At 42.6% G+C, this 265,978-nt stretch overlaps 1 protein-coding gene and 1 long non-coding RNA gene across 4 annotated transcripts in view; both read left to right on the top strand.

Annotated features, from left to right (window-relative positions):
* The window catches only part of LOC148152549 (uncharacterized), a 55,664-nt gene extending 28,089 nt beyond the window's left edge, over nucleotides 1–27,575 (top strand). Inside the window, exon 3 of the long non-coding RNA XR_015762128.1 lies at nucleotides 27,499–27,575. This is a non-coding gene — a long non-coding RNA (uncharacterized LOC148152549). The remainder of the gene's footprint in view (nucleotides 1–27,498) is intronic.
* A 21,123-nt stretch (nucleotides 27,576–48,698) lies between these two features.
* celf2 (cugbp, Elav-like family member 2) lies at nucleotides 48,699–260,277 on the top strand. Of its 3 annotated transcripts, XM_088003065.1 has the most exons (16): nucleotides 48,699–49,057; nucleotides 96,433–96,468; nucleotides 176,432–176,628; nucleotides 193,641–193,723; nucleotides 212,984–213,032; nucleotides 217,844–217,978; nucleotides 223,852–223,931; nucleotides 233,252–233,500; nucleotides 235,686–235,749; nucleotides 242,444–242,578; nucleotides 243,538–243,579; nucleotides 246,206–246,334; nucleotides 249,684–249,863; nucleotides 251,606–251,749; nucleotides 252,980–253,151; nucleotides 254,898–260,277. In XM_088003065.1, the coding sequence occupies exons 1-15, from the start codon at nucleotides 49,005–49,007 to the stop codon at nucleotides 253,105–253,107; spliced, it is 1,704 nt and encodes a 567-aa protein (XP_087859191.1). In that variant the 5' UTR covers nucleotides 48,699–49,004; the 3' UTR covers nucleotides 253,108–253,151; nucleotides 254,898–260,277. The 3 variants fall into 3 exon arrangements, with proteins under 3 accessions (XP_087859191.1, XP_014857958.1, XP_087859190.1); XM_015002472.2 differs by lacking the exons at nucleotides 242,444–242,578; nucleotides 243,538–243,579 and having other exon boundaries at nucleotides 233,252–233,413; nucleotides 246,209–246,334; XM_088003064.1 differs by lacking the exons at nucleotides 242,444–242,578; nucleotides 243,538–243,579 and having other exon boundaries at nucleotides 246,209–246,334.
* The last annotated feature ends 5,701 nt before the right edge of the window (nucleotides 260,278–265,978 follow it).

Genomic DNA, 265,978 nt, shown 5'->3' with positions numbered 1-265,978 from the left:
GTTGTTTGTGAAGTTGCGCATCTACTGGTAGCCATTTTCATGTGTAAATGTAGAGTTGGGGGCGTGGCCAGCAGAAGATTATTTGGATTTAAAGTGACAGGAGGCCCTTAAACAGCTGAGCTGATTATCTAAGAAGAAAATACGAGGAACATGTTTTGTATGAGTAAAATATCAACAAGCAAAAGCCGACCTCAGAAAAGTCCCACAAACCTCCAGCACTTAAAAAAAAAACACTTTTATTTTCTGTATTTCTGGCTTTCAAATCGTTTTTTCCTCCCAGACTGTTTTTATTTCCACTTCATCCGTTTCCAGGTTCTGTTCAGGTTCTTTTTGCTCTCCTGCAGCTTTCAGGTGGGTAGGAATCTGGACTCTCAGGCTTCAAACCGCCTTTTATCTGACGGATGCTCGTCTTTAAGACAATCAGCAGATGCTCTGGTCGCCTGCGGCTCCATGCTGCAGCGCCGAGCAAACGGCCTGCGGCGCATCGCCCATCACTGGGAGCCACAGTCTGTTAGTCCAGCTCTACGGTTTATTAGACGGGTTGGTCTTAAGATATACATGAAGACATTCATACTAGGAAGCATTTTAAACGTGATTATCTGAGTCTCCGTCCCTTTCTTGTCCTCTGAGAGGTTGGAGTCGTGTTTTCGTGTGAAGTTTTGTTTTTTGGTCTCGGTAGTCAGCAACATGTAAGCGCTGGTGTAGGTGGGGCGCACATGCTTGATTGTCACATTTGTTGAACAGCCAGGCTGCTCATGACTAATCCCAGATGGAGACTGAGGGATGAAAGCTGAGCGCATATGCCTGACAGTCTGTGTGTCGCTAACAACGCCGTCCCGCTAAAGAACAAACGACGGAGCAGCTCGTCTGACTTCTGCTTCCAAAATGTTCTGCGAACCGATTCAGACCAAAACCTGAGCAGATGAGGATGGCACCCAACTGGATTTATGAGCTTTGTTGACCCGACGTCACATTTGGTGGATTATCTTAGATGGGAGAGGTCAGGGGTCAGGAGTTTGTTTCCAACAGAATGGAGGGGAGGAGCTGCATCATCTGTTCTGGAGTTCTATGTAGAGTGAAGGAGAATAGGTGCAAAACAATTAAAACAAAAATCACGAATGGAAAGTTGGTAAAAATTTAAGCACAAAAAAATCATTCTTAATGGTGATTCAATGAAACAAAGATTCTTCCATATTTTATTCTTATATTTCCAAAGTTTCACTGACGACAGTACAATTCAGAGTGAAGATTTTGGGCCTGTTCTGTCTTTGGGTCTTATTAAAACGCCAACTTATTATCTTAGGAGCATCGCTAAAATTATAACAGTTAATCACCCAAACTGAGAGGTCATAATTATTCATACATGGACTAATTTAACGCTGCTTTCTGCTTTACCAAGGAAAAGTTTTAGAAAGGTCTGCTGACGGTTCCAAATACCAGCTTTTTTCTTCGTCTCTCATCAGTGAGCCATCATGTTTGCTCTCTTATATGTATTAATTTTATAGCTGTAGTTTTATTGCTTTTATTTGTTTTGAATCTGTTGTTCCGGTTCAGCCTTGTGTTGGAAAACTCTTCGATAGTTATCATCTCCGCTGAGCTTCGTAGCTTCATCAGCTTTCTTTGACATTGTTTTTTGTGAAGGACGGCAGTCGCTTGGTTGATGTTAGCTTTTCCTTTTCTTACGTTGAATCTGGAGGCTATTTCTCTCAAAACTAGTTTTCCTCCCAGTTGGCTCTCGTTGTTTGGAGCATTTTGGGTCGGGATGCTTGTGGCTAAACAGGAAGCCGTTCATGTTTCACATCAACGAACGGTTTGCACAGCGCTCTGCATCAACAGGGTGGATTTGGGATTCAAGGTAATTTATTTTTACTCCTCTGAAGCGACCCTGACCATCAACCCCTAAATTCACAGTTTGAGTTTCCAGGAAGCTTTAATTAGATCTTCTGTTCCCTTTTCTCAAACCTTGGTAACATTTCCTTTCAAAATGTCTCAAATTGCCAAACATACTTACAGACATTTCTCTAAATGTGTCTATTGTTGCAGAGCTTCCTCCCATTTCAACTTTAATTAACTCCACCACTCACGTTTGCATTGCACTGAAATATCACTCAGAGCATTTTGGTTGAATTCGAGTATTTACTTCCAAACCAGTGGCACAGTTAATTGTCTAACCTCATGCAGTCTGTTAAGATGCTGTCTTGGGGTGTTGCTGCAGTCTTAAATGTAGGAATATTGTCAAATGTAATCGGAAAGGAAAAGCTCAACTTCTTTAAAAGTAACTTCTCCCCCAGCTGATCAGGGAGACATTATGTGAACAAAGAGAACAGGAAGCAGGAGGTGTAATTTTATTTCTATAGCTGTGGACGACGTAATAACAGCTTCAGCGCCACTGAACTTTCTAATTATTCTTCCATGTTCGTTTGGTGTAATAATAAAATCCTTCAGAAGGCAAATCAAAATCTAAAGAGCCGTTTATTTTCCTGGGTGCTGATTGGCTGAACCCCCAGGAGCAGAGATAACGAAGACGGTAAATTTTATCTTTAGCGGTGTGAGTAAGACCGTTTCCACTGCGGATATTAATGCACAGTAAAGTATATTTGATGTTTGATCTATTAAAATAGGAGTTGTTAGAGTAGGTATAAGGTATTGGTGGATTTTGCTGGTTTCTAGCAGCTGTGACCTGAACACCAGCGTTATTATTGTCAGCTCATTACAACTTAACGATTTGTGTTGTTAAAGCAGGAACGACTTCTCTCTCAACTTTTAGGCTGTTTTCCCTCCTGACAGTCCGATCGACTCTGACTGGAACCAAAACTGCAGCATTTCCAGCTGCTGTGGTTTTCTTTCTCAAACCAACCTGTTCCCCTCCTGGCCTGTTGCTGCACCAACAACCAAGAACTAACTTTGGCCAATAAAGGCCAAATACTTTCAAATTCCCAGGGATAGTTAGTGATGGTATGACAGAGCAACCCAGTCTTCAGGATGATTGGTTAATCCACGTCTCTTGGTTTCTAAAAGCATTTTTGTTCCTTTGAAAACAGAAGAACTTTATTCCCTTACATCTCAGAACAATAGAGAAATTGTTTGTAGTTTTTAACATAAGTGCTAGAACTCATTGTTTTTGGCGCTGAGCATTCTGGGTAAATGCAATCTAAACAAACTCACTAGCTTAGCGCTAGCAAGAGAAATGGTCAGACCTCCAACCACTAAAGTCCTCCTCATGGACAACAAATCCTGTAGAACATTTGCTCTTTATCTGCCAGAGTTACCTGGAGGGAACTAAATATTTGATCCGTCTGAAATGATCTGTTCCCTCCGTATCGTGGGAACAGATCATTTCTCAAACACTCCTCAAGTTTTCTGTATGTGTTGATGGAGCCAAAAGTCACTAACATGGAAACAAAGGCTATAAATATCTGGGAAAAGAGATTATCTGTTAAAATGACTGAAGATGAATACTTGAACTAAAAACTGGAGCATAGACATGTTTTATAAGTACCATTAACTTACAACGTGAGTTATTACGTTTACATTTTTGAAGCTATAGGAAAGTAATTACGGGTTCAGCAACGTGAATTTGGGCTGATGATGATATCTGGTATTAATACTGCTGCCATTACAGTATTTTCCAATATTTTACTTCATCACTTCTGTTATTTGACTAATTGATTAATCGTCAGAATAATCAATAGATTATAGATAGATAATCGTTTACGACAGACTGGGAGCTGCACCAACCGTCTCCCATCCAGCTGTGATGTCAGACCTGCCTGCACCTTTAAGTGTGAGAACCACGACACATTCATGTATTCATTTAATATGTTTGGAGGTGACGGGTGAAGATGATCTGCGTTGGATGAATCGGAGGTCGAGGGCTTTGAGATCGCTGCTCTGTTTACCACATAATCAGGATTGGGAATCTTTAATGCCGTCAATTAAAAACTAATTAGAGGTTGTAGGCTCAGCCAGATCAGATATCAGTCCATTTATCACGCAGATATGCCCAAACGTTCATACATGCTCAGAAACATGGACTCTGTGTTCATGCAGACAGGAGCTGCTGCAGGCCCGCCTGCTCACCCTCTGACAGTGAAAACATTCGGCGCCCGTTCAGCAGAGGAGCTGCAGTGATGGACACGTCTCCTTCATTACTGACAGAATTGACTCTGAACTCGGAGCAAATGGTGGAATTTGGCTCCAGTGTGTTTCTGTAAATAGTCGTGAAAACGACCTGATGAAATTTCAGTTCAATAAATGACTTTTCCACTGATGGCCAAATAATATCAGACAGTCTTCATGTCCACCTGACTTCAACGGTGCATATTTTACTAAAATCAAATGCACTGCTGCAGTCTTAAATGTAGGAATATTGTCAAATGTAATCAGAAAGGAAAAGCTCAACTTCTTTAAAAGTAACTTCTCCCCCAGCTGATCAGGGAGACATTATGTGAACAAAGAGAACAGGAAGCAGGAGGTGTAATTTTATTTCTATAGCTGTGGACGACGTAATAACAGCTTCAGCGCCACTGAACTTTCTAATTATTCTCCCATGTTCGTTTGGTGTTTGGGCCAAAGTTAGTTCTACCTCCAGATTATTTCATCGCTGCAGACCTCGACTTCATGTAATTCAGCACTTTAGTCACTTTAGTTAGTTTAGAAAGTGTTGGATCTTCTTGCACAGTGAAGTTTGTAAATGTAGCTTAGCTTCAGCTTGAAAACCTTTTGTTTTTTTTGTCCTCGTTGTTCCTGCCATTCCACCAGCTAAAGGCTAAAGAGGTGATGCATCTTTCAAAACACAAAACTGCCAATGAGGGAAGAAAAGGAAATGAGTTAAGAGGTGAAAGATGAAACTTGGGGTTTAGGATTTATTCGATATAGGACGCTATGTAAGGATGTGTTTTAGCTAAAGACATCAGATTAGTGAAATTATTTTCAGGGTTGGTTTTATTTTTATTGTAAAGTCAGTCTGACTGTCAGATTTTACAACTATAAACACAAAAACATTTTTTACTTACAAATATTTCCAACATTTATTTACATATAATGAAAACCCCAAATTAGAATGTTTGGAAAAAGATAAATTTTGGAAAATCTGAAGTGACAAAAACCAAATTTTTTGATTATTTTGAGACGTTCTTGTATAAACAAAAACACACCATGGTTTGAAAATAATTTAATTCACTTTATCTCAGAGAAAATGAGTCTAAAATCACTAAACCTATCAGAAACATCCAGACTTTTATTACTGCATTTCCTGATTGTTTCAAAAAGCAGATACATTTATACAATGCCTTTAAAATGTATCCTTCAATGTTTTATTCTCCTTAAACCACAATTAGCTGGACTTCTGTTGAATTTGATAAGTTATTTTAAAGGCGGTGACATTTTATGCAGTTAGTTTGTTACATATGTTTCTGAACACAAGTTTACCCACAACAAGCCTTAAAACCAGGATAAAGACATGCATCCAGATAAACTCAAGATAATATTCCACCTTGTCTGAAGGAATAACATTAATATAGTTTGATGTCGAAGAAACAGAAAACTTCTGATTGACACAAATATGGTCAAATTAACTCGCATTTTTCTCTCTGAGGCTCGGAGTCAATATAAAATAAAATCCACCTTAAAATAAACATTTCTGCCTGTTATTCGGAGTGACTGAATGCCACTTGGTATAAATTAACCCCAGCATTCTTTGACAATAGCAGCTACGGCGACAACCGATGCTTATTGTTTCTCATTTCTCTTTAGATGCAGGTATGCTTGTAAAAATAAGCCAATGTCTTTTTATAACGGAACATCAACATTGCAATGATATTGAAAATCCTGCAATTAAAAATGTGGTGACAGAGCCACATTGAAATGTTTATACGTGAGTTTCAGCTGTTCTACTGGGAGCTCAGGGAACGATGTGACGACAGGAAATGGGAGAACATACAAAACAAGACTTTAAAATGCTGTTGGAAAGAAAATTCATAAGATTTGATGTAATTGTACAGCATTACCTACTGATGTAACACATTTTAAGTGAATTAAGCAAATTAAAAACTGAAGTATGGACTAGAATTCAGAGATCTTCTGCTTTACCAGCGTTTCTGTTATTCAGTAAAAATTCTTTTTCATATTTTTTTACTTATGTGTCCAAAGATGGTACAAAAATTCAGATACCACAGTTTTTTAGAAATACATAACTATGATAATTAGCTCCAGACTCAGTTTGTTGTTTTCCTCTGTGTGTGAGCCAAATGAAGGAGTGTTTCTGATTGATTGTTGGTAGTTCAGCATTTTTTCTGGCCTTCATGTGACATGACCCGAACAGATTTTAATGAAGTACAGATGATGCGTAGAGTCAGTGATGACGGTGTCCTTTAAGCAACGTTTTGACTGTAACGTCGTTGAGCTCTGATCAGGTGGAGAACAGAGAGATTTCCAGCTGTTTCCATGTTTCAACCTGCATCATATTGAAGGATCTGGTGCATCAGCAGAGATCGACCTCACTGCTTCATTCTGTGGGTTTATTTCTGTACTTCCTTTAACAGCAGATGATTTAGTGCTGCGGTGCAGAACTGGACCTCTTGTTTCTCAGACCTCTCATCTAAAAGGCTTCTGCTGTTCATAACTGTCCTATTAATGATTTTAACATTCATGATCTGATTGACCCCATTAGTGACATTGATGTTCCTATAGTGACTCTAATGAGCCAATTGATGATCTTGGGGCTCCAGTTCGTGACATTATGGCCATTTAATTGCTCTGTTAATGACATTATGGTCATATTGGTGACCTTTATGGGCTATGAAAGACCTAAGCTTAGGGTCTTTCATAACCCCACAGGTCAGTTAGGGTCTTAACTGACCTGTGAATGACCTTAATGACCCTAATAATGACCTGAACAGACCTGTTGGTGACTTTGATGGCCCTTTACTGTTACTGTTCCTATTAGTGACATTTGACCTTGTTACTGCCCTTAATGACCTTAACCTTTTATTGGCCTATAAAATGAACTAAATGTTATCTGAGAATATCCTGTGAACATGAATTGACTTTCACATCCTGACAGTTTGCAGCTTGTACAGTTTCCAAACTCAGAGAAACCAGAACTTTTCTGAAATTCCTTCATTTGTTGTTTATTTCAGAGAAATGATGAAACATTAGTTGGATATGATCATCTGTATGAACTCTGTTAAGCTCTGGCTCAGTGTTCAGATCAAACTGGTGCTCTGCTGAAACACCTGAGGTTGAGCTCCAGGTTGACGAATGCTGATGGGGACGTTGGACCAGAACCGTCACTGCAGGCTTTGTTTTTCCTGTTTTGCTGCTTTTATTGGTTTTGGATCATTTGAGCAAGCTGTGTGTTTAAGAACCGGCCGCCTCATTCAGAATTCATGAAACCGCTCCACCTTTAAATTGGGTATTTTCAGCCATACTTTGTCATCTGCCTTGTCAACATTTGTCACCGTGTGAGTGGGTATTACAGTTTGTATGTGTGTGGCGTCTAGACAGGAGCAACCTAATCTGCTTTCCATGTCCCATCCGGCCCGTTTGGAGCCTTTGAATGGCAGATAAACAGAGCGCTGGGGCTCCGGCTTCATCAAGAGGATTAAGTCTCCAAGTGTTATCTCCAGAGGAGACTCTTCCTCCTCTTCCTCTTTCCTCCCCAAAGGCAGGAGGACTCAGACGCTGCAGTTCGCTCTCACTTCACACTCTTTGCTGTACAAACGGCCGCTGGAAACCAGCAGTCCCACTGGGATCTGTGCTGAAGGATGGGGTCAAATTCATCCAGATTCATTATGAAAACAGAAAAATCTGCCATGTCTGTAGAGGCTTCAGACAGAGAAACTGTTACAAGATAATGAACAGATTTAAATGTTTCAGCTTCTCTTTGAAACGACTGAGGAGTAAAGAGACACAAAAAATCAAAGAATAAAACTTTCAGTGTTTGAACTGAAAGTTTATCACAACTATAAACTTTTGTCGTTTATTGAGATGACATGTGGCAGAGCAGAAGAAAGAAGGTAAAATACACCAGGTTTATAGCAGTTTTTTCACAATAAAAGCCTGAAACCTGCATTCTCACAAATGAATTATTTAACGAATCAGAACCAAGAGTCCAGCTGAGTGTAGTTCAATCTAACTGGAGAAAAAAACAGCAGCATGAAGACCAGAGAGCCCAGCAGAACCCATCAGAACCAACAAAACCATCAGAACCCAACAGAACCAGGCTTTAGCTTGTATTTTATTTGATGAACCATTTAACAGATTCAACTCTTTGTTCATTCAGTGTAAAAAGCTGCAGATCGTCAGAGTTCAGTTTCTCCTGTTAGTTGTGGAAGGTGTGTGTGTGTGTGTGTGTGTGTGTGTGTGTGTGTGTGTGTGTGTGTGTGTGTGTGTGTGTGTGTGTGTGTGTGTGGTTATGAAGCACCAGCGCTAGCTGACGATAATCTCTCGGAGGGGTCCGTGTCGTGGTTGTCACGGCGATCTTCCCGGGGCTGATGTCGGCTGACAGCTGGTGTCAGCACCGCTCTCCATCAGCCGCCTTCTGATTCATTTCACTCCTTATGAGGGTGTGTGTGTGTGTTTGGGCCGGAGGTTCTGGTACTGAGACCACTGTGTTTTACAAACTTTCCAAAGGAACCAGTTGCATGTTGACCAGTTAGTTTATTTTTCACCAATTCACAAAACATGTTGAATAAATTCAGTTTAATCAATCACACTGATTGATCCGGTTCATCAAGTTCAGTTTATTGAAATGATTGAAAATTTTTCCATTTGATGGATGATGAGGAGAATCAGGTATTTAACTTATTTTTCAAATTACAGATTTCTCATTTCAAGCACAAAAAATAAATCATATTAACTTAATTTAAACATTTCAGGTAATTAAAACAGATTTCATCCAAACGAATCCATTTTGGTTTTGTTAATGAAACAACAGGAAACAAACTTATTTACTTTTACTGGCTTTTTGTAACTCTTTGCTGGTTTAAGAAATATAATGCTGAACATGACAAGCAGCATTTTCTTAATTTAAGAATATTTTTCTACATATTCTGAAAAAATGCTTTGTACATCTTATGTGTTTAAGTAAAAATGATTTTGTTATAAGTGAAAATACAATAACTTGATATTTTTAGTTATTTTGGAAAGTTTTAACAAGCCTGATTTTGTGGTTCTGTTGGCAGATAATTTTCCTTATTTTACATAATATTTCTCCTATTTTTGTACTTCTTGGTTTTGAAATGTGACTTTTTGCAGTGTATTATTAGTTTATTATATTATCAGGTTGCTGCTCTTTTGTTTACTCTGTGCAGCATTTTGATGCTTAAAGTGATGAATAGATGAAGCCGATTTAATCATTTTAAGATAATATTTAATGTCCACTTTCCTCCTTATAATTCATATTTACTGTAAAACTGAGTCTGATGACTTGATGAGTGCAGCTCGTTTCTGGTTAGTTTGTCTCCTGGTTGTATTTGTTTAGCAGATTGTGTTGCATGTCGGTAATGCTCTCTCTCTCTGTTCAGCAGCCGACCATCACTCCAACTTTTCTCTCTTTTTACCGTTACTCTTGTAGCTGTTGCTTGTGATATATATTAATATTTCCATGTTAAAAGTGACACACCATAATGTGAGGGAAAAAGTCGATAAACGCGGCTGTCATCCTCCTCGCCTTTAATTTGTCTCAAAGCTGAAATCTGAGTCTAATTTTGAGCCTCTGACTGTTATGCAGCTTGTCAGCATCAACAATGATCTGTCATCTCATAACTAAGTTCATGTAACACTGCTCTGGAGGAACCATATGGGTTTTAGTTTCAGATTCCTCTCTGTTATTCCTCCTGACAGCAGTAAACAGCTGCTGTCTGCTGCAGGCCTCGTCACGTGCATCACATCGGGGTTTTTCTACCTTTCTCAGTGTGTGTGCGTGTGTGTGTGTGTGTGTGTGTGCGTGTGTGTGTGTGGATGTGCATCAAATCTGAATGCATTCCATCAGTGCAGGGCAAGGCGTGTGTGTGTGTGTGCAGCCATGTCCAATTGAAATAGATTGGAGCCATGGAGTGAGGGTACCGTCCTCCTGCAGCCCCGCCTCGCCGCCACCGCTTGCTTTCTTACACTTTTTCTACATAATGTAATCAATAAGTTTGCTGGCTGCTGCAGAAACCAAAAGCACAGAATGAAAGAAAATAACATCAGCTGTTTTTTTTTTTTTTCATTTCACACTCAGGGTCTTCATAATGTTTTTGTCAGCAGATATTATTCCTTCAGAGGCAGACTGGGTCTGAGTGAGGCGGAAAATCCTCCACATATCAGAGCAGCAGCTCTTCACTCTGAATTTTCCTTCAATTTCCTCTGTTAAGGCAGCAGCTAATGACTATTTTACTAGTTAATTATTCTGCAGATTTTTTTACTCTACCACTAAAGTTTAGTTTATACAATATTAGAAATGAATAAATCACTTCCTGCTTTTGGTCAGCTTTCTTTTGTTTGAGTGAAAGTTTGATGCTGAAAATGTTTCTGTTGCTGATTTAAGGTTTTCATGTTGCAGCGCAGCAGCAGATGAAATGTTTGTCTTCCTCTCTGACTGACGGCTGGCGGGGAAACGGCTCCCTCTTCCTCCTCTTCCTCTTTCCTCTCTTTTCTTCTGTTTGTGTCTGGAAGGACAAACGTTTCAGGAATAGAAACAGAAATTATGCAAAAAAACAAAAAAAACAAACCTCAGTTCATGTTTATTCATAATATCATTAGATTCTGCAGTCACAGCAAGTTTGTTTTCTGACACAAAACAAACTTGCTGGTTTTTCTGAAACTTTTAGAAAAGGACAAACATTTTTCTTTAACTCTGTCAGTGGGGAAGGTTTTCATGTTTGCTCCAGTTTTCAAACAAAGCACCTGTGCCACAACTATATTACTAAAAAAAACATATTAATCAGCATATGGAGCTTTGAAATGTGAATAATCATCCATTCCTCCGGTGCGTTATGAGTCGAATTCCTCAGACAGTGTTATAAAGGTGAGTTTTCAGTGTTGGACTCCAAACACACAGGTGTGACCCAGACTTCCATTTATCTGTTTGCTCGGCTCGCTGTCGCCGTTTGAGCTGCAGGTCTGCTCTTTATGAGTCCTGAGTGATTTGGCCCTGAGTGCTCTCAGAGCGGGCCGCACTCAGCGCCACCAAACAGGACGGGACAGCCAGCAGCTTAACGCTGAAAACCTTCAGCTCCTAATAGACGACTTAGGTTTCTGAAACGCTCTGAACACCAAACATCTGGACTGAAAGCACAAACACTCAGAAAAACAGTTAATTTAAAACATGTTCAACTGTGGCGCCTGAAAGCCTGAGACATGCAGGATTCATTCTGAGTAAATTTGATCTAAAACACGAGAAACGGAAAGAAAAATACAGCAAATGTTGAATTAATTTAGTTTTTTCATTTGGGGGTTAGCTGGTTAAAAATGTATGAAAATCAGAGTTTTTGGATCTCTAAACATCAGAAGTATTTAATGCTTTCAACTCGACCCGCTCAAGTTTTTAAGTGTAGCAACAACAACCAACCAAATATCTGAAAAACCTTTTTAAAATCCTGAAACCATAAACTGAACTCACTGGCAGCATTATGCTTTCTGATCAGGTTTATTATTGCTGTGGTGGATTCTTTCCAGCATTTTGATTAGTCTAGGCAGGATGACGTTTGAACTGGCTCTCAAATTATCGTTTAAATATCATTTTCAAAACTAGTCTGATGAAGAAAAATGAGTCGAATATTTAGGTTACATAAAACATTCACAGTAAGGAACTTTTAATAGTGTTTTTGGAATTCATTTTGCATATAAAATAGTATCTTAATTTTGTTAAATCTCATATTTTAAAAACAGTTACAGATGTGGTTTTACCATTTTGTGGTTTCGTTTTAAGACCAGGCTGAAGCTAAGTGATTAGCTTCTTTAAATATAATGTTATTTTATGTTGAACAATTCAACCCAGAAGCTCAGACCTTTCATTGTGCAGCAGGGATTATTAATCTGAATATTTCTGGTAAATTCAAGCCCAGTTTCTTATGTTTCTGGGTTTTAAGCTGCAGAACCAGAACCGCTGTCATGTTAGTAAAAACCTGGTTCTGACAGAAGAAGTGGTGAAACTTAGCAGCAGCATGACGATGCTAACCCTTCAGCTAATGGCCTGCAGGTCAGCAGCGAGATGCTCTCACGTCTCCACGGCGACCTTTCTCTGTGACCTCATCTCATGCTGGTCGGGGGTAATGCTTAGTGACCCCAGAGCCATTAATTCTGCACACAGTTGTTTCTGCGGCTCTGCTCAGAGACGCTGGTTATGCAGAAAGACGCGTGAAGCTTCCAGTCAGGATGCAGCCGCCTGACGGAGGATGAACCTCAGAGGTTAATCATCCTTTTAATGTCAAACAGCCCAGGAAGAGAAACTGTGATCTTCTCTTCCCGGCTTCAGGGCCACCATCGTCCTGGAAACGGGTCCAGAACCGCCTGACTGCAGGAAGCTTTGAGTTCAGGTCTGAAACGGACCTGAATGTCTGCTGAGGAAAGTTCATCCAGAGTTTTCTCAGCTTCACAAAACGTTTAAAAGTTTCAGTTTCCAACTGAGCAACGGTGAATACATAATATTTAAGAAAACAAAAGTAAATAAAAATCTCTTGGAGAAGTACATTAATTGATCAATATTCATCACATAAAATCTTAACTGTTACATATTTTAAAAACAGTTACACGTGTAGTTTTATCATTTTGTAATTTAGTTTTTATTAAGGTCAGGCTGAAGCAAAGTGATTTTATAATACATGAAAATCACCATAAATCCTCTTGTCAGATTTAAAGTTTGCCTTGTTTAGATTGAGACCAGAAATGTAAAAACAAACAAAAAAATCCTGAATAATCTTAATAAATTTGAACTGCGTTATTGCTGAAATGCTAAATGATAAACTGGACTGATTGACAGACAATGGATGCAATATTTTACAGAAACAAAGTAAAAACGAATCCGTTGCTCACTTTATCTGTTTGGGTCGGATGTTATGATTGAATGGCAAATTCCCTCAGAGCAGCGATACAGTGCAGATGATTTAAACAGCGTTAAATGTTCGTGTGTGTGTGTTGAATGATTGGCTGGCCTGTGAGCGGGTTAATCCCTCCCACACACACACACACACACTCTGAGACGCCGCGCCGTCACACGCGGGACGCGCCCACTAACACAGGTGTTTCCTCTGCATGGCCGCCACATTGTCTGAATGTTAATTACATGCAGAAGGCATCTGGGCCCGGCCAATGCTAATCCTCTTTTAATTATACGTGTCCTCACAATGACACCAGGTTTACAATGGTGATTACAGCTGCATCGGACGAGCTGGAAACATGTGGGGGAGGGGCGAGTAATGGCAGTCAGGATAAAGAAAATGCCACTTCCTGTCGGTCCGTACCTGAGATGACGCTTTGTTCTAGTTTGGTTTTAATACAATGAAACATTTTCACACATTTTCCAACATTAAAGTTGCATCTGGTTCATACAATAAGAAAACTGGAAATAAAATAATAATTCTGTCATAATAACCTTGTTGCATAAGTTTGCAAAGTGACAATTTGTAGAAACATTTCAATTTAATCCCAGCATCAGTTTTAAACTCGGCTGTATTCACAGCTGCAGCTGCAGGACAGAAACTCCCAACTTTCACCAGATCCCAACATGTCAGACATTCTCAAACTAAACTCTCCAACTTTAAGCACCGTATTTATAATATTAAGTCCTGAAAGTGCATAAAATATATTTTCATTGTCTACTGTTTGAATCCTGGTTGAGATATTCCACTTCTCTGGCCCCACTCCCACACACAACATGCACACAGGCATCGTTTACACACACACTGAACATAACAAGGCAACACGTCTCACGCGTGTTTATTCACATGAAGCTGCTGATTATAACTCAACGATTTCAGTTCAACAAGCTGAGAAACCAAACGCTGTCAGGAAGAACTTCAAACGCAGAAAAATACACCAACATCATGTCCATTTTAATGTGAGCTGATATGTCAGTAATAAAAAACAAATATATCCTGCTGAAGGTTTTTATTGAAACTAGAATATTCCTGTCAGTCTTCAGCTGAATCAGTCTCAGCATTTTGTCTTATTCCTTTGAGTCGTGACCTCCAGACATTATTCATCTCCTGTCCTGGTGTCAGCTCTCTGCTGCAGGTTGATTTTAATCTTTTTATCCTCGGTTTGCTTAGTTTTGTTTTCCAAACCATGGTGAGATTCCAAATATGTGTTTTAAAGTAGTTTGTAGTCCAGGTTGTTGTTGTAAACTGTATTTTGTTTGCTTATTATCTTTATGTTTTGTTTGGAGATATTTCTGACAGGATGATGATGTCCGTGAGTCTCAGGCCAAAACATGAACAATATTCACATTCCTCAGATTAAATATAAAGATGTTTTAAAAATGATCTCAAAGAGAAATCTTGACACGTTAAAGTGAGGCTGCAGGAATAAGTCAGAGATCACTGAAGTGACAGAAATGAATCCACATCTAAAGAAACCATGGTGGAAAAGTGTTGCTTTAAATCTGGAACAAGATTTACAGTTTTAACCCTTCGTTCCAATAAATAATTTTATGGTGGTTTAATATGAAGAGACCAAAAACAGCTACGAATAACAGCTGATGTTAAATATTATTTTTAACGTGTGAACAAGCAACCAGGCAGTAAAAGAGCCAAAGTGGTGAAGTTTCACAGAATTTGGCCTTCAGTTCTGGAATATTCTTCTGGATCCGTCTCTGCAGCTCCGGCCACGTGGCGTCCATGCGCCTCTGGCCCTACGTTACCATAGCAACGCTCCTGTCTCCGGCCGTCCTCCCACTCCGTCTCCACGCCGGTCTGCACACAGAGCACAGCGTTAGTCCGGCTGGGTGCCGGTGAATCCGGACGCGGCGCTGGTTCTGTCATGAGCCGCACAGGAACGCGCCTGCTGCTGCTGCACTGCAAACATCTGGAGCTCAGCCCGGTTCGGTCCGATCTACGGTCAGTGACGGACAGCAGAGCGTCAGAACTGATTACTGATCACTTCACCAAGAAAGTAATCCAGTTACTTTACTGATTACTTTAAATAAACACACACAATAAGCTACACAGCAGTGTAGCTCCTCTGTCTAACTCGAAACAACCAATCAGAGCCAAGAGGCGGGTCTTAGCGCTGTCAATCACTCCCCACTTTTTCTCCCTGCTGTGCTTTAGCTAGTATAGCAGGTTGTGAATTCTAAGGCTAGTTAGCATGGCCACTGATGACAGCGGATAAACAGCCTTCCAGTAACGGAAATTAGCATATTTATTAGCATATTTAGCATTGAGTACATGAGGATGAATGACGGTGCTAAACCCCGCCTCCTGGCTCTGATTGGTTGTTTTGGTGCATTTCTTCAGACAGTATTAGTAGCTGGAGGAGATAAATGATTTCACAGATTGTCTCATAAACTGTTATAACAGGATCATTTTAAATATAAAGTCCATATTTTTTATAAAGTTGACATTCTGAATCTTTAAATTCAACGCTTTGCTACGGTCCACCAAATGTTTTCCCATGATGGGAGAAGTTCTTCCCCCCAAACATGCGCGCCTCCTCAGAGTGGAGGAGGAACCGTGAATAAAACGCCGTTTGACCCTCGTTGTCATGAAGCGATTCTTTGTTTCCTCACAGACTCTCTTTATCCTCCGTCTCAGATCAAATCTTCCCCGTTGTTTCCCTCCATGCCGCCGCAGCTGCAGCGCTCTCATGCAGCATTCATGAGCCTTCATCTTCAGCAGGCGTACAGTGGACAGCACAGTGGCGCCCTGACCTCAAGACCCAATCAGAGCTGACCTCTGACCCCAGCCTGAGCTGGCTAACGTCCCCCATGCAGCCTGTGAGTGACTGCGTCCTCCATGAAGAAAGCGTGCAGTGTGGGACGAGCCGGGTTGGGGGTGGAGCCTCTTCGTCCGGGTCCCATCGCAGGACAATGGGCTCATTTTGGAGATGTGTTTGTGGTGGAAGCGCTGGTATGCGAGTCTGTCTGAGAAGGCTGCATGAACGCTGCGTCGGTATGCGTCAGCTGCTCTGCCGTCATGCGCCAAAACCCTCGGATCACATGCTGCTGGGACGGGAAAACCCAAACAACCCGAAACATTCTGGTGGTACTTCACCCCGACTGGTCGCTTTATGAAGTCAGGGTTCCTACACCGTCTGGAGTTTTATGTCCCAGCTTCAGCTGTGGAGAGGAAAGCTTTGCAAAAGGCATGACTTGATTAGTAGGCCTGTCCATCAGAAACATCCAGCCTGAGGCCAACTTCAGGCTGTGAATACCATCACAAACATCCAGTCTGAGGCCAACTTCAGACTGTAAACACCATCACAAACATCCTGTCATGAGGCCAACTTCAGACTGTAAACACCATAAGAAACATCCAACCTGAGGCCAACTTCAGACTGTAAACACCATAAGAAACATCCAACCTGAGGCCAACTTCAGACTGTAAACACCATAAGAAACATCCAGTCTGAGGCCAACTTCAGGCTGTGAATACCATCACAAACATCCAGTCTGAGGCCAACTTCACGCTGTCAACGCCATCACAAACATCCAGTCTGAGGCCAACTTCAGACTAAACACCATAAGAAACATCCAGTCTGAGGCCAACTTCAGGCTGTGAATACCATCACAAACATCCAGTCTGAGGCCAACTTCAGACTGTAAACACCATAAGAAACATCCAACCTGAGGCCAACTTCAGACTGTAAACACCATAAGAAACATCCAGTCATGAGGCCAACTTCGGGCTGTAAACACCATAAGAAACAGCCAGTCTGAGGCCAACTTCAGACTGTCAACCCATCACAAACATCCAGTCTGAGGCCACCTTCACGCTGTCAACGCCATCACAAACATCCAGTCTGAGGCCACCTTCACGCTGTCAACGCCATCACAAACATCCAGTCTGAGGCCAACTTCAGACTGTAAACACCATAAGAAACATACAATCTGAGGCCAACTTCAGACTGTCAACCCATCACAAACATCCAGTCTGAGGCCACCTTCACGCTGTCAACCCATCACAAACATCCAGTCTGAGGCCAACTTCAGACTGTAAACACCATAAGAAACATACGATCTGAGGCCAACTTCAGACTGTCAACCCATCACAAACATCCAGTCTGAGGCCAACTTCAGACTGTCAACCCATCACAAACATCCAGTCTGAGGCCAACTTCAGACTGTCAACCCATCACAAACACCCAGTCTGAGGCCAACTTCACGCTGTAAACACCGTCACAAACATCCAGTCTGACATAACATCTGTTATCTGTGGAGGGTGGAGGGAATCTCCCTGTTTGACTCTGGTTCCACTTTATTCCGTCTCCTATACATTCATCACCTCTCCACTCCCACATGAAGCTGCTCTCTCACAGAAACACGTTCTGCATGGAGACATGAGCCGACATGCATACCATTCCTCTGTGTGGAGCAGGATGCTTTGTTCTGCACAGGGCTTTTGTTGGCCGTCTTGCTTCAGGATTTTAACCCCAAACCCAGCTGAATGTGTTTAGCATGCATGTGGAAATGAAGATGTGTTTCCTGCAGAATGATTTATGCAGCAGCTCTGAGTTCCTAGCGCTGCTTGTTAGCTGTTCTAGTTAAAGTAACATTAGCATGAAGAGAATTAAACCAATGAGGCGATGAAGTAAAACTCTTTTTTACAACAACACGATGATGATGATGATGATGATGACAGCTTCTGGAACCAACCAACCCCACTCCGAAACACATAAAACACCAGACTGACTTGTAACTTTTTATTTAACACAATCTCACTAACTTTATTGAAAGCTATAAAAATAATAATTTCATGCTTGAAAAGCAGTGAAGTTCTGGATCTGTTCCAGTTTCCTAGTTGTTTGAAACCTTTTATTCCTGATTTCAGCTCTTTATTTTGAATTTTAAATAATGTTTTTAGCATAGTGCTACATTTTGAGTAGCTCTCCAGCCATGCTGCAGGACACGATCAGGGCATTAAAAGGTGATGCTGTGGGCCGTCCGTCAGCAGATCTGTTACGTTTCTCCTCTAAATAATACTGAGGACTTTAATTAGAATTTGTCTGGATAAACTTTTAAAAGTTGAACATTTATACCTTCCATCCTGTGACAGGACCTTTACAGTCAAACATTCTCCCAGCTGGAGAGACTCAAACTGCGACTGTCATAACTGTGAAGTGAGTCAACAATCAAAAGGCACTTAAACTGTCTGCTGAACCCGAGACTGAAATACATTCAGATGATGAATTAATTACCTAAAGGCTCTGAGGACAAAGGAAAGTGTCAGGAAAACACGGCTTCTCCTCAGCTGAAGGAACGTTTGCGTTATATTAAGCATGTAAAGTTTGGGAGTCAGCCGAATCCTTAAACAGGTGAAGCGTCTCCACCTGCCTCTCCTCCCTCACGCTGGCAGCTCAGCGACCCGACGGCGCTGTTTACTCCGGTTTCCTGTCCGTCTCTGTCAGACTCCACATCCACAGTGACGTAAGGAAAGGAGGAAAAGCTGCTGGTTGTTCTGGAATCAGATTAAAGTTTAAACATTATAAATAATCTGGAAAAGGTTTAATTTCTACAAATTACAACATTTAATTCATTTTGATAAAAAAAAAGGATTTCCTGTAGCAGTCTGTCTCTCATTGACTTTGAAGTGGCCTCTGACTGAAGACTGACTGTGCAACAGACTATCATGATGTTGTTAGGAGTTTTTTTTACATATTGCTACTAATGATCAAATCTTCAGTGAAGCAATTTTGTCGCCTTTAGGCATCAAAATGTTTATTTTGATATTAGTTGAAAGGAACTGGAAATAAAAGTTGATCTACTTCAACATATTTTTACTCAATAGTAAAAAAATATACAAAGGTACAAAGTCTACCTGAGTAACTGATCAAATTATCAATCATTTAATATTTAAAAATTACATCATCAGACGGACCAAAATATAAGGTTAAGTGGCAATTTTTCTACTTTAAGGACCAAAATGACAATAATTTATATAAATAACAAAAAAATAACAATCAGGCTAAGTAAATTTTTTTCTAAATCAGTTTCTTTCAATAAAAAACTGATTAAACTTTTGATTTTCATTCAGTGAGTGAAGAATCCAGAAACTTTACTCAAGTAAGAGTAGAAATACTTCATAATAAAACGACTAATTTTATTTATTACTATTTAATTATCTAGTAAAAGTAAAACGGACAGCATGGTAAAGATACCGTTACTAAAGTAGATGTAACTATAGTCACTAGGCAACTGGTGAAGAATAAAAGTTTCTCTGCAGAACTTGTAGTTTGACGCATCGATCAGATTCTCTACATTTAGAGGTTTTATTTATTCTAAATCTGGGCAGAAAAGTGAGTGAGATACTTCAACCTGTACAGAGATTAAAAACGAGCAGCATGTGTGGTGTAACATGGCGTAGTTAAAGCCCGGGTGTGTGTTTGGGATTGCAGGCAGAAATCCCTCCTCACTTCGCTCTGCTGGGTTTAAGTGCTGTTGAGCAATAAGCCGTTCCTGCCTGTGGCTTGGATTTGATCCTGCGGTCTTGTGTAAACTCCCTCACAAAGCATCTGTTTCCTCTCGCCCGCAGGGTCAGCGGACTGCCTCTCTCTCTCACGCACACACACACACACACACACACACACACACACACACACACACACACACACACACACACACACACACACACACACACACACACACACACACAGGCTGCAGCAGGCTCTCGCTGTGTTTTCAGTCTGAACTCCTGCAGGTTCTGGGGCAGGGCGGGTACTGATGATGTCATCGGCGTCAGGGTTGTTGAACGCCGCTCATCCGAAGGTTTGCTGCAAATGCGACCCTCTGGGTAACCAGATCTCCTTTAAAGCAGCTCTGGAGCCGCCCATGTGGGACTGATAGAGCCGTAATGAAGAGCAGACGCGGCCTCGTTCTGGCGGAGGGGGTTCAGGTTCTGATCCAGAGATTGGGAAACATCTTTTCTCCGTCAGCGAGGCTGAAAGTGATGAACGCAGCTGGATGGAGAAACCTGAGTCAGTCATAAGTTTGGTTTTCTCCACTAGCTGGGTTGTTACAAAAGGTTTTGTAACTGACAGAGGATGAATACAGACATCTTTAGTTCCATAAACAGTTGTTTTTACTTTTTCTTCATATTGAATCCAGATTTTAAATGGTAAACGAGCATGAATGTTCCTTTTTTTGTGATTTTGCTAATCCTGTGAACTGATTGGTGCATTCAAGTTCAGAAAGATCTGATACAAAATCAAACGGTGGGTCTAGGAGTGTTTTCTATGTTAAAGAAAACTAAAAACAGGGAAAGTTTCATCTGGGGAGAAACGGCAAGCAGAGAAACTCTGAGCTGGTTTTTAAAAAATACAAGAAGACAGAGATAATTTTCAGATGGTGCCTTCCCACCGTTTTAAACCAGCTCCTGTCCGTTTGTCTAGAAAGTCCGGTTTGGTTGCTGAGGTGTGAAAGCTAAGCGACCTCTGACCTCTGGTCCTCCAGACCTCGGTCTTGGTTCAGTTGAAGTGAACTCTGGTTCATTTTAGTTTCCATCTGGTGAAGAAGGAAGTTGTTCTCAGTGTCTTCAGAGGTTTTTGTGTCGTTTCCTTCAGTGGTTCTTGGTGCAGCGCCCCCACAGGCTAGGAGGGGAACAGGTTGGTTTGACTCAGAGCCACAGCAGCTGGAGGAGGAGCAGATGATGGAGTTCTGGTTCCAGTAGAACCGACCCCTCTGGACTATCTGCTCGGAACACATCCTTTGCTGCAACAAAGCTCAGCCGGTATCTTTGACTAGGACATAGACAGGGTTAAACCCAGAGATGATGCCAGGCTCATTGTTTATAGAGGGAGAACGTTGAGTTGTTGTCAGCAGCAGCTCAGCTGATTTTCCCCTACAGGAAAATATCTCCGCTAAACGCCAGACGATGTTTTTATGAAGCTCATTTGTCCTCCAGAAGCAGCAGCGTTTTTAGGTTGGATGTTAATTGTTTAATCCTGGTTGCTTTGGACGGCTTCGTTTCCTTGATGAATGAAATCTTATTTTCAATGTCTGAAGCATTTAATTGGGACCAAAAAGGTAAAACTGAATAAAGTGCTGTGTTTTTAAACGGCTGTGAACTAACGATGTGTTCAGGTATGAAGCTTCATGAACCGGTGCTGCTTCTGTTTCCCTTCTTCTGTTCTGAGCAGGATTATGAGAGGATCATAACTGCGTCTGTTTGTGCAGCCTGACGTGTTTCTGCTGTGCAGCTGCTAATCGCTGCGCTGGCTGTGTGCAGCTGGAACCCTGAACCTGAACTGATTCTAATGTGTCGTTTTAATCAGATTCCACAGCGTTCTGCTCCGGCGCCTCGTCATTGTCATTAATATTATAATTCCATGTTTTAGCAGCAGACTTCTTATTTCTCATAATTGCCTTTTTTCCACTTTGCCAAGAACACAATCGAGGACTGAACTGTGGCTTTTTGTTTTTAGCATGAAATTGATGAAATGTAGAAATGTGGATATTGGCAGAGGCAGCGGCTTTTGGCAGGTCTTTAACTGCAGATATCAGTTAAATCGTAGTTTCACAGCTGCTTCCTGGACGCGCTGTGTGCAGACAGATGGAGGGTCCTGGGGTCTTTAACAGACAATGGTATGGCCGTAAGTCATTCCCCTGTCTAACAAGAGGAAAATCAGAACCCTCTGCTGCACACACGCGCTCCGGCTCGCTGTCACACACACATCAGAGAGCCGCAGCAGCATCTCCCTGCCTGGCCGTGTGAGTTTCCTCCCCTGCATGCTGCTGCTGGGTTCTGCTCTAATGAGGCAGGTGACAGTGCAGGTCTGAGCGACGGGAACCGGGAGGCAGGGCTAGCGGTGGGGTTAGCTTCGCCCAGACGCCGCCCTGAAAACACAGGTTAGCCTCCTCTGGCTCCTGCTGGCATCTGCTCTATTTGCATTTGAGTTATTTCATGCCAAAGAATTTCAAGAAAGTTCTGGCAAGTTGGAAAACATGAATGGAGGAAAAATCTATCAGTTCTGTGGCTGAGGGGAAGTTTTGCATTTTCTCGCCCAACTTTTGGAGCTGTTGAACCGAAGCGTGAGGAAGCAGCGCCGCCGCCTGCAGCTCTGGTTAATGTTCTGCTCTGGACTTAATGACTGAGTTAAAACTTGGTGTTGAAATCAATGTCAGCTTCTGCCAGGTGAAAACAAACTGACCTTATCGACGTTAACACTCCTACTGGCATGTAGGCAAAGCTAATCAATGATCATCGCTGCAGGTAGAGCTGCTGATGCAGATTTTGTTTAAATGTTTTTAGCTCATAACTGATGCAGGTTATTGCGTAGAGTCGTCCTGCTGGAAAATAAATAGTTTAGTTTGAGTTCAGAATAAACATTTAACTTCTCAATGTGTTTTATTGAACTAAAGTATAAATTTAAAGAAAGCTAAATGTTCGTCAGGTGTTTTTGGTGCTTGTTGAACTGAAGTCCTCCTCACCAAACGAACCAGGATCCCAGCTGATACCTGCATCCTCGTTTCACTCAGCACCGAGTCTCAGGCCAGAGTCTGTAGCTCGTTTACTGTTTATATAGATTCTCATTGCTTTGCTTGTGATTTTAAAAACATCTTATATTTTTAATCTGTTGGATAAAAGAATCAAAAATCACCAGAGTCACATTTATCAGGAAGTCAGTCCTGTAAAATACCTCTACATTACATTTTTCCATATAACTTGTGTTTTTCGGTTGCAGTAGTGACCAGTAATCACTCCCTTCCTGTTTGCTTGTTCTCGTCAGTCTTTGTCAGATCCTCCTGCTTTTGTCTCACTGAGGCCAATAAATTCACCTCTATTTCCACTTAATAACCTAAAGTCATCATGTAATATCACTAGAGCTGAAACATTTGATATTTTCCAGATTTTAAAACCTTTTCCTGTTTTTAGGCTTTAGGAGCTGCATCCAGGTTTATATCATGCAGCTAAATTGAGAAGTGAATCTTTTCTCAGCCTTCTTACGTTTTTATCGATGTTGTAAATAAATGTGGGTGTTGTGTGAGGAAATGATGGTTTAAAAACCGTCTGTCGGTGAATCATGGATCTTTAGAGCCGCTCTGACCTCGGCGTTCTGGTGTTAAACACTTCCTGTTATCTGGAAGCAGGAAGTTGGATAAAATGCCGCCTGGCTGTGGAAACGGGGCCCACTGGTGATGTTCTGCTCTTATCTGCGGCGGCAGGTCTTAGTGCTGCCATGTATTCTCTCTCATCATTATCCTCATATCTATAGATATCAGCCTCTTTGCCTCCATTTTTATTTTTTATTCTATTTTCTGGGTCACCTGCGCGGCTCCGGTCCGACTGAGTTACATTCAGATTCATGTATGGAGAAAAATCACACATTATCACAGCTAATAACAGATGGCAGGAAGATTAAACTGACTGCAGCTTCACTTCGCTGCTCAAACTGCATGAACATGCAGATGATGCTCGGCTCAAACAGTGAACAGATTCGTAGATCAGATCAGGACGTGGAATGACTTCCTGCAGCTGAACAGAAACAAACCTGACGTTTTTATTCTTCAACCTAAAACTTCTCCTTCACTGTCGACTCTCCCTGTAGCCTGGCTAGCCGGGTTTCTTTTCCTGATTTGTAAAAGCTAAAAGGAGGTAAATACTTTTTGTGGGCTCCATGTTCTGTCAAACATGGAAAATATGTGACGTCTCAGTTCCAAAGGTCCATCTAGTCCTGCAGGGTGCATGAAGCCTGGCTGCCTGGTGCCAAATGAAACGATTCCTGCAGAGCTCACCTGGAGAGCTTCCTGGCCACGGAGCGGAAAGCTGCATCTCCAGAGGTGTGACGGCGAAGATCACCAGATAAAGGCCCAACCACAGGATTAGCACTTCAAACAACTAGAAATAAAAACACACAGGCTAAAAAAAAAGCACCAGATAATATAAACACACACTTCACATCCGTCCAGGTCGGAGTAAACACAGCCTGCAGAGTCAGTTCGGTTCTAATGGGAGATTAGAGAGAGGACAAACACACAGACACTTGTAGCAGAGAGAGTGTGTGTGTGTGTGTGTGTGTGTGTGTGTGTGTGTGTGTGTGTGTGTGTGTGTGTGTGTGTGTGTGTGTGTGTGTGTGTGTGTGTGTGCTGACCCACTTGATTGCTTGTCTCTGGGACTCGGAGGATAATAGCAGCAGGCAGAAACTAGAATACTTTATTTGTCCTGTTTTTATTTCATGAGAACACAAGAGGAAACGTCTGATGATGTCACCAGCTGACGGATCCTCCCAACTCCTGGAAATATGTTCAGAAATCAGGTTTGATTCAGCGACACTGAAAAATTAAAGACAAATCCCACATTTAATCTGGGAATGTTGAACTAAATCTGGAGTATTTATGCCCAAGTAAAAAGAATAAAAACATAACCGTCCAAGAAACGACTACAGAGCAAAGACGTATTTACTATAACAGACGACTCATATCTGCCAATACTCTGTAGTGCAGTACTACTACAATACTACAATACAGTAGTAGTACTGTAGCTGCTCTTATTGCTACAATAAAAGTAGCAATAAGAGCAGTGATACTTTGTGATGTCATTTAAGTTAAATAAATCTTTTACTTAAATGCAAGTTTTTAAGTTTCTTTAACTGAGTAAATCTAACTAGTTTCTTTGAATCTCAGCTCTGAACCTTTTAAACTTCAGTAATACCACAGATTTCATCTGTAACCCTCTGGAGTTTTTGTCTCTATTTTAATAGAAATGTGAGCTCTGCTCAAATGAGAGCATTTTTATTTTGTGTTCTGTCATGCTGTGGGCCGGTTTCTCTTCCAAACGTACAGCTTGAATTAATAACAGCTGAGGTGCAAACAGCAGGTTCAGTTTTTCCCCTGCAGTAAATTTATCTGAGGAGGTTTCACACGTCGGCACCAGGAGGTCCAGTAAGTCGTTTCTTCAGTGGAGGAACGCTGAAGGTCTTATGTAAGCCGATCTGAGTCATTGTCACTGGTTCTCCCTTAAGGCGAGACTGGGAACGGGTCCAACCATTGACATCCTCCCAGCGCTACGCTACACCTGTTCACCAGATCCTTCATTATCCGTCTCTTCATAACAGCCTGTCGTCTTTAAGGAGGCGCAGCAGAAAACCGGTTTCCAGCGCCGGGCAGGGAGTTTCCTGGCTGCGTGCCGCGATCCGGGTTTGGATCGGGATTTACGGCCCGGCAGATCTCTGCCTCTGAGGATGAGGGCCGGCTGGGAGGAAAGCTGATCCAATAAAAGTAGCTCTAGTTGGAGATGGACTGGAAACGTTCCAGTTTGAGCTCGGATGGACCCAGTTCTCCTTCCAGCAGGAGATGAAAGCCGACCAGCGGAGGAGAAAACGGGTCGCATGTCTCAGTCAGCAGACTTTCAGAAATCCTTCAGACGCTGAACATGAACCTGGAACATTTCCTCCAAACTGCTTCATCCACTTCATGGTGGAGGCAGCATCATGCTGAGGGACAGGGCAGCAGGTCAGAGTCGTTGGGAGACCCTGAACATACAGCGGCCTAGTCAAAGTCCACACCTGAATCCAACTGAAAATCAATGAAAAGACCTTTTCATTGGAAAGGAGCTGGATTTTCTCCGTCCAGTTTGAGTTTTTCATTTTAACAAACGATCAAAAATGTTTTTATTAAAATAATCCAACTTAACGGTTAAAGTAATAAACACAATGCAAGCGCACAGCAGTGTTTAAAAGAGAAAAAAAATGTTTTTAGGTCGTCTATAAACACGACTCAAAACAAAATTAAGCAAAGAAGTGCAAACTGACAACATCTATAACTAATAAAACAATCTTGGGGCGGGGCTGCAGTGGGGGCGGGGCTACAATGGAGGTGGGGCTGCAGTGGAGGTGGTGCTACAGTGGAGGTGGGGCTGCAGTGGGGGCGGGGCTACGGTGGAGGCGGGGCTGCAGTGGAGGCGGGGCTGCAGTGGGGGCGGGGCTGCAGTGGGGGCGGGGCTACGGTGGAGGCGGGGCTGCAGTGGAGGTGGGGCTGCAGTGGGGGCGGGGCTGCAGTGGAGGTGGGGCTGCAGTGGGGGCGGGGCTACAATGGAGGTGGGGCTGCAGTGGAGGTGGTGCTACAGTGGAGGTGGGGCTGCAGTGGGGGCGGGGCTACGGTGGAGGCGGGGCTGCAGTGGGGGCGGGGCTGCAGTGGGGGCGGGGCTACGGTGGAGGCGGGGCTGCAGTGGAGGCGGGGCTGCAGTGGGGGCGGGGCTGCAGTGGAGGTGGGGCTGCAGTGGGGGCGGGGCTGCAGTGGGGGCGGGGCTGCAGTGGAGGTGGGGCTGCAGTGGGGGCGGGGCTGCAGTGGGGGCGGGGCTGCAGTGGAGGTGGGGCTACGGTGGGGGCGGGTCTGCAGTGGAGGCGGGGCTGCGGTGGGGGCGGGGCTGCGGTGGGGGCGGGGCTGCAGTGGGGGCGGGGCTACGGTGGGGGCGGGGCTACGGTGGGGGCGGGTCTTTGCTGCCACAGTGCGTTTCCTTACTTTAACCAGCCATCACCTTCATTAAACATTGACGCCTCCAGGAAGCGAAGCCTAGAACGAGCTGCTGGTTTTCACCTGGAAAACTTTGACCAAATACCTGTTTTCACCTCTAAAATGCAGCTTCTGCTTCTCTTAGCGTTAGCTTAGCATTAGCTCCGTCAGTCTTGTTGATGTCGTTTTGTTCCTGATGACATGTTCTGGTCTGAGAGCGGGCCGGTCCCAGTGGGTTCTGTTGAAGCGGGCCGGTCCCAGTGGGTTCTGTTGAAGCGGGCCGGTCCCAGTGGGTTCTGTTGAAGCGGGCCGGTCCCAGTGGGTTCTGTTGAAGCGGGCCGGTCCCAGTGGGTTCTGTTGAAGCGGGCCGGTCCCAGTGGGTTCTGTTGAAGCGGGCCGGTCCCAGTGGGTTCTGTTGAAGCGGGTTTTCTGCTCTGGACGCTGCAGGTTGGATCGTCGCCTTTCTTCTGTTTCTCTGGAAACTTCCACAATAATCTGACATGAAACAGTTTTTTTGTTAGAATATTAAAGAAATTATTTTAACTTTTAACTTACTGAGGTAGTTTTTTGTTTCAACTAGTATCACTGTGTATTTGGACCATTGCAGATAAAAAAATTTCCCTGAAAAAAAAAAAAAAACAATTTTGAAATTTTCTAGAAAAATTGTGGAGATTTCTGGGTTTGAAAAGTAAAAATAAAATTTTATTTTTCCAACTTTTGAACAATTAAAATTTCAGTTTTTTTCTAGAAAATTTCTGAGATTTTGTTTGTTGAAATCTCCTTTGTTTCTGAAATCCGCGGCCCTAACGAACCGTCATAATGGGGATATTTTGCACTGGGAACCAGTCAGACATGCTGTAAGGGTTTGGATGTCTGCAGTGCAGAGAAAACATTTCTTCCTCCTTCCTCTGCAGGAACCTTCGAAGTCGAGACGCAGGAGGAAATTTCACCAAGCTGGAAATCCAGGAGTCTGTGAGGAGCCAAATGAAAAGAGGTAATATAAAAAAATCAACATAATCATGTGCATAATCAGAACGCTGGCTGTGTTCTGGGCTCGGCTCATAACAGCGATATGAGATTGGAGTTTATTGCATTAATCATGTAAACGTTGCTCTTGTGATTAAAGCAGAGCTTTTGTTTATTGCTGGTAATTGTATTGGGGTCGGGCTGCGCTCCCAGGAACGCCACATACAGCATTAATATTAGATGAACTGACTCCGGATCAGGCGCCCGGAGCCGCTTCCTGCTTCATGCTGCTCTGGGTCTGACCTCTGACCTCACACCAGAACACACCATGTCACAACTGTCAGCTGGCAGTGTTCCTCCTGCTGTCTTTATTTTCATCTGTAAATCCAGTAAGGGGGGTTATGCATGCACATGCATAAGGAAAAACAGCACAGGGAACAGGAAGTGGTGAGGAAGAGGGAACAGGAAGTGGTGAGGAAGAGCAGATTGAAGAGCTGCAGCTCTCAGGAAGAACTGGGGCTGGAGAAGCTTTCTTTGAAGAAACAGACAGATGTACTCTTCACCTCTTCGTCATGACCTCCTCGCTCAGCGGAGCGGCGACAGGCCTGAACATCCAGAAACATGTCCGCCCCTCTCCCTCCGCCTGCCTGTGAACTTTAAATGCAACACGAGCCTCTTCGCCGCGCTGGAAATGTTGAGAAATCTCCTGCAGATCCCTGAGAGTGTGTGGAGGATATGAAGTTAAAAAGGTTTGAACGGATCGCTGCTCTTCCTCTCGTCTTTGATGTCGGATCAGATCCGCCTGCTGCTGGACTGGAGGAAGAGGAGGAAGAGGAGGAAGAGGCTTTGCTGCCCAGATTTAAATGCTGGGTAAACACATGTATCAGCTTAGAGGAAGAGGCTCCAGATGATCCGGCCGCGCCGCCATTCAGAGAAATTTACGCGACTCTCCGATTCCCCAGAACCAGCTGGACACGTTGCTGATTTATTCACACACACACTCCTCGTTTAGGAGCAACCTGGTGTGTGTGTGTGTGTTATCGAGAGAAGAATGCTGCCAATGTGAGCAGAATTAAAGAGCTGTTGATGCATGTATGCAGCGTTGGCTGGAGCGCAGTCAGTTCTGACCCAGAGGTTCTGACAGATCTTCGTCTTCCTCCTCCTCCTCCCAGATGCTCAGATTTAGATCCACCAAGAAACTCTGACATTTTTTAATTGATGTCAGAAATTATCTACAAAAATCTTGGAAAATTCTGGGTTTTCTAAAGTCTAAGAATTTGCTAGAAAAAACTGAGAATTTTTCTCAGAAGTTTTTCCTTTTTTTTCCTCCATAGCAAATTTCTAATATAAATTTAAAAATTTCCAATTTTTCTGGAAAATTTCAGAAATTTCTTTGGCTGAAATTTACTCCTATTGTCCGATCTACAAACACGGTAAACCAGGCGTGATGGAGCTCCAACACGTCGCCGTTCTGCCTCAAAACTTTGTCCGTATTCTGATGTGGAATTGCAGTTTCCATTAAATAAGAAGCTTAATTAAAATGGCATGAATAAGTTTATTCATGCGATCAGTTCTTAGAAAACATGCAGCGCTGCCACCATCCAGCCACTTCCTGTCGTCGTCTTCCTGGTTTTTGCCAGTAGGAATATCTTGCTGTTGATTGTGAGTCATTTCATGTGAAATAAATATTTCTAATTCAGTTTTTTAAAATAAATTACTTGATCCTAGAGCCAAAACTTCATCAAAAATGTTTTTTCTAAATTGTGTTTTTTGTGTAAGGTGTAATAATTGAGTGTAAACGTTGAGTTTGGGGATTTTGTGTAAAAAATGTCATGAATTCAGCCAGTAACTAAATAAACGGCTGGATTTAATCCAGCAGGTTTACTGTATAAACTCCAGGAGAATCTGAACCAAAGAACTGTTTAAAATTCAACACATCCATCCAGATTGTTTTCCTTCCCAACCCGTTTCTGGAAAATCTTCCAGGCATTTGTTGCACAATCATGTGAAGAGACAAGTTGAGAGAGAAACCCCAGAGAGCACAGGAAAACCGCAGCTTGGGTTCATTTTATCTCCACTTTTAAATCAGTTTGCGTTGAAGTCGGAGTGTGTTGGTCGTAAACGGAGAGTCATTTTCACACCCGACATGCAGGAGCGGGGCCGTGTGGAAACCCGAGCCTCCAGGAGAATACACGTCCATGCAGAAAGAACTGAGTGTAATTTGTGATGTTGCCTGTTTGTTTTCGATCCGGTTTGTTTGTTTTAGGAGGCTGAGCAGAGAGGGGGGGCGGGGGGCAGAGGATTCCTCTGCAATGAGAACCAGATGATGGCTTCGCTCTCAGGGCGTCGCTCAAACTTCACTGCTAACATGTTTGGATGATCTGATGGGATGAAGCCGGCCTCCCTGCTGCTCCGCCCCGCCCGGCTGCCTGCAGCAGGTGTGTGTGCGTGTGTGTGTGTGTGTGGAAGCGGCTCACACTCGTCCACGGTGGTGATGAGTGTTGGCAGGAAGTTCCCCTCGCGTCGCCGCGTTTGTTTGCTGCTGCGTTTATTTCATCAGCTCCTCTCTGATGGACGTAATAAATCTGTTAGATTGATAACAGAACATAAAGTCAGGATCAGTTTGAGCAGTTATGGTGTTTCTATTAGATCTAAAAATGTTTCTTCAAAGAGGAGGGAGGATTTCCAGTAGCAGTCAGTGTTGAAGTGAACATGTTGAGGCCTCTGACTGAAGACTGTTGCTGTGTGACAGTGTGATGACTGACATGACTTGCTAACAGCTCCATGTCCAAACATCATAGATGATGTCATCATGTCCAGGATGACATCAGCAGCTGTTAGCTGCTCTGCTAATCCTCCTCCTTTGCTTTTGCCTTTCCCTTTTAAACCTCTGGATTTCCATCAGATTTTTATGCGTGTTCCTCCTGAACTCTGTGCAGAGTTTGGTTTGACTTTGTGTTCAGCTCCTGGTGGAACCTCCTCTGTCTGGGTTTGTCTCTGTTTGAACGTCTCCAGCTCAGACTGGATGGAAAACATCAGGTTTAAAACGTTTAGTTCATCCTGACTGGATTTCTGTGAGTATTCTGAAAGGCAGACATGACAGCAGGTCCGGCGGTTTGAACAGCATCGTCAGGGTCGGTTTGTCTTCCTGGACAAACACACACTTCCTGTCCACATCATGAGACGGATCCGTCTGTCGCTTCGCTGCAGACGTTGCTGAGCCTTTGACTTGTCAGCCAGTCGTCCTGAGCTGGAGAAAACATAACACACTCTGATACACACACACACACACACACATCCATCTCTGACCCGCCACCTCTCCCACAGGGAACACACACACACACACTCAGCGCGAGGCGGACCTGTTTCATCAAGCCGGTGAACAACATAGCGCCGTGCCCTCGCCCAGCCCCACGGCAGCCTGGGAAATGAAGTGTGCCGGCTCGCGGTGACCTTTGCCCCCGCTGCAAAGCGAGGGCTGCGTGTGTGAAGCGGCGCCTCCGCAGCTGCGGCTGACATCCAGACATGTCGGTCGCCGTATATTCAAGCAACAACCTGGATAAAAAAGCAGAGCGCAGCGACAAGTAAACAACATCCAGGCGTAGCTCGGCTGGAAGCTAACGGCCCCCAGCGGCCCCCGGAGCCATGCGCCCAGATGAGCCTGAGATCGTTTCCTCTTTGTGTCAAATCTGCAGAGTTTAATTGGCTGCTGCTCCACCTGACCTCTGACCTTTCGGTACAAATGACCAGGGCATCCGAGGCAGAGAGAAATTTCCTGTCAGAAGTTTAGCGGCAGGATTCCCCAGACCGGCGATGGCTGCCGGATCAATGCAGGGCCACAGGGTGCAAACACTTCTGCAGCCGAGACACGTTGGGCTTTGAGTCGCATTTCCTCAAGCTTTATACTGAAGCTGTGAGTCATACGAGCTCTGCAGGTTATCTGATGAGATTTACGTCAAAACAAACTAACATGAGAAATATTCCAGGGTCAGAGGATGAAGTGATTATTTTAGTTAATGAGGCTGAATATTAAAGGAGACATTAAGTTTTAATATTTAAAGGTGGCTAACAGAGGCTAACAGGTGCTAACAGATGCTCACTGACGCTAACAGATGCTCACTGACGCTAACAGATGCTCACTGACGCTAACAGATGCTAACTGACGCTAACTGATGCTAACTGACGCTAACTGATGCTAACAGGTGCTAACAGAGGCTAACAGATGCTCACTGACGCTAACTGATGCTAACAGAGGCTGACAGAGGCTAACAGACGCTAACAGAGGCTAACAGACACTGACAGAGCCTAACAGACGCTAACAGATGCTTACTGACGCTAACAGATGCTCACTGACGCTAACAGATGCTCACTGACGCTAACTGATGCTAACAGAGGCTGACAGAGGCTAACAGACGCTGACAGAGGCTAACAGACACTGACAGAGGCTAACAGACGCTAACAGATGCTCACTGATGCTAACTGATGCTAACAGAGGCTGACAGAGGCTAACAGACACTGACAGAGGCTAACAGACGCTAACAGATGCTCACTGACGCTAACTGATGCTAACAGAGGCTGACAGAGGCTAACAGACACTGACAGAGGCTAACAGACACTGACAGAGGCTAACAGACGCTAACAGATGCTCACTGACGCTGACTGATGCTAACAGACGCTGACTGATGCTAACAGACGCTGACAGAGGCTAACAGACACTGACAGAGGCTAACAGACGCTAACAGATGCTCACTGACGCTAACAGATGCTCACTGACGCTGACTGATGCTAACAGACGCTGACTGATGCTAACAGACGCTGACTGATGCTAACAGACGCTAACAGAGGCTAATGGGCGTCTGGTCAGAAGTTTTATGTTTTATGTGAATATCAACAGCATCGCTGCCGTTTCGATTCCAGTATCTGATTTTTGTATCTGCAAGAATAATTTTAAGGATTATTCAGCATATTTATGTTGAATGAATGTGAGAAATTAATTGCTTTTGTACAAAACGGTTCTTATTTCATGAAGAATCGTTTTGTACGACTCTTCATGAAATAATTGTTTTGAATCGAATCATGGCCCAAAACTGGAATCTGAGTGAGAGATGGTAAAATATTTCCACTTGTACTCAGAATGCTTTCTTGCCTGTTTCCAGGGAAAACATGCCGACAATCTAATGCCAAGAAACATCTCCACAACAATACACATTTTTGTCCTTTTTTCCTGATCGGTACTTTTCTGCTGTTTTTCAGATGATGAAAAGATTCTTTAGAAACGGTTGGAACTAAAATCCCAGTTTCCTGTCAGATTGTCTTTGGTTTTTACTTAAATAGAAAATGAAAAAAAATAATAATTCTGATATTCTGCTGGTGATTAAGATTCTATTTATCAACACATTAATTTATCCTACTAGTTTAGTAGCTTTTTTATATGTTTGGTTTGCAGTGTTGGTTCAGTATTACTTATCAGACACTCAAACATTTTTCTCTGTTATTGAACAGCAGAGCAGATTAAATCCCAGAACCAGGAAAGTATTTCGATGTTTCCGAAGTTTCCGGACGCAGTGTTGTGGTACTCGAGATCGGTCTTGGTCTCGAGTCCGGTCTTAAGACCGTTTTCTGATGGTCTCGGTCTCGTCTCGGACTCGACCGCATTTGGTCTCGGTCTTGTCTCGGTCTCGGGCGCTGAGGACTCGGCATTTTATTTCAAGACCAGTCGAGACCGCAACTGTGAAAATACCACTAAACGTGCAGCATACTGTCCAGTTTATTTGTTAACATTTTTGTTTTCAGTGGATGCAAAACGCACCAATTAAAATCCAAGCAACTACGTGTTTCTCCTCCTCCCCTCCCCACCTTTCACTCACACGCGGCGCTCCAGGACATGCGCAGTGGTTTTCTCTCAGCGGCAGAAAATGTTTGTCTAATCGTCAGTAATGGAATATTGCTGCATAAATCATAACAAATCCGATGGCCACAGCTAACTCAGCAGCGCTTCGCTTTCACAGACGGTGGAGACAACGTCTAACTATTTTCGTCACTTAGAAAAGTAGCTCAAAGAAGGTAAGATCCGTTGACGTGATGTTAGCAAAGCTAGCTGTATAGACACACATAAGCATTGTGATGAAAAAAAGTTGTCACTGACTGCGCTGAATTATTGTGCGGAGATGTTGACTGACTTGTCGCATATATGGGACAACGGCGCTGTGTCCAAAAGTCTGCAATATAGTGATGTGACATTCAGGAACAGTACGATTCATCTGCTCGTCTCTTTACTTATTAGATAGGACTGGAGTGTCGCTGAGAGCCGTTGTTCTATCAGATAGCCATACGCTGTCAGAATAGCATACATGCAGTGAGTACCATGCCTGCGCATGCGCATTAAGAAGTCCGACCGTCAGAGGAGTTGTCAGTTCACCATATGCAGCAACTTATGACGAAAATAAGTCATTAAATTGTTTTCAATGATAACTATATAGATATACATGTGTTGTCATGGTTGTAAAGTGTATTTAAAGCAGGTCTGGCTGCAGCTGGAGTCAGCTACAACACACGCCCGTGTAAAACTCACTTAACCGCTAAGTCAGGATGCCATACAACTGTTAATAACAAAGTGTATGACTATCTACGTCATGATTCTGTGTTGCTGATTAAATGAAATCTTATGGTAATGACGTGTCTGACAGATATAGCCGGTGTTCTATCACATTACCATACGCTGTCAGGATAGCATACATGCAGTGAGTACCATGCCAGCGCATGCGCATTAAGTCCGACCGTCAGTGGAGTTGTCAGTATACGCAACAAGTTATGACGAAAATAAGTCATTAAATTGTTTATAATATGACATAATGTGATAACTAGATAGATATACATGCGTTGTCATGGTTTCAAAGTGTATTTAAAGTAGGTCTGGCTGCAGTTGGATGCCATACAACTGTTAATAACCAAGTGTATGATGATCTACGTCATGATTCTATGTTGCTGATTAAATAAAATCATATGGTAATGACAGCGTATGCATGTCTGAGCTAAGCGTATGACTATCTGACAACGTATGCTGATCTGACAGAACACCGTGAGTTTTGCTAAGCGTATGACGATCTGACCTGACAGAACACCCGTTCTTTTTTCTAGTAATGCTCTGTGTACACTGCATCATTATTTTATTTTATTATGTACGTTAATATTTAAATTAACAAATAACTAAAACACAAGAACGAAAGAGCACGCAGAGCATGCACATTGCTCTTTGATTGTTTTTGTTCAAAGTGGCAGCTGTAATGTCTGCCATGGTGTCAGACTACCTGGCTTCATGTACTGGGATAGAGAGTGAAAACAGTCACAATGAGCGCCTTCTGTTTGGTTACTTCTTGCTTGTTGCTCCTTGGTCAGTGTTCATAGTTGAGCGTTATTTACCGTCAGGGCATTGCCTCAATTGCTATGTTTAATGGTGCAACAGTGGTGGTTTCTTATATGAGCAATATGGGCAAATGTCCAGGGCGTTATGTTTTTAGGGATGGCACGAGACCATCACACATTTTAGCACAGAAATTGAATATTTAATATTGGTAAAATGTATTAAGTATTTAATATCTAGGTGTTTTTATGGGAATATGGATCTTTCAGATTATTCTGAGAAGCAATTTCGATCATATTTTACATTTTATTGTGTCATGTAGCGCGGGCCGCTGGTCTTGGTCTTGACTCGGTCTCGACTTCCCTGGGTCTTGGTCTTGACTTGGTCTCGGACCCTAAAAGTCTTGGTCTTGTCTCGGTCTCGATACACTCTGGTCTTGGTCTTGTCTTGGTCTCGGGTTAGGTGGTCTTGAACACAACACTGTCCGGACGTTTCCGACGTTTTCAGACGTTTCCTGAAGTTTCCAGACGTTTTCTAACATTTTCGACGTTTCCTGACGTTTGACGTTTTTGACATTTCCTGACGTTTTTGATGTTTCAGGACGCTTCGGGACGTTTCCTGACGTTTCCGGACGTGTTGGTTTCTCCAGATTTAAGGACTTTTCATCTGGATCCAGACGATAGTTGAGATGAAGGGAATGTCCTGAAGTAAACGAGCTTCTCTAAAACCGTATATCAGCTGCTTTTCCTCCCAGAACAACAGATTAAAAACCACAAACGGCTCGATCTGTTGCTCTCCCTGTGCATGTGTGTGTTTTCTCCAGGTACTCCTCGCTCTTCAGCATGTTCGATAACAATAGATTAATTTCTGCATCAGAAGCTTTGGACTTGAGTATTTCAAACCGGTTTAAGCAGTTTAGTCGAGGTCTTGGACAATCAGATGTTTTCTTTCCGGGTAAATCAAATGAGTTTGTAATCATGACCATCAGAAGGAGCATGTGGAACATCTTTATGGGAACCATCATCTTCCCAGCTGCACATGTTGTTAAATTTCCCTCTAATCACAATCTCTGTAGTTTGGGGAGAGGATATTTCTCCCTCCACAGGCTGGCAAAGCGCTTGAATAAATTTCCCTGTTGAATGAGTCGAATGCAGAAACTTCTGGCAGACTCTGAACATATGGAAACGGTCAACTGGTTATTGTCTACATTAGTTCCAGTTGTCAGTTTTATGGAGGAATCTCTAAAACCAGTTTGGCATCAATGAACTGAACTTTACGGCGCACTTTGGACCGGAGCGAGGCATTTCTGGCCCCTTTAGCTAAAAGTGGATGGCAGCCAAAGCTTTCAATGTTGGACTTTGAGATTTACTGACTCAATAAGCCAAGACATCCTTAGTTGGATTGGATTTAGATTTCCATGTCCGAACACATGAATGTTTGGTTAACCGGTCAGGTTAATGGGAGGACTGGGAGCAGCAGCATCAGGAGGATTTACAGCCAGAAAGCCGCGGCTAAGACGTTAGCCGGTCGGTTTTTACTTTACTCTGAGAAATCTGTGCACACTGAACCGCGAACAAACAGATTTCTACTGTACCTTACATTTCTTCTTTAACACGTTGGGAACGTTTTTTGTCTGAGCTGCTGTTGCACCTGAACTTTAGTCCTGCAAAATATTTCTGATTATTTAGTTTTAAAGAAATGAAATCATGTAAATCTGCAGTTCTTAGTTCTCCACTGAGTTTCTTCATCTTATTGTTTTCAGTATTTGTAGGATTATAAATTGTCATAAAAAGGTAACTAATAATGCTTTTCAGTAGAACTTGGTACTGTAGGTGTTTTCTATCTTGACACAGAAGGAAATCTGAAGAGCTTTAATGCTGTTTTTAGGAGCTGATCAGGTCATTATTGTAGATTTAACTCATCTCCCTTTGAGCATGTCGGTGTCAGTGGATCAAATCCTGTTTGGCAAATTAAAATGTTGTGATATTTTGTGTCTTTTGTTGCTTCACGTCGTCATGGAGTCCCACAGGGTTCAGTGATCGGCCCCCTTCCTTCTTTATATCTGCTACTTCATTCTCAGGAAAATTGAGTTTCTTTCCATCGTTTGTTTACGACTCCCAGATTTTTTCCCTTTTAGAAACACAAATGCTTCTCGGTAGACTCAGTTCTACGTTTCAGCCGGTTAATTCTGTGATATCCACTGGAAACATGTTTGTTTTATGATCATTTTCACTTCTGGAACCGTGATTAAATATTCGGACCGGTTTTAAGGAGTCTCCAACAGAGTTATACACAATTCTTCACAGCAGTAATGGGATCTGTGTACATTTTGTGAGAAAGATTAATTTAAAATGTGGTTAATGCCGTTTGGAGGGAAGGATCTGCAGGCGGTTTTTAAAATCCAGAAAAATGAGTCAGTGGTGGCTCGGTTCTGAAAACTACTGATACCTGCCTTTATAAAAACATGTCAATGCCTGTTTTAGACCCTTTGCGAGTGGCACCATTATTTTATTCATGATATGAGTGAATCAGTGTGGTGCATAATGCTTTTTATGCTATTCACACAGAGAAAAGAGATGGAGAGGAAATTGGGCGAAGTGCATGAAATGGAGACGCTGGGACAGAGAAGGGTTAGAGAGAGTGGGAGTGAGACACAATGAAACGCAGAGAAAGAAACCAGAGAAGAGGAGCGGGGATAAATATACCGGATTCACGCAGGCAGCACTGAGGCCACCTCTCTCTGCTGCGCCAGAAAGGAAGTGAAAGTGCGGGTACTTCCTGCTAAAGTATGTCCAAAACTTTCATAACCTCCTGCACAAAATGCAACATTTAACTCTGGAACCAACGAACACGCAGAGAAGAAACACTTTTCATGTTTCACCACAAAAATGTCCCGACTTTCTGTCTTTAAAGCTGCTTTCAGCGACAGACTAATGGAAAAAATCACCTCCCACACGCCTCTTTTTTAGTTAATTCACCGACAACGCGGCTTTCAATAACAGCTGATTCCTGCAGTTTTATGAAATGCTTACAGCTGAACACACTTAATAAATGAGGAAAAGTGTCACAAGTTCATCCTCTGACCTTTAAATGGACATTTCAGTCTACATGGCAATCAATTATGAGGAAAATTAGAGCTAAAGAGACATCGGGCCATGCTTTAGGTTATTACTTTATGTAGTTAACAAATGCCAAAGCCAACAGCAGCAGGTACTAAAGGTGAGGCATGAAGCAGGAGTGAAACACACTAATTACATCCTCTGAAGACTAAAGATGTTTGCTCAGGTTTAAGCTTCTCCTTAAACGCTTCACTAAAAAACATTTCACTGGTTTCAGGAATCAGACCAGTTTAATTACCTGCAGCCAGAAGCAACACCTGAAGGGAAATGGGTTGAACTGCAGAGGTGTTAATGTCCTGAAAGAGGCAAAAATCACCAGGATAACAGGCAGGAGGAAGAACGGGCTGGATAAAATCTGATTTATATTAGCTTCAGTTCTTCCAGCTGGAAACTAGAGATCATAATGACCTCTGACCTGAACCTTCAGCATCACATAAAGACGGTTATAAAGTCGGCCTTCTGCCACATGGAGAACGTTTTCAGGATTTAATGAATGTTTCAGCGAGATCCATAGAAACTCAGCTTCTATGCAGAAAACTGCAAAACAACCGAAACACTGAGTTCCTTTAAATCCCAGATTACGGGAACATAATTCACTTTGTTTGTTCAATGTTTCTGGCTTGTTCGCTGTTTCTCTTTTCTTTCTAATCTAAAGACACTAAACAAATAAAACATTTTAAATGTCAACACAGGAATGTTGGTATTTTAAATAAATTTAAAACACCATCTGCAGCTGAAAGGAGCCAGGCTGCAGAACCGATCATGACTGGAAATGTTCATATTTACTGTTAGTAATATTAAAATAGTTACAGTTTATTGGGATTGATCCCTGAGGGACACCATCTGCTGTGCTGCAGGAGAGAAACCTGAAGCAGATCTACAGTGAAGCTGGAAAATAAATGTATTCCTGCTTTTTACTCCGACTTCAGGAAACCTAGAAAAGTTTTGTAACTTGGAGTTAAATTCCTTCTTTATTTGATTCTTTCTGATTGTTTTAAAGCAACATGGACGCCCAGGTTTCCTCCTCCAACCCTCTCCTGCTTCTCCTCTCGTTTATTTGGTTTTGTCCTCAGCGCGGTTTCACCCCAAACTCACCCCGACCCTCCTGTCCTTCTCAGGTGATGATTACCTATCGATCAGCGGTTCACACAATCATTTGCTCAGTGCTCTAATTGCCTTTTCTCTCCGTGTGGGCTACACAGAGCCGGATCGATGGTGGGCTAATGAGAGGTGTAGTGCAGGAATTGGGCCGGTGGAAGAAGCTAACGCAGGGCTACTGTATGCTAGCTGGAGCCCCTGTGATGCCAGTAGCTTAGCTTCATTACCGCCCGCGCAGATTTGACCTTTCGTCATATCCATCGATATCTCAGAGAATTATGCATCACAGTAAAGCTGCAATTTACAATCCATTAAAACTCAAAGATTTCCCCTCGATTTCATGTGAGAATCTGATGTTGGCATCAAAAGAGACCGTAATGAGTTTCACTGAAACCATCTGCACACGCTGCATGCAAACGTTTTTACATCCATCCATTAATTTCATCTTCTTTTTCAGCCAAACTTTTCTCAGCTCTTCTTCTACCAGCAGAAATCTGAGATTTCTTCATGTATTTCTTCATGTTTTTCACAAAAACAAGCAGCTGGATGTGTCCGTGCTGCAGTTTCCACGGGACGTAAATGTTGGACCAGAGGAGAAACTTTAAAACCGAATCCCAGTGGAAACCTGGGCCAGGACGCAGCTAGCATCCTGTCACGGCCGGTTCTTCCTTCAAAAGGGGAAAAACAAGAGAGCATTTAAGAGATGCAAGTTTAAAACAGCCTGGATGAAGGCGAGGAAGGCAAAAGTGACATCATAGTCGTCATGGAAACCAGAGAAGGCCATCAACCCGCCCACTCTGTATTTGGGAGGGAAAGGCCTTTTTTCTGTTCCTGAAACTGAAAACCATCTCATGTTCCCTGCAGGGTACGGTGGAGGATCTGTGGTGCTCTGGGCCTGTTGATGCTCTAATCTGATGCCTGTCAGTCAATCAGGTTTATTAGTGAAGAACATTTCAGCAGCAAGACAGTTCAAGGAGCTTTACACAAAAACAAACACAAAATGATAAAGAAAGCAGCAGACAGTCAACAACTGAACCAAAATGAAACATTTTGATGAGTCGTCACCAAATATGGTCAGAGAAAAATGTAAAAATGAAATGTTGGGTTTTTAAGCAGAAGATGTGTCCAAAATAAAAAGATATCAACATAAAGTGTTTAAAACATTTTTAATCTCCATTTATATCCAACAGCGTCTCCTGGTTTTCTAACCATCTGGTCATGTGACCAGTCTAAACTCAGCTGATTGCCAGATTTATTTGTTGTTGCTTCAGTTTCTGGATGCAGAGCTTCAGTGATGCCCTGCACATCAACCAGAGTTACAATCTCAGAGGAACATTTTCTGTTGGCGTCTGAAGCTGCTGGTTTCAGTCTGGGTTTAAAGGAACTCAGGGTTTCGGATGTTTTTCAGTTTTCTGGAAGTTTGTCCCAGATCTGTGGTTCATAGAAGCTGAATGCTGCTTCTCCATGTTTGGTTCTGGATGCAGAACCAGAACCAGCAGGTTGATCCAGCAGCAGATCTTTAATCCGTTCAGTGAATCATAAACTAACAGTATTTATAAAATTCATCCTGAAAAAATCACATTTGCATCGGCACCCATCGGGGCCACACAAAGTTATTCCAAGGGTCACCAACGGCCCGCAGGCCGCTCTTTGGACCCCTCTGCTGTAATGTGTAAAGTTGCTGATGAATCAGCTGAAGTGATGAAGAGTAGATGTAGAGTAGGAACCGTCTCTCTGCTCTCAGTGAGTGGGCTCATATTGATTTCCACCGCTGAACTTCACTCTCTCCTCCACAGACACAAACCGACGGAGAAGTTGATTAGGAGCGGCTCTAAATATATCCTCCTCCTCCTCCGCCTCCTCCTCTTCCTCTTTTCTCTCTCCACAGCCCACTCGCTCTCCCACTCTGGTTCAGTCGCTCATTCTCTGCGTTTTCTCTCGGACTTTTCGCTGCCAAGCGTTTCTCCGGCTTCCCGTTCGCTCTGAGCGCTCCGTTCGTCAGGCTCCCAAAAAACACGCAGACGGAGCTGCCAAGTTTGGCTGAGAGGCCGAGGATAATTTCACTCGCTTTACGGACGGAGAGGAAGATGTTTGGGTCTGATTAGTTTCTGATTGTTTAGGGAGGAAAGTTTAGTTTGTTCACTGAGAGAAGCACAGATAAAAACTCTGACTTTATTTCTGTCTGCATGACTCAGTTCACCTGAAAACACCTCAGGAACACACACACACACCACACACACACACACACACCACACACACACACACGCACACACACACACACACACACTGAACAGGAACACACACACACACACACACACACACTGAACAGGAACACACACACACTGAACAGGAACACACACACACACACACACACTGAACAGGAACACACACACACTGAACAGGAACACACACACACACACACACACTGAACAGGAACACACACTGAACAGGAACACACACACACACACACACTGAACAGGAACACACACACACACACACACCACACACACACACACACACACACACACGCACACACTGAACAAGAACACACACACACACACTGAACAGGAACACACACACACACACTCTGAACAGGAACACACACACACTGAACAAGAACACACACACACACACACACACACACTGAACAAGAACACACACACACACACACACACGCACACACACACACTGAACAAGAACACACACACACACACTGAACAGGAACACACACACACACACTGAACAGGAACACAGACACACACACTCTGAACAGGAACACACACACACTGAACAGGAACACACACACACTGAACAGGAACACACACACACACACACACACACACACACACACACACTGAACAGGAACACACACACACACACACACACACACACACACACACTGAACAGGAACACACACACACACACTCTGAACAGGAACACACACACACACTCTGAACAGGAACCCACACACACACACACACACACACTCTCTCTCTCTCTCTCTCTCTCTCTCTCTCTCAGGAAACAGCCCACACTGATTTCTTCACACCAGGAATAAATAAACCGAGTTTCATGGTTTGGTCACTAATAAACAAAAGTCAGAACAGGAAGTCATCGCTCAGATATTCAAATCAAAAAGTTGCATCTAGTTTTCTTTCCTGGATTACATCTGGACTTTGACTAGGACTCTCCAAGGTTCAGGTTTGTTTTGAACCAGTTAGATGTTTTCCTTCTGGATCGTCCTGGTTCCATCAGTTCCATCAGCAGCCCTTACCATCATGCTGCCACCACCATGTTTGACTGCAGCTACCATGTTCATATTTACAGGGACACACATTGGGAACTGTTTTAGCTTTGTCTCATCAGTCCACGTATGGCTCATATCAAACTGTTGAGGTTATCTTCAGAACTTATTTTCACAATCCTCTGATGGCCAGACATTTTCCTTCCACTCAACTTTCCATTTTTATGCTGGGATGTAAAAGCTGTAAACAAAAAGCAACACGTTTTTGAGATTTTCTGCCTGGGAGCTATAGTTATTGAAATGAAGAGAAAAAAGACTTGAAATAGACCATTTTGTATTTAGCAAAGCTAAAATATGAATTTAACTTTTTAAATAAATTTACTGAAATAAAATAAGTTGTTGTGGATGTAGACATTTAAAAAACACATTTGGATCAGACACCAGTAAAAGTTGGATAAAATCTATTTCCAGACACAAAGTTAATATTAAGGACATGTCAACTAATGATTGGCTAAAATACAATGTCCAAAAGCTAAAATATGTCTGAGTTTTAGGTACAAAAGGAATGAATTGATTTTATTTGATGATAAAGAAGCCTAAAATTAAACCATCAGAAAGTTTAAATCAGTTTCTGGTTTGAATGGAGATGATTTGTGGATTTCTTGAGTGTCCAGAGGAGAGTTTTGGCTGCATCCATGACGGCTGGAGACGGATGAAGGCCATCAGTCTGCGGCGGACCAGGTGACCAACAGCACAACTGAACAATCAAACAACCAACCGACCGAACAACAAACCAACAGAACCAACAACCAACCAACCAAACAAATGATCAACCAACCGAACAAATGATCAACCAATCAACCAACAGAACATCCAACCAGCCAAACGAACAACCAACCAAACCAATGACCAACCAACCGAACAAATGATCAACCAACAAACCAACGGAACCACCAACCGAACAAATGACCAACCAACCAACCAACCAACAGAACAACCAACCAACCAATCAACCAACAGAACATCCAACTAACCAACCAACCAACCAACCAACCAACCAACCAACCAGCCAAACGAACAACCAACCAAACAAATGACCAACCAACCAGCCTACCAACCAACCAACAGAACAACCAACCAACCAGCCAAACGAACAACCAACCAACCAACCAACCAACCAGCCAAACGAACAAACAACCAACCAACCAGCCTACCAACCAACCAACCAACCAACAGAACAACCAACCAACCAGCCAAACGAACAACCAACCAACCAACCAACCAGCCAAACGAACAACCAACCAAACAAATGACCAACCAACCAACCAACCAACCAGCCAAACGAACAACCAACCAACCAAACAACCAACCAACCAACCAACCAACCATCCAACCAAACAACCAACCAACCAACCAACCAACCAAACGAACAACCAACCAAACAAATGACCAACCAACCAACCAACCAACCATCCAACCAACCAACCAACCATCCAACCAACCAACCAACAGAACAACCAACCAGCCAAACGAACAACCAACCAACCAACCAACCAACCAGCCAAACGAACAACCAACCAAACAAATGACCAACCAACCAACCAACCAACCATCCAACCAAACAACCAACCAACCAACCAACCAACCAACCAACCAACCAACCAACCAACCAACCAACCAACCAACCAACCAACCAACCAACCAACCAACCAACCAACCAGCCAAACGAACAACCAACCAAACAAATGACCAACCAACCAACCAACCAACCAACCAACCAAACGAACAAACAACCAACCAACCATCCAACCAAACAACCAACCAACCAACCAGCCAAACGAACAACCAACCAAACAAATGACCAACCAACCAGCCTACCAACCAACCAACCAACCAACAGAACAACCAACCAACCAGCCAAACGAACAACCAACCAACCAACCAACCAACCAACCAGCCAAACGAACAACCAACCAAACAAATGACCAACCAACCAACCAATCAACCAACAGAACATCCAACTAACCAACCAACCAGCCAAACGAACAACAAACCAAATAAATGACCAACCAACCAGCCTACCAACCAACCAACCAACCAACCAACCAGCCAGGCAAACGAACAAACAACCAACCAACCAACCAACTGACCCGTGGCCATCCGGTCCTCCTGGGCGTTTCTGCCTCTTAAATCTCATCTTCCCTTTCCTCATCCAGCCGTTGGGCTCATTGTTTGAAACTGGAGCGATTCTCCTAAACGGAGCGTTTTTCAGACAATGAGCGCGGGGGCGAATGGCTTTAGGCATATTTGACAGGATCAAATGACTTACAAAGAAAAGAAAATTCTGTCGTTTATGAAATAATCCCTCCATACTCATTTCATCCACATCCTTTCTGCGCCTGTTTTGCTCCTTCCTCTCATCTCCAGCAGCAGCTTTCTAAACGGATGGAGGTAAAATGAGAATCTGTATTCAGTGGGAGGTTTGAAGATAAACTGACTTTGTTTAAAATTGAAATACATATCGCATATGCATGATGACATAAACCTCAAGGTCTGTCCTCAGATGTGCCTGATTTAGTGAAATAAAGACACTGGGGGATGTACAAGGTGTTTATCATGCTGATATTGTTTGGCTGTGTGTGTGTGTGTGTGTGTGTGTGTGTGTGTGTGTCGGGCTCTGTGATGGTGAATGCGGCTCACTGTGTTCTGCTTTTAATCTTTAATAATTGGTTTAGTGGTTTTAAACAGCAGGCTACAGATTTAAAGCGTTTACAGGAAAATTGGTTTCATTGCTGGTGAAAATTTAAAAAAAAAACTATTTTTTTCTTTTTATTTTGTAAATCATAAAATCAGTTTATTGTGAAAGCGCCCTCTACTGGTGGTTGCAAAGATGTTTAGCCTCCAACCTGCTAGACTGTTTAAATCTCTCCATGTCACTTTGTCTTGTTTGTTGCTCTTATTTAGATTTTAACTGGATTCCAAGTTGAGCATAAAAACCGTTTACCAAAGGAAGACATTTTACATCAAATACATTTTTTATTCCAGGATTCTTTCAGAGTCACTCAGATCTTTTCCAACATGCAAGATGGCAAACATTGGAGCAAATGTTTCAGAGTGATGGAGAACATGCAGATCTGTTAAGGTTTAATAAATAAACTTTAACTTTAACTGAACTATAATGAGTTTAGTGAGAATCAGCTCTTTGGTGTTTATGCTCAGATTTCAGATTCACCATCAGATTTACAGAAATGACACCAAAATAAAATAATTTATCTTAATTCAGAATTGAATTAAGTTCGCAGCTCTGCCTAACAGCTCAACGGTGCGATAAAGTGTCATCTGCAAAGAGTGAAATTCTGAGGTTCCCAAACCAGAAACGACGAGGTTTCCATGTCCAACCTAACGGGGAGGAAGTTTAAGAATGTTTTCCCTCGATAGCCTGGTAGAACCAGTTTGGTTGGAAATAAAAACTCCATCATCTGCTCCACCTCCAGCTGCTGTGGCTCTGAGTCAAACCAACCTGTTCCCCTCCTGGCCTGTGGGGGCGCTGCACAAAGAACCACTGAAGGAAATGACACAAAAACCTCTGAAGACACTGAGAGCAACTTCCTTCTTCACCAGATGGAAACAAGATGGAGGCGTCAGATTTTAGCGGTTGGAGGATTTCTCTTTAGGCTAAAGACCAGGAGCCATTTCTGCTGCTAGCGCTAGTCTAACACGTTAGCTTTGGTTGGATTTACTCAAAATGCCCTGCGCTGTAGTCCACTTCCTGCTTTTGGAGCGGTCTCCGGTCCACTTGTCGTTCACATTCAAACCGAACCAGAGTTCACTTTAACCGAACCCAGGCTGATGTTTGTAGATGAACCAGTTTGATTTTTTCTCCTCAGCTCTTACCTCTGGACTTTTAAGACGAGTTGAATAAGAATCTTTGCATAAAGTGAGGAAGTAAGGAAAGAACAGAAGGAAAATCCACAGACAGCGAGGTGAAAACAGGTTCCTCTATTAGTGGGGATTATAAATAAACTTCCCCTTAGAGCTCTCACCTGCCGGCTCTTCCAGGCACGCAGACATTTTCATGCATTGCTAACCTGTAAGTGTGCAGCAACACCTCCAGCTCGGAAGCGACAGACCTGCCGTTGAGATTATCACACAAATTACAACTGCTGAGACGAGAGCTGAGCTCGCATTGATCTGTGGGTGTGTGCACGTTCAATTCCTGTTTGAGCACAGACAGAGGAGGAGGAGTGAGAGATGCTGTCAGCCATCGCCTTCCTCCTCCTCCTCTGTGAAGCAGATGTCCTATCGGGTCTATTTAAAGCCCGTGCAGGATGGCTGCTGATGCTGAGCACCAGGCTGTAGCGTTGGATTACTGTTACGTCTCCAGCAAACAACGCTGAGCTCAAACTCTCAGCTCCTTTCCTGGCCCATGAATGACCTCTGAGCTCATCGTTTCCTTAAAAAAATAATTTTCTACTGATAAACTTCAGATTGTGGATCTTTTGGTTCAACAAACTGCAGCAGTTTTCCAACAATCCGACTCTGACGATTATGAGAAACAGACACGACTCTGACACTTTTCTTCTTTCCCCAAAGAGCGAAACGAGAGGAGCGGAGAGAAGGTGGGACTTGGCTGTTTGCTTGTCATTCTTCAGCAGAGATGATGCATCTGCTGCCACGTCGAGGAGAGAGAGAGGAAGAGGGAAGAAAGGCAGTTATCAACAGGATGTGGCGGTGTCAGACAGGAAGTGAGCGCTGACGGCTCTGCAGGACTCGGCTCAGTTGGTCACTCTGACACTTCTGTCATTTTCAGCTCAACTAAGCAAAAGTTTGGGAAAAATAAGATTCATTAATTGCTTTGCAGCGAGGAAATAAGTTTAAGGAGGTCGGATGTTGATTTGGAGATGCACCAATCAGGCGCTGGATGGTTTTTTCCAGATACTGAAAAATCTTTTTTCCCACCTAATTAAATGCAGCAAAACTGAAACATTTCAGGTCCATCAATGCATCAGTATTAGTTAGATTCACTTTTATCAGTCTAATAAAACCAAGAAATTAAAGAAATTACACAAAGTTAATGGACGTGTGTCCCAATCCCAGATACTATCATTTATTTTATTCTATTGGTTAAAAATGTTTATTTTTGCTTTTGTGTTATAATTTTTCAAATACAAAAATCCAAAATGGCCGATCAGACTTTAAAGAAAACTAGAAATTGATATCGACAAGAAAAACCTGATCGGTTCATGTCAGTTTCATCTTCCAGCAGAAAGTCTCAACTTTTTGTTTAACTGGAGTCACAATGTCCAAAAACTTTATTAAAATGCAACCAGATATTATCTAAATGATCATAAAAACAGATCAGTCCATGAAAGAGCTGCCAGAAAGCTGCAGACTCATCATTTACACACAAACGCCACAGAGATGGAAAAAATCTTTCATGTCATATGGAGACGATATCGATCAATCGATCTGCCTCGTTTCAGGAATCGGTTCAGCCAGATGAAATCCTGATGGTTTCGTCTTCCTGCTGATTTCTGGAGACTAAATGGATCATAACTCAAAAATTACCAATTGATACGTAATAGAAAAAAGGTTTAGCTTACACTTTAGGAGCGGCTTCATCCCCATGATGTCATATGGTAACAGTTCTGATTTTATTCTGAGCTCAGAATAGAAATTCCTACTTTTTCTGGTCAAAGTTTTTCAAAATTGTAAATATTTTTGATTTTTCAAGCAGAAACATTTTTAAGCTAATCATATTTATAATATTTACATATAGGTAATCTACTGCAATAGTTGTTTTTTTCACTTGGTCCACTTTAGTTACAAATCTAAAAAAAATTGATCAACAGATTTTCAGATTTATGAAGAAATCAGCATTTTATTGTTTCTTTGCTTTAGATCCCATAATAATATAAAGACTGAAATATTCTTGAGGGATTTCTAAGAAAGTCTGAGATTATTTAAACCTTCATCTGGAAACACAGCGGGGGGCCGATATCCGCCCAGGGCAACATTCACACAAGAACCGCCTCTGTTGGTCATCATAAAAACTAAACTGAGTTCTAGTTTTCCTCGAAAAATGTGCTTTAGTTTCATATAATGAAACTGATTAGAACAGGCTACGAAGTTTGAAATGGGAACATTTTGTTAGTGAACGGAGCGGATGATCTGCCCGTTTGCTCTTCATAGCGCGACCCGAACCGAAGCAACAGAAAACCAAACGGCACAGAAACAGTTTTCTGGTTCTATTCTGGAACATCAGACTGATGCCGCTCAGGGCTGCAGTGCATGGCTGCGTTTCCTGCAACGGCTGCCAGCTACTGGAGGACGGAGCAGAGGAAGCTCTGAGCCGCGGCTGCTGCGCGCAGGCTGGGATCAGGAGGGGGCGGAGAGAGAGAGATAGAGAGAGAGAGAGAGCAAAGAGAGAGAGAGGCAGAGTGAGAGAGAGCAAAGAGAGAGAGCGGTGACAGCGCTCATCACCCTCTGAACAACCAGGACGGTTCGCATCCCTTCCTTCTCTGTCATTCGCAGACGGACTTTACAGCCTTTGCGCCGCTTTTTTCTTTCGGTGGTTTTTCTGCTGCTCCTCCTCCCGCCCTCTCCCGGTGCTGCCAGCCCCGCCAGCCGACCATGGTTTCTATAATTTCAGACCTGGATCCTCTGAAAAGCTGGAACGTGTTAAGGTAAGCGGCCGGGAGTCTCTCCACACCGCAGCCGCGGAGCGGAGCGTTGCGCGGCAGCAGCGGGCGGCGCGGCGCGGCGCTCCGAGGAATGAAGGGTGGGACGCGGGGCGCAGGCGGTGAGGTCGCGGCTGCGCTGCGTAATTACGCACAGTTTGCGCTGCTTTCCGCTCTGTCCATCTCATTAACCCTCACCTCCATCGTTCCCAAACTTCTCCCATTTCAGCCTAAAAGTGGGAACAGCAGTGCCCCCCCCCTCGCTCTGCCTCCCCCTTTCCCCCCCAGCGCGCTCCCAGAAACAGTCCGCCCCTCCAGGAATTTGTCCTGAAACATTTCCTCATGGCTGGCTGCCTGCAGCAGCGGCTGCTGCTGAACAACATTACATCTCCAGCGTTTAGTCAACACACACACACACACACACACACACACACACACACACACACACGCACACACGCACACACGCGAACAGAGCTGATCCTCTGTGAAATGCATGAGGTCAAAGGTGAAACATGTCTGTCAAACAGCTATTAAAGTCAAAGTGAGGGAGCTGCCGCCGTCATTAAGCATCTCAGCCTATGAATTTAAAAACGGCCGTCTGAATATTTCAGCCCGTTTGATAAATAAGTCATTTTCCCCCGACTCGCTCAGCGGGGGGAGAGAGAGCGAACCCCCAAAGAGCCTCCCATTACTCCTTCAACACTTCCTCTCCTCTTTTGTCATCCCACCATCATCATCCTCCAGTCCAAAATAGAAACGAGTCTGAGGGGAGAATAGGGAGGTTGTGATGTCATTCCCAAACATCCGACCCCAAACTCCTGGATAATCACTGATTGATGATCAGATTCAGACGTCAACAGGTGGAAGGTGAGCGAGGAGCCAGAGGTTTGAGTCCAGATCTGACTCGTTTCCCTCCGCTGCTCTGAAGACGCTGCGCTTTAATAACGAGCCGCTCGCTGCAGGTCGACGCTCAGGAACAGCTTCTGATCTCAGATGGTGGCATCCAGAACCAGGAACCATTATCTGACGGCCATGATGGGAGGAAGATCAGCAGGGCGTGTCTGCTCCTCTTCCTCAGTCAGGAGAAACAGGCGAACATGAACTCCACATTCCTACACACACACACACACCCCGCCTCCTGCTGCTCCACTCTGAATGGACGGTGCACACGGCTGGGGCTTGAACTTTGACCCCACCATGCTGGATGGAAGTCAACGTAAAGTCCCCATTAAAACACGACTGTGTGTGTGTGTGTGTGTGCGTGTGTGTGTGTGTGTCGTCTCCCAGGTTTATCTCAGGGTCAGTTTTTAGTTCAGCTCCAGTGAAATCTGAGTTTATTTTGATTCAGATTTTCAGCCGAACGTCTTTAAACCTCCTGCTGCTCCTGGTGGAGTTCGGTTCCGGTCCAGGGAGGCGAGGACAGCGTGTCCTCCACACCTCTCGCCCCGGCTGGCGATGCCTGCATCAGAATTTGACGCAGGATGGGATAATGATGAAGTTCAGTCATGTGATGAGCTATTTCTGTCGTGTTTTTGTGTTGGTAGATCATAAACCGGTTGGTGTCGTCGTCCATGTTCGATCCCTGAATCATCCACAGCTTTAGTTGTTTGCCTCCTGAGCCGCCGGGTTCGGCCCGTAGATGTCAGTCCAACACGGGAGGCGTGTTCGTTAGTCGCTTGCCGTCAGGCCAGCCTTTGTAGCGGCGGAGGAACAATCCGGCATTGAGCGTCTGAGTGACGGAGGCGGACAGGGCGGCCCGACGGAGAAGAGTTCTGATCTCCTCTGAACTCTGGAGTCAGAGACGATTTCACAGCTCAGACAGGAAACGTAGACACCAAAACTCTAACGGTCCTTACAGGAATATTATTTTAAAATACAAACGATAAATTATTTTAAGAAGTAAAAATAGTTTTAAGATTTTCTGATCTGCATCCTGGAGGGTTTCTGCGTTTCAGCTCGTCTGCTTCAGGTGTAAATAAACAGAAATATTCCCGTCTCCGTGCTGACTCACTCCCAGTCCGCCACAGCGCTGCGTTCGCAGGTTTCACTCTGCACTGCGTGTGTGTGTCTGTGTGTGTGTGAGAGGTTTCTGTGTTCTCGGACTCTTTGTTCTCGTCCCCTTGTCTGCGTTCGCTGCCTGTTCCAGCGTTAGTCTGGTTTGATTTCCTCCAAAAGTGAGATTGCCCTCCGCAGGCTTTCAGATCACACACACACACACACACACACAGATGGGGGACATTTTCTGTCTCTTTAATGTTATTTCTGACTAAAACAAGTGTTGTTTCCTGTCGCTGCAGATGCAGAAACTCAGAAACTGCGTTTTTATTTCTTTATTTTTCTCAGTCAACAGCAGCCGCAGGGATTTCTAACACAACTGTAACACACTCAGCGGTGTGTGTGTGGGTGTGTGTGTGTGTCAAGGTGTTGCTCATGTTGTGAGGACACAAGTCAACATTAAGTGCTTTAATTCTGGCCTTAAACTGTGTTTAATGGCTGCCCTCGGAGTCGGGTTGATTAGTGAAAATTAATCTTTTGTGAAGATGTTAATTGTTTTTTTATTTTTGTTTTTCCTGTTTTCATCATTTGATTTCTCTGCTTGCAGCTTTTATTGTCTTCCTCTCTGCGTGGTTTCTGGCCTTTCTGTCCCCCAGTGCCGTAACCAACTGCTGGGGGCCGCGGGCTCAAAGGCCCCCACTGCACAGTTTCATTTACTTTAAACATTTTTATTAATTGTACTTATTCATACAGTTTTTTAGACATTAATGTATATTTATACTTAAAGAATCCATCTTTTCACAGAATAATTTTTATTTCAATATTTATCAATTGATTGAAATGTTTTAAAATCATTTTCATCTTGCAGAAAAGCTCCTAAAGTATTGCTTTTAGTTTTGCACCTCAGTGTCATCATTACAATCCAGTTTATTCCATATAAATGTATCTTTTCCACTATTTATCTATAATTTGCTTTCATTTTTTTACTTGTCTTTTTGCCAGACTAAAACCACCAGTGCCCCCCACCTGGGGTGTTGGTCACATGTATGCATATATTTTATTAATGTATTTATTCATTTTAATAACCTTTGACCCACCAACCTTCCTCTTCCAAGTAGAAAAACCTCCAGAAATGTAACTTACTGTGGCCCCCTGCTGCCCCCTCTACCTGCCCCTCTGTGTTTCCCCCCCTGTCTTCTCCCCCCCCTCTCTCTCTTTATCACTATTTTTCCACCTGTTTTTTTTTCATCTCCATCTCATTTTCAGTTATTTCCCAGCGTTACTTTCTCCCCAGATCTTCCACTGGAGGTTCGTCGAGCGTTCCTAACGCCGCCAGTCCAAAGTGACAAATCTGTTTAATAATGCACCGCCTGGAGCGTGGCTCCCTCACACTCTGCTGTACACACACACACACACACACATTCACACTAATCACTCCCTCCGGCTGTGTTTTAGTGCGTTACTTTGTTATAGTCTGGTTCTCAGAGGTATTGCACGAGGCAGCTCTGAACCTGAGTGTTTCCCCCAGCGACCAACCAACCCGCTTTATGTTGTTTGGCTTAACAGACACAAGTGCAGATTTCTTCCTCCTCCTCTTTTTATTTCATTCTCAGCTCCTCACTGCAATCATCTTCATGCAGATCTGACCTAAAGGTGGGAAAATGAATCTTCTTTGACTAAAAAAATCTTTTCTTTGCGACCAAATGGAGTTGAGAAATCGGGATGAGGATGGAGAGGAAGCGAAACCCTGGCTGTCTGCCCGGGGAAAAGAAAAGAGGGGGAATAATCTCTTTGTGTGTGTGAGTGAGTGATGGATGCTGGAAGTGAAGCCAAAAACCAGAAAGAAACGGGCTGGAACATCGTAGTGAGTGTTTGGCAGGGGTCACGGCGACAGGTCAGAGCGAGGCTGAGCAGCGCCAAATCGCACAAACTCGTCTTCATCGCTGTCTCTTCCACATATGCTGCTGCTTTTTGTTTAAATGTAAAAACCTCTGCAGTGCGAAGCAGGTTTTTATCGTCCTGCACTCTGAGTCGTTTTCTGAAGATTCAGATGCAGAACTAAATGAGCGTCATCAGAGAGCTGATGGATGATGGGAGGCCTGTGAGCGCCGCGCCGCTCCGCCCGCCTCGCTCTCTGGTGACGGACGTGTCACACTGCGAGTGTTGCCATGCAGACTGCGACCCGAAAGAGAGGAAACAAAGGGGGGGGATTCAAAAACAGAAACGTCTGGGTTTACGTTTGAGCAGGATGAGGCGGAACAGGAAGTGGGTCTGACAGGTTCCAGGTAGAAACGCCTCCATGTTGGGTTCTGGCAGCCAGAGCAGGAGTTATCCTGGACTTGGTGTCTTTTTTTACTGCTCTCCATTAAATAGATGCACATGCTGCTGAAAGTGGAACAGCGCTGCAGGGTGGAGTCCTTCTAGCAGGAATATTTGTGTGATGTAATAGACAGAGCTGATTTTCTCCAGACCCAGCTGGTTGTGCAGAGAAACCCCCGTTAAGTCGCCGCTGCAGAACCGCTCATGTTCTCAAGCTTCCAGTTTAAAAAACAAAATCACAGTCAGCAGAAGAAACATGTTTATTTCTGCATTTCCACAGTTTGACCTCAAAGTTAGCGTCTTGTCTCTGCAGCCCAGGTTCAGTTTTCTGGAAACAACAATGTTATCCTAAAGTGTTGCTAAATCCTTCAGAGACCTTCCTTCCATAGATCTGCTTTTAGATGATTGAAACTCTTCCTGTTGGAACCAGAAGTCCAGAACCTGAAGAACCAAAGACATGATAGAAAGAGAGTCGTTGCTTCTCTTCAAGCCAAAATTCAAGTGAAACCTGCATTCTTTGTTACGCCCAGCAGGGGGCAACACATAAATGATCAAAGTTATTATTTAAATAATACAAAAAATGAAATCAGTCATAATCTTTAAGTTTAGGACAGCGATCTGATTTCCTTTTTAACACCAAAAAGCCTGAATTCATTTAGTTCTAATTCAGCAACTAAGAAATATTTGCATTAGAGGAGAAATGCGCTCCTGATTGGCTGTTGAGCTAAAATGTGTGAAACATTTCAGTTCTGATGCATTTAAGGAACATAGAAAAATATTTTTTCAGTAGTTGAAATGATTTAGGAATCACAAACTGTTAATATCTAAAATCTTCCTTTAAAACGTTGATGACTGCCTGTATTGGTTCAAACACCAAACATACCTGAATGTGCATCAATACACACAGTGGAGGCCATTTTGGCTCAGTTACAAGCTAACGTCTTTATCTGGAGCTTCAGCCAATCAAGGTTCAGATAGATGAATGGCAGCCAATAGCAGGTCAGCTAGCATTGGTTCAAGCTGCATTTTATTTGGAATATTTTAAATGAGATCTACAAAAAAATCCAGGAATTGGTGACTATGCAGGGATCCAGCAGCTATACTTTCAATAATTTACAAACTTAATTTTCAATTAATTGATCACTGATTTGATAAAGAATATCCAGAAAGCTGAACACGATTAAACTGAAACAAAGTTTTCATCCATGAGGGGAAGATAAACTGTTCAGTTCTCACTTGAAATCCTTTTCAGCTTTTATTACTTTCAGAAATGGTTATAATCCCTCTGATCCTTATCGGCCATCTTTGTTTTGGACTGAAGGAAAACCTCTGCAGACTGCAGCCAGGGGGCGCTCTGCACACGCTGCAACTCAGAGGAAAACATCTACTACTGTTAAAAAAACTAAAATCTCTTCAGGTTGCATCTTATGTCTGATTAATTTATTCCCATCAGGTTTGCTTGTTTTCTCTTCCAGAATCACTAACGTCTAATTTAGTCGGAGAACTTCACCTTCATTAGCTGCAGCCTTATTGTTCTGCTTCATGTTTAAGTTGGATTAGAGCGCTGCCGCCAGAACCAATGGGAAGCTTTGCAAAGAGATCCTGATTTAACAGGCGATGAGGTGAAACGTTTATGTGACCAAAGTTAAAACGTTGTGGCTGAAACCAGTGGATGAGCCTTCAGCTTCATGGTTTCCAGCTTTCAGTTGGTTGAAATTGATTTTGGTTGCTTTTATGATGTAAAGCTCTTTGAACTGCCTTGTTTCTGAATTGATTGATTGATTGATTGATTGAAGGTTCCAGCGTCAGGCGGAGGAGCTCCAGTATAACCAGTGGTGGTCCAGTAAAGGTCAACAGATTAGGGTTTTGTCTGTTGCCATGACTACCACCTGGTCTGTTGTGGTGAAGACAGACCATCATTTACCCGTTAGTCGATGTTTCAACACAAACTGTGAGACTTTTGGGGAAAAAAGACTGTAAAATAAGTTATTGTAGATGAGGTTTATGTTTCAAAGCTGGACAGAAACATAAACCATCCTGATGTCAGCTGTGAAGCACGGCGGCGGACGCCTGAGGCTGTGGGCCTGTGGAGGCTTCTTCAGAATCGGTCTATTCCAAGTTTTTTCTGCCAACAGTGTCCGTACACAAATACAGAAGAATGGGATGTTTTTGATTTGTGCCATAGATAATGATGTTGTGACTTTTCTAAGCCTGGAGGCTGACGGGGTGTACTTACTTTCAGCATGGCTGTTGTTGGTGTTTTGAGTTTTGTTTTCCACGACCTGCCAACAGAGCGACAACTTCTCTCCAGCCTTTCTTCATCAGGGCTCGTTTCCCCGGCAACACATAAAATACTGCTGTCATCTGCCACTAATAATTCATAATCCTAAAAACATTTCTTCACTCGGTGAGAGCATGATGTAACCTGAGAGGGCGGCCATCTTTTTATAGCTGCAGCGTTGTTTCTGTAAAACCTGGAAACAAGCAGGATTTGAGCGTTTAGTGGCTGTTCTGCTTTCACTTTTACATAAAATGATCAACTTCTCTGTCACTGCAGACTGGACGGCTCAGCTTTTCAGTTTCTGGTTGGATTTCCAGGAAATTCAGAATCATCAGCCGAAACAAAGACGTAAAAGCTGCAGCTCGTTTCTGTGTCCTCATGGTTACTCAGTGATTTTTGATTCTATTTATTTATTTCAAACAAGTTTTTAAAAACAAACAGTAGGACAGAAAAACATGGACACACAAAATGATTAGCTTAGCTCGACTTTCAGTTTGAAAACCGTTGGAAGTTCAAACAGCAGAACATCTTTAACTATTGTCTTCTTTATTGCATTGAAACCTCATCTCTGCTTCACCTGGATTCAGTTACTAAAACCTGGATAAACGATCAAACAGCACTAAGGATGATCCGTTCAGCTGAATAAAGGGACATTTCACTGTTTTAAGGAGTTTACCCCGCATCGTCTCCAGCCAAGGAATACTTGAACTGATTGATCATTTTAAAAACATTTAAACCTTAATGAGTGTTCAGCTCAGATCGAGACGTTTAAACGGTCCGAACCAAAACCACATTATGAAACGTTTAACTAAACTGTTTCTTAACTTGATATTTTTGTACAGATGAAATTAAAGGCTGGATTTAGAGTTAAAGGTGGATCAGTTTTATAATACCTGATGTTTGATTCTAATTTGAACCACTTTTGTCCAAATGTTCCCTTCTCGGTAAAAGCATCTGTTTTAAACAAAGACATGTTTTCCTGCGTGATGCGGCGCGGGTTGCTGTTGCTGTGGTTACGGGCCGCTGAAAGCCCCCGCTGCCTGCCAGAGAAAAACTTTAAACATGTTCGTCTGCCGCTGCAGCCGTGTTTTCTTTGTGTCAGGAAGCAGAAGAGCACTTGTCTGTGCCACTTTGTCATTGAGAGGATTTACCTGATAGCAGGTTATTTTTGGATTGCCACTGATACTCATATCTTGTACTACAACTCTCTATCTTTGAAATGAAATTGCTTTCATGTCAGGATGTCTTTTGTGTTTTTTTCACTCCGAGGAAACATTTGAGAACTTATTTTGGAATCATGTCTGACTAAAACTCTGAATTAAAAGGAAAAGAGGAAATAAGTCGATGTTTATGTGAATAAATATGAATCTAATGGAAGCATCAGACTGGGATATATCATATCAGTTACATTAATACGCAGAAAAACCTGCCTGGAAAACAAACTTAGTCATGATACGCTAATATGCTAATGCTCACAAACATTTAAATAAATCAGTGCAAGTTTTTATGAGCATTTTTAAAAGGATAAATATTAAACAAGACTCTTAGTTATATATGTAGGCCTGAACCCCCTCAGCCAAATCATCAACAAGACTGGCTACGGATACCGACTCAAGAATGGGGCCACAATCAGTCACCTCCTCTACATGGATGACATCAAGCTGTACGCCAAGAGCGAGCGAGACATCGACTCACTGATCCACACCACCAGGATCTACAGCACTGACATTGGGATGTCATTCGGACTAGAGAAGTGTGGCCGGATGGTTACAAAGAGAGGGAAGGTCGTCCGCACAGAAGGGGTCTCACTCCCAGAAGGAACAATAGCAGACATAGAGCACAGCTACAAGTACCTGGGAATAAAGCAAGCAAATGGCAACCTCGATGAGGTCACAAGGAAAGGAGCCACAGCCAAATACCTCCAACGAATAAAGCAAGTCCTGAGAAGCCAGCTCAATGGCAAGAACAAGATCCGTGCAATAAACAGCTATGCCTTACCAGTAATCAGATACCCTGCCGGAATAATTAGCTGGCCAATGGAAGAGATGAAGGCCACGGACGTTAAGACTCGGAAGCTACTAACCATGCATGGAGGGTTCCACCCCAAATCCAGCACCCTGAGACTGTACACAAGCCGTAAGGAAGGAGGCAGAGGACTAGTGAGTGTGAGAGCCACTGTCCAGGATGAAACATCCAAGATCCATAAATACATCAAGGACAAAGCCTCAATGGACGATGTGCTCAGCGAATGTCTCAGGCAATGGGGAACAGAGGACGAGGTGCTGGAGGAACCATCATGGGAGGACAAGCCCCTACATGGGATGTACCACCGACAAATAACTGAAGTGGCTGATATCAGGAAATCCTACCAATGGCTGGAGAAAGCTGGACTCAAGGACAGCACAGAGGCCCTCATCCTGGCCGCCCAGGAACAGGCCCTAAACACCAGAGCAATAGAGGCTCAGATCTACCACACCAGACAAGACCCAAGGTGTAGGTTGTGCAAGGAGGCCTCTGAGACAGTCCAGCACATAACAGCAGGGTGCAAGATGCTGGCAGGGAAAGCGTACATGGAACGACATAACCAAGTGGCGGGCATAGTGTACAGGAACATCTGTGCAGAATATGGACTGGAAGCCCCGAGGTCAAAGTGGGGAACACCCCCAAAGGTGGTGGAGAATGACCGAGCTAAGATCCTGTGGGACTCCCAGATCCAGACAGACAAGATGGTAATGGCGAACCAACCGGACATTGTGGTGGTGGATAAAGAACAGAGGAAAGCCATTGTGGTGGATGTAGCAATACCAAGTGACCACAACATCAGGAAAAAGGAGAAACTGGAGAAATACCAGGGCCTCAGAGAGGAACTGGAGAAGGCCTGGAAGGTGAAGACCACAGTGGTGCCTGTGGTCATCGGGGCCCTCGGGGCAGTCACCCCCAAACTGGAGCAGTGGCTCAAACAGATCCCAGGAACAACATCAGACATCTCAGTCCAGAAATGTGCAGTTCTAGGCACAGCCAAGATACTGGAGGAACCCTCAAGCTCCCAGACCTCTGGTAGAGGACCCGAGCTCAGAGGATGAAAGAGAGAGAGAGACCACCCGCGGAGAGTGAGAAGGGAATTTTTTTGGTAGTGACTATAAAGAAGATTAAAAATGTAAACATATTTTTAAACAATCCAGAATATGCTGAATGTTGTCATTATAAATACGTCGTTAAACTTTTTTTTGCCAATAATAAATTTACACTAGATGTGTCTATCTGCATCAAAATGCTCATATATTTATTTATGCGTAATAAGAAAACTGTGATGACAAACATCAGATTTCTTTCTTTGTGAAGGTTTATGTAGATCCTGATAAACTGATCAGATTCAGACCTGCTGCTCTTCTGCAGCTGCTTTCGTTTCATTTCATGAAAGTTTCCATCATTGCAGCTGATTTTCCTTCGTCAGTGGAGTCTTTTCCTGCTGGATTCAGGTCTGTGAAGTTCTGACTGGTTCTGATCTGTGATCAGCTTAAGACCTGTAAGGTTTTAACTAGGCCATTGATGTTAGTTCCTCTCTAACTACTGACAGATTCCAGCTCGGTTTTTATTTCTAAACATTGTGTAACACGTTTCTCATGTTTTTGTAAATATAACTTGTATATATCTTCAGATCATATTTTCTGCCTCAGGTTTGGTGAAGTCAGACACGTTGTGATAACCTCTGCTGGTTCTGGTGTCAGACATGCTGAATGTGCAGCTGAGCTTCACCAGCAGCATAATGACATCATTTCCTGTGCGCTGCCACGCGGCGTTTGGATGTTTCAGGCCTTTGGGCTCCTGCTTCTCTGCAACATTAAAGCCAGACTGAAGCGTGAACGTATGGCCGGCTATTAAATAGTAATCACACACAGAAGAGCTCTTTTATAGACGAACACATTTCTGCGTAATGGCTCTCAGAGTGGAGTCGTCCAAATATGACATTTTAAATGAAATCCCTCGGAGCAACGGCGTCTATTAAGACCTTCACTGAAATCTCTCCATTTGTCACTTTTTCATGTGATGAGGATGAAATTTGGATTGTAACCTGAAATTCTCAGCTTAGTTATGGGATCAGGGTAATGGTGTCATGCACGGTTAACCTGCTGCAGCGCCTGCCGGACCCGACATCATTACAACCGTTTAATGGCGGCCTGAGGGTGGAGTCGGTCCTCAGCGGGTCCCCCACCACCCTGACACATTAACGTGGAGTGCTACTCATATCCGCTGCTCTTAGCTCCCCATCTCCAGCCCCGCCGCCTCCCTCCTTCATCACCTTTGTGCTCCAGCCCAATCTCCACGTTCCTTCGGCTCATTTTGAGCCGTAATTGGACAGGAGTCCCAGGAGACGTCCGTCGGCACGCCCCGGCGCCCGGCGCGGCGGAAACACTCAGAGTCATGGTGGATGAGCCCCGATCGCTGTCCAACATCCTCTGGCCGCCGGAGACCGGCTCCAACGGCAGGGCAGCTGGACCCGGCTGGTCAGGCCAGACGACGGTTCAACCGCCGGAAATGTCTCAGTGCTGGAGATTTGACTTATTGTCACGATAAATTACAATTAATGACGATTAAAACCCCCAGGATCAAAAATTATATCATGTAAAGGTAAAAGGTATTTGGTAAAAAGGCGACTCAAATACAAACTGATCAAATTTAATATTTAAAAATTACATCATTAAAATATAAAGTTGACGAAAATAAGTTATAAAAAATTATCAAATCAGACAAAATCTTTAAAACTGCAGGTCTGAGTTTTTGGTTAAAACATTTTTGTTTTTCATTGAGTGGGAAGAAAATCCAGAAGTTAGAGTAAAAATACTTTATAATAAAATTACTCAAGTAAAAATCAAGATTGACAGCGCCGTGTTTGGATCTCTCCCCCAGCAGCTTTGGTTCTGGTAATCTGTCCAATGAGCCCGTCTCATCGGAGGCCGGGAACATTTGGAGCAGCAAACAGAGGATAACATCCTAAAAGCTGCTCTCTTATTGCCCACAGCTCAATCCCAGCTATCTCCAATCTCTCCTTATCTGCTCTGCTTTATTGCTGATTCTTGACAAGCACTTGACAGCCGAGGGGAGGGGATCGGCCCGAACGGGCCGGCCCCCAGCGCACACCTGCAGCTCCCCCCAGAGGCCGCTTCCTCCACGCAGGAAGCAGAGACGGCTCCCTGAGCGCGGACCGGGTCGTTCAGTTCTTGGTGAAAAGCTCCCAGATGGTCTGAATGTTTGGTTTTATGGAGCCGTTCTCAGCTCTGACCTGCTGCCCCAGCAGTCACTGCTCAACACCTCAGGTGTGTGTGTGTGTGTGTGTGTGTGTGTGTGTGTGTTTGCATGCAGGAAGGCCGAGGAGGCCATCAGTGAAACGGTTCTGCCGGCGGATAAAAGCGGCGGCTTCGTTAATAATTGAAAGACTACTTAACGACAGGAGCGCTGCCCTCGTAAGACGCTTTTAATAACCAGGAAGGTTTCATATTTCTCCTCTTTTCCGTTTCCTCTTCTCTCACCGTTTCGCCTCCTCTTCTTCTTCTTTAGACGCTCTCGGCGCTCTCTTCATCAGCAGAGGAATGCTGCTGCAGAAGGCTTTCAGAGACGCAGCAGAGGGAAGGTGTTTGTGTGTTTCCACTGTTAGAGTGGCTGCATTGTGGTGGAGCAGAGAGCTGAGCGTCGGCGCTGACGGCCGTCCCTCTGTCTCTGCTGTCTGTTTGTTTATGGAGACGCTTCGTCTCTACTCTTAATGCGCTCACCGCTCACCCTCATTAATTCGCTTGATGGTCTTTGATTTGCCGGGCATCACTAAGTCGCATTAAGAAATGTATTTCTCAGCTCTTACTTAACGACGCTTCCAGAACCGACGCAATTAAATGCACATTTAAATGCTGGAGGTTTCCCTCTAAATTCATGAGCAGAGACAAGCGCTTGATTAGCGCCCCACAGAAAATTAGGCAGCGAGGGAAAGGTGAATGCTGATGTTTTTTGGCGCCGTCTTCACTGAGCTTTCTACTTGAAAGCACACTCTTCATCCTGTTATACCAAGCTAATAAAGCATCTGCAATTATGCTGTATTTGGAAAATGGGACTAATTGTTCTGCAAAATAACCCAAGTGGAAAATATTCACATTTTGTTTCACTTTTGCTTGAAGAGAGAAGTTTGCAGGAAGAGGAGGAAGATGTTTTCACATTTTACTGGAAAACTCCCCAGAAACATTTCATCATTAAAGGCTTTTTATATTTGAACATTTAGAGTAAACAGCAGCTCATCTGCTCTGTTTCCTCTTCTTAACCTTCCTGTTAAAGTGTGTTGGATGAGTTAACTCTGCAGGTCGTTCTTCTGGAACCAAAAACAATCCTCAGATTTCAGATTAAACTCTGTCTGAAGGTTTTCTCCTTTAGCATCGATTGTTTTAGCTTTTTCTGTTTTTGCAAACAAAATCAATGCCTTTATGGTGCTATTTTAGGAATATTTTAACCCCTTGTAACAGTTCCCTGCTACTCCCCTGGAGTGTTGCAGCGCCACACGGTGGTCTGAGTACTTACTGAAGCCTTTGGTTGTTTTTAAGTGTTTTTCTGATAATGAAGATATTTAATTTGCTGCAGGTCGTGTTGCATCGACCATGTCTCAGTTCATTCCCCTTTGAAACTTTTCTGTGGTAATCTACTCATAAGTTACTGTAAGGAAATGATTTTATCTGATTCCAGTAAATATCAGTTTGGTTCATGATGAAAACAGAACCTACAAGACTAAATGTGCAGGTAAATTATACTTAATAAGAGCACTTCATGATAATATCATAACTTTATAAAAGCACATAAATACCAACAGAAATAAACTGATTTATTTCAGTACAAGGCCATTAAATTAGGAGAAACGGTTGTAGATGCATTAATAAGACGCATTAATACACTGAGAACGGCTGCAGAACCCGCTAACAGACTTCCTCACTTCCTCATTGGTTCAGCCAATCAGCACCAAACAAAATGAAACTCTGGATCATTTGCAGACAAATCCACAAATACTGAACTGCAGTCTGGTGAGGCTCCACTGGAGCACCAATAAATATGTTTTATGTTTAGTTGTTGAAAATAATTTGAGGTCAGATCGATTGAATAGCCTGATCAGTTCATCTATTGATCTGTAAGATCTTGGATCAATTCAATGAGCTTCAACCTGCCTTTTCTTCAGCAGTGGAGTCTTGTGCGGTGAGGCTTGGTGTTTGAATGAACCCTCGTCGTTTTTCTGTTCAGTTTTTCTGAGGAAAGTAAACGGTATCAGTTTAACATATATTCTTAAATACAGTTTTACTTTAAATTTTAGTGTCAGCAATAACTGCACCTTCTTCTTAACCGTTTATTCCTTCTTTCTGCAGTGAGGAAACGGATAATTTGTCTCGGTGAATAAAAACATAAATTCAAGGTTTCGGTTATCTCACTCTTGCATCAACAGAAGGTTACGTTCATCATATTTCCAGTTTTTTTCGTCAAACCGAGCTTTTGTTCATCTTTATTAGATTTATATCAGAAACATTAAAACTAAAAGTACAGCATGTGCTGTTTCAGGGTCAGGGACGCTACGGCAGGTGTTGAGGCTCAAATCTTCACCTCCGTCCAGCTTCGTAGATCTACAGTTTACAGTCAAACGGCCGTCCGTGTGCAGGCAGCAGCTGTAGCTCAGGCGGAGGCGTTTCAGGAGACGTCCAGCTCAGCCGGTGACCTTCTCTTGACCTCCATTAGAGCAGAGCAGGGTCTCTTCTTCTCCGTTCATGTCGCTTGTTATGCATCTGCGTTAGCTTAATGCCTTCACACTGAGAGTTCTTCCTGCTGTTTAAGTCTGTGAAAAAATCCAGCGACACGCTCACCACCGCAGGACTAACGCGCCTCCTCACATTCTCTTTATGCGTCGCCGAGCAGAAGCATCTCTCTGCATTTTATGCTTTTACTTTAATTCTTCAGACTCTGCCAAGGCACCAGGATCCATCATGGCTGCTATAGTTGGATGTTCTTTTAATGCCAGCTCAGTGCTGCCTCTTTGCTAGCTGTTAGCTGGCTAAAGGAACAATATGACGTTTTACCTTGCTTCAAAAAATGTAGATATTTTTTGCATTTTTTGGTGATATTATGTGTTTAAAAACAGGGTTTGTGGTCTATGGACCTCTTGCATGTTATTGTTTATATCTGGAGATTTTGCGCATGTGAACAACGCTGGAGGGCAAAAAGACTAAAGTTTCACATGCCAGGCCAAGATATTTATAGTTTAATCTGTTCTTCAACCATCAGATTGGAGCAAAGTTTTATTCTATCTATTCTGCTTTCTGTGTTCCAGGATACCCTGAGAATTCATGCTAACATTAGCATTAGCTGCATGTTTAGCATAGAGATGCTATTTTAGCCGTGAATAGCTTAGCTGGTAGGCTAACTCCTTTTAGCTCAAGTTGAACACAACAACAGATCAGACCAGTTTGAAGCAGAAGTTAAAACCCAGTGAGACCAGAGAGACTTTATCTACTAGTTTGTGCATCAGATCTATGGCTGTACCAGAAACAAGCTAATACAAAGGTTCCAGCTAGGAACTTTGTTTCTAATTGTGCTAGGATGACATGTATATACATATACATATATATATATTTTTTAATGTGTATGTTTCTGTTTTCCACTCCAAAGACTTTCAGGTTGTCACATGTTATGTGTTTGCTGCAGTAGCTTGTGTGTTGGTTTTATGGATGTACCAGGAACGATGGAGTACAAAGGTTCCACTCTGAACTTTTGTATGTAAAAATAAATCTGTGAAACTAATTAATCAAAATATTTCCAACTATTGAGAGTAATGTTGTTTCTCGTAGCTTTAAGCTAAGATTGTTGTCGAACTGCAACAATAAAAGCCCCAGGTGTGAGGCGGTGGTGTGACTTGTTTGGACCGGTGTGTGTTGGTGGTCAGAAGCTGAGCTCAGCAGGCCCGTTCTCACGGTTACCCCCAGCTCAGAGCCGTCCAGGCTGAACTCAGAGGGCCCAGCGCCGCTCATGTGTCACCAGATTCTTGTTTTGGGCTTACATAACGCCTTAATTCCTCCCCGAACATCACAGCAGCTCGTTGCTGCGGCTCTCGCAGCGTTTTGTCATAAAGCTGGAGTGAGTTGAGATGTCTTTGTTGTTTCCATGGAGAAAACCAAACAGCGATGGTGGAGCCGCGAGGCCAGGTTCAGGAATTCAGCTCAGCGCTGATTAAGGCCATTACTTCATAACAAGACACGGCTGTTTTCTAGGAAAACTGAGAGCATGTCATGGACGTAAAATAAATCTCTACCAGAGCTAATGGTTGAGCGGATTGCTTTGCTACATTTATTACCTTGTTGGGCAACCAGGCGCTATCAATCCAAGAATTCACTTCTTTATTTAATTCTGTCATAATTGCAATGAGGCTTTTAAACCCTGCAGTCCCGTTTACGCCGGCCTTTCTTCAGACCATTAGTTTCTCTACCTGTAGTCAAAACAGCTGCAGTTTCACAAATACCCACACAGGAGAAGAAACGTCTTTAAATGGACGCCTGGAGATCAGGAAAGTTTCACTAAATGTGCTGAAAATGAGCGGCGCTTGTGGCAGGCAGGGCTCTTATCAATAACAGAGTTATGGGATAAACGCCGAGGGAAGTGCATTTGTCAAAGGAGTGACGATTAGCGCCGGGAGCTTTGTGGATCCCCAGCAGCCTCCCAGAAATGTCACTTCTGGTTGTGGATCGTCTGACTTCAAGATGACAGAGAAGAGATGCAGCCAGAGATCTGCATGAGAATCCAATTTTTCTTTCTGGGGCGATTTAACCAGCAGATATGATCAGACGTAATGAACACTGACTCCTCTTCACATCCTTCTTCCTTTCCAACACATTTGATGTTTGTTGTCAAAGTTTTTGTGTTTCTTCCTCCTGACTGGTTCTCAGTCGAGCTTTTAGTAGAAACGTTGCATCAGCCTAATAAAACCGCGCTGCGAGAAGAACGACCTGAAATGAACTTTAGCAGCTTCCTGCAGGAGGGGAAGTTAGTGGATTATTTAGCTTTTTGTTCCAAATATGAACTTTATTCTGTTAAGGTTTGATTATGTGTCATGTTTTAGGTTTTCATTGGAGCTGCTTCTTCCAACCATTCTGTAAAAGTAAATCTACTTGACATATTTGAAAGCAGAATAGTTTTGTTCAGGTTCTTTGTGTTATTGATTATTGCTCAGTGAATATTGTAAACATTCCCTAAGCGACTTCACACCTCATGAAACCTGTTATTGTTTTCTCTGTTTTTCTTTAATTCGACATAAAGTTGAGTTAATTTTTTTCTTCAATAACGAGACGAGAGGAAAAAGCAGGAATGAAAAGATCTCCTCAGATTTAATAAAAATGTATCAAGGTTAGCTCTTTGAGCTCAGCTTTCTGTGTTCATCAGATGTCTGCTTTTAAATTGTTCCCTCTGCTGGTTTAATCAAAGCTTTTCATTCACACTATTTCTGCTCTTCCTCCTTGAATTTCCGTATTTAATCCGCCGAGCCGCAGGGCGCCGTGAGGACGAACCTCTGCTCTTCCAGCTGCAGCTCATCAGAGCGCCGGCGTCAACTTTTATTACAAATATACATTAAATTCACACTTTTCTGATGGAATGTTCAGCTTCTCTGAACATTCCAACCAGGTTATTTAAAAAAATCATTTTTAAGGAGGTAATGAACAACAAGACACTATATCCATTCATGGTCATTGAAAGTTTAGTGGAAGGAAAAAGTGCACAAGCATCAACCTTTTCTCAACCTTGAGAAAATGTGACTCAAACCATCCTGGAGTTCTGGACCAAAACCAGCTGATCTGTTTGCAAAAGGAGCCACAACCGAGTCCAGACCGCAGACGGATGGAAATACTTTGTTTGGGCCGTTTTTACTGGATAATGTAATCCTTTAACTTCCTGATAAACTGGCTGTAATTATAATCTATAGAGATTATTTCAGATTAATCAAAATGACTCTCAAAAGGTGGGATTTATTAAAAACGTTGCAGCTTGAGATGTTTGTAGTGAGTTAAAGTGCCGACTCCCTGCTGGGGTCAGTTCTGATGGTACTGATGAGTCGGATCAGAACCGGGCCGCACGGGTTCTGACTTGGTTCTGCTGCTGTTCCTGGCTCCAGCCTCCAGAGGAACCAGAACCTGCAGACAGGAAGTCATGAATTTAAATCAATCCAAACTGGAAATGAGGTCAAAACGCCCCAATTTAGGATTTCCTGATGAATTAATGACCCAGCAGAACTTTTGGGTCCAAAAGTTCTGATGAAGCAAAAGGATAAAAACTTTTCCAGCTCTGAGCGACTTCTTCCTTCAGCTACATTTTGATTTAATAAACAGTCTCAATTTAAACACTTTATAAAAGTTTCTGTATTCAGATTTGTCTTTGAGACCTGAAGGTCCAAGTTCTGCAGAAAAGCTTTGTTCTCATAGATGCTTTGACTAGGACAGAACTGACCTGAGGATGGATGAACCGCTGGAGTCTAGACAGCATTCAGTTCCCGTCTAACATTCATGCTAATCAGAACTGAAGAATGATTCTTTCAAAAAAGGAGAAACCTTGATGCTTTCGTCTGTTTTAAATCAGAAGCTGAAGTTCAGACCTGAGAATGATCTGCAGCCCTGCAGAAGTTATGAAGCTTTAATGATCTTTAACTTCTGATCTTTGATGGAGGAACTGAGCCAAAACTTTACGGCTTTTCTGGATGTTTTCATGGAGAACGGTTTAGTCCGGAGGTTTTAGATTCAGGAGGAACATTTTCTTAAACTCGGTTCATCCTCATCACAGCAGCTTCAGCTCCACTCACCTTCCATTGCACAAACTGGAAGTGCAAAAATGAATTTGCTTAATGCCAGTTTCTAAAAACCTTCTGTTTTTGATGAAACATTTATGCATTTTCTGCTGGAGCAAAACTGCAATGGAAACATTAACTTCACATCCCACAAGCCGCATCATCAACAACCAGATGTTACTACTGGCAGAAACTACAAAGAAGACAACAGGAAGAAAATAAATTCACATTTTTTCTCAAAATTCAAACATTTTTTTCTCAGTATTCTGACTTTTTGGACAAAATTTTGAGGAAGAAGTTGATTCTGAGGAAGAGGCCTGAATTTGTAATTTTTTTTCAACGTCCGTCTTTCTTTCCCGTCATTGGATGTTTTCTAATAACTTTCTGTGTGGACAATTTTCTTTTTTAATAAAAACTTTGGTGGTGTTGGTGGAATGTGCAGAAAGTTTTGCGGGGCCACCGTTCCTCTCGGACACGTCGCCTCTGTGCGGTTGCCATGGAAACCTGGATGTTTCGGTCTCTGCTTGGGCCTCAGATCTGCTTGTTCACACGCGGTTGAACATGTCAGCAGATGTTGGGTCGTCTCTAATTACCCGGCTCTCTGAAGCTTCGGGACGCTTTATCTGGTTTAGCCGGTCGGGATCGAATCTCCGAGCCGCAGCTGCTGAAACCGGACCTGCAGAGCGAAACCGAGCCAGAGCCAGAATCCTCCCGCGCTCCGTCCCTTTGTGTGGTTCCTTTCCCCCAGCATGAGGCGTTCACGGTTAATTGAATTTTCCCCGGCGCGGCTCACATGGGACAGCATTGGAATCCCGGTTTGTCATGATAAAGTGATTACACGGCGTTGTGTTTCTGCGGCGCCTCCCAGCACATTTATTAGAATCTGTCAGAGTCGATGTAGATCGGCCAACCAAAGTGCCCGTCTCCGCTTCCCCTTCCCGCTCCCAAACTGGTTATTCCTTATGAAATACGTCGCTCCTGGCAGACGCATAATCTGATTACATCCGCTAGATTAAAAATATATTGAATTTTTCTCTCCTCTCCTCACGTCTTCATCGTCCTCACCACTTCTCCGCCCGCTGTCCTCCACGAGACGCTTCATCCTCACTCACTTTAGCTGCTTCACTCTTTAATCTGAGGAACTACATGTGAGCGTGATGCGTTCAGGTGAAACCGAAAACAGATGATTTAATCTCTTTGTAATATTTATTTCTGCTCTGCTGAACTTCTGCAGCTCATTAGTTTTTTTAAGTTGGATGTAAAGAACGAACATCAGTTTATACCTGAACACAGGATGATTATGTGACCAAGAAATAAACTTTTCTCATCTGAATTAAAGGAACTTTAAACATCGACGGTTCTGATCCACATTGTGTCGATCAGAGAGGTTAACCTGAATGTTGCACGTCGTGGTGCGTTCAAGTACATCTGGACCAAACTTTACAGTGACGCTGCCGGTTCAAAGAAACGTTTTCTGACCACAATCAGAAGCTCTGATTAGATATTTGAGACATATTTGCTGAATTTAATGAATACTAAGAGGAAAAAGCATAAATATTCTTTTTAACATCGATGATTTCTCCTTTCAAAACTCCCTTCTAGTAGAGGTTTGAAGGGACTCAAAGCTGCAAAGATCAGAAGTTTATGGTGGAGTGTTGGGGCCAGAAAAAACACAAAACAAAATAAAATTATGAGAATAAAATCAAGAATAAAGTCGAATGTTGAGCATCTTGTCAATTTATTTGTAAAACCAATACCAAAGTATAACAAATTAATTCACATCAGAATCAGATTTTTATCAATATCAGGACTTTGAAACGATCTGATAATATTTTCACTTTATTTGTGCAATTTTATCTCTTTATTTTTAGTGTATTTTACACAACTTTATTCTCGTACGAATAATCGTAATGTTACGATTTTATTCTCATAATTTAATTTTTTTAACATGGTCTTTATTCTGTTGATTTTAATAAACTCAAATATTGAAATGAAGCTGCAGAGGAAAAAGGGACAGTTTTGTTTCTGAGCACAGAGTGAAATGTGACCACACACACACACACACACACACACACACACACACACACACACACACACACACACACACACACACACAAACACCCCTCCCATCTGGGTAATATCTCAGCTTATTATTTTTCATATTTCCCTCCTCCTCGGTTCGGACCCACCTGCCAGTCAAGCTGTCGCCTGTGATTTGGAGCTGTCACTCCGGGTGTGTGTGTGCGCATGTGTGTGTGTGTGTTTACGGCGGTGTCACACTGAATAAGTCGCCCCCCCAGTCCAGCTGAAAGCCCCTGCTGCCGCTGCCAGGAGACCCTGTGGCTGACTCGGACCAGGTGCTTTGTGGCTTTTCAGCCTCACTGTCAGTCTGGAGATTGTGTTGAGCTAAAGGTGTGTGGACATGAGCGTGTGTGTGTGTGTGTGTGTGTGGTATATTCTCTCAGCCAGCCAATTACGGTCCTGAGGAGCTGGCAGCTGTCGCCCCCCCCCCCGTACAGCAGGAGGGAGGCTCAGCCTGGGGTCCTGCTCCCTTGGGGGGTCATTACACCGCTCTGGGACTCTCTCTCTCTAACACACACTCACACACACACACTGTAAGCCAAACACAACGTGTCTGCTGCGTCTCTTCCCATCTATCAGCATGCCTCTGCTGCCTGCAGCCGTTGCTTTGGACATTTGATGCATATTTATAAGAAGCCAGGCGCTGCCTCTCGTCTGATCCTGACGCTCTACATGCTTTTCATTACCGGGCCGTCTGATGGGACTCGGGTCCGCTGGGTTCTGGGTGGAACAGAGTGTAGATTTATAGGGAGGTTTTGTGTAATCTGTAAAAGCAGCGGTGCTGGAAAAGTTTCAGAAGCTTTTTTACTGGTTTTCTGTCCAGTTCTTCCATCTGACAGCATTTTGTGCTCAAAATGAGGAGCAGGAACAAAAAGGGAGTTAAAGCTGCTATCAGGGCTGAAACCATTTACCATGCTCAATCAGTTTCTGAAATAATCAACTAATTTGATAAGAGCAGCAATCAAGACGAAACTTTTGCACTTAAGATGAAAACCTTTTTTCTGTAAATCAGTCAGTTCAGATTCTGTAAAATAAATCTATTAAACACATTTTTCTGTAAATAATTAACCAGTTAAAGCAACAATTAATCACAGATCATCTCTGTGTAGCATTACCTTTTCTATCTGCATGTTTTATGTATTTATAATATTTTATAAAATATTTAAATGAAAACCTGAACAATATTTCAATTTCTGATCCAATAATCGATTATTAAAATATTCAGATTTTTGACTTATTTTCCCAAACTTTGTGATATTTTAGGATGTTTTGTAGATTTGACTGAAAATCCAAATTTTCCAGGTTCCTGCCTTTAGTTTCCTCCGGATCATCGACAGCAAACCGTTTAGTTCTGATGCAACTTTTTATTCTCCTTAATGGATCAATACTTTGATGAATTATGAAGATAAATAACCATAAAATGTTCAGATCCATCCATCGGTTTCTCCTGTCAGCCATAATCCAGATCTCAACCTCGATGGATAAAAAATAGATTCTCTTCATTTTAATCAACATGTCAGCAATAAATTCTCTATATTTCTTGTTCTTATAAGTTTCACATATTAATAAGTTGCATTTCCTTTACAAATGTCAGTTAAACACACAATCTTCAACTGCAGCGATTCCATTAAATAAGAAATGAAACTAAAATCACATGAACCGTCTTGTTGACTTCCTGGGTGTAAATGTTGATGGTTTATTGAAGCGTTGGAGCAAAAAGTTCCTCATTGTCTCAGATTTTAGAGTTTAAGAGTTTTGGATTCAACTCTTTGGAAAAACAAACTGAACTTTTGATGAACTGAGGTGGAGGCCGGTCCCAGTCGTCCCAGTACAGATGAGCTGCTGGCTGCAAACTGGTGTGACACCAGAGAGGAAAGAAAATAAAGTGAAATATCTCAATATCAGCCCAGCTGAAGGGCCAACTCATCCCAGATGGAAGTGGAAACCAGATGGTTCTGACCCGAATGAGTCCGATTAGGAACAGCAGACAAACTGTTTACTCTCCTCCAAAGTTTCTGGACTCATGGTGTGTGTGTGTCATCAGTTAGTCAGTCCATCAGCAGGACTTTTATTAATAGAATAATGTTTAAAGAGCCGGTCAGACATCACAAAGGAAGTCCGGCGCTTTGAACCCAGAATACGTGGAGATAACGGCTGACTCAAGTCTTTTGCACAGTTCTGTCCGTCCCTCCACGGCGCTCTGCTATCGCTCCTCCTCCAATCTCTGTCTTTATCCGTCACTGTAACACAAACCAGCTCTGCCTTATCTCACCACGCAGCCTCACCACACACACACACACACACACACACACGGCGAGCGCTATCAGCCCATCGGTGAGTGGATACGCCAGCTGTTTCACTTAACGCTCAGGGTGAGGATGTTTGCGGTTGGTGGGGGGAGAAAAGGAATTTGGAAGAGCGGCGCAGTATTTCACTCGAGCCCCGAATGCTGTGTAGATAAGCGCGCCCGGAGTGTGTGTGCAGCCGTTTGGATGTACAGGCTCACGAGTGTGTGTCAGTCTAGTGCAGGTTTACCTGCGACACACTCGTTAATCACGTAATTCATTAGTCACCGAGTCTCTAATTGTTTACTTTCCCCTCCGGCGGTACAACACAAGGTTGCCGGCCCTCCCTGTTACCATTTCAGAAGAACATAACAGTAAATTAATTTTGCAGGTAGCTTCAGTTCCATTAGTCATTTGTGAGTTCACTGTTCGCTGGGAAATGTGCATCTGGAAACCAGTCTGGGGTTTGATCTGCTGGGAGAAAGAAACAAGGAAAACCTGAAGGAGATCCTGATCAGGAAACCTCCTGCAGTCTGGAGGTTTGGAAAACATCCTGGTGAAAAGGCTTCAGGATAACTTAGCTCATATTGAACATGTCATTAGGGGAAGAGTTTCTGATGAGATTCCAGGTGTTTCCAGGTGATTGGAGCTGGAAATGGATCAGATCCAGAAGGATGGATGATCAGATCCTGGATCTGGATCAGGTTTCTGATCAGGAGACGTCTCTTCTTCCCTCTGATCAACTCAAAACCTGAATAAGGAAACTGTTGACCTTTTGACCCCGCCTGAAAACACAGTGAGGGCCATGATGAGGTTCAAGGATGGATGGATGGATGGATGGGCATGTAGCAGCGTGTAGCATCATATAGCATTGTGTAGCATCATGTAGCAGCGTGTAGCATCATATAGCAGCGTGTAGCAGCATATAGCATTGTGTAGCATCATGTAGCAGCGTGTAGCATCATATAGCATTGTGTAGCATCATGTAGCAGCGTGTAGCATCATATAGCAGCGTGTAGCAGCATATAGCAGTGTGTAGCATCCTATAACAGGGTGTAGCATCCTATAACAGGGTGTAGCAGCATATAGCATTGTGTAGCATCATGTAGCAGCGTGTAGCATCATATAGCACTATCTAGCATCATGTAGCAGTGTGTAGCATCATATAGCATCGTGTAGCATCATATGGCATTGTGTAGCATCATATAGCATTGTGTAGCAGCATATAGCATTGTGTAGCATCATGTAGCAGCATATAGCATCGTGTAGCATCATATAGCATCGTGTAGCATCATATAGCATTGTGTAGCATCATATAGCATTGTGTAGCAGCATATAGCATTGTGTAGCATCATGTAGCAGCGTGTAGCATCATATAGCATTGTGTAGCAGCATATAGCATTGTGTAGCATCATGTAGCAGCGTGTAGCATCATATAGCATTGTGTAGCATCATATAGCATCGTGTAGCATCATATAGCATTGTGTAGCAGCATATAGCATCGTGTAGCATCATATAGCATTGTGTAGCATCATGTAGCAGCGTGTAGCATCATATAACAGGGTGTAGCATCATGTAGCAGCGTGTAGCATCATATAGCATTGTGTAGCATCATATAGCATCGTGTAGCATCATATAGCATTGTGTAGCAGCATATAGCATCGTGTAGCATCATATAGCATTGTGTAGCATCATATAGCATTGTGTAGCAGCATATAGCATTGTGTAGCATCATGTAGCAGCGTGTAGCATCATATAGCAGGGTGTAGCATCATATAGCAGTGTGTAGCATCATATAGCAGTGTGTAGCATCATATAGCAGGGTGTAGCATCATATAGCATTGTGTAGCATCATGTAGCAGCGTGTAGCATCATATAGCAGGGTGTAGCATCATATAGCAGGGTGTAGCATCATATAGCAGTGTGTAGCATCATATAGCAGGGTGTAGCATCATATAGCAGTGTGTAGCATCATATAGCAGGGTGTAGCATCATATAGCAGGGTGTAGCATCATATAGCAGTGTGTAGCATCATATAGCAGGGTGTAGCATCATATAGCAGTGTGTAGCATCATATAGCAGGGTGTAGCATCATATAGCAGGGTGTAGCATCATATAGCAGGGTGTAGCATCATATAGCAGGGTGTAGCATCATATAGCAGGGTGTAGCATCATATAGCAGGGTGTAGCAGCATATAGCGTTATGTACAGTACGCCTCCATTGTTTGGCCGTTATGCTACGTCACAGCCTGCACTGCATATGGATGAGCTAACATGCTAATCTGAGCCTCAAGGTGCTCAGCTCCCTTCATAATGCTGAAATACAGATGCAATAGACTATATCACAAGTGAACTTACTGAAACTATGCATTATAGATCAACACACACTCTCACACACACATCTCACCCTCCTTCTCCCTCATTTCAGCGGATCTCCACGCACGCTCACGCACCACATCGCAAATGATGGGATTTAAACATCAACAGTATGAAATATTCATGTGTCAGTGCCAGGCGCTCGAGCAGAACTAACACCGAGGGGGATTTGCCTTCAGATCTGAGGATACCACTGCATTCATCCCTCTCTTTTCCTCTAACTCCCCTCCGCCCCCCGCACACCGTTATGTTGCGGCTTCCCAGCCGTTGTCGCGGCGCTGTGCTCCAGTGTCCCTGTGTGTTGTTCCGGTTGTCTCTGATATCGCCTTTTCTCTCTGAACTGTTATGTTTTGGATCTTAAGTCGGGCTGAAGAGCGACGCGGCTTCTTGTCCTCCTTCACTCTCTGAACTCTTCTTTCCTGAACATGAAACAGACGTTTGCCGTGTTGTTTGTGCTTCCAGCAGGTTAAGTCACAGAGCTCAGATGATCTCAAACTGCTTCTTGAACATAACAACGAATAAACAAGATGAAGTCAAATCTGAGGAATATTTTTTACTGCTCGTCACTTTTCCCTCAGAGCTGCCTTTACTCTTCATGGCAAAGTGAAGCTAATAAAGTTTAACCTGTCGCTTTAATTATTAATTATTAGCTTCTTCAGATCTGTACAAAATATTCATGAAACTGAGTTCAAGTTTTTAATAGTGCAGGCTCTGAAATTTATTAACAATTAATTAAAAATCTTACCAAAATAAACATTTTCAATTCAAAAAACATTTTTGCTGCTAAATTATTGAATAAACATGAACAACAATAATATTTATAGTTTTTAATCTTAACCTGTTGTTCACAGGTTGTCATTCACAATGACAGGGGTCTCAAACTCCAGTCCTCAAGGGCCGCTGTCCTGCAGTGTTTAGGTAAAAAACAGTGGAATGAAATGGCTTAATTACCTCCTCCCTGTGTAGATCAGTTCTCCTGAGCCTTGCTAATGACCTAATTATTCTTTTCAGGTGTGGTGCAGCAGAGGCACATCTAAAAGTTGCAGGACAGCGGCCCTTGAGGACTGGAGTTTGACACCCCTGACCCAAATTTAGGTCCTCTCGTGAATGACGGGTTAAGGTTTTTCAATCTGATCCCTCATGTGGACTGTGGATGCTAATGTTAGCATTAGCAACATGTTTAGCATTGAGATGCTAGGCTTGAATAGCTTCACTGAAATGCTAACTCCTTTTAGCACAACTTGAACACAACAGTAGTGTTTCTCAGCGTCCAATCAGATCGTTTAAAGCAGAAATTAACCCTCAGTCGGCCTGAGAAGTGAATTCGTCGTCTATCGCTGTTAGCGGATGTAGCTTGTGCGTCACAGTTATGGACGTACCAGAAACAAGTGGAACACAAACATTCCAGCCAGGAACTTTTTAATTTGACAGATTTTTTTTATGTATGTTCACTTTAAAAACTTTCAGTATTTCCTGTGTGTCACGTTATATTGATCCCCAGAGAAAAACAGAAAGTTGTTGATTATTAAATAAGTTCCTAAACTTTTTTTTATCAACAGAAGTATAATAAAGTTTTCATTTACATGTATTTGTTGTCAGCTCAGTTCAGCCTGGTAATGGGACTAAATCATGGCTTTTAACATTTTTTTGTGTCTGCAGTAAATGTGAAGGCAGCTGTGCTGAAATGCCAATACTGATAAGAAAATGATTGGATCAACTGATTTAGACAAAGTCGGGACAAACATTGGCCTCAGTGTGGCTTTCCGGCTGTCCACCGAAAATAATCTGATAAAAAGTCACCATTAACTCCGACTCCTTGAGCCAAAAATACTGTTTTTAGGGGAAACAGCCCACCACTTATTGGAAAGCTTGTAATGATGCCAGTGAATCTCCTGCGCTCTTATTTTAGAGACGAAGCGTAACAGTGATGACAAATGGCTCAGAAGTAAGAGGTAGCTATTGAAAACACCAGGAAGTGGCTCATTTTCTGTGTAATTCCTGCAAAACCTTTATTTTCTGGGCAGGATGCAACGCTGCTTCAGAGAAATCCAATAACGTATCGGCTGAACCGGCTGAAGACGGGCTTTCACAGAACAAGGAGCAGGCTGTGATTATTTAATTTGGGATCGTTTTATTGCTTTTAAATGAGGTTTCTCCAGAGGCCTTGGAAGACCTCAGCATTAAAGATTAACTGATCTGCAGGAGGTTACAGTGATCACCACTTTAGCTCAAAATTACATTACACACACATATTGAAAATGTTAAACTCAAACGTTGTACAATTTGGGGGGAATTTTAATGTTTTATTGAGGTTACACAATTTAAACCAAAAGTATTCTCTCATAAAGCAGCTTATTGGAAAATGTATAAGTTCACTGCATAAATATAAAATAAGTCTTGTTTTAGCTTCCAGCATTAAAAAAGTCAAATGAGTGCTTGTAATGCTCATTGCGGTTATTTTTGCATCATAATTATCGTGTTAAAAATATCCAGAAAATGTTGCTTAATAAAACTGCAGAAAAGTTTGGACTGAAAGTTGTGGAGGAGAATTAGACGGAGGATCTGAGGGAAGAAAAGTTTTCAGGACTCTTAGATTGCCTGGTGAAAGCAAATGTGATGGAGTATCCTGAAATACAAAGACTGCCAATAGGAGCTGTGGGGACTGGGGGGACTGGGGCTCAGGAGTCAGATATGGGCCCAGTGGTCATCGTTTCTCCTGAGATTCATCCCCTTTTTCCATTTAAAAGATGTGATTACACCGCAACAATGTGCACACACACTCCTGCACACGCTCCGCTGGCAGCGCTGATCCAATTTAGGAGGTTAGAAGAGAGGATAAGGAGACGCAGGGAGGAGAGCGAGGGTCGGAGGGTGGAAGGAGGCGCGGGGCGAGCGCTCCCTCTCTCTCTCGTTTGTCATTCTGTCTGTGCCGTATGCAGATGAGGAGCTAATATGATATCTGCTGAGCTGATGGATGTTTAAAATGATACGGCAACCCAGAGGAGCCTCGCTGCACGCCGCCCGCCTCGGATGGTGTGTGTGTGTGTGTGTGTGTGTGTGTGTGTGTTTTCACTCTGCAACAGCTGAATCCAGATGATTGTAGCAACATAAGTTTTAACAACTTGCATTCATTTAGAGTTCTTACTGTTTGTTCACATCAGCCGAGTTTTTCTCCCGTTTCAAAATGAGGCAGAAACGCATCAAGTTTATACTTTTTAAAATAAATGATAAAAAGATTAATTTACATATTTTGATGCTAGAAAAATGGCATTTAGAGCTGCAGCGTGATAAGAATACTTAAGATATTTTCTCATTTGTAGTTAATAGTTTTTAAACGAGGGATTGAAAAGTATATAGAAAAACTGAACAGTTTTAATTCTGCTCAGCCTTCCATGTATCTGCTGAAAGTCTTGCTCTCTCTCACCATCCTGCAGTCACTGTTTTAAGCATAATCCTTCATCGCCTCTGAAGATCTTAAAAACCTTTTCAATACAAATGCAAGGACAAGTTTTCAATTTTGCAAACTTTCTTAATTTTAATTTGTGCAACTTTATGGTTAATGGAAACGCGGCTAAAGAAGCAAACTGAGTGACCTTCACTCGGTCTCTTCATTCACTCTGAAGAGTGTTGTTGTTGCTGGTCGTGTTCAGCAGATGAACTGTAATCATTTCTGATCGTTTGCTCAGCTAAAAACTGCAAGTTTCCTCTCACTTCTGGATCTTTCTTTGTATCTTTAATAAAAATACAAATTTATGTTCATATTTTGATGCTGTTGGACACAGACAGCCCTGTGTAGTTCTAGTTTTTATTTCTGTAATATTTTAAGTTGCGATTTATGAAATCCACCAAAATGTCAAACATCAGAGTCCACCACACACACACACACACACACACACACACACTGCTCTCAGCTGTTTATGATCCGGTTCGGTTCTTCATGTTAAATCACTCCTGAAGTCCAACAGAAACACGAGTTTTCTCAGTATCAGAACGTTTTCCTGGTATTTCAGTGTAAATCAAATATTTTCTACAGTTTTACTACATAGATAAACATAAATGGTTTGTTGAGCTCAGTGGTCCAAATAATCCTAAAGTTTACCCAAAAGATCAGAGAAATTTATCCACCCATTTGAATCCCCAACATTTTAAATCTCATCATGGAGCAACGGACGAGTTTCAGGACGTCTGAGTGTTTTCCAAACTGTCATGGTTGGTAATGAGGAGTGTGTGTGTGTGTGTGTGTGTGTGTGTGTGGTGGGGAACCAGGACAGATAGGATTCTCCACAGACTTCATTAGTTAAAACAAAGCCAGTTGTCCGTTCGGCTCTGCAGCCTAATTGATATTGATTCAGTGATTTTCTCAGGGCTGATTTAAAGCATGTTTGCTCTTATCATCAATGTTACTTTTCCTCTGCCTGTGTCTCTGCAGACGTCCCTAAAACAAATCAAACTTATCATCCACGCTTCTCCCTTTAAGTCCCTTCAACCATCGTCTTCATCCATTTTCACTTTTCATTATTTTCTGACATAATTGAGAGAAATTGAGTGAAATTATTCTCTTTTCTAGCTAATTTCCCTCCGTGATTTGAGCTCGTCAGTGCAACAAATTAGCAAGGGTTATCTTTTCATTGTGGCCTGCAGAGCTATGATAGATCGTCAGCGTCCTCATAACTGCATAATGATAGTTATCATAAATGGTTAGTGGCTGGCGACGTGAAGCATTGAGATCAATGGCGGCGGGTTGTGTTGGAGTGAAGGAGGCCTTTTATCATGTTGATGGATGGCAGGCCTGTCTTTAATGTGACGTGTTGTGATCATATCAATTTGTCCTCACTCCTCATCCACATCACTTTACTGCCTCCGCGTCTCGCAGTCAATCACTGCGCCGCGTCGACGCTCCGTAACCCGGCCCTTCCTCACCCTCTGCTCCTCCTCCTCCTCTCTGGCTTAATTACCAGCTCTGTTTTGATAGCGATCTCTGTATTTACCTTCTTCCTGCGCCTCGCTCCTCCACGGCGTCTGCAGGTGGCCTTAATGAAGAGAGCCACGGAATCAGACTGGGATTAAAATGTAATATCCCGCTATTAAAGAGATTAGAGGATGACATTTCACTGTCTAAGCCACCGCCCCAAATCTGATGAACAGACGGTGGTCATATTGATTTATCCCGGGCTTCATTCATCGGATCTGATGGCCGCCTTTCGTCACCGATCGACTCACCGGGACTGATCAGAAATTTATGAAACGATCTGGAGTTCTGATTTCTGCAACAGCTTAGGGCAAAAATGAAAAAGAAGGAAATTTCCACTAAAAACAAGCAAATTTCTGAGCTCCAAAAACATTTGCTACATAAAACTCAGAAAATTTAAACAATAATCTCATAAATTTTCTAGAAAAAAAGGACATTTGAGTTTGAAACTTTTTGTCATATGAAACTCTGAAAATGTTCATTTTTTAGAAGATTTCTGAGTTTAACTGAGATTTTATTCTGAACTTTTCTCCTTTTTGTATCTGCGATGTCTCTAATGTGTTATAGATTTCATTTCTCCAACGGAGGAAATGAAAGCTGTTAGCATGTAGCTTTAGCAACAAAATGGCTCTTTTGAGTCAAATTCTGATGCAGCATCATAATTATTTACTTCTTATGGCTCTAAAAGCATAAAATCCTTGATAATATATAGATTTTGGTTTGGATTTATTCTCAGGAAAACCGTTAAGTGTCTCTTTAGTTAAAATAAAAAAATCCTGTTATGCTCTGATTTATGTCTTTTTATTTGATTCAGTGTGTTTGTTAATCCACGCACGCCTTTACCTGTTTATTTATGTTGGGTGAAATTGTATTTTTGGAGCTGAGAGCAGAATTAGCACAATCAACACTTGACTAATCAAGCCGATTACTGCCAATATACAACTACAGCATTTTAATGAACTTCCTGACATCAGGGCTTTAATTGCAGCAGCAAACAGCAGAAGGTTTCTGAGGATCTAATTGTGTTTAAAAACACAAAAGATAAATGAGAGTAAAACGCAGCTACATGCATGTTAGCCCAGATTCAGCGTTTCAGGTGCATGGATCTTAAATCTTAGTCTAAAGAGCTTTATCAAGTGTTGATTGCCTAAGAAAAGTGCTTCTTTTCATTGCTTGTGGCTTTAAACTGCAATTTGGCTTTAACTGTAATAAATGAAGTCATTAAATGAACAGAAAAGACATTTAGATGGATAATTACAGTAATTTGTGTGACAGTTCTTCAAGGCTGTGAAAGCTACAGTGTACAAAGAAAGGACCTTCCTCATGGGCTGCACAGCAGCAAATTGTCAGTAATGGTTTCGCTGCATACGTCTCTGTGGTATAATCATTCCATCGGAGGAGGTCGCTCTCAGGAAGAGATTTAACGACCAGAACAGGAAAACCTGCTTCCTGCTGTTCCTACCGATGGATGAGCTGCTGCAGACGAAGCTTCAGCTGTCGAAACTCAATGGACCGACTGTCCGGTCCACCGACCTTCAACCGGCGGTGACCTTGGAGAGAAGGCGAGGGCGTCGCCTTCCAGGAGCAGCGGAGAGTCGAGCTGTAGGACTTTGTCTATACATTATAGTCGGTTTGCAAAAACTGCACCAAACAGGAAAAATATAGCCAATAGATCAATACTGCTATAGAAACTTCATCGATATCAATAAATTATATGCTTGATAGACTGATCAATAATTTAACTGAACTCTGATCCAGAACCGCACAGCATTCTGGGGGATGTAGGCAGAGGAAAAGCGTTTTGGTGGCATCAACTATCTTGCTCGCCCTCTGGTTGCCTAGCAACTCATTTGGTTGCCTAGCAACAACCACTGTGACTCATGACTGCTTAAGGTGTGAAGCTGCAGCAGGAAGAATGACAGCAGTTTGGAAACATTTCAGACATTAAAACATAAAACGAGTCGATAGTTATGGACACGTTACTGTGTGGAAACACCTGGAGCTTCTGTGGGAGGCAGAACCAGAACCAGAACCGGTCCGGGTGTCTGGGCTCCTCTGCTGCCTGATTTAACTGATCAGAACCAGCAGAGATTCATGGTGAAAACGACCAGAGTCCAAACCCGCCATGACCTTTACAATGTTTGGCCAGTCGTCATGGTAACTCCTCTAACTTCCTGTCGTCCAGTCTCACGGCACTGGCCTCTCTCTCCCCTCCTCGCTCGCTCACCGTCTCCACATCCCGGTCCAATCAGAACCCTGATGCATCTCCATTTGTGTCGGCCGTGAACCGGGCCCTCCCTGCCCGCCCTGCCCTCCTGCTGGAACCGTGGCGGGTCGAGGAGCGGCGGCGGCGCCTGACGCACGCCTCCATGATGGCGCTTCATTTGCATGTGTGAGGAGGTCTGAGCTAATGGAGCCGATCTCTGCTGCTGCTGTTAGAGGAGGAAGAGGAGGAAGAGGAGGCTTGATGGATGACTCAGGAATCTTTTAGGTTGTTGCATTTCTTAGCATGACTGTGTGTGTGTGTGTGTGTGTGTGCGTGCGTGCGTGCGTGCGTGCGTGTGTGTCTGCAGTAGGACTGTAACGATTCCTCGATCATTAAAATTCCTCAAAGTTTTGTTTTGTTTTTCTGTTTAGTGCGTCGTGTTCCAGCCGGTGATTATTTGTGATGCGTAACTTTCTCACTTCCACCTGTGAGTAAAAAAAGAGTATTATATCACATTTATTTTTAAATGTGATATAATTTCAGATTTTTGTATAAGTTTTGTCCAGGTCAACATAAAAAATTAGTGATTATTGTTACAGGTTAATTTTTTTAACTAATTCTTTGAAATGCTCAAATATGAAAATGTATGCTGCTGTTGATAATCTGATATTAATACTGACGTTACAGCAAAATCTCCCAATATTTAATTTCATCAAATGTTTATTTTTAGTTGATTGATTAATCATCAGAATAACCAATAAGTTACATTCAGCCGTCAAACTGTTGAACTGAAGCTGCACCTCACTTTTGAAATTATTTACACACACTTTAGTTTATCCTCTTTACAGCCTTGTCCCTTTGTGGGATCGGGAAGGTTGCTGTTCTCCAGCTAACGTTCCGGCAGAAAGACTGGGGCCGGGAATCAAACCCAGAACCTTCTTGCTGCAAGGCAACAGCTTTACCAACTGCGCCACTGTGCAGCCCACACTTTAGTTTATATGTATTATAAATTACTTTATTTATTTATCAGTCTATTGTCTATTTGATTTCTTAATCTGGGACCATAAACAAGCAAAGCTGGTATGACAATAAAAAATACTTGAATACTAAAATAATCGTTTACCTCAGCTCTAGTCTGCAGCCTGTGTGTGTGTGTGTGTGTGTGTGTGTGTGTGTGTGTGTGTGTGTGTGTGTGTGTGTGTGTGTGTGTGTGTAGCCTGCATGGCCCTCGAATATGACAAAGTAAATGAGGCCTAACACTCTGCTGCCACGTCTCCCTTTGTTCACCCTTTAACACGCAGGTCGTTTCTCTCGGCGCATTTAAATGCCCTCAATATGTCACACGTGCATGCATGAGTGCATGCATGCCGCTAACACACTCCAGGCCACACGCGAAGGGAAATGGCCCATTGAGGCTCCTGTTGTAGCTTTACAGCTTAATGGCCCACTTCTCGCTCCGGAGCCGGTCGCTTTTACACCCCGACTGTTCCGCTGCGGAAAGGTTTGTTAGCTCGTATAGTTTCCACAACAAAACCAACGACTGTGAGTGCAACGTTTGTGTCATTCAGCTCTACAAGGAACATTCGTTACACTTCCTGGCCTTGAAAACAAAATCACAAAATGATGCAGCTAATCCAGAAACGGCTGAAAATCTGAGCTGCTCAGGAAGATTTCTGATCCAGCTGCATAGAAACTGAACTACACCTGACCTGTAAAAGCATGAAAACCTGTAAAAGCATGAAAACCTGTAAAAATATGAAAACCTGTAAAACATGAAAACCTGTAAAAGCATGAAAACCTGTAAAAATATGAAAACCTGTATAAACATGAAAACCTGTATAAACATGAAAACCTGTATCAACATGAAAACCTGTATAAACATGAAAACCTGTATAAACATGAAAACCTGTAAAACTATGAAAACCTGTAAAACACGAAAACCTGTAAAACACGAAAACCTGTAAAACACGAAAACCTGTAAAAGCATGAAAACCTGTAAAAACATGAAAACCCATAAAAGCATGAAAACCTGTAAAAGCATGAAAACCTGTAAAACGTGAAAACCTGTAAAACGTGAAAACCTGTATAAACATGTAAAACATGTAAAACATGAAAACCTGTAAAACCGTGAAAACCTGTAAAACGTGAAAACCTGTAAACATGAAAACCTGTAAAAGCATGAAAACCTGTAAAACGTGAAAACCTGTAAAACGTGAAAACCTGTATAAACATGTAAAACATGTAAAACATGAAAACCTGTAAAACCGTGAAAACCTGTAAAACGTGAAAACCTGTAAACATGAAAACCTGTAAAAGCATGAAAACCTGTAAAACGTGAAAACCTGTAAAACGTGAAAACCTGTATAAACATGTAAAACATGAAAACCTGTAAAACATGAAAACCTGTAAAACGTGAAAACCTGTAAAACGTGAAAACCTGCTCTAGCGACAACTGGTGTGATCCTAATATCAAAAGAAGCTGACATAGTTCTTTGTTTCGAATAAAACACTGGATCAAGATGTTCATTTTATGGAAATTATAAAGTCATATGACCAACATGGAGGCAGGAATAGATCCATCAGAGGCTTCCTGACGTAGCTCAACAACACTGGACCTTGCGTACCTTTGATGCAAATAAGGATAAAATCCATAATTCGGGCTAAAACGGGACAAAACACAGACTAGCATTGAAGCAATGGACCTGGCAAACTTTCTACAAGAAAAAACAAAAAACCTTCATAACGTTGTTGGTGCTATTAACTGAATTCTTCAGGAAAAAGAGACAATCAAACACAGACGCTCTGCATCACTTTCTATGGAAAAGTAGATCAACAGCCCAGAAACTGATGAAGCTAAAAACACAGAAAGATAACGGCAGCAAAACATGTTCAGAAATGGAGAGTAGCAGGAGAAAGTGGTCAGTAAATCCTCCAATCAGAACAATCGATAGGGATCAGAGAAACCTAAAAGTTGTGCTAAAAAGGAAAACATGACAGGTTTAGAGGTTTTCTGTTCTCACCATCACATTTTAATGATGTGAACAGATAAAAACGACAGTGATAAATGTTTTTCATGGATCTGCTTGTGTTTTTCTGTTTTCTCCTGTTTTTACCGTCTGATCTCACCGTGCGTCATGACGTCGATATTCGGTACTTTGTAGAGTCGTTGGCATCGTGTTGCAAAAGTTTTACTCTCGTTCTTCTAACTCTGTGATTTTAAATCTTCATCAAAAGTTCAAGTGTATCTTTTTGTTGGAAATCTAAATGCTTTGCAGGAATGTAAGCATTTATTTTCCAGCTCTGATCTGAGGTTCTTCATCTTTACAGATCAGAGGAGCAGTTATGCAATAAGGAGCATCTTTTTAGCTGAATGTGAAATCGTCATAACCTGCAGTTCAGACTCGCTCAGCTGGCCTGTAGCAGCTGAACTGCTCCATGTCCATGTTAACACAGTTTTCAGTTCGATGTTCGCCGTGTCCTCAGGTTGTTTTGCACTTTAAAAATGTTCCTGTTGCTCCGACATAAGTACCGTTTAGGAGGCTGTTAAAATGTTTGAGCCGGCTGCTCCTGACGGACGTTTACTGGTTTCACTGCAGCCGGTGGTCCGCTGCAGACCGTCCACAAAATATACAATAAAAAACCAAAAAGCTTTTGATTCGACTCAGTTTGCATGATTCACCAAAACATGGATTTATCCAAAACTGATTTACCTGAAATATTTTTAGTTATAGAACACACCCCATTAAAAACATTCATATGTTAAAGTTTAATCTGATTTTGAAACAATGGTGAGGAAAAAGGAAACAATTTACCTAAAATTTGCCCTTTAGCAGGAGAAACATTCATGTTTTTCTAATGGGTTAGCAGCGTTAGCTTTAAATAAAACATAATGCAACATAATGCTGCCATAAACAAACATAACAAACTAAAGCATGGCCAACTATAGAAATACGTGGCAAATAAATGCAAATCTAAATACCTTGTCACATCATGTTGATGTTTTTGGTCAGTTTTACTTTCATAAAAGTGTTTCTAAATGAAGTTAGCCTGAAGTTAGTTGGCTAACCCTAACCCTAGCTAACTTCAAGCTAACTTCAGGCTAACTTCAGGCTGACCTTCATTCTGACCTTCACAGAAGTTCCTGTTCCTGATGTCTTCAGCATCAGGAACGTTCAGGAAGGTTTCAGGGTCATGTTGTGGTCCAGAACCACAACATGGTTCTGGACCATGTTGTGGTCCAGAACCGGACGTGTTCTGGAAGTAGACTGTTTCTCAGATCTGATTATTCTGAGACGTTTTAAATCCTTCACCAAACCCAGAAGCCGCTGGAATCATCTCTCAAGTTTATGTGTAGAAAACATTTCAGCGATAAGTCAGTTCAAAGTGCTTTACATCATAAAAACATCAATAAACGTTACATTTATCAGATCCATCATCAAACAAATATCAAACGTGTTGATCAATGTTCCACTTACCACAAATCAAAGGCAAATCTCAGTCAGATCTCACTGCAGCAGAAGATTAAACAAGGTTTAAATCTTCAAAATGCTGAGAAATATTGTTCTCATTATGAGCTTCTGTTTGTGATTTTTAATCTAAACTGATATTATACCTTCTGTCCAATCATGTAGGTTTTCCAGTTTTTCACACGTCAGGAGAAATAAATACGGTGGCTCGTTAGGGCCATTTCAGATTAAATTCAGCAAATTTTTACATTTCAGTTTTTTCCTTCTGCTCAGGAATTTTGGAGAAAAAAACTTGGAAATTTTTGTTTCAAAACTCAAACATTTTGAACTTTCAAACCTCAAATATTTCCCAGTGTTTTTATCAAATTTGTGACTTTTCAAATGCAGAAATTTCTACTTTTTTCCTAGAACATTTGAGATTGATCTCAAAATTTAAATGTAGAAATTTTTTCTACTAAATTTGAGTTTTTTTCTGTAAATTTGCTGTTTTTCCTTTAGAATACTCCTTAGACGCCAAATGAAGGATAGATGTGTTTCTAGACTCTGTAAGTGAAGATAGATGTTTGTTTCTAGACTCTGTAAGTGAAGATAGATGTTTGTTTCTAGACTGTAAGTGAAAATAGATGTTTGTTTCTAGACTCTGTAAGTGAAGATAGATGTTTGTTTCTAGACTCTGTAAGTGAAGATAGATGTTTGTTTCTAGACTGTAAGTGAAAATAGATGTTTGTTTCTAGACTCTGTAAGTGAAGATAGATGTATGTTTCTAGACTCTGTAAGTGAAGATAGATGTTTGTTTCTAGACTCTGTAAGTGAAGATAGATGTATGTTTCTAGACTCTGTAAGTGAAGATAGATGTTTGTTTCTAGACTCTGTAAGTGAAGATAGATGTTTGTTTCTAGACTCTGTAAGTGAAGATAGATGTTTGTTTCTAGACTCTGTAAGTGAAGATAGATGTATGTTTCTAGACTCTGTAAGTGAAAATAGATGTTTGTTTCTAGACTCTGTAAGTGAAAATAGATGTTTGTTTCTAGACTCTGTAAGTGAAGATAGATGTTTGTTTCTAGACTCTGTAAGTGAAGATAGATGTTTGTTTCTAGACTCTGTAAGTGAAGATAGATGTTTGTTTCTAGACTCTGTAAGTGAAGATAGATGTTTGTTTCTAGACTCTGTAAGTGAAAATAGATGTTTGTTTCTAGACTCTGTAAGTGAAAATAGATGTTTGTTTCTAGACTCTGTAAGTGAAGATAGATGTTTGTTTCTAGACTCTGTAAGTGAAGATAGATGTTTGTTTCTAGACTCTGTAAGTGAAGATAGATGTTTGTTTCTAGACTCTGTAAGTGAAAATAGATGTTTGTTTCCAGACTCTGTAAGTGAAGGACAGATGTGTGTTCCTGGACTTTGACTGGACCCTCGGTCTCTCCGTCTTGCACGAGTCTCTGAGTCACTCGGATCGTCGTCTGATCAAACCGCTGCTCGGCGCCGACGGCGCGGCGGCAGCTTGTCGTGTCGCTCAGGTCCAAACGTACAGAACCATCTGGAGGCGGGCCAGCAATCTGGGTCTGACAGCATCTGAAAGAGCCGTTACCACGACAACAGGCATCCGGGCAGCAGTCCTCACATGTCTACCTGTGTGAAGGTGTGAATGTCGGGTTTGGGAGGAATTTAGCAGCGCTTATGGAGGTGTGATGGGCGGCGCTGATTGGCCGGGGAGCGAGGGACGCTTGGTGGAACGGATGTGTGAGATGTGAGGAGGAGCGAAGCGATAAAAACATGAAGTATTTGCTTCTCGCAGATGGGCTGCTGACACCAGCTGGAAAAATAAACAGGAAGTGGAAAAATGATCTGAATCTGGTGATAAAATGATTTTCTGCTGGTTCAGGTCCAAACGACACCCAGGATTCAGACTCTATTTAAAGGCTTTTATTTTGTAATGACCCGGATCAGTCTGAATGAATCACACCTGGCTCCGGCTGACCAATCAGCAGCTGCTCTGCATCGACCCGTTCGGCTCAGAACCGATCTGCTTCTGGAGATTTATCGGCTCTTCGTTTCTCTTGGCTCGTGGTTCTGGACATTCTGTTCTGCAGAACCGTCCGTCTGCGTCGCTCACACATCCGTGGAAATGTTTCTGTTTGCTCCAGAATCCAGAACCTTCACCGGGTTCAGCAGACAAAGTCCAAACGAAAGCATCTAAACGTTTCTCAGCAGCAGAAACATATTAAATATGGCACCAATATTGACTTTTTAATTCCTGCTGTTAGTTTATTTTTATTGAGTATTAATGGAAAGCTTATGAGTGAAGTTTATAAATTAAAAATATTGTCCATGTACTGGTTTATCCTTCATGTTGCTCTGGGAAACTTTAGAAACAAAAAAGACATATTTAAATATCAAAATGGACCAAATTAATAAATGTTATTTGAAATATTTTTTTTAATCATATGTAAATCGTCTCAGAAAGTTGAAAAGTTGGATTAAAGCTGATTAAATCAGAAACATGCAAAAAATTAAAACGAAAAGTTAAACATGGAAAACTTCTGAGTAAACTCAAAACAATAACAGCTGAAGTTAAAATCAGAGATGAGTAGATTTAACTAAAAGGCTTTGAGGCATTACAGAGAGCCTGGAGTCGGGTCCCGGCCCGCAGCACCACAGGCCTCCACCGTGCCTCATAGTGAACTTCATGATCAACTCCAGGAAGCAAAACCGTCACATTAAATCCTGAGGAGTGAACTCCTTATGGTGGGACTGGAGAAGCTCTTCCTGTTGTGGAGAGAGCATCTGATGGTTGTCATGGAAACCCAGTGACCCCAAAACGCCGCTCTTTGTTTTTATTCTTCATGTAGAAGGAAGATAAAAATGGTTCAACTGATAAAATAAAGTCAGTGCAGTGATTGTTTCATGAAAATGTCAAATTTTTCTTCCAGTAATAAATGATGAGACTTAATGTCCCAGTTAAAGCCCAGTCCTCTGTGTGTAGTCAGTAATAGCGCCCCCAGGAGGCTCCAGCACGCCACCTCTCTTCAGAGTTCGGAGCCTCTAAACCAGGGGTGTCAAACTCAATTTCACCGAGGGCCACTTCAGCATATTGGCCCCCCTCAACGGGCCACATTGACGGTACAGATCAGGAGGGCATCCCTGCTAAAACACCCCAGACAAAAGGTTGACTTCCCTCATTCAGAGGCTTATAATGAGTCAATGGTCCAGGTGTGTTAGAGAAGGAACCATCTAAAGCTGCAGATGGTAGCTCTGGAAAACTAGACTTGGGCAGCCCCAGCATAAATGTATGAAAATACAATGTTAAAAATAAATTAAACACCTCATATTGTTAAATAACTGATTTTATGTATTGGAAGTTTTAAATATTACATTTGAGTTTCCATGGATGCAAAATTACTGCTCAGTTTAAAAATTACAATATTTAAATCAGTGTTTAAAGGTGAGCAAGCAAATAATAAAAACAAGTCACATGGGCAGACATTATAGACTTTACGCAAAGATTTAGTCTCAGAGGCAACTGAAACCAATTAATTAGAAAAATCCTTTCTGAATATCATCTCATGGTCTCTGAACTAAATGCGTCTTTCTGACCGGAGCTGACAGCGTGGTGAAGAGTTATGGACCGGACGCTTTGGAGCGTCTGGTTAGGAAGCGCATTACAAACCTTTGGTTGAAATGGCGCGTTAAATTCAAGTCTCCATTCCAGACCAGAGAAAACTAAAGAGAATGCAACGTTGTATTAATTCATTTGAGGAGCCGGCAGTTTATCTGGAGGAAATAAATGACGATGCAGAAGTTAATTAGACTGTAACATGCGCAGTCCGCTGCTCGACCACTGCGGAAGTAACTCATCCAGCGGATTTAACAAATGGAGCCTCCTGGGTTCACGTTACCCAGGAGGAGCTGCAGACGTAACATCTGTCCGTTTCGGAGAACCGAAACCACGCAAAACATAAAAAATCCTGGTAGAAGCGCACACCGGACCGCGCAGGGTAAAACACTCAGAGTTGAGTTGATCTGTTTGGATCAGACAGATCCAACTGACTGATGAATTAGCGCAGATTTTTCTGCAGATGGGAACCAGGATTTAGGTTTTCGCATCCACCTGAATAATGTGTAGTTGCGCCACTGAACCGCATAAAATGCGACTAAATAGCCGATGTTAATATGATTGTAATTTCACGGATAAAAATAGTACATGACCGATTTTTTTATGTTGTCATTCAAGATAAAGTCTAGCGCCACCTGCCGCCCTGACACCAACTCACACATCTTCATTCACAGTTTTACTTGTAAATCAATTTTTCTTTTCTTGGACATTTTGATGTTAGCTTGTCGATGTCTCAGTTTTATTCGCTGGGAAAATCAATAAGCAGCTTGAGGTGACTCTGCTGCTCTCTAGTGGCGAGAAGCCGTAATGTTGGCTGGTAACTATCGGAATGCATTATGGGAGATGTAGTTTGTAGTCAATTTGTGCTCAAAACCCACTGCACCCCAAGAGATGCATAAGCTACAAAAACTGTTTCTGCCTGGTTTTGAACCAGAGACCTTTTGCATGTAAAGCAAACGTGATAACCACTACACTACAGGGACTCATGCTCTTTGCAGTGTTCCTGGTAGATGATCCACATTGTGTTAGTGACTAATGTCAACGATGGGCATGGAACAATGTCAAATACTTAAACCACAGATCGTCTCAGAGAGCACAGTAACTTGGTGAACAAACTGTCAGACTTATACTTGTGCCTAATTTCACATTACCGTCCATAAACTAAGCCTGGGATCAAAAAATTGTATTGAAGCAGAGACCAATGGTTCTACAGAGACTTGGCTAAATGGCTATAAAATAAAATCAATACTTACAAATAAAAGATGGTTCAAAAATAAAATTAAGACATTAAAATAAAAAATATCTCTGAAATGCAATCAACACTTGAAAATTAAAAATGGTTCAAACATAAAATCAACACTTTACAATAAATAAAGTTTCAAAAATACAATCAACACTTCAAAATACAAAATCTCTGGAAAATAAAATATTATGTATGTTGTTTGGAAAAACATTAGAATATAAGCACTTTTATCAAATCTTCATTGTGGTAAGATCATGTCAGTTCTTCTTAAATCCATGGAAAAGGTAGGTGAGTTAGCTCAGCAGGTTAGAGCACCATGCTGGTAATCCTGAGGTCGTCAGTTCAAACCCCATATGGGGCAATTCATGTGTAAGGTCTTTCAGACAATCAACACCTCAAAATAAATAAGGGTTCAAAAATAAAATCACCACTTCACAATAAAATAATAGTTCAAAAATAAAATCAATTCTTTACAATAAATAAGGGTACAAAAATAAAATCACCACTTCACAATAAAATAATAGTTCAAAAATAAAATCAATTCTTTACAATAAATAAGGGTACAAAAATAAAATCACCACTTCACAATAAAATAAGGGTTCAAAAATAAAAACACTTTACAATAAACAAGATTTCAAAAATAAAATCAACACTTCACAAATAAAAAATGGTTCAAAAATAAAATCAACACTTTACAATTAAAAAATATATTTTTGAACCATTAAAAAATGGTTCAAAAAATAAAATCAACAGTTTAAAATGTATAATGGTAACTGTTTCTGTCTGTTCAGTCCATAAACTAAGCCTGGGATCAAAAAATGTATTGCAGATGTCATTAGTAGAGACAAATGGTTCTATAGAGTCTTGGCTAAATGGCTAAAAAAATAAAATCAATACTTACAAATAAAAAATGGTTAGGAAGCGCATTACAAACCTTTGGTCGAAATAGCGCGTTAAATTCAAGTCTCCATTACAGACCAGAGAAAACTAAAGAGAATGCAACGTTGTGTTAAACCATTTGAGGAGCCGGTAGTTTATCTGGAGGAAATAAATGACGATGCAAAAGTTAGACTGTAACATGCGCAGTCCGCTGCTCAACCACTGAAATTACAATATGATTGTAATTTCACGGATAAAAATAGTACATGACCGATTTTTTTATGTTGTCGGTCAAGATAAAGTCTAGCGCCACCTGCAGCCCTGACACCAACTCACACATCTTCATTCACAGTCTTACTTGTAAATCGATTTTTCTTTTCTTGGACGTTTTGATGTTAGCTTGTCGATGTCTCAGTTTTATTCGCTGGTAAAACCAATCAGCAGCTTGAGGTGACTCTGCTGCTCTCTAGTGGCGAGAAGCCGCAATGTTGGCTGGTAACAATCGGAATGCATTATGGGAGATGTAGTTTGTAGTCAATTTGTGCTCAAAACCTATTTTAAGTCAATCATTGGCCTATAAAATGCTGTGGGGCCACATGTGGTCCGCGGGCCTTGAGTTTGACACGTGCTCTAAACGATCCAGACGGAGTCGGAGCTACAGAATCGCTCCGACGTGGGAAACGCTCGCCGCCTTTGCCGTGGCAGCTGGCTGGTTGTGGCGCTCCTGCCTGCGCGTCCTCATGTCACATATTTTGTTGATCACGACGTCTGGAATGCGCCCGTGGTGCTGGCCGGTCCCGCCACCTGCTCCGTCTCCGTGGCGACCGTGGCGCCGCCGCCCCGAGAGCCCGTCGCGTTTCAGCTCCGCTCTTCGTCTCCGACAGGCCCGCGGTGGCGTGTGTGTCTGTCTGTCACTAAGCATAAGTCTGGCTGCTCTCCACCTGGACGCCGCTCTCCCATCTGTGATCAACGCTGACCCAGATCTGGCCCACCTGGGCGACCAGAATCGGACCTGAAAGCTTCTGGTTTTGGAGCGATTCGTCCCTCTGAAGAGCCACGTTTCTGTTTTAAGTAGCTCTGCAGATTCTGCTCTGACTCAGGCGCCGTAATAGAAAACCTTAAAAGGGTGAGACGCTGGAGAGGTTGAAAGGGTCAGCGGTGGCGGCAGAAACTCCTGCAGCGACGGTGAAATTTAAAAAGCCTTTTTAAACACTAATCTGACATTTCCATGTTAACAAAGGTGCAACACTTCAGTTTCCATTTAAAGGGCTCCTATTATGCTCAGTGCAGCTGCTTGTCTTTTGTCTGAGTCACTTTGTTTGAGCTGCTGCGTGTTTAAGAATCACATTTAAAGGTCCAACTTTCTCCCATTGATTATCTGATCGATTCCTCAGTTTGATCCGAAGCAAACGAGACGTAAAGAGGCAGCGGTCCAACCTCTTCACCTCATGGGATGAAACTTCAAAGTTACTGAATGCCACAAAAAAACTTGAGTTTTTAATAGTTTTAATTAAAAAGCATATTTATTTAAAAGAAGCTAATTATTTAATTTTTTTCTGCACAACTAACACAACGTAATATTTTAATAAAATAAAGTCTGAGGGACATGAAACTTAAAATCTAGGTTTAATAAATTTACCTACCAATCTAGTCATTTAACTGTTTAAGTATTTAGACCTCATTTAGACAAAAACAAACATATAAACTCAAAATGTCCTGAATATTTTTTCTGTTGTCTTCGGACTTTTTGTTTATTTTCAGGATGTTTTTCATTCTTGACAAACTTTTGCTTTATTTAGTGGAGTTTAGTGTATGTTTCTATTTACTCTTAAATTTTACTAAATTACAACTTTGTGTTTTGTTTTCCATATTTTGGAGACTTTAATTTGTGTATTTTTGAAAGATGGGGAAAATTTCACAAAGATTTGTTTGACTGCATCGACCTTCAACCTTTAGCTGGAAAATGTTTGTGCCGTTTTTGTTATGAGGGCCACTCAAAATCACTTTGAGGGCCACAGACGGCCCCTGCACCGCTCTTTGGACACCCTGTCAGCTTGCTGAGGGTTTCCTGACTTGCTCTCCAGCCCTTCATGTGTGAAATGTTTTGTTCCAGCACAACCTGCCTGTTTCCTTCTCATCTCCACAAACAAGAGTCATAATTATCAGGGCTTCCCGACGGTTTGGTCCCTGAAGCTCCCGACCGTCTCCAGAACCGCAGAGCAGCGGCGGCGCCGTTTGACTGACAGGTCAACCCTGGGAACGCCGGCGCCAAAACAAACCCTGCTAATGAGCGCTGGGTACCAGACACTCAGCACAGTTTTACTTTCAAAAACAAATCCTGAATATTCGGTGGAGAAATAAGCGGCTGTTTTTGTTTGGGGAGTTTTGATCCATTATTGTCTCAGAGCGTTGAGACCAGGACGGTTCTGAAACGTCCTGAGGTTCATTTAACTCCAGGAAGTAAAGACCGGGATGTGGAGAGACATTTTACACATAAACATTATTATTGATATTTCAAACTGTAAATAATGTAAAGTAAAATCTGAGATGATTTCAGGAATGTCACAGAGCCGGTCCAAAGCTTTCTGGGGCCTCCAGCAGATGGTCACTTTGGGGCCCAGTCCAATCTCTGCTTCATACCAACCATGTCAGAGCTCCATTTATAATGATTTCATAGTAATGAGCATCTTTTTGATAATGATGCTTTATGACTGATGAAGCAACTCAGAATTCAGTTTTTCTGAAACTTTGAGTATTTATCAAAAAATCAGTTGTCATCTAGAAATCTGGATTTTCTATTAGCTGTTTGCCACAATTGTCAACATTAACAGAAATTCTTGATATAATAACATTTCATGTCATAAATAATTTTCTTGTTGAACTGAACTAGTGAATTGAAGCTTGGATTTAACAGAGGGTGTACTTACTTTCCCATCATGGCTGAACATGTTGCTGCTGTTTTCATTAATCCTGTTGAACCAAATCTGACTCAGTTCTGCTGCTTCATCATCCAGATGTAACATAAGTGACTGAGAGTGTTAGGAAAGTGTTGCATGCAGACCAAGAAATGCAGGTTTGGTGTGTGTGTGTGTGTGTGTGTGTGTGTGTGTGTGTGTGTGTGTGTGTGTGTGTGTGTGTGAGTGTGTGTCGCGGTGTAAACGTCGAAGAGCAAGCAGAGTGTGTTTGATGTTCCATTTTCCCTTTTTCATAATTCATGGTGGAGGAAAATGGACTGAAGCGGAGGTGGCTGTAGCGTGTGTGTGTGTGTGTGTGTGTGTGTGTGTGCGTGTGTGTGTGTGTGTGTGTGTGTGTGTGTTGCAGGATAACAGGACAATCGTCTCTGCTGGTTTTTGGGGAGATGAAACAGACAAGAGTGCGTCTTTGAAATGCAAAGAGCGGCGCTGCCGGTGATTGGCCGCCGTGTTGAGGAGGAGCTGCGAGTTTTTTCGCCGCATTTCATCATCATAATACTCACTTGCACTTCCCCCCCCCCAGTCCACCCGTTCGCCCCCATCACCTTCCACCCCGCCTCCCAGCCTCAGCTCTCAGCGCTCCAACTCATTCTTTACTTTATTTACCTCTGTGACAAAAAAACTCTGGCTAATTAGGGGCTGCTCTGAGATTGGGAGGGTTGTGTGTGTGTGTGTGTCTGCACTGAGTGCTATGCTTGCATTCACACACACACGTTGTGTAGTGGTGGGCCTGGGGACCAATTTATTTACATGCAGTGGAAGAGGAACAGAGAATTGGAAGAAGGGCTGAAAGAAAAAGAGAAGGAGGGAGAAAGAGGAAACAGCAGGGAATTCTGGAGAAAACCCAGAGGAAGGAAGAAGTTTCTCAACTGTTCCCAAGGACACACACGACCAGTTTACCATTTAGATCGCCTGGTTTGTGTGTGTGTGTGTGTTTGCCAATATCCTATGTGATTTCCACCTTCATCAGCATCCAACTGTTTCCTTTTTGATTTAAAGTAGCTTAAATTCAAACGGAGGCTGAACTGTTTCACCGTTTTTGGAATGAGGGAATTATTGTTTCTGCTGCTGCAACGATTTTTATTAAAGTTAAAATATTTTCTAGGTTTATTGTTGTTTTGATAGACAGACTAAAGCAGAAATGTAGAATAACCAGCTGGTATTAATCATAGATAGTGAAGTGCTGATATTCTCACTTTTCTGTAATTTTGCTACTTTTGACTTTTCTAATGAGCTGATTGGTGGTTAGTCAGGCTATCTGCTGCTGCAAAATCTGCAGTCAGCCATGCAACAGCCTGCATTACATAGAGTTCAATTCAGTCTGGAATTTCATATCAGTATTATTCAGTCCTGGAGAGTTTAGAGGATTTTTTCTGTAAGGAAGGAAAAATGTTGACGCCTTCTTTCAGCCAGCTGACCGGCAGAGCAGCTGTAGAAAAATCCATCCCAACTTTAAACTGAAGGAAGCGTTTAGCTGCCTTAAAAGAAGACAGAAGTTGCTCTCAGTGTCTTCAGAGGTTTTTGTGTCGTTTCCTTCAGTGGTTCTTGGTGCAGCGCCCCCACAGGCCAGGAGGGGAACAGGCTGGTTTGACTCAGAGCCACAGCAGCTGCAGGTGGAGCAGATGATGGAGTTCTGGTTCCAGTAGAACCGGGTCGACTGGACTATCAGGGGGAAAAACAGCCTGGATGTTCTGAATGCAAAATGTTAAAAATGTTTTATCAATAATTGCCATAATTTTGAAGAAAAATTTAAATGGTTTGGACTTTTCTATGGGGAAGTTATGAAACTGATATCTCCGATTTTGGTTTTGTGGTTTTCTTCAAGACGTTTTCTCTCATCATTTCTCTGTCTTGTCTTGCAGGCAGGACGCCGGCGACCTCTCTGGACCGATACAAAGGTAGGAAAACTTTTCTCCTCTTCCTGCGCCACATGCAGCGCCGCATGCATCCTGCAGGGCGGCATCAGAGCTGCAGCGGTTTGTGGGTTTGTTGGTCTGGAAGGACAGAATGATGAGTTGAACTCCTGGACAGGAGAGGAGGAAATTGGAGAGGTGTGACGCGGCGGAGGGTCATTACACCGAAGCCGTCAGCGCCGGACCCCAGAGGGCCGGGGAGCTTTAAATAAGGCCCGGGTAAAAATAGCTCCACCTATTCCTCATCTGAGGCGTCGTTAACGGGACAGATGAGGATCTTTCCTGAGCGCCGTCAGTGAGGCGAACGGAGGCGTCTGATTGGTCGATCCTGTTCCAAACTCCAGCAAACAGAGGGATGAGCGCTGTGATGGATTTCCTCTCTTATGACATTTTAAGTCTTTATGAACTGATTTCTGCAGCAGGGAAATGGAGCAGAAAGGAGAAGATCCATTTAGGAGTCAGGATTGTTTGGGGAATAGTTAAAGAATATGCGGTTTTAATGACATGAAAGATTCACAAAGTTTTGCTTCTAAGTTTTTTAGAAAAGCATTTTGGTCAGTTTGAATGTTGGCTGCAACTTTTCCTGCAGGATGGATTCATATTTCATCCCAGAGGTTGTTAGAGAATGAGGATCATTTCCTGCTGGTTTTAGTTTGGCCTGGTGTGACCTTTGCTCTCTGTGGTAAAACATCTTTATAATGAAATATTTAACTTTTATAAACTTGTCTGTAATTAAAACATGCGTCTTAAACTGCAACTTTTAGACATTTTCAGGTATTTATTGTCATATTTAAGATATCCAACATAAGATTTAATAAAACTCATATTTTAACACTCAAAAGAGACTTTATAATGAAGAACTGAATGCAAAATCTTGAACCTGGTTCATGTTCAGACCAAATGTTCTGCACAGATCCACAGTTCATGTCCTGCTGGTCCAGAAGGAATATTTATGTTTCAGTTTCCATTTGTCCTAAATTTAGTTTGTTTTCTGCTGATAAACCTTCTTCTTGTCTTTTTTTAAAGAAAGTTTAAAATTATTTTTGGCGATATTTGTAGTAGAATTATCCTTAAAGATCATTAGTAGATTCTTTTGGGGTTAAATCTGTAGTGATGGTTAACAGCCCAGTTATTCATGTCAAAAGGAAATTATCGGAAAACTGAAAGTTTTGAATGGAGAAACTCACATTTCCAGTGATATCTAATTAAAACATATATTTATGTAAGAATTAGTAATTATAATGTTGTATATTGTAATATGGATAAATGATTTTCCCAAATATAGTTTTTAAATATTCCAGATTTTGTTTGTGAAACCTGGGAAAGTTTTGCTTTGCTTCAAGTTTAGCTGAAATTAATTTGTTCTGCTTATAATTTACTTTTTTTCTCTTTTTATTACGAGCTACTCAAACAATATTTATGTCATATTTCTATTATATATTTGTAACTTTTAATGCTGATTTCTAGTCATGACTGATTTTCAGCATTAAGAATGTTTTCAAACGGAGTTTCAGCCAGCTGGCTGGCAGTGCTCAGCAACAGGTGGGGGAGGAGCAGTGTTACTTCAGGCTTTAAGCTGTAAAATCAGTTTAATGTTACGTTTTTGTGTTTTCATGGAAACGTAGCAAAATTTCAGATTTTAATTCTGGCTTTGCGCCCCCTGGTGGAGAATCTGTGTTTTATTCAAAACTTAAGGATGGCTGTTCTATTACTTCACCGTTTAGTTTTTTATTTTTAGGTTTACAGGAAGTGAAGCATACATTTTTACTTGATTATCTTTTTATCAGTTGTGATATTTTTGTGGTAAATATTTCAACACTTGACTTTTCTAAGGAACCAAAGTTCTTTTAATGTTGAGATAAAAAGTGCAGCGTTGGCACGGCAACATTTGGGCTTCAATAAATCTAGTTTGATCGGAGTAAAGTAGAAATATTGGTATTCACATTTTTAGTACCTTTTATGCAGAATTATCTAATCTTTCTCACACTGAGCTCATATATTCATGAGTTCGGACCTGGATCTGCTCCAGTGGGTCCAGAAGCTCAGAACCGAGCCTGGATCCGGCCGGATGCGGCTAAAACCGGAACGTAGAAGAAAAGGAGGAGAATATGAGAATAATTCAGCTTTTGTTTTTCTGCCTGATTGGAGAAAATGGGCGAGGCAGCGACTGTCAGACACAAACAAACAGACGCAGCTCTAATCCGACACACAGCTGCGTCATTCTGCAGCGCGTTCGCTTCCTCTCTGTCTCCACCGCCGCCGTCCAATCGCCTCACACACACGTTCACACACACGCTCACACAAAGCAGAACTGGGCGTATAATTTGATCCTGTGTGCTCTCCTCCTCTAATGAAGCTCTCTGGCGGTTTGACTGACACCCGGCTTGTTATTTAAGTGTCTGTTTTGGGCCAGGAGGAAGAGGAGCGAGGAGGAGGAGTAAGGCAGGAATTGGGAGGTTGGGGATAAATAAAAGAGAGACAGGAAATGAAAAAATGGAGGAAAAGAGGGTCGTGGGACTCATAGGGAGCAAATGAAAGAGGGTGGAGAGGAGAGGAAGACAGTTTGGGAGGAGGAAGAGTTGACGGCGGAAATGGGGGTGATGAAGGCTGCGAGGGGATTGTGTGGGTGAGAGTGTCTAATTGCAGGTCTTTGTCCTGATAATGTTCTTTGAAGGCACACAGCTGATAATTAGCCGCCGCGGCTCCTCGGATGCCTTTCAGCTTCGGTCATTATGAGCCGCAAACCCTCCATTGGCTCTGACATGACCTCCCCACACACACACACACACACACACACACACACACCGCAGCAAACAAGTGTTGATTAGAGGATGAATAGCATCATGCACGACACGACGGCTCTCCAAAGGCCCGGCTTCCTCTCTGCAGGTGTGTGAGGGACGCACTTCCTGTTTACAGAGCAGAGCCACTCAGCAGACGGCAGCGGCTGTAATTACAGCGACTCACACAACGCGGCGTCCCGGTCCCCCTGGCTACGCCGCTCCAGGCCCCACCCCCCGGTTATTCCCTCATCTGAATATTTATGAGACAGGAAGTGGCTGAGTGCAGCGGCAGGCAGACTGGAGCGGCGGCTCTGTGAAAACTCACCCAGGTTATTACTGGAACCAAGAAAACATTTTCATTAACTGAAATAAAGAAAAACTATAACTGGAACTAAAACGCACTGAAATTAGAGATTTAATAGTCTGTTTATTAATCTGCCTATTAGCTTTTCTAACTGATGTGAAGCCGTTTACTTCAGCTGTCTGCAAAATATCAGCAGCAAAAGTTGGGAGTCAGTTATTTATTCAACAGTAACTGAATTTATTATTTTAAAATACCAATTATTCGTTACCCAATCGATGTAAACATAATCTCAAGACTCAGATGTTTGGATTCTGCACCTAAAAATGAACCAAAGTATGAAAACTAAAACTGCTAGAGTAACTAATAAAAACTAAACAGTATTTAACTATATAACTAATAAAAACCAGGAAACACTCTAAAAACGAACAAAATGTCACAACGTAGTAAAACTAAACTAAATTAAAAAACCCACAACTATTAAACTGAATGACCCACATTTTCATGATACACATGAACTCACTGAGTTTTTCCACACCATAATGATGCATGGTGGTGGCAGCATCATGCTGAGGGGATGGTTTCCCTCAGCAGCTTCTGACAGAAAAAAGTCTTTGGGGTTTTTCTAAAACTCATTTTGGTGGAACATGGAGATAAAAGGAAATGAGTGGGCCTAGTCAAAGCCCAGACCTGAATCCAGCTGATGATGTTTTCCTTCCGATCTCACTGAGCTGAAGAAAGGAGGAAACCTTGAGAGTCTGAACCTTTCAGAAGTTAGCATGAGCGGCGAGTCGGGCTGCAGCGTCTGAACAGAACCGAATACTTCCCCAGCAGCTGCTGTCATGGCCGCCGCTCATCCATTTTCCATCCAAACGCATGAATTATGAGCCGTTGCTAATGACGACAGGGCTGTTGTGAGCGTGCTCGGTGGCAGGGGAGGCGCTGCGGCCCGGAGGAACTTCCTGCTGCGATCCGAACCGCAGACCTGGAGCCCGATGGGAGCCGGGAGGATTAGAACCACTCATAAAAACGGCAATAAAAACCATAAAACGATGCTTCCAATTAGAGATTATTGCTTTTTTCTCTTTGATTTCTCTTTTTTTTTATTTGATGGAGTTCTGCTTATTAATATATTTATTTAGAAAAGACAAGCAGGTAAATCTGCATTGAAAACTTCTGTGATTCAAATATTTAATTTATTTTTATAGATATTAACATACTTTGGTTTTTCAGGACCTTTTAATACAATTTAAATATTAGTTGTTTCTTTACTATTTTCTAATTTTAGGACTGAATCTTGATCTTGAAGTTTCACAGAGAACAAAAAATTATACTCAGGTAAAAGTGGCGCCACTTCAACATATTTTTACTCAAGTAAAAATAAAAAGTACAGCGCAGTAAAAATACTCCTAAAAGTACATTTTTTCAAAAAAGTTACTCAAATAAATATAAGTAGTTAAAACCCAACTGTGATGTTACATACGATATTCAGCTGTGATACTGTGTGTGTGTGTGTGTGTGTGTGTGTGTGTGTGTGTGTGTGTGTGTGTGTGTGTGTGTGTGTGTGTGTGTGAGGCATGTTTGGGGAACTCGGTGTGGCTCTTCTTTCTCCTGTTTTATTTTTTGAGCGGCTCCAGATGGCGCAGAAACAGGTGAGCCAATTAGTGAGTCTCACCACACGGCACATCGTCACATCAGCGGAGCGCGACGGGAAAAAAGCAGGCTGCAATCACACTTTGTTTCTGTCGCAGATTTTCATGCTAACATCTCTGCTGTGATGCTCAGATGTTTGAGTCCTGCGGCGGCCATACTGGGGCCATCCCAGTCACCAAACTGGTGGGAATGATGCTGGAATGCCGTCTGTCACTCCGGCCGGATAACAGGCGGATTTAAACGGATTTCTTGTCCTTTCAAGGATCCAAACATTTCATGGAGCCTCGCTGATGTTCATTATTACTAATGAAGTCGGAGTCGTCATAAAAGAGGAAGCAGCAGGAAGTCAAAACGCAGAAACAGCCTTTATCTCGTCCTCCTCCATCCCCCTCTCTCCATCTCCTGTCATCCTGTGCAGATCCGAGTGTCAGTCGGTTTTCTGTTAATTAGCTGCAGAAAGCAGAGACACCTGCCCACTGCTGCCGCTGACGAACGCACAGAAATGCATCCGCATGATGCGGCGACACTCATGCTTGTTATTTTGATGCTTCCTGTGCGTTTGAGTATTTTTCTTTTTGTTAAGCGATAATTGAGCAGCCATGGCGGCTGCTTTCCCACCTAATGGAAGGGGACAAATTAATCTCCCAGTGCTAATGTCTGCAAATGGAACAGGAACAATCCTGTCAGCTCCAGGCCCACAGGGAGGGGTGGGAGCATGCCCAGAATGCTAACACTTCAGCTTCTGGAGTTTCAGGTTAAAATCATTCAAAGAAAACTCTATTTACGAATATTTTGCTAAAAGAAGTACCTTATAAATTCACATTTATTTCATGCAACATCTTTTGTGCAACAGAAACTCCTAAAATGATGAAATCAGTTGGTGCCTGCTTCTTTTTTTTAACTTTTCAGGAAAATTTCATAAATGCTGAACATCTCCAGCAGAGCAGCAGCCAGATGGAGTGAATTATTCAGGCGGTGACCAGAGGTCCAAAAGAGTTTAACCCAAAACGAGCAGAATGAGGCTCCACTTTCTGATTTACCTTAAAAATCTGATGGATGTCTCTCCCAGCTGTATCTATGGCCCTTCAGTTTGCAAAAGCTGTTTTTCTCTTGCTTTTTCTGAAAAGGTTATAAATGAGAATACATTCAAAATTATCTCAATTAATAAGAGTAACTTTTTACAAACTATTTACTACAGTTTTCACAGGGTTGGGGACCACAACCCCCTGCAAAAGCTGAAAATCCCTGAAAACATAACTGCCTATTTCAGAAGTTCAGACACCAAATTTACCTCAATATGTCTTAATTCACATGCTAGAAATCATCTTAGTATAGTTTTCATTATTTGTGCTCTTTGGGATTCAGCCAATGAGAACCAAGGAATAGATGGCTAGTGTAAATAAGACTGGAGTTGTGTCAAAGCGGACTGGAGTCGGAGTAAAGCGGACCGGAGTCGGAGTAAAACGGACCGGAGTCGGAGTAAAGCGGACCGGAGTCGGAGTAAAGCGGACCGGAGTCGGAGTAAAGCGGACCGCAGTCGGAGTAAAACGGACCGGAGTCGGAGTAAAACGGACCGGAGTCGGAGTAAAGCGGACCGGAGTCGGAGTAAAGCGGACCGGAGTCGGAGTAAAACGGACCGGAGTCGGAGTAAAGCGGACCGGAGTCGGAGTAAAGCGGACCGGAGTCGGAGTAAAGCGGACCGCAGTCGGAGTAAAGCGGACCGGAGTCGGACTAAAGCGGACCGGAGTCGGTGTGAATGCTGCATTCCGACACTCCGGTCCGCTTTACTCTAATGACTTTGTCTAAACTAATCAAACTTGAAGCTTCTGATTCATGAATGAAACTTTTATTCCAGGAGCGTTTTCATTGGTTAAAGAGCTTTTTAAATGGACCAATCAAACCTTGACTCAGTTACTGATTTGACTCCATTTGTCCAAACTAATCTCTTGGTTCTTAGTTTCCTCAACAATAATGTCTGATTCTTGTCTGTACTTGTTCTTCAGAACATCATCTGGTCGTATTGGTCGAATTAATCAGTGAAGATATTGGAGGAAGTATCTGCTGGTCATGTTGTTCGTCTGGAAGCCTGTGTGGTTTGAACCAGCCTGGCTCTACCTGCAGGCTCTGCTCCCTCCTTGGTACTTAAAACGGGGTGAGAGACTCGCTGAATGTCAACCTATTTCCCATCTTAACAGCCGTGATCCCGAAGCCGTTCCTCCTTCTAAGCCTCTTTCTGCGGACGACCTCCAGGGAAGATAGTGAGTACAGAGGAGTTGATTACGGCGGCGCGGCGCGGCGGAGCTTTGTTCTAGGCGTTCGGCCGCCCTTGGCTTTGGGAGAAGAGACGGATGGAGCAGAAGAAGAGGTGTCTTATCACTCCCGCGGGGTCTCGCATCCTTTCATCCCAGATTGGCTCTGTGACCTCGCCGCCCCGCCCGCTTCATCCCGACCCTCCGCGCCGTCTCTTGTTTACTGTCCCATAATGACATTGTCAATGGCAACAATACGGCTGCTTATCGCGAGGTGTCTGCCGTCACAATGGATGAATGGCGCCGTAATGGAAAGGCGAATTTGTCCTGTTGTCATCTCGGAGCCTTTGGAGGCGCTCGCTGCTTCCCGGCCGCGCGTGCCGCTGGAAGATAAGATTAATTCTTCATATCACCGGGATGATTGTGGAATCTTGTATCTAATGTAATTTTTATTTCTCACTCCTCCTCATTTCCTTTCCCCCTTTTTCTTTCAAACTGCACAGTCAAGATTTTTTTTCTCTTTTCTTTTGGGAAAAAATCTCAATAATTTATCTGTTTTCGTGCATTTCCTTCTGCTTCTACTTAAAGGCAGAGAAATGAAATGGGAAGAGACAGGAGAATAGGCAGATGAGTGTTTTTTTTCTGAATGGGGCGGACGTGAGCGGCATGCAGAGCGGGGTGAGCGGGAGGAGGGGTGCTGCTGGCTGGTGGAGGGCCTAAGAGGAGCCTGCAGACTTTAGTAATCCCTCTTTTATTAATGTGAAGCCAAGCTCAGCAGAATGCGGCTCACAGACATAACAGAGCAGCTCGCAGCTCGCCGTGTTCAGGCCCCACTGTCTGCCTTACTGGCATGACTGGCCAAGTCAACACCCTTCCCATTTGCCAGGCTGGTAAAGCGTCAGCCAGTTAAAACCCAGTTGATTCTGGCCTCCCAGTCCGCCGCGCCTCCACCCACCGAGCCGCCGTCCGTCGGAGGCTTTTCATCCCGCTCAGGTTCCGGCCCTTTTCTTCTTCTCTTTTGGCACCGACTGCATCCTGCGTCCCCGCTTCCCTGCACGTTGCCATGACAACCCCACCCCTTCTCGCATCACTCAATGCCCCCCCATGTAGCCAATGGGCATTGACCTTTTGCTGTCGGAGCGTGTTAGGGAGCAGGAGACACAGAGTGCCGGAGAAGGATGGCGGGGCGAGTGAGAGCGGAGCGCGCGCTCGGCGGGAACAACAAACACAAATCGGTCATTAAACTGTAAACAATTTAAAACGGACTCACTGCTTTGCTCCCCCGAATCACAAAGACACCACGTTCATGTCCAGGGAGGACGCAGCGCTCAGAGTGACATCACCACTAAACTTAGCAAAAACCAAAAGTTAATTTATGTTTCCTCTTTTTAAAACCAGGAATGTTTCATTTTCTGTTGGTCAGGATGATCTGCAGCATTTTCATAAAACATGCTTACCCTGGGAAACAAAAGGATAAAAACCTGAACCACTATCGGACAAAACAAGAATAATTCATAAGGATCTCATTGATGTGAACAATCCCACCTGGAGTTCCTCAAGGCTCCGTTTTCAGCCCACTCTACCACACCATGATTTAGGAAACGGAAATGATCCGTATCACCACATGGAGACAACCCCAGACATTCACTGTGTTCAGAAGAATCAGAATTTTCTCCAACCAAATGTTAAAAACATTTAGTTAATCCTTAAAAATGCAAAACAAGTAATAAACTCAACGGGTTTAAAGAAACCTGTGTGATCTCTTTACATCCCAAACTCCCACAGGAAACTTCTGTCCCTCTGCAAGGAATAAATGGAAGATCAATGAAATACAGTTTTTACTCCTCCTGACCAGCAGGTGGCACTAAGTACGGAGAATGGGACATTATACCCACACAACAATAGAGCAGAAAGAAGAAGATCGGAGTCTTTCGGAGACGTTTTTGCAGCTGCTGCAGCACCAGAAACATAAAATCCATAAAATCATTTTTGTTATAATTTATAGATCAGATTATAGTTTGATTATTTAATTTTTACTAAAGATTCATTTCATTTTATACACAAAGGTAAAATTGTCTTAGACTCGAATCAATGCAGAGGAAACATAATCCAGATTTTAAATAAATCACAGAACAAAGACAATAAAAGTCCAAACCCAACAGAACCGAGCCGCTCTCAGATGAAGTCCTTGTCGTCTGGCTGAAAGCCTGAAGGCTATTGGAGCCGTTTCTGGTCACTCAAACGCCTTAGTTTAATATTTTAGATGAATTGTTCTCCCTTTGATGAGAAAGGCATCTGGACCGTGTTTAACAACCTGAACCTCAGTTTTCTCTCTGAGCTGCTGCTGGTTTGACGTTTCCTTCAAGGTGTTTCTGGACCAAACACAGCAGCTGAGTTCAAACCAAACCTTAAAATCACTTTTTACTTTATGCCACTGCTGGAGCAGAAAGCCACAACTATATCTGTTTGGGTAAATGTCTTATTTAGTGTTTCATAGCAGATATTGAAAACAAGGTTTAATGTAATATAAATCTATTTTAAACATATCAGAATCTCTACAGAAATAATCTTAAGGTGTTTTATTGATTTATTTCAGTTTTATTATACAGACAAACAAATGCAGACATTTTTATATTCAACAGACTTTCTAGACTTTCCTTTGTTGGAGCTCTGACATTTTGAGCTCAGATTGGATGGAAAACATCAGATTTGAAGTTTTCTGATGCTTTTAAAAGCTGCAGCTCTACAGACAACATGGTTTATTTACAGAATTATGGAAAACTGCATGAAATAGGAATGTAAACAACTTGTTGGGAGGAAGGATCTGTGATGAGGCTTTCTTGTGCACCTTGGATGCAGCATTCTGCTCTGAAGGAGCAGATCTCTGCAGATCTGAAAGAACATGTTAGGAGGAAACTATTTTCATTTCCTTTAACTTCTGAAGGCAGTCAGGAGTTATTAATATTTAATATGAGAATCAGAAGAGTTGAGGAGCAGGTTGCTGGTTTAAATCCTTACTGGATAGAAATACTTGGTCATGGAAAATAAGATAACGCAAAAACAAAGAATCTCACCAAATACTTTTGTTCAGTTTCCAGTGCAACTATCTTAGTACACTTGAAATAAGATAAAACTAACTTAGAAGTAACTTGTTTTCAAGTACACCAAGATGTTTGCTCTATAAACCAGACTAAAATGTTTGGTAAAGTTTTGTGTTTTTGCAGTGAACCTGCTCTGTCAGCAAAGAAATAACCAATCAGCTGATAACCAATCAGCTGCCTGTAATTTGAATGCATCAGTCGGCTCCAGTCATGTTCAGTGATGATCTTTGCATCGAGCCGTCGCTGCAGCATGCGATCGGCGGCTGCAGCATGCGATCGGCGGCTGCAGCATGCGATCGGCGGCTGCAGCATGCGATCGGCGGCTGTAGGGAATGTGTGCGATGATTGCATCAGTGCACTGCGCAGCGATGTGGCCTGCTTCCTGCTGCCGCTCAGCACTTTTAGCCGCCGCCGCGTCACTCTGTGCTGAGTCAACATGCAACAGGAGGCAGATTTGATTTGAATTCCAAACAACGGAGGCGGAAATGGGTAATTAAGGCAGAACTTAGCGAGAGGGTCTTGTGCGTTTGGATGCTGATGGGCCGAGTGCTTCACATAATTTGGGATTTGGATTGTTGTTTTTCAGGGAGATGCAGGTGTTTGGTGAAGACGGATGATTTCGGCCCGAATGCCAAACATTCTAATGAAGCTCACGTACGATCCATAATTTTAACTATTCCCCACCTGCTACACACACACACTCACACACACACGGATGCACAATATGCACTAATGAAGCTGTTCTCCTCTCCTCTCTTTCCGTCCCTGGCTCAGTGAAACATGCATAAATCATAATAAACAGAGATGAATTTTTAATCAGCGCTCCCTGCCCGTGTCTTCAGCCCGGCCTCCTGAGGGAGGGAGGCTGTGATGTGCCAGGTATGTGCAGTCTGATCTGGCAGCGCCTCCTCGGGGAGCGCCGATCGCTGAACCGCGTTTGGGCCGAGCCGGACCGGGCTGAGCCTCTGGAGACCCGACTGGTCCACAGTGAAGTTTCCTCTTGGTCCAGCTGTCCAGTGGGAGGGCAAATCCACTTCCACTGGATTTACTTTTGGGTTAAATTGTAATATTTCATCAGATTTTTGCATGTTCTGTTGATTTTACATTTAGTTGTCATTCATTCTTCTATCAAACTCGTACAGAACAAACAGAAGAATATATATTGTAAAAAAACTAGCAGCTGGGCTTTAATGCACTAATTTAGATTCATAAATCGTGTTTCTGGCCGTAAATCTGACGCGCATGCTACATCCGCTAGCATCGATGGACAACAAATTCATTCCCTCGGCCCTCTGGGTTTTAATTTCTGCTTCGAAACAATCTGATTGGATGCTGGAAAACACTACTGTGGTGCTCCTGTTAAGCTAAAAGGACTTAGCTAATCAGCAAAACTATCTAAGCCTAAAGTAGCATCTTAATGCTAACCATGTTGCTAATGCTAATGCTAGTGTTTGACCAATCGGATGGTTCACACTGATATTTGAATGAAAACGTCTCTTATTTTGTTGATGTATAGTTTTCTGTTGAACTGCAGTTAATTGCAGACCCTGAAATTAAGTCAATTTAAATGTTTTATTGTGAAAACTAATTAATTTGAGTTTTAATTGAATTTATTCCAGATTGGAGCAGAAGTTCAACTCCAAATGGATCATTCATTGTAAAATGATCCAGTCATCATGTAGTCTGTACAGTGACTATGATAGATTATTGGGAGGGATTTGGGTTACCATGGCAACATAATTCACATAAACTCCAACAGGAAATTCAGATAAATTATAGAAATCTGTCAGATTTTGCCACAGATTGACTTTATCTTCAAATGAACTGTTAAGACTTTGAATTATTATCAGTTGTTTTTTTAATTTACAGTTTTTATTGAAATGATCTCAAAACATTTACACGTTTTAAAATGTAAAACAGAAAATAACCAGGATAAGCAGCAGACACAGTTTGACCAGGACAATAAAACTCAAATTTAAATTCAGCCTCGTTTTCAGAGAAGTTGCCGTACAGCAGGTCTAATCCAGACTGTGAATAATAATCCTGGAGTTGGCACCATCAGTTTGTCTCCTGGAGAGTTTTTCCCTGCATCCCTGTTGTTCCAGGAAGCTTCAGTTTAAGCTTCCTCCCATGAGAGAAGCAGCAGCTCCTTGCTAGTCTGCTGCCCTACATTCCTGGAAAGCTTGGAAATGAGATAAAAAAATTGCACATTTTCACAATTTCACCCAACTTTAGCTCAAACATCAGACACAGAGCAGAGGAGCTTCAGCAGATATTATTGCTGGTATTTGTGAGGCTGAAGATCCTGCAGAGAATCAGTTAGTTGAATTCACACTTCAGGTTTTCACTCATTAACTAAACTGAACTGTAAACCATGAAGGGAACAGAGAGAAACAAAGAGCTGGGAGGACGATGCAGTCAGCTGACACACACACACACACACACACACACACACACACACACATCAGGAGCTCTCCTGACCCAGATGTCGCTTCGCTTCATCACTTCACTGCAAAAACACAAAATCTTTCCAATTGTGTTTGGTCTAGTGAAATCACTTGTTTACTTATTAGTCAAAAATCCATTTATGTTCATGAAAAAGTGAAATAATCTGCCAGTTGATGTATATCCTATAGTTTAGTTTTGTCCTGAGATATTTGCTCTGGACATAAAGTCAGAAATCCTTGTTAATATTCAGTTTTAACCAGAGGAACCTCCAGCTCTGAATCCGTTGTTCCGGGTCGAGCAGAACATCCCGTCCTTCTGGTTTTGTCCCATTTTCCTGCGTTGTCATGGAGATGAGTAACATCCTCACTTTTCATGCGGTTCTCCTGAAAAGCTGCATTTCTGTGGCGTTGTCTCCGTCACTAGTCTGACAGAAAAGTCAAACTGATCTCAGCGCAGAAATATTTGTAATCAATCATTTCTCTTGTTGAGTATTTATGTCTCAAACTCAGCCGCTAAATTCGTTGTTAACTCACAAACAACCAGGGAGCGAAGGACCAATCACAATACTCCAGGAAGTGGCAGAATGACCAAACTAAACTGTAGAACTAAAACAACCCAGTGGAGTTTTACAGATGAACTTGTAGCTGATGGTTCAGGTGTTTGTTCCTCGGTGGACTTTCAGAGGCTTGCAGTGCAGGTTGGAGTCCTGGCAGATTTCTGCTGCTGCTAATTGAATATCTGGCAGATTGGAGTCATTCACCTTTGACTTCATTCACATTTCACTTGTTTTTGTTTAGATACGGCTCTCATCAAACAGTCGCTGTTTGCCTTTCAGCTTATTTACATTTTTGTATTATTCCACCCACACAGGCATGAATATGGATGAATTCTTACTTCTTTCCTTGATGTTTCAGGAGCTGCAGCATATTTCTGTGTCAGTGTTCTCATTCTTCATCTTCTGCTCATAAAATCTTCCTAATATATAACTTTCTGTAAACTGAGAGAATTCCCCCCCAAGGCGGTGGGAATCTTTGCCAAGCTGATTTGTGAGTTTGCACTTGTGTTTAATAGAAAGAGAGATGGGATCCAGATTGATGGGAGGGCTTTGGTATTAAGACCAAAGGCAACCACTCAAGCGAAGCAGGATGTGACATTTTCCCAGCCATCTAGCAGAGCCTTTGTTATTTATTTTACTTATTTATTCAAGTCTGTGCAATTTCTAGCAGGTATTAAACACAAATGGGTGGGATGATGGCGGAGCGGGAGGTCGGGATAAATATGTGCTCTTTTTTTTCTGCGTGTCAAACTTTTGGTGAAAATGAGGAAAAGTGAGGAGGAGGTGGCAGGGGGGTGATGAGGAGCGATGACAGCGACAGGAACGGGAGGAAAAGCGGCATCCCTGCTTTGAAAATAATAATGGCAAAGCAAAATAGATCCCCAGCTGCTCGCTTCCTCTCGCTCCTCTCCATCTAAAATGCATTCCACCTTCTCCCAATGTTGCATTTTTTATTTTTAAAGTTCCCATTACGGATAAATTTAACTGGTGGAACTCCAGCGGTCCCACTTTGTGCCGACTCCCCCTCCTGTTGCATAAAAGATTAGAATCGAGCCGCTGCTGCGCACCTGATCATGAAAAACAGTCGTGCTGAGGTTGACTTGTTTTGCAACGAGTCAACATATTTCATTGATGTTTGCAGGTAGTAATTTATTGCACCATAATTTACTGACTGAATCGGTGAATGCTTCATTGGGTGACAAATGAAACTGCTTTTGAGGCATGCCCTTCATTTGCAATTTCCAGATGAAAAATGTGACTTTCTGCATCAAGCGGTTCCTCGAGCGACAGGCGACGAAGGGAACGTTTCCGCACCTTCAGCCTGTGGGAACAACGTTCCAGCAGGTGAGTGGCGGCGGGGACGCCAGAGGACGGAGAGATGAGGACGCCAGAGGACGGAGGGATGAGGAGGAGAGAGGACAGAGAGATGAGGAGGACAGAGGATGGAGAGATGAGGACGCCAGAGGACGGAGGGATGAGGAGGAGAGAGGATGGATAGAGGACGGATAGATGAGGAGGAGAGAGGACAGAGAGATGAGGAGGACAGAGGATGGAGAGATGAGGACAGAGGATGGAGAGATGAGGACAGAGGATGGAGAGATGAGGAGGACAGAGGATGGAGAGATGAGGAGGAGAGAGGATGGATAGAGGACGGATAGATGAGGAGGAGAGAGGACAGAGAGATGAGGAGGACAGAGGACGGAGAGATGAGGACAGAGGACGGAGAGATGAGGAGGACAGAGGAGGATGAGCATTTTTGTTGTTCAGCAGCATCTGGCAGGAAAGTTCAGCTTTTAGGTTTTTCTGTTCCTGAAAAGTTCATCATTTTAGTTTAGACTTTGATATTAAATCTAACAAACTGTCATAATACAAATCAGCACAGAACTAAACTATAAAGTACATTAAAATATATGATTCTCCATATGAATCATTATAAAACACAGCACAGTATAATGCTGAACAGTTAAACGAGGGATTTGGATGACTTGTGTCTGATATTCTTCAAGCTCTGATAAAGCAGCGGTCACGTTCTCACTCAGCATAATAAATTATTATAAAAATAAAGGTTCTGGCCAGAACCATTGTATTTGCATGTTTCTGGTACAGCTGTAAATGTGACACACAGGTAGCTGATGTCCGATTAAATTACACAACCATAAAACTACCTGAAAACAATCAGGATTTTTTTCTTTTCTAAAAATGTGCTGACATTTGAGAATTCAAAATGCTCAGAGTTGTTTTGACTTTTAGGCGATCTGGTTTCCAAGTCGTCCCTGAATGCACCACAGCCTGTTCCACAGAGGAAGTCCCATCTCTGAGTGGAAGCCATTTTGGTTTTGCATTCATGTTCAACATGTTGGGCCTAGATTATAAATATCCTCACAGTGTGGAAGAACATATTGATAAAAATCACCTGATTAAAGCTGATTAAGTATTATAATTATATTATCATGTCTATATGTATTTAAAATTAAGACATACTCAACGTATTTTCACATTGGTGTAATTTTGAGACAACCAAAAGTTGGAAGAAAACAGATACATTTTAGTTATAAATGACCTTTATCATTTAGTTCATTTGTAATTGTATCATTTTTCACATTTTTGTCTTTTAAATACCAGAATTTTTGCTTCATTTTCTACTTTTACCGGCTTGGCATAATTTCTAAATATTAGGTAAGGTGTTATAATTGAGCAGTCACTTAATATTAGAAAATGTTCAGTTCTTTTTCTTTTGTAAAAATGTGAGTAAATTCTTGGATGACTACTAATTTTTGGTGAATTAATATTTAATCTGAAGGTTTTAAGAGGCTTCTGCACATAAAAAAGAGAGTTTTGTTTTTAGGGTAAAGACTCGGCCCCCGTAAAGCCCCCTTTCAGCTCCGCCCCTGCTGGGAGGCAGCTGCATTTTCCTTGATTTGAAGACAGTGAGTTATTTGGAGAACTCCTTCAAAGTTGGGATTTATTTGAATCTAAAGTGCAGCAGGGAGACAGATGAGCTTCTGGTCTGGTTCTTCCTGTGTGTGTTTGGATCAGTGACCGTCCTGTGTAACGGTCCCGTTGGTCCTCTGTCAGTTCAGTCTGGTGGGTCCAAGCTGTGAGGTTTTAAAACGCCCGCCGCCGTCTCCAAACAGCCGCCGGGCGCACGCCGTCTCCGTCACCGTGGCGATTTAATCTGCCTCGCCCCTTTTCAATCAGGCGAATGTCAGGCAGGGCCGCTCCGTCGGGGCGTCTAATAAAATGCACGGACACACTCCTGCAGGAAGCCCCCTGCAGACACACACACACACACACACACACACACACACACACACACACACACACACACACACAGGCATGCAACAGACACCCGATCAATACAGGCAATCATACAGGTGACAATAGGTGCAGGTTAACCGGCCGCTGATTCACACCCCGCTATCATCACCGTCTCAAAAATCACACAATCAAGACAGAAGCATGCTGGTGGGTGGGGGCGTCTGGAAGACGAGGAGGAGCGGAGCGCGGCGCTTCGCAGGTACATGAAATGTGTGAATATGTGCGTGAAATGAATTGAAATGGGTGTGAAAGTGCATCTACTCACAGGCAGACGCACACAGACACGCCTTTGTGTTTGGGATTGTGTGTGTGTCCCATCCACATGCACAAGGCATTGCATTACGGCGCGTGTGTGTGTGTGTGTGTGTAGGTGTGTGTGTGTGTGTGTGTGTGTGTGTGTGTTGGCTGTTATCAGAATGACACCATCCTCCTCTCTCCTGCAGCCCCAGAGGATCAGTGGAGCTGCACCAGTTTCAAATGAAAATAAATGAGAGGCAGTGACCGCTACTGCCTGGGTCCCACTTTAATGAGGAAGAGGAGCAGAGGAGGAGGAGGAGGAGGGGGATTGGTCCAGGATGGCAGCAGTGGGGCCGAGAGAGAGGGAGGAGGGAGATGTGATGAATGGACGAGCTTTCTCTGTCATCGATGCGATGGCCAATTACAGCTGCAGCACGCTCGGCTGCGCCGCAGGTGGAGCGGACGGCGCTCTGAGTGGCCGCGCTGCATCCATCCATACTCCATTATTTGCATTGAGAGGACAAATCAGTGCCGAGTGTAAAACCCGGAGCGGCTTGGCGGCGTAATTCAGAACGACGTCAAACATCACGAAGCGTTTGGAGGTCCAGGCTTTACCTGAACCGACGGATCTTCACCTGCTCTGGATGAAAACGGATTTCCTTTCACTCATCTAAACACAAACCAGACAACATTTTCTCTAATAACAGACACACAGGCTCATATGTATACATACACCTCCAGTGGGATTTGATCAGTTCTTCCTTATGTGCCAAATCCACCAAACACACATGGACGAGACAAAGACGGATAAAAATAAAGTGTAGAGGAGTAGAGTCTGGGCCACTTTGGCTAGTTTATCCCCATTTTGTTATGTCGGTTAACAAAATTGTTTTCTCAGTTTTTGTTACTTTGTTAGTCTTGGTAGGTACCAGCTGTCAGACACGGTGGTGGCAGCGTCATGATGCGTTGGGCACCACCGTTAACTTTGTCTCAAACATCCTGGTGGTTCAGACTGGGCAGATAAAGCAAACTAACATCTGAACTCTGACCTCAGACCAGTAGAAGATATAAAAACCGGAGCTCCATGTGAAGCATCATGTGAAGCTCCATGTGAAGCTTCATGTGAAGCTTCATGTGAAGCTCCATGTGAAGCATCATGTGAAGCTTCATGTGAAGCTCCATGTGAAGCATCATGTGAAGCTTCATGTGAAGCTTCATGTGAAGCTTCCTGTGAAGCATCATGTGAAGCTCCATGTGAAGCATCATGTGAAGCTCCATGTGAAGCATCATGTGAAGCATCATGTGAAGCTTCATGTGAAGCATCATGTGAAGCTTCATGTGAAGCTTCATGTGAAGCATCATGTGAAGCATCATGTGAAGCTCCATGTGAAGCTCCATGTGAAGCTTCATGTGAAGCATCATGTGAAGCTTCATGTGAAGCATCATGTGAAGCTCCATGTGAAGCATCATGTGAAGCATCATGTGAAGCTTCATGTGAAGCATCATGTGAAGCTCCATGTGAAGCATCATGTGAAGCTCCATGTGAAGCATCATGTGAAGCTCCATGTGAAGCATCATGTGAAGCTCCATGTGAAGCATCATGTGAAGCTCCATGTGAAGCATCATGTGAAGCTCCATGTGAAGCTCCATGTGAAGCTCCATGTGAAGCATCATGTGAAGCTTCATGTGAAGCTCCATGTGAAGCATCATGTGAAGCTCCATGTGAAGCTTCATGTGAAGCATCATGTGAAGCTCCATGTGAAGCATCATGTGAAGCATCATGTGAAGCATCATGTGAAGCTCCATGTGAAGCATCATGTGAAGCTCCATGTGAAGCATCATGTGAAGCATCATGTGAAGTTCCATGTGAAGCATCATGTGAAGCTCCATGTGAAGCATCATGTGAAGCTCCATGTGAAGCATCATGTGAAGCTCCATGTGAAGCATCATGTGAAGCTTCATGTGAAGCTCCATGTGAAGCATCATGTGAAGCTTCATGTGAAGCTCCATGTGAAGCATCATGTGAAGCATCATGTGAAGCATCATGTGAAGCATCATGTGAAGCTTCATGTGAAGCTCCATGTGAAGCATCATGTGAAGCATCATGTGAAGCTCCATGTGAAGCATCATGTGAAGCTCCATGTGAAGCATCATGTGAAGCTCCATGTGAAGCATCATGTGAAGCTCCATGTGAAGCATCATGTGAAGCTTCATGTGAAGCTCCATGTGAAGCATCATGTGAAGCATCATGTGAAGCTCCATGTGAAGCTTCATGTGAAGCTCCATGTGAAGCTTCATGTGAAGCTCCATGTGAAGCTCCATGTGAAGCATCATGTGAAGCATCATGTGAAGCATCATGTGAAGCTTCACATGAAGCTTCATGTGAAGCTCCATGTGAAGCATCATGTGAAGCTCCATGTGAAGCTCCATGTGAAGCTTCATGTGAAGCATCATGTGAAGCTTCATGTGAAGCATCATGTGAAGCTCCATGTGAAGCATCATGTGAAGCTCCATGTGAAGCTCCATGTGAAGCTTCATGTGAAGCTCCATGTGAAGCTTCATGTGAAGCTCCATGTGAAGCATCATGTGAAGCTCCATGTGAAGCTCCATGTGAAGCTCCATGTGAAGCTCCATGTGAAGCTCCATGTGAAGCTCCATGTGAAGCATCATGTGAAGCTCCATGTGAAGCTTCATGTGAAGCTCCATGTGAAGCTCCATGTGAAGCTCCATGTGAAGCTCCATGTGAAGCATCATGTGAAGCTCCATGTGAAGCTTCATGTGAAGCATCATGTGAAGCTCCATGTGAAGCTCCATGTGAAGCTCCATGTGAAGCTTCATGTGAAGCTCCATGTGAAGCATCATGTGAAGCATCATGTGAAGCTCCATGTGAAGCTTCATGTGAAGCATCATGTGAAGCTTCATGTGAAGCATCATGTGAAGCTCCATGTGAAGCATCATGTGAAGCATCATGTGAAGCTTCATGTGAAGCTCCATGTGAAGCATCATGTGAAGCATCATGTGAAGCATCATGTGAAGCTCCATGTGAAGCATCATGTGAAGCATCATGTGAAGCATCATGTGAAGCTCCATGTGAAGCATCATGTGAAGCATCATGTGAAGCTCCATGTGAAGCATCATGTGAAGCTCCATGTGAAGCATCATGTGAAGCATCATGTGAAGCTCCATGTGAAGCATCATGTGAAGCTCCATGTGAAGCATCATGTGAAGCATCATGTGAAGCATCATGTGAAGCTCCATGTGAAGCATCATGTGAAGCATCATGTGAAGCTCCATGTGAAGCATCATGTGAAGCATCATGTGAAGCTCCATGTGAAGCATCATGTGAAGCTCCATGTGAAGCATCATGTGAAGCATCATGTGAAGCTCCATGTGAAGCTCCATGTGAAGCTCCATGTGAAGCATCATGTGAAGCTCCATGTGAAGCTCCATGTGAAGCATCATGTGAAGCATCATGTGAAGCATCATGTGAAGCATCATGTGAAGCTCCATGTGAAGCATCATGTGAAGCTTCATGTGAAGCTCCATGTGAAGCATCATGTGAAGCTCCATGTGAAGCATCATGTGAAGCATCATGTGAAGCATCATGTGAAGCTCCATGTGAAGCATCATGTGAAGCTCCATGTGAAGCTCCATGTGAAGCTCCATGTGAAGCATCATGTGAAGCTTCATGTGAAGCATCATGTGAAGCTCCATGTGAAGCATCATGTGAAGCTTCATGTGAAGCTCCATGTGAAGCATCATGTGAAGCATCATGTGAAGCATCATGTGAAGCATCATGTGAAGCTTCATGTGAAGCTCCATGTGAAGCATCATGTGAAGCATCATGTGAAGCTCCATGTGAAGCATCATGTGAAGCTCCATGTGAAGCATCATGTGAAGCTCCATGTGAAGCATCATGTGAAGCTCCATGTGAAGCATCATGTGAAGCTTCATGTGAAGCTCCATGTGAAGCATCATGTGAAGCATCATGTGAAGCTCCATGTGAAGCTTCATGTGAAGCTCCATGTGAAGCTTCATGTGAAGCTCCATGTGAAGCTCCATGTGAAGCATCATGTGAAGCATCATGTGAAGCATCATGTGAAGCTTCACATGAAGCTTCATGTGAAGCTCCATGTGAAGCATCATGTGAAGCTCCATGTGAAGCTCCATGTGAAGCTTCATGTGAAGCATCATGTGAAGCTTCATGTGAAGCATCATGTGAAGCTCCATGTGAAGCATCATGTGAAGCTCCATGTGAAGCTCCATGTGAAGCTTCATGTGAAGCTCCATGTGAAGCTTCATGTGAAGCTCCATGTGAAGCATCATGTGAAGCTCCATGTGAAGCTTCATGTGAAGCTCCATGTGAAGCTCCATGTGAAGCTCCATGTGAAGCTCCATGTGAAGCATCATGTGAAGCTCCATGTGAAGCTTCATGTGAAGCTCCATGTGAAGCTCCATGTGAAGCTCCATGTGAAGCTCCATGTGAAGCATCATGTGAAGCTCCATGTGAAGCTTCATGTGAAGCATCATGTGAAGCTCCATGTGAAGCTCCATGTGAAGCTCCATGTGAAGCTTCATGTGAAGCTCCATGTGAAGCATCATGTGAAGCATCATGTGAAGCTCCATGTGAAGCTTCATGTGAAGCATCATGTGAAGCTTCATGTGAAGCATCATGTGAAGCTCCATGTGAAGCATCATGTGAAGCATCATGTGAAGCTTCATGTGAAGCTCCATGTGAAGCATCATGTGAAGCATCATGTGAAGCATCATGTGAAGCTCCATGTGAAGCATCATGTGAAGCATCATGTGAAGCATCATGTGAAGCTCCATGTGAAGCATCATGTGAAGCATCATGTGAAGCTCCATGTGAAGCATCATGTGAAGCTCCATGTGAAGCATCATGTGAAGCATCATGTGAAGCTCCATGTGAAGCATCATGTGAAGCTCCATGTGAAGCATCATGTGAAGCATCATGTGAAGCATCATGTGAAGCTCCATGTGAAGCATCATGTGAAGCATCATGTGAAGCTCCATGTGAAGCATCATGTGAAGCATCATGTGAAGCTCCATGTGAAGCATCATGTGAAGCTCCATGTGAAGCATCATGTGAAGCATCATGTGAAGCTCCATGTGAAGCTCCATGTGAAGCTCCATGTGAAGCATCATGTGAAGCTCCATGTGAAGCTCCATGTGAAGCATCATGTGAAGCATCATGTGAAGCATCATGTGAAGCATCATGTGAAGCTCCATGTGAAGCATCATGTGAAGCTTCATGTGAAGCTCCATGTGAAGCATCATGTGAAGCTCCATGTGAAGCATCATGTGAAGCATCATGTGAAGCATCATGTGAAGCTCCATGTGAAGCATCATGTGAAGCTCCATGTGAAGCTCCATGTGAAGCTCCATGTGAAGCATCATGTGAAGCTTCATGTGAAGCATCATGTGAAGCTCCATGTGAAGCATCATGTGAAGCTCCATGTGAAGCTCCATGTGAAGCATCATGTGAAGCTCCATGTGAAGCATCATGTGAAGCATCATGTGAAGCTTCATGTGAAGCTCCATGTGAAGCATCATGTGAAGCTCCATGTGAAGCATCATGTGAAGCTCCATGTGAAGCATCATGTGAAGCATCATGTGAAGCTCCATGTGAAGCATCATGTGAAGCTCCATGTGAAGCATCATGTGAAGCTCCATGTGAAGCATCATGTGAAGCTCCATGTGAAGCATCATGTGAAGCTTCATGTGAAGCATCATGTGAAGCTCCATGTGAAGCATCATGTGAAGCTCCATGTGAAGCTCCATGTGAAGCATCATGTGAAGCTCCATGTGAAGCTCCATGTGAAGCATCATGTGAAGCTCCATGTGAAGCTCCATGTGAAGCATCATGTGAAGCTCCATGTGAAGCATCATGTGAAGCTCCATGTGAAGCATCATGTGAAGCTCCATGTGAAGCTCCATGTGAAGCATCATGTGAAGCTCCATGTGAAGCTCCATGTGAAGCATCATGTGAAGCATCATGTGAAGCTCCATGTGAAGCATCATGTGAAGCTCCATGTGAAGCATCATGTGAAGCTCCATGTGAAGCTCCATGTGAAGCATCATGTGAAGCTCCATGTGAAGCTCCATGTGAAGCATCATGTGAAGCGGGTGCGGTCCTCCACAAAACGACGTCTCGTTTAAAAACTTTCCGTTGTTCCACTGCTGTGCTTGAGAAATTGCACTTCAACAACAGAAGGTTCTTCAGTTTTATTTCTCTCTGAACTGAAAGAGGCCAAACGGTCATCTGTCATGCGATTGGACATCAATTATTTATTGGTTTATCAGCCGTCATCATGTCGTTCTCATTGCTGAGCAGCTTTTTTTGTTTCTTTTGATTATTTTTGTTGAACTCCAAGTCGTTAACCTAGCAGGGCCTCTTTGCCATCACCCTAATCTTTACTCCCTCCTCAGATTGTCTGTAATGTGGTTTCCAATCAGAAAAGTCTGATTGTGACTGTAAGTTATTAAAAAAGCAGTAATGTGTTCTTGCTTTGGGCCGAGACGATGAGTCAACCCAACTAGTGGAAAAATTAACTTCTATTTTAACTTTTTTATTTAGAAGTTGTTTCTTGGGGGCTTCTGGTGTTTTAGCAGTGAAACAACTTATTTGTAGTTTCTTAATGACTTTGCTGCCTCTTTGCAGTGTAAAACTTTTTATGCTGCGTTGAGCAAACATCACAAATGGAGCCTGAATGCATTAAATAATTAGTAAGACTTGTTGCAGTTGAGGCAGTTCTTCATAATCTGCTTATGGTGTACACTGACAGTGTGATCAATAACTTAGATTAATATTTTACTTTAACCTCGATCTGCCATGGGTGTGAATAATTTTAGATTAGCTCCTACTTTACTCATGTAAAGTATTTATATTGCAGCGTTTTTGGTTCTTTGAACAATAAAGTGATTACTGACATGATCAAAATCATCTCTGGTCACTGATTAGACTGTGGTTCATATTCTGTAGTAAAAGGTTGTATGTTTTTCTAATTCTGGCCTGCTAACACATTAGCATGCTACTGCTAATATTAGCTTGCTAGCACTAATATCTACAGATAATTATTGTGGGTTTTGGAGTCCTTAAATGCAGAAGCAACATATATTTTCAGAAGTTTAACCACTGATTCTCACTGTGATTAAGTTATTTATCACTTCATCCTAAATATTTCTGTCTTAAGGGAAGTTCAGCTAGTTTCTGTTAGCTTGGTCTGGAGCGTTAGCTTCAACACGCTACCTGACCAGCTAGCATACTACAGAAGGAAGGAGAAACCTGAATTATTTTAACTAATTATCTGACAGTTTTGCAGCTTCTCTGTGAAAACCAATGGTGACATAAAGAAGGAATAAATGTTAGCTGCTAATAATGCTAACGGGTTGGCTGGGTCTTGGTTGTATTTCTGTATAAACCAGATTTAATCTTTAAATTGAGTTAAAGTTTGACTCTTCTTTGTATCAGTTTAACTTCCTGCTTAAAAACGGAGCACAGTGATGAAGAATACAGCGACCTCATCATCGTAGCTGCTATGTCTCCTCAGATTAGTTTTTCTCTCTGCTGATTGTTTGACTTGTGGTCTTTGAGTTTGTCGCCACCTTTTGGAAGGGAGGATTATGTTTCCTGTTAACGTGTTTTTCAGTGATGACAGTGATGGCAAGTTGTTTACTTGTTTACACTGAAGTTGCAGAAAATCAACTCTTCACTTACAGAGAACCAAACTACCCAAAGGCAAGCCCGACTGAAACCTTTTTATGTCAGCTGAAGCTGAATCAGGAAGTCTGTCCTGATTCACAGGCTCCTGGGTTCAGATAAAAGGAAAGCTGCTTCATCAGTCCAGCTGCGATCCGAGTCGATGTGGTGTCAGAATTTGTGCAAAACAGGTCAGCGAGCATTTCTGGAGGAGGCTGCAGCCCCACAGGTGGAGCAGGGATCCATGTTAACTGGAACGCAATGTCCTGACCTGAGCCGAGCGCGGCCAATAACACGCCAAGGCATCGAGCATCCAGGAGAAAATGTGGGAGTGAGATGTGAGGACGGAGTGATGGTCAGAGTTAGCTGTCAGGGAGGATCTGGGCGAGCAGGAGGCTGGGGCCGCCCGGCGCCGCCTTCATTCAGCTGGCCGTCCGCTGGATGAGCGGCAGCAGTCGGCTCTGTCTGGATCCGGCTCCTCACATGTCCACTTAGGCTCAAACGCAGCTGCTTGCTGCTCTGAATTATTCATGAGCCGCTCATTAAATATTCACGTGTGAAAAGCTCCGGCACCATCCTCTCCTTCCCTGAGATCCAAGCAGGACTTGGAGATGATGCTTTTCACTTCTCCTCCCTTTATTGTTCTAATTTTCTGTGTCAGAGAGGCTATTTTTGGCCCAGCTTCATTGTTTCCCCCTTATCTCCTCCTCCTCTTCTCTAAGTGATCGATTTGTATTGTTCGGGCAGCTGAGCCCCCACCTCAGCCCGAGGTGATGGAGAGACGTAGGGGGAGAAAAGATAGAAATAACTAGACGGAGAGAGAGGAGCGATGGCGGAGGCAGACCTTGCCATGAGCGGGATGTGGGAACACGAGGCCTCAGGCTGGGAGATGGAGTGATGGGCAAGAGGAAGCAGGCAGCGATAAAGAACGGCTTGTTTCAGACGGGTTGACTGGATCTGACCAGTAAAACTCAGGCTCAACCTGCCTTTTATGGCCTCAGCTCGTCCTGTTTCCTTTCATTTCCTCCTTTGTTCTCTGGCTGTTTCAGCACCATTAAAGGCTAATTATCTCCAAGGACCAGAAACACGTGGAACAAGCGAACAAACAAGACTCACCTCCAGCTGTGCAGGTTGCATGTTAAAAACAGGCCAGTTTTTCTCTCCAGAAGCAGCGCTGAGAAAGCAGCATCATCATGTTTTATTAATGGATGGAAGGTTTTGTTTGGCGAACAGGAGGGAAGGATTTGTTTAGAATGAGAAGCAAATGAGGAGATTTGATTGCTTGATTGTTTACCAGACAGATGTGAGCGAACGGGTGGATTCAGAACCTGGAGCTGGGCGGCGGCTCTGCTCCGTTATCCAGGTGTTCCTGAGCCCAGGACACACACCTACACACACACACATACACACACATACACACACACACTTTGCCACTGAAGACGACCATTTAGATTAACATACCTTTGGACTGAGCAGTGGAAGATCAAACAAACTTTGTCCCTCAACAATAATCATCTTATGGAAAATTAAATAAAATTAACAGTACTTTTTATTTCGTCGCTGATTAAAAAGCAGTTTGGGAATTTGAAATATTATTATAACTCTAGTTATTGGATGGGATTTGCTAAGTAGCCAATCCAGGAATATTATTCAGTTTCCTTGGAGCTGATTGGCTAAAGAGCGGAGATGAGGAAGGCTGTGAAGGCCAAGACAGTTTCCACTGAGGATGTTAATGCATGTTTAGGATTATGTAGGGTTTAAACTATTAAAGTAGCCTTTATAAGGCAACACCACCTAAATCTGACTTTTCTACCTCAGCCTGAACGGCCCAGACCTGCGGCAGCCATCTTTACTGCTGCAAACAGAGCGCTGCTGGACGGCGGCCATCTTTACTGCTGCAAACAGAGCGCTGCTGGACGGCGGCCATCTTTACTGCTGCAAACAGAGCGCTGCTGGACGGCGGCCATCTTTACTGCTGCAAACAGAGCGCTGCTGGGTGGCGGCCATCTTTACTGCTGCAAACAGAGCGCTGCTGGACGGCGGCCATCTTTACTACTGCAGGCAGAGCGCTGCTGGGTGGCGGCCATCTTTACTGCTGCAAACAGAGCGCTGCTGGACGGCGGCCATCTTTACTGCTGCAAACAGAGCGCTGCTGGGTGGCGGCCATCTTTACTGCTGCAAACAGAGCGCTGCTGGACGGCGGCCATCTTTACTGCTGCAAACAGAGCGCTGCTGGGTGGCGGCCATCTTTACTGCTGCAAACAGAGCGCTGCTGGACGGCGGCCATCTTTACTGCTGCAAACAGAGCGCTGCTGGGTGGCGGCCATCTTTACTGCTGCAAACAGAGCGCTGCTGGACGGCGGCCATGTTTACTGCTGCAAACAGAGCGCTGCTGGACGGCGGCCATGTTTACTGCTGCAAACAGAGCGCTGCTGGACGGCGGCCATCTTTACTGCTGCAAACAGAGCGCTGCTGGGTGGCGGCCATCTTTACTGCTGCAAACAGAGCGCTGCTGGGTGGCGGCCATCTTTACTGCTGCAAACAGAGCGCTGCTGGACGGCGGCCATGTTTACTGCTGCAAACAGAGCGCTGCTGGACGGCGGCCATCTTTACTGCTGCAAACAGAGCGCTGCTGGGTGGCGGCCATCTTTACTGCTGCAAACAGAGCGCTGCTGGACGGCGGCCATCTTTACTGCTGCAAACAGAGCGCTGCTGGACGGCGGCCATCTTTACTGCTGCAAACAGAGCGCTGCTGGACGGCGGCCATCTTTACTGCTGCAAACAGAGCGCTGCTGGACGGCGGCCATCTTTACTGCTGCAAACAGAGCGCTGCTGGACGGCGGCCATCTTTACTGCTGCAAACAGAGCGCTGCTGGACGGCGGCCATCTTTACTGGCATTAATCAGTAAACTCCTGTTACATTGTGTGTTTCAGAAACACTGCGTATTTCATGGACTTGTTGCTTCATTTCTTTGGTTTGGATTCTCATGAAAGTTGATTTTAGATGCACCAACATGCTGGACAAGATGAGAGCAGCTGATTTCTTCAGGACGTTGCATCGAGTCCAGGATGAAACTAACTGAAGATCAAGGAAACACGTTGATATGCAATGAAGTTTTCACTCCAGCTTCCTCCCACAAACACGACTGTTTGGTGAATTAGTCTTTAAATTGTCCCCCAATGTGTGTGTGTGTGTGTGTGTGTGTGTGTGTGTGTGTGTGTGCGTGCGTGCGTGCGTGTGTAGTTAGTCCTGTTAGACCTGCCTCTCACCCATTGACTGCTGGAGTATTTGTGTATTTTTCTGTGGAACGTAACACAAAATTATTTGCAGGAAATCTGTCTGTACTTTAAGGTTTCACGACTGGTGCAGATATTAAAGTAAATTTCTACCAAAAAACTCCGAAATTTTTAGATTAATCTCAGAAATTAATCAGAGATTAATCAGAGATTAATTTGTTATAGAAAGTTTCCAACATTCTGGAAAGTTTTTGTGTTTGCCGTCATATGAAGGAAGCTGCATCTTGGAGGCTGGAATCTGTTGACGCCATGCTAGTTGATGAGCTAACGGCTAATGTTTACAAAGCAGCCAATCCTGGAGCACCGTTCATTTTAATTGGTGTTGATTGGTTGTACCTGCAAGAAGGAAATAAGAAAAACAGTAGAAAGTAGCTCCTGCATGTTGATGCATATTTGGCAGTTTTTAGCCTTTAGCTGTGAAGCAGGTTCAGATTGTCTCCGTTGGTCTTTGGTCTCCAGCTGGACGTCTGATGTGTTTGGTATTCTAGATCTAATGTGAGTTTTGTAGAGGAACAACATTATCTGCTTCTGGAAGATGAGTTCTGTCTTCTTGAGTTACAGCTAATGCAGGATGATGTGAATCTGTGGGAGGAGATAAATAATTCTTGCTATCTGACAGCAGCGCAGCGATAACAGCGATGACACGGCTGAATTAGTTTAACCTACTGCTTTATCCGCTTCCTGTCATGCTTATTGTTGTTTCTGTGGATTTCAGGTTATTTTCAGCAGGAACTCGCTGTCATCACTTCTCAAAAGAGGCCTACTCCTTTGCTGCAGAGTAATTTCAGTGAGATGTGTTGACAGAGAGATTTGTGGCCTATCCAGCGTTTCTTGGCAGGTAAATGACTGTTTTAAATGTAATTTGCTCTGGGCACTACAGAAGCCCTGAAGGGCAGAAACTGGAGGCGTGAGCGGCGCTCCTCCGTTGCCGTTACCTCCGGCGATGCTTGTGTTCGATCGGCGCGTGAAGCATGTGATGGGGTTATGAAACGTCCGGTCGTCTCCGCCGTGGGACAGCGTCAGGTGGATCCATGCGCTCTCCAAGCCCCGCCCACTCCACACAGTTACGCTGCTCTATGTGTGCAGACTGAGCACATTTTCCCCACATTGACCCAGATACTCGTCCTCTTCCCCAGAGAGCCGCCTTCCTCCGTATGAGAGAGGCTCATTATTTCACTGGAGTGCCTCCGTTTCTTCTGCTTCTTGCAGGGAGCGAGGGAAGTGGGGCAGCAAGGAGCTGCTGCGGCGCCGCGGTGCGTTCAGGCCCAGTCCACTTCCACAGGGAGCCGTTCTGGACCCACACAATTAACACAGCACAAAATACAGTCAGCACATTATGGGCAGGATGATTATTACGAAGCTATCCTCATGTGTAATTGCACCTCTCCAAATTTGGTCAACTCATCTGAGTGTGAATCACCTAACTGGCTGCGCTTTTATTGCGGCGATATTCTGCTCCAACTGTTTGCTCGCTCTGAATGGTGATTGTGCAGCGCGGCGTGAGCTTCAGAGCTGCTCGTGTAATTAGCTGTTATTTGGAGCAAGAATCTATTAAACTAACAATTGATTTGTTGACAGATTATTGACTGGACATGGAGATCAAGTAGCTGCAGACCAAGTCTCACATTTAAATGAAGCCGTGAGCAGCAGGAGCCGGGCCGGTTTCTGGAGCTGATCACACGGAAAATAATGTCAAAAAACTTTATTCTTTAGTGTTGAACGCCTGTAAGGATGCAAAGCAGCACAAAGTGATCCAACCGTGTGGATGTCATGTTGTTCAATACAGACGAAGAAATTTCTGCTGATCTTTGTAAAAGTCTGTACATTTTTATACAGTTTTAACATTTTTTATTTTGTAAATAATAATAATAAAACTAGATATCTAAAGGGTTGAAGCTCAGATGGGATTCAAAGTGTCTGTAAAGAGCCTCCCCACAGCATGATGCTGCCACTACCATGCTTCAGTGAAGCAGCATCATGTTCAGGTTGTAGTTTGGTTCCTTTATTTTAAGATGTTGAAAGTTTTAAACGTTTCTATAACGTTTAAATTCAGACCTGCTGCTGGTTCAACTGGTTTACATGATGCTGGGTGTTCTCCATGGAACCAGAACCAGAACCAGAATGGTTTCAGTTTGAGAGAAATTCTAGTCATTTGGTTGTAGATTAATGAAAATATAGATCAGTTTCATGATTCTGCATTGCTTTTCATTGTTGTGTTCATGAAATTTTATTTAAAAACTCAAATGAACAAACGTTTTAGGCTACAAAGTCACAGGAAACTGGAGGAGTGTCTCTGTACATCAGCCCTCCGTCGTCATGGTGAAGCACGCTGACGGCTGCATCATGCTGAGTGAATGGTTTCACCGGACGCTGTCCATCCAGTCTGATGGATCTTACAGTATCTATCGTTACAGACACCTGATCAATATCAATAAATAATACATCAATAATTTCACTGAACTGTGATCCAAAACCACACAGCATTCTGGGAGATGTAGGCAGAGGAAAGGCTGTAGCCGCTCAACCTTTCATGGCTAGCTAAGCTAAGCTGGAATCAACTAGCTAACTCACTAATCGGTTACCTAGCAACTCATTCATTCTTTGGTTACCTAGCAACAGCCTGTTGAACACATGCAGCAGCAGTTTCTGGTTTCCACAAACTGAGGATAAAACCTGAAGGTTCTGCCAGCAGTTTGGTTTTTTTCAGATATTTAAAACAAAAAACTGATCAATAGTTATCAGTATCAACTGATACGAAGCGCTGATATAAGTTTTTCTGCCATATTGTCCAGCCCTGCCTGGAGCCACTGCGTTCCTGTTGTTTCACCTGCTGCACTAAAGGAAGTGATGCAATCATCTGGAAAGGAAATACATCTCCAAGGAAAACACACGCCACACTTTTCAGTTTTTCACTGGACAACCGGTGTGGTACTAATACTGTGAGAAAGTTGAAGGGTGTGAATACTTTCCCGCGCAGCGCCGAGTCTATTTAAGGAGCGCTGCAGCGCCACGCCTCCCTGCTGGATCCGCTCCTCCAGCTCCGCTAGCTGCGCTGCTGCAGAGCGGCTTCACCATCCAGGACGGGCGGATCGGAACCAGCAGCAGCGACCAGACCCGGACCCGAACCGGGACCCAGAGAGGCAGAGGGAGGGGGAGAGAATGTGACAACTGCTGGAGGCTGCACCGCCTTTAGGGAGGCCTCGGCTCTTGCACCTGTCCCTCTCCGTCTCCGCGACCAGGCGCAGTTCGGGCAGAGCGACGCTCCTTTCTTATCGGGGAGGCGCTCTCACACACACGGACAGCCGGAGGGAGGCGCGCACACCGCCGCAGACACCGGCCAGGCAGGCAGCATGACTTCAGCCTACAACCTGGATTTTCTGCCCGATATGATGGTGGAGAGCCGCCTGCTCGTCCCTGGAGACAGACTGTAAGTTATTCTCCTCTCTTTCTGCTCCGGTTTTTATTTTTATTTTATTTATTTTTTTGCGGCTGTCCGGTGTGGAGATGTTGAATCGGGTCAGAATGAACGGCCGGTCCGGATCTCAGTGGTCTGTGGGTGGATGTTCGCAGCGGCTCGCGGTCCGCGGCAGCCCGGATGAATGAACGCCATTATGAGGAATTAACGCCGCCGCCTTTATGAGCCTCGCCGATCCGCTGCGCCGAGCATGCAGAACATCCGCCATCATCACCGCCACCACCATCATCATCACCACCGGGTTTGGAGCGACGCGTTCGGGACTCTGCATCCGGCGGAGGAGTGCATGAAGCCCGCCGTCCTCCCCGCTGCTGCTGGAGGAAATCGGATCAGAAAAAGCGCAGAAGTGGAGATGCGTGTCACATGCGCGCGTTGACGCCCTGGCTGCGTGTTTTTCTCCTCACTTTGGACACTTAGTATGTGCGTGTGTGTGTGCGTGTGCGCGCGCGCGCGTGTGTGTGTGTGGACGCAGGAATGCGCTGCTATCCCGTGTCCGCTAATTGCATTTTGCTGTAATTGCGTTAAACTCGTGCAGCTCGCAGGGACAAAGGCGCTTTTCTTCCCGTCATGTCGGTCATGTGTCCCGCATGTCCCGCTCCTGTCGCTCCGCTCTTGCTTCCCGTTTGCTGACGGATTTTGCTCCTTTATTTCCCAGCAGAGATAAACCTTCACTGGGCTCCAGTTATTCTTTTTAATTTCACTTATTCTTCCAATAAGTTGGGGCGGGAGGAATAAAAACTCATTAAAAGTCAGTGATGATAGATAAGATATGGAATCCATCAGGATTAATGCAGCTGTGATGGCTCTATTTGGCTCCAAATGGACATAAATGGGAGTAATTAGGAGAATATTGTTGAGTCATGGTGCGCAAAGTAATGATGCTATTTCATTTTATGGAGGCATGCATGCTGATATTTGAACATTTGTTGCGTTATGTAATAATTACATCCATCTGTAATGTGCTGGGATTGGCTCATTTTCCAGAGATTGGCTCTGATTGGTGATGGATTTGATTTATCTTTTAATGTTTGAGATAAAAACATGTTAATTACAGAATTAGGTTAAAAATCGGTAGACTGGCGACCTGTCCAGGGTGACCCCGCCTGGAGATAGGCATGGATGGATGGATGGATGGATGGATGGATGGATGGATGGATGGATGGATGGATGGATGGATGGATGGATTGGCAGGTCAGAAGTTGGTGACCAGTTTTATCTAGAAGTTTATTTAATGTGGGATCAGTTCATTGGATTCACTGGTTGCAACATTATCACTTGTTAATACCAGAGATAAACCAGTTGATCATTGATTGGTTCTGATCAGTGATTTAATTTATTTTTTAATTCAAAAACAGTTTCCATTTTCTGTTGGATTTCAAACTAAGAGCTCGATTAAAAACCTGCAGAATAAATAAAATGTGAAGAGTTACTTCTCTGAAATTACAGAATTTAAAGGTTAAAAATCGGCAGGCAGGTCAGAGATCAGTATTGGTCATTGATCGGTTCATCTGATCTATTAGACTTAGGATCTTTATCTGATGTTAAATATTAGAGATAAATCATTTTGTTGGCTTTAACTCATTTGTGTCTCTGATCGGTGATCGATCGGCCTGATACTGAGCAATCTGCTGATGAAATGCACCAACCAGCTCCATGTGCTCTGGTTCTGGTTCTGTCCAGTGCGGATCAGATAAAGGTTGGCGACATGCGCTTTGAAGCAGAAATGGGAATAATCTTGTAATCCCTTCATTTTCTGTCAGACTCAAAGCAGCGATCAAAGAACCTGCAGGAAAACCTTTTTCTTTCTGGGAACAGCCTGATCAGAGCCAGTTTAATATTTAAAATCACGGTTTACTGCCTGGCGTAGAGCACAGAATACAACCGATGGTTATTGGCTGCCGATTGTCATAAACCTCTTTATTTTTAAGCCCGTGTCATGAGGGCTTGAGATGAGTAACTTCCTGTTTGTGGCGAGTCGTGCTGCCTGCTGTGGATCAGTGAGCTGCTGTAATTAGAGGATGGGAGATAAAATTCCCAGCTGTGTTTTCCGTTTGTTTCCTGAAACAAAACTGCATCCCTTGTGGTATCATTCCGGGATGAAAGGCCCGGTCCACTCTGCTCCTCCGAGTCGCCTCCATTGACTCGCCGTGTAGTCTATTACCCAGAAGCTCTTGTGACGAGACGCTTTCTCATTAATCAGTGTCACCGTCTCTCACGCCGCGGGCCCGGCGGGGGCCGCCCTCCTCTTCCTCCTGCTCTTCGTCCCGTTGATGTGTTTTGCATCAGCGGCTGCTGGCCGCGTCTGGGGGAAAGTGAAGGATTTCTAAATAATGCGTGTCGCTGGAATTAGACAGGCCTATCTGTGCCCTCTTACCCAGCCGGCGAGGAGGCGGACAGGTTTAACCAGATAGCGCTTATGGAAATGACACTTTGTATTTATGTGAACACGCCACTCCACCGAGGCTTTTCACTGCTGAGGGTGCTCCTGGTAATCTTCTGACATACTTCTTTGCATTATTGTGTTTAACCTCTCTGTTTTAGAGCTGCTTTTCATGCCAGATGCTTTCCTTTCTCCTGCGTGAAGCTGCTCTCCTCCCAGGCTTCCACTTCCTGTTGCAGCCTGACAACAGGAGAACAACTGCTGCGTTGGCTGCATGTTGTCTGCCGTCGGCCTCAAAAAGGGACCAAATGAAGGACCTAAAATACAGATTGTTTTCTGTCCATCTGTTAGTGATGGACATTTATCGTATCGTTACAGAAAACAATTTAGACCACAGAAAAAAAACAGATTCTGACTTTTTAAATTTTTTTCCAGTGGCAATAATCCTCTTCTATACATCGATCATCATTCAGGCTGAAAATTAGCTTTTTCATAATAAGACATTTGCTTTATCATTTAGTTGAACCGGATTGAATTCATGTGTGAACGCCAAGCGGACCGGAGACCGCTCCAAAAGCAGGAAGTGGACTACAGCGCAGGGCATTCTGGGTAAATACAACCAAAGCTAACATGTTAGCCTAGCGCTAGCAGCAGAAATAGCTCCTGGTCTTCAGCCAAAGACTAAAGAGAAATCCTCCAACCGCTAAAATCTGACGCCTCCATCTTGTTTCCATCTGGTGAAGAAGGAAGTTGCTCTCAGTGTCTTCAGAGGTTTTTGTGTCGTTTCCTTTAGTGGTTCATGGTGCAGCGCCCCCACAGGCCAGGAGGGGAACAGGCTGCTCAAAGCAGATGAAAGTGTTGCAGTTTTGGTTCCTAATCAAACGAAGTCTACCAGACTTCACACTTCTTCCCAGTTGTTGTTGGAAGCAGAGAAACAGAGTTTGGCGGAAACTGGAGCAGGACCTCTGGCCTGGACTTTCCACTCCTACTCCAAGTGCAAACTGAGGCTGGGGTCCGTCTGGGAAACATGCGACCCCTCACCTCCCTGTGTTGCTGAGCTGTGAGGTTCCTCAGGGTCCCGACGCAGGAGCTGCAATCTTCAGAGGAAACAAAATGTCCGTCCGGCCAGGAGAAACCAGAGAACGACTGTAAACTTTCCCCAGAGTGAAAACAAGCTGGGATTTCCACAGGCGAGCCAAATGTAGTGCTCACCCCGGATTGTCTTTATGACCCTCACACACACACGCACACACACACACACACACACACACACACACACACACACACACACACACTGCGCCTTCCTGACCCCCGGCCAAGCATGAGAGGACACAAATCACGAAGCCAACAGCTGAAAGGCTCCTGTGGCCGACAACACGAGGTTCTCATGAGAAATATCTGCTGGGCTTTAAACGCCTCTGAAGCTTGATGCTGCTGATAATTCATTCAATTTAAATTTGCTATGCAGACCTTGGCCTGAATGTCACTGTAGAGGAAAATTCATGTGGAAGATCACAGGAAGTCCAGAATTAGCCGTTTGCTGCAGTGTTTCAGGAGATGCACAGAGGAATCCAGATTAAACGACCAAACATCTCTAAACATGGTTGGTGGAGTTCTGGAGGTCAGATTTAACATTTAATCCTCCAGATTCCAGTAACATCAGAGTTAACTGATTCTGAAAAAGGAAAAATGTGCAGCAAAATATGAAATTAGGCGATTTAGACAGATCAGTAAAGTCTGCAGCAGTTTCTCAGTTTATCGAACCCAGGATTGATTAATCACCAATTAAAACACAAAAATGAAACTGAGGTGTTTAATAGACGTTAGCCATGAAGAACGAAGAGCAGAGTGGAAATGACGCTGCAGGGCGAGGAAGAGGAGCGGTGAAGGTCCGACATGGATCTGGTTGGATTTGCCACTGCTGATGTGAAGCTCAAAGGAAAAAGAAGCAGGAGGAAAAAACCTGATTTCTCTGATGTTTTTGTTCATAATGTTGTTATTTAGCTGGGAAACGCGGACAGTATGTGTGATATATGGAGCGATGGAGTCGTCTTCACGCATCGCCAGCTGCAACATTGTTTTATCCCGCTCAGTGTGTGTGTGTGTGTGTGTGTGTGTGTGTGTGTGTGTGTGTGTGTGCTGTCATGATGATGAATGTCTCCTCTGTGCTGGGGCTCAGGAGTGGTTGTCTAAGGCTGACACGGCGGTGGAGGCGGTGATGTATCACGGCCGCGCGGCGCAGCTTCATCAGGCCCGGCGTACCTGTGGCAGGGGCGTGGCCGCAGCAGGACGCGTCCAAACCGAGACACAAAGAGGACACACCGTCCAACTTGTCTCACCTGCAGCAGATTTGCCATTTTCTCTGTCAAAATTATTCATATTTTGATTGGAGTTTCCTCAGCGAGGAAAACATTAATTGTTTAGACAGTTTTAAAAACGTTTTTGGATCGTTATTCGTCTGGGAAAACCAGCTGGGATCATTTTCAGGCACAGATTTCCCTTTAAAATGTTTTGCTGTCCATAAAGTGTTCATGATGCTGTGCAGCATCATAGAACCTCCTCTGTGCTCAGCACTGGGCATGAAGAGTGAGTGTGAATCAGTGAACATCACTCTCCATCGTCACTGAGACGTAGAACGTCAACCTACCTCCTTGTCCTCTCAGTTTTAGGTTAAACTTTTTTTCTATTGCTCTGATTTGGTGCAACATTAAGGTAAAAATTACGACTCCTTGTTTTAGGAAAAGCATCTTGGGAATCTGACCTACCACCACGCGGTGCCCTCTTATTGGCTGCCGTTTGCAGAGAAACGCCTTTATGTTCCTTGCTGCTGATTGGCTGAACCCCAAAGAAGGAAAACTGTTGCTGTTAACTTCTGTGGTAGCGCCAAGACTGTTAAGACACAAAAGACTCCCAGCTGAATTTTACTTTATTGTGTTAGCATTAGCGAGGCTAATAACTAGCATTGAACGCAGCCACAGATATTCTTTCTGAGATTACAGATTGTTTTTAATAAAGTACATTCTGTTCCAGGAAATACATAGCAGATTTCTTCTTCCTCTGAATATCATGACTCATTTGTTGTTTTTTATTTTAATACTTTCTGGAGAACATCCTCCTCTGTTGGGTCAAATTTAAACTCAAGTGAAACAGGAAGTTATAGATGACTGCTTCCTTTAAACAGGTTAAGACTCTGATCAACCAATCATCCTTAGAGAGCCAAGTTGGTGAGTAGGTTTAAAGTGGAAGCAGAGACATTTTACTGCATCTTTATGTCTGGTGTGTTTATTTTACAGAGTAGATGTTTTATTAAAGAAGGAAAAGATTTAAGTGAAGATTTTAGCCGTTCATGAATCAGGATCAGAGTGAAAATCCTCTGCAGCTCATTTAGCTGCAGCTCAGAGATAAAACCTGCCGGAGTGACACGGCTCAAATCGAAGGTATCCAGGAGACGGAGCTGGACTCCAGCGCTCGCTCGCTGCTCCACACAAAGGAATTCTGATCTCCCACTTCCTGTTGTGACCTTTAAGCGCGGCACGGCGGCCGCATCGTTTGACACGTCTGAACCGCTGCTGCTGGACTTATTGTTCATCCTGTTGGTCGCTCTGTTGCCATGATGATCGTCTCTGTTAGCGGAGAGAAAACTCCTCCATCAACCTGTAATCACTTTTATTCCATCACTTCTTGATGCATCACACCAAACTGGAGGCCCGGGGGCCAAATCTGGCTTTGCAAAATTTCTTGCATATTTTTCCAAATTAGCACTAAAAAAATATAGATTTTGATTTCAGAACATCCTGGATGGACGTGTTGATGTGACAAGATGTTAAATATTATTTAGTTTTAAGAATGTACACAGTTATTTGATGGCTTTAATCGACCGTCCCTTTAACAACATTTATGATTTTGAAATGCCAGAACTGACTTTGACATCATGATGGAGCATGTTGGCTGCTTGCTTCCTGTTGCGATGCTGCGGCTGCATGCGTAAAATGGATGCATGCGTCTGTATTCTGGGAGCGGCGCTCATCGCAGGGCCTTGGAACGAATCAGCCATGATTTATTTTTCTTTTTGTTATTATTTCAGTGCAGCATGCACACACGCCCGCCTACGCAAACACACACCATGTGACGACGGCGCGCACGTTGCGTCCCCCGGGTTGTTGTGACAGGCAGAGAAAACGCATCTCGCTTTATGGGAAGTTTATTCTTCTTCTCTGCGTCTCTTTGTCAACAGTGAGCCGCTGCGTTTGGACGCTGCAGCGCGTTGCTGTGCCACGCCAGAGGGAGAGCTTACCTCATGCACGTCTCTCTGGATTTCTCTCTTTTGGCCTGCACCCCCCTCATCTCTCTCTCTCCTCCTCATTCATGCGTGCTAAATGCTTTACCTCTGTCAACTCTTGAGTCGGAGAGGAGCTCATTACTGTGGAGAAGGAGAGGAATTTGGGATTAGGAGCGTTTGTGGACTGAGGCTCTTGTTGAGCTAAAAGAGCCACCAGGACACAGAGGCTGAGGCTTACCTGCAATATTCCTCACATCAGCAGCACTGGGGCTTCGCTCTGCTCTGCTCTTATTGTTTATGTTTCTGCTGCTAGAAGTTTCATCTTCCTGTATTTGTGAAAAAGCAGCTTTTATTTTGAAAGGGATGCTGTTTCTCTGCCGTCTGCTGAGCGGCTGTTAGCAGACCTGGATGTAAAATGCTTCTGATGAGGCTCCTTGTTTCTCGGCCTGGAGCAGCGATCGCTGCTCTGGATTCACCAAACATGAGAAACATTTTCCTCAAACCAAAACCGCAGCTTTTTCACTGGATGTCGGGAAATTTTACAGGTTTCTTATCAATCAATCAAATTTTATTTGTATAGAACATTTCAGCAGCAAGTACTTTACATCATTAAACACAAAAACACAGTCATGCAGCACGACTTGGTGAGAAAACAAGATAATTCCTTACTGTAGTTGGCTGTAGTTTGCCGTAGTTGGTCGTAGTTTGCTGCAGTTGGCTGTAGTTGGCTGTAGTTTGCTGTAGTTGGTCGTAGTTTGCTGTAGTTGGCTGTAGTTGGCTGTAGATCGCTGTAGTTGGTCGTAGTTGCCTGTAGTTGGCTGTAGTTGGTCGTAGTTGGCTGTAGTTGGCTGTAGTTTGCCGTAGTTGGTCGTAGTTGGCTGTAGTTCGCTGTAGTTGGTCGTAGTTGGCTGCAGTTGGCTGTAGTTGGTCGTAGTTTGCTGTAGTTCGCTGTAGTTGGTCGTAGTTGGCTGTAGTTCGCTGTAGTTGGTCATAGTTGGCTGCAGTTTGCTGTAGTTCGCTGTAGTTGGTCGTAGTTGGCTGCAGTTTGCTGTAGTTCGCTGTAGTTGGTCGTAGTTTGCAGTAGTTTGCTGCAGTTTGCTGTAGTTGGCTGTAGTTGGTAGTAGTTGGCTGCAGTTTGCTGCAGTTGGCTGTAGTTGGCTGTAGTTGGTCGTAGTTGGTCGTAGTTGGCTGCAGTTTGCTGTAGTTCGCTGTAGTTGGTCGTAGTTTGCAGTAGTTTCCTGCAGTTGGCTGCAGTTGGCTGTAGTTTCCCGTCTCTCCCTACTGCAGCTCTTGGTCCTGGAGGTTGGCGGGCTGAAGCGCAGCTGCCTGTCGGGTCAGGTGACGCAGCGCTGCTGACATTAGACGCCGCTGAAGCTTCTGATCACATGACCTTTCAGCCAGGAAAAGGTCGGCGCCACCTGCTAGCAGCACAAACCTCCTCCAGACACACTCTGGGTTTAAATCAGTCTCGCTGTTTGGTGTCTTCAGCTGCTCAAACTCCAGAACCTCCCTGGTTTTATTTCTGCCTCTTTCTAACTGAAAAGGTTGAGATTTTTTTTTACTTTCTAGCTTCTGAAAACAGATTTGGGTCTCTTTTGTTTTGCCGGCGATGAGAACGAGTTGTGACAGCGAGTGTGAGGACAGTCCATTAACCCTCTGCGGACCTCTGGCCCGGCCTTATAATTGAATCTAACAAACATGCAGTCATGCATGAGGAATTAATTTGGGTTTTCCTGCCCAAACCTTCGGGCCGCCCCGCCTAAACGGCGCTGTGTAAATCCATCCTGTCGTTTTGGTCCGCTGCTGCAGCCGCTGATGAACGCAGGAGGAGCAGCACGCTGCAGCATGCTGCAGCACGCTGCAGCACCGTCAGGTCTCACCTTCAGTCCATTCTAATGAAAACCAGAACGTCAGCTGGGCTCGGTTCAGCCCAACCCGGCTGGTTCTGAATGGAGTCTGGGTTCCAGATGCATTTTTCTCAGATTTACCTGGATAATCAGCCGGTTTTACCAACAGCAGCCTCAGTCTGATGGAAGTTACACTGCAAACAATCTTACCTAATATTTTGTCTAGTTTCTCAGTTCAGTTGAAATTAAACAAAATTAAATTACAAATACATGTTTGGCAAGAAAAATGATCTTTTTTATGTCAGTAATACATTAATATTGATTATAAAGCCAAAGAACTGAGACATTTTTGCATAAGTAGTTTTTCATTACTAGCTCAGCTCCGATATGTTGGTGAAAAGTTACTCGTAAATCAGTTTGGTTTTATTTTAGAGGAACTAAAATATTTGCACTGGAAAAAATACTTGGTTATAATTATCATTTCTAAATTTCAAAATGAATATTTGAATATTTGTGCAGTCAGAGATGAGAGACCAGAAAATGATACGCAAGAGTAAAAATACTTGAGCATTTTTTTACTCAAGTAAAAAACATAAAAAGTAGCAGAAATTACTTGAGTGTAAAAATGTATTTGATAAAAAGTCTCAAGTACTGAGTAACTGATCAAATTATCAATCATTTAATATTTTAAAATTACACCATCAGATGGACCAAAATATAAAGTTAAGTGGAAAGTTTGGTATTTTAAGCATCAAAATGTCATTAATTTACTTAATTAACAAAAATAAAATCAAAAGAAAATGTTTCTAAATCATTTTCTTTAAATAAAAAACTGATTAAACTTTAACAGAAACTGCAGGTGTTTGTCTGAGTCTGGTGAGTTTTTGGTTAAACATGTTTAATCCAGAAATTTTACTCAAATAAAAGTGAAAAGTGCAGCGTAGTAAAAATACTCCTAGAAGTACATTTTTCCTAGAACATAATTAGTAAATGTCTCCAGTCTGCATGTTCTGGCGCCGATCAGCTACCTGAGGTCCGTTGGGCCCGATTCGGCCCAGTTTAGAACCGATTAGCGTTAGCTCCCTGCGGCCCACGTGCTGCCAGTTCCAACCCAGACATCTGATCCGATCCGCCTCAACCAGGCACGCTGGCGCCGATCGCACGTCTGGAGCTGCTGAGACCAAAGCAAGAAAATCAGAGAGCAGATTCTGAGAATTAGATGAACATTAAAGGAGCAGCAGCATAAAAAAATCTCTGTTTTTTATCTTTACATCGTGAAAAACAAGCCTGGAGTGTTGCTTTGATTCTTTCATACATGTTTGAGAAATCCTTTAATCTCCATGGCAACCATTCAGTTGCGTAAAACGCCTGGGTGGACTTAGCCCCGCCTTCGAGGTGCAGTTCCTTCAGGCTAGCAAACAGCAATTAGCAAACAGCTGGTGGAACTGCTGATCTCATTATAGGAGCTGCTGCTCAGAGGAGCCATGTCAGGACGACTTTCTGGAGGCGGAGCTTCAGAAAGAGCAGGAGCTTCTTAAAGAGACAGAGGCCCAATTTTAAGGTGTCCAATCAGGAAGTCATATTTGATATATAAAACATTTTTTATATCAAGTGGTGATCTAATGTGCTGACCCGGACTTGATGGGGCTCGGTTGGACCCGGTTAGACCCAGTGAGACCTGGTGGTATCCGGTGGGACCCGGTTGGACCCGGTGGGACTCATTTGGACTCTGTGGGAGGAAGTGGAGACAGAGACAGGAAGTGATGATGGAGTGAAGAAACGCTGCGATTATCTTGATGTTTATCTTCGTTGTCCTGAGCGTTCCTGCTGCCATCACTGTGATTTTATCTGCAGCACGACCCCTCCCCCACCTGCTGCTGCCACCAATCATCGGTCTAAACCCGGATCCATCTGCCCTGCATCCCAGCAGGTCTAATTTGAAACAGTCGTATCCAGACCTCAGTCTGAGCCTCCTCTCCAGTCTGAAGCTGCTGACGGCTGATACTTTGTGCTGATATCCAATATCTTTCAAATTGGCCAATTTCATGGTAAAAAGTGTCTGAAGTGTGTGAGCGGTAGTGGAGGCTGGGAGGCTCCAGGCGGGATGTTTGGGTTAGAAGGTCTGGGTTTGTTAATGTGATAGAAACGGGTTTCAGCCTCCTGACCTGGGCTGATCAGAAGATACAGAATCTCTTCATGCAAACATCGACTGGTTCTCTGTCTTCTTACCTCCATATTCAGGTAAAAAACCCGCGACCCGTTTTTGATCCAGTTGGAATTGGATCAGGTCGCAAAACTACCTGCTAGAGAATAAACTAAACTGTAGCTGTTAGCTTCTGTCGGTTAGCCGCATTAAAAGAAACAGATTCATCTTGACGCTTCTTTACGGGAGTCGACTGATTTTTATTTTCTGTCTCAGTAACAGAAACAGATTCAGCTTTAAAAATGTTTTTGTATTTACTTTAAATTCATTCAGTCACTTTGCTTTGTTTCCTACAATTTGAGACATTTTGTTGTTGCTGTTACAGCTTGGGCCACATATTGGACACCTCTGTCATGTTAAAGTATTTTATTGAACTATTGATTGATTGATCTATTGATTCATGCAGCAATAAGGTGACAAAATAATGATCAACTTTGACCCATAATTACTTTCTAAAACTTTGTCACCTTCAGTTTCCTTTTATTTTGGATTTAAACTTTTGGCTCTGATTATTAATCTGAAATAATGACTTCCTGATGATCAGTTTTTGAGTCATGAATAGAAAGTTATAAATTGATATGCAGAGTAAAGCAAAAGAAGAAGAACCATAATTTTTGTGCCTCAGCAGCCAGAGTGTTTCTTCCAGGAAGTGATGCTGGTTTGTGATTCCTGAGCTCAGCCGGCCGGCTCCGGCCTCTCTGTGTCTCTGAGCCGACAGGCTCTGGTCTGTCCCTGCGGCCGCTGGTGGCGGCGGCGGAGAGGTGGAGAGTTGTGGGAGATTGTGAGCTGGATGTAATGAGAGCATCTCTGCTGCCTGGGGAGATGGTGTGGGTGTTCAGGGCAGGAAGATCAGCCAGGAACGCTGTTTGTTTTCCACATTACTTACTCACCTTCTTTGCATTCACCTCAGGCAGAATGTAGCACATTTCCCGTGTTTAGATGAAGGTTTGGAGTAAACAGGCGGCCATAATGGCGCAGTGGAGCATGCAGGAACCAATGCGATCTGCTGTGTTTACCTTTTTCTGTCCTCCTCTGTATTCTGAACAAGCGTGGCCGATCCGCGCTGGAGGATTGGGATTTCTCTTTCAGAGCGAAGCTTTGTGACGTTTCGCTCAACGCGGCGTCAAACCGAAGTCAGGGTGGCGCTGGTGGGTGTTCAAACAGATTAAAACACGGTTTCTCCCTTCAGGTGCAAAATGAAGACGTTTCTGCAGATGCAAACCAAACGTTGGCTTCACCCCAGGGGCGGATCTACAGGGGGGGCAGCAGGGGATAACTGCCCTAAGTATTTAATTCAACTGACTTTATTTAAATATTAATTCACCAAAACTTGTTCTCAGGTAAAAGTAGCTCTACTTAAAAAAAGTAAATGTGAGCAAAAGGCTTCTCAAGTAATAACTGCACGATCATAGCCAATTTAATATTTAGAATTGATGTAATCAGACTGACAGAAATAGAAAGTTAAGTGCAAATTCTGGCAACAAAATGTGACAAAGTATTATTGGCCAATTTTCTGGTGCAAGTACCTTAGTACATTATAAAGAAAGATGATTTAGGAGGTTATTTTAACTCAATAATTCCTTAATGTTGTTGAAAATACAAGTTTCACTTTTAACATGGGAAAATATTTTATTTTAAATGAGACAGTGGAACTAAATAATGTCTGTCTTCGTTTACTTCCAAGAAGGTGAGAAATAAAATATTGTTTAAAATGTCCTGGTAAAAGTTTGTCGCTGCTCCACTGCTGCAGCCTGAGCTGCACCAAGCATATTCTGCAGCAGCACGCCTCCAGGCCTGATGGAGGGATGGATGGATGGATTCATTCCTACAAACTGCCGCCGATCAAACGGGCTGATGGGACTGGAACCGGCGGCGCTGCTGGAAACGTATTAGCAGGAGCTGGAACGCGTCTTAACGGCCGTCTCTGCTGCTTGGCTCATTTCCTCCAACACGCCGTCCCAGAACATTTCACTGTGTGATCTCTCTGCATGTTTGCGATCGAGACGCCCCCCTTTCGTCCCCCCCTGCGCCGCCACCCTCCTCTTTTATGTAAGCCTAATTTGTATAATTGAAAACAGTCATCTGATGGGTGCTTCAGAGATACGGCGGCCATGCCTGAGTTCCCACCTTGGCGTTTCCAGCGCCAGGCCTGTGATGCCGTGAAGCTCAGCCTCTTTGGATGAATTATTGAAATGTTTAAATATAGATGACTTCGTGCTCAAGATGCTTGTATTTGGCAGAAAAGTATCAGAGCCGGGGTCAGGCGCCTTTTTAGACTCAAAGTAACTTTAAATGATGAATTACATTAATTTTGAGAAAAAAGACATATTGAGGATATTTCTGCAGTTTTCACTCATCTCCAGGAAATATGTCCAACTTTTTGAATTCTGCACAAACCCGACTCATCGGCTACTTGCTGGTTTAATGTTGGAAGGTTTTCTGGTTTCATGGTGATTCTCTGTGACAGACCAACACAACCTGCTGTGTAACTGGGAAAAGGAACGAAGAAGATGGATTTTTTTCCACACTTTGAGCTTAAAAGTGTGGTGTGCCCCCATATTAAAACCAACTGCCTCCAGAAATAATCCAGTTAGTAGCTAGGAAGGCCTGGGGAGGAACTTTTCTCCTGCTGCAGGTTTTAGTCCAGATTGAAAGTGATAGTTTTTGATTCCTTGGTGTTTCCTGGACGTTTTGTCATAATTTTTACCAGTTTTCTTTAGTCAGACTTTGGGTTTTCTTCCTGGTTTTGGTAAAGAGGAAACGTATCTAAAAACTTTTCCCTTGCCGTCAGCTGCTGGAACCATTGACCCTACAATCTGTTTGAATGCATATGTGAACACCAACCACTCCAAAAGCAGGAAGTGGACTACAGTGCAGGGCATTCTGGGTAAATACAGCCAAAACAAATGTGCTAGCCTAGCGCTAGCAGGAGAAATGGCTCGTGGTTTTATGAAATCCTCCAACCGCTAAAATCTGACGCCTCCATCTTGTTTCCATCTGGTGAAGAAGGAAGTTGCTCTCAGTGTCTACAGAGGTTTTTGTGTGGTTTCCTTCAGTGGTTCTTGGTGCAGCGCCCCCACAGGCCAGGAGGGGAACAGGTTGGTTTGACTCAGAGCAGAGAGGAAGACAACAAACGTTGCAGTTTTGGTCCCAATAGAACCGATTCTACCGGACTGTCAGGTGGAAAACATCCTGAATCATCTTTAGCTGCGAGTGCCTGGCTGTTTGTCCAGAGACGGACAGGGACATGTCCAATGTGTCCCTTGTCTCTCTGTCCTAATGACTGCTGGAGATACACAGCAGCATCTGAGCCAGTGAGTAAAGATGATGGATGGATGAGTTTTTATTGTCTCAGAAGAGGAAAATGATTCTTTTAGTCCAGATTCAACAGAGATCCATGGCAACGCCGCGTTTCCCTGACGATCCTAAAACCTTTAACTGCTTTGTGTCCTGACTCAACACGTCCTGGCGCTCAGTCCGTAACCAGAGATGATCTGCTTAACTTCATCTCTGACGCAGAACTTAGTCCTGATGTTTTGGGAGGCGGGTCAGAAATGAAATCTACCGCTGCAGATTAATGCGTAGCTGTTTAACGTCTAGATGCGTCCAGTCGGTTCTGTCGGAGCGGAGACGACTTCCAGGAAGGTTTGGAGCTGTCCGTCCAGCCGCCATCGCAGACAGATTACCCATGATTCACCATCTGGAGGGAGCTGCAGCCATAAATCCAAGGCTATTTGAGAAACGGCCAGCCTTTTGTGTGTACTGTATGCAGTGTACGCAGTGTGTGTGTGTGTGTGTGTGCGTGTGTGTGTGTGTGTGTGTGTGGGCGTGATGGGCCTCTGGGTGCGCTGTGATGCCGTTTTGGACGGCTGCCCTCGTTCTGATGTCCCCATCGACTTCCTGGCCTACATGGCCGAGCGCCGGCCTGTTTTCCACCCCAGGTCGATGCAGCCGCACCGTGGAGGGGGTCGGCCTCAGGCACACACACATACAGACACACACACACACACACACACACACACTTGCACTTAAACACTTATGAACGTGGAAAACACAACGGCATCCCTGTGGGTCACATACGTTCACAGAAAGACATTCAGGAGAGACGAACTTACTTATCGTTAGTTCTCTCATTTCACGTGAACTGAGATATTTTCATTAGAAACTAAACTAAAATACTTGGAAGGTTTTTGTGGTTTTGCAGTTTGTTTTTCCTGAATCAGACGGTTTTTAGTGTGAATGTTCCTGATCCGTTCTGAACGTCCCGATGATGACGCGTTTCCCTCGCGCCGCGTCCCACCGAACCCTCAGCTCAGAACTGAACCTGGTTCTGTTTGCACTCAGTCTGGCGTTCAGTCGGTTTGTGAAGCAGCTGAAAAGCTGCAGACAGGAATGAATCTGCATGGATCTGGTTTTATTGTGTCAATAAATCGATATGTGGAGCGTTTTACAACCGCAGATGTTCTGGGTGTTAAAAGGTCCAGTTCTGCTCTCCAACCCATTACTGATGAACTGCAGCCGGGTCAGACGGTCCCGTCTGCAGGAGGAGCAACAGGAACCAAACTGACCAGACACTCATCACTTTACTGAATTATTTCAAATTAGATCAAATCTGAACTTTGCAAAACTTTCCATCTTCTCTTTTCTACTAGAGAAAACAAAAAAGACTTTAAACCTGCAGAGCCGCCCAGATCACACATTTTAAATATCCAAAACACGATAAATAAAAACCACACACAACCAAAACCATAAATAAAATGGACTCTGAAAATATTCATCATCGCATTTTACCTTAAATAAAACTGGAGTATGTTGCTAAAAAGCTGCTTGTAAGTCAGTTTTGTCTCTTAAGTTTAAGATATTTTCACCAGAAACTAGACAAAAATACTTGGTAAGATTTAGTTTTTTACAGTGTATTCCATGTTGGCTCTGTTTGTTGTTTCTTGAATATAAAAGGACCAAAAATTCATAATTCATGTAGGAGTTCAGTTAGTTGGTTTGGCCTGCACTCTGCTGCTTTACAGATATTTAAACTGTGATTTTAAATCCTGTTAATCAACATGTAAACATTTCAGATTTAGCCGAAGAGGCTAATTTAAAAGTTAAAACCATCATACATGATGAGTAACTTCTGCTTGATTTCACTGTGGAGCTAAAGGAACATTTACAGGAAACATTTCTAATAAAATAAAAACGACTCACATCGGTATGAACAAACCTTTGAATCGTTGAGCCAGCTGAGCAGCAGTGTGCAGCAGGTGATTTCTGTCTGTCTGGTTGAAATCTTGAAACCGGTTTGATTTAAGGAAACATGGAACAGAAAGTGAAAATCTGTTGGATTATCGAAGTGCAGATTATAACATGAAAACTGATGAAGATTAAAGCTCCTCCTCTTCCTCACTCTGTCCCTCCTCACCAAACAGCCGGAGCAGTTATCACTTAAAGTACTGCTCACAGTGTGTGTGTGTGTGTGTGTGTGTGTGTGTGTGTGTGTGTGTGTGTGTGTGTGTTATGGCTCCATGGGGATTTCAGAAGCTGCAGTTGCTCCTGTAAAGTTCAGCCAATTACATTTTGCAACCAGTTGCCATTTGCAAGGCAGTTGCTGCTTGTGTATGCGTGTGTTTACCTCAGTTTGTTTTTCAGATGCGTGTGTGTGTCTGCATAAAGTCACACACTCTTCCTTTTTATACAACAATTTAGGTGCAGAAAAAGAGCTGATGTTTGTGTTTTGTATGAATTTATGATTCAGAGGAGCAAAGTGGATGTAGAAGTGAGTAAAGTCCGATTCTGAGTGCAGTGATCCAGCAGCGGGTCACCGTACTGTGTGTGTGTGTGTGTGTGTGTGCGTGTGTGTGTGTGTGTGTGTGCGTGCGTGCGTGCGTGCGTGCGTGCGTGCGTGCGCGTGCGTGCGTGCGTGCGTGCGTGTGTGTGTGTGTGTGCGTGCGTGTGTGTGGGGCTGCGTACATGACAGGAATGTGTCGGCGCTGCGGGTTCGGTCCTCCTGGTGTAGAGTTGCAGACTAGTGTTGCACCAAAATGTGCAGCGCTGATGGTTCTGGCTTTACGGCCGAATCCGACAGAGGAAGCGTCGGCTTGTCTCAGTGAAACCCGAAAGGTTGACGGGTTTCAGAGGCGAACATGAAGCAGACGGACGCCGGGCTTTCTGCACGCTCTGCCGACCGGAACGGCGTTTGCTGACTCCGTCAAAACAGATTCAGGTCGGAGTCGGCGCTTCGTCTGAGACAAAGATTTAGTCAAGTAAGAGTGAAAATATATTCAGTGAAAAGTCTTCTCAAGTTGCTCAAATCATCAATCGTTTAATATTTTAAAATAATATAATCAGACGGATTAAGACATAAAGTTAAGTGGAATTCGTATTTTAAGGATCACAATTATAATAAATTGAGTAACAAAAAATACCAAAATCAGGCAAAAGAAAATGTTTCTAAATCAGTTTCAGTTAAAAAACTTCTGGAACAGAAGCTGCAGGTGTGTCTGAGTCTGGTGGGTTTCTGTTTTTATTCACTGGGCAGAGAATCCAGAAATGTTACTCGAGTAAAAATACTCTCAAAAGTTCATTTTTTCAAAACTGTTAGTCAAGTGAATGTAACGAGTTTCTACCCAGCTCTGGTCTTCAACCAGACAACATATGATTCCTACAAGTTAACAGTCCTAAAACACCAAGACAAACAGTTTGGTCTTCATGAAAAATAAAAAATTACAAACCCAGACGAGTTTCTAATCGGCCAAATCCAAACAAGAAAAACTCTAAACCAGGAAGTTTCCTACTTTTCAGGTCTTATACATGAAAATCAACATTAACTTCTTAATCTTAGACATTTTAAATACCAGAAAACCAACAGCTGTGTTTAATTTAGCTGTAGTTTAATGTTATTACGTTGCTGAGCTTCAAAAATGTCTTGTGTAAAACTTTAAGATGATCTAACAGTCAAATAAACGTCACACAAAATTAAACAAAAATTCCTTCAAACATCAATAATGAAGAATTTACATTTTTCATCAAAAAGTTTAAATTTTTGAAAACTTCCTTTGGACAGCAGGGTGTCCCGCGTTGCCATGGTTACGCTCTCTGAAGCGTAGTGAATGTCACAGACAGATAAACGCACCAGATGGAGAACGTAGACGTAGTGAAGCGTTGACCAGTCGGAGGATTTTCCCGCCCAGCGTTCCCGGCGTTCCGGCGCGCCGTCGGTTGAGAACCCTCCTCCAGTTCATAACTGCATTTGTAAACAACGCTGAGCGCTCGGCTTCAGCAGCTGCTGCTCACACGCCGAGCTGCTCAGAAATGTCAGCTGCTGTTTGGAGCGGCGTTCATAAAATCTGCCTCCGATATGGAAACATGGAGCTGCAGGGAAAATGTAATGAACAATATCATCCGAGGAAGAGACGAACTCTCTTCCTGCACCTGACGGAGCATCTGCTTCCAGTTGGAATGAAAAGTTTATTAGATCTTACAATTTTTAATCAACTTTCATCTCATTATTCTTATGTGGTTTCTATTGTTTTGGTTTTCTTTCATAATATGAGTTTTAATTTAAATTGTGAGTCTGGAGGCACAGAGAAAGTTTCTCCTGACAAACCAAACCTGATCAGAAAACAGCCTCGGACTTGAAACTTAAAATAGAAAACAAACAAAAATTCACTGACGACGTTTCAGTGAAAATGTAAAGAGGTTTTCCACAAAGAGGCGGAGCTGCAGTGGAACCGGCTGATCCACGTTTCGGTTTGATGTTTGGGACTTTGACGTCGGTTTGAAACGTTCTGTCATCATTTTAGAGAAAAATGGAAAAGTTCAGATTGAAGGGATTTAAAGATTTTTTAATATATATATTGAGTTTTTCAAAATACAACATACATAAATCATACACAAGAGTATGAAGCATATACATATTTAACAAATTACTGTATAAGAAAAATATACTCTTACCAACACAACAGTACAAATAAAAACATACAATAACTAAAAGTAAAATAAAATAAAATAAGAACAAGTCAAGGCAATTATCTAAATAACTGAATACAGTGCACTGGTTACCATCTACACTTTAGGATGGTACAACCTGTCTATAAAGGCACAGGGGGCATACTAAGAGACTGAGCGAGCGTGGGGGTCACTCTTAGACTGAGAAAGATGGTCCAAAAACGGCTGCCAGATACTACAGAACTTATTAGTGGAGCCCAAAACATCAATCCGCAGTTTCTCCAAATGAAGAATCTCAGTGAAATCACTTAACCACATTTTAAACTGAGGAATCTTGTCAGTTTTCCACAATCTTAATTTAAAGATTTGAAACAGAATTCAAGGAAGAGGACGGATGGATGGATTATTGGCAGTTTGATCAATAGATCTATCAGAGAATTGACGGATAATCCTTAAATCCGGGTCGTTTCCAGCCTGCAGGATTCCAGATGAACCCATTCCCATTTGTTTGGGTCCTGGTTCTGTTTGGGAACTCATCAATCTTTCATGTCTGCAATCCTGTAAACTGATTAGCTACTTTGAGTCGGATCGGTACCGACCCGGCAGATTCACATCCAGAATCACCGACAGAAATGGAATGATTTCGATTTTCAGAAGCTTTTTGATTCTGACATCAAACAATTTAATCTGACCAGATCTGGTCTGTCAGATGTTTCTGTCTCTTTAGCAGGAAGTTGAGCTGTTAGCCGGTTAGCCTGTTAGCCGGTTAGCTGGTTAGCCTGTTAGCTGGTTAGCCTGTTAGCCTGTTAGCTGTCAGCAACAGAGTTTGTTGGGATGTGTTGAGCTGCTAAAGGCTTCTGGGCGGATCCGTGTGTGTGTGTGTGTGTGTGTGTGTGTGTGTGTGTGTGTGTCGGGGAGCAGAGTCGGCTGCCATCGTCCTGACAGGATGACAGCTGTCACCAAGGAGATGGGCAGAGGAGGAGGAAGCCGCCTCAGGGGAAACATCCTCTTCCTCAGACAGGCCCGATGAAGGCTGTGTGGGAATCTGATCATATTTGTGTCGGCCATGTTTGTTTGTCTCCTCTGCTGCTGATTGGTTGCTGCTTCGCTAATTTACACTTATCTTCACATCAGCAATTACAGTGTGTGTTTTGAGCAGGAACAATGGAGCAGGGGAGGTGTGTGTGTGCGCTGTGTGTGTGTGTTCTGCTCGCTTCATTGTAAAATCAATGTTTCCCATTGTAGTGCAACCTGTGTGTGTTGCTGCAACACGCTGCAGTGTGTGTGTGCTGTAATGGTGACCCTGAGACGGCGGCCCACAGGGAGGAGCGCCCTGAGTGACCCGCCAGCCCAGCCCATCCATCAGCTCCTCTCTGCAGCGTTACTACAGCTCTTAAAGCTGCAGCACTCTTTGAGCTCCACTCACTCCGACTCTCTGCGTGTGTGTGTGTGTGTGTGTGTTTCTTGGATCCTTCTCTTCCCCCTTGGAGAAGCGTGAGGTTATGTGTGTTTAACCCTGGCTAGCTGGCCTCGCTAAGCCTAATGGTGTTAGCGCGGCGGAGAGCGGAGCGAGCCCGAGGGAGACATCAGGATGAGAGGATGAATGTTAAGAGCAGAGAGGGGAAGAGACCTGACCTGAGATCAGATCCACTTCTAATCACACAGAGCTCTGAACCAACACATCAGTCTGTCACCTGCTCTGCAGATTCCTGCTACGTTTTTATGCTGCATCTCTGCAGCTCCTCCAGAGTTACTCTGGGTCTATGTAGGGAGAGGCGACATGAAAGGATCATTTTTATTATATTTTGTGGTAATTAGAAAGATAACAATAAAAATGAGACATACCTATTATAAAATAGGTTCAGTTTAATAATTAGTGTGTTTTTAAATCTCAGTAGCAATAAGACAACAGAATGAACAGGGAGGCCATTTTAAATGAGGAGTATTGATGTTGATGTGTTTTGTGTTTATTGCAGTTAGTTTATGCATTACAGACTGTAAGCCAACTTTGTTTTCAGACGTCCTCTGCTCTGACAGCAGCTGCAGGGATTTTATCTCAATATTAGGAGATTTCCTCCTTCACAGCTTGACTCCTTTCATTCAAATAAAACTGATTTAGACAGAATACCTGAAGCAAAAGAAGCCTTTGAGCCCAGGTATTCAGCTGCTAATTTAATATCACAGGAAGGCCTGTGGAAAGTGTCACCTCACACGTCGTATTAATTTAAATCTTGATGCTGGGATTTTGCAGCTTTGGGAGGCAATCAGCTGCAGCTGTCGATATTAGATTTAAATCGCAGCAACGGCTCGGTGTAAATAATGCGCTAAGGTGCGCTCAAACAGTGAGTAAAATGAGTTTCATTTTGCTTTTTGTGACCTTTGGCCTTGTTTACATGCAGATTGTTGAAGCTAGCGGCTAGCATCCAGCCGCATGATCCCTGCTGGGAATCTGCATCCCTTCGTCTCATCGGCATGCAGGTCGTGGCTTCATTAGATGTGGATCATCACAAATTAGTCCTGGCTGGATCCCTGCAGGAGCGACGAGGATTTAAGGCCTTTTCTGTTTTTAAAAACAAACTGTTAGAGGAGGAGAAAATCCCCGATCAAAGAGGATCAACGTTAGCTCTGGTTATGAAGAGCTGAATCACGATAAACTGTTGCAGTGTTGATAAATGATGATTATCTTCTCCATCTCCTCAGATAATTTAATTTATCCGCCTCTTACAGGCTGTTGGGAAGCTGCAGCCGTTCATTGATGAAGCTCCAAAGTTATGAATTTGTTGAAAGTAAATCATTTACAGAGAACAGCAGATAATTATGAGATGTTTTGTCTTCCTGCCACGACATGAATAATACTTGTCTTGTTTAAGTGCCTGTCTCTTTAAAGCCCACTCTCTTCTGATTGGCTGATTTCAAATTCACTTTTTCACAAAAACAGACCAGGCTAGTGAATCAAAGTTATTATTATTTTCAGTTTCTAATGTCAGTATTCAGAATAAGAACTGAATGAGTGAAATTATCATGACCTTTTAAATAAAAGTGAAACATTTAATATGCTCAGAATATATTTATTCCTGGAGGGTGAAATTGTATTTTACTTAGTTTGTAGGTGTGTGTACAACCATCTGTGAAAATTCGACCCGAGTTTTTAGTTTTATTTTTGGTGCTGCAGCAAGAGCAAAATGTATCACAAATGAACATCCGTATTTTCAAAATAGTTCAACAAAGACAGGAATTTTCTTGAAATCCTTAATTATGTGTGAATATTTATAGATTTTAAAATGAGTCATTTAGGGCCGTGAATACACAGACGATATAAACAACATGTGGATTTTCTGTTGTTTAGGAGCGTCGGTCCAGGCAGATGAAGTGAGGGAAAGATGGATGGAGGAACTTTTATTTTGAAATGAAATGTGAGGTTATGAGTAGTGGAGTGTGTAAACCTGGGACTTAAGAGTTACTTTCACAGAACTTAAACTTTCCAGATTGGTCTTTGGGAATTTTGTGGGAATGTTTGTGGGCTGCCTAAAAACTTAAATCTGTTTCAAAACATCTCAGTTTCCCTACATTTTGCAGGTTATTCCTCAGAACTTGGAGGTTACTTCCCATTACGTTTACTGCCAACTTAATCTTATTCTTTTTCTTTTTTTATCAAACTTACCTTAATTTCTCAGTTTATCATACATCTATGAGGTAACTGTTGTCAGCTGAGGTTGTTGTAAATGTCTTATGTAAATTAGGGTTGTAATGATTCCTCAAACGATTAAAAACCCCGATTATTAAAATACCTCAAGGCAAATTATCTGCCTTGAAGGTTACTTAAATTATGTTTCACTGTTTTGCGCACCATGTTCCTGCCGGGTGATTATTTGTGTTGCACAATGCAATAAATTCACCACCAAAGTTCTGACTATCTGTGCTCCCCATCAGTCTGCTGTTCTGACGGGTAGCACAGCTCGTCAGACCAACGGCAGACAAAACCATTTGTTTACAAGCTGCCAGTCATGTAAAGTTAAAACATGAAGTAATACAGCAGAGCGTTTAATATGTATTATCTTTTGCTTCATGTCTATTAACTTTAAGTGCAAAACGTTTTGGAGTCGTTGGCTATTCTCTGTCTGCAGCAGAACCATAATGTCCCTCAGCGTCCGCGCTGATTGCAGTAAAATGTGTCTAAGTTGTGCAATCACAGCCGACGCATTTCTCCAGGTGTTTGACCAGGCTGCTAATGCAAAGATCAGCAGGGAAAGTCGTTTAAAGGTCTGGCTATTCTTAGTGAAACAGGCTGCAGATGGACAGCTCCAGGTTAATAGAAGAGGTTCTCAGGGTTTTAGGAGGAATCCTTCCAAGGCGTCCAGATCCCACCCAGCTAATTATCACCCAGAGCTTTTAGCTGGTCAGTCAGAGCGGGTCACTCTGTCATTAGTTGGCATTCACAACATTTGAGTTCAAGCAGAAAGTTTAGTTCAGGAGAGCAGCTGTGGAGGCATGTGAGGAGGAAAGGCGGTGTTATTAACTCCCCTGCCTCTTCTCATCTGGGCACACTTGACATTAGCAGGAGAAAATGACATGCTTTTAGCGGCGGCTGCTCATATAAGAGGGTTACCTCTGTCATTTAGAGGCAGGAGCTGACAGCTGCCTGAGTCCTCAAGAACAGAGACGGTCGTTCAGGGGGGAAAGAAGGATTAACACTAAAGTTTCCCCTTTTATAAAAGCACAAAGTCTCTTTTTGTTCTCTCTGGGGTCACATATGAACATCCAGCATCTTTACAGATAAATTCCTCCGCTGACAGCCGCATTGATTTCTGTGTAACCACTAAGCTAGCACTAATTGTGTCTTTTAAGCTGTTGTACAGCATTGTCACCTGAAAATGCCACCTGAGGAAAAATCTGTTCAAAACCTTGTAAACTTCAACACCCAGAAACCCTACAAAGGTTATTGTCAATAAATGCCAGAAAGTGTGTTTGAGCAGCGGGACGAACCCAGCAGAGGCTTAAAACCATCTTCATGTTTAACTCGTGATGAGCTTCATCTGCCTTTAAAGGCCAACGTCTTCATTTCACCGCGTCCTGTTCAGCCTTACTGCTAAAATAATGTGTTTCGTCGCTGAAGTTGTCAAACTTTGTTTGGACCAAAATCTTCCTCAGGAGCGACACAAACGAAGGTCCTAAATATTAACGCCGCTACCTTGAAGCGTGTCATCAGAGGAAGCCGATGTTTGAGTTGTGGTTTTGGTCAGTGGGGGAGGCGGCGGCGCTGGTGCTGCTGGCGGTCACCGCCAGGCGGTTCTGGTCCCATCGGCGCTGGGTGTGGCACAGCGCCGTGATTGACGGTGAGCGGCGCGGCGCTGATTGGCAGGCAGCTCTGAGGAAGTGCTTTACTGACGGGCAGACATTGTAGCCCCTGTGTGGTTCTCCTGGGAGCTTTCACACAACCGTGTGCGTGTGTGTGTGTGTGCGTGTTTACCAAACACGTTCCAATGTGAAGGGACGGTTCTAGTTTTAACTCCTGCTTACCTGTTCAGGTAAACATCGACCAATCAGAACAAGTGACCCTGAGAGGTCATCAGGGAGCTTTTAGTCACAGCTGGATAGGAATTGGTTACATTTACTTTTGTAACATTTTGGAATAAAATACTCTTATTAAAGATGAAGGGTAACACTTGATTTGAAGGGGGTGAATAAGACTGTCATGACACTGTAATAAACATGTCATAACACCTGTCATGAACATGAATAAGCCTTCATGAATATTTATGACTGTTGTCATAAAGCTTCATTCGGTAAATTATGACACTTTTAATACAAAGTTGACATAATTCAAAATGTCTTTATGACAACTTGACATTAACCAGGAAATCATTACTGATATAAATTTGTTATAAAAGTATAACTGATTGCACTTTAAAAATTAGGTAACTTTATGTTATTAAAGGTAAAGTTTAAACAGTAATGATTTCTTGGTTAATGTCAAGTTGTCATAACAAAGACATTTTGAATAATGTCAACTTTGTATTAAAAGTGTCATAATTTACAGAATGACGCTTTATGACAACAGTCATAAACATTCATGAAGGCTTATTCATGTTCATGACATGTTATGTCATGTTTATGACAGTGTCATGACAGTCTTATTCACCCCCCTTCAAATAAAGTGTTACCGGATGAAGTATTGATGCTCTTGAATAAAATTTCAAAGAAACTTCACTAAATAAAGAAAAAAACTTGTTTCAGCCAAAAACTCACCAGACACACCTTGAATTATTATTTTTTTAAATGAACAGTTAGGAGTATTTTTACTACGCTGTGCTTTACTTTTCCACGAGTAGCTTTATTATGAAGCATCTTTACTCTTACTTGTAAACTTTTACAAACTTTAAACTTTTTGTTTAAAGTTTCCTAAGTTTAATATGGAATCAAGTTAATGTGGAAAATGTAGAAATATTAAATGTTTCAATCAGTTACTCACCTTTTTAACAAATGCTTTCTTACCCTCCAGTAACAACATGCTGAAGCACTGCTACTACTCTACTCATTCTGTTTCTGTTATCATTAAAACCCTTCATGAACACACACACACACACACACACACACACACACACACACAAACTGCCATACACTGGGGTTTACATCTCAAGAAGGAATTGATGGGTGAGAGTATGCAGGAGAGTGTGTGTGTGTGTGTGTGTGTGTGTGTGTGTGTGTGTGTGTGTGTGTGAGTGGGGGGAGCAGTGACACTGCAGTTAGCATTAGCCCGGCTGTCAGCTCGCTCTTAGCTTAGCGTCTTCATCTGCAGAGGATTAGCATGCAGCGCTAGCCGCCATGAGTCTCCCTCTGATTAGGCGTGATGCATCTGAACCTCCACAGAGAGAGACACACTCCGCCTATCGGCTCATTGTACTGGGAGATGTGTGTGTGTGTGTGTGTGTGCAGGATGTTAAGCAGATGTTTGGTGAATGCAGACTCATTTCAAACAGCTGGAAGGAGCCTCTTCTGGTTGTTGCTCCTGTCCAGCTCAACAACAGAGACGTTGCTGATTCCAGCCGTTTCCTTGCAGTGCAGCTTGTTTTATAGGTAAACTGTCTCAGCGCTGAGCTCCACTGCTTTCAGAATACATCTGGACTTTAAACCAAGCTCTGCAACAACCAGCCAGTTTTAGATTGTTAAGAATAACAGTTATTCCTAAAGGTAAGGAAAGGTTATTTTAATTATATAGCACATTTTCAGCAGCAATTCAAAGAGTTTTACATGAGTTAAAAGGAAATACAAAGAAAATAACAAACCACAGGACAGAAAACTAATCTAATGTTGTTCTAAAGTGTGTAAACTAGGTTCTCCTGTTCAGCTTTGCTAAGCATCTAATTCCATTTCTAAATAGTGAAACTACAGTTTCTGATAAAATGAGCTAAAGAGGGACTGATCTAAATCCTTTTCTGGGTTAAAGTGAGAAATCCACAATTCTAAGTTTGCAAAACTAATAACTTGATCATTTGTATGTCTAGAAATAAGCAAAAATATTCAGTAATCTTTCTGTCAGTTTTGTTCAAGTATTCACAAAAAAAAATTAAAATTCTGCTGTTAATGAAGTTTAAGTAGAAGAAAAAGCAGCTGCTTGGTTAGTCAGGCTATCTGCTCTGTTGAACAGACATGATGGGCTTTTCTTCACAGCTGCTCCTTCTGACTAAAATCCATGATCTATTCAATCAGAAACAGTTTATTTTGGTGATTTGAATAGGACCTTTCTGCCATGTTTCATGCAGATCGCTGCTGTTGCGTCAGAAACTGAAATAACTGAGTAAATTAGCTGTTGGCTTTTTAAACCTCAAACCTTCCCTGGAGAAACATTCGATCACTGCGGGTGTGATGGCCTGATGTTTGTCTAATTAAAGATCCTTGACATGAAAATGTCACTCATCAGCGGCATTGATCCCGTGCTGCGGCGCCCCTGCCCTGCTCTTGTAGCTGACACCCTGGGGACGGAGCCCATCATGCCGCTGTGAGCATTCTGTTATGGAAATGGCTGTTTAGAGCCTGCGGCCTCCGGGGAGCGTCAGAGTATCGCACAAGTCTGTTCAGACCCTGGTGAAGAGATCGGTGCAACATTTCCCCTGGGTGCTCATTATGGGAGCTGCAGCATCGCTGCGGCATCCAGCCAGATGCAGACGGAGTTTCCTGCGCCGCGCGGCGAGTCCACGGGTCAGGCTGCAGGACTCAGGCTTCTGATGTGATGCTTCAGGGAGCAGAGTCTAATTTAAAGCTCAGTCTAAGTTTTAATCAGTTACTTCTGCCTTTACAGAATTTAACTCCAACATAAGAAGGTCTGTCAGGATAAATCGTTTTCTGGTCATCTTGTCGTTTTATGGTTTATTGAAACATCAGGGAGAACTCTGAGGAAAAAGTCAAATTTCACAGTTTGATCAGAAGGAAACCAGGAGCGAAGGAGCAGATGGAGGGAGGGATGAAGGAGAACGACAGGAAGAGAGAGAGATGCGGTGGGCGGCAGACGCTCCTCCGGCACCCTGGCGTGGTGTTTTCAGTCCGTGTGCGCGTCGCAGATGAGTAATGGCCTCTGATGCGCACGTCTCTCTTGTCTCGTCCTCCATCCGTTTCATCATTACATGCCATCCATCTCCTCATCCGTCCGCTGGCTGTCAGCTCCCTCCGTTCTCCTGCTCCCCTCTGTTCTCCGTGTGCAGCCGTCCTCAGGGTGTTGGACTTCCTCCCCGCCGCTCCGCTCCTCACCTGAGCCCCAGTTTAATTTCACCGCCGCTCACACACTCCATCATCGTCCTCCTCGACACGCGCTCAAACTCAGAAGGAGCCGTCAAGAGTAATGGTGTTTATTATAATTTACTGTACCACCATTGTAGCCTCTGCTTTCTCAGTAGGAATCATTATAGAGATGACATAATGGGGGTAATTTTTCTTGTGGCGTATGCGGCGCTGCGACGGCGCTACAAAGCGCTTTGGAGGCGGCAGAAACCCTATTAGCTGAAGCTGAGGAGTAAATGGGTCCGGTGCAGTCTGGCTAAATCAGCGCCTGTTAGCCTCCCTCTCGACTCCTCAAATCCATGTCTATTACTCTTAACAAACCAGAATGGATCCGGCGTATTGATCTGCTGGCGAGGGAATGCTCTCTTTGTTCGCTAGAGAAGGGCCGCGGCATCGCTCGGATTCTCACACTAGTAGAGTAGGAAGTAAAGCTTCAGAGCCTCATTGGCTGCAGATTTAAGGTGCAGGAGTCGCCTGTCTAACGGGTCAGCTGTTAGCCGTTAGCTGTTAGCCGTTGTGTCATCAGGTTGGGTAGAGGTGAGCGTTTGGTGCTGCAGCTGTAAACACGCCGCTGGGTCAGGAAGGACCAGCGGCTGTTTCCCTGGTTCAGGCTGAATTTGGTGAGAAAGTTTCGGTTTCCTTCGTGGATTCCTCCCACATCCGCTACCAACCTTAACGGTTGCCATGGAGACCCAAAGTATTGAGCAAAACCTAATTTCTTTACATCCAGAATTTCTTCTAACACTTAAAATGATCTTAATCACTAAAGATCCCACTGAACGGGAAAAAGGTGAAAAAATACATCTACTAATCCATTATTAATTTATGTGCCTTCTTACATTTAGTTATTAATAAATATTGATAGATTTTAAATACTGATTATTAATGAATGACCTAATCTACAATCTAATTTAAACAAAGAAAACAAAATTAAACTGTTTTACCATTGAGGAAGAGAAAATGTTTAATTTTTCATCAGTTTTTGGACAAAATATTATATATTTTAAATATAAATATATATTTTTACAGTCTACTGAAAAATCCTATGTCATGATATTTTTAGGATGACATTATTTACCTCATAGTAAACTATTACTTACTCATTACTCATATTAGTTATGTTAATTACACGTTAGTTGCTCCATATTCAGAAGACGTTTATTTTCAGCCTCAGTCCTAAACGTGGATTTAAATAAAAACAGTTGGTTTAAGTCTAAATAACTTTTCCATCAGTTTGTGAACGAACGGTTTAGCTCACAGGGGAATGAAATGTTCGTCCTGCGAGGTTTCAAAGCCCAACGCAGTCAAGACTTTCTGAAAACTGTTATCATCTTATTATCTTATGAAAACATAAAACGATGCAAAGCAATAATCTGCAAATTCTGTTCCAAGTATAATTAATTATGTAAAAAATATTTAGTAACATATTTTTATTTCCTGCTGTTGTATTAATCTATTTGAGTTTAAGAGTTCAGTTTCCAGATTAATAATCTGATGCAGTAACTGACTCTCCTGTGGGGTCAGAGGTCATCGCCTCCCTGCTGATGATTCATGGACTCTAATTGCTCTGACAGCATCCATGTTGGAAGCTTCCTGCATGTCAGCCGGGTTGGTTCGCCTCAGGTTGGTGTAATCTGATAGCCTGGAAGACGTTGGGCTGGCTGCGGCCGCTCAGGTGTCTGACCTCCACTCCTCGCCCAGCAGGCCTGTTCATAGGCCATTAATTACAGCAGGATCCTGCTAATTAACACGCAGGCGCTCGTCTCTGCCGTGCTCTCCACTCTCTTTACGTCGGAGCTCCGTTTAATGCGCCCTGTTTGATTTGCCCCACTGAAGTAATGAGTTTGGAAAGCAGACAGAAATTCTGAAGTGTGCTTTGGAGGAGCCTGGGGATAATTTGAAGTCCTGCGGCTGGGAGTCAGGAGTGCGCTCGCTCGCTCGCATCACACCCACATGCGCGTGGAAACAACACACTCACACACGGCTGTTTGTCTTTTTGTGTCGATGTTCCCAGCAGTGGAGTGGAAAGTTTCCTGCATGTTGGATGTTCTGTGCAGCTCATCTGAGAAATCAGAGAAACATAGACCTTTTTGGTTTTAGGGAATTGCTTTTATTCATAGTTACTCCATGTGTGTCCTGAGACGTTTAGTCAAGTCACTGGGGAGAAATCTGAGTTATGAATTTAGATGTGTTTTCCTGGGCTTTAGTCTGTAGTGAGGATATTTTAGTATTTTAAACCTGGTTCTCCAAAGCTAAGGCTGATAAAGGACCGTTATGTTAAATCTGCAGTAGGTGATGTAAATTCAAGGTTCTGGTTCTGTTTGTGTCATTTCCTTTAGCTCAGAGTCTGGATCTGATTCAGTTTACTAGGAACAAATAGTGATGAATGGTAGATGACTGGACCAAAGCAACTCATTCCTCCTTTGGAGAATCAAAAGCTGCAGTGGTTTGATTCAAAGGCTTCCAGGTGGCTGCGACTCTTCACCAGTAACACCAAACGGTTCAGGAATTGGTTGACGTGTTGACTTGGCTCCCAGATTCCCAGGCTTTCCTCCTGGTGACCTAAACTCCTTCAGCTGACGCCTTTCTACATGGAGGAGCGGTAGATCTTCCCAAAGTTCATCAGCTCATCTCTCAGGATGACCCAACATCGTTTTCATCTTTCTAGCTGCTCTTATCTTAGATTCTTTTGGCAGAAACTTCTTTCTGGTTGAGAACCAACCAGGGGTCAGCCATGCTATTGTGCGCTAAGTTCAAGGTCTAATTATGGCGATAGAATCACATCATCTGCAAAGAAGTGGAGATGAGGTAAACAAGTTACGTTGGCGTAATTAATCACATTTTTAAAAAATATAAAATTGGATGTCCCAAATTAGAACCTTTATATTTACGTGTTTCTGGTACGTCCGGAAATCAGACGCACAAGTGACATCTGCTAACATCCGATAACATCTGCCAACATCCGCTAACATCCGCTAACATTTGCTAACATCCGCTAACATTTGCTAACATCCACTAACATCCGCTAACATTTGCTAACATCCGCTAACATTTGCTAACATCCGCTAACATCTGCCAACATCCGCTAACATTTGCTAACATCCGATAACATCTGCCAACATCCGCTAACATTTGCTAACATCCGATAACATCTGCCAACATCCGCTAACATCCGCTAACATTTGCTAACATCCGCTAACATTTGCTAACATCCACTAACATCCGCTAACATTTGCTAACATTTGCTAACATCCGATAACATCTGCCAACATCCGCTAACATCCGCTAACATTTGCTAACATCCGATAACATCTGCCAACATCCGCTAACATTTGCTAACATCCGATAACATCTGCCAACATCCGCTAACATCCGCTAACATTTGCTAACATCCGCTAACATTTGCTAACATCCACTAACATCCGCTAACATTTGCTAACATCCGCTAACATTTGCTAACATCCGATAACATCTGCCAACATCCGCTAACATCCGCTAACATTTGCTAACATCCGCTAACATTTGCTAACATCCACTAACATCCGCTAACATTTGCTAACATCCGCTAACATTTGCTAACATCCGCTAACATCTGCTAATATCTGCTCACATATTGAACTCATGTTTATTTATTCAAAAATTTTGCAGCTAAAATTGGTTTTTAAATTAAAAATACTGCTTACTTTCCCAATATATTTTCAATTAAAATGCAATAAATTAATAGTAGCCCCTGAAATAAAAAAATTTAATCAAAGTTCACCACTAATAACAGCTTTCCTTGGTCTATTTAGCTTTTTCAGGGGTCAGAAATAAAGACAAAGAACTTGTAGGTAACATTTGGCAATCTGAACTCTAGATTAAGACAAAACAGCAGCTTTTATCTTGAAAAGCCAAATCCTGCTTTCTAAACAGCATCAGATGTGACTATGATCTTCAAGTGGAGCCAGTCTGCAGGATATTGTTCATACCAGACTGTGTCATCAGAACAAAGACCGACAAACAGCCCAACCTCAGGCGTCAAGACAAAAGTTAAGTGGAAACAAACTGTACATTTGGAAAACCTGGACCCGAAGTTTCTCGACCCTCGTCAGCATTCAGATCTCATCCTGGACCAATGCAACTGTGTGATGTGTGTTCGCCTGCAGGAAGAGAGATCTAGACAAACAGGGATGGAGCGAGCAGAAGTAGATGATGGGTGAGAGCTGGATAGGCAGCAGCGGGAGGGAGGGAGGGAGACGGAGAGGGATGCTTCATTAAACATTTAGAGGGATGGAGAGCAGACAGGCCGCTCCATTTTTCTGCTCTTACTGTTCAGGAGATAAGACACAGAATGGAGGTCTGCCTATGCACCAAAACACTCCTCTGTTTGTATCTGTGTGTGTCCTGTCACACTCAAATCCACGCCTTGTCCCTGCAGGTCTGAAATAATAGCTTGGAAATGTAACGGCGCCCCTAAATAAGGCGGCATCAGTCACGCTGTAACGCCACGCTTAATCCGTATATCACAACGCACGCTAGACAAACACCCGGGGTAATGCAATCCCAAGGTTAGCCGGAGGAATATAAGCAGCTGGATCTGTCTCCGCCAATGAACTGGAGTGTATTTACCCTTGTACACACCTCTGTGTATTGTCCCATTTAGCACGGTCCCACTCATGCATCCTAATGGCCCTGGAGAGCCAGAGTCTCCACTGTCTGCTATTAGTGAGCAGCAAAGATCAATGGGAAGCGCTAGCCTGTTAGCGCCTCCCCATTCAGAGCCACTGAGCCGTGGCTAACGCCGCAGCCGCCGCGTTTTGCTCATGAAAACGTCTGAGAAGCGGGGAGGCGCACCTGTATCCTCCGCCGCTGCCGATTGTAAAGCTGAGCGAAAAGAGACGAGAAGTTGTACAAAGGAGCCTTTGAAGTGTCGGACTGGGTCCGCTGGGAGGGTGTTAAAGGGCCGATTCGCTCAATTTACGCACAAGAAAACATAGTTTCTCACTCCCCTCCGCTGATATCCAGCCATGTCGATAGTTCGGGGATTATTTCTGAGCTTTTGAAATGTTTGTTTCTCAACCTGCAGCTTCTACTGCAGAAACACGGCTCAAAGCACTGAAAGCTTGTACTCAACAGAACCTCAGAGAATGTCCCAGAAATTCAATGGAGTCCAACTGGTTTATATAATGGTGCAGTCAATTATCTTTGGTTTAGATTATAGGCAAGATAACTGGACAGACAGAGTTCATTTTCAGAGCTTTGACATATAAATTGTTTGATCCAGTTAAAAGGCCTCAGCTATGTGAGGAAGTCCAGATGAGTCCAAAGTGTTGATCTGGGTTTGTTCCTCACCTCTTTACATCCTCAGTCCTTACATTTCATAAAACGTTGACAAGTTTGCAGTAGCAGGAGGTTGGCTTGGTGTGTTTTAGGCTGCATTCACACCAGCCCTGTTCAGCTCCCGTCTGCTTCAAAGCCCGGTTCGTTTGGGGAATCTGATCCGCCTACAAGCCTTTGGGTTCGGTTGAAGTGAACTCTGGTTCAGTTTGAATGTGAACGCCAAGTGGACCGGAGACCGCTCCAAAAGCAGGAAGTGGACTGCAGAGCAGGGCATTCTGGGTAAATGTAACCAAAGCTAACGTGCTAGCCTAGCACTAGCAGCAGAAATGGCTCCTGGTCTTTAGCCTAAAGAGAAATCCTCCAACCGCTAAAATCTGACGCCTCCATCTTGTTTCCATCTGGTGAAGAAGGAAGTTGCTCTCAGTGTCTTCAGAGGTTTTTGTGTCGTTTCCTTCAGTGGTTCTTGGTGCAGCGCCCCCACAGGCCAGGAGGGGAACAGGCTGGTTTGACTCAGAACCACAGCAGCTGGAGGTGGAGCAAACTGGGTCGAACCGAGTTTACTGGACTGTCAGGAGGGAAAACAGCCTAAAGGTTGCAGAACTGATTGGTTTTTCTGGCTCCACTGGTTGAGATTTATTTTGAGTCACCAAAACGATTTCACTGAAAATCGTATAAAGTCATTTTATTTGCATTCTCAAGTTTTAGAACAAAGTTCAAGTGAAGAACATCCATCAGTTTACTGATAAATCATTGATCTCTGTAAATATTTACACTGAAGAGCTTCTGAAAATGGCCTTTTTATCACCTTTTATATATAAAATAATTAGTTCTGAATATGTCATGGTTATAAGTTATTACCTGCCAGTCTTTAAAGTAGATCTTGGGTCACATGTTGCTATAAATTAATAATTTTTAAAATCAATCTCCTTTTCCTGTCTTTCCATTTGGCTCAAAGTAGCAGAATATTAGCTTTTAAAACGCACCTTTTATAACACCATAAAAGAAAACTCTTCAAATCTTCCATTTGTGAAACATTTTAAGTGCTGAAATATTGAGTTTTCAGAGAAGGTTCTTGTTTCTGCCTGCTGAATTAATTGAATCGCTCCCTATACTCAAATCTCCACACGTTTGCATCAAAGGCCATTTGTTGTTGATCTGAATCATTATTACGAGGAAATTGTATTATTAGTATGTTCTGTGAGCATCTGCTTGCTTCTGCAGAAGGTTTCTCTGTTCTCTCATGGACACATTTCTGGAAAAGAAGCAAACTCGAACCAAAAAATGAAAACTGGCAGATAGATTCAGTGGAAAAACTCTCACGTTTGGCCCCTGGAAAGCCGCATCAGTCAAACCTTTGTGTTGACTTGACAGTGTTTGCATCGGGGACCTCACAGAGACACCGAGCTCACACACACACACACATGCATGTGAATAATTAGAGGAGCCCTCTCCCTCTCCCCCCGGTCAGCATATGTCAGCATATGGCTGCCTCCGCGGAGAGGCTGTTGAACAGACTGATCAAGGTTTAATTTGGCCCTGGAGGGGCCGGCCGGGGACGGAGGGCAGAGCGGGAAGGAAGCAGGGAAGGAGACGGGAAGGAAGCGGAGGAGCAGCTGTCAGCCTGAACTCTTCCCTCCTGTTGACTCAACCGGTGATGTTGCCTCGGTCGGTTCTGCCGGGCCGAACACACGCGAGCGTCTGCAGGAGACGAAACATCCAACCACACTGGACCATCTGTTCCAGCTCTAATTGGTATGCATGACAATGTTTTTCCAACCCATAAAGCCTAATGAAAATGAACACCCCACCCACAGTAATGCCCCTTAATGCTATCATCCACTTCTTCCCCACCTTCAGCTCACCCCGCCGCTGCACTAACAGCTTCTGTTGCATCATTACACCTGTGGGCTTCAGGCTGCTTGGAGAGCCTCCATTCTCTGGGAATCTCTCAACCCAGACTGGGAATCGCTGCATTTTATCAACTGATTTTCAATATACTGAAGGCAGAAGAGGCAGATGGTCCAAAGAGGTCAGCGCAGGAACTTTACTAATTAACAGGAGCTAAATAAACCACAGCCTTTCTGACTTGTGAAACATGTTGGGAGAGAAGATGCCTTGAAGTTTGTTGTTTCAAAGAGAAAAGAGGTTTGTCCTGCAGCCGGGGTCGTCGTGTTACTGGAATACTTTCTTTGATCGATTTCTTTAAATCGGAAAAATCTCAAGGCCTTCCATCATTTTGACGGATTACTTGGTGCAGACATTTTCAATTTTACGCTAAATCAGTCGATAAAAGAAATGTTCCCATGTGAGCGTCTTGTCTGATCCAGACTGAACAACGGGAGCGTTCACACCAGCCCTGCTCAGTCTGATTTAATCAGACTCCGGTCCGTTTGCATAGAAAGTCCAGGTTGGTTGGTGTGGTGTGAATGCTAGTCGACCTCTGACCTCTGGTCCTCCAGACCTAAGTCTGAGTTCGGTTGAAGTGAACTCTGGTTCGGTTTGAATGTGGGACCGCTCCAAAAGCAGGAAGTGGACTACAGAGCAGGGCATTCTGGGTAAATGTAACCACAGCTAATGTGTTAGCCTAGTGCTAGCAGCAGAAATGGCTCCTGGTCTTTAGCCTAAAGAGAAATCCTCCAACCGCTAAAATCTGACGCCTCCATCTTGTTTCCATCTGGTGAAGAAGGAAGTTGCTCTCAGTGTCTTCAGAGGTTTTGGTGTCATTTCCTTCAGTGGTTCTTGGTGCAGCGCCCCCACAGGCCAGGAGGGGAACAGGCTGGTTTGACACAAAATCAATTAAGATTGAACTAAAGGAAGGATTTAATTCTGACACTGAAGTTTTAATTTAATTTCTCATTTTACAGAATTTCACATTCTGGACAAAATATTTAGCAGAATATTTGAGACGAAGCTGGAAACTCGTGTTTTTAACGTTGAGACGTGGTTGAGAAATGTTTGGAGCATTTAGGGCATGCTAACAAAAAACTATTTAAAACGACAGAAAACAAAAGAGAAAGCATGAAGGAGAGCAGAGCATGAACCGAGCCGGGTAGCTGTCTGCGTGTGTGTGTGTGTCTGCGCGCGTGTGTGTGTGAGGAATGTGTTGTAGATGTGGACAAAACGCCTCAGCTGTGTTTTATTTTTAAAGGGAGCCTGAGGTCAAAAACACAAACGCGTTCAGTTGCAACCACCATGAAATGATCTACGAGGCAAATTACAGAGCAAACAAGAGCTTACAGATGTGCTTTCTCACAGAAAGAGGAACTTCTCGGCTGCAAAAGACTTTTTCTTCCTCCCGTCATTCTGAAAGCAAACAAACATCGCCCTCCCATGCTTGGGAATAAATCAGTTTCCCCTCGCTGTCTGTCTCCTCCGTGTTCCACTCCACTTCCTTTTGCTGCCAGTTTCTCTCCAGAGCCACTCCTTCCTCTGTAGGTTGCATGGTGTGTGTGTGTGTGTGTAATAATGGTTGATTAAAGTATCCCAGCCCGTCTTTTCCACAGCAGCACTCTGAACACCTTCAGAGAACAGGTGCACAGCCCATTTCAGCAGCTTTTCCCTGGTTTTAACGGCGTGCTGCGTGAAAATAGCAGCCTCTCCAGATGCTAATGGAAGCTATGCGAAGCTTTTGTAACCTTCGTTCTGCAAACTGCACAGCGGTTTGCTCACAATGTGGCAGAATTGGGCTGAAGCCAGTTGAATAAACAGAGGCGTGTTGTTAAATCAGTGTTGTTCGCTTCGTGGCTGCATGGCTGACCTTATCGCTCCGGTTTTACCTCCACACCCCGTGGTTTTCTGCTCCGTTGTCCCTTTAGAGGTGTCACGGCCAGCGTGCATCAGCGCGCCCAGCGGATTTAATGCCACACACTCAGGAGCTCCAGACAGAGGCGACGCTTTTGCACCTTTGGACGGAAACGATCCATCCGGTTGGAGCTTCAAAACACCCAGAAATCCACATTCATGAAACTCTTGTTTGACACGTCTCCATAATAACTCTACCCTGAGGTTAAATCATCTCTAATCCTGTATAATCTGGTATTTATAGACCAAATGCAGGAAAATTGACCTCTGACCTGTGGTGAAACATTTTAGGCCTAAATGATTGATCGTGATTATTCAGATAATCGTCAATCAGTCAGCGGATTGACCAATCATGGCTCATTTTGACTTGCCACAAATTATTCACTAAAACTTTAGAGTTTCAATCAAATAGAAGCAAAATTCACCAAATTAATCATTAAAATGCGTTAATTTGATTACTAATAGCTTCGTTATTGATCGTACGAGTGACAATGAGAATTTACTGGTTAAATGAAAAGTTTGATTCATAACCAGGAAGCTTTATCATGAATCTGCGTCTTTCTGACCTCTGTTCTTGTTGCTGCCGCAGCGCCGTTGTTGTGCTGCTTTGTGGCGCAGCATTAGTCAAACGGGCCACCGTCCCTGACGGCGAGTCAGATGATGACTTCTGGCAGAGCGCAGCCACAGCGGAGCGACGCCAGACAATCAGAGCCGCTGCCATGTCAGCGCCGGCCGCGCAGGCGCACACGCCGCAGCGAGCCACTGCTAATTAAGATCGAAACACCAGAGATGGAGACGGAGCGGCGCACAGACCCAACCTTTACTTCCAACCGCAGATAAGAGAGGAAGCGCCCACCTACCTGACACCCAGCGCCCCGAGCCACTCTTACCCCGCACTTTTTGTTCCCACTGCGAGGCGATAAGAGGAAGAGGAGAGGAAGAGAAGGTGAAGAGCAGAGGAAGTGTGCAGGAGATTAGTGGGAAATTTGCTGCTGCTGCCTGGATTTGACCAATCTGCTGTTGAGGCTTTAAGATGCTTTAATTCCTTTTCCCCTTCCTTCCCTCCATCTCACACACACACACACACACACACACACACACACACACACACACAAACTCACACAGAGAAACTCTCAGTCATGCTGATGTGAGCTAGAAAGCATAATTTAAGGAGGATGATTCTCAGTCCTGCTCTGAGGTTTTCCTCGGAGTTAAACTTTTTATCGATTTATTGGTTCCAGATTATTGCTGATCACATCCTGGTCAGATCTCAGAGCGGCGTTTTATCTGCATGCAGGTTCATCAGCAGTTCAGCGTTTCCTGACTGAGCCGCTGCATCAGAAGCTGCTGGGTTGTTACTGGATCCACGTCTGGATCGGATCCAAACAGGAAGTTCTCCTTCCCAGCGCTCGGCTTTTAGGAAGTCACAGTAAATAACCGGATTCACCGAGACGAATTTAACCAGAAGAATGAGGCAGAGATGAAGTCAGCTGTCACGCATGGAGATAATTCAGGTCATAAAGTGTTTTGTGATCCCAGGGATTTTTGTTTGGATGCATAATTCATGACTAAAAAGCTGTGAAAATATGAAAAATACCAGAGCAAAAGGCCACAGGCGAGGAATAATCTCAGTGTAAGAATATTGTCTTATTTTGTGTGGAAATTATTGGATAATTTTTTTAGAATTTCTTCTTTTTCTCCTGACCTCTTCAACTTGCAGCTGTTGGCTATAAAGAAGCGTTTCGGCTTCCTGCATGTTGAATTTTAATGAGCAGATCAAACATATCAGAATTACTAACAGCTATAGGAAGAACATGGACAGAAATATGCAAGAAAGATTTGTTTTTCTGCAGCTTCCTTCTGCAAAGCGAGTTCAGTTAAATGATAATTATACAGACAGATTCACAGATTATTGATTCCCAGTTTTTAAAACAGTAATTCTGGAGAGCAAGCATGTGGTGACAGTGGAGAGGAAGAGCTAAACAGAGACACAGTGAGCCGGGAGTTCCTTATGTGAAACAAGAAAATTAAATAAGTGGTTTGGTTTGGAAAACTGATCAGTTTGAGTTTGGGAAACAAAACAAATTCAAACGGTGCAGAAAAATGTGCAAATAATAAATGTAGGAGAAAGAAGCAAAGTGAGGAAAAGTGATCAGAAAGTTATTAAACTTTACCTGCAGCCAAATCAGGAAGACAGATTTATAAACTTGGTGTCGATAAAAATATTTAAAAACGTCCACAGAGTCGAGTTCATCTGACAAAAACCTCAGGAAGTTTGAGATCAATTTCACATATTTAAAGAAAATACCAGGATGGTCTCCAGTGTCAAAAGGAACTTGGGAGAAAAATCTGACAAGTTTCCGACAATAAAAATATAAATTTAAGATTAAAACTCAGATATTCTCTTCCAGGAAATCTGGTATTTTTGTTGCAATTCTGTTAGAGAATAAATAGATAAAACCTTTAATGTGCATAAAACAAAAAGAACAAAATAATAAACAACCAAACAAATATACATACGTACAATAATCTAAGAATACATTAAATTTAATATGAAGTTGAATCACAGCTGGGAATCAACCGCAGGTTTACTGGTAATTGTTTTATTTTCAGATTGATTTAAATAATATTTAAACATCAGATTAGTAGTTTTAATATTGTAAATGTTTGCCTTTAATCACGCAGAATTATTTTTTTCCTCAAGTTTATAACATTTCGACATCTGACAAGTTTGTTTCTTGAAAAAAATAAAGTTATTGTCAAAGTTTGTAGGTTTTTGGGTGGAAATCTACAGTCCAAATACTGGGAGCCACATATAAACCTGCAGCAGAGTTTCTGCAGGAATCAGATCATATTTGAGTTTTTTATTAGTCTGAATTTGCAAAAGCTGAGAATACCCGCCTGAAATGATATTAAATAATGAAATAGTTGCAGAACATTTGGTCCTAATCAAAGCCAGATGACCTTTATTGGTCACAATCAGCATAAATCTACTTATTCTGGCCACCTTTAGCTCTTCATGACTACTTTCACTCCGGAGTGCACCGCCGCCTCTGCATGCGGCGACGTGCTTCACCTTCGTCTTCCTCAAGGCTCCTGGGATCAACATGAAAAGCTGCAGCTTGTATGTAAAGAGGCGATGACTAACGCGGAGCTGCGTCTGTCTGAACAACCCGTCAGCTGCAGCAGGTTGATGCAGATGAATCACAGAAACTGGTTTCAGTGCAGATGTTTCTGCTGGATTCCGGCTTGTTTTGAGTCTGAGCTGCAGAAATAGCATGAATCCAGGAGTGATCTGCTCAAAGCTTTACCTATTTCCAAGGTTTGTTTAATGTATGTCACTGAAAAGCACTTACACATTAAACTGAGCCGTGTTTACTGAGGAAGACTATAAAGACGAAGGATAGAAAATAGCTGTGTTACTGACTCCGTCTCTGAGGAATGAAGACATTTTTCTCCAAGGCTCCAGCAGATGCATCATTTCTAAATACCTGACTGACATTCCTGCATGTTTTCGTCAGTTTTTGTAGCATTCGAACCGAACGCGTTCCCAGTTGGGTTTTATTATGGCTGACAGATCGACTCTCTGCTGTTTCATGAGGTTTTCTAGCATCTGGACCAACTTAAATCAGCAAAATTACAACGTCTCTAAACTAAAGATGGCGTGAGATCCACTAATGATGCCGAGCCTTTTCACACATGCTCTTATTTTGAAATGGTCTGAAGCATTGCATGGCAGAGCTGCATTGCTTGGCATTAAAGCTGCAGCAGTAACGACAGGATCAGCTCCGCCTGGCGCGGAGCGAAGCGCCGGCTGCTGTCTGATGGTGAAACCTTCAGATCCTGAACCAGATCTGTAGCTACAAGCTAGTTTAGCTAACTTCTATGAACTACACTTTAAAATTCGCTGTTATCTGTTTGGCTTATTTTTTGGGTGTTAAAAAATATAAATGATATAATTTTCCATTCACCTGAACTATTTTGAGTAGCACACTGTCCCTCAAAGTAATGTTTAATAATGTTTTGTTATGCTAGCATGCTAATGCTATATAGCATTAGCATGCTAGTTCATAAAACCAGCAAATACCAGAGGAACTATTTTTGGTTCTTGTCTGCATTAAGATGATTAAAATCTATTTTGTCTGAAATACTGAAATCATTTTTATTCAGGTTTTATTCTGTCCAATAACATGGAAAATATTTTTCATTTTGAAGGAAATGTGTTATTCTTGTTTTTATTGTCACTGTTTCATATTCAATTCAACCAGGAATAGTTTTGAGAAAAGGAAAAATCTGAATTGTTCCAGAAGTGTTTAGCTTATCTTGTCTTTATTAGAGTTTTATTAAAGCTCTAATAAAATAGTTTTAAACATAAATATTTGTTTTAATTTGTCTTAATGTGTCCTCCTCACGCAGCGGCAGAAACAAACGGATAATAAAAGCTGCTGACTGGATTTTAAACTATCTTATAGGCCGTTTAATTCATAGAAAACAATAATCCATATCTTCTTTCCATGCAAGCTGGAAACCTAAAACATGAGAAATGAGCCGAATGCGACGTGCTCCCCTCGCCGTGTGAGTGTCTCCTCTCATTAGTGGGCGGCGGCGTGCAGGAGCTCGTTAGCGCAGAGCTAGCTGAGCGTCAGGGCACCGGTGCAGCTTCATTAAGCAACTGTGACATTTATCTGATCGTTTCTCTGCGACGCATGTGCTGCCACGTCTCCATGGCAACCACAAACGCATAGACACTCACACACACGTAGACATTTGAGGCAATCATACGGTCCCACATCGAGCCGAGCCGTTCAGACGGTCACAGTTATTCGCAGATACAGACTCCATGGAAGCTGCCGCCCTGCAGCACAGAAATATTGATAATGAATCTATGAAATGTGCTGCATGCAGCTGCCAAACTGCACCTAATGTGGGTGGAAAACTGTTTATTGTGAAGTTCAAGTCATTCACAGGCAGCACACTCCCTGGTTTGGCTGGCGCGGGGCCCCTGGGAGCCACTTCGCTCCTGCTGTAAGTCTGTTACAGACTGAAGGTGTTCCACATAATTCAGTCACTACTGACTGACACTCGTTTAGTTCGGCTCACTAATTCGCCTTTCACTGTCTGTGGCAGAATGCGCTCCACAGCGGCCTTCTGGGAGAAGCGAAGCTGCTGCTTGTGTTCCAAGTTGTGCTGAAGTTGATAATCGTGTCTGCAGTTTGTTTTTTACAGCAGCAGAAAAGTCTGGAGGAAATTAGCACTTTTCAAACCGTTTGATGCTTTCGGTGGGAGCTGCTCTGTGTCGAGGTGCAAACGTAGCAACATTTCCTCTTTAACACAAAAGATTCATTTAAAAACTCAAAGCTGAAAAGAAAAATGCATTTTATTCCTTCAACATTTACTTCAGGTAGCTGAAGCCAACAAATAATTTCCAGACTCTTTGTCAAAAAACCTAATTTACAAAGGATAATGTTCACATTACCCTATTTATAGGAAAATGTGTAATTAAATAATTTTAGAAAATGTTTTGTCAACATTAAAACTTACTACAGTCAGTGTTGCTTTGCTGTGAGTTGGACTGAATCATCATTACATGTAGATGTTAGTCACTTCCTTTGCTACAGATGTACTAAAGATGCAGAGTCACATTACAAGCATCAGTGAAATCAACCCTGATTGGTGCACAGACTCCAGTCATGGACGTTCCTCCCTCCTAAATATCTAAAGTCAACTCTCCAAACATCAAGTGGATTTCAGATTAGCTTCATTTTCCATCTCAACGCCATAAGTCTGTCCAACATCAGTGTCTGTCCTTGTAAGGGGAAAAATACTTTTCTCAGCATTGGAAATGCCGTCAGAGTTCCTCCATTTTTTTAACAAAGAGGCTGAGAGAAAGTAAACAGAAACTGATGACAGTATGGATCCATTATGAGGACGAATGACTTCTGTGTTTCTGTGTCCAGATAACATTGAATCTGGGTGAATCAGGGTAAATCAGGATGAATGAGGGTAAATCAGGGTGAATGAGGGTAAATCAGGGTGAATGAGGGTAAATCAGGGTGAATGAGGGTGAATCTGAGTGAATGAGGGTGAATCTGAGTGAATGAGGGTGAATCTGTGTGAAACTGGGTGAATCTGAGTGAATGAGGGTGAATCAGGGTGAATGAGGGTGAATCTGGGTGAATGAGGGTGAATCTGGGTGAATGAGGGTGAATCAGGGTGAATGAGGGTGAATCGGGGTGAATGAGGGTGAATCTGGGTGAATGAGGGTGAATCTGAGTGAATGAGGGTGAATCAGGGTGAATCTGAGTGAATGAGGGTGAATCAGGGTGAATCTGAGTGAATGAGGGTGAATCTGAGTGAATGAGGGTGAATCAGGGTGAATGAGGGTGAATCTGGGTTTGTCTCTGTGTGACGGCATATCAGTGACCAGAGGTGTGTCGAGGTGTTTGCAGCTGACCTTGGTCGCTGTGCCTCCAGAGGGGGAGCTGACGCTTCTCACTCTGCTTGTCAACAAGATTAGATTCCCTGTTGGCCTGTTACACCCCCCCGACATGCTGCCAAGGCGCGGCGCTATGCGGCGGCCCGGCCCTGCCGCCAACCCGCCGAGCCGTGTGTCGGTGCATGAGGCGCTGTGTGTCGTGTGTCTGGGCGTGCTGCAGTTGCAGGGTTAAGGAAGTCGGAGAGGATGTGTGCTTTCGAGCAGAAACAGAAGGAAGAAGCGGCGGGGGATCAGCGCAGCCAGCCTGAACCGCAGCTCGTGCGTGAACACATGTGGGATCCGTGTAAACGCACGTGTGCTGCTTTCTGAGGGGCGCCGCACGCTGAGCTCTGAGCTGTGCTTACTCCTCGCCCCGGCTCATCTGCACGCTTTTACCTGCCTCCGTCTCTTCCCCGCTGGCGGATGTTGCACATTTCTGTCCTGCTGCCTTTCGGACTCCAGCTGTGAACCAGGCCAGCAGAGGGGATCGCAGCTGGTAAACGCTCTCTGCAGCTTGTTGCAGCCACACTTTCTTCTTCTGTTTGGTTTATTTCAGCTCCAAATTCACTTCTAGGCAACATGAAGGTTTATTTTTACATGAAGGTCATTGCAGGACAGTTCTTGGAAAACTTCATCATAAATTCTGCATGTTTCTTTTTCGTTGAGGCATTTTTCTCGTCTCCTGAGCTGTAAATATCTACTTGGAGACATTTTGAGCTTTCAGCACGGTGATAAATATGGAGCCCTGGCAACTAGCTTTTACAGATTAAGTAAATAAGAACTGAAGTTTATAATATTTGCACATAGTTGGATAATTTGTGCAGTTTTCCAATTCCAGAAAGTACATCAAAGATTTACAAAGTAAGACTAGATAAAAAATACCCCAAATGCATTCATTTATACTTTAAAACTGATAAGACTAGAAACACACTGCTGTCCACCAGATCAAGGCTTTTTACATATTTAAACTGAGTCAAAAAGTTGCAGCTTAAAATAAATTTCCTGAGTAAAAACAGTAAAAGGCCAAAGTTTGACGTGTGCAGCAAAATTAGCATGTGCAACTTAAGGGATTTGTCTTTCAGTCTAGATTTCTCCCTAGAGGTTGGAAGCTTTCCGCCTCGCTCCTCATGCAGCTGCTGACGGTTTGTAGGATCCAGATTTCTGCTGTTCTGAGGATAAATCAACTCAGATCTGTTCATCTCAACAAACTCTGAGTTCGATGTTGCACCAGAATGGAAATTCAGAAAATTTACTGAGATTATTTGGTAGATTATGTCATGAAACCATTACTGTACAGATGAAACCAGTGATTATTCTGTTTGTGATCATTTATTTCAATAATCCAGCTTGAAATTATACATTTAGATTTTTTATTTCAAGTGTCTGTTCCTGTTAATTGTGACAATTATGACAACAAAATGAAAAAAACATCTTTATCAACAAAACAGGTTAAACTACAAAAGGTGATTACTGAAAAGCCAGCTGTTCACAGTGCATTGTCTAAGTGTATGAACGGAAAGTTAAGTGGAAGGAAAACCTGACGTAAGAAAAGATAAACAGAGATAACTGCAGCCTTGAGAGAATTGTGAAATAAATCCAAAGTCATTGAGGACTAATAGTTCAAACACCAAACATACATTAATGTGCCTTCATGCGCTCAGTGTTAGCGCTAGCACAGAAGCTAACACCTACGGTCTTCCTTATTCTGGGGATTCAGCCAATCAGGACCAAGGGAAAGGACTGAGCAGCCAGTAGTGTGTCAGTTAGCATTTCAGCTTCCAAGCTGCATTTTTCTTAGCAATATTTTAGATAATCTCAACAAAAACACACAAACATTCAGCAGGTTGTAGACGACATTTCTGTATTTAATATCTTATGCAGCTGAATTTTGGGGTTTGTCATTAACAAATAACACTTTAAATGTAAAGATTTAATTTCTTTTAAATTGACTTTCCAGAGAGATTCAGGTTGATATGATGTGAATGTCTTCCGTTATGTTCCTCAGTTGATTCATGATGTCACAGAACATTTTCAGCCTCCTGCTAATCCAGGCCAATAAAGTCACAGATCACTTGTGAGTCTGAAGGCGTCTCACTGTATAAACTGCTGAGGATTGTTGCCGAGTTGCTGTTTTAAGGAGCCTGGAACAAAAGGTTTCCTGGTCAATAGAGAGCAGCTTCAGCTCGGCTGAACAAGCCTGCTGTTTGATGCGTCAGATGTGGGAATAACAGCCCTCAGCAGCTGCTTCAAAGCCCCATCCAGACACTTTCCTTACAGTGTGACCGAGCACACTCTGAGTGTAGATCAGCCCTCAGCCGTGGCCCCAATGCTGCAGGGAGACTGGAGTGATGGAAGCAATACTTAAGCCATTAAGGCAGACAATTGGCTCAAATTGAGAGGGAGAGATAGAAAAGTAGGGAAGAGGAGGGAAAAAGGGAGGGTGATGGAGAAGCCGTGGCAGCAGTGGATCCACTCAACGACTTAATCCGAGCCCCAGGACACTCTCCTGCTGAGCTTCACACATTTCCGCAAACATGCAGTCGCACAGTAAAGCTCCTGCAATAACACCTTGTCATTCCTGGCCACAGGGGCGCTCATTCCTTCATAGTTAGGAAGAGTCGCCTCCTCCAACCACCTCAGGAGAAGATGGAGCGTGCAATCTAGACAAGATAGCTCTGTGAGCATTCGTATGCCTTCTGGCTTGCGGCGTGAAGCTATTTATTGTGTTCGCAGGCAGAGTGAATGTTGTCCAGTGTCCTGGACGAGGAAGGCGCTCCTCTGACACTGGCTATTGTGTTGTGGCCCCTCGGACTCGCTCGGTCCCTGCAAGCCTCACAAACAGCCAACAAAGAGGGATTGTCCCCTCTTCCTGAAACATCAGCTGTGTGTGTCAGAGGGTGAAGGGATGATGCTCTGCGCTCTGAACCGCCGGCGCTCTTAAGGTCCAGTCGTCTTTTGGGAACATCAGCTTCTGATCGGGACGCAGCGACAGTTGGCGACCATTTCGTTCCTTCCTTCCCTTCCTTCCTTCCTTCCTCCCTTCTCTCCTTCCCTCTCCCATCAGCCACATCCCGGGGCTCCCTCCCCGCCGGGGCCTGTACGATTTATCGGACAGCTTAGTGGGTAGCGGTTATTGCCCTGAGGACTGTTAGCGCGGGTTTGGCTCGTTGACTCCCCTCCCCGGTCTCGGCGTTTTTATTTGACATGTCCTTTAGGTCGTTTAAGGAATGGGGCGTTTCTGCCGAGCGCCTCGGCTCTTTCTGCAAAAGATGGATGGCCCGCGTTCAAAGGTCTGGATGTGTTTTTCTTTCCTTCCCACCCAGTCTTTCTTTATATCTCTCTGCTTTTCCCTGCTTTCTTCCTTCACTCTCACTCTGTTACTCCTGCTAAGCTTTATAATGTGGCATTAGTGTTGTCAGCGGACCAAGTCTGGGATTTGGCTTTGCTTTTCCCTCTTAAGATAATGCAATTCCTCTCTAATGCCCAGAATAACAAAAGGGAAAGTAGAGCAATAAAGCAACATGGCTATTGACTTGGTTTCATCAAATTGGTTCGTTGCCATTTTAAACAGACCACAGACTTTGATGGCTGTGTGTTTCTGTGTGTTTGCAGCCATTTGAGTCTCTTTGCTGGTGCTCTGGATGCTCTGCTGCCTTCTGCAGCCCATCAGGCTCCGTACTGAGACTCTTTCTTCATCTTTACACATCTGAACAAAGGGGACCGGCTCGCGTTGGCATTCCAGACACACGGTCCGAGAAGTGTGTATTGTGAAGACGAGTGTTGTTAGTGTGTACTGGAGAAGGGTGAAACCACTTCACCTCGATTTTGTTTGCATCCCTGATGTGGAAATGCAGCTGGAGTGAATCTGACGGAGGAATCTGCTGTGCCCAAATCCCTCAGACTCCCAAACCCTCGTCTGTCCACCATGAGGCCCTGCGGTCGTCACCTGCACAGCCCAGAACCAAAGATTGGAGCAGCAACTCTGCTGGGGTTTAAATGACGGCCAAGGAGCTAAGCCAGGGGGGTCCAAGTCGGTCCTGGAGGCCCGGCACCCTGCATGTTTTAGTTCTCTCCCTAGTGGTAGTAACAGTTTCCTCAGCAGGTCAGGGTTCTGCTTAGGCCTCTAACGAGCCTCATCTGATGCAGGTGTGTAAAACCAGGGAGAGACTAAGACATGCCGGGCCTCCAGGACCGACTTGGAAACCCCTGAGCCAAGCTCATCCAGGATAACAGTCGATCCGTAGTTTTCACCAAGTTCTTCAGTGAAATGTTAGTCCACACGGTTGTAGTCCGGTTCTGGTCGACGTCTAGCCTCGGTTTCCTGTTTGCAGCCGACAGGAAGTCAGTCAGAGTCTGCTGCTGCTGTGGCTCATCCACCAGCAGGTCGGCTGGTTGTGAAATACTAAAACAAACCAACTTCAGCACTTCTACACGCCTTGCTGCAGCCAGCTGCTGCCACGTGATTGGCTGAGTTATGGTTTGCATTAATGTGTGTACCTATTAAAGTGGCCTGTGAGTGCATTCATGAAGCATCTCCACTTCTCTCTGTGGTTCGTATCTTTTTATGGACGAACAGCAGAAGAAACTGTGACGGTTCATGTCGCTGCTTTGTTGGCGGGTTGTAAATCGGAGGAATGAAACCGGAGTTACTGACTGGAGATCCGTCGCTGCACCGCCAGAAATCACGTTCAGCATCGGAGTGAAGCGTCAGTTTGCTGATGTCAGGTCAGCGTGTGTAGAAATTGCCGGCTTCAGGGATACCGGGCAGTAAAAGCGGAATTGAAAGCCGCCTCGCCCGGCAGTGTGGAGCCGCGAAGGAACCCGAGAGTTTTATTAGTTTGGTTCTGTCCCTGTTATGGTGTGAAGAGGCTTTTCACTCCAAATGAAACTGTTGGATTTGTTCTCCAGATCTGAGATATTTGGCTTTTTCTAAGTTTGCTGAGAACAAACGATCTCCAAGGTTCAGCGTAGGAAACCTTCGTCCTGAAGACTTTCTCCGTTTTAACCGTGTGGGAGGCTTCTCAGATCTGCTTCGGTGCCATTATTTAAAGTCTCTGCAGGTAATTGGTCTAATTCTGTCTGTTTGACCTGCAGCGATGTGGGGCGACTCTGATGGGGGCTGAAAGGATCCATTAGCTGGTCGGACTGAAGCGAAACTGAAACCAAGCTTCTCGTTCTGCAGTCCGTCTTTTTGACTTTTTACCACTTAAACCAGAAACTACATAAATGTGAGGAGCTGCTTTCCGACCACCAGGACCACCAATGGTCCCTCCTGTTTTATTCCTGCAGGAACTTTGACTTTTTTGTTTAATTGCTTCATATGTGACCAGCGATTTCTATGAAAAACAGTTTTCTGGTGCAAAATGTGTTTTTTCCAGATCATTTAAATCTTTGCTTCTTTTAGTAGTTTTGTATTTTGCTGAATTTTGGAGATCTTACTCAGAATTTAGTTGTTTGTATTTTGTTTGGTTTTGGTTTTACAAATAAGAAAATACTTTATTAAACATCAGCATCGAATCAGGGACTTTGAAACGACTGAGTCTGTTACGAAGAATCACAAACTTTCTGATCTGTTCACTTCAGATATTGATAACTATCGAAACGTTGCTTTTTTGTCACTTTTTGTTTGCTAATATTGCAACTTTATTTTACCAATATTATGACTTTATCTTAGTCTGTTCCTGATATTCCTCTGTAACTCAGATTCATCTGCCGTAGCCGTCATGGAGGATCCTGATGTCGCAGCTGTTGCATTCTGGGACGTGACGTTGTGTGTCTTTGCTTGTCCGACAGTAACGGCACGGCCGGGAAGATGAACGGGGCGCTGGAGCATTCGGACCAGCCGGACCCGGACGCCATCAAGATGTTTGTGGGTCAGATCCCGCGCTCCTGGTCGGAGAAGGAGCTGAAGGAGCTGTTTGAGCCGTACGGCGCCGTTTACCAGATCAACATCCTCCGGGACCGCAGCCAGAACCCTCCACAGAGCAAAGGTACACACACACACACACACACACACACACACACACACACACACACACACTGCTGCTGGTTCTGAAGGGAAAACAGCGTTTCCATCCAAACGTGACGCAGAACCACTTTCACTTCATGGATGCTCAGTGGCTGCTGTTTAAGAGCCAATTCCAGGATGGTTAATGGCTGAACACATCGTATACGTGCAAAATTACACAAGCCAGCTCATATTTTGTGGACCATTGAAGACAAAGACGCACCCTGACAGACTCGCAGAGTCAATTGTGCGAAAACGGCGTGATTTGCTGCTATTTTCCCTCCCATTCCCTTTCTCTCTTTTTTCCTTTGATGAATTCGTCAAGTGTGAGAGCAAACAATAGAGACGGCAGCAACAAATGGGCAGACAATGGTGTTGCCATATTAACACGCGTCAAGCAGAGTGGGTGCTGATGACACTTGTGATGAGACACGGGGAGTGGGAGGAGAGACTGACAGGAGGAGAGACGTGACGCCTCCGTCCAACTGCAAACCAGATTAATCAGGAAGACGAGCAGCTTTTGCTTCCTCTTTCTGACTCAACGCCTCAAAACACAGCGTGTTCGATCCGTTTATTCACCTGCAGGGCTGCTTCTGGTTTATGGAAGGTCTTTAAACTTTCTTTGCAGAATCAGTTTAAAAATCCAAGTATATAAGTATTTGCATGCTAAATATCCAGAGATTAATTTCTTACTTGATTCTTTTGAACGGTTGATGAATGATTTGATTTTTTACTTACTTTGTGAAAGATGAAGCTGGAAATGAATTTAAAATAATTAAAACTCTTTTCCAATTTGATTTCTACTTAATTCAAGGTAAAAAAGGTCAATGGCTACGGAGGGCCAAATATGCCACATTCTAATAAATAATGAATAAATTATTTATACGTGTCATAGTTCAAATAAGCTATAAATAATTGATAAATTAATTTTATACCATGGTTATCAGTCATATGGTTTTATGGTTTCCTGGTGAAACTGAATGTAATTCATATTCATCTCATTTAACGTCTGATTGGTTGATGTGGGCAGAGCTTCACTTAAGCCCCGCCCACTGGATTCATGACATGAATAAATAATACGATGCAATTAATTTGTGATAAATTGAGGGAATAATTCCAGGGTTTATTAAATGTTTGTTAGTTTTTGGCATTCTTCACCCTCCATAGATCAGAGAGCAGTCAGTCTGTTTATGATGCTCTGAAATTTGAAATCCAGAAATAAATTATGGGACTTTTGCACCTCCGTAATTTGTAGGTTTTCTCCAGAAAAGAAAACAATTCAGGTTAGAAATCTTTTGTAAATATATTCTTTTGTGGAGATTGTTGTCATTTATCAGTCATTGATGATTTGTTTTGCTGTCTTTTTAGCCTCAGACAGTTTCAGGAGTTTTCTAATTATCTGTGAGATGCTCACAAGTCGTAGAGACAAACAGAATAATAAGTCGGGAAATACATTTTAAAATGAGGCAAAGATATTAAGCACATGAAATTCCACACATGATTACCTTGGGAGAAGCGAAGCAGAAGTTTCCTTCAGTTCTAATAGAAAATGGAAAAAACAAGTCCTGCTTTGAAAAACTCCCAGGAATCCTAAAGACGCTGATGTAAGATTTTCTCCATTCCTCCTGTGCTTGTGAAGCGCGACGTTCTGCAGGAGGGAGACGGTAAGAAGTGATCAAACCCAACCGACAGGTGTTCAGATCCTCAGAGATGATCTGCAGACCCTGCAGAGCTTCAGCTGCAGTCCAGGTTCACGCAGCTGAGTTTCCATTTATGTTCTGCCAACGACGAAAAAACAAAATGTCGTAATTCCAGTGATTCTATTGAACAAGAAGTGACATTAAAATCACACCAGAATAAGTTTGTTCATGCAATAAGCCATTAAAACTCAGCAGAGACGGATGTAGACAGTTAAAATCATAATTCAGCCAATCAGAGGAGACGTTGGAGCGACAAGCCCCGCCTACTTGGGAGCGGCTACATTTTGGGAAATTTATCAACCTTTTCTAAACTGTGAAGCTGTTTAGAAACTTCCTCTGGTCTTCTTCAGCGTTTCCAGCAGTAGTAACATCCAGTTGTTGATCATATGACTCCCGGAAAGTGTTTTGATACGACTGAAACTCCTCTCCTTGGTTCTGTGGTTCATGGAAACACCGATCCAGTAAAACTCAAATGATCCGCCTCTGGTTGAGAAGATGTTTTCAAACTGGATCTAGTTTCCTGTTTCCTAAAAGACGCTCCCTCTCCTCCTTCCTCTGAGTCCGTTGGGCCGACGCCGGTGCAGCTCGTCGTGTTCCCTGGATGTTTGCTGTGGCCTTCAGACGGCTCCGGCTCCCCGGGTTGGGCCTCTTCCTCCCCGTCCTTCAGCTCCATCAAATCTCCTGCTCAGCCTTCAGCACCCTTGAAATGAGTTGTTTTTATGGCTGATGAGTCAAGAGCGGCGCCACCTATCATGCTTTTCATTCTTCTGCTCAAAGTGACGTTCTCTCTCTGTGCGCCTCATCTTTTCTCTGTGCTGAGAGGTGAAGGCGCTAAGAGGAAGCGTTTTGATTGAGCTCTTCTGGCCTTGTTATGCTGCTGCTGCTGCTTTCTGCTAGTTAGGTAAGCCGTATGGCCTCATCTGCTGCCGCCTCTCTGCTGAAATTTCAACTGTGGCCTCCCCGGCTCCGCTCTGTTTACTTTAATTTAGCCACAGTGCTGGGCGGAAAAAAACATTTGGGGCAAATGAGCCCTCCTGGTTCCCCTCGCGCTGACCCACAGACTGTTTCGTGGTGAAGCAGCAGCTCGGATCGGCGCGAGCTCGTTAGTGTCGGTTCTGTCTGCATCCTCATTAGTCGCCTTTTCTGTCATTCCTGAAAGGAACCTGAGCAGCAAACGGATGAAACGAACACAACGTGATAAACTCTCTCTGAGGACGCTTGGACCGGAACGTGGGAAAACAAAATAAATCCTCGTTAAATTCTGGGAAATTAGTGTTGTGTGCTGGATTTGAAAATGACAGAGCTGCTTTTCTGATTTCATTCTGTGAGCAGAAGTTAATCTGATATAATCTAACTTAATAAACAAGAGATTTGGTGTGAATGGGAGAGTTATTGTTTCTGTAATGCCGGCTCACATCTCTCCAGGCGCTGCGAAGGCTTCATCCAGGAAAATAATCGTGTCAAACCTTAAAAATCACTTAGACGTGTCTCTATGCGCTTGTCGTTTTTATACCTGAAGCTGTAAAATGTTGTTTTCTCCCATCATGCAGCAGTGAAGAAACTGTTTTCCAACACGTTTCTCTGGATTTCTCTTGTTATTTTGAAGATTTTTGTGAAGCTTCTTCTGATTTGAAGCTTTGGGAGAATCAAGCTTATAAATGATTCATCGTAAACCTTCGTATTAAGTTGTTCATGGTTTTGGTCGCTTTAAGGTGTGAAAAGTCAATTGGAAAGATGAAAACTCATCCAATGAAGCATTAAAGAAAAACATATTTAAAACTTGCCAAGTTTTAATGCAATAATTTCTTTATTTACAAATCAAGAAATCCAAAACCGTAACTATATTTTTGTCCAGAAATGGAACATAGGAGAGAAAGTTTAAAGCTAAATCTAATTAAAAACACACAGCTGAAGGAAATACATTATTAAATGTAACTTTAGTTTGAATTGGCCGTGGAGTTCCACAGGGTCCAGTTCTCGGTCCTGGTTTATGCTGATGATGCACAGATGTTCAGACGAGTTTCTGAATAACTCAGGTTTAGTTTTATCTTTAGCTTTAATAATAACGGCATTACATTTATTCACATTTTCCGAAGCATAGGTGGACATTGAAAGAGACAAATAAAAAATGGAAAGTACATTTTGGGAAACCCTGTCAGGAAATGAAGAACCAGATGAACTCAGCTTGGTGGATGAACTCCTGGTAGGATTAGTTAATCATGTTTTATCTCGCTGGATGCTGAACGGGTTCATTTGTTTGTATGAATCTGGGTTTGAAGAAGATCTGACCTGACTGACTTCAGATCCAGTCATGATTTCCTGATTTCGGTTTTTACCGTTTTTGTGGAGCCAAAACATCATGAAAATGTTAAAATTGTTATAAATTTGAAGTTTTCACCAGTTACATCAGTGTGAAATCAATCTAATGCGTAAAGTGTTAAACCTGTTTCTCTACGAAAATATATTTTAATCTGACACGAAGTTCTTACCAGATGTTGGTACAAACCAACAGATCTGTCCATAAATACCGGTATGTGTAATAAAGTGGAACGGCTTAAAACCGAAAGAAAACGACTGAATTCTTCCTTCCATCAGCAAATTCACAGCAGCTGCTTCAGCAGCGACTAACGGCTGACAGAAAGTTTCTGATCATGACTTCAGTTTTCCTTCTCCACTCATTAATGCTGAACTTCCAGATGTTTTCTGAACTTCTGGATTAGGAAGTGAAAAGACGTTTTTATTCTCTGCTCTGCTACATTATTTTGGATAAATGTAATAGATTTGCTGTTTTCTGTCGCTTCATTGAAGCCAAACTGCAAAGTATAACTTTAAATCAGATCTGGACCAACATGGATGAAGAGGAGTAAATAAATGATTAATTAAAGGATTTAATTCCCACTGAAAGCTTTGGCTAAACTACAGTTTTCTCATCAAACCACTAAGTGGTTATCAGTGGATCAGTGTAATCCTCCACTCATTATTAATTTTGTCATCTGGTGTCTGAGAGCCTGGAAAACTAAATTCCTGCAGCAAACGCCAGTCGTTTCCGTAAAACCCAGAAATATCCGGATCGCTGCTGCGCTTCCAAAAACACAAACTTTAACTGATCTCTCTAAGCCTGTTTAGGTTAGTTAGAAGCCAAAATTAATAAACTGCGGGAGTTGATTTGGACTGAGCTTCGTTACTTTGAATAATCCCCAGATTTTCCGGGTTGGTTCCAAAGTGTTAATTGGGTCCAACATGAAGCTGCTTTTCGTCGTTGTTGGTAAAATCCCAGGTCTGGTGTGTATATGTGTGTGTTTATGCCGACGAGGAGAGGCCAGGGAATATTGGTGGCGCTTGTGTTGGTTTAATGTGTTTGGAGTTAATAACCAGATGACTGGATGAGCGGTGGAGGAAAGAGGAGTGAGTGAGAAATGGAGCAATTTGCCATTTTGTGCTGAAAGAGAGACAGAGATGCAGGGAGAGATAAAGAGAGAATGAGACAAGGAGAGCCAGAGGGGTAAACAGAAAATGGTCCTCTTGCTAAAACACAACCGTAAGCTCCATGACGGGTGTGTGTGTGTGTGTGTGTGTGTGTGTGTGTGTGTGTGTGTGTGTGTGTGTGTGTGTGCGTGCGTGTGTGTGTGTGTGTGTGTGTGTCGGGGTTTTGGCAGAGGATGTGATATGTCATTTATCTTAATGATGCACCATAGCCCACATGAGCTGCTGAGACACACACAATAAGTTTAATGTCTTCATTAAGTGGCTCTTTTCTGCACCAAATTCTTTGTGCACAGCGTGACCTGGAAATAATTCAGAAATATGGAAGTATGAAAAATTAACTGCAAGCCACATGGAAAGCAAATACATCATGGAGGGAATATTAGGATGCTGCAGATCCAGCCTGCAGGTAACGAGGAGGTGACGAATGTTTTAAAGCAGAAGAGAAAAAAGTTTTACAGGAATTAATGTGAAACTGCAAAATCTAAATTGCAGGAAGTCGATTTTTAAGATTCTAAAGATTTTACTTATTTTGTAGAATGTTTGGAATAATATCAACATATTTTACCAAGCAGACATGTCAGATTGTCAAAAAGGGCCTTAAAATAGCATTTATTGTCCAGTTGATAAGACAGTGGAGGCTTAAGGATCATCACAGTATTAACCTCACAGATTATAATTTCTCCACCGTGTCGTTTTAAAAACAACAAGGCAAACCAGAGAAATTCAAAGGTCAAGAATAAAGGAGAAATAAAGTCATAAAAACATAATTAGACCAAAAATCAGCTCTGGTTGTTTTCCTGCTGTTAAAACTAGAACTTCAGAACCTTTTGTATTAATTTCATATTGAGAAATTACAGCATGGACGATCATTTCAAAGTTTCTACAAAATGGTGAAAACAGCAGCAAGCAGGTCCTGGTACGGCTCCCAGAGGGACTCCTGATGGCACAACTGATGCTTTTCAAACAAACAATTTTTAAAACTGTTTCCATCCAACTGTTGGGCAAATTTTGAGAAAACTTAAAATGTTGCAAAGCATAATTTGAATAAATGTTGGAGCTGCGCATGGCTGTAATAAACAGGAAGTGGTTGAAAATGGAGAGAGGTTTTCAGGAAGGTCGTTTTCTATCCTGTCAACTTTCACTGGTGAAGCTTCCTGTCGTCTGGAGACAAAGAAAGAAACGTCATTTTAACGTAACGGTGGAAACTTCGGGTCAGAAACGTGAGGTAAACGTTCGTCAACCAACTCCATCTCCTCTTTAACTCTTGGAAAAACTAAAAACTACCTCAAGCAAGCGTAAAAATGGTTTGCAAAGTTGAGGAATATTTTGAATTTTGCTGTTTCCATCAAACATTTCTGATGCAGCAGCTGAAAAGACGCAAAGACAAAACAGATGAGAAACAGTTCGACTTGAATTTCTGCAGAAGGATTTCTAAGTGAACCTTTAGTTTTCATAGAGGAACCAAGAAAAGCTAAAGGCCATAAACACTCCAGACCCCAAACAGGCCTGACATGTTTAACACACACAGGAAACCGGATCGGTGCAGAAGCATCACCGTTATTCCTCATCTCGGGGTTTCATCCTCCCAAGCTACAATTTTTAAAAAATATTTCAGGTTTGCTCTATGAAAATTGAGGGTAATATTGTTGAGCTTGTCCTTCATTTTGCTTTCTCATATCTAGCTTTTCCAATCAGATTTCTGAGCTCGTTTGTTGTTAAAACTGCATCTCCCTGCAGAAACAAACCAAATGATCTCAGACTGAACCTCAGATGTTTGACAGAAATGTTGCACAATAATCTGTTTTCAGTAATAAAACCCCAGCAGCCATAAAAACAGACTCCAGTGATGTCTGTTGGTCTGAACGTCGTCCTGCTGCCTTTAGCCGAAATGTCGTTCTGATGGGCAGAATGAAAACAGGAATCTGGTGAAAACTGCAGCCATGATTCCAGATAAACGCAGGCAGAGAGAGAATAGAGCCTCTGATTCCCGATCAGCTCGGCTCCGGTTCCGCGTCCAGAGACTCGGCAGAGCCAACCGCCTCCCTCCGCTCCGCTATGGCAACGCCGAGCGAACGGCGCTCCGTCCAAAACAATTATCTGCTCTAATGGATTCGGTTGAGTCGGGGCCGACCTGAGACGGGGGACTGATTTATTTCATTCTTTCCTAAAGCAGAGCGGCCAATTATATTGCCTTAACTAGACGTTGGCTTTTTGAGTCGGCTACCCAGGCCCAATTAGAGAGCAGCTGCAGGTGGATTTTAATGGGAGCTTTTTTTCTGTGTGGATTTTCAGCTCATCTGTGTTTTTCTCCCGTTTCTGCTGCTGCATGGCTCAGCGACGGGGAGATTGCTGCTTGGTTATGAGTGAAGATGCTTTGTGGAGCACTGTGGGTCATCCAGACGTTGGCTTCGGTTCCCAGGAAAACGCCTCCTGTTGTCTCTGCGGTGGGGGGGCTGGTGCTGCCTCGCCAAAGTAACCAGTGGATTGTGTAGATTTGTGAAGTGCAGTGAGTTGGACCGAGTCCCGCGTTAACAGGATTAGAACGTCGGCCAAACGCCCGTCAGAGAGGCGCCATTGTTTGAAGCCCTCCACTCATCCTCTGTGTTTCTCCATCGGTAAATCTCTCCTTTATTGCGCCGTCAGATCCGGACTGCGCTCCCCATCGTTCACTGTCACTCATTCAGGGGCCGAGCGGAGGGAGACAACCGGCGCCACCCGGAGGCCGTTAGCGTTACCGGCTGCTGGCAGCGCTAACGGCCTGCAGAGTTTACTGTGGAGGGACAGAATAAACAAGCTTTTACTGTAACTATCGAACCATTCAAATAAAATAACCATGTTTATCAATACAAAATAAACTGAGATCTGTGAAATGTTGAGTAATTTATAATAATCAAATTTCCATAAAGGTTCGCTCACATGTTGCAGCTACAGTTTCCGATTTCTGATGTTTATTTATTTAAATGCAAAATCAATCTACTCACTAAGAGTAGCAACAATATTATTATTCAAGTAAAAGAAAAAAGTAAATGCAGTCAAACTACTTTATAAAGACTTTTTCCCAAAAAGTTACTCAAGTGAATGTAACCAGTAAAACCAGTAAACCCATTAATGACAGGACACGGGCCGATACAGCCGCCTCTACTGGAGCAGTAACTGAAGTTAGCAGATCTGAATCAGTGTCCAGTCCAGGGGGCCACGGCCCCTAATGCCCTCCGATGCCGCCGGCCTGGGCACTTCCCCCACACTAATACCCCCCTGCCCCCCTCCCTCTGGGCCTGCAGGGCTTTTCTCCATGTGCTGATTCAGCCTCCAACCTGCAGCTGTAATAAGACGGGAAAGAAGATTTTAACACTTAGAAATAAGAAATTATGTAAATTTTTCACACTATGGATACAGGATAATTTCATCCCCTGAGACCTGCAAATATTGCTCTAATAAATCAGCTGCACAGGCAAAGATTTCCAACACTAACTGGCTTCTAAATGTTTCTGTAGATAAACGCAGCCTGAATAATTACAGCCTCGTTTTAAGAAAAGTTTTTACTTCCAGGACAATCTCAATGAAAATCTGCATCAGAAACAGAAATTATGAATCTGTTTGGATTAGCAGCAACCAGAAGAGATGCAAAATCATCAGAGGAACGTTTTTATTTTAAGTTCAGCCATTTGTTTTCTTAATAATTCATGTAAATCATTTTTTTGTTGCTTTTTGAACAATTATCCCCTCTGGTTCTGAGCAGCTGGGAGGAGTTAATATGATGCGTAACCATGGCAACAAGGTGTTTACAACTGTTAGCAACTGATTAGCATCTCAGAAACTTGCATACCACCTGAACTTTGACCGTCCTGCCAGCTGTGTTGGCAGCATCATGATGTGGGGCTGCTTTCCTGCACAAAGTGGACGAGATAAAAAAAAATCCTTAAATTCACCTGAAATCTTCAGCTGGATGCAGAAACCTGGAGAATGAAACGTTTCCGGAGCTAAACTGTAAAGAAATCCATGAATTGACCTCAAACAACCTAAAAACAAAGTGATTTAAATGAACTGAACCGATTTTACCGGAAAGATTCAGCCAGATAAAGACCAGAGGAGGTTTAGTTTGGACTCTGTTACTGAAACTGCCTGTATATTCAAACTCCAGTTTTTATTGCATCGTCATGAATATGGATTATTATTCTGCCTTATTCTGAGGTAAATGGCTGCAGACGCAGAGCGATAAACTGAGGAGTTTCTGATTGTTTCCATCTTTAAGGCTGAAGCTGCTGGAGATGTTTTATTCTCTGGACGCATCAGGAGCGTGTTTCTTTCTGCGTCTGTTTTTTTAAACTAAACACCAATTACTTATCGCCACTTAAACTGCCGGCTTGAATTGCTACCTTGGAGCAGATTTTTCACAATTTCAGCCGCATCATTTTCAGCAGGGGTTCATCCTATTCCAGCACAAAGGAAACAAAAGCGTTTAGCAGGGCTGTTATCAGAGCATGTGGGTCGGCCTTTATAACCTGTAAACGTTTTTCCTTTTCTCCTCTCAGCCTGAAATGAGGATTCAGTGTGGAGTGATTTAGCGTTTTGCACGGCGGCGTTCTGAATACGTGATCATAACCTGTTTATGTTTCACACATCAGAGGTCTGGGGACGCTCATCAGCTTTCTATCCACTTCTCACCTGGTTTTATTGGCTGTTTTCTGCTGCTTTTAAATGTTTAAAAACATAAAATAAACCCTTGATGAAAATCTGATGGGATTATTAGTAAAAAACGTTTTTTTATTTCAATCATCCCTTTTGTGAGTCGTATCATAGAGCATTAAGACCAGGCCACCAGAATGTCACTTTAATTATGAGGATATAGTTAAAATATTAGCAGAATAAAGACAGTTTTACCAGAAGAACGTCCTAAAATACAAGAAATTAAGTTGTTTCAATGAGAAAAGGCCTGGATATTTACTTTAGTTTTCATTCTCCTAAAATCAAAACTTTATTCTCGTATTGGTAAAACTGACTTTATTCTTGTCTGACTCTAATATTTTATTGTAGGTTTGATCTGAATTCAACCTCCAAACAAACAGAAACTGTAAAACCTGCTAGTGGAACAAGATGGCCGCCCTGAACTCTGAACTGTGGAAACCCAACGAGTTCATTGGAAACACATTCAATCTCCAAACCCAGAGTTTGGTAACTGGATTTCTGAGTAAAGTTCTTCTGGGTGTTTTTGATGAACTTAAAGTTTAACTTGGTCTCTGACGGATCGTTTCCTCAAACCTCTGCTGGGACTTTCAGAGGAACCGACTGCGAACAGTTTGTCTTTTCTTATTTTGCAGCAGAACCCAGCCGAAGCCGAACGTCAGTCGGGCTGTGAAGTGTCCACATGATTGTCCTCTCAGGCTTTGCCATCTTCTTGTCAGAGTCTGATGCTGAGCACACTCCAGCTTTACTTTTTTCAGGATTTGGTTTCCTGGGAGCAAAAAGCTTCTGACATTTGCTGCTTTGCTTCTCGGAATGACACGGTTTGACTCGATTCTGCCTCCGTCGCTTTCGGTGTTGGCTGCTTTTCTTTGATTTGCGCTGCAGATGGTAATCCTGGAACAAGATTAGCTGACCATGAAACTGCCATCTCTGCTTAGAAGGGGCATTGCCCTGTGAAAGTCTGCGTCTTTATCTCGCTGTAGAAGTGCAGCTTCTCATCAGAGTATAAATAACAGGTTTGCATTTCATTTGGTCACCTCGGGTCGCTCAAAGACAAAATAAAAGGCGGTTGCACATCATCCGTGCGCAGTGCTTTCTGATTCGTCTCCTGAGATGAAGCGGCGCTGCTGGTTTGCGTGAGCATATTGTTCTTTTTAGCTTCATCCTCCTCAGTGGCGACACCTGTGAAGGCGATGATAAAAGCCAAGCCTGACGGCGCCTGCAGAGGAAACGCAGAAAGTTATTTTCTGCTCCGTAAATACTTAGATTTAACTTTTTTACAATAAAAACAGCAATGTAGCAGCTTGTTCAAGTCCAACAACCTGATCACCTCATCAGCAGTGATTCAGCTCTGATGGTAACGAGTCTGTCATTCATTCATTCATTCATTCATTCATTCATTCGGGTGTTTCGGAGGCGAGATGCATCTTAAAGCTGCAGGAAATGTTAATGTTTGAGGTCTGGATCTTTTTCAGCGTTCTGTGGATTTTCTCTCTTCTTTGGAATCAGCTGCTGCTTTTCTGTTATAAATGTTTTAAATGTGCACAAAAAACACAAGTTTCATTGTTTCCATTAAATGTGAAACACGATTAGAATCACATGTGAATAAGTTTAATAAGTCCTCCAACCACTTCCTGTCGTTTTCTTCTTCATGGGGATGTGAATAAAATGTTTCCATTGCAGTTTGGATTCGGCCAAAATACCTTCTCATCCAAACGCTGAAACTTTTCATTGACAAGTTTTTTTGGGGGGTTTTTGTCGGTTTTTTCACCAAACGAACGTATTTTTGAAATGTGAGCTGTTCACCTCGCGTGAGAAAATAGTTCAATCGTTTAAATGAACAATTACAGAAACATACAGTAATGACTTCATTAGTCACAAAAAGCCAAATTAAAGGGCGGAGCTGCTCTTATTTTCACAAATAAACATTTTAAATGAAAAACTGTTTTCTGGAAATGTTAACCCAAGATAGACGTTATAAAAAAATACTTCAATTATTTTAAAAGGGAATTTACAAAAATGCTTCCAGAGAACCACAGAAGAAAAAAACCGAAACGGAAGAGCAGGGTTGCCAGGTTGGGAAAATTTATCCTGCTTCTAAAAACATCTGATGGATTTTTAGAAAGTATTCAATCCAAAAACACCAAATTTCACCAAGTGTTGTTGGTCTAGTTTCTACTGCAAATATCTTCGTTTTATCTTATTTAAGTTATAAGTAACTTTTCAGGAGATAATAGGATCTTGATTAAAGTAAATAATTCCTTAAAATTGATTTAAAAAGTTCTAGTTCTGGCAGATTATTTGCTTTATAACATGGTAAATTGTCTTGCTAGAGTGGAATTAGGATTGTTTTAAATCAACATTAAGGATTTAATATTAAACTTTATTTTTATGGGTTTTTATGAGTTAAAGTTTGCAGTAAAAAGTGGAAGAAGTGAAGGTGAATCTTTGCGCTGCAGTTAGAAATGATTTTAAGTAAAAGCTGACATATGAGGTCAGTTTGACCCATCAGGACCACCGTAGCTGCTGCTCTGTTGTTCCAGAGGCTGGATGTGTTGACAGAAACAGGTTGGGGGGGGGGAGGTCTTCGCTCAGTCAAAGGCCGCCTTTCAGCCTCCATGAAGCATTTATGAACCGGCATCTCCCTCCTCTGCTCTTTATTCTGTTCACAACCTCTTCCTCCCCCATCCCTCTTCTTCTGTGGTGCACACCCTCTGCCCTTCTTCCTCTTGTCCTCTCAGCTCGTCTTCCTGTTGTTCTCTCTCACACACACACACACACACACACACACACGCACACACACACACACACACGCAGCAGCCTGTAATAGATTTACCCTCTCCTGGAGTTTGTGCGCTCGTCTCTGGTGTGTATTTTTTGAGAGTCCCTCTTCAACAACTCAAGCAGAGCGGATCTCGGCGCTCTGAGCCCCTCTGCCTCAGAGTAAATGTTTGTGCTGCGAGAAAAGACTCACAAAAACCGCCGGAAGAAGCATTTATGCCAGTCGGCTGCACATTTTTAGCACTTTTAAAGTGTGTTTGTGTAAATGCGACGCGTTGCTGTAGACAGACTTCTCAGATAAGCGTGTCACTCTGTGGCTCACTGCAGGGTTTTTTTTCTGCGAGCGAGTGTGCTGACTGTTAAACAGGTGGAAGTGACACGCCCGGGTGTGTAAATGTGTGTGTGTGAGGTCCGCTCCTCTGCTCTTTGATCCCCGTCCTGACAGCCCACCACCTGGGACGATCCGCCACATGCTGCATGGCTCCAAGGCGCGGCGACAGCTCGGGAATCTCAACGCGCGGCGGCGGCGGCGCTCTCCAGCCCCCCCTGCATGCTATATGCTGCCAGAATCGCTAATGCTAACACCAAAAGCTAACCCTCAAATGTCCAGCTCTGCAGGAAACGCCACTGGAATCGTAATTTGTGGCTAGCAGCTAACACTGTTTATTGGAATTGCAAATGGCCCATCGGGGGCCAAAAACGTGAACACCGGTGCAATTGGAATGATAATAGTAGTAATGCTGCGGGCCGAGGCTACGCTAACGGTTCCCTGCTGGATGCTTTGCACCGAGCTGGAGGAAAACCGCTAAAAGCTAATGTGGCTCCAAGGCTACAGTCTGATTAACTTTAAACCAAACACCTTGTTCAGCTTACAGTCCAGGCTTTGACTGGGCCAATATTTAACCTTCGTTTCATAATTTTTTGAGCCATACAGACATAAACATGATGGAGCAGCTTTAGCCTGCTTCGTGTTGTCAGTCAGGTCCTGTTTTTATTATTTTTAATGATTTATTTATTCCAGTTTGTCTGTGGAGGTGAACTCAGCCGTGTTATGAAGCTCGGTGGCCAAACCTTCAACTGCTGCTGTGTCGTTATTCAACAGGTTGTTGCTAGGCAACCAAAGAGAGAGGAAGTTGGTTGATTCCACTAACCCAGGGGTGTCAAAGTCAAATGGACGGAGGGCCAAATAAAAAATTTAGCTACAAGCCGAGGGCCGGACTGATCGAATGTTCATTGAAATTTTTTTAAATGACGCATATAGTCTAGTGAACCTAATTGAACCTACTGAAAACCTAACAAATATATTTCAATATGATCAGATAAATAAAGCAATATTTTCTTATGGCTCTGTCAGTAATCTTTAATTTTCAACAGACACAACTGAAATATTTTTAAAATATAATTGGATTGAAATACAATAAAATAAAGTGCAAAAATCTATTAATCCACATATGTCAGAGTCAAGGCATTTAGATGTGTCGCCGGCGAATTACGGTACTGCAAATTTAGATGTGTCGCCGGCGACACATCTAAATTTGCAGTACCGTAATTCCGCCACACGTAGCGCTAAGTGGAAAAATTCCAACGGTTTCTGAAAGGGGAGACGTTGCACTTTCCAGCAAGTATCGGGTTAATACGGTAACTTCGCAGCTGCAGCTGCAGAGAATGTAATTAATCCGGGGGGGGACTCGTTTAATAGACGGTATATTTCGGCAATAACTTGGTGGATATTGAAAGTTCCGGTTGTTATGGATACATGGGTAAGTACATCATCTCACAGAACATTTAAAGAACTACTTACAGTTCAAATAAGGAAGATATTTTTTTTTCAGACGGGGTGCCGGCTTGCTGCGGTCTGCGGGCCGGTTCTAATAATAAATCAAGATCATCCCAGGGGCCGCAAAAAACCTTCTCGCGGGCCGGATGTGGCCCGCGGGCCTTGACTCTGACATATGTGCACTAACCTAATGTCTCACTCTGGATCAGTCAGAGAATATTCTACATGTTGAATATTCTATCAGCTGTATTATCTATTGATCGCGTCTGTCGCGATATTTATTATTGATTTATTATCTAGCTTTATGTTAGATTGACTTATTTCCTTCTCCACACATCCAGTTCATGTCAGCTGTCCGTAAATGTCAACGACAGTTTGGAGAAAACACCAATCAGTTGGTTGTTCAACAATAATTGAACAATTTTCTGTTGAGTCTTTCTCATCCAATAGATGTAGACATAATCACAATACAGTACTTTAGCCTTAAAATTAACCAAAGTATGAAAAAACCTAAAGAATATTAAAAATAATAAAAACACTCTAAAAACTAACTAAAACTGACGAGTTGTGTTTTCTGTCTTGTCCTTGGTGATTGTTTATTAGAAAATATTTCTGCCTCTCGATTTTTTGATTTTTGCTTTGTTCTTATTGACTGATGGTTTTCAGCAACAGGCGGGGGAGGAGGAGCTTGTTGTGTATGATGCTTTTTATGCATTTCTAAGTCTCCATCTTGCTGATTGTCCCATTAGAAGGCGACAGGAAGTGACACGCGGTGGACTGTGTGTTAGTGGAGGTGAAGCAGACACTAAGCCCGGTGTTATCCGTGCAGTGCAGCGGCGGGCGCAGCGCGGCGCAGCACAACACGGTGCAGCGGCATCCAGCTCACGTCGGCGGTGCCAGGCGATGGGCCAGCTCGTCCCGCAGGACGCTGCAGGAATCCAGATCCATTTCGCTCCCAGCCTCATCACTGGGACTGTGGGACGGCAGGCGAAACCCGCTCCAGATGCTCGCTGCTGGACCGCAGGCCAGGCGTCACCGGCCATCAGAACCAGCAGCGGCTCCGCCTCGGTCCGGCTGATTTGATTTGTGTCAGAGCACAACGGGAAAACAACAAAGCAGATGTAAACAAAAGCGCTTTCTGCTCACCGCTGGACAAATAAGCACAGAAATTAACAGATGGCAAAAACTGGAGCCTCCAGAATGACGATCCGGCAGCGGCTCACCTGTGGCTGCTGCGTGATGATGGGATATTTACCTCTCTAATAAAGCAGCTCGTGTTTGATGCAACACAATCTCAGACCCACAGTGTGTAATGTTTTCTGCGCCGCATCCTCAGTCTGGATTGAAAGGAACTCCTGAGATCTTTGTATTAATTGATTCAGACAGAAGGATCTTCAGATTTTCTGGCCCAGATCAACAGACAGCCGATGTTTGCAGAAGAGCCACGCCTCTTTGTCTGGCCTAAATGTTTTCTTCCTGGGTTTTTTTGCATGAATGTGCAGATTTCTGCAGCTCTGCTCTTCCTCTCTGCAGGGACTCAGAAACCTGCTGCACTTTGCATCTTTCTGTTGGCTTTAGAGGCAGAAATGATATCTAATGTTTGGGATTAAATACAATCCATCAGGTGGAGTATGGAAGGCAAACGGAGCATAAAGTGAATTAATAAATGCCCTACAGATAATTTTCTATAATTAAATGTTAGATTCTTCTCAGGACATTTGTAGGTAAATAAACTGAGTACATAACTTAATCTTCAAATAAAATATGGAATAATATTCAAAAAATTTATATTAATAAAATAACTAATTATTAGAAATTTTATTAAAACATATTTATTACAAATAATTTATAGTAGTAGCTAAAGTCATTATAGACATACATATAAAATATATTTATAATAAGTAATTGATAATAATAATAATTAGAATATTGGTAATAATGGTAGTATTATATATTTTTTTCCATTAAGCCATTTTTACAGCTTTTTTTCCCAGAATTTTAAGTAATTTGACCGTTTTGTGAAATTTGTCCATTTTCTGTTTTTCTTTAATTTTTACAAACATTTTGAATCTCAGTTCACAAACTGTAATGTAATTGGTCCATATTTAATGTCAGAAGATAAATGCAGCAGATTTCAGCCTCCTGCAGAGAGAAATGATCATTTATTTTAAGATTTGAGGCACAAACAGGCTGTAGAATCTGTAGAAGCTCTTCCTGGCTTGACCTTCATGTCTGTAATTAAATCAGGTCAGCGAGAGCATCGCTTCCTTCTGCAGCGTTCCTCTGATTGCTGCAGGATTAATGAGCAGAAAGCCGCTGCTCCAGCGTTTCTGCCTTTTATTTTGTGTTTGTGTTCCTGCGTCTCCCCGTGTGCCACTTCCTCTCGACTCGACTCATCAGGCTTTGAAACCGATCCAGAAGCCTTCTCGTCATCTCAGGCTGGATGTTTGTGTTGTTAACATTCACTCAACGTCTGCAGGTGTCGACAGGTGATGCCAAGCAGATGAATATAGAAGCTGCTCTTTGTTGCTGATCCCTCTGCTCTCTGTGTTTCCTCTGTCTCTCCAGGCTGCTGTTTTGTCACGTTTTACACAAGGAAAGCTGCCCTTGAAGCCCAGAATGCACTGCATAACATAAAGACCTTAACAGGGGTGAGTATTTGTGTCTTGGCTTCTCCTCTTCCCACCTTTCGCTCTAATCACACACTCCCAGCAGCGCCCTGAGGCGCGCTCGCCCCCGGCCTGCGTGTGTCGGGGAGATTACCTCCATGCTGCCATGCCGCATTTAGCAGCGGTGAGTGACCGGCCGCGCGCAGGTGAGCAGCCGCCTGTCGCAGGGAGTTTGTGTGAGAAGCCTGGCCGTTGATAAGCAGGGAAGCAGATGCTGAAGGCAGCCGCCGCTGGGAGTTTGTTGGAAACAAATACTCCTGTTTGGAAGCATTGTTCCTCCAGAGGAACACGCTGCGAATGGCGTGGAGCTGGGAGCCGAGCTGAAGGTGTCTCCCAGCTGGATAATAACATTAGAAAGAGCTGGATTTGTTTTGGTGGAGCTGCAGGAGTCAGAGATGTAATGTGGTCTCTTTACTGGGCCTGCAGAGATGCAAATTAAACTTTGTAGCCCCGTTTCAACATCCAGAGGTTCCTCCAGGACTGCTGGTCCTTCCTCTAAAATCTTCTCATTCTCTACTATAGAAAACCTGATTATTTGAAGTAGTTTCTTTTATTTACTCAGGTTTCTCCTGTTCAGATCACACAACAAGAGATCCGCAGGACATCTCTATAAAACAAGCTTACAGAGGCTGCATGCAGCAGGTCGTTATAATGAATGTGTGTCAGTTTGTCACTCAGTATGGAAAAACATTCCTGACAGATTACAGCATCTTAAAAAGTCATAAAGGGACTTCCTCTGTCTCCGTCCTCTCACTAAGCTGCTTCTAAACGACACGCATCCTGTTTTACTGTTACACTTTTCTCATTTAGGCAAAAAATAATTTGGGTTTTAATGAGATATAAAAGTCGTTAAACCAAGAAAAGACACACTGCTCTCGTACTTATTTCCCAGCTCTGGCAGTTAAGCTCTTCTGTCCAGAGTTACTGGACTCAGTGGGTAAGACGTGGGCAATACGACTCTCTGCTCAGGGCGTCTCTGTCAGGGGTAACCGCTACAAACATCTAGAGAAACATAGAAAAGACAATCATGTGACATCATCAGACATATATACTCCAGTCCGTTTGTCTTGAAAGTCCGGTTCGTTTGGTGAGTGTGAACGCTTAACCAAACTAAAACAGCAAACTCTGGTCCGTCTACAAACCTTCAACTTGCTCCAGTGGATCATGGGATCGGCCTCCTGGGCGGTTCAGGAGGGAATCCCTCATATCCCTGTATGGAGCCAGAATCCTGCCCCTTTCTCTGCGCAGAGGAAGCGTGTTAATTGCGAGCGGAATAAGCGGGTTAAAGTCAGCCTGTTGATCCGTCCGGTGATCCGCAGCTGGAGGAGAGAAGCAGCCTGAGGACAGAGGCAGCAGCAGGTTTAGGATTAGAGGACATGAAATCGCCTCGGTAACGCCGTCCTATCCGCTCCGGTCAGCCGTCCTCTGCAGGTAAACCTGCAGCCTGCTGAGGAAATGTTCATCCTGATGCAGCTAAACTGGACCTTCAGATCCTTCCTCTGCACTCGCGCCAACATGACAGGAATCCGTTTCTGTAACTGTGAACATTTAGATTACTGGGCAGTTTTATTTATTTACTTTAAATTCAAATTTAAAGACAATTAGAATTTTCTTCAATATGTAAAGCATAATATTTCTCAGGTCACAAATATTTCTGCAGAAACACATTATTGGCTGGTATAAATTTTCTTCTATCCTATTTTAACATCAAATCAGAAATAGGTAAGGGATTCGTATCAAACTCATGCCGCGGGGGCCAAAACTAGCTCGCTTTAACGTCTTATGTGGCCCTCATAAAGAGAACATTCAAGATAGCCGCTAAAATATCATTTTATCATCAAATCGAAGCAGTTTTTATCTCTGCCAAGTCGGGGCTTGAACAGCTGCGCTAGCTACTTTTAGCACAACCTGAACACAGTGATGGTCTTCTCCAGCGTCCAATCAGATCGCTTTTTAGAAGCAGAAGTTAAAACTGGATGTCGTTTGCGCGTCAGATTTACAGGTGTACCAGAAACATGGAAATACAAAGGTTCCCGACCAAACAAAAATTGTATTAATTGCATTAAAATTTGTTTTATGTTGATATTTATGGAATTACATCATGAAAATCAATGCAACAGCAAAAACTGTAAATAACAGCAGGAGTGTAAACACTGATGGAGTTTGTTTCTGCTTGAAGGAAGGATCTGTGATGATGCCAATTTGTTCACCTGGGATGCAGCAGTTTCATACACGAGGTGCAAAATTAGTCTAGATTATAGGTCCATTAATCCTAATCTACAGAACCTGTAATCTGTATCTAATCCCCCTAATCTTCCATTTTATAACTGAGAATCAGCAGAGAAAAACTCAGGAATCGTTGATGTAATCCAGCTTATTTTCAACAGAACCTTTGTACTGAGAGGCTCTGCAGCTTTTACATGTTGGCTGCGAGGCGGTTTCACTTTAAAAGGCTAATGGAGCAGACAGAGAGAGTTTTATTGCATGGAAGACAAACTTCAGGGCAACACGACCCACAAGCCTCTTCTTTCTGCTTGTAAAATTTTCCACAAAGCATCAAACACAGATATCAGCATTTAAACCAGGAATGAAAGGCTTTTAATCCCAGTTTGGAGGATTTTGGTCTCATTTTGCTCCGTGCCGCTGAACCTTGAGGGAGCCGTCCTCTGAGGACCAGATGACACTGATCAACAGCTCAATATGTCCGTAATTAAAGCTGCAGCGCATTCATCATGTCGGAGACGCACAGCAATGACTCGCGGATGTCAGATCGTCCCGTATTGACTGAGAGATATGCTTTTAAATTGAATAAACCGCAGCGCGAGGATCAGCAGCAGCTCTCCAACATGTACCTGCAGCAGACACAATCAATAGCAACATAATAACGCAGAATTGATGCGGTTTTGTTTCTGATTTCGTCTTTTCATAAAAGCTTCTGATTCGACCAGGCTGAAAAGGTTAGGGGGCGGGGCTAAAAGCCAGCGCTTGATGAGGAGTCGGGATTAATTGCTCATGGAGACGTGAAAACAAAAGGAGAGCAGGCAGAGCGGGGCGAGAGGCGAGCCAGAGATTAGTGGAGCTGATGTACGGACGGACGGGGAAAAGGTGGAGTGGAGCGCTGCCGCTCGCCCGAGGCCAAAGCAATAAACGGGCCGCCGTTAAAAACCAATACCTGCTTATTAACTCCCCCACTCTGTGAGCTTGTAAAAGCCAGTGGAACAATGTTTGAGTTGGCACTCTTCCCTTCCCTCGCTCTATCGCTCTTTCCAACCCAAGACCTTAACAGGGAGAGATGCAGTCAGAGTGGAAAGCTGGACGGGGCCCAAACTGCAGAAAGGATTCTGGTGCCGCCAGCGGCAGCCATGTTGGTTTGGGGCAGGAACACGCTTCTTGTTACCAGTCGCTGCACTTAAATGTGTCCAGATATGATTTTCATGTTTGCAGACCTGAGATATTAAATCATATTTAGTCACTTCTCCACTTCCTGAGTGAATTTACTACAACCTGCAGAATCTTTTCCTTTTTTTGTGCCTATTTTGATGTTTTTTTTTTTTTTTTTTTAAATTTAGACCAATAAAGTCTTATTGTTGCAGCTTTAGGACCAACTTGAAAAAAACCTTAAAATAAGGATCCAGCCTGCAGACATTTCTTCCATCATGAAGTTATAATCACACATCATGATTTATTCAGTTTGTTCAGTGGATACTTTGTGAACCAGCTGCCATGCATGGTGGTGGTAGCATCATGCTGTGGGCCTGCTCACATATTTACATTTCTAAATTGGTCTTTACAAGCCTGCATCTTAAATGCTGTTTAAACTTTATGGATTATCTTTAAAAATCAGTTTTTTCCCTGAAAACCAGTTTTGAATCATTTTACCAATTTAATTAAACAGATAATCAAATATTCAGTTAGAACGACGGCAGGAAATTATTAATGGCTGCAAAAAGCATGTTGAGGTAAAAATATAGAAAAGGAAAAATTAAACTTTCCATTTCTACACCTTTTCTTCTTCGTCACCGTCCTCCTCCTCCTCTTCTGTGCTTTGATTCCACATCATGTCCCATGCTGCGTTCATGGGCCTGTGGACAAATAGAAATATCTGCAATCTCTCGATGAATACATGCACTGTTGTGATTACTTAATAGACTCCACAGAGTTTTTGGCAGGAATGTAATGCCATACTGGTCCAACATCAGTGTCTGACCTCACACATGCATTTCCTTAAAAATCCCAAAATATGAGGCAAGCATCAAACAAATGAATGCTTGAATCTTTTCTCTTCAGTTTGTTTTTGTGATGAGAAGGAGAAGAAAAGAAAAATGAACAAACTTTCCTTTTCTGTACCTTTATTTCTTCTTCGTCATCCTCCTCTTCTTCTGTTTTGTATCTTCATCACGTCCCACATGCTGTGTTCATGGCCCCACAAATAAACAGAAATGACCCAATCAGAGGTACTCAGTCAGGAATGGGACTCCATACTTCCTCAACATTAGTGTCTGACTTCACATATGCATTTCTGGAAGAATGGTTAAAAAAAAAATCCCAAAAATCCCAAAATATGAGGCAACCATTAAACAAATGAATAGTTAAATATTTTCTGTTTCTATTCAGTATTAATGTGTTTTTACAAGCCATTATTAGCAGATAATAAAGCCGTTTTCTAGTCATCTGTCTGCTTTGGGTTGGACTATCCTCGCTTCGTTAATGCGCCGTCACGACGCAGCGCGGTACAAAAAATAAAGAAATAAAACGCAGAACAATAATGAGTGTTTCTGTGAAGACAAACAGAGCCGACTGTTTTCCAGCTTTCCCTGAACTTCTCCTAATGACCCACTAATGAAGGTCGAGGGGGGTGGAGACAAAGTGTTGCCTGGAGAGCCATGTGTTCATCCCCACACACACACACACACACACACACACACACGCTACCCCTTCCATAACCCATCTATCGTTGGGAAACATGCGCCGCCCCCCGGAGCGATTTAAAGCCATAAGACCCGACCCCTGCTGCACGGCCTGCCTGCCTCTAACACTCACATCCTCCGCTTTCATCTGCAGAGAAAATATGCCTCAGCAGTTACTTTCACCTTTTTATTAATTTATTTTTCTAATTTCCCCCTCCTGATCCACTCCAACACACACACACACACACACACACACACACACACACACACACACACACACACACACACACACACACACACTCACGGCGAGTTAAAAGCTGTCAGCCTGCCCGTCAGACAAGGTTGTTTTAGATTTTCCACTAAATTGAACTCTTTCATTAGCGGCTGACAGATGTCTAAATGCCCCGTGTCCCCTGATAACCACCCACCCGGCTCCAGACGCCCATAGAGAGGGCCCCGGGGCCGCTTGTTCCCCATCTGAAGCGGGGTCGGAGGGAACACGGAGGGCCGGATGGGAGGGGGAGCTAATCTAGGAAGTGTCCTCTGGAGTGCCCTCCAGCTTGGAGCGTTTCAGCCTTTTATCCTTGTTTTCTTCTCCATCTTCTTGGATCTCTGCCTCCATCTTTTTGTCCTCGGCACAAAAAAAGAGAGAATCTTTTCAAGGATGTAAAATCCTGACGGAAAGCCGGGGAGGCTTGGTCACGTGTCGGGACGGGATCACGCCGATCCCGTCCTTGACGTGGGCGGATCAGAGCGTGGGCTCATTAAAAGCCGCCGTGGCGCAGAGACCACACACGCCTTACCTTTCTGCTGCTGAGATAATTAGCCACTCTTCGGCGGCACGACGCAGGCCTCAAGGTTGTGTGTGTTCCTCCAACCAAAGGCACATCAAAGCCTCCCTTCAAAGCCAGCTGGATCTCAAGCAGGGTTAAGGTTTAAAAGCAGCAATTTACAGTCCAAAGACATAAGTCATTTAATCAGTCGGTTATTATTTCAAGTCAGCGGACGGCGCTGCAAACAGACTGTAAGTGATAATGTGCATTATCGGTTTCAGTGATGTGAGAAATCCTGTCCTTTCATGCGGAAGGGCCCGTGGTCGCAGGACCCCCGCTGCGCCGGGCTTTGAAGCCGACGCGAACACTTGCTTTGGAGGCTCTGGCTGCGTTCACGCTGCAGGTCTGAGTGCTTATTAGATCCGTCAGAGGAGATGAAGGCCAAACAAAGTTAGAATGACACATCATTTGTCCAAATGAACAGCTCCTACTGTCACAAACGCCACGCTGACACCAGCGAACTTCAGCAATCAAAGCCAAACTTTTTAAACAGTCTTAATTAAACAGGACAAATAATAAAAGATTCACTTCTCCCGTGTTTGATTGTAGATAAATGGATGGTGAAATTGTGGAAAGCTCAGCTCACGCTGTGGGATTTTAGATATCATACATCATGCCAAACTGTGGAAACAGTTTACAGAGTGAGCCAAGTCACGCTGGAGGATGTGAGATATTGTAGACACTGGAGAAAACGATCAAGCAGGCGCTGATGGAAATGCTCTGATTATTGAAATCAGACCCTGGAGACATTTTTATCAGCTGTTGCCATAGGATATTTATTTCTTTTTCTTTTTCCTTGAAATAAACCGTCTAAGTGACACAAAAACTCAAACTGGCTCCTAAGGACAAAAACATATCATAGAAAGCAGTGAAAAACACATTTAATCCAACAAAAACGGACACATTTATTAACCTTAAGGTCTAATTTAGGATGATCCACAATTAAATTCTTTTTTATTACATATTAAAATTTCACACCCTCTACTGATAAGCTAATGCTGAAAGGTAGCATAAGCTAACTGCGCTGCATGAATAAAACCAGCACGAGAGTCAAACCGGACATTTGGAACTAAGGAGAATATCCAATCAAAGCGGTTTAAAGTTGACCCCGCCCTGTTCTGCCCCCTGCAGCTGGGAGCAATTAAGTACATCCTGAAAAAAACATGCAACGACTAGGGAGGCTAACAGAGCAGCCAGAAGTAATTTGACTATGAGGCTGACGGAAAAAGACAGGAGGGCGGCTAAATGCTAGCTGCGCTAAAGGCAAAAGGTAAGATTAACGATACTGATAAACACGCTTCATTCTAAATACGAAATGCTTCGTTCTAAATACGAAACGCTTCGTTCTAAATACGAAACGCTTCGTTCTAAATACGCAACGCTTCGTTCTAAATACGCAACGCTTCGTTCTAAATACGAAACGCTTCGTTCTAAATACGCAACGCTTCGTTCTAAATACGCAACGCTTCGTTCTAAATACGAAACGCTTCGTTCTAAATACGAAACGCTTCGTTCTAAATACGCAACGCTTCGTTCTAAATACGCAACGTTTCGTTCTAAATACGCAACGCTTCGTTCTAAATACGCAACGCTTCGTTCTAATACGCAACGTTTCGTTCTAAATACGCAACGCTTCGTTCTAAATACGCAACGTTTCGTTCTAAATACGCAATGCTTCGTTCTAAATACGCAATGCTTCGTTCTAAATACGCAACGTTTCGTTCTAAATACGCAATGCTTCTTTCTAAATACGCAACGCTTCGTTCTAAATACGCAACGTTTCGTTCTAAATACGCAACGCTTCGTTCTAAATACGCAACGTTTCGTTCTAAATACGTAATGCTTCGTTCTAAATACGAAACGCTTCGTTCTAACTTCACGATGCGTTTCTGAAACGTTCACTTCATTTTACTCAGAATGTTTCAGTATAAACACACAACCTTCATTAATGAAGCCATTTAAAGTTTAAATATTTCCATAATGTAGCTAATGGCGTTTGCTCTTGGAGAATATCATTGAGTATATTTCCTAATATTGGCATGAAGTTGAACATTTTAGTTTAAACCCTGAATAATCTGACCTACTTTTATTTATGAGCTGTACTATTTTAGCATTGTAAATGTAATATCAAATTTTTTATTTTTTTTTTTTATTAGTTGGGTTTGTATGAAATTCGAATACAAAAGAGAGAAATCTAGAAAACACTGTTGATTTGATGAAATATTGTAAAATGGACAGAAATAGATATTATCTTACAAATTTGAGCCCAGCTTGCGTTTTTTATTCTTCCTATATAAGCTGCACATGTTTTTAAAACTGGATAATAATGAATGTTGTGTTCACGAAACCATCAGCTCTTCCAGATTATATTTTTCTAATTGAAAACAAGAAAAGGAAATGTATATAAACTATATAAACTGTTTTCATTCTGATCTCTCACTCCAGAAAACGACTCAGGACTTAGAAAAGCTTTGGTTATTCTGTATTTTGTCATTTTCATTTCCTACTATTAATAGTCCTGCACCACCGTTTTTATTTATTTATATTTTTGTCGGCCGTCTTCACGCTTCAGCTGCTCCGGCTTTTTGGCAATTCTGTTACTAATCTAAAAAGTATCTCTAAATTATTCATGAAGCATTTAAATAAACACTTTTATTTTGATATATTTCTCAAGGTTCTTGTTTTAAAGTGTTTAAAGAACCGTTTTTGTTGGTTAGGAGCCCATTTCATCTCTCGCTTCATGGGATAGATGTGCTGTCTTAGAGGAGAGAATCCCAAGTGGTCAGTCATGCAGACAAGCTGTAAACAAGCCCCCTGTTTTACCAAACACATTTGAAAGGCAAATAAATTTAATGCCCAATCTGCCTGCTTTAAATATTTATTGGTCCCACTCGCTCTCCACTTTCCCCAGCCGGCTTTTCCATCTGATGACTTTCCGAAGGAGAGATTTAAATGAGGGACATAGAGCAGGATGCAGCTTCAGACTCCCAGAAACCTACGTCTGTATCTAAAGGGAAGACAAAGCGGTGGAGCCACCGGCTGAGTCTGAAATTTTTAGTGTTTTTCTTTCACCTTCATCTCGTCTCTGAATTGCCTCGAGGTGCAGACTTGTGCAATAATCCTGTTGCTGTTTCGGGTTCGCCACAACTGAAATCCGTCGAAGAAAATTAAAGACGAAGGTGAAAGCAAAGATATTTCCATTACGCTGAGTCTTCATATGAATACACCGCGCAGGGTTTTCATGTAAAGTGTAACATTGTGTGACCCAATAGGAGTGTGGTGGTGTAAACAGCTGTGTTCCTTTAACGCTCATCCTGTTTGTGTCTGAGGTCCCAGGTTTCAAAAAGCTTCACACAGTAAAGACCAAACTTTAGCCGTCCTGCAGCAGAGATGCTTTCAGGCGCAGTGGGAAACTGAAGGGCTTTAAATTTACAGGCAACTGAGCGATAAATAAAACATTTCTGTTGAAATTTTGACAAAATCCTTGTAAGAGGTTTTTAAATGATTTGTCTGATATTAAACTTAGTTTGATCTGAATGATTTGGACCAATTAAAAACAGAATCGACTTTTTGCCGAGATGACTGGTTTCCATCAGCTGTCGTTGGTTGGAATTGGATTTACTGTCGGAGAAGCTAACGGTTGTAGTCAGAGGGAGCCGGAGAGCCGTTGGCTGTTTGTTCGGACACCTAGAGTCCGATGCAGAGCGTAAGCGGCGAGTTGGTGGTTGGTCCACAACGATGAAACCACAGCAGCAAAGGATATTAAATGCACCGTGTAGAGAGCTGTACGCCATCAAACATTCATGTGTTATAGCCTGGAGGATATTATGCAACAGGCTGAAGGGCTTGGAGCTCGGACAAATGGTTTCTAGGAAGGCTGACCGGTCGGCAGCGAGCGTGTGTGTGTGTGTGTGTGTGTGTGTGTGTGTGTGTGTGTGTGTGTGTGTGTGTGTCCTCATCTGTAAATGCTGTCCGCCTCTTTACAAATCATTTAGGTCCATAAAAAAACAGCAGCGGCTCATTCATCACACACACACATTCCCACAGCGGTGTCATTACAGAGGCTCATTATCGAAATCAATTCAATTAAAGGCTGTAATTGGCGTAGTAAAACCCAAACGCTACGGCAAACAGAGCCGAAGGAAGGCAAACCTCCGCCACGTCACGCGCGTCCGCTCCTCTTTAACTACAGAAATATTAATAGTCTTCTTTAAATTAACTTCCCATCCTCGTGTTGGTGGCGCCGTTTGAGGGTATTGATTAGCAGGAGGAAGAGGACGGAGGAGACTGTAACTGGAGGCTAACTGTGTTCAACACTTAGCGGATCAGGGTGGAGGAGCCGCGTCAAAGCTAATACCAGATCCTTCAATCAGGCCCTCACAGTCATGTTGGGTTAATTGTTTACCGAGCTAAATGAAGTGGGGATAATTAAGAGTAACTGTGCTGCTGCGGAGAGGCCGATCGTTCAGAACGCCTCCATTCGGTTTGCTGAAAACGCTCTTCATCTGGGACTGGTTCTGGTCCAGCTCCTCCACCTTTACTGGCCTGCTGGAAAAACTCTGTGAGCATGTTCCTCTTCTAGTGCAGCTGCACTATCCCACTGTGAGTTTGGAAAGTTTTAGAAAGCTCCAGCCTCTGGGAAGCAGGCAAATGCGACCCTGCAAACGGGCCGATTCTGATGTTTTTACCCAGATCAGATCTGAGTCCATGTGTGGGATTAACCTGATGGCTTTCACAATGTCTGCAGTCTGAAAATCACCCCGCGTTTATCCAACGTTTACGCCATCGTCATAATTTTGCACCAGAATAGTCCAGCCGTGGTAAATCTGGACGTAAATAGCCAGTTTGCTGGTGGATTGTGGGTAATGGTTGTCATGGAGACGCGGTGACCCACCAGTCGCCTCTTCTTCGGCTCTTTAAAAGAGATTTAAACAGAAGATGAACTATTTAAATATGTTTCTGACTGCAGATGTGGGGAGTTTAGGTCAGGAGATGTTTTCTGGTCTTTCCTGTTTTGAGTAGTGAAACAAATCAGCTTCATTTTTCAGCTCCAACGAAGCAGGAAGTATTTTTACTCATTTTTTAACTTATCAATCAATTAGGATCAACAACATTTCACTTTTATGACATAAACAATTACCAAGAAAAACCTTTAATATGAAAGTGAAAATAATGACCATTAAATAAAAATATTTAATAAAAGGTTTCATGAATATTTAGTATTTCCACATGGATTTGTCTCAATCATCCTGCAGTTTTCCTCCATTCATCCTCATAAACTCTGTCCGGTTGGTGTAGATCAGCTGTGAATAGGTCTGGGCTTTGACTAGGCCAATCCAATCTCCACCTTGTTTTTTTTTTTTTTCAAATCATTTCTTTGTTGCTTTAGCTCACTGCTTCGGGTCGCCGCCCGGCTGGAAAATAAATAAATACTTTTTATTAGCGCCATAAGGAATTTTAAAAAAGTCGTTTTAATTGTATTCCCAGTTGAGAATAAATGAACTGAAATCAGATAAAATATTGCATAATTTCCAGTGAAGTCATCGAGCGTTAAACCAGTTTCTCTCTCTACGTTTAGGACTTTCTGTCATGTCTGACTCTGTATCGTAAGAAGCTGAAAGCATTCGGTTTAAAAGTGTCAGGAAGAGTAAAAAAGGGCTGAAGGTGTTGAGAGCAAGTGGAAGCAGCAGGATTTGTTTTAACTTCCAGATCCATAATCTCCAAAGCAAACTGCGCCGGCAGCCAGCAGGCCACTGGAACGCCGAGCAGACCTGAGTCGATCCAACAGGATTCGCTCTGACATCAACATCTGGGTCTCTTTGAAGCTTTGATCAGCTCACATGACAGGCGCACACTTTAATCCGAGCAGACACACGTTCGCCGGATATTTTTAATCTAATTTGCAATTCCTGTGAATCAGAAAGCGCTGATTCCTCCTCATGGAGCAGCAGCCGGATGAAGCTCATGTGTCCAGAGAGGAGCATGCAGAACAACAAGCAGAAAAGATGGATTACAAACGAGCGACACAAAACATCTCATCATTTCTGGGCTGAGAATCCGTCCACCGGTTCCTCCAACCTGTAAACTGACAGTTTATTTTCCGAGTTAAGCTAATAAAACATTCCTGTCATCTGCTGCTCTCCAAGTTGGAAAAATGTGTCTGAAAATCCAACATGGCCGCCGCCCCCCGTTACTTTAGATTAAGACTGCAGTGAATCAGCAGATCGGATGTGAAAAATTTAATTGAATTTGGATCTAATGGGTTTACCATCATTATTTACTCCTGTTTCATAAGCTGGAGGTGAAGAGATGAAGGGAATGGGGAAGGCGGTCCAGGTACCACCAGGACCGTTTCTGAATACAGGTCAGAATAAAACTGCTCTATTAAATAATTGTCAGAAAGTGAATATTTGAATAAGGAGCAAATCTTTGCAGATATTATTTCCAGTTCAGTGCTGAATCTCCTCCTGCTGGAGATGTTTCTGTTTGGCGAGGTGAACAGGTGCAGCGTGGTGGACGTGTTTGTCCTGAAGGAGACGTGATGAAGCAGTGAGAGTTTCTGAAGCGTCTTGAGCGGTGATGACTGTCTGGAGGTCATTCGTGTGGTTTTCCACGCCTTGCTGGGTGTTTTCCCCTTCCAGCTCCGGCTCCGTGTGCGAGCTCGGACGCTCTCCGCCATCGATGCCGAGCCCCGACTGCGAGGGCCATCTGTCTGACTTTGACCCAGCGGCGCTCCGTCACACCTCCACCGCAGATGGACGTGTGTGTGTGTGTGTGTGTGTGTGTGTGTGTGTGTGTGTGTGTATCCTCTGCGCTGGGTGGCGGTGTGTGTTGGAAGAAGTCTGCGTTCATATTCGGTTGCTGCCAGCGGCCGGCGCCGGGCGCACAGCTCCTTCAGCTCCTGGACCAAATGACCTTTGACCTTTCCAAGCACCGGCATCGGGCAGGAAGACGTCTGTGAGCATTAGCCCAGAAGCAACGGCTAACATTTAGGAAGTGAGGCGCTTCCAGAACTACTTAACGGAGACGTTCATCAGCCGGTCCAGCAGAAGCAGAACCAGGTTCGTCTGATGCTGAACTACTTCAGAAGAGCTGGAAACATTTTTCTGCCTCACAATTCAATTTTAGGTCCACCATTTGATTCAAAATCGATTTGATCAAAACAATTAATCAGAATAATTTCTGCTGAAAACAAGGATGACAAAAAAGCTGAAAGTGGTGAAATGTAGTAATTTTTATGAATAAACCAGAAACGTTTCCTGAAGAATCCCAGATTTCTCACCAGTGCAGATTTTGCTCTTTCAAAGGAAATGTTGAGTCCAAGCAGCACAAATCCAGATAAATGAAGCTATTTATAGCAGCCATTATTCTCAGCCATGTAGTTTTAACCAGTAACAACACGGCGGCTCAGCAGCTCATTATTACCAGTGTGAGCTGGGACCAGGCTGCACATTAATATGGAAATTAAATCCTAATCGATTTTTCCAAGGTATGCATTTAGCGTGTTTTCCTGCAGCGCTGGCCGCCGCGCATGCTGCAGCCTGCAAGGAGATGATTGAAAACAAACGGAGACACTTCAGCTGAAGAGCAGCACAGATGCATGACGAGCCGATAATCAGCTCCTTGAAGCTCACAGAAACTTTTAACTTCATTATAATCAAACTTCAGGAAATTACTGCACAGCTGCCGCCCCTTCGCTCCACACTTTCAAATAAATTATGTAAAATTATCTTGCCCTGGCTCTGAACATATTGGAGCCACTATAGATTAAAGAAAAATAGGAAGAGAACAATGTACATTTACTAAAAAAAAAGATTAATCTCAGAAATTTTTATTTTAAAAAATTTCTGAGATTAATCTCATTTTTTTGTTTGTCTTTTGTTTGTTTTTCCAAGCAAATTTTTGATTTAGCAAACTCAGAAATTTCTATGTTCTTTCTAGAAAATTTCTGATTAATCTGAGTTTTCTCTTGCAAACTATCAAAGTTTTAGACTAAATCTGTTTTGGATTAAATCTAAAATTGTGTTGAGTTTTTGGCAGAAACTTTTTTATTTTTATCAACAATGATTCTCTGCTATTCAAAGCTGCTGCATTTTTCTAGAAATTTAAAATTTTTTCAAGCAATTTTTCTGCTTTTCAAACTCGGAACATTTTTTGTTTTATCTAGAAATGTTCTGAGCTTTTTGGTGTAAATTTACTTTTTTTCTGTCCATCATCAGTGGCCTTACTCCGCCACTGTAGCTCTGGGGGTTTATAATCATTTCTATTAAGGATTTGTCAGGAAGCCGGTTTGGTTTGCAGTTTTTCGTGGCAGCTGCAGGTAAACAGGAAGTGGATTTCCCCCCCGCCGTACAGACTCGTCTGTATTTTTCCAGCAGAATGCCAGCGCAGCATCCGGTGCAGTTTGAGGCCCGGCGTTCGCCTGCGCGCAGCGAGAACTTTGGAGGTTCTGCCGCTTCCTGCTGAGCGCATAATGAATGGCAGGCTGCGGCTGCGGGCCTGCCAGGCAGGAAGAAACAGCACTGTGGAATTGTGGGATAGCGGAGGAGAGCCTTGCTTTGTTGGTCTCGGCGGGAGCTCACCGAGATCAAACATGTCGACGGCGGCGCCGCCCGCCGGGCATTCTGGGTAGACAGACCTGAGGAGGAGCCGCCTGAAAGCCAAGCGCCGTTCTCCTTGTTTGTACCTGAGCTGCAGGAGCGCGCCGCTTGCTTCGGTTCGCGTGGGCGGCGTGTGGCGCGCGGCGGCGCGGCGTTTTTCAGGAGTGAATGACGGCAGCGCCACGGAGCCTGTCATGCCTTTTGTTGTTCTGTTTTTTTGTTTTCTGCCTTCAGAGGACAGACTTTGAAATGGATTAACGAAAACTGACTGGATGCGACTTCCAGGTTCGCTTTGACATGACTCTCCTCCGTTTGATGTGGCATCAACCCTCAGCTAGCACACAAAGCCCCATCCACATCCCCGCATCTGTCCTTATGCTACTCATACTGCAGAGCGCGCCGCCTCAGGGGCCGCGCCGCGCAGCCGCTCTGTCTGTCCAGCTTTTACGACCCTTTGTCACTTTTTCTCTCTTTGATGCAGGAGCTCCATGTCTCTGCTGCTGATGTCTCATTTCTAGCATTCTGCAAAGTACGGAGCTCAGTGAGGGCCGAAAATCAAAAAACTCGAAGGCTAAGAAAATTATAAATAAATAAAGTGAAGTAGTTTTTGTAGGTCCAAAACTTAAGAAACATTTTTCACATTTGCATCAAATTTTTTTCTTTGATTTTTGTCACTTTGCTTCATAACACTTTCTGTGTTTATCTTTGTTTAATAAATTAAATAAAATCTGATTCGGCTGCATCGAAGTCTGGACAGACGTAGTTCTACTTATTATAAACGTCCAGGTTGTAAAATACCTCATGTACCTAATAGTTACCATTGCAAGAAAATACATCAACAAATTTATGTCATTCTTGAACTGCAGTTGGGGGCCATAAAAAACAGTCCGAAGGCCACAAGCGGCCCCCGGGCCACACTTTGGACCCCCTCCCTAAACCTGATAACTGGATATTTACTCTGTTATCATTTGTTTATATCTGGAGTTGTTTGCTTTGCAGATTCATTTAAATTCAGAAACAAAGGAAGGTTTCCAGTATAACCATCCTGGTGATGCTGCATCTCAGTCAGACAGAAGCCAAGGTTTTGATTAGGTCATTCGGAGGTGGACTACCTGGAGTTGTTTTGATCATTTTTCTGCTGCAGAATTAAAGTGAGCTTCACTATGTGATGGTCAGACATTCTCCTTTATGCTTACAGCAAGAATCCAGATCCACCCAGATCACCACTCTGCCACCACTGTGTTCTGCTGTAGCAGCCATGTTGTTCTTGTTCTGTGTGATCAGATTTTCCCAGAAGTCCAGAGGATCATTGTTTTCTGGTAAATGTGAGACGGGTCTTTGTGTTCTTATTGTTGAATCGTGACCTCTGACCTTTGCTTTCTCCTGGACCTCCTGCATGAATCGATGATGAGCTCTTGCAGTAACTCTGGTGGGTCGGCCTCCTGGGAAGGTTCATATTTATATTTAGTGCATCGCAGTTTTAGATACTTTGGCCTACTTCGTGTCGTCATACAGATCCTGTTAAGATAATTTCTTGTTTTATTTGTTGAAGTTTGGGCCTGGATGAAGCTCGTCTCTTCTTGATGGACTATAGGAATGTGTTTGTGTTTTATATAGCTTCAGGACTTGAACACATTCATTTTAAAGCATTTACTCTTTTCTTCATGCAGAAGTGTAAAGCTGGAACCTTTTGTATTTGCTTGTTTCTGGTACAGCTGTGAAACTGGCGCACATGCTACATCAGCTAACAGTGATGGAGGACGAAGCTGGTTTTCTCATCACACTGGAGGTTCATTTCTGATTGGATACTGGAAACAAATAATGCTGTGAACAAGATGTGCTAAACGGAGTTAGCCTATCAGCCAAACTAATTAAGCCTAAAATAGCATCTCAATGCTAACCATGTTGCTAATGCTAATGTTAGCGTTCAAATTTTTAAAGAAGCTCCATGAATGATCAGGACTTCCCGAATCGCTGATGGTTGAAGAACAGATTTAAAACTATATATATATATATATATATATATATATATATATATATATATATATATAAAATGTCTTTATTGTTGATGTGTATTTATTCAATAAGTTAGCAGTTAAACATGTTTTTGAATTGAAAATGTTGCTCATTTTTCTATTTTTCTATTTGATTAATCTGTGATTAATTAATTGCAGACGCTGTAATTAAGTAGATTTAAATGATCATGAAGTAATACCACTAATTCTAAATGTTGGATTGTTTTTATTGCTTCATGAAACTGCAGTCCATGTTTTTTTTAGTCAGTTCATTTAGGTTGTAGCTTATTTTCCTCAAAAGATGCAAACGTTATTTGTCTGATTATTAAAGTTTTATTTGAAACACATTAAAAGGTAAAAACAGGAGAAATCTGTAGGTGGGCAAATACTTTTCCATCTTTGGATTTCTTTGTTCTTTGGTTCATTTGTTTCAGTCTAAATTTTCAGCTGACTGCCCCCTTGAGGCGGTGCGTGGAACTGATCAGTGGATCTAGTGTGTGTGTGTGTTGTGTGTGAAATAGGCCAGTGAGAAGGGGAAAAAAAATGTCAGAGTGAGGATGATAAGGAAGAGAGCAAGACGAGGGAGAGTTGGGATAAAGGTGTGTGATAGAATTGGAAGATCAAAGCCCTCTGTCACACCGTGACTGAGCCCAGGGGCGTAATGGGTGAGACGGGGCACACACACACCGCCGCCGACACACACACCTGCACACACACTCCCTCACGGCTGGTATTTGACTCTGAGTGTGATTGATACCGGGCTAGATTTGGAGAATCACTGTCATTCGTCTCTCCGCAGATCAAACAGCCACATAATCTCCCATAAAGGAAAGAGAGATGGAGGGAATAAAAACGGGACATAAGAGGAGAGGGTTCAGCCGGGCGCGCGAGGTGACAAAGCCGTCTCATCGCTTAAAGTGTTTTCTTGTTTTTTCATAAAAGACGAGCCACGAGCTGAAAACACATCCATCATGCGGCTCTATTAAACTGCTCTTTGTGCGCGTCACAGAGATGAATGGGAGTGTGGAAGTGTACATTAGACAGTATTTACGCTGCTTACAGAAACGTCTTTATCCTCATCACATCCGGCAGAAACCGCTTCGTTTGAAAGCATATTCACGCTGCTGCTCCGCTTTACCGAACGCTTCACATCTGACTGCAACTGCAGCAGCGCAGGCTTTAGTTATGGGTGTCCAAAGTGTGGCGCATGGGCCATTTGTGGCCCTGGAAATTATTCTGGATGGGCCAAGAATAGTCTAAATTTGTTTTAGATGATGCAGATCTACTTTTAAAAACAATGTTGGGGTCAAATTTTCACATATTTTTGCATTTAATTTAATTTATTAGTAACAGGAAACAGAAACATTCAGACGTTTTTAATACAGTGCAGTCTTAACCACGTCCATTTTATAAAGCAGGAGTGAGTCACTTCCTGTTCTTGTTGCTAAAGACACAAAAAAAATACAGAAAAAAAAAAATATATTTAGCATCCATATACATAGCTACATATATATCAACAGTAATTTACTCATTTACACGTCTGCAGAAAAATGTCTAAATATTGTGTGCTTAGTTTATTTATTTAGCAGGTAAACAAAAAAACTAAGTGCTTTTGCTGTTGTAATTAAGAAGAAAAATACTGAACATTTTGTGGCTACCAGAGCACTTTCAACTTGATGAAAAATTTGAACACCGCTGATGTGGCTCACCACCCAGGGCATCATTCAACGAGGGCAGACAAAACTGAAAATAAGTTTGAGTCGCACCAGATAATCTGTCTTGCTTGTTCAGTCAGGAGAGACTTAGATGTTCCTACGATGCTGAGGGAGCGTTCACACCAGTCCTGTTCAGTCCGTTTAATCCAACTCCAGTCTGTTTGCATAGAAGGCCCGGTCTGGTTCGGTTGGTGAGGTGTGAATGCTAAGCTAACTCTGACCTCTGGTCTTCCAAATCTCCGTCTGGGTTCGGTTGAAGTGAACTCTGGTTCGGTTTGAATGTGAACGCCAAGCGGACCAGAGACCGCTCCAAAAGCAGGAAGTGGACTACAGAGCAGGGCATTCTGGGTAAATGTAATCAAAGCTAACGTGCTAGCCTAGCGCTAGCAGCAGAAATGTCTCCTGGTCTTTAGCCTAAAGAGAAATCCTCCAACCGCTAAAATCTGACGCCTCCATCTTGTTTCCATCTGGTGAAGAAGGAAGTTGCTCTCAGTGTCTTCAGAGGTTTTTGTGTCGTTTCCTTCAGTGGTTCTTGGTGCAGCGCCCCCACAGGCCAGGAGGGGAACAGGTTGGTTTGACTCAGAGCCACAGCAGCTGCAGGTGGAGCAGATGATGGAGTTCTGATCTGCAGTCTAACAGAGTGTACCAAATTTAAACATTTTGTTCTTGTTCAGGTGAACTCTGTGTTCCTGGGAATAAAATATAAACAATTAACGTTGTATGGATTATTAGTTAAATTGGAGAATTGCAGCACCAGCATATTGATGAACTCCGCTCTTTGTAATCACTGAATGAAGTGATTTTCACCTTTTTTGTTCACATTATTGTAACTCTGAGCTTCTGCCTGTTTCCTGATTTTTCTTTTCCTTTTTGCTTCGTCTTTTCGCCCTTCTTCATCTTCTCGTCCTTGACCGTCTTTTTCTTCTTCTGTTTGCTTTTTAGCGTCTCTCTGCTGCTTTCATGACTCCGTTTGATTCCACGCCTCCTGCCCTCCGGACTGAAGTGTTTATGAGAAACCAAAGCGTTTGCTTTCGTTGACATTTGCCTCTGAATGATATTCAGATTTAATTTGCACATGAGGGAGCTGAAGCATTTTGCAGCTCTGTATTTATGCATGTGTCAAGGTGATATTTAATGTTTTTCTTCTGTCTGCCCCTCTTTTGTTTCCACAGATGCATCACCCTATTCAGATGAAACCTGCAGACAGTGAGAAATCTAATGGTGAGTGGCCACAAGGACACACACACACACACACACACACACACACACACACACACACCAGGAGCTGTTTTTGAATTTGCCTGGTAATAGCTGCTTCACTTGACTTGCAGAGAAGACGGGAAGAGAAAAGATTGAAGCAGAGACGCTGAAAAGAGAGATAGAGGAGGAAATGCTGATGTTTCTGTGTCTATATCTTTTTCTCTTATACGTGTCATAAATTATTGAGGTGCTTTGGAGGGAGGTCAGCGCCAGTTGAATCGTTTTAGCCCGGTGATGAACTGGTGTCGCTCCCCGCGGCGGCTGCCTCTCGCCGGCGCTCGCTTCATCCTCACATCCAGACTCGACCCGTTTCTCTGTGCAGAACAAACCCACCTCCGTCACACCAGACAGCATCCGTTTCCAGGTTGTCCCTCACATTCTCAGCTGTGTACTTTGACTAGGCCATTCTAACCCATTGATCTGCTTTGGTTGTCCAACTGGACAATCTTCAAATATCAATCAAACGTAACACAGAGGTTGGTTTATTTTTGAATATCTGCTAAATAAAACTTCCAATCATAAGGTCTAAACTTTAGTTTTACATATTTAAGAGATAATTATAAACTTGTGAATAATCCCACAGACATAATCTTATATTTACTACATTTATAATCAGGTTTTTAAAAATAAAAACAATCAGTAAGACTGAGAAGAAAATAATTACCTTACAAAACTGTTTTATTTGAAAATGACTCATTTTCAAACATTTCATATCTGTTACCGACTCAATCATTATCAGAAACTTGTAACAATCAATAAAATCTAAACCTGTATTTATTAGTTCACCCATCAATAAGCTGTAGATTTAATTTTAATTACCATGGATGAAGAATAAATTCTTTAAATTTCTCCTGAAAACAAACAAAAACACCAATAATAATCTCATATATCCAGCAATAATCAGATGTTTATATGATAATTTGAACAGTTTTATGTTTGGACATTTTCTAACTTCAATATTCGAATTTTTCCAGTTCGTCTCAAAATACTGAAACATTTTTCCAGTAGTAAAATTTTAAACTGTGATTCCAACATAACTTGTAAATTGCTAATTAGTTTTGTGGTAATTGTTTATTTTTGATTTTGTAAAGAATTAGAGCTTTCTGTAGTTTCACTACATCAACTGGCTTTAATGATTAGACTTTCTAAAACGTTTTAAGGTTTTCTAATACCTTATGGATTATTCTTATTGCTTATTTTTAATCCCTGAGGTTAAATTTGGTAATTATTGCCCCAGATTGGTGAACAGAACGTGACCGACTTGACGTTGTTAATTAGGGCGATTTTAATGTCAAGGAGATGATGGATGTGATGTCTGGACAGAATGATCCCCGTTTTATCATTTACAGAAAAAACAATACTGTTAATCTGAGATTTATGTCATCAAACAGAGGCTTTGGTTTCTGATCTGGTGGATAAATCTGGACGTCGTCTGCATAGAAATGAACAAATCTGTGATGTCAGCGGGTCACTGTGTGAATTTGAGTGAAATAACTGCAGAAAATCTCAGAGAATTTCAGAAATTTTGAAGAAACTTTTTGAAGGTGAAACAACTTGGAAGGAAGACAAAAAGTTTTCTTGGCATAGATTTAATTAAAAACCTTCAACAGAGGGAGATAAAGACAAACCCACATTTCTGATTATTTCATTTCTACATGTTTGAAACGTTAAGACAAAAAAGCTACAAGTTATAAATTTAGCTGTTTTTTTTTTCTGAAAAGCCTGAAGGCGACTTTCTTATTTTTAGATTCTCTGAAAGAAGAAAATGTTTCATTTTCATGATTCAAAAGGTAAAAATAAGATTATTAATGACCAACTTCACAGGAAGAGACGGATGATTACTTTGATTGGAGAAACAGCAGACCTCAATTTGGACTTTTATGAACTTATTGGGCAAAAATAATATCATTGGCAGAGATCGGAAATTTTAGCAAATTACAGCTAATGTATCTGCATGGCTGAGCTGAGTGAGCTCCTGTAATTTTGATGAAATGACCCTTAAATCTGAGTAATTGAGCAGAACATAATAGTGAAGCTATAAAACCAGAACCGGAAATAAAGAGGGGCTTTTTAATCGCACAGCAGGATCTTCTGACTTCGAATCTTCTGCAAGGTGATGACTTTTCTGATAAATGACTGGAAAAATCAGCAGAAATCCAAATGAAACCATAAAAACAATGTATATTTTTAATGTTTTTATATTTTCCAGCAGATTTGAATCCAGTTTTTCCAAACTTGAGCTAAAAATATGAGCCATCCTGTGGTATTCAGTGCAAATTAAACTATAATATCATCAGCGGAAAAATCAAAATGATCCCAGGAGTCAACTCTGTTTAGGCCAAATGAAGCTGGTGGCTCTAAATTTCTGTTGTTGCTCCTTTAAATGTCCAATAAACCAACATAATCACCATTTTTATGTTTTAACTCCACATTAAAACTTATGTCCCTCTTATTAGTCTGAAACTTGAGCTCCAGGTTTGTTGATGTAAAGTTTTTTTTCTTCTGGTTTGGGACAGAAGGAGCCTGGTCCGATTTTAATGCAGGTTAATTTATCAACACAATACAACAAAGAAACATAAGTTTCTGTTTATTATTCAGAATCTGCAAACAGAAATGATTTAAAGAAACATTCAGCCAGAGACGCTCCTGTCGTCGCTCAGACTTTACAGAAAATCTGATTTTAATCCTTTAAAAGATTAAAAAAAGGAAAAATAATAATTAATTTCACAAGAACAGATGTATGATTACTTTGGTTGGATAAACAGTGGACCTCAAATTAGACTTTTATTAACTTTTTAGGCGAAAATGATAAATATCAGTGACAGATAGAAATTTTGGCAAATTACATCTAATTTATCTGCCTGGCTAAGTGGAGTAAATGTGCGTTTCTGTAATTTTGATGAAATGACCCTTAAAGCTGAGCAATTGAGCAGAACGTGATAATGAAAGCTATAAAACCAGAGCTGGAAATAAAGGGCTTCGACTTGATGCCGCTGCTTTTTGGCGGCACATCAGGAGCCCAAAGTTCTGCCGGCGCGACCCAAAAAAAAAGAAGAAAGAAATCCTTAGAAAAGCCATCATCCGCTCCACTGAAATATGGCGAATTGTGACTTTATAAGACATAACTGTCGGGGCGAGGAGGGAGGAACTCAATAAAAAGCTGTGGCTCGCAGCTGGAAGGGTGAAATATGGAGCCTGACGAGGGATACGTATCCATCCGTTTAACAGAAACGACCTTTAATAAACCCGCTGTTAGATCTGCTTTAGCGCTGACGAACGGCGGCGGCGAGTTTTATCAGTTCAGTCAGCGGGAGAGGGGAAAATGGGGAAACCGTAAGGAAAACGGAGGAAGACGGCTCAGGTTTTTCCTCCCCTGAAGGGTCCGCAGGCGGTTCTTGAAGCTTTCTCCCACAATGCAACGCTGACTCCGTCTCCATGAGTGCTTATCGCCTCGCCGCCTGCCGGCGCGCCTCGAACGCCAAGCAGAAACAGTCAATTGTAACGATATCTGCTCTCCTTCCCCTCTATCGACGCAGAGTAAATTAATTACATTGCTGTTAGACTTGTGCTAATCATCCTCTGGAGTGATGCGCACACACACCGACACGCCGCCCGCAGAGCAGCCACGGCTTCTTAAAGCGCCTCTTATCTCGACAGCGAATCCCGTCGGTTTGTTGATTCTTCTTTTTTTTCCTTAAACACACAAACGAGTCAAACAGCAAAATAAACAAGTGTGCTATTGATTTCCCAGAGAGCGAGCGCTTATCTGCCTGGCCTGGTGGAAGGAGCTGACAGTTTCCTCATTAAAAATGAATCGGATTAACCTTACGCTGGATGTGGAGTGAAGGCGTCGCCGCCGTCGGCCCGCAGCATGCCGCCGCCGCTGCTCCTTCCACCAGGTTGAGTCTCGGGGTTGAAGTGATAATCAGACATCGATCACAGCATGATGAAACACACAGTCTCTTTTTTCTTTCTTTCTGTCATTTCTTTTAACTTTTCTTCTGTTTCAACCTTTTTCTTTGTTCTGAGTTTTTTAATTATTTACCGTCAGCTTCAGATTCGGTTTAACTTCAACAGATTCCCCAGGAGCGGCTAATTAAAGCGCTTCGTTAACGGATCAGCAGCTCTGAAAGGAGAGGTTATCGGGCCGTTTCTGAACTTCCTGAGGTCGGTCGCTCTGCAGAGAGGAAACGAGTTCTCCTTCCCACAAACGTAACGATCTAAAGAAAAGGCTAAAAATGTTCCTGCTGTGTTCAGAGCCATCTGGACGTCAGCAGAGATGGAAATCTTTCAGTTTCTAACGATTCGATTTGATTTTTAGTTGGTTTTATTCCACACATTCCCATCAGATATCCTAATTTTAACCTGATTTTAAAAATAGTTTTCAAACCTAAACTGTTTCTGCTCTTAATCTCAGACAGGATTAAATCCCAAACAAGTTTAGGAACTCAGTTCAAGAGGGAGAACTGAAAATAGTTTCAGTTTGCATGTTGAATTTAAGTGGCCTAGTCAAAGTCCAGACATCAACTTGAAGAGGTGATGCTGTTGGACTTTCAGAGAGAAGAAACTTCAGGAAGAGTTGGACTCAAGCGGTTCTACAGAAACTGTTTCCATGACAGTTTAAGTATGTTTGTGTGTTTTTGCTTTGATAATTGAATTGGGTCGTTAACGGTACCGTGTGTAGAACTGGAACAGGGTGTACTTATTTAACCCCAGCACTGATCTGGACCTTTTAAAGAGAAATGATCCAGTAAATGTTTCTTCCCCTGCAGCTGTTGAAGACAGGAAGCTGTTCATCGGCATGGTGTCGAAGAAGTGCAACGAGAACGACATCCGGGTCATGTTCTCCGCGTTCGGCCAGATCGAGGAGTGCCGGATCCTCCGGGGGCCCGACGGGCTCAGCAGAGGTACCCACCACTCTGACTCACCTCCATCCTGCAGCTCCTCATGCTGATGAATCAGCTGACGGGCCTCCAGCTGCTGCCGCTCGCCAAGATGGCCGCCCGCCTCAGAGAAGGAAAACTGCTTCTGGGACAAACTAAAGTTAAATAAGAAACAATAGATTCATATCTGAGGTGATGATCTGGACCAGACTCTGAGCTTTAGACGCATAAATAATCCGCCCACGTCTTTATGAAACTTTTTCACGCTTGCAGGCTAAAGACTAAAAAAGGTCTGAGGGGATTTTTATCCTGAACATCATGATAACCACAAAGACGAGCAACCAGACTCATTTCCATTAAAGCATCTCTGAATAACGAAACTTTATTCCACCCATCTCTCCGTTTCCAGCGGTAACACGTTTTCCCAGAAGTTATCGCAATAAACGATAATATTGTTGTTTACAAACCATTTTCAAGTGATATGATAATAATTAAGTCTTAATAATGCATCTAAAAGATCAATAACTTAAAACTTTAAAGTTATTAATGCTGTAGAATCTTCAGCTAATCATGGTTTATCCAAAGTTTCCAAATGTTCAGAATTAAACTCCTGGTCATTAGATCTGCAGCCGAGTCGTGATAAGTTTTAGTCTCACCAACCGAATCAAACTGAAAAGCTTGGAGTGGTTTTATTTTGAAACGTGTTGAGCTGAACGTGTTTCATCATCTGGAGAACGTTGAGTTTGGTTCCCTCTCCAGTAAATTCAGACGTTATGAACTGAGGAGAACATTTCAGCTGGTTTCCAAACCGACTCACCTTTACTGGCTGAGGCCAGGAAGCCGAGCAGACTGTTCACTCACAGCCATCAAATACATTTGGTGACAGATCAACAGAAATGTTGACTTTTTTCTTGCAACAAATATCTGAAAAGTGTGGCTTGCTTATGCAGTAAATCCATTCTCATAATATCCTCTGAATAAAAATCCATGAATTTCATTTAGAAGCCCCATGATTCATCTAAAGCTCTTCTAACGTCCAGTTTTTATAGTTTAAACACTAATCATGCCTTAATACGCTTTAATAAACTCAGTGGAAACTGTTTTAGCGGGAGAAACTAATATTTACTTACTACTTATTTCTGCTGTTGGTGTTTCAACCAATCAGCACCAAGGAAACTGAATGCTGCCTCCGGATTGGCTGCTTTCCAAATGCCAGCCAATAGCAACTAGCTTCTCTCCCAGCTTCTCAATCTGCATTTTGTTTCTAATATTTTAGATATGCTTTATAAAAATAGACATTCTGAACCGTGATTATGTTGGAATCCACTGAAACCAGATTTATTTAGGAACGTTAAACTGATTTCTGCAAAAATCAGCTTATTTACGTTTCACTTATAAAAACTGTTTTTATCCTCCTCTGTTATCGCTGCTGCCTCCTACTGGTTAGACACAGTCATTGCAGTTTGTCAGAATTGCTCATTATTTTCTGCACATATTTCTAAAGCTGTGACACGGCGGCCATCTTGTCTCAGGTCTTTACCCTGCGGCGGCGGCTGGAGGTTCTTCTCCTCACTGTCAACACTTGCTGCTTCCTTTTCTGGCTGTATATCTCTTTTCCCCACCACTTTCTTTTTTTTCTCTCCTTGCTTTCTCGGCCTCGTCCCCCCCGCTCACCCCTCCCCCCCTTCTCCTCCCACTTTCTCACTACCATCCCCATCCTTCCCCTTCCAGTTTAGCCCCACTGGAAACCAGTAGGAAGCTCTTCACTTCCGTCTTGAGACACTTTAAATGTTGCTGTCCAAATCATCCTTCAGTTTCTGATTTGTTTCATGAACATGTCACATAACTTTGTTGTTTATTCAAGGAAAACTGATATTTTTAGTAAAAAATAAAAATCAGAAATGACATATTTTGGTCAAATGTAGTTTTACATTTGAAATGAAAGAAAAACACAAAATTCAGTTGAAGGAGTTTGTTTTTTCCAAAGTTGGCATCCAGACTGTTCAGATCCCAGAAAAACACCCGAGTTACTCTGTTCCTTTAATTGGACCAAAGTGGATCCCACCAAGCTGTCGGATCAGCCAGGATCTAAAATACAACAACAGGTTAAAAAAAGAGAATCTTGTCACCAAACTTGAATTTATTGTAGATTTTCTGTAATTCACAAATCTATAAGTAAACCTCCAGATGAAGAGAGAACCTTTTGGTTTGTTCCCAAACCTTTTCGGATCAAAGCTTGGAAAACTGCTGAGTCCAAGTTTCTACCATGTGGTTCCTGATTGGAGGGAAAGTTGGGGAGACGGTCCAAATTTACCACCAGCACACTCACACAAGTCCAACATCTGAGCCAACAAATGTGCTCTACTCTGCCCCCTAGAGGAGGATATGGGGTAGGAAGTGCTGTCTCTAATGTCTGCCATATTTTATAGAAATCAGAGAAGAAATTAGACAGATTCCTGGATGTGTTGGCAGCTGCAGGTCGCTAGCTGTAGCGGCTAATAGCTGCAGCTAGCATCTTGGTGCCAGAGGCCACAGCTGTCCTTCAGCAGGTGGACTGTTGTTGATCTTAGACGGTTGAAACTGGACCAGTTCTGTAAAGTAAACTGGTCAAAGATCCAAAACGAACCGTGTTGATTGGTGAATCTGCTCCTCTGAAGCCGGTGGATTACAGAAAAACCACAACAAATTCAATGTTTCTGGATTGTTAGTTCAGCCTTAAAGAATAATGGTTCAAATCTGGAACAAAGAGTTTGAAATTAGTGACTTTATTGAGTTTTTTCTTTCTGTATCACAACTTCCTGGAGTTAAACATAAACTGATGAAGTTTGTTTGTCTTCCGTTTAATTGGTGCCACATGTGAAGGAAGATGAGTGCAGTATGTGAGCTGAAACCATGAGAAACCTCATGTGATTGGTTGATGGCTTCTCTCACAGTCCCACAGCATCATACCTCCTCCACCAGATCTGGTTTGGTAGAAATGGTTTTCCATGGTCGCCCCAACATACTCTGCTGCTCAAACCCGAGATGCATCTTCCCGTCCTGTGGCTCCATTTAAAGGGAAACGACCCGTTTTATCAGCTCAGCTATGACGCCACCCCATCCCACCCTGACCTCTGACCCCTGACCTCAGCCATCCTCCCCTCTGTGGTTTCTGTGTGGTGAGATGGAAATCTCTTCCTGTTTCTCCTCTTCTCGTCCAATGAGCTGTCGCTGTTCCTGTATCTTCTTCTGTGCTCGTTAAACGTTGCGAATATTTTCTTTTATTTTTTCGTCTGAAGGTTGTTTGAGTCCAAACTAAACGGCTCCACCTTTAAATTCACCCCGGCTGTCCCAGATCCACTCCTCAGTCGATTTGTCCTCTTTTCGCTTCCTTCCCTCCCTTTCCTTGTTTCTGTCTTCCATCCCCTTTTCTGCTCCTCTCTTTTGTCCTCATGAATATTTCAAACCTGATGGCCAAATCCTGGTTTCTGTCGAGCCGATGTAAGCCACTTAGCGGCTGACACGAGTCAGAGACGGAGCGCTGGCGGCCCAACTTGGCCGGTCAATAAACACCTCTAATCAGGTTGGAAATAAATCGGTCTTTAAGGATTTCTGAGCTGGCAACTCTCAGCGGCCCGCGGTCCCACCTAGCAGAACTCGCTTTAAACCCACAGTATCAATCAGCCGCGCGCGCCGCTATTAATAAAATATGGATCACACCACCAGTGGATGGCTGGGCCTGGGGAGCTACCCTACTTTCATTAAAGGACTGCGCGGCGCTCCGCTGACGACAGAATGCGGCCCACGAGGTATTTTTAGCGATCCGGCTTCGTCCCCGTCTCTGCACTGTGGAGAAAACAAGACGCGCACCGAGCAGGCGGGAAGTTGCTTTTATTCAGAACCGGATTCAATATTCATGAACCCAGCGTCAGCAGGGGAGAAGTTCCCGTTGGAGAAAACCAGCTCAGATCGGCAGGATTTCAGAAAACAAGAGAAAAATCCAACCAAGCCAACAGAGAAACGTGAAAAATCGTCAGAGATGCAGAAATGTTTAAATTCAGACTCTGGGTGGATTTCCTGCTGAGTTTTAGGCTGAAAGTTGAGCAGCACATCATCCCCAGAGCACCATACTGCCACCACCATGTTTGACTGCTGCTATCGAATCAGTTTACCATGAAAATTTCCTCCATAATAAAGTGTTAACAGTTTCAAATGAAGAAAAACAACAAATTTAACAGCAAAGGTACACAAACAAATTATTTAGAATCTTAAATACAATATTTAACAGCATAGAACATTTCTAACATGAATAATGGAGGATTTGTGCAAAAATGAAAAACTGCAACTTTTAGACAGTTGGAGGCTGTGCCTTAGTTTCTCTGTGGCCTACTTCGTGTTGTCAGACGGGTCCTGTTAAAGTTATTTCTGTGGTTTTTTACTGATCATTTCACTGCGGTTGATTTTTATGGATTAAATCAGGTTTTATCTGACATATAAATGTAGGACAAAGAAGCAAAAACAGAATAAATCTGCATTTTTTCTTGTGCGTTTCTGAAAGTTGCAGCGTCTGACGAGTTTTTGACCAGCTTGAACCAGTTTGGACCAGTTTGGAGCCACATCTGCAGCAGTGATCTACTTCTGCAGCATTCTCCTGGAAAAGCAGCCGTTAAATGATGCTCGTCTAAAATAGGCAGGCCTCTGAATCATTTGATGGAGTGACCTGCTTTCAAACAACCTTTCAGCTCAGAAAAAGGACGCTGAGTGTTTAGTGGGTCAGAGCTGCAGAATCCAGCGACCTTCAGCGCCTCGCTTGCTGCTTCTGCTGCAGCCCGACGTTTAACGGCTGAAATGTGATCAGCTCTGACAGAGGAAGGGCAGGAAGTGGAGAGAAACATTTCAGGATGCGGTGAGAGATGAAATCCAGAGGGGAAAATATCAGTTTGTTTAACAAACACAGAGACAAAGGTCGACCGGTACTGACCTTCATTTCACAGACACAAAAACGTCTTTAAAGTCTTAAACCAAACGGTTCTGATCACTCCTTTGAATTATTTGTTTTCTTCTTCTGAGTTCTGACTAAATGTACAGGCCCGCCACACTTTTCAGATTTTTACAATTAAAACATGTTGAAAACCATGAAATGTTTTCCTCCAGTTTCAGTCAGGCACATAAAATCCCCCAAAATACTTTTACCGTTGTGTGTGTGTGTGTTTGCGTGCGTGCGTGCGTGCGTGTGTGTGTTGCCCTCAGGCCTGGCTGCGCTAACTCGGCTCGCTGACTGTGTTAGCATACGGTTAGCCTAGCGTGTTGCTGCAGCTCTTCTCACATCGTCTCCGTTCGTCGCTCCCTGACCGGCCGCGCTTCCCGCCTCACCTGCAGAAAACGCGCCGCCATGAAACCGGCTGTGCTGATTGGCTGAAACCGGCGCCGATCACGGAGGAAGATGGCCACGCCTCCTCTTCCTCCTCTCTTCTGATTTAAAACGACCCCCTGTGGTTTTACGGCCGGCGCCCCGCGGCTCCTTCGTCTTTCTTCCCGTCGAACAAAAGAGAAAATTTTAGGCGTCCAGTGAAATAAATTCAAAAGGTTTAATGCAGATTTTCAGAGAGACGCTGAGAATTCAGGTTTGACTAATTCAGAGGTGAGGAAGAGGACGGAGGTGAGGAAGGCCTGCAGCTCTGATGTTTCATGTGGGGGGGACAGGATGTGATGTCATGATGCTCGTTTTTCCAGCCACTGAAAACGATGTTGTCCACCTGTGACATGTTCTCTGTATCAATCTGTTTTTCTTTTTATAACGACGACGTGTCCAACCCTTTGTCTTGTTTTTGTTCTTTCTTGTCTTCCTCCTCCTCTTCCTCCCCCTCTCCTCCCTTCCACTGTCCTTCCATCCTTCCCTCCCTCCTCCCTCCTTGCAGGTTGTGCGTTTGTCACGTTTTCCACCAGAGCCATGGCACAGAATGCAATCAAAGCCATGCACCAGTCTCAGACCATGGAGGTACGCCACTCTTCTTCAGCTTCTGTTTCTTCTCAACAACCTGCAGCCACACGCAGCACGGCATCTCACAACACAGCAAAACGTTCAATAACTGCGTCTGAAATGCGACTCATGTAGAGACAGTTACCACGGCGTGTTACCGATATTTAGATAAAAGCAAGACGGAGGACATTTGTGTACAAAATGTCTGATTAGCCGTATTTTTCAGAATTCTCAAACTCAGTTTTTTCTTGAAAGTTCAGAAAAAATATAATTTTTAAACTTTTCAAACTCTGAATTTTTTTTTTGCACATTTTTTACTTTTAAAACCTGAGAATTTTCTAAGTTATTTTCTTGAAAGTTTCTGAGATTAAACTCAAAATTAAACATTTTTTCTAGCAAATTTTCAGAAAAAAATTATCAGTAGCAAATTTATCCGTTAGCAAAAGTCGCCTCCTCTGTTTTCTATTTCCTAGTTTTTTGTGCCAGAATCCCTGCAAACTGATGTTATTTATTCAGTTTATTGACATTGTTGTAAATAAGTCTGTCAATGTGTCGCAGAGAGAATCTGACATGAAATTTTGGTTTGAAATCGTAGTTTTAAAATAAAATGCTCACAAAAATTATTCAGGGAATTGACTTGTCTGCCCATTTCCTTTCATGCAGCAAACATGAGAAATATTTCAGTTTTTCTCATCGAATCGTTTATTGAACTAATTCTGAACTGACAGGTTTGATGAGTCATTCTTTAAGTGTTTTTCTTATTTATCTTTTTCTCTTTATTACTGAACATTATTCATGTTATTTAAAGCCTGAATGTGAAATTCATGCCGTTAATTATTTATTTCACTTTAAAAAATTAGCTGATTGTTGAAAAGTAATTAAAACTTGTTTATTAAACAAACTAGTTTCCTGCAGAATGAGAGTTAGAGTTTGATGATTCAAACTTAAAACAATAATTCTGCTTAAAAATGAATAAACCAATAATAAACACAGGAATGTCAGGAGAAGAAAAACTGAAGCAACGGTGATAAAAAAAAAAAAGCTCAGAGTGATTGTATTGACAGAAAGTTGAGTGGAAGGAAAAAGTGTGGTAGCAGAAAGGGCAATTACAGGCATAACCAAAACAAGTTTAATTTAACTTGTAAAATCAGTTTCTGTTCTTAATTATTTACATTTAATTCATTTTCTGAACACTCGGACTTTAAATCAGATGATCTTTTTAGTATTTTTCCTGCTGGATTCATTTTCAGGCTCCATCAGGATCAAACATCGCCTCCATATTTCTTATTTTTTTCTGGCCAGAGTTTCTCCCCCAGACTCGCGTCACGCTGCGACAACGAGCCGCCGCCATTGTTGTAGCCCTCATCAGGCGACCCCGGCGGGCCGTAATGGCGGCGCTCCTTTGTGCTGCGCGGCGCGTCGGGGTGCCGCCGCCGGGCTCGTCAGGTCGGTGACGGGGGCAGCGTGACGGGCGCTATCGGGAGAGAATTACACGTTACAAGACGGGTCTGCAGTGAGTCAGAGCGAAGGAACAAAAAGTGGTAATAACAGGCTGTGTTAAAGGAACAGGAGCGAGTGGCGCTCACCCTGAAGGCCCTCATTACAGCTGATCATGATAATCACGGCTGCTATTGAAGTGTTGTGACCCTGACACGGGGAAAACGCTCTCCGCCTGCGAGGAAAGGCGCCGTTCTCCCGTTTCGCTGTCACACCTCAGATATCAGCGAAGTGTTTGCAGCGGCGGCGCGTCCGTCTTCGTGACGCTGTCCTCCGACGGCGGCGTTAAGCCAGAATTATCCTCGCTCTGAGCAGTCGTCCGCAACAATTGGCCCGGTAAACACCGCCGCTTTTATCATGCACACGAGGGGAAGAGGGAAAAATAAAGCCTCAAACCATAACACGACAATATTGCAGTGGACAATAGCAAAATACCTTCATTTCCATTTGAAAACAAGCTGTCTGGCCTCAGGCGGAGCTAAATTGCCGCATCCGTTTGTTAATGTTCCCCAGTAATTACTTTGGGTCCGAATGAGGGAATGAGGTCTGGTAAATAGAGTTTGGTTATTGTCTTGGCGCTGCTGCAGCCTCGCAGCCCCGACATGGAGCCGCATCGTGATGTTTGCCGGCGAACACGTCCGCGCCGCGTGTCACGAGTCCTGCCGCCGTCGACGGCTCTGTCACGGCCGCATCCGTCCTCATTACCATGCGGCATTCAGGTTCGCCGCGGCGCACGTGCTAAATGTCAGGTGGTAATGAAAGCAGGTAATTCACTGAGGCACATCTAAAGGAACACCGACCCAGAAGAGTTTCTGTTGATCTGCATCGACGACTTCGGCTTTTAACGGTTTGTTGCATCTAAGTGTTTCACATCAAATCAAGCAGAGTCAGCAGAAAACTGAATCAGCTCTTATTAGCCGCATTTCCACTACAAATGTGCACAAAACTTTATCGATATTCACATTACATTGTTTACATTAGATAAGAAAATCACACGTGAATAAGAAATCATTGTCCTACTTCCTGTCGTCGTCTTCGTCATTTCCGTCAGTAGCAACATCTGGTTGTTGATCATGTGACTCGTGATGAAAAAAATAGTTTCCGTTTTAGTTCTGTGAAACACTCTCATTTTGAAATCCGTCTCATCCCAACGCAAAAACGTTTTACCAGAAAACTTGAGTTTTCTTTCATTTCCATTAAGCAAATTTATTTTACAAATTTTACGGCCAGTGGAAATGCAGCTAATGAAATGAGTTACATTCAGTAGTAATGCGTTCGTGGGAAGAAATCATTAAAACTTTTCCTGCCAGACAACATGAAGTAGGCGAAAACATCTCAAACATTTGGCTGACTTCCTGGAATTACTCCAAGAGAACGCTGGCCTCCATTTTTAGGCCGATTTTTGTTTCAATTTTTCCTCTTCTGACTATCTTAGCGATGCCCCAATTATCTGAATATTTGCTACATCGTGTTTAATCACCATGTTTGTTTCATCTGAATTCATGTTTGGTTGAGACACATTTTGCGAGATTTTCCGGTTTGAAATCTGCACCTGTTGTAGCTAAGAGTTTTATTCGCTGTGTGGTTTTATTTTATCTATGTGAACAAGACATAAATCTCTGCAAGCTTCACTGCAGAGGTCAGAGGTCATGACAATAAGAAACAGAAGCTGTTTCCCTTCATTTGTAATGCAAATTTTGTGCAAACTTTTAAAATGTCACAACAAAGAAAAGTGAATTAGCTGTGTTGGAGGTTAGATGTGATCTTTCTACCATGTTTCATATTTTCTGTAATTATTTCTATGATCACGACACATGAAGGCCACATGACCGCGCCCCACTTCCTTCCCACCTAAACGTAGAAATGTTCAAGTGCACTTAAAGAAGAGCTTAAGTGGAGCGTGAGAGGGAAGACGTTTAAACGGGACTGAGGGATGACAGCAGAGGGAGAATATGGGGTTAGATTAATCAGAGTACGGGAGGATTTCTAACCAATGGAGTCGGAGCCGAGGTAAAAAACACTGAAGGAGATTTACGTGTCACCAGCCAGCGCTGGTGGAAATTACTGCCAACTGACTGTATTTATTATCCGAGTTAAATTAGCAGCTGAGAGGAGCAAACGCACATCCAGACGAACTCTCCAATCATCCTCTGCCAGACTTCATGCTAACCCTTCACACGGCTGGACATTTATAAACTCAGGCTGTTATCTCAACACAGAGCCTGCAAAATGGAGAATTAACATGTTTGCAAAGACAAAAGAGTTGTTGCAAGTCTTTAAAGAAAAATGAAATTCACCCACAAGCAGCTAAAGTACATGATCTCTACGACAGAAACGTCTTACCAAGCATTTTCTGTCGAGTTTCTACAGTTCAAATAAATTAGTACACTTGAAATCAGACAAAACTAACGAGTAACTTTTCAATAAATATGAGATTGTTTTAATTTCTTAATATTAATTAATTAAGTTCTAGTTCTGTTAAATTATTTCACTGATTACAGGACATTTTACCGTGTTATTAGTGAAATAACTGAAAAGTTACTTGTGTGATGAGATATTTGCACTAGAATCTAGACTAAAAGTATTTGGTAAAGTTTTGTGACTTTGCAGCGTAAAAACACTGATAACCTCCTATTTTAGTGATTCAAACACCAAATATACCTTATTATGCGTTGATGTGGACAGTGGGAGCCGCTGCCACAGATGCTAACATCTCCCTTTTTTCCGCTCTTGGTGGCTCAGGGAATCGGCACAAAGGAAATAAACCAAAGGCTGATGATGCTTCTGTTCAGAAGTATTTGAAACCATGAATTATTTTCCTTCACTTGGCAGCTGTGTGCTGTTTGGTGTTAATCTGTCAGGTAAAAGAGAAGTAAAATGCAGTCGCCATGTTTGTATGTTGGGATCGGTGAGTTCATGTAAACGTCAGGCAGCAGCTGAGACGGTTTGACATTTAGAGGCCGTTTGAGTGGTAAATAAATGAGACGGAAAAAGTTCAGATATTTAATCTCTCGTGAATCGGACAGGAGATTAAACTTCACTGTAAACAGATCCTGACCCAAAACGGGACGTGAAAGACGGGATAATTACCTCCAGATCCACGTGGCGTTTAAATGTTTCATCTTCTGCAGGACAGAAAAGGTCTAAAAAATCATAAAAACTAACAGACACACCAGCATTTATCTAATTATGTATATTCCTAAAGATGCTGCTGTTTTTCCTTCTGCAGTGGAGTCTTGTGCAGGTCATGTTGACTTCATCACCTCCATTTGACCTCTTTCACCTCTCTATAAGAAACGTTTTAACGATCCACCTGCTGATGGGATTATAGTGACAGGACTTTCAGAATAAATTACCGCTTTACCTTTTTAAAGCTCATCTTTTCAGAAGAGTCCAGATAAATGGATCCACAGCTGAAATGCAGCGATTTTGTTTTTACATTTAAACCATTTTGTCCATTTAATGATTTTTCCTGCCATAAGTCATGATCAAGTCCCCAAATACTGAATTCATTGTAGAAGCAGGAAAATTTTAAATAACTTGCTCAAATTAGCCAAAAAAAAAAGCACTAGCCAGAGGCGGTTTTTGCTTTTCCAGAAAAAGAGTTTAAGTTTTGACGTAGTGACCTTTCACCTCACACCTGATCAGCTGTTTCCTCTGTTAGCATGCGTTAGATTGCGTTTCTTTGTCTGCGTCTCCAGACCACATTCCTGAAACCTCTGAGATTTGTTCCAGTTTGCTACCTTTACTTCCTGTTTACTGCAGCCATTCGTAGCGTCAACATTTGATTTTTTCAAAACCAGAAGAAGGAAATGAATCTAATTCTCTCAAAATTTGCACAATGTTTAGGTGGAAACATAGTTAGAGACTCACTGGTAATCAGATTCTGGTTCCAACACTCGGAACAAAAAGAACAATATCATCTGCAAACAATGAGATCCTGAGGTTCAGCTCTAAACCCTGGAAGTCCTTCAGCCTTTGGATGGATCTCTAGATATCCTTAAAAAGTGAAGGGCTTAGCTCCAGGCTAAAAACAAAGTGATTTAAAGTTTGTGACCTTGCAGAGGGTGTACATCACTGGATCCATGCAGGAGTAACATGAATCTAAATCTGGATGCCACAATCACCCAGGTGCTTATTTCAGTAGGATTTGAAACGACAGGCTGTCGCACCGTTCGCCCACCGCGCCCCGGCTGCCAGTCACCGCCGCGGCGTGCTATTAGCCCATCACACATGAAGCCTGTCAGCTTTCTGTGTTTCAGGGACTTTTAAAAGAATCCAACACTTAACTTCTGAGATTATTAATACACTGAAAGTTTCCACATCTGCCGTCTGGATGTGCTTCTATTCACTAGAAACATTTCAGGGCGAAATGTTTCTGGAGAATAGAAACATTAGCCGCAGGTTGTTGCAAACTGCAGCTAAATGCGAACAGTGTCACAACTTACTGATGACTGAGAGCTAATAATTATTCTTTTTATCCAGATTATGAAACTATTTGAGAAAATTTGCAAACAAAGAATAAAATTTGAGGGAGGTTTAGTCCAAATCTTCATCTGAAATTCACTGAAGATGACTTTCTGTGGTTTATAATTCAGAAACTTAATTTCAAATCGATATGGTTCCTTTATTCAGTGTTTAAACTCAGACAGGAAGTTTTCAAAGCTTTACTTGATGTTCTCATGCTAATGAAAGTTTAATCCTAATATGCAGCCGTTTCCAGGCTAAACATAACAATAATTCATGCTTCTTTGAACTTAAATGGGCAATTTACAGTCCTTCTGGCTCATCTAAGAAAAGAGATCAATAAGAACAAAAAATAAATAGAACAAAGCTATTCCTGTCCAAATGCAGCATAAATGCTGTAAGCTGAATGTTTTTAGTGAAAATTGCAGGATAATTTGAGATCAACTTCAGAGAAGTTTGCAAAACTGTTGAAGGGGGTTGAAAACGTTCAGTCATTGCAGCTAAGGAGGGTTAATAAAGCTAAACTGTGAGGTCACAGCAGTTTATGAGCTAAAATTAGCTAGAAAGCTAAAGCTAGCTGAAATACAGCACGTAGGCTATCACTAGCATAGCCTGCATGCTACACTAGTGACAGCATTCAAGAATAAAGTCAAACTGCCAGGATGAATCGTATTTCGATAATAAAATCTTAATAATATGAGAATAAAGTGATGATATTTCAAGAATAGTCAAAATTACAAAAATAATCCTTCTGGATCATTGAAGATTAAAACTGAGAAATCAGATTTTTTTTAATTAGCAGTTTGTGTGAAAACAGTAAAATTAGGATTAATTTTCACACAAATATTGAACTTTTCTACATTTAAATCAAATGATGCAGTCCTTACAGGAGCCTTGATTCTTTCTCTGCGTTAGAAATCAAACCGTAACTTTAAATAAAACAGAATCCGATTGCAGCAGCTAAATGTTGCCAGGTTTCTCTCCAGCATCCTGCCATGTTAATTATCGGTTCCAATGTCACCACGGGAAGAAAGGTGCCATTTTTTTGGCTGTGAGCGACGGCAGCCTGCAGTTTTGATGTCATGTTGGAAGGTGATGATAGCCAGTGCTGCTTTGTAATTACGCTGCTTTTTTCTTCTTCTTCTTCTTCCTGGTGAGTTTCATGAGCGACTCTTCGTCTGGGAAGACGAGCAATCTTCAGCTTCCACCTCATTAATTAGGACAAAACAGCAGCAACTTCCAGGAAGTCGCTTTAAATTTAGATTGGAGAACCTTTCTGTTTAAATATTTAAATTTTAATGAGCTAATGACAAAATGAAGTGAGAACGGCTCATTCAGAGGACGTTTTTAAGTTTATCACCAGTTTATAGTTCAACCTTTGTGTTGTAAATAATTTATTCACTACTCTATCATTCAGTTTTTATTTAATCTAGACTTTTAGATTATTTAAAGTATATATTAAATATACTTAGATTTAGTTCTAGGAACCAACTTTTTTTTTTACAGCAAAAAAATGTTGGAAAAATTGTGAGTTATGTCTGCAAGAATATTTTACTGATGACTTTATTCTTCAGATATTGTAACTATATTCTCTTGATTCCATTTTGTAATTTTTTATTTTTTATTTGTAAATCCCATGACATCTCCATGAGTCATTAGCTGAGCTGAACCAAACTTTTTGCCAGCATTAAAATGTCTTCTTGCTTTGCCTTTGAAGTGTGACCAACACGGCTTTGTTTATTTCCTCTGCTGCCAGTTACAAACTACAGGCAGAGCGCGTCGGGAAAACGGCGCAGAAAATCTGTTTGCTGATTGGTTTGACTGAAATCCACCTGGAGAAATCGAGCTCAATGGGAGAAATCCCAGACAGCGCTCTGACGGGAGATGAGAATTGAGGGAAAAGTCCAAATAACTTTTTAGAAACAGTTGCAAAACTGGAAGGTCGAGAACATTTTGACGGAATAAATACATTTCTGGAAGCTTTAATGAAATCTCAGGCTGACAGCTCTGGTTGTTGTGAGTATTTGCAGCTGCCCTCCTTCGGTCCCAGACACTCGGCGTTCTGCGCTGCTATCTGCAAAGTAGCCGAATCCCTTCCCTCCTTCGCCGAGCGCGGATCCCCGCCTCAAACTAAATGTTTCAATCAAAAGGTTTCCATCCTCCTGTGGCAGATTGCCTTTGTTTTCCGACGGATTTGCCCCTAGTTAGGCTTTGATTGCACTGCGCGAGGAATGGTGTGTTGCAACAGATTATCACTTTGAGCTTTACTGTAACTTTCATCAGAGAACACGGCGCGTTTCCGTCTCATGTCCGACGCGTCGGTCCCTTTGTGAGCCTGGCTTTGTCTCTGCAACCCGGCAGCAGCAGAAATCCAGACAATTACTCCTGATTGTCCACGTTTCTGAATCTCCCTCTTGCCCTGTCGCCCTCTCCTGATGGTTATCCCAATCACTCACACACACACACACACACACACACACACACACACACACACACACACACACACACACACACACACACACATTCGCACATCAAGTCTCACTTCATAAAAGATGATGAAATAGTTGGAGAAGTCGGGAAATCAGTGTCTGGTGAAACCGTTTTGGACTCAGAGATAACTGAGCCCTTGTGGGGGGAAAGAAGAAGAAAGCCCCGCTGGCTTTAGAGGAGAGTTTCCTGAGCGACTGCGTGCGTGTCCTGTGTCGCTAACACGCTCCTGCTCATCTCAGCCTTTATTAAAGGGGACACATTGTGGAAAATTCACATTTTGTGCATTTCTGTTTGGGTTTTCAAAAACAAAAATAACTCCCAGACAGTTTTTTCAGAGTTTGTGTTTTATGGAAAATGAGCCGTTTCAAAAACCTCCAGAATGTAACATCACCAGGCAGGGGGCACTACCCGTTGCCCAGCAACCCCGGCATAACCCAGCCCGTCACCTAGCAACCAGATTGGAGCTGATTTGGTCAGCTTGTTTTCCTGCTGTATAATGGCTGCTGGAAAAGACAAGAGTTTTGCTGGTGACTTACCAACCAGAAACCACTTGCTGTGTTCCTGTTGGCTGTGCAGGAGGCTCCACTTTTGCTTTTCAAAGATGTACGGCTGTATAATTGTGAATCTGTTTGGAGCCATTTTAGTGTGTAAACGTTAACCTGGGGGCGTGGCCAGCAGCAGCTTGTTTGGATTTAAAGTGACAGAGGCCCAAAAGCTGAATGGAAAATATCATCTCAGAACGACGTGCAAAAAATGTACTGAACATGTTTTGTGTAGGCCGCAGACCTGTCCTCACCTAAAACGTCACCTTTCTTGTTATGTTTTTGTCTGTAATCGTTTTGCAGCAGTAACAGTCTTCCTGTTCTTGCCTCTCTCCTCCTCAGGGCTGCTCGTCTCCCATCGTGGTGAAGTTTGCCGACACGCAGAAGGACAAGGAGCAGCGGCGTCTGCAGCAGCAGCTGGCGCAGCAGATGCAGCAGCTCAACAGCGCGACCACCTGGGGGAGCCTGACGGGCCTGGGCGGCCTCACCCCGCAGTACCTGGCTGTAAGAGTCGCCGCCGCGTCGCCTGCCTCCATCATCACCTCCTCCTCCTCCGTCTCACCCTGCAGCCCCGTGGCCAGCGCAGCCACAGTCAGTGCCCCGACCAGAAAGACTCTCCCAAAATACTCCCTGCCTCCTTTTGTCCTCTGCTTTCCTCTTCCTCCCTGCAGCTGACCCTCACCTTCATCACTCTTCCTCTTTGAATCTGAGCTAAAGCTAAAGCTAACCAGTTAGCCCTGCTGAGGCGAGTTTAAAGGAGAAGCAGGAAAAATGAATCCATAATCAGAAATGAATGTAGAAGTGATGCAACAACCAAAACATTTAGCTTTGATTGATTTAGCTTTAATTCTAGACTAAAATGATTTAATATTTTCACACTTTGTACAGCATGACATCTTTTGGCATTAAATCAGACTAAAATATTTCCTGCTTTAGCTCAGTCAGGTTTATAAACTATATTTTTAGTTGCTAAACACCAGAATATGTTTGTTAGTATTTAATAGAATTGAACTGTTTTAGTTTCCTGGAGCTCAGAAGGGGTTTGTTAGCTTCCTTGGATGGTGGCGTCTTCGTCTCTGCGCGGCTCTTCAGGCCTCGACTCGTCAGCAGATCCTTCAGAACAGCTTTAACTTTTGCTTCTGGGTCGATTTAAACGTTTTCCACCAAACCTCCTCCATCTTTGGGACAGGATGATATCTAGATGTTCCTGTTTCTATGCAAACTTTGACGTCTAACATCGTTTTCCTGATTCCTTTAGATTTTTAAATGACTTCATTGAAGAGCTTGAGCTGACCCCTTAAAATGCCACATCTTCATCCTTACTAGCCCAGTTAATTTAAGTAAATAATAATAATAATAATGTGATTTAAGGTTGAAGCAGATCTACTGCTCAAATCTCAGTATTTGTTGTAAAAGTAAAGCAGTAATGTTAGATTTAAACTCTGGAAACCTCCTCATGTTCAAACATGGATGACTAAAAAACTGAGCTGAGTGTAAAATCTGTTTGAAGGACCTGGAGACTTCAGATGGTTCCTGTCCGACTCATTATTGGAATTTAACAGATTTATGCATAAAAATATCAAAACCTAAATTTCAGAAAGAAAAATCCCCAAATGCTTAACCTGATCTAATCCAACCGAACCAAATCTTTCAAATGAGAGGATGAGGAGGCAGATGCAGATCTTCATGTGAGTTTAGCTTTTATCCGCTGACAGCTTGTTGCAGGTCGTTCTGAAGCGCAGAGGGAATGTTTAGGGAGGATTTAAGCTTAAAAACAGTCAAATGTGAGCTGAAAACATGTTTTCTGATCTTGGCTTTAAAGTTTTGAATCCCTTTAGTGGAGCAGATTCATTAGAAAGACATTTCTAACAAACCAAGCCTTGAAGTCGGACGTTTCGTCACCTGCAGCATTTAAAACAAAGTTTTTATCTTTTCCTGCTGCTTTTTCTCACTGAAATGTCTGATGATCAAACGAACATCTGAGGAAAAGGAAGAAGCAGTTTGTCTACAATGTCACTGTGGAGGACTTTCACAGTTGGATCTTTGTCAGATTCAAGCCAGACTTTGACTAGGCCACTACAAACTCATTTAGAGGTTTGTTGAAATCCTCATTTGAAAGCTGCTTTTTATCTGTTGGCTCTGAAAGAGTTAATCTAAAAAAAGAGCGATGGCTTTTTAAGCCTTTTTGGGATTTTTCTCAAATCAATTCAGGAAAACGGATCTCAAACGGTTTGAGTCCCTGGAGGTTCGTCTGATTGGGACATTTCTTCTTCTCCTGCAGCTCCTTCTCTTCATCTTTCTCTACTTTCCCCCCATTTTAGTGAGGCTTGTTTCGATTCTGCTTCAGTTTTTAAATTAACCACAGCCAGTCTCTGGATTAGCTGGGGGGAGTACAGGCGCTCCTTTACTGGATATTGATTTATTTGAGAGATTTTTCTGCTCTTTGAATCCTCCCTCTCCGCCATTGTTGAAAAGAAATTCCCACAATAGAAACAAGATGTTAATTTGCTGTTAATTTGAGTCTTCGAAGGCTGAGTTTCTGACGCCATCAGTATTTCTGATTTGTTTTGGAATCTAATTAGTCAGCCAGATTAGCGCTTTCAAGCACAAGTTGTCTGGAGAACTGCAGGAATGCAAACGGCGCTCACTTTGAGGAGAGATCAGACTATATTAGCAGCTCGTTTGCTCATCGAGCGCTGAGCTGGGAAGCGTAGCCGCTTCTCGGCGTTTCGTTGCTGCGTCCGCCCGGCTCACTCTGCGTCTGTCTCCCCTTCAGCTGCTGCAGCAGGCCGCCTCCTCCGGCAACCTGGGAGCCTTCAGCGGGATCCAGCAGATGGCCGGTGAGTCGTCCGTCAACACGCTCACAATCTACCACAGCTCTGCTCTCTTTGTTGTAATATATTTATTTCCACAGACTTCTAAAAGAGGACCAAAGAGCATAACGGATGAACTCGCGTGGCGGAGTAAAGGGAGCTCGTTGCCCTGAAGATTTATTAACCGTTGCTAAGATTTGTCTTGATCTTTTAATGAGGCCAGGCAAAGAGTTGTGCCCAGGGCGTGTAGCGGCAGCGGCGAGGCTTTGTCAGGGATAGATGAATCACAAGAAAGGAGGAAAGAAACGGAGAAAGGGAGCGCAGAAGAATGGTTAAAGGTGGTGTGAGTGCAGCGCTGCAGGCTGGCGCCATCTACTGGAGGACCAGAGCCACTTTCTGCAGGTTCAAAGCAGAGATGAAGGCGTACGCTGCGGTTTAGGAGGAAATGATTGGCAATTCAAAGCAACAAAGTGTTTTGCAGAGAGAAAGTGGTAAAAGCTGAGGATGGAAAAGTGCACATTGTAATAATCCTCAAGCTTTCCAGAAAGATCAGATCAGAACGATTGAGAAATCAAGTTTTTTAAGCTTTAAGTTGCTTAAGACTTTGAGACGATGGTGGAGACTCGCGCTCTTCATCTCCTCTTTGCTCTTTAGCTTCAAAGCCTCTTTATGTAGATTTTCTTCCGTCTTTCCAGGATTCCTTCGCAGTCGGGATAAATGGGAGAATATGGATTTGATTTTTCAAGAAAATTATGGAGAAACATTTTTGTGTCCAGACTTTACTCCGTTTCCTTCCTTCTTTCTTCTCTCTCCTCAGTCCTTTCTCTCTTCCTTTTCGTCTCTTGTTCTTCATAGATTCTCATCTTTTCCCCAAACTTAACTCTTTCCTTTTCTTCTTATTATTGTATTTTCTATTCCTTCCTTTCTTACAGTTTTTTTCTCCTGCCGTATATAAAAACCTGCCTCTGTAAGCGTGTCTGTATTAAATGAGCTTCTGTCTCTGGAAAGTTGACGTTCTGTGACGTTAGGCTGAATTTCTCCGTCGTCCCGGTGAGGTCTGACCTTCTCTTGGTCGTTTTGAATCCGAAGTTTGATTTGAACCTCCAGTTTTCTGCCTTGCTCTCACAAAGCCGCTCCGCCTCCCAGTTTCCCCGTCTCTCCGTCTCGTATTCCTTAAAATCTCGCTGACAAATCGGCTCTGTGAGGATTTGGAACGAGCGTGGAGAGAAAAGCGTCGGTGCTCCATCTGCGCTGGTGAGGAAGAGCATTAGTGATTGGCAGGAGATGTGAGACAGCTGAATGACATCTGGTCCCAGTCTTTAACACGAGGAGCTGAAGAGCTGAGAGGCTTCAATTACACCAATGAGCTTTCAATTAGACGCAGCCAACGGCGGGCTGGAGCGGCGACGAGCGCTCGCATCCTTCCACACATATGTGCTCACACACAATGGAGCCGCTCACGCACCATCTGCACAGCCCAGATCCTCCGACTCCGATCCGTTTGTCTCCGAGTCGCCTCTCCGTTCCTCCCCAACCGGGAGATTTTATTCTCTTCTCCTCATGACTGTCTGGAAAATGTATGTTCAGCGAAGGAGATGGCCTTTGACAAATGCAAGTAAGAGGCGCTGTGGAGAAACAGGGTGAGAAAAGGTTGCATGAAGGGAGAGAAAGATAGAAAGAGAAGAAGAGCTGCTTTGTAGTCGCTGCTGTCATGAATCAAACCGGAGAAAAGGAGGAAACAGTCTGGGAGGGAAAATAAAGAGAGGAAGAAAATAAACGGTGCAGTAGTCAACAACATACTGCACAATTAAAAGTGGAATTTAAATAAAATGGCTTCACCTTAGAAATCTCAGTTTGAACAACAACAAGCACTTCCAGAAAACCTGCTAAGCTTTTGTGTTAAAAAATGTTAAAAGTTACAAAAATGCAAATTGGTGCCTCCAGTTCAATTATAAACCTGAGGCCCCGTTTACGCAAAAACGGTTTCGGGTGAAAACGGAAGAGTTTTGTTGCGTTTGTAGTGCGCATTTACACGAAACCACCGAATGTTTTCTCTGATAACGGCACAGATTGAAAACGGTTCCAGAGTGCGACGTTTCTGAAACGTACCGATGTCCGTTTGTCGTGTAAACAGAGAAAACGGATCTTTTCTTCCAGAGAATCCCCAGCTCATGCATGGTATGACGCAAAACATAGCTGCTTCCTATGTAGATGAACATAGACAACATCAGTAGCCTACAGGCTACTTGTTAACAAGCTTAAGGTTCTGTATTGATATTAGCTAGTCATCTGTTAGCTAACATTACCTGCATCCAGCAGCTTTACTCAACTCAGTCGGTTAGTTTGGGGAAAAAACTGTGCAAAGTTATTTACATTTTGCTGGTTTGCTGCCGTGATTCTAACACACACCTGCGCAGCAGCAGCAGGTCTACTTTGCTGCTGCACAGGTGTAAACCCACCGCGAGCGTCTCAGCGTTAATGTGGCGTTTAAAGGCGGCTCGGAAAAACAGGTTACAGCATGTTGGCAACGGATTAAACTGTTTTAACTGCTGGAAAAGGTGACAGAGGACACGGATATGGGAAGGGCGGGAGCTCCTATTTTATCAAATTTATATAGGAATAACAGACTGTTGGCCATTCCCAGGTAGAAACAATAAACAGCTTCCAGTCCGGGGCCCGCTACGTTACTGACACCGTGAAAGCTCAAACAAGGTGTTGCAGCAAAGTTATCCCACATAGTGCGTGTTTTCTCCCGGTACCTGATGGGGAAACGCGACTCGTGCCTTCAAGTAGAACTTTTTTTTAACACATGCGCACTTAGTTTCAAAGAACCTAGCGCCTACTAGTGGCGTGGCGAGAGCATTACACGTTTTCGATGTGTGCCGTTACTGTGTAAACACAGATCGTAATTAGAACGTTTTCATGTAAATGATCCAACAAAAACGGAACGAAAATTCAGTTTTTGTTGGATCATTGTCGTGTAAACGCCCCCTTAATTAATCCATCTGCACTGTTACTGGTGAATAAAAAAAATATTTAAAAATAAACAAAACTCTGCTGAGAGGCCAATAAATGGGAGGATTTACTGGTATTTACTGGTATCTGATTGGTAACAGACTGAACTCTCTGCAATCAAACCACAACTTTCAGATCTTAATTCAGTCCATTCCTGTTGATCTAGTTTATTATTCAGTAACAAGACGATCTGTGGCTCAGCAGGAATCCCTCATCCAGAGCATGATGTGGCGACAGTGGAGAGGAAAAACTTCCCTTAAACGAGAAGAAACCTCCAGCAGAACCAGAACCGGAAAATATGTTCTGTATTTAAAAAAGTAATGTGGATTAAAAGGGAGTTTGACTGAAAACTGATATTTTCTTAGATCAAACTAATCCAACTGAACATATCCTGACTTTTGGTGTGGAAGGGGTCAGATGGACGAACCGAGCCTGGGATTATAACTTCAGTCTTTGACTTTTTTTGGTAGAAATACAATAAAATCTCATATTTTCAACACATTTTTGTGCTTAACAAGGACAAAAACCAGACTTTGAATCAAAAAGATTTCCAAGGACGATGACTAGAGGGAAAGGACACCAAGATAAATCAAGATATTAGATTTGGGCTGTCGGAGCTAAAAGCAGAAACACTGGACGGACTTTGTGACAATCATTTAAGAAAGTGAGTGAAATAAACTCGTAATTAAAAGTGGAGACCAATAAAAACCATGAAGAAAGGAAAAGGCCATTAGCTAAACGGAAAGGTCAAAGAGAGGAAAACGGCCCAGAAGGTCAATGAAAGAGGAAGGTTGAGGAAGGATAAATTAGAGCAAAGACCAGAAGAGAGGGGAAGAAAGAAAGAACCAGATTGGAAAATAAAAGGTTGCAGCAATAAATACAAAGAAAAGAACCTTTAATACTCGTGTTGCATTTTACAAACAAATCAGGTACATGCGCCCGTTCCAAAGCCGGATCGATACCATTCGCTCCGTAAAGTTGCACATCTTCTTGCTCATTTGCTCCATTGTCTGGCTCATACATGTAAGACACGGCCAGAATTAGCACGGCTGTGAACGCGTGTTTTTGTTAGACTTTGATAGAATGAGTGACGGCTGTTTTTATTCCTGCCTCGCCTGAAAATAGAAATCCATTTCAGCTTTGGGTGTATGACAGAAAATTGGAGAAAATCGCCCTGAAAACACAATTGGTTTTGGCTGCGGCGGTGGCGGTGTTCCCGAGCAGCAGAGACGAGTGGAGGAGTCGCACACATCGTTTGTGCAAACACGTCGCATTAGCCGCCCTGAAACTCAGAGCTCTCGCACTCGGCTGCAGCGACTTGGAGTCTGAAAATAAGACAAGGACTCTAAAAGCTGCCAGCCTCTTCCTCTCTTCCTTTCTGTCTCTTTTTAATCCTTTTAATTTACCAATCAGAAGTGTGAATCCAAGTGATGAATCCAGCCATCTGTTGTCATCGTTCAGTTTGGTTGTCTGGGTGAAGGATATCTCTGTCTAACAAGATGTATTTTCCTCGTTGCGTCTCGTTTGTGTGTCTCTCTACATGTGCGTACTCCCATAGGAGTGTATATACACCCAGGCTGTATATACAACACATACACCTCATATGTGCCACCCTTAACTTTAACAAGCTCATGTGTTGGAGACATCCTGTCTGTGGAAAGTTCTGCTTGTCAGAGATGAAGATGTTCACCGAGAGTGGGATGCTGACGTTTTATCGCCCCTTCGGCATCAATCAGCTGTTGGCATGGAGTCGTTAATTACGCTGAGAGAGAGTAGAGCTGTTCCTGCTTTCATTTACACTACGATCAAAGGTTGAAGCAACTTTGTTGTGGTCGAATTTGGAGAACATTTGGTCTCAGTAACGGAGCTGGCACATCCACAATGTGTTTCCAGGTAGTTCCAGAAACATCGGACAGTAAAGGGAACAGCTGTAGATCCACTGGACAGTTTCTGGGATGTTCGGCTTTGTAATGCTGATGAGATAAAATCCCAACGTTCAAGCCAGAGGCAGGTAGACGAAGGGGGCGTCTACTGGGCAGAGCCACACCTGATTGGACCAACAAAATGAAGCACAAAACTATTGGACAACCAAGAGTCTGATTGGTCCAAAATCAGAAGTAATCGTTTGGACGATTCATGTCATCGCAGGCGTTTCTCAGCAGCCTCACCTGATTGGACATGTGTCAATGTTTTCTTTTTATATATTTGCCTAGCTGATTTATCTGACTCATTGTTACAACTTACTAAATAACAACCGGCAAATTGTGGGACGTTAGCGGCTTCAAAAACATTTCAAAATAAGAGCACCAACATAAATCACCGTTTTAATAGAGATTTTTCAGAGATGTTTATAATTAGGGAGAACTAAATATTGATATTTATTACATCACTAAACAAAGTTAAGTTTGGTTACTGAAATGATGTAAAACTGATAAACAGTTAAAAACAATTAAATAAATAAAAAATAACATTATTTACAAAATGATGTTGCTTAAATGACTTTGGGGCAAAGATGTGCCAGCTCCATTATCTACATCCACACCTGTACAGAGTATGCTTTAGGAACGTTTCCTGATTTTCGCTTAACCTCCTTAAAACAAGATCCAAAACTAAAACTGGCCAAGAAGAAGTTATTTTGCAATAACATATTTTTAAGTATTAGACTTTTTAATGCCTTACTGACTGTCATTTATAATTATAAATCAGATCTATTATTTCTTTAGACTTTAAAGAAGCTTCAGTACCACCTAGTGGCTGATTTGTAGATTGCAACAAAAAGCACCAGCACCATCTGGGCTACCGTAGAACAACATAAACATTAAACTAAAACCTTACAGTCCTCTTTACTAGCTCACCTTAAATTATGTTCATCATCTCAAAGACATTGTAAAACAGATTACTTGGATAAAAATTAAAAAAAAACTAAGGAAGCTGAAATGTTTGTAGCACCATCTAGTGGTGGAATTGAAAATTGCATCCCCAACGAAAGAACCAGTAAATAACTTTTAGATATTTAGGGAATTGAGCCCTCATGAATTTCAAGCAATCTAGATGTAAATAGTTTTATTAAAAGTTGGTGTAAATAATCAAGTTCTGGCCAGAAATGTTGATGGTTGTGAACGTTACTCAGACGACTGCAACTATGAAGAGTAAATGTTAAAATTATCTCAAAAATCTGATTAATCTGCCTGGAGCTTGATGTGTTTCCGTGTGCCGTGTATTTTAATTGGTTTTAGCTGCAAAATGACCTCCAGGAGTTGAATTTTTAAAGTGATATAATAGACTACAGAGCTGCAGAACTGTTTTAGAAAAGGTTAGTTTCCTCTCTGAGTTTCTGAGGCCCCTCCGCAGGGTTTTAATCGAGTGCTGTTGAAAGAGAGAAACATAAGTTGAACTAAATCACTCTGATTATTTCTGCCTCCAGAGCAGCTCTGCCAGGGAGAAACACACCAGGACTAAACACTACAGCAGCTGCTTTTACTGATTCAGGCCCATTTGGGACTTATTAGTGAATTCAGCTGCTGCAGTGTTTACCTTCACACTCTGAAGCAAAGATTTTGTAGTTTGTTTGAAGAGGAAGCAGAAAGCAGCTTGTTTCCAGGTGTATTTGTAGAGGGAATACACGCTCTCCGGTGGTCACCTCTGTCCCGGTCCGGCCCAGCGGTCCCCCAGCTTTGACACCACCCTCTCTGGCTCCTCTCTCCAGGTATGAGTGCTCTGCAGTTGCAGAACCTGGCCACTTTAGCAGCAGCGGCGGCGGCGGCCCAAAACTCAGCCAGCCCCTCCACCGCAAACCCCCTGTCCTCCAGCGCCGCCTCCCTGGGAGCGTTGGCCAGCCCAGGTAACGCCGCAGCCGCTCGGCTCGGGCGGGCCGCCCAACGCCGGCCTCCGCTTTCCGCTGTTACCATTTGTCACTTCACGACCCTGGCACGCCGGCCAAACCATCAGCTCCACCCATCGCCATCGCTCCGGTCTTCATCCGTGGTGTGTGTCCACCTCACCCTGACACGGGCGCCGTGTTGATGTCATTGGCCTCCTTGCGTCCTGTCTTCCAGCATCCTGTGGCGTGTCGTCACCCCATCATACAGGCGTTGCAGATGTGTGTGCATGAGCGTTTGCCTAAATGTCTGTCAGGTTCAGGTGTTTCCACCTCCATGTTGTGTTTCCAGGTGTCTCAGGCTGTTGTTCCCCGACAGACGGGGTGCGTGTTGATAACGTCCGCCTCGTAGATGTGGGTTTGAACGCACCAGGTTGTCTCGGGTTAAACACTACCATCTTCAGATTTTCTTCCTCCTCCGTCTCTCCTTGTTGCCCTCATCTTCTGCTCCTGCCCTCTTTTTGACAAGCTCCCTGTTTCTGCTCCATCACCCCACCCTCTCATGTCAGCTCGGCCTCGCTCCAGCAGCACCCTCTCAGCAGAGCATGAATATGAAAAACCAGCCTCCTCCTCCTCCTCTTCCTCCCTCAGCCGCCACTCTTCCTCCTCCTCAACGCTCACGCTGCTCCAAATGCCCGTTCTTGTCTCGTCTCTCCTCCTCCTCGTCTCGCTCCTTCTCTCCATACTTTTCGCCTCTTTCTCTCTCTGGTGCCAAATGTCACTCCAACCTTGAATATTACACACTCAGGTTGAGGTACTTGCTGTGAATGAGTGCTGCTATACTGCATGTGTCAATGAAACTGAAACGTCACTCTAGTTTGATAAATATAGACCGTTCTGCATGGAGACAGGCCAGCGTCTTTGTTTTGCAACGTGTGCTGACATAATGCTCCCTCTGCCACACCATCTCCTAATACATTCAGCGGCAATCCTGCTTTGTTGGCAACGCTTTGATGAGATGAAGGGTAAATGAATAGATTCAATCTCTGTTTTGTTTTGTCTGGAAAGGAAGGAGGTCGCGAGCTTTGTGCACCACGTTTCCCTCCATCTCACCCTCCACCGTTGACATATCAGTGTCTCCTCATGTCTTTCTCCTGTGTTGACTTCATTTGTCTTGGTGATTCTTTTTCTTTTCGGATTTTCCAACTTATTTGAATCCAGATATGTGTGAGGAAACATCATGTAAATTATTAAGGAACGAAACGATGAAAAGTGTCTTTGTGGACCCTGTGTTCCTGCCAGTTTGCAGATTCAATAGCAGGAAAATGAAAGTACACCCCTGCTTTCTACAAGGTCAAAAATTATTTGAATCTAATCGCAACTAAGTAAATCCCAATTAATTCACGTCACGCCAGGAAGGAAAGACATCAACAACAGTTGCAGCCCTTCAATATAGAAACTCCAACGATCTCCTGAGAAGAAAGTTATTTGTACTCATTGTCATTCGTCAACCAGGAATTGGGTCGCAGGTTCAGAGGTTTCTGACACCCAAACGTACCCCTTCTCAGTCACCACATCCAACTCCAGTCCAGCCAAAAGACTTGGTCCCTCCTGGACTTCTGCCTGCAGGAACATGCCTGAAATTCATCAGGGGCATCAGGACAAAATGCCACCTCATCTGACTCCTTTCGATAAGGAGAAGCAGCGACTCTTCTCCAAACTCCTCACCCAATCGGCGTCCTGTGGAGGACATTCATTTCGGACTCTTGTATCCAGGATCTCGTTCTTTTGGTCATGACCCAAATTTCGTGACCATATTTGAGGATAGGAATGTAGTCCAACCAATAAATTGGATCTTGCATTACTCCTGATCTCCTGAATGTTGGACTCCGGCAGACCTGTCCTTTATCTCGGGTCCTGTTCACAACTTGGATGGACAGGATTTCTAGACGCAGCCAGAGGAAGTCTGGTTTGGGGATCAGCGGATTTTGTCTCTGCTTTATGTGGATGATATGGTTCTACTGACTTCCTTTGGCCAAGATGAACAGCTTGCACTGGGGGCAGTTCGCAGCTGAGATGGAGATCAGCTACTCAAAGACCGGGACAGAACAGGGTGGCCTACCCTTTCTAGGTTGGAGGGAAGTTCCTCCTTCAAGTGGTGAAGATCAAATTTCTTAGGAAGATTATTCCTGATATGCCAATCATCCAAAGCATTGATAGCCCAGCAGATTCAACCCAAAGTCAGAGAAATGATCGCCATGACGATGAACCAGTACGGCTGTTTCAAAGAATTGAAGGACAAAGCTTCTTCTATCTAAAAACAAGATGGCAGCAGGTTAGCAAAGCTGCGTCTGGATGAAGAACAAGATGAGGCCAAAGAGATGTTGGCAAAAACAAGAACTATGAAGCATGGTGGTGGAGGCATGATGGTTTGGGCTCATCCAGTTATTGGATGAACCATGAACCTCTCTACAAAACAAAGTATTTCAGAGTCAAATGTGAGTCCATCTGTCTGGGTTCTGAACAGAACAACAATCCTGAACACATCAGGAGATCGTCTGCGTAAAACGTTACAACAGGAAAGGGGTGTACTTTCTTTTTACAATGGTTGTATGTCTGCTTTATAGAAAGGAGCTTTTATCTTTGTCTAATTCTTCAAATTAGGTTCAAAAGTTGCAGTTAATTCTAAAAAAATGTTACAAAAGGTGTTACTTGTAGCATTTTGTCCATGTTAACTGATCTGCATTATTAGATTGTTTTTAGAACCATGTCAGAATCTAGAGCCTTGGTTCCTGAATGATTCTGCTTCCGATCCACAAGGTAACAACCGCAGCGACTTGTTCAGGCGATGCTAATAGTCCAGCAAAACACTTTAACTATTGCCTCATCTCTCAAATTTAAGACCTTTTAAGACCAGTACCATGACAGCATTTAAAGAAAGCTGCATGTTTTCTGACGCTCTCTACAGTACCAGGCGTTTTGCACAGAATGCTCCTGGCTTCATTTGGGTTTGCAACAGAAGTGAATCAATGGCGAAGATGAACGTCATTCCATCAACTGCCGATAAATTTCCACTTACCCATGACTGAGCCAAAAAGCAGCTAGCTAGCTAGCTAGCTATATTAGCCTCTAGTTACTGTTAGCCTCAGCCGAGTCACAGAATGCAATGATGATGTCTGCATGCGACTCAGAAAAATCCTGCAAGAAAAAAACAACATAGAAATATAAGACTTTATAACCTTAATTTTAGATACACTCATTTAAGACTTTTTAAGGATTCGTGGACGATTGATTCTGTTTCTGCAGCTTTTTCCAACATCTGAAAATGAAATAAATAGGAACACATTTTTGCATGGATGCGCCATGATGGCTTTGAAGCATCTCAAAACTTCCAGTTGAATGAACGCGTCACATGGGATGAAAAAGTGCACATTTATACGATAAATCATTATTTTCACATGGTGTAGCATCAGTAGTGCATCACCTAATGTGAGTCTGACGTCAGTAACCCTTCCAATGCTACACGTAGCACCTTAAAACCACCTATCTGTGTTTGTTGAGAGCTGCTGAATGTTGGATATAACACATCCACCTCTCTGTCTCCTGTTCTCCTCTTCCTCTCGCTCTCTCTCCTTCCTGTTGGTCTCCCAGCAGCAGGCACAACGGCCAGCTCCAACGCCGGTGCCATGAACTCTCTGACCTCTCTGGGTACCCTGCAGGGCCTGGCAGGCGCGACTGTTGGCCTGAACAACATTAATGCACTAGCAGGTAGCGTCAACAGTGAGTATTCACCCTGCCATCAGCCACTCCACCCCAACCCTCAGCCATCCACACCGACGGCAACGCCACCGCTGAGCAGAGAGACGGGGTTTGACTCATACCTCTACTTAACGAATATCTTATAAACATGACAAATCTGATTATATTTATGTACAAAATATGCTCAAGAGTTTGAGCTAGCATCATATTCGAACCAAGTAGTTCTTGCATGTGTCCTGCTCTGGTTCTTCCTGCTGTCTCTCTGTGTCTCTGGTTTATTAAACCTTTTTCCAGCCAAAGCTTCCTCCTTTTAGCCACAGACATCCCACCCATTATCCCATCCACCCATTCCTCCATCGCTCCATCTGCTTCCTGGTTGTGACCCGGGTTGTGCTTGCTGTAAGCGTGCTGAACCAGCTGCTGCTGAGTGGGACAGTCTGCCACAAGGTGGCGCTGTGTCGTTTTGCTGTTGTGTTTGCTGTTATTTCTGGGTTTTAAACAGATTTGCTAATCAGAGCTGCTAATTTTAGCTGTTTTCAGGCTGTAAAAAAAGATTGTTTTTTATGATAAATTTGCATACTTATAATTTTTTTGTACAGAATATCTAAAAAAATATATTTTTCACGTGTTAATGCATTTCATGGTACATTTGATGTCTGAAATATTAAAATAGGCTGTAATAAGCGTGTCTAGATCACTGCATGTCAATAGTCAGATCTGTTAGCGATTTCACGTCAAAAACCACAAAATAAACTGTAATTCAAAGCATCATGCCAAACTGTTGAAGTAAATATTTTTTCCATTTACCATTCATTCTTCAGTGCGATTTAAAAATGAGTAAATTACCTAAAAAAAAAACAGCTATTTTGATATTAGTATCAGAAATTTTCTACAAAAATATGGAAATTTCTGAGCTCAAAGTCAAAAATTTGCCAGAAAAAAATCATAAATTTTGAGATTAATTCATAGTTGGAGTATCGTGGCGCAGCATTGACTGCCTGTTTTCTAATGACTCATCATGTGAGCAAAGTTATCCACACATGATTTTAATTTCATTTCTTATTTAATGGAGACACTGCCACCGCAAAGTGGTGGGTTTTTTGACATTTGTGACAAAGTTTTACAAACCTGCAGTGTTGACTTGATTCTTTCATGCATGCTGTGCAAAACACCTGGGTGGACCTAGCTCCGCCTCCGCCACCCAGCTCCTTCAGACTAGCCAGCAGCAATTAGCAAGCAGCTGGTGAAACTGCTGAGCTCGTTATAGGAGCTCCAGCTCAGAGCAACCCTGGTAAAAACGTAGTTAAAGGGTTAATAGAGGAGCCATGTTGGATGAGCTTCAGAAAGAGCAGGAGTTCTCTTAAAGAGATAGAGGCCCAATTTTAAGGCGTTGAATCAGGAAAATGGCCCCTTTAACAAACCAGGAGTCAGAATGTGAACCTAAAGTTGTAATGAAGGAAACATCAGAGTAGTGTTTTGCTTTTTGGGTGTTTTTGGGACATCGGATGCAGTTAAATCTGGAGAAGGTAGATGTTTCCCTGCGGGAGTCCGGCGGTATGTATCGAGCTCTTCGCGGCTCTTCGTGTCTCCTGCCTTCGACCTCTGAGCAGACGCGGCGTCTGGATCTTAATCAGAGCTGTTATGACAGCAGAGATCCCGTACTGCCGGCCTCTTCCACCACATTATTCTCCTCTGACCTTTCCCGCTCCTCGGCTGGAGTAGCTGTATCCGCTCTGTAAATCATACTGCAGCACACACACACACACACGCCTGTCCTTTTAACCGAATGGGTCGCTTCCATTTTGCTTCCCATTTTGTCCCCGCTAACCCAGTCTCTCCTTTCGGTGCCCCTTTCCTCTTCCATCCACCCACCGCCACCAACTGCCCTCATTTAAACACATCTAGACCTTAATTGAATTGCAAAGGTCACCGGTGCAATTATTCCTGAATAAATGAGTGACCTATAATCCGGAGCGCTGCGGCGATAATTTATTTCACTGTGTCTGACGGCGAGGCGACAGGATGCCGGGCCGGTGTCAGACCTCCTCAGACAAGTTGCCCTCCGCCGTGATATTAAGCCGTTACAAGCAGCTAATGAGTGTTACCGCTGCGTTCGCTCACTTTTAAACTCGCGCCGCACTCCCTTCAACCCGCAAGTGAGACGTCACAGGCTGGGAAAGCAGATAATCGTCCCTTCAGCCCCCAGTTTCCTGAGCTTCAGCAAACATGGCTGCCAAACAGATGGGGACAGTCTGGCTGTTTGACTTTTAATCAATGTTCAGGAGAAGTTGCTAAAATAAAAGTATTTAGAAATACAGGATTGCTATGAGTCAACTTTAGTCTTTTTATGGGGATACAATAATTATTAAATGATGACATGGACCTTCTTCCGTACTTTTGGACAGTTTAAAAATTAAGAAATTACATGCAAAAAAAACCATTTATTTTGAGTAACATTGAGAGCTATTTCAGAGTCAAAGATATTTCTTGGAAAAATTGTTAATAAGTAAGCCTTAATCTTCTTATGGATATTTAATGATTAATAAATGACATGATTTCTGTTCTTCTGTACATGCAAAAAAGATTTATGTTGAATATTGTTGAACACTATTTTATGTTGTATTAAATCCACAACATTTATACTAAGATTAAATAGTAATATTTAGTCTTTTTATGGATACATAACACTTAAATGATGACGTGAATGTTCTTCCATACTTTTGGACAGTTTAAAACAAAATTATAAGTAAAAAGCACTGAAAGCTGTTTCAATGTACAGCAGATATTGTAGTATTAGTGATTAGTAATTTAAATTAGATTTTATTCCAAGGTCATTTTATATTTTTAGAAAGAAAAATAAAACTCCCCCTAAAGAATAATCGTTTCAAGCTACAATAAAAAAAATTAAGTAATAATTTTTAAAAATAAATATATTTATTTGTTCATTTGTTTATGAATGTTTGTCTTATATGGATGTGTAGAATTAGTTAAGTGTTAGATATTGATATGACCTGTTTCAGATTCTGTAGTTCTGTCGGACATTTTCATCAACGTTTAGTTTTGTGCCGTAGTTTTTTGTGGCGCTGATGTCGCGCCGTGGTTTGCTGCATGCTGCAGCTCTGGCCGTCATCAGCTGCTCTCATCCTTATTCTGCTGTTTGAAACTTAAACTCTGTGCGTCTCGTCTTCGGTGTGTTTGGTATCGATGTGTCTTCACTGTGTGTGTTTTACGGTACCGTTTGTGGCTGTCGGTGTGTGTTTGTGTGTGTATGTGTGGATAAAACACAACCTTCAGTGGGAGCGCTAATGAGTAAGTGCATTCTCCTTTCTTTATTGTTGGGTTTTATGTAAAGTTGCTCAAATGCTCTCAGGTATGGCGGCTCTAAACGGAGGCCTGGGCGGCGCAGGGCTCACCAACGGCACAGCAGGCACCATGGACGCGCTGACGCAGGCCTACTCAGGGATCCAGCAGTACGCCGCCGCAGCGCTGCCCACCCTCTACAGCCAGTCCCTGCTGCAGCAGCAGGGGGCCGCCGGCAGCCAGAAGGAGGGTCAGTAGTCTGGGCTTATCCACACTGGGACACAACTTCAGTCTGGGATCCCTGAGAAGTAGATTAAGAATCTTTAATTTGCTTTCTCTGAGTTTAAGATGCTGAATCTAGCCTCTGCTGCAGTATTCTGCCCCTAGTGGTCAGCAAGGTGAACTACCACATGTAAATGATCGTTTATTTGCCTTGACTTGAGCTCAGAGTGCCAGCGTAGCTTACCAAAGGATTGCTTTAAGAGGCTTATATGGAAAGAGAACTACTCATGGGCCCCTTCCATGTTGTTAATATCTGGAAAGTTTGTGCCCAAAGCTGGAGGCCAGAAGACGATTCTCTTCCAGCCGCGGCAGAAACCATGTTGGGATTATTCATTTAGTGCAGCAAATGGAAAATAACAGAAAAACTGTTGAAGAACAAAAACCCATTTTTTCACTATGTCGGCTACGCTACACGCAGACGCGTTGCCATAGCAACTGTTGCCATAGATCAGAAAAGCTCCTTTCTGTCAGGAGTAAAAACACAAATAAAAACAATAAAAATAGAAAACATTGAGTTTTCTGTGGTAAAAGTAGCTTTAAGCAAAATACTGATAAACAACCTTCATTCATTTGGTTCATACACTGAAGAAGATAAACAAGATTATTAAATTAATAATGCTACGATCAAGAAAACAATTTATTTTCTGTTTACAACAACAAATGGACCCATTTTCATCTAAATCTGGTATCTTTCTGTTTTTGAGGATTTTCTTCTGTTTTTGTGTCAGAAAAGTTTGTTTTAAAATTACCGGTGGTTTAAAAATGAAGGAAATGCTGTTTGTGGTTTATTCAGGTTTCATTTGCTCCGATGTGCTAAACTTTGCTTGAGGCTATTTGGATTTAAATTTATTTGACAAAGTTTTAGCTCCTTTCCAAGCAAAAGTAACAAGCTAAGAAAAATCTTACTTTGACAATTATTATTACAGTGACGGTTTTTGGTTCAAAACATATCAAATGTGATTTTCTGCCAAGATTTCATGACTAGATTTCTGGATAAAACATATTTTCATTGCAACCAGTTAATATCTTTTCCAGTTGCTTCAAATTGCCATTTTGTGGTATAAATTTTTAATTACATCTTTAAAGTTGGAGAAGAAAACATCTCAAATTGTGCTTCTACGATGTGCCACCTATAAATACAACCTGGCAGCTGGAATTACATTTACCCAAAAGCCTTTGACAACAGACCTGAATACGAATCAGATGATGAAATGTCTAGTAAAAACAAACACCAGCCTGGATGCCGTTTGTTGTGCCCCGCTCTTCTTTCAGCATGAGAACTGTAAAGAAGCTGTCTGTATTTACCTGGAGTTCAAAACCCTTCAGGGAAACAAAGACATGGCGCCTTCATTTAGCCGTGGAGAGCGAACGAAATGCTTCTGAGAGATCTGACCTACTACAATTATTAGGCTGGCATCGATAAGAGGCTTGGGGAGCCCCTGACCCCTCTTAAGAGAGACAACATGCAGCTGAAAGAATGAATTAAAAGCCCCATGCTTTGTTTGGAGCAAGCCAAAATACAATTATTAAAAAATGAAAAGCTTTCAACATTTCTGGGTTTTGTTTGGAAGCGGCGGTAAACCCAAGGCCAGCACACATTGTGCCAAGCGTTGAGCTGCGTTCCTACAACAACAGCCGGTTTCCACTGAGCTCGATGTGAACAGCATGACCCCATCCTGACCTTTGCTGTCGCGCCTTCCTTCCCTCCAGGGCCTGAAGGTGCCAACCTCTTCATCTACCACCTGCCCCAGGAGTTCGGAGACCAGGACTTACTGCAGATGTTCATGCCTTTCGGAAACGTGGTCTCCGCCAAAGTCTTCATCGACAAACAGACAAACCTTAGCAAGTGCTTTGGTACATTTACTTGTTCTTCTATTGTCTTTGTAAGCTGGCAGCTAATCGTACTGATCAGAGATTATAGTAGAAAAATATTTAAACAAAATAAGGAAAATTTAAATGTTAATTAACCCTAAACAATGCTTCACACGGAAAAAACACGTTTTATTAGATAAGGAGTGTTGAATGTTGACTTTTAGTAGCATTGGCTATGGCTAGCCAAATAAATCAATTACTGAGGAACAAAAACAACAATTATTAAAAATCAATGTTTTGTTTACGCTTTCTGCAACAGAAATGCTAGGCATAAGATAGCATGTCTTGAAATGCTAGTGTACATTTCTAGAAGCTAACTGTGTGCTAACTGTTAGCTAGCACACAGTCTCAGCAGTGTATCATTGTATGTTGACAAAATAAGCAACATTTAAATGCTAATACCAAATAATGCGGCACACAGAAACACGTTTGTAATCATAATAAATGTGATTTAATTGCAGCAGTAGTCAACAGACATGTCATTTTTGTTTAACCTTTCTAAAGTGTAACAGAAATGCTAGCTAGCTAAGCTACCAGTTAGCTATCACACAGTGTAGACTTAGCTATCCAAGCTAGCAATGCTAGCAAGTCAGTCTAACTCATTTCAGAGTTTAACAATCCCGCTTTGTGCTTTTTGTTTTTAAGGGACTACATAGTGTAGCGTAGATTTTGATTTGGAAAGTCAAAAGTTTCTCACTATTTTCTGAAATAGTGAAAAGAGTACGTAACGGCTAGCGATAGCTGAAGTGAAAAACTTTTATCAATTTATTCAGTCATAAATTAAACTTTTGTTTCAATAATGTTGACCAAAACTGCTAATAGTAGTTGGCTAACAAAACAACTAGCGAATTCATTTTGAACATTTCAAAGTAAGCCGTTACCTTTGTGCAGATTTATTTAAAAGCTTTATATTTAATCATATTTATGTTTTTAAAGAACTCAGATGAAGAGGAATGTTTGTACAATAGCAGATTATTTCCAGTATAAAATACAATTGGCTTCTATAGAAAACTGTTTTAGTATCAAAACCTTGAATTCTTAGGGATTCTGCACAAATAAAATAAACATAAAACTTTAAAGATCTTCTTTCAGAGTTTCATTGATCATTTTGTTCTTGCAACACAGCAGAAAGAAGTAGAGCATGTAACAAAACGTTCAGTTCTCTGCTTACCTCAACGCGTCGTCGATCAAATGTCGCCGTTTTTCCCGCAGGCTTCGTCAGCTACGACAATCCGGTGTCGGCACAGGCAGCCATTCAGGCCATGAACGGCTTCCAGATCGGCATGAAGCGGCTGAAGGTGCAGCTGAAGCGCTCCAAGAACGACAGCAAACCTTACTGATCTTAGCACTAGGTCTGTCCGCTCCCCCAGTTAGCACTGCTAGGGTAAGTCTCCCTCCCCCCATTTAAAAAAGAGCAAAAGTGATGGTTAAAAAAGTTTATTGAAAATAAAGCGAGCCATGGCCTCTTGGGGACTGGGGGGGTCGGGGTGAACAGAGGGATTGTGGGAGGTAGGGGGAGATGACCTACAACCACCTGAGGGAGACGCACTTTTCTTTCTTGGTTATTTTTGAAGATTTCTATGTAAGCCTTCAACTATTATTATTTATTACAGCTTTTGACACACATGAACACTTCCATTTCTGCCATTACTTTGTGCAATCTATTTTTCTTTCTCTATACAATGGAAGAAAGTTGTTTTTTTTTAAGAATAGTTTCTTTAAACTTTAATTTTATTCTTTTGCATTGATTATTTATACACCTTTAGAGACTAGTTTGAGTGGAAAGTCCAGACAAAGGAGCCATGGTACCATTATTTTCTTCTTTAGTTTTCTGTTTCGAACTCGAAGGCTGTGATGGGTTCGTTTTTCAAAATTTTCTCTTTTTTTAACCCGCTCGCCAATATGCACATTCGCCCTTTGACCTCCACGGTGTTGGTTGCAGGCCGCCGCTGCTTCTCAGAAAAACCCCTTGATGCCTGCTGGCAACCCGGGAGCAAAGGCTGCAAAACATTCGTGGCCTCTTAACTGTAAAGTTACACTCTACCACCACAAGAAGACAAAAAAACACAAAATCCAGCTAAACATTATCATTTATGTACAAATACAGTTTTTCTTATTTCACAGAAGTTTAAAAAAAATTGTTCTTACTTTTCTGGGTCGGATCACATTGGTCTTTTATGTGAAAAGATTATAACAGCATGTAGATTTGAAAAAATAAAATAAACTAAATCCAGAATTTGTGGAAGGAAATAATAGTACTACAAAAATAAGTTTATGGGTTAAAGGGGCGGGTTTCTGAAAATACTTGAGGTTTGTTGACTGATTGAAAAAAATAATTCAAAGTACAGTAAAGCCACAGGCCTGTAAATTTTATTTGTAAAAAAGCAGTTCTATTTTTATACAACATTTTTACTGCCTCAGATGAAGAAAAAATGATTTTATTTATTGCCTATCGTTAAGTTATTGGACTCCGATAAAGTAAACAGCATCGCTCAACTCGACCCTGTGGAGAAACCTGCTGGAGTTCCCCGGTGTTTTTCCTTTTTTAAATCCTTTCACGCCAGTGTTTGTTTTTGTTTTTGTTAATTTTTTGTGCAGAAACATGGTGACAGAATCCATCAGCCCTCCCAACCCGCCTGTCTCTGTGACCGTCATCCATCTTTACGTTTCACAGCGCGTCCTTCTCCATTTGTCCTCTTCGGTTTCGTTAGGGTTGTTTTAAACGTTTAATTTTTACGTGTTTTTGTCCGTCTGTCTGTCTGTCCCCCCTCCCGTCTGTAAAATTTAAAATAGATTTTTAAACCAGAAGAAAATTGATAAAAAATAAAATCTCGCTCCCCAAACAACACCATCCATCTGGGACGTGATGGATACGGCTTTGGGTGTGAATGTGCGTCGTTGCTCGTAAATATAGATCTATAACATTAATGTCAGTTTTCTAGTATGTAAAGAAATGTAAAATTAATGCTAAACCTGCTTATGAAACCAGTGTGTTGTGTTGCTGTTTACCGGTTTGTTTGTTGTTTGTTGTTTTCATTTGGTTTTTTGGAAGATGATGCTGTTGTGGTGTGCTGCTCTGGCTCTCTGTGTGTAACTCTCTCCTCTCCCGTTTTTTCTTTCCCCCTTTTAGAACAACCCATCTCCATGCCTGTTAGTTCATCGTTTGCCTAGCATGTCTTCGTGGCGTCCAAAAAAAACAAACAAAAAAAACTTTAAACAAAAAAACAAACAAAAAAAGTGTCCTCTTCCTCCTCCCCGTCATTGTTTCTCTGATGTCTTTTCCGAGCTCACCTGATCATAACCTGGTTCTCCTCCACCGCTGCCTACTGATCTTTTCAGCTTTTAGCTTTTTGGACTTTTAAATATCAGTTTTATGTTTTGGTTTTGTGTTTCTTTTTCTTTTCTTTTGTTTTGCATGTGACCTCATTTGTATTTTAGGGAGGCGTGGGTAAGAAAATAAATTAATGTGAAAAAGATACAGCTGCATTCATATGAAATTTAACTAAAAAGACTGAGATTTTTATTGAACCAATTTTCTTTTTGAGGTAAAAAATGACAACCTGTGGTTAAAAAAGTGATTTCCATTCTTTGTGATTTTTTTCTTTCCTTCTTTCATTTTAACGTAAACTTGAAAGTTCACTACAGGAATTGGCTCTTCATCTTGCTTCTGGTCGCAGACGGAAAACACAAAAACACGAAGCGGCACCAGAAGCAGTTGGTGCCAGTTTCTCTGAGAAATAAGACTACTTCCACACAGTTTTAATAAAAACTGTCTGATCAATATTAGACTCTCTCAGAGCTCTCTAATGGTTTTTACATTTTTCAGGCAGTGTAAAGTTTTTTGATAAGGCCATTTTAAGTGGCTCTGTTTCTCATTCAAAGTCTATATATAGAACCACTTTTTCTAGAGTAGTTTAAAGGTAAAAAAAATAAAAAATAAAAAAGGACATTTGCCCTGTTTGGGGGGGAGAAATGCTACCTACTTGTGTCACCTTTTGCTGAACTGACTCACAGATAGACAATCCGTGGTTTTAAATGCACATGATGAAATTACCTATATTTTCTACTGTTTAAATGTATAGAGGAAAAAACTACGATACCTGTAACCCACGTTAACGTCGGTGCTTCTTGTGAGTTTAGTTGTGGTTTCATCACAAGTCTAACGGTCTTAAATGTCTCATGTTTTCTCAAGAGAAGACAAAAAAAATCAGTTTACTTGAACAATAGACAAAGCCTTTCATATTACTATAATAGTTAATTTGTTTTTTTATTTTATTTTTAAGGAGTCCCTATTTGCTAAATCTCTTGTTGGTTAATTAGCTATATAAAATTCCTAAAAATATATATAAATATAAATATATCTATAAATATATATATAAAATGTCAGCTCGTGAAGCATCAATGTCATTATTATTTTATTTCTCTCGTGGGAAACAATATTTAGATGTGTTTTGTTGTTCAGCAAAATGTCTTATAAGGAAAAAAAGACAAGATCAGTGGAGTTTAGTGCCAAATCCTGGAGGTACTTCCTGCCTAGCGCGTCAGTGTATTTCTTGTGAAATAATTTGATAACATGGGTATTTTATTATAAGTGTTTTGTATGGATCCCTCATATTTAAAGTATAGATTTAAAAAAAGAGTTTAACTTGCTATTCTGTGGTCTTGTTGCCTGACAATGTCATGTTTGCTTTTTTCTTTGTAAAGATGTAAAAAGTGCCCATGTGTCATATAAATATATATATAAATATATCTATACACACATATGCACACATGGACACACAGACACTCTCGTGCAGACCTCACAGTTTACTTTTTAAATGTGCATGAGAGCCCCTGAGCGTGAAATCCTCTTCAGCAACCGCTGCTACCCAACACACACACACACACACACACACTCATCACTTTAATATTTTTAGCCACTGTACCGCTGTTTGAGTCATGAAAGCCTTACCACGAATCTTTGCACTCCTGTTCTCTCTGTTTTTATTAGCGTCTCTCGCGCTCAGACGCAAACGTCAGGCTTCGCCGTTCTTTCTCTCCTGACTCCATCCCAGCTGAAAGTATTAAAGCGAGAGTCATACGCGAAGCCTTATTTCTCTAAATCCCCGTCTTATCTCTTATTTTTAAGTTCAAAAACCTTTCGGAGTCGTTTGTATCTGATGGCGAGAATCGTTACTGTTTATCACCTCCAAGGAGCGAACGCTTTCATGATGTAAGCACAGGGCAAGACTCATTCATTCAGCCTCAATGTGTTTAGGAAAAAGCACACGTCGCCGTCCGTCCGGCGGGGAGGAGGCGGGACGCTCCGGATCTGCTGCTGAACTCTTATTTATCTTTTGTCTCGTCGTGTAATGGGCCAAAATCATGTATAGATGCCAAAGTGTGTTATTGACATTCACATAGTCGAGCCGTTTACATGGCACAGTGTTGTCAGTCTATTCAACTGCCCCTCCCTGAAAGCCTCGTTTACGGTCTGCAAAAAAGACAAAAAAAAGGCAGCATTATTTTCTACAGAAGCTCACCAGTCGCCTTAACCAGGGAGAGTCGCACCAGTGTTATAAAGGTAGAGGATGTTGTGCCAAGTCCAGGTTCAGTTCTGTGTGCCGTTAACGCCCCATCTGTTGGGTTTCCTCCATTTCTTCCGCCAAGACGGGAAGGGACGCCGCGCGCTCTTCTCCGGATTGTTGTCTCCCAGGCTAAGCGAGGTTATTAGAAACAGGAGGAGCATCTTATTGGAACGGCGACGGGGGAAATAAAGAGCTTGTTGGCTTAAGAGGAAGAGGTCACGTCTGCAGGTCCACACAGGGAAAAACAGCCGAGATGAAGGCAGCGCCGCTTTCATTAGATGCTCAACACCAAACCGAAGTGTTATTTCTCTGATTGTGGAACTTTAATGCTGCATAAGTCAAAGTGGAGAAAGAAACAGCCATAACTACACGTTTCACAGCCGGAAAATTAAAGAACCTACAGAGGAATATTTGTGTGCAGTGGACCTAAAAAGTTTACACACCCGTTAAAACGCATCTTTCTCACGATTATTTATCGGATTAGACGCATCGGACCTTTAGGCCTAGAACACAGGTCGTCCGATATCTGGGAAAAACTAATACAGTTTTATGTTTGGCCTTTAATCCACCTAAAAATTATTATTTATGGAAACTCCAACCAAAGTGTAAGAAAACAGTTTATGTCTTCTTAAATCTAAAACTGGGTTTTAGATTTCCCCAATTTATCCACACACTTTCTTTGACACGATTCCCAATCAACATCGTCTTTATATTCTACTTTAGTCATTCAATCTGTCCATACAAGTGAACTTCCTGCCGCCATATTTAATCTGTAACAGGAAGTCGTCTTTGTTTCGAAGGATTCTGATTGGCTGACATAGGTTCTAGCTTTGCGCTACACTGCCCCCTATGGGTTTGGTATGTTTAAAACATTCATGAGAACGATATTTTTTAAAACAAAGTGGTGGATATATTTGTTTATGGTACATCTGGCAGCAATCTCCTGCATCATTTATTTATTTATGGTACGAAAAGTCAAGATAAGCTTCGACACATTTAGCAACAAGGCCTTGGAGGCTCCAAAACAAATGCAAAATTATTTGTTTTGGTTTGAAAAAATCATAAGTTGAACTGAAAAACAGCGTCATGGTTTCAAGTTGGGGGTTTTCAGCTCATGCTGGATGGCCAAGGAATCATGACCCGACGCAAATCAGTATCAAACCTTCAGCATTGTTGGAGACAAACAACTTTAGCTTTTAGCAGGACGACACTTTCCAGGCGTCCAAATCAACAAAATAATGAGGAAACGACATACCAGCTAAATATTAGCTGGTATCACATGAATAATCCATCGATCCGAACAACAATGTCCCTCAGTGCTGAGGCATCTTCTCCTGCTTTGGCTGAGCAAAGTAGGAGGGACGACCGCTCCAAGATGGCCGCCGTATTTCCTGCGCCGGAGCAGCCAATGCGGCATCTACTCTTATATTATGCTATGCTGAGAGCAACTTCCTTCTTCACCAGATGGAAACAGAATTATGTCAGAATTATAATTTCGACTTCCTGCTCATTCGAACTCGAGTTTGAACAAAAGAAAAGTGGGCTAATATTTCCGGGTCACGAGTTTTACGTTACACGTTAATCAGAAAAACCTTCCATTTTAACGTGGTGTGTGAACTTTTTATATCCTCTGTACAACTCCATATTTCACACTCTCACTTCTCTCTTGCACAGTATTTTTTAATTTAAACACAGATGCTAGATGTTAAAGACCTGTGAAAGTCCAAAAACGATATTTTTTGCGCTGCCAAATTGCACCAACTTGCACACAGCCCGCCCGACGCGGCGCAGCGTTAGCTTGAAGCATCTCGCCTTTGGAAGCACAAGAAGCCGAGTTTCTGTGGAGCGGCTCACCTCAGGGGCTGTCATCGCCAACGCTCGTTGTAATCTTTCTATCTCGTCACTGTTCACTTCTCTGTTCTCCTTCTTTCTTAATTATCTTAAGTGCTATTTATCAAATACTGAAATCTGAAAGGACAAAAAAAATCTAACTTGTTGTTTCTTTGCATTATGGCTTATGTCAAGTTTTTTGAGGAGAAAAATGTTTTGTGTGTTCTCTTTCCGTGGCGTAAAAACAGAGCTTGTTGTCTGTAAAGAAAAAAAACTACAAAAATTCACCAAAAAAAATCTGATTTTTGTTGTTGCTGTTGTTGCTTTTGTTAATTTTGACTCAAAATGGTTTTCAGTAGTTTCAGAGTTATTGTCTTGAGAGAAGCCAAAGTCAATGCATTCAGTGGATCCTGTAAGCGTGATGTATGTTTGTTTGACAACACTTGGAAATCTGTCACTGGATGGGATTTAAAAAGTACAAAAAATGCAGGCTTTCCTATTTCTACAACTGATTGTACTTATGCATTTTGTACCAGTGGAATTTTTTATACTGGAGATTAAAGGATACAACAAAAAAATCTTAGAAAAACGCTGTCTGGCCTGGTGATGTGGCCTGACCCGACTGGTCCCCGAGTATGATTTCTAGCTGGCATCGAGAACGTTGGCTTTTGATATAAGATTTTCTAAAAGATCTTTGGCTTTATTTCTTTCACTTCTTTTTCCTCACTTTAATGTTTTTTTCTTTTCCAAAAAAGGAGGGTAGGTGAGTGTCAGACTTTTCATTTTACTTATTAGTAGTTCTAGCAAGTTTGTCTATACAACAGCGGTAAGTTTCATTTGACTTCTGTATTGTGTCGTCTACACGATAAGACAATTATAGAAAAAGAAAGAATAGAAGTATTTAGTCACCTTCAGTGGATTAATGTATTAGTTTAATAAAGAGATCAACTAATTAGAAACTTTGCTTTTAGCTGTTAGAGTTTTTCCGGTTTCTCTGTCCTTCTCTGTGAACTAACTGTGTAGCTGAAGCAGTCAGAATTATTTTTGTAAACGTATGTTCTTGTGTGATGCAGTTTTTTGCTTCTGTCTCCTATATTAAACCATTTTTCCTAATACTTGTCTCTCTCTGTGTTGTTATGTTCCAGTGGCCGTCTGATGTTGTACCGTTTCATCCTCCGTTTCTTTCTCTCTCTTCCTTCCTCTCGCTCATTCTGTCGTTCCTCCCACCTGTTTTCTGTGTTTTCTGTTTGGACCACATAGTAAAGTTGACTCCATCCTCACTGACAACTCACTATGCTGTTCTCACTAAACATAGTAAATATACATCGACCCGTTTGCATGTATATTACTGTGTAGCCCAAGCTGCTGCGTGACAGTCAGAAGAAACATTTCCTAATGTCCTTATTGTATCGGGTAATCTAGATGGAACAAAACTTAGCATGGGCGTAGAAAGCGACTCATTTTCTCAGCATTTTGGGAAATACACTTTAAATCATGATCAACTTTAGTATATTTCCTATCATTAAAACCTGTTAAAACTCTGAAACGCATACAGTAAGTGGAAGAACTGATGATTTTGAACTGAACTGCTAACTGCTGTTAGCACCAGACATGCTAGCATTAGCTGAAACATTTTAGTGGGAGTCCGTCTTGCACTGAGATGATTAAAACCAGTACAACCAGTAATGTCTGTGGTTTCAAAAACATTGTCATATTGCTCTTCAGTTGACAAAAAACTTTATTCATTTTTTTATTTATCCAAGTAGCTAGCACACTAACTATGTAGCTAAAGTAGCTACACCAATTTAAAAAATTGAAAAGATTAGTAGTTAATTGATTTAAGTTCTTTCCTAAATTTCTGCAAGTGAAATTAAGTACATCTTGGTTTTTATTTGTGTTATTTATTTTTTTGGTATTTTACTGCCAGTTCTATTCTAGTTTGTTATTTTATCATTTGTCTGCCTGTGATGTAATTACTGTGAAGCTCTTTGGTCAGATGAGGTTGTTGAAAATGTGCTACATAAAGAAACTTTGACTTGACTAGCATGCTAATGTTAGCCATCATGACGTTAGAACCACAAATTATGTCACAAGTTTAGAAAGAGCAGTTTCAAAGTTTGATTTGAATCCAAGCTTTCTTATTAGTAAATATATTCCAGTAAAACAGCTAACATGATGACTGCTAAAATGTTAGCTAGCAGGGGCTAGTTCCAACTCGCAGCTGAGGTTTGCTTATAGTTACAGAAATTCACAGTTTTAAAGCCACAAATTCTGCATTTGACGGAAAAAACAATATTCTGTTTACCTTTAAAAAGATTTTCAAGATGCTAACAATAGCTAGCATGCTAACATTAGCTGAAGCTTCTGCATAAACCACAGCGATGTAACAACCAGCAATTTATCCACTGTAGTCAGAATATCTTGAAGCCTAATTTATATTTATATTTATATGGTTAAATCCACCATTTTACACACAGTCAGATTTTTTTGTGGATTAGAAAAGATTTAATGTGAATGTTTAAGCTAAACAGACTGACTTGTTTTTTGTTTCTTAGTTTAGTTTTATTTTGAGTTTTGAAACAAGAAGTTCAGTGATCCAGTTTGTCTGAATACATTGATTTTCACTTGAAATAACTAGTATAAGAAATCTAATAAAATATGGTTCAAGAAAATTTAAGCAAGACTTGGATAAATGAATAAAAAATATAATCTTGTAAATAATAGACGTACTTTCCATATTCGTCCCTCTCTACGGCGCTGCAGCTCTGCAACCAGATAAACAGAAAAAATAATTTTCCCCATTATTTTTATTCGTTTAAAACCTATGGGAAGTGAAATTAATAAATCAATTTGCTTTGTACATCTTTAAATAAACATTTATTATTAGATTTCTGCCTGTTATGTTTTAGATAAACTAGTGTATTTCCCAAAGTTTTGAAATATACCTTAAAATAGTGAGTTTTAATCTTCCTGCGTCCATCACATCGATCTGCTCTGCATCGGATCATTGGTTATCGATAAAAGGAGAGGGTGTAAATACTTCTGTCCTCTTTCCTGTGCTGTCCGCTGTCCTGGGCGAGACCTGTCCACTGTCTGTCCAATCTGTGTCCAACCCACTCCGTGCTGTCTCACCGTCACAACTGCATCCCCAGTAGAGAAGGAAGAGGAAAGAGAAGTCAAAGGTCACTCGCAGAAACTGAACAGCTGTTTGCCGAAACTAAACGTCTTCCAACCTGAGAAGACCCGTCTGCTTTAGAAACAAAACCAAAGTTTAGAGCGGTTTTAGATTCTGCCTTCATAACAGACACGCATACAGGCAGAGTAGTTTCTCAACACTGCACCGTCCGCCTGCTGTGTTATTAAATATTGATTCTGCATTTCATTTTTAGCTGTGGATCCAACCTTTGGGCAGATGCAGGCCTTTAATACGAGACAATATCTGCAGACAAAAATGTCCAATTTTTCTTCTTTATTCAAGTCGAACTTTAAAATGAGTCTAGATGGGAATGTTTTACATCGCTGGGCGTCAGGATGCCGAGTTTCTGCTGCTTTCAGGATCCATGAGGCTTCAGGTAGGTTCAACACCACCATCACAAATATCAGCCATAATATAAATGCATTTAAATCCTAATAACATCAGTTTTACTTATTTGAATAAAAAAAGTATTTTAAAATACAGGCAGTATATTTTAGAGCGTTTGTGTCAAACTCGTTTTCATTAAGATCCTGAATGCTCTTAAAGGGCCGGTAGCACTCTTTAACAAACTGTTAAAATATTAAAAAGTAGCCATCTCTGCATTCAATAAGTTCTTATTAATATTAAACTATATTGAACATTTGTTCACATCCATCCAGGATTTAACAATTACTTTGATTTTATTTATTTTTTGCAATCAAAATCACAGAGTGGAGCTAATTTAGAAATATTTGAAAGAAATGTAATTTTTACACTTATGTCTGAGTATTAAATTTGACTTTTTGATAACTTAAAATGAAATACTGCCACCTACAGGTGGGAGTTGGTATCGCTTAATCTAATGTTTTTCACATTTTCTGCAGAAAATTTGTAACAAATCCTCAAATTTATTGAATTGATTATGTGTGATGTAATTTTTATCGTCTGTAGCCCAAAGGACCATATAAAAAGCTACGGCGGGCCAGATGTTTTCCACAAATCTCGAGTTTGTGGAAAACATCTTAGAGGGATTTTTTTTATGACAGACCAACAAACTTAAAACAAATTAAATTTTAAAAATTAGTGTTTCAAAGAAAAACAGATAAAACTCAGACATTTCTCTTCATTTTACTTTTCTTTATGTTGGTCTGTCACCTAAAAAACTAAAAGTTTGTTGTAATTTAATAAAACATGAATTAAATTAAAGGTTTGTGGATATATTCGCAGCTTTTGCGCATCAAATCAAAGTTTTGTGACTGAATGTTTTCGCCGGTCGCCACCTTCCCTCCCTCTGAAGCCGCCATCATAAAGCCTCACGCCGCCTTCACTGAATCATTCTCACAATGAACGCACGAATATTTACAGAGCTGATGCTCCAAACAAAAAGAAACTGTTTGCAAATGAAAACAGTTCAGCCGGGTCGATTTTCTGCAGGTGAATGGAAATGGAATAATGCAAATTCATCAAAGGAGGAAATAATTCACCAACTGGAAGAGGAAAATAATTTTAAAAAGTGTTGGGTTGTGAGCTAATGGAGGTTAAGAGCCAGCAGAGGAAACCGGCAGCAGGTCCAATTATTTCCACACAAAAACGGTTCTGAAGCAACATCTGAGTCCAAATCTGTTCATTCAGAAAGAAAATGTGCAAATTAATGTAAACATGAAATAAAATACTGAAACAGGAAAAAAACATTTAGGTGGAAGTTTATAGCTACAAAACGAAACAAGGAAATAATGGAGTTTGTTTGAATCATGTGAACAGTTACAGAATCCCTCAGGCACAATAATACTGACCAGATGATTTATGCAGCAGCAATTCAGAATAAATATCATCTTAAGCTGCTGTATAAAACAAATACGTCTGATTTCTGCACAGAAATAGATCAGATGCGTCTGAAAATATCAAGACTATAATTACTATCCAGATATTCATAAAAATAGCATCAATTTCTATCAGGTAATCAGTAAAACTTGATTTCACCTAATAAATTAGTAAATCTAAATCGTTTTGGTGCTTAGAAAATATTTATCAGTTTTTGCTATAAATTGATTTGTATTAATAGTTTTGAAATTATTACTAAATCCAAAAATATTTCATCCAATGATTTCACTGCTTTTTGTTTAATATATTAGTAGTTATTTAACTTTACTGAATCAAATAGTCTTTCAATTTTCTCAATTATATTAATTCTCACTTTGTTGTGTTTTTGTTTTCTGATAAAAATAACTAATTATCTGCAAGAAGTGATTCCAGAAATTCAATATTCTTCTGGTGAAACAATTATTTTAATTTTTATAGATGATTGAAATTAATTAGATTTTAACGTAAACCTCAACATCTGTAAGGTTTTCTAACTTTAGCACTTTATTTACAGTTTAACAATTAAATGTTCAAACTGAACCAAAAAGTGATTCAGAAACTTTTTATTCAAGGATTTGTATTGAAAAAAGTTTGAAATTTTGAATTTCATAGGAACCTTTCATGAATTTAAGCAACTACAGGCACTAAAAAAGCTTCATTTATTTTAATAAATCAGTTTATGTTTTAATATTCTTTGTGGTTTGATTGAATAGATTACAATCTGCTAAATGTCATCCAGACATGCATTTTTGTATTTAGAAAATAAACAAGTTCTTCCTGTCAAAACTAAATAAAAACATGAATGTTTAATAAATAAAATCTTTACTATTAGTCTGTATTAGAGGAATTTGATTGTGTTCAGAGTTTTGTTGTTTTCTGTCTGCTGTGACGTCATCATTTACATCCTGTTTTTTCTCGCAGAAGCAGCAAAGAACATTTTTAAAAAGCTGTTCTTTTGAAAAAATCCAAATAAAGCCCTTCTGTGGTGTGCAGGTAATTAAATTATAGTGGTGATCAAAGGAAGACCGTTTATTCTCGGTTTTTTTCCTCCATATTTCCGTTTCTGTTTGCTTTGAAGAGCTGAAGTGACTCACCGGCTTTGTCCGGTGAAATATTGTTGATTTTTCTGCTTATGTAATAACTCAGCTCGCTGGCAGCAGGCAGGAAAAACAGAAAGAAGAGTTCAGAGCATGTGATGCAATGCTGCCATCTAGCGGCGGCGCTGCGGCACTGAAGGGAGCTCAGATCAGCTGTGCTGACTTCCTGCTACTCAGAACTTCCGGTCGCTGTTTAGGTTTAGGCGGAAGTGGGGGAAAGAAACGGGTTCATGCCCTGATGTGGAGAGAGACTGGAATTATAAACAGATTAGATTATTAATCAGATTACTGATCAGATTATTGTGATCCAGCAAATATTAAAGGTTCATGATTCAGTGGAAGAACTGATCGATGGCAAACACAGAGAACATTCATCTTTTTATCCATCCAGTTTTCCAGGCTCTATATTTAAATCCTGACCTCAGTAGAAACACCTGTCATAAAATAATGTTAAACTTTATTAACTAGTTAAACGTTGACTGGGCTCATGTTTTCAACCATTAAAATATCCTCCCTGGATACAATAAACAACTATATTTTAAATAATAGTTTATTCTCCTGAGATTCAGCTTCTGGCTCCCTGGCAGCTGATGGACGTGTTCAATAAGTGAGAAGCTGTGAAGTGAACAAACGGATCAATCCAATCAGATTAAATCAGATCGATGGTCTGCCTGAGAACAGA

The sequence above is a fragment of the Poecilia mexicana genome, unplaced genomic scaffold, assembly GCF_051168715.1.
Source record: "Poecilia mexicana isolate PSO_F unplaced genomic scaffold, ASM5116871v1 scaffold_23, whole genome shotgun sequence".
In the NCBI taxonomy this organism is placed as follows: Eukaryota; Metazoa; Chordata; class Actinopteri; order Cyprinodontiformes; family Poeciliidae; genus Poecilia; species Poecilia mexicana.
The sequence above is the reverse complement of the archived record's forward strand: the minus strand, read 5'-3'. Positions and strand labels throughout refer to the sequence as shown.

Bases quoted from the DNA above. Each gene is read 5' to 3' on its own strand.
- celf2 (XM_088003065.1), top strand. From the start codon at position 49,005: ATGGTTTCTATAATTTCAGACCTGGATCCTCTGAAAAGCTGGAACGTG. The intron at 213,033-217,843 runs GTGAGTGGCCAC...CTTCCCCTGCAG, and splicing joins AGACAGTGAGAAATCTAATG to CTGTTGAAGACAGGAAGCTG. The intron at 217,979-223,851 runs GTACCCACCACT...CCCTCCTTGCAG, and splicing joins GCCCGACGGGCTCAGCAGAG to GTTGTGCGTTTGTCACGTTT.